General features: G+C 33.8%; 8 protein-coding genes and 3 long non-coding RNA genes across 19 annotated transcripts; 4 read left to right on the top strand and 7 right to left on the bottom strand.

Annotated features, from left to right (window-relative positions):
* Positions 1-9,817: 9,817 nt before the first annotated feature.
* LOC120334917 (uncharacterized) lies at positions 9,818-92,481 on the bottom strand. 8 transcript variants are annotated; one of them, XR_013475541.1, is made up of 7 exons: positions 15,532-15,663; positions 14,882-15,001; positions 12,693-13,951; positions 12,179-12,278; positions 11,487-11,673; positions 10,937-10,972; positions 9,818-10,221 (listed from the first exon to the last, which is right to left on the bottom strand). It is a non-coding gene; the product is annotated as an uncharacterized LOC120334917 (long non-coding RNA). The 8 variants fall into 8 exon arrangements; XR_013475546.1 differs by having other exon boundaries at positions 12,874-13,951; XR_013475548.1 differs by lacking the exons at positions 14,882-15,001; positions 15,532-15,663 and having other exon boundaries at positions 12,179-12,873; positions 12,984-13,027.
* On the bottom strand, positions 18,673-124,498 carry LOC120334922 (uncharacterized). 2 transcript variants are annotated; one of them, XR_005568580.2, is made up of 5 exons: positions 124,220-124,498; positions 123,667-123,782; positions 122,896-123,384; positions 121,553-121,678; positions 18,673-18,749 (listed from the first exon to the last, which is right to left on the bottom strand). It is a non-coding gene; the product is annotated as an uncharacterized LOC120334922 (long non-coding RNA). The 2 variants fall into 2 exon arrangements; XR_005568579.2 differs by lacking the exon at positions 18,673-18,749 and adding an exon at positions 120,771-120,971 and having other exon boundaries at positions 124,220-124,494.
* On the bottom strand, positions 29,118-42,190 carry LOC120334915 (uncharacterized). Its single transcript, XM_078113222.1, has 16 exons — positions 42,125-42,190; positions 41,225-41,329; positions 40,184-40,342; positions 39,450-39,654; positions 38,697-38,782; positions 37,056-37,160; positions 36,094-36,252; positions 35,370-35,574; positions 34,611-34,696; positions 33,870-33,953; positions 31,979-32,095; positions 31,472-31,640; positions 31,093-31,178; positions 30,671-30,845; positions 30,297-30,379; positions 29,118-30,024 (listed from the first exon to the last, which is right to left on the bottom strand). The coding sequence occupies exons 1-16, from the start codon at positions 42,125-42,127 to the stop codon at positions 29,809-29,811; spliced, it is 2,043 nt and encodes a 680-aa protein (XP_077969348.1). The 5' UTR covers positions 42,128-42,190; the 3' UTR covers positions 29,118-29,808.
* LOC144422526 (TNF receptor-associated factor 3-like) lies at positions 51,820-54,083 on the top strand. Its single transcript, XM_078112327.1, has 2 exons — positions 51,820-51,983; positions 53,409-54,083. The coding sequence occupies exons 1-2, from the start codon at positions 51,861-51,863 to the stop codon at positions 53,634-53,636; spliced, it is 351 nt and encodes a 116-aa protein (XP_077968453.1). The 5' UTR covers positions 51,820-51,860; the 3' UTR covers positions 53,637-54,083.
* On the bottom strand, positions 113,693-115,983 carry LOC144425886 (uncharacterized). The gene is made up of 3 exons (XR_013477709.1): positions 115,815-115,983; positions 114,840-114,969; positions 113,693-113,874 (listed from the first exon to the last, which is right to left on the bottom strand). It is a non-coding gene; the product is annotated as an uncharacterized LOC144425886 (long non-coding RNA).
* A 6,871-nt stretch (positions 124,499-131,369) lies between the features above and the next one.
* Positions 131,370-138,488, bottom strand: LOC120335020 (cytochrome P450 2U1-like). Its single transcript, XM_039402528.2, has 9 exons — positions 138,088-138,488; positions 137,284-137,429; positions 136,769-136,865; positions 136,207-136,316; positions 135,711-135,832; positions 134,726-134,847; positions 132,879-133,023; positions 132,052-132,215; positions 131,370-131,879 (listed from the first exon to the last, which is right to left on the bottom strand). The coding sequence occupies exons 1-9, from the start codon at positions 138,334-138,336 to the stop codon at positions 131,562-131,564; spliced, it is 1,473 nt and encodes a 490-aa protein (XP_039258462.2). The 5' UTR covers positions 138,337-138,488; the 3' UTR covers positions 131,370-131,561.
* A 1,861-nt stretch (positions 138,489-140,349) lies between these two features.
* Positions 140,350-148,249, bottom strand: LOC120326327 (cytochrome P450 2U1-like). The gene is made up of 9 exons (XM_039392597.2): positions 147,886-148,249; positions 146,476-146,621; positions 145,483-145,579; positions 144,763-144,872; positions 144,264-144,385; positions 143,582-143,703; positions 141,755-141,899; positions 141,263-141,426; positions 140,350-140,879 (listed from the first exon to the last, which is right to left on the bottom strand). The coding sequence occupies exons 1-9, from the start codon at positions 148,132-148,134 to the stop codon at positions 140,562-140,564; spliced, it is 1,473 nt and encodes a 490-aa protein (XP_039248531.2). The 5' UTR covers positions 148,135-148,249; the 3' UTR covers positions 140,350-140,561.
* A 1,886-nt stretch (positions 148,250-150,135) lies between these two features.
* Positions 150,136-155,191, top strand: LOC120334990 (uncharacterized). Its single transcript, XM_039402506.2, has 6 exons — positions 150,136-150,326; positions 151,367-151,609; positions 152,180-152,422; positions 152,904-153,123; positions 153,778-153,839; positions 154,157-155,191. Exons 1-6 carry the CDS (start codon positions 150,281-150,283, stop codon positions 154,273-154,275), a joined length of 933 nt encoding a protein of 310 aa, XP_039258440.2. The 5' UTR covers positions 150,136-150,280; the 3' UTR covers positions 154,276-155,191.
* Positions 155,192-161,168: 5,977 nt separating this feature from the next.
* LOC144425715 (uncharacterized) lies at positions 161,169-165,279 on the top strand. Its single transcript, XM_078115253.1, has 5 exons — positions 161,169-161,265; positions 161,774-163,080; positions 163,613-163,727; positions 164,262-164,326; positions 164,921-165,279. Exons 2-5 carry the CDS (start codon positions 162,795-162,797, stop codon positions 165,091-165,093), a joined length of 639 nt encoding a protein of 212 aa, XP_077971379.1. The 5' UTR covers positions 161,169-161,265; positions 161,774-162,794; the 3' UTR covers positions 165,094-165,279.
* Positions 165,280-165,397: 118 nt separating this feature from the next.
* LOC120335021 (uncharacterized) lies at positions 165,398-170,000 on the bottom strand. The gene is made up of 5 exons (XM_039402529.2): positions 169,856-170,000; positions 168,970-169,092; positions 168,293-168,403; positions 167,629-167,825; positions 165,398-167,221 (listed from the first exon to the last, which is right to left on the bottom strand). Exons 1-5 carry the CDS (start codon positions 169,972-169,974, stop codon positions 167,052-167,054), a joined length of 720 nt encoding a protein of 239 aa, XP_039258463.2. The 5' UTR covers positions 169,975-170,000; the 3' UTR covers positions 165,398-167,051.
* A 1,804-nt stretch (positions 170,001-171,804) lies between these two features.
* Positions 171,805-173,567, top strand: LOC120334952 (uncharacterized). The gene is made up of 4 exons (XM_039402467.2): positions 171,805-171,976; positions 172,511-172,567; positions 173,029-173,076; positions 173,434-173,567. The coding sequence occupies exons 1-4, from the start codon at positions 171,907-171,909 to the stop codon at positions 173,565-173,567; spliced, it is 309 nt and encodes a 102-aa protein (XP_039258401.2). The 5' UTR covers positions 171,805-171,906.
* Positions 173,568-226,708: the final 53,141 nt, after the last annotated feature.

Below are 226,708 nucleotides of genomic sequence, written 5' to 3'. Positions count from 1 at the left end.
AGATTGTCCAAACCTGGACACTATCGACATGTCGACACCCCGGTACATTACAATTTATTTTTATGGCCAAACATATAAAATAAATTGCTATGATGGAGCAACGGGCTGTTGTAACGTGAATCATTGTGCAATACTAGTACCATAGTGCCTAGGTAACAAATGAATTTATTTCTCGTCAAACATATTGCTTTATGATGTTTGGTCTCATACAATAAACGATGCCATTTAGAACAGTGGCTTCCACCTATATTCTCTTGTTGCCTATACTTTCAGGTTAAAATGGAATATTAGGCCCACAAAACCTTTGATCATGATTTCGGGTATCATATATTTTTAATAAAGTGAACAACACCGCAAAATTTTCAACGACCAATCAAATCTTTGTGTCTATTTGTCAGCAAGTCAAGTTCAACTTCCAGATCCTATATCAGCCAGCCATACATTTTGACAGGACCTACTGTAGACTTACTGAGAGTCCCAAGCTTATTTTAATAGTCCTTAAGATCACTGAATTTTGGAGTGGGGCTTGCAACTTTATAGTCGTATTTCACCAATGTATTTTTCAGAATAAATTTGAGCTTAGAAGCAATACTCACTTAATGCTAGTAGCTTTGCAGACCCCCAAAGGTTCGACCAATATCAGTCATATCGCAACGCAAATTGTGAATTTTGTTCTCGTAGTTAAAATTGCCTGTGAATATTCCAGTCACGAATAATGTACCAAAAAGTACTAGTCACATCCCGACGAAAAAAAAATTGAGTTGATTGAAATATTCAATATAAATTATTGCACAATAAATGAAACAATGCCATTTGTCTTTGGTTTGTCGAGGGCATAATTACTTTTAAATATTGTAATTATAATTTGGAATTCTAAGGAATGTAGTCTCCCCCAATCTGACGAAAAAACATGACCGAAAGTGGCCAGTTTATCCAAAATCAAAATATTTTAGTGACAGATAATGATGGCAAGCGATTTAGGTATATATTTCAAATCGCGATTGCGCAATAGTAAAGTCTCGAAACGAGTTAAATGCGAAAAACGTTTACGGTACATACTCGATATGTGTTTATTTAAAACGAGCTATTAGGTCAACAAAGGATTTGAATCGCACAATGTAAATAAAAACCGTTCACTCCGCAGTGCGAGCGAGGAAGAATTTACGACACTTGTAAAATAATACCTATACTGCCTAGCAAGAATAGACTGTAATTGTATTCGGCTATTTCTCGTTTGGTGTTCGGTTCAGCTTGTGCTAAGGTTTTTTTTTTCAAATATAAACTAGCGATATACCACTGGTGAGTAGTATACGATCACGATTGTGCTTATTATTTAATAGGTAATATTGAGCATTATACAACTATATACGATTTATAATGATAATTAATTAATCCATTTGGATATTCTGTACAAAGTCTCCATCAAAAAACAGCCCAGCCCGGGTTAGGAATGCAGATTGTACTGGTAATTCAAATTACCAAATCATTTCTGACCCTAACCTGGTACACAACCCGAGTTCAGGTTGTGCGCCATCTTGGTGCGCATACTTCAGGAGGTCCCAAAAAGTTACGAGCAGGGATGTTGAGTCGGGTAAAATATACTATTGCTCCGACTCCGGTTTATGAAAACTTCAACTTCAACTCCAACCCGAATAAGAAAATTTAAATTTAATACCAACAACTATTTTCAAAACATACCAAACTCGTACTTCGATTCCAATTCACATTTTCCCAGGGGATAATGAAGCCGATATAATGACGAATCACTATGCCATATCTCAGAAGTATGTATACAACACCCCGATCGCGATCGATCGTTCGATCGCAAAGTCTCGAGTAGCCAGTCGCGTCGGATGTTGAGTGACTTTAATAAAATACCAAAATTTCGTTTAATTAAACCAGTTTCATGCAGTGCATGTTGCGTGTTTTTAAACTAGGAAGAAAACAGTACTGTATATGCACAAGGCAAAATACGATATTCACATACCCTCATTAAGTCTGGGAAATTACGACAACATAAAAAATGCAATTTTTGTAACATTTTCATTAAAAATGCGCCACGGACCGAAACTTATTGGCAGCGGTGGAATTTTTTAATGCGGGTGTGTAGTTTTCTCCATATCCAATACTCATTCGTTTTCAGTTAAGACCTTATTATCGAGTAGTCGCATGCTATTTTGACGATTACAGTCGATTGCAGTCGCAGTCGTAGTAATAGTAGAGTTACCAGTTTACTGCAATTTCATTTGTATGCAGAATTTTATGTAAAATAATAAAGTCCTATAAGACCCAGAAAAAATTCCAATTGAAAACTAATAGATTTTTAAAATATTTATTAGTACTGGTAATGGAAAACGATTGAACAATTAATTGTGAAGGGCAATTTTTCAACAACGATGTACCAATGTACCAAACAACAACAATTCAACAAAACCATTTATAGGCGTCCGGAAATATCAAATACGACATATATGGGTACAATATAGTTCTTATATAGAACCATATATATTTGCATCCGTTGGTTATCGAACACCTGGCAAAGAGAAATGGTGTTTCAGTCGCAGAAGCTAAAAGAATCAAGCTGACAATATTTTGGTACTTGAATACAACTGTAATGTATTGTATACAATTATACCGCCTTTATTATCCAAACAGGCACGAGCAATAAGCACAGATTTATTAAAACAACCAAACGGCCTTTGCTTTTCATGCACAAAATAAATATGAATTGAGATACTGTATTGAGACATACTTATAAAATGCAATTAAACTGCCAATAAAATATCTGTGAGTAATATTGGACTGAAATGCATTGCTGATGAAACCCCGAAACACCTTTTCTTCAATTTCATCTAAACCGCAAATGGTATCGAGTCAAAAGTCCTCGAGTTCTTCATCAAATTTTTCATCTAAAATATTTGTAAGAAAAATTGTGTAAATTGACAGAAATATCACATCTAATATTAGGACCACAAATCGGAATAATATTAATACTAGAGCCGTTTTTGATTAGAATCGAATCGATTATTTTTCTCGACTCGAACCAAATAATCGAATATTATTGCGCAATCCTAAATCTGTCTCTATCTCACAATAAAAACTTCCCCTTCGATATTGTGATAACGTATGTGCACTTACATATAAATTACTGCTGATATTTTTCACAATTATATTTCCAGAGTTATAAAAGAAGTAAAGGAGGTCACATTCCTCTATGAACCAGTAAAAAACGTTCAGAGGTCTTCAAAATTAGGGATTCGAAAACTGTTGAGTGTTGAAAATTGCACTGACCCTCAATACCTTATTTACTCAACTCAAATGGATTCAGCTTTAATATGACATGCCTGTAGGGCTGCCTATAGGACTGTGGGTGCTATTTTAATCCTAATATTATTATTATTATTAACTCTTGAGTTTTTTTGTGTAATTTACAGCAAAATGATAAACATCCATCAATATAGATAAAACTTTTACCCAGGAAATTCAAAACTGGAGTTCACAAATTCGGAACTTGTTTGAAGGCATTATTATTTGATGACAGTATTGTTACTTTTTATGTCACGCCAGACCGCGAAACGTACACATTATTTTTTGGGTATCTATAGACAAATATATATATATATATATATACTCCCACAAGAAAGTCGCCAACTATATACTGAAATTTCGCAGATTCAATCTTATCTAAAATCCTGGCTGATCGTAATTCTTTTATTATTGTACAGTTTTAGTTGAGGACAGCCAATCAATTCAAAATTTGAATGAATCCACTCCCATTAAGCTTGCCACAGAAAAAATGTGGTTAAAGACCTAAATTACCAACGTAAATCTTGTATGCAACATCAAAAACAAAAATGAAGAATATTTATGAAATTTCTCTTTACTAAACTTTTTTCCAACAGTGCCCACTTGATTGGTTTGACATCCCGTGCCCACCAATATCATTTACAAACATTTAATGCAGCCCAATTGGGTCCATCACATAAGGGGATACAACTCAGTTTAGAGAGGTTCAAAGCGTCTGCTAGAGTTATATTCAGCAATATATCTTTAAAACACACTCCTTAAAAAAAAATGTTTGCAAAAAGATTTCAAAAATTTCTAAAAAAAAAAATTGGACTTTGAGATATGCTGTGTACAGTAGAGGGCTAATAATTAATTCCTAATTAATTAATTTTTTCTTCAACGTTTTCGTCAAGTTTTTCCTAACATAACAATACCGAAACGACTATTATAGCATAAATGGTTATTACTCTGAAATTCACAATTGTATTTACAGTATTATCAAGTTCAAGGTCCAATTACCGATTTTGATGACGTAACAGCTCTTATATTCTCGGAATAAATACTTAGGAAGTAAGAAAACCTGATATTTGGTAAAAAGCATTCTTATACTACAGATTGCTCTTGAGCAGAAATAAAAATGATCTAAAAAGTCGTGACAAACAATAAATACACTGCTAATAAAACGTTATGCGAGAGAGTAGTCCAAAGTGTTGCTAAAAAGTAACTTGAAGCCTTTTCGTTCTCGCTATTCGGTCACAGAACAAACCTTTAGTGTTTATTTTTTATGTGCTGAATAACTTTATGTCACTTCCCCTCTCGCTTATGTAACGATGTTAATTGCGATATAAACATTTTCGATTCCCGGGGCAAAATTTTAACATCTTACTGCGAAGTCATTAATGAATGCGCTAATTTGCTCCTTTATTTATGCCTAGTTCATATTCCAAATCTAGATTATGCATATGCCAACATATAAAACTCAAGCTAATAAATAAATCACAATATTTAGAATTTGCTGTGGTCGTAAAATCAAATTTTTAACCTTCATTTCGTGAGTTAGTTATATCAATCGAAAAATAGCAACCGTTTACGTTCATCAATTTATTGCTCGTTACTAATATTATAACTTGCCGAATAACTCGTAAGAATTGAAAGTGTGTTAAATGTGAATATATAATTCGTTCGGTCCTTTTGTGAATGACAAAGTTGGCTTTGTGAATCTTCAATTCAAGACTACTTGAAGAATGAATAGAGTTGTGTAGAATAGTTCAATAAATTTGATTTTAGATAGTTTGTAGAGCAGTGGTTCTCAAATTTAATGGATCGTAGAGGCATATATCACACATGGCCCACAGTTTATCATTCAAGTGGAATTTTTAGAGTTATTTTGATTGGTAGATTCCAAATCCCAATAGATTTAAACAATTCATGCTCAACAAACTGAAAATACCCTGTGAAATACTTTATCAAGCAATGAAACTATAGTAGGCTATGAACGGTAGGTTTTAAATTGTAAAGGGGAAAGTAAAATCAATTTTGCGCTCCGGGGGAACCTCTGTAGAGGTTTTGTTCGTTTATATGATATAATGATAAATAGATAGCACATGAACAAATTAATAATATATAAATGTATATATATATATATATATATACATTTAATCATACACATCACAATGCACTCTTTTATGTGTTTAAACCGTTTATTAATAACAGTATATCTCACATTTTGTCAGGAATCAATGTGTGGAACAAATCTGTGTTAAACGTGAATATATTTTATATATATTTTAATCTCCGATTCAAAGTTTTAACAACTGATTTTGGAACCGCAAACAGACTCGTTGATTTGTTTGTTAATTGGCTAATTGGCGATGTCAGCATGTCATTCAATACCACTTGACATGAGAACAGAGTAGATAAACAATGACTAAGTTGAACAGTATTCTATCTTGTTCTATTTAAAAGGAGCGCAACAAAGTCCAAAGTCTATGGATAATGAAACAAATGAAAAGTAATTAATCTCTTTAATTTGATAACGCATTTATTTACTATGTACACGTATTTTAACTTGTTTTTGAATAAAACACGTTGACGAATTAAATACTTTTCAAGTGTGATGGTCAAATTAAATTTGTGTTGTCGCCTGTTATTAAGATTGTTCAAACCTGGTCACTGATGTCGACAGCCTCTATATTGCAATTTATTTTTATGGACACACATATAAAATAAATTGGTATGTGATGACGCAACGGGCTGTTGTAACGTGAGTCATATTTCATAGCAGTACAATAATGCGTACTTATCAAAACATTTATTTCTCATCAAACATATTTCGTAATGATGTTTGATTTTATACAATGGACTGATGATATATAGAACATAGGTTTCAAACTTATATTGTCTTAAGTCCTATCTCCAGCATAAAATAGAATCTCCGGTCCGCCCGGTCCGCAGAACTTTTAATTAAAATTTCGAGTATCACATATATATTTTGGTAATATAAACAATACAGTAAAAGCGTCGACGGCCAATATAATATTTATAAACTTGTCAAGTTTAACGTCCAAACCAAACCCTTGTTCAATACCAGCAATCCTTTTCTTAGGACCTCTTGCATGCGCAGGCTTACTAAAAAATTCCAGGCCTATTTCATAAATCTTTCAGAGCAATGAATTCTTGGGAGTAGCATGTAACGTCATCGTCTCGTGCCTATTATTCAGAAACACTTTGAGCTTAGAAGCAATACACACTTAAGCTCGTTGCTTAGCAGATTCCACCGTAGTTTCGGACGATGTAGGTCAAATAACAACAAAAATTGTAAATTTTGTTCTCGTAGTCAACGATAAAATTGCCTGTGAAATATTTCAGTAACGGATAATGTACCAGAAAGTACTAGTCACATCCCGACGAAAAAATGTATGGAGTTTATGGGAATTATAAATAAAATTTTATGCTCAATGTCATTTTTTTTTGGTTCGCCGAGAGCATAATTACTTTTAAATACTGTAATTATAATTTGAAAATTCTAAGGAATGTAGCTTTACTCAATATGACGAAAAAACATGACCGAAAGTGTACAGTTCGTCAAAAATCAAATTATTCTAGCGACAGATAATATTGCGGATATCGACAGGCAAGAAATTTCAGGTACTACAAGTCAAGCTATAAATAAAAAAGGCAAATTTCATGATATCGTATCCGTAATGGCGGAAATTACGGTCTAGAAACGACCCTATTGGAAACTGCGATGATTAGTCATGGGTGTCATGGATCATTTTATTAAACACGATTAAGTTTGGCCGGTTCGAAAAAAACCTTAGAGCTTAGAGACTATTGATTATTACCGGTACGTGCTCGATATTTGTTTACATTAACCTGATTCAGACGCCCAATCGAGCCCAATTTTGAATACATTTTTATTAATGTCATACGACCCCCAAAATTTACCCAATATACAATAATTATATACCATTGGAAAGGTATTTTAGAGTACTATACGCTAGATCACTGGAGGACCGTAAACTAAAACACCTCTTTCAAGAGGTCTCTCGTAACGTCAAAAAATAACAAAAATATTTACACTCTCTCATACTATCAGCTGTTGGCCGTCTACAGCTATTGTAAAGCTGAAATGTAACTATACAGTTGACTGCACATCGGTTTTCTCTTTCATATGATACTAAACGCTTTTCGTTAGCGCGTGTCGTTCAATCGTTTTGGAAATTTTCCGTTTGAGAAGTCACCACATCGAATCAGGCCAGGCTAAGCTTGATAGATCGATCGGTTGTTTGTTTGTGCTTTATCGCGTTGAAAGCTTTTGTGAGTCATAATAAAACATTTATTATGAATCATAAAAGCTTATAATCGTCAGACAAGGAGAATTTGCGAGATAAAACGCCTAACTTTTTTTCGGTGAGGCAGCTGCGATCAAACGACTCGATATTTTTATAAAACGAGCTATTTGGTAGACAAAGGTATCTAATCGCGCAATGTAAATAAAACCCCTTTCCCGACGCGAGTTAGAACGACACTTGTAAAACAATACCTATGCTGCCTAGTAGGAACAGACTGCAATTGTACTCGAATATTTCTCTTCTCCTAAGTGCTTTGCTCAATACGGCTTTGCGCAAATAATAGATTTCCAAAAAAAAACTAGCAAAATATACTGGTGAGTATACTAAACGCTCACTATTGCGCTCTTTTCTTGTATTTACTCACGAGTTAATATTGAGTGTTATATATACGCTTTATACTGATATTTAATTGATCCATTTGGATCTATTGTACAAAGTCCCCACCAAAAAACAGCCCAGCAAACTGTCAAAATAAGAAAATTAGTAATTATCCAGTTTGGGTTAGGAATGCAGATTGCTCTGGTAATTCAAATTCTGGGATCATTCATAACTCTATCAGGATAATTACTAATTTTCTATTTAAAAACGTGGCGAAGGTATTTTTCTCAATTCTCATGCTTTTTTATTGGTGGCGGAAGCTATTCCAGATATTTATAGTGCTGATATTTGGTATTTTTAGACTTTTACTTTTCAATCGTGGCTGTGGTATTTTCATATTAAATAATAAATAAAAAACTCCACAAAATCGTCATTGCGTGAATACTTAGTGTTGCTTTGAGTTAAAATTCTGATTAAAGAAACAGGCAAAAATGGCATTTCTGGGTGGTCAATAATATTTTCTTCTAAAATGTCGGGAAATAAGATAGAATACATCATTTTCTTTATCTGGTTTGGCTTTTCTAAATTATCAAAATAGTGTTTAAGCAAAATTAGGAATTGACACAAGAAAAAATAAATAAAACAAAATCACCATTTATCGTTTCTGTCTGTTAGCAAAAGCTGTATGTGGGCTTCAAATTATCTTTAATTGAAATACTGATGGAAACGTTACGAGCAGGGATGTAGAGTCGGGTAAAATTTACAATTGCTCCTACTCCGGTTCATGAAAATTTTGACTCCGACTCCAACTCGAAAATGAAAATTAAATTTTGATAACATCAACTATTTTCAAAACATATCAAACTAGGTCTTCGATTCCGATTAATATTTTCCCAGGGAAGAGAGAATCCGATATAACGCACTATCGTATATCTCAGGGGTGGCCAAGACGCCGATCGCGATCGACTGTTCGATCGCCAAGTCGTGATGTTGAGTGAATTTATTACCATACCAAAATTTACCCTAAACTAGTTTCATGCAGTGCATGTTTAAAAACAGGAAGCATGCGGTACATACTTGAAGGCAAAATAATATATGCACATATTCATATTGAGTCTGGGAAACTCTGAAAACAACAGGCCGAGCTTGTTGGCATCGGTGAAATTTTTGAATGCGTGTGTGTAGTCTAGTTATCTGCATATTCCATACCTATTTGTTTTCGGGTATGACTTTATTGCCGATCCGTCGGTCGATCGCAAGCTGTTTTGACGATTTTAGTCGATCGCGGTCGAAAGCAGCATATTATATCTTATCAAACCTGTTATATCCGATTGACATTCAAAATCGGCTATGGTAATCGTAGAGTTATCAGTTTACAGTTACAGATTGGCAAAGGGGCATTTTAATCGTATGATGTAATAAGCTGAAGTTTGTTAAATTAAATTATGAGTATAAATTCATTTATATCCAAATTTGAAGACCTGAAACAGTTGTTCTCAAAGTTCTAACCACCGGGTCAGAAACAACGAAAATTTATTTAAAATATTGGGTCCCATAAATAACAGAAAAAATTCAATTCAAAATTTTTTTATCGGTGATATAGATTTAAACTATTAGTACTAACAAATTGAAATCGAATGATCAATTAATTGTGAGGAGCAATTATAACAACAGCGATGTTTCAAACAACAACAATTGAACAAGACAATCCATAGGCATCAGAAAATAGCAAATACGGGTTATATACAATGCAATTCAAGTGTCATGATGCACACTAGCACAAATGTATTTCTGTAACCGTTCGTCTGACCAATGTCAGACTTCCTCAGAAAAGCAGTTTACATCAATGACAAGTAAAGTTAAATTTCTTATAGGATAATTTATATTTGGATTCGTTGAATATTGAACACATGACGAGAAGAAATTGTGTTTTCAGTCGTAGAAGCTAGAATAATTGAGTCGATAATATTTCTGGTAAATGAGTAACTGCAATGTATACAATTATATCGCCTTCATTATCCAAACAAGTACGAACAATAAGCACATATTTATTAAAACAACAAAACATCCTTTGATTGAATGCACAGGGCATTTAGTATAAATATGAATCTTCTTATCGCAAAAATGCAATAACAAATTGAAAAGAAAAGCTGTAAATAACATTGCACTGTATTACAAAGCAAATGAAATTCGCTTGACATATTTTCTTCCAGTTGCATCTGAACAGGTCAAAAGTCTTTAAATTCTTCGTCGAATTTTTCATCTAAAATATTTGTGTGAAAATATGTTAATTGAGTGCAATACCACATTTAACATTGGGAATACAAATGTAAAATACTTTATCACAATAAACCGTTACATCTTGTAAACTGTTATTTTCATAGCCGCTTGAGATTCTAGCAAAAATACTGCCCTGAAACACTTATTCTATGACATTATTGCGATTTTATGTTATCAATTGTTACTTTAATGGCTGTTTAAGCAAAGGGGTGTCCACATTTCTTTATATACATAAACTTAATTCAAATATTTTAGGTCTGAACTTGCAACAAAAAACTTTTAAAAAATGGTCTTAATTATCTGCCTGTATACGGAAAACGTACCCTTTAATCTAATAAAGTGGGCAACATTGAATGGAATTTGGGTTTTATTATAATTATCATATTGCCAATCTTATTTTCTCTAAACTTTTTCCAACAGTGCCCGCTTAAAAAAAGTTTCAATTCCTGCGCCCACCAATATAATATACAAACATCTTAAGCAGCCCAATTTGGTTCATAACATAAGGGTTATCGCGCTCCATGCGTTACAGACAACCTCCCGATTGGTCCCATATACTTAAGAGGTAAGAGTGGCCATTATTTGAACAAAGCTATACGTAAAATGGAGTAATTTCGCCACGTACTAGTCGAATGGTAAAACGTAACTCAAGCCAATAATAATCAAAATACCGTTAAAATTTAAAATATTTCACAAACCTGACATTAATCCTCCTCTCCCTGCTTGAAACGAGCCTATGTGAAAAAAATAGAAAAAAAAAAATTTTCATTTGATTCAAGAGTCGTACTGCACACCAACACAAATGTATTTCTGTACGTTTCGTCTGACCGGGGTCGGACCTCTTCAGACAACCATTTTTTTTAATTATGATTGGAGAAGCGATAGCATGCATATAAATAATGATTAACAATTGTTGGGTTTGTTTTCAATAAAAATAAAATAAAATTTGAAATAGTGCAAGAACAAAGGGAGGTCAAATTTTGGGGTCAATCAATAAATATCCCACAGTTTGACGTAACAATTAAAAAGTTAATTAAACAATTTCACGCTAGTGTCCAAGGGATTCAAATGTAGCAAAAATATTAACGCATTGAAATCTGAGGCTAAATCAATTAATAGGGACTGCTGGGAAGACTTGTCTTTCACTCGACTTGACTAACCTTTTATCAAAGATTCGAAATCACCCAAATAAATAAATAAAGCATACCCAGCAGAACAAAACAACGCAAAAATCTAAAATGGACTTACTTGAGGCAGGTGGCGGTGGACGAACAACTGCTATGATTAATTCAAATAGTATCGAAAAGAGGAAAATTCGAAGATATCTCATCAGAATATTTGTACAGGTCATTTTGTGTGCTGAAGTTTAGATTTATTTATTTCGATAAAGATACCAATGTAACGTCGAATAAGACTATCGAATAAAATAAAACGCCTGTAGAATAAATATAAGAAAGGTCCTCGTGAAAATGTTGAACGCTCGCAAATTCTGGATCGAGGTATGTAAATGTATGTATGTTTTTTTGCCTCAAAATGTAACAGTATCTGCATAATAATTAAACAGTGTAAAAAAGATGGCCGGTCAAATTTTTTACACTTAGACTTAAGGGTCATGCGGTATAAGATCGAAAAATGTTTATGAATTGATAAATGGAATTTAAACACTTTTATTATTACAGTTTTTTTCGCCCTGACATGAGCAAACTACGGCCCGTGGGCCGTGGGCCAAATCCGGCCCGTTGAGTAATTCAATCTGGTCCGTCTGATGTTGCCACAACCAAGGTAAAAGCAAATTTTATTGTTTCAGCTAAAAATCGCACAAGGAATTGGTAGAGATTGCGATTAAATTTATTTTTAACACGAGGCTTATTGTTTTTCACTTTTTCCTTCGTAACACTGTAAATATTGTTCATAAAATATTAATTTAACATCACACTTACATGGCCCTCCAGTCTAGTTTGGCAAGTTTTTTGGCACGTGGTTTATAAACCATGCCCACCCCTGCTCTAGCCTTTCCCCTGCAGAAGGGCAAAAACATTTCTAAATGTAAATGCAAATGAGAATTAAATTAAATAAATTAAAAAATAATTTGAGAGATTCACTTGAGTGCTGAAACGGAGTTAAAAACAATAAAATATGAATATTACATATTTCTATCTTTTCATAATACATCAATATATGGGTATTATTATGAAAATGATATTTTTCGCAGAAACAAAATAGATGACAAAAATGAAGGCGCATTGGAGACTATACAAATTATCCCGCCTTTTCCGGCAAGGGTAATAGTTATTTTATTTAAACGCAAGCAAGAGGGAGACTTGAACGCTTTGAATACTTCAATACAGCGTTCGGCTGTCACCTAGCACTAGATTTCAATCAAAAAGACCTCTATTGTTATATGAGTCTTTTGCTATTTTCGGCCACAGATAAATTTTAATACAAAGAAAGTACCGTTTTTGAAAGTTGTTTTTAAATTGACGCTTCGTGGCTACCGGGGAACTTTCTCAATTTATCCAACTGCTGTTATTGCATTTTTGTCAATATACTCATGCTTTCCATGCAATTTCCTTTTATCTCATGCTAGAAATTCACTACATGAAACTGTATTTTTTTTCTTCAATTGAACCTTTACCTGAATCATGATACAGACAATCAATCGATTTTTCAGTTTTTAAGTTTATGTAACCACAATTTCACGAACTGGTATCTCAGATACCCCCATAGAAACACAATTTTACACACCTTCAAGCTCACTACACAAGTCTTTCTGGTATTATGGTACAGATAAGCACTAGCGCTTTTCCTGTTGACCATCTAATTTTAAATCCTGTTCAGGATATCTAACATACGTTTTAACAACTAAATGCGAGGTCGTAAACAACAACTCGTTTATTCGCTTTGTTAATGACCCAGTTAATACTGTAAGCAGGTCATTCAAGATTACTCGATTAAATAGAGCAAGTAAATAATAATTAAGTTGAAGTGAATTTTCTCTCGGTCAATGTAAGAGAGATAAAACCTTCAGAAGTCGGAAAGTATTGCAACAAATGCATGTTACATGAAGCAAATACCCCATATTAAAAATAGAAGAGCCTACATATATAACACGATATTCGTATTTTTCCATGTACGCCAAATAGTATTATAAATTGCCTTTGCCTTGCACAAATCCCTCCCTTTCCCCTGCATGAAACAAAACTGTGTTAAATGGGAATATATATTTATATTTTCGATTCTCCGATTCAAAGTTTTAACAATTGATTGCGAAATCGTCTAAACAAACCCGTTTATTTGTTTGTTAATGATCTAATTGGCGGTGTCAGCATGTCATTCGGGCTACTTGACGAGTGAATAGAGTAAAAAAATAATGATCAACGTGAAATTCATTTTCACTTGTTCTATATAATAGAAAGAAAACACAGTCCAAAGTTAAGGAATAATGCAACGAATGAAAAGTAAGGGGGATAATCATTTTAATTTGATATACTTTTAACGATTGTCCGTTCATTAGAATACATTATTACACAATACAGAGATACACAATATTAAACACACACATATACATAATTGCGGTATAAATTATAATGAAATAGGGTTGTCCAATAATCTAATCTTTTTCCCAGTTAACATAGAAACAATTGTACAACGACGTGGCGCCACCTACCGGATCATGAATAAGTCAATCCTTCAATCCATCATCGGCATTGTAGCTGCAACACAAAGCGAAATAAAGTTTCAAATCGTTTAATCACGCTTTCCCCCAAACAAAGAATAATGTCGTGATTTTAGTGTAGACATGAAAAATTTTATTCAATTCAAGAGACTTGCTGCATAAGGAAGGATGCGCTTTCACCAGCGTTTCTCAAGCAGGCAGGGGATCTTCCATGCGAAGGAATTTTATTGTTTTACGGGAGAATATTGACGCTCCAGAAGTATGTGTACCAATATGGAGGTAACTAATTTTGTTCGCCTACTTCACACCAAGCTCTGTAAAGAGACTGAAACCTATAGGCAGATATTCATTTGGCTAACATAGACAGTCACTGAACTCGTAATAGAACTAAAATAAGAAAATTCGGAATAAAATTATGGCCTAACCCTAACCTGGTGCACAAACTACGAGAGTATCGAAAACTGTTCTTCGTGTTTGCATTAATGATATTTTCAAATCTATAGCATTTTTGTACATTTCTACCCACATTGTAAACTGCTCGAATTTTATGAAAGATCATCGTGCGAGTGGCATGAGCACTAGCTAATACAGTGTGTCTATAATGTCCCTTCACAATTTCAATATATGTTAACCAGGTTTGTTGTTTTTCAATCAGTACATGTTTGAATATTTTTTCTTTATTTAGCATATATGTTGAGGCCAAAACAATATATGATATCGAGGAATTTCCTTTGCAATTTTAAAAAATTTTAAGACTCCATGGACACCCTATATTATATTAAACGTTGCGAAAAAATGAAAATATACCTTTTAGGCATATATAGTAATAGGAGAATGAAAACCAACATGATATGCATATACAACAAACCAATGAGAATTGGCGTTACCCACCCCACTATATATAAACGACTAGATAGCAATATACTTGCCCATAAAAACTTATTCAGGCACAAGTAAAAATACTCACTTAATGAATTTGTTTGATGCTGGTGGTGGGGCCCAGGACTCGGCTAATGTTCCAGCAAAAAGCATCATCGCGATCATCAAATATATCACCAATATTTTCATGTCTGCCATTTTTAGTTTTCTAGAATACAAAAGTTTGAATTCACTCAGAAGTTCAATACTAATAAAGTACTTTTGTTGCGTTTCGTCAGCGAGATTTAGAATAGTAAATGTATTCTTGCAAACACATCCTTGCATTATAGTTAGTCTCGTGCAACCCCAACTAATAGTTGAAATAAACATTTTTTTCCTGAGTTTTCACTGAACTCATTGGCTATTTTCGAATTTTTCAACGAGTGTGGGTTTGAATTTTGCTGTGAATACAATGTACAACATAATTGCAGAAATTTTTGCCGTTTTAAAAATTGCGCACGAAACTGCTGGTTGATTCCAAAGTTTTTCACTACAAAATTCACGTCCTGGCACAATTTATCTGGTCAAATATTCCAACACCCAATATTTATTAGTGATTATAGTGCTATACTACTCTAAAGCCTTGGTTCAATGTATTAATGATCGTCATATGGGCCTTACTGTTACACAAAACGGCGACAGTTATAAGCACCATTAAATAATGATAATACTCAAATTATATTTGAAATATATACTCACTATTCAGTAGTTCAGCTTCTCGTGCAGATGTGTCATTCCTTTCGCGCCTCAAACTGAATAAATCTTCAACGCCCTAATTTGCCTGCATAAGCTTGCAACACTGTAGCTTTTCCTGTTTGTAATGGAATTGATCCCGCAGTTATTTTCCGGTTGCGTCAATTAAATGCATTTGGTCTTCTTTGCACCGGTATAATGAGCATTTCGTCTGTGCTGTTAAAGCTGGTAATAGTTTTGATTCGAACTTCACCAAAACATGCGTTAATAGATATTTACTGCCTCATAATGCACGACCACATTTATTCAGTAATTTAAGTAGCATTTGGTATTTCAGTGCCCGTTACGTTTCTTTACTTCAGGATGAGTGTTTCTAATGCATCACAATTTTTGTACGAGCTTCTGAAGCTATTCGCATTCCAATGTTCACCCAACCGTTATTTTGCTACAGATAATGGCGCGAGGCCTTCTATTAAGCAAACACTAAAACAGTCCAAATTAGTGTTCACCGCACTATTAAAAGCAAGTTTCCAATTCAGACCGAATGAAATTAGTCTATTTTGTGCAAAAGCATAAGTTAAAATACGCGAGATAGTCGAGAACCGCAACAATATACGAGTTTTGCCAACGATTGGCGATATTGACATGACCAAATGAAATATAAATTGATCGGGTAATAATTCCTGACTAAAACTTGCAACATCATTTCAACAAAATTCGTGCATAATCTCTATGATTAATTAGATACATTAAGTAATTAATCAAATCGAAGTATAATATAAATTCACACGAAACATGATGAAAAGTGACAATTCAAAATTTTCATATTGCACCAGAGGGTCGGCCAAATAAAACTTTCAACAATATAATTAAGTATAAGTTTATCTGGATTTCTCCTTCGAAACATAAACAAAACAATGAACACGCAGAAAACTGGGAAATCTGGAAAACTGGCAAACAAATCGAATGTTGTTGAAAACAGTTCGGGATAATATTAGTCTTCCAAACTCCGAAAGTGCAACATTAGGCTTTTCAATATTATACTTGCAACATAGACTTCTCAATTTTTGACATAAAAGTTTTATTAAATATATACATTCATACAATAAATGGTTATTCTAATTATTCGTTTCCTAAAATAAACCAGCGGGAACCGGTCTTGGCTGGTCTTCAATAGTCATTTCTATTATGAACAACACAAGAACATATATCCACATCCAAAAGTTCATTCTTGCTGTATGGTGCTGTAAAAGTGAGCAAAATTGCTTTTATTAGAAAAAATTATGGAGCAGTAATTCAGCAGGCACCAGTACCAGCTTACCCGGATATCTGACTGAAAACGGCGGGCAACCTTGGAAGAAGAGTTTCACTGCAATTGAAATAAAACAGCACGATTAAATATCACGTTTCATACAAATTTGTAAAAGAAAAAAAAATTGATTAGCGGATTTTAACCATCTTTCAGTGATAAGTAATAAAAATATAAACTAGATTCAACTATTTGTGACCGAAACTATTCAACTATTCAACTGAAACAATACCCACAACAAAGAATTTAGCACAATGATCCATATGCCCACTTCCAGTCCTGTTCTCACATAAATTTTATTTCTCAAATTGTTTTAATTCTTTTGCTGATTTACTTTTTTTTTTTTTTTTTTACTTATTTTGCTTATATAATGGTTTCGCTGACATGATGACTCTTGATAGTGTTTTCACGATCCCTCTTCAAATTTTGTACGTTTTGGGTTCAATGAATTTGTTTAATTTTTACTATTTGTTTAAATGTACAATGTTTTTGCACGACGAAAAATAAATATCTGAATCTGAATCTGTTCCATAATGTAAAACAAGGGTGTGCAATTTTTAATTCGAGAGGGCCAGATGCCAATAACTGGGTGAAATCGCGCCTTTACTTAACCTTGGATTTGTAGTAGTTTTGTTACTGACCTCATACCATGCGTTTTTTGCTTTCGCACAAGCTAGCTGTTAGGGTAGTATAACGTCATAGGCATAGATCAGGGGTGGGCACACCGCAGCTCGCGAGCCGCATGCGGCTCGCCAGACTTTTTGTGCGGCTCTTCTCGCTAACTTAAATTATTATCAAAATTTTAACTAAGAGAAAAACTTTAATGCAAACTCTTTTAATTTATCAAAAGTCGTAAAGAAGTTTTTGTCAATGATAAAACAAATTATGTTTCAGTATGAAAATTGCTGTAGCGTTGAATTTAAGTCAGTATATCTTAAACTGAGTTTGTTATATTTCACCGGTGTTTAACTTAAGTTTTGACTCTCTTTCCTACACTTTTATACTCAACATTAGTTGCTCGAAAGTTCTTTTACCGAATTTAATACAATACTATACGAATCCGCTGTGACACATGAATACACCCGTATTAAAATCCAAGGCCATTGGTTGGGCTGTTCAAATTCATACCCCAATAAGGTGATTGCATGAGATTCGAACCGCGAATAATTGACCAATTTATTTCAAATTTTCAGTACAGTACTAAAGTTGGACAATAGCTTTAGAAGAACATTGCTCCTATTTTTTCCATTTTTTTTTCGAGTCGTTTGAAGCCCGGTATTCTACCAAATATTTGCTATTTTCGTAATTTACACTTTTGATAAAATAAATGAGAATAAATTTTATAGAGCATTTGTCCTTTGTTTTCATATATTCGGGCATTAAAAATGGAAGTCACATGAGTTCATAGTCATATATCGCACGTAGGATGGAATTTTCATATTTATCCCTGTGGAGAGGGGAGCCAATGGATTGGATTAATCTAAGTCTAACCACGGCCTCTTGTCAGTTTATCAGTTCACGTCGGATATAGGAATAGGTAATTTTATTATTCGCATGTACTTTATGGTGACAGAAGCTGTAACCAACAAACTATTCTGCCAGGTACTTTGGCGGCGAGGATTCCAGCAATCTTCAGTCACCCGATTAGCCACCAAATGAATATCAACTGCGGGAGAACGTTCCCAGCGATTGCTCAGATTCGCATAATCTACCATATAAATATCATACAGGTGTACTAAAGTATAATATATTATGTGTATATATTACATTCAAAAATCAAACACACGACACGTAGCTTCCATTTATTACATATTTCCTCCAGTAGATATCCATAAACATGCATATAAAATATCGTATTTCAGGTATCAGATCGCAATTCACCAAATCTCCAACATATCAGGTTCATCTTCAATAACTGAAATAAGTATATCGGTCAGACACCGAAGACTTATCGATCGAAAGTTAGGGGATCCCCAAAACAGCGCTCTTACTCCATAGTGACACCTTGTGCCTCATCACTAATTAATTAATAACTCGCGAATTATACGACATAATGACCCAGTTAATATTGTAAGCAGGCCATTCAAGACTTCTCGATTAAATAGAGCAAGTAAATAATAATTAAGTTGAAGTGAATTTTTTCTCGGTCAATGTAAGAGAGATAAAACATTCAGAAGTCGGAGAGTATTGCAACAAATGCATGTTACATGAAGCATATACCCAGGCTTACCATACGTCCCGCTTTAGGCGGGACAGTCCCGCTTTTCAGCGTTTTGTCCCGCCGTCCCGATAAGTCAGCCAAAAGTCCCGCTTTTCCAGCATAATACACAAGCATGTTCTCGTTACTGTTGTTACTCTGTAGCGCAGCGCTAGCCTACTTACTGAAGGCGAATGCATTCGTTTTCCGCTGATTCCCTTTGATGGCAGACGTATCGCATGTAAAACTAATACTAATTAGTGTAAATTCGAATTATTTGTACCGGCATCGTTAACGTCAATTCCTTCCTATTTTTCAAACTGAACCCGATATTTTGTCAGAGAATATGCGCATGAAATTTCGATAACAATATGGTCAATAAAGATAGCCGAGACAGCTTTAAATGTAGGAATGTAGTCCTATGTAGTAAAATCGGAAAATGTGAAGTTATAAAAGGGTCGTTGTCTTTCGAGGCGTCCCGATTTGAAGTCACAAAAATATGGTAACCTTACATATACCCCATATTAAAAACAGAAGAGCCGACATATATAACGCGATATTCGTATTTTTCCATGTACGCCTAATAGTATTATAAATTGCTTTTGCTTTGCGCAAATCAGTCCCTTTCCCCTAAATGAAACAAAACTGTGTTGAATGGGAATATATATTTATATTTTCGAATCTCCGATTCAAAGTTTTAACAATTGATTGCGAAATCGTATAAACAAACTCGTTTATTTGTTTGTTAATGATCTAATTGGCGGTTTCAGCATGTCATTCAGGCTACTTGACGAGTGAATAGAGTGAATAAATAATGATCAACTTGAAATTCATTTTCACTTGTTCTATATAAGAGAAAGACAACACGGTCCAAAGTCAAGGAATATTGCAACGAATGAAAAGTAGAATAGAAGTATTTACCTGGACTTGATACATTCCGTAACGATTGTTATTTCATTAGAATATATTATTACACATAACAGAGATACACAATATTAAACACACACATATACATAATTGCGTTATAAGTTAAAATAAAATAGGGTTGTCCAATAATATAATCTTTTTTTTTTTCAGTTAATATAGTAACAATTGTATGACGACGTGGCGCCACCTACCGGATCATGAATAGGTCAATCCTTCAATCCATCATCGGCATTGTAGCTGCAACACAAAGCAAAACGAAGTTTCAAATCGTTTAATCACGCTTTCCCCCAAACAAAGATTAATGTCGTGATTTTAGTGTAGGCATAAAATATTCTATTAAATTCAAGAGACTTGCTCCATACGGAAGGATGCGCTTTCACCAGCGTTTCTCAAGCAGGTAGGGGATCTTCCCTTCGAAGGAATTTAATTATTTCAGGGGATAATATTGGCGCTCAAAAAGTGTGTGTACCAATATGGAGGTAACTAATTTTGTTCGCCTACTTCACATCAAGCTCTGTAAAGAGACTGAAACCTATAGGGGAATATTCATTTGGCTAACACAGACAGACAGTCACTGAACTCGTAATAGAATTAATTTATGGAAATTCGGAATAAAATTATGACCTGACCTTAACCTGGTACACAAACTACGAGAGTACCGAAACCTGGACTTCGGGTTTGCATTAATAATATTTTTAATTGTTTAGCATTTATGTACATTTCTACACACATTGTAAACTGCTCAAATTTTATGAAAGATCATCGTGCGAGTGGCATGGGCACTAGCTATAATACAGCGTGTCCATAAAGTTCCTTCGCAATTTCAATATATGTTAACCAGGTTTGTTGTTTTTTAATCAGTAAATGTTTAAATATTTTTTCTTCATTTAGTATATATATATATGTGTAGGACAAAACAATATATGGTATCGATCAATTTCCTTTGCAATTTTAAAAATTTTCAAGACTTCATGAACACCCTGTATTATATTGAACGTTGCGAAAAAATGAAAATATAACTTTTAGGCAAATATAGTAATAGGAGAATGAAAACTAACTTGATATGTATATACATATCAAATAACAAAAATATAAATGCAATGAGATTAAGACGTTACTCTTCCCTGTATATATAAACGACTAGATAGCAACATACTTGCCCATAAAAACCTATTCAAGCACAAGTAAAAATACTCACTTAATGAATCTGTTTTGTGCCGGCGCTGGCGGTCGCAAATCAGCTAATGTTCCAGCAAAAAGCATCATCGCGATCATCAAATATATCACCAATATTTTCATGTCTGCCATTTTTAGTTTTCTAGAAAACAAATGTTTGAATTCACTCAGAAGTTCAAGAGGCTTGCGGGATACTAATAAAGTACTTTTGTTGCGTTTCGTCAGCGAGATTCAGAATAATAAATGTATACTTGCTACCACATCCTTGCATTATAGTTAGTCTCGTGCAACCTCAACTAATAGTTAAAATAAACATTTTTCCCTGAGTTTTCACTGAACTCATTGGCTATTTTCGAATTTTTCAACGAGTGTGGGTTTGAATTCTGCTGTGAATACAATGTACAACATAATTGCAGGAATTTTCCCCGCTTTGAAAATTGCGCATATAATGGTTGATTCCAAAAAATTTTCAATATAAAGTTCACGTCTTGGCACAATTTATTTGGTTATTTAGTTCAATATCCGATATTCATCAGTGATTATAAATATTACTGTACTACTTTAATGTCTTGGTTTAATGCATTTCGTCATATCGGCCTTATGATACCTTACACAAATCTGCGACAGCTATACGCACCATCAAATAATAATAATGATAATACTCAAACTCTATTTAAAATACAAGTGCATACTTACTATTTAGTAGTTCAGCTTATCGTGATGATGTGTTTTGCCTCTCGTGTCTCAAATTGAATAAATCTCAATCGCCCCAATCTGCCTGTAAAAGTTTACAATACTAACGCTCTTCCTGTTTGTAACAGAATTGATCCCGCAGTCATTTTCCGGTTGCTTCAATTAATTGCATTTGGTATTCTCTGCACAAGTATGATGAATACAAAATAAATTCGTCTGTGCTGTTAATCTGTTGAGAGTTTTAATTTGCACTTCTTCAAGACTTGCGATTATCGGTATTTACTCGTTCATAATGCACTCCACAATTCTTAAATGATTTCAGTTGCTCTTGGTATTTTAGGGCCCGTTACCTTTCTTTACTTCTGACCATGTGTTTCTAATGCATCGCAATTTATGTACAAGCTTGTCAAGCTATTCGCATTTCAGTGTTAACCCGTTACTTCGCTTACGAGGGCGCGAGGTTTTCAAATTATTCAATGCCCAGCAGCATGGCCGTAACCGAGATAATGGACAATGAATTCTTCATGCTATTAAACATATCATAGCGTCATCTTTTGTATATTCACTGGTAATAACTGCACAATCGTTTGCTGTACCACGCACTGTCTAATATTATGGGTGTAAGCTGTTGCCATACTCAAGCCTCGCTAAATGAAGCGATTTGCCGTCTCTTCTCTTATTCAAAAATAATGAGTCGCCTATCCATTATTCAGTCGGAAACAGCTAGACGGTTTCTTCAGAAGATTTACATACTGAGGCTCACTTGTTTGGTTTTCGCAAGAGGACCAAAGGGCGCTGGAATTTGAAATAAGTCTAAATCCTAACTTGATATGGATATATTATTTTATTGGACAAGAACTTGATATATGGAATACTAACTTACTGACCAATCGATTTTAGTTTTTTCAGTATTTGAATGGTGAAAGCCGCTGGAAGACCTTTTATTTTTTTTCAAATCCCCCCCGATTCCTAGGGGCCATGCCAAACTGGAAGAGGTAGTCACAGCTTACGCACCAGTGACTCTAGAGCAGGGGTGGGCAAGATTGTTAAACAATGTGCCAAAACAACTTTCGCCCACCTAGCCCGACGGGCCATGTGAGTGTGACGTAAAAAGTTACATTTTATGAACAATATTTACAGTGTTACAAAAGTAAAAGGGGAAAACAATAAGCCTCTCGTCACAACTAAATTTAATCGCAATCTCAACAAATTCCTTGAGCTAAATTTAAGCTAAAAGATCAAAATTTGGTTTAATTGTGGCAGCATCAGACGGGTCAGATTGAGGTACTCAAAGGGCCGGATTTGGCCCTCTGGCCGTAGTCAGCTCCAGAGCCTAACCTCGTTTGGAGCGCAAGCGCGTAAATAATGGTCTTGTGTGACTCTAGCTACAGTGCCGGCGTGTGCAACATTTTTTCGGTGGGCAATACACCCAACTTCAGATTTCAAGCAAGACAAAAACTCGGTATACCGTGTACTTAACAAATTACAGAAATAAAGGCGCCGGGTAAACAGCGAAAGATTAAATGCAGCGACAAGAGTAAAAAAACATTTTCTATTTTTACCTATGTTTTTACCTGAGTCTTTTTAAACCTAAACTGTCGGATTAAGATTTTATAATTGATGGGGGGAATATCTAGGTGTTGACATGGGTCACACTAAATGAATTGGCTCTTTGGGTTGTGGCCCGTGGGCCACCTGTTGCACACCTGTGGTCTATTCTTTTTGAACAAACATTGTTGTCAAAATTTCGAGTTCGAATTCTATGCGCATCTCTTCACCCAGGGTGTAATAAACTGGGTTGCCCACACCAAACCAAAAATTCCGGTTATTCCGAAAGAAAATAACTCGTATAAAACGTGTATAACAGTATCAAATGTTCTAAAATAATCCTTGAAATCTTGTCAATTTTTCTCAATAAACAGCTACCGTGTTTCCCCGAAAATAAGACTTGGTCTTAGTTTTAATTTTCTTCCGACTTAATTCCGGGAGATGACTCATATTTTCAAAAATCCTAAATAAAATTACAAAGTAGAGACTTACGAGATATTCAAATATACAAAAAATGAAAACCGATATCCATCACTTATAAATAAAACGTTTTTATTCAAAATAACTGCAAAACAGAGATAATTTATCATTGAAAACGTGTAGGAGAGATTTCTTGCATATCGACAAAAAAAAATTCGCGTTATTGATTAGGTCTTATAATAAGGGAAGTGCTTATATTAAAATCATTTTCAAATTTCAGGCTTGGTCTTAATTTCAGGGTAGGTCTCATTTTCGGGGAAACACGGTAGATATTTTGTTTCCTATTAAACTTGTTTTCATTGTTACAGCAACAGACAGTAAGAATTAACTACTGGATGCTGATATATGTGTTTCCTTTGTTCGTAATTGATATGACTATTGAAGATCCATAAGGACCAACCCCCCTTGTGCAATTCAATGATTTCGAAACGTTAGAATTACCGTGTATTGTGTGAATGAATAATATAATAATGAAACTTTCTTGTCAAAAATTGATAAAGTTTATGTTGCAAGTTTAATGTTAAAAATTCTAAGATGGACGTTCAGAGTTTGGAAAATTAATGGTATACCTAAGTGTTTTGAACATTATTAGATTTTTGACCAGTTTTCCCGATTTCCCAATCTTCTGTGTTTCAATATGATTTTAATGGGAAATCAAAATGGACTAATGTTGCAAGTTTTAGTTTTGAATTCAGTTTGATAAATTAATTATTTTTTGTCTTAAATTAATAGTAAAAAAATTTCTTTTGCACGACATTTGTTGAAATAATGTTGCAAGTTTTATTCTCAAGAAATATTGCCTATTAAAAATAGCTCACTCGGTCTTGGCGCTATTCGTTAACAAAACTTGCATCTCTTTGTGGTTCTCGCCTATCTCGCGCTTTACGCGTATTTTCACTTATGCACCGCAAAAGATAGACTAATTTCATTATAGAAAAGCCCCTCATATGTAAGCGAAGTAATGGGTTAACTTGTAAAATGCGAACAGATTCCGAAACTTTAGCATTAGAAACACTGGGCATGGTGCTGGGCATTGAATACATTTTCTTTTAATAACTCGTTGACACTGAAATGCAAATAGTTTTAGGAACTTGTGCATAAATGGTGATGCACTAGAAACACTTACCCAGAAGTAAAGAAACGTAATAGGAAATGCCAAAAGCTACTAAAAAATGACTGAAGAATTGTCAATTCTATTACAGACAGGAAAAGCGTGCTGCAAACTTATACAGGCAGATGAGGGTGTTGAAATTTCATTAGATTTATACAGTTTGGAACGCGAGAAGATTGACACTTCTGCACGCGAAGCTGAAGTACTAAAATTCTATGTATATATAATAAATATTGATCATAATCATTATTATTATTTAATAGTGCGTATAACTTTAGTGGTTTTGTATATCAAGAGTATAGTAAGGCCGATTTGACGATCTACATTGAACCAAAACTTTAGAATAGTATATACTCGTATAGCATTGTAATCGCTAATGAATATCGGGTTTTGGATTATTCAGCCAGCGAAATTGTGTTGGGACGAGAACGTTGATTGTAAAAAAATCTGGCATTGATCAGTAGATTCATGCGCAATTTTTAAGAAGGGGGGAAAAATTCCAGCATTTATTTTGTAAGCTATATATATATTCTGTTCATTTCGAAGTTCAAACCCGCACTCGTAATATTTGCAAATAGTCAAAATATTCAGCAAAAATTCAAATATATATTGGAACTCTTAGTTGGGGTTGTGCGAGATAAAGTATAATGCAAGATTGTTGTGGTAAGTATAAATACTTAATTTCTGTCAGAAGAAACGCTACATAGGTATTATTTTATTAGTAGACTATCCAGCAAGACTTTCCAAATTCTTAGTAATTTTAAACTTTTGTATTCTAGAAAAATAAAAATGGCAGCATGAAAATATTGGTGATATGTTTGATGATCGCGATAATGCTTTTCACTGGGACAATAGCTGGGATGCGAGTATGCTACCCCCACTATCAGGGTTAAGCGGATTATTACATTAAGTTTATATATATATTGGATTTCGAGGAACCAAGTATTCCGTTCTTTGCTCGTTTGGATATATTGGAATATATAACGTGATATTCCAATTGTCTGTGTGTGCAATATATTTGGTCGTATATTGAGATTGATGTGTATACATGTAAAGTTGGTTGTGCATGCATATTTGGCTTGCTATATATGCACAATTGACTGGCTGTATATGCGTATTTGACTACTGGTTCTATATGCACACAAAGTTTAATGTATATATATATATATATATATATATATATATATATATATATATATGCATACTTGATTGAGTGTATAGGAACATTTACCTAAATAGATGCATTTCAATTGTCTTCATATTTTTATTCAGTTGACTGCATTTGCTTATGAGTTAGCCATATTATGTAATTTCAGTTCTAGGCCACGTCGCTTTATGGCCGCCAGGGGGCACTGAATGGATATGATATTAATATTTACTATTAACTTCTAGATGGGCGACTGGCTACTACCTAATTTCCTTATTCGGGTGCAATAGCACATCGTTTATTTTGACCCTGCTGTTTGAAACTCAAGGTTAAAAAACGAAACTTATGAAAGAACTGTAATGGACAAGACATCCAGCTATTTTGAAACTCCCCGAAAAGTTTTCGCCGTCATATATCTCTCCTATCTTTATATCTGCGTGTTAATTTTCAACTTGAAAATAACATAGAACACCAAGATAAATTGGATCCGACCATATAACACAGAAAAAAAGAGTGAACGCGTAAACTAAGGCCGGTAGTAAAAATCTTGTTTTTGCAGTACTTCCCAAAATACTACAAATCTTGCTAAATAGTCAACGCCGAGCCTAAAAGCTTACAGCTAACCATTCTATATGTCTATTCTATGATCCACAACACAATCCGACTTTTTGTTTGAGAAGAATATGAAATGAACGATTACAAAACTATTTTATAGTTTCACTTCGTTTTTTGTTGCAGCTACGGAAGCGATACAGAAATTGATGATTATGTATCTCTATGATTCGTCAGATGGCGCTATATCTCCGCCAAAAATGGTACCTATGGGAACCAAAATAAAACCTGAGATAATAGACGACTCCTATTGTATTGTACTTTGCAACATGATTGTGTATATGGGCATGATCAATTTCTAAAATATTTTTACACGTGTAATAATGTGAGTGTATATGTACATAATAAATTTTATATATTTATTATATGTGTAGTAACGTATTCTAAGGATAAACAGTCGTTGCAGACTAGCTTGTATACAATTTAAGTTTTGAGATTGATTTGAGATTGTATCTGTTCAAAATTTCTCCAAATACTAAACTCGTTGAAGCTCATTCACCTCATTAAAAAACACCAAAGATTAGTCCACCAGTTTAATATGCAATAAAATTGGTTTGTACTTTATGTTTTATTACATGAGATCTACCTATTGTACTGACTTTGTTTAAAAGACAAACTAACTCGACGCAGATAAGTTATTATTATACTTCCCAATTCTGTAACTGTAATACCAATCTAAACAGAAAAGGCAGAACGATAAGTTGTTGACAAACTGCTTTATACCATGGTGACAAAAATGGCAGAAGCAAATTGGCAAAAACACGTGGTTTGGTGTGTGCAGTTATACTACAATAGAATAGTTTGGAGTGTTTTTTTCAATACATTTGAGTGACATATTTTTTTAAGTTCAGCACGAAATGCTATTTTTCAAAGTACTTTGTATTTTTATAATAATAATAATAAAACAATTATTGCATTGCCGCGGAGCGATACTGGTGTATAAAGTACCGTAAAGGGCGACCGTACAAATAAGTTTGAAAACGGATTTAAGTAGCCTATAGCGTTGGATAATATTTTGCCTCATTTAGAATGAATTTGTTCAGAATGTTTGGGCAATGACAGCTTTAGGTTGTTGGATCATTATTAAAGTTTCATTGATAGAACCATGTGTATAACGTATTGTGTTTATATTTTGTAACATGATACTTTTCCCACCATTGGCCCCGAAAAACTTTCTTCATGCCTTACCATTATAATATTTGGAAATGCTACGAAAGTGGACTTCCGTAAGGCGAAACTTTCGCAAAACTCAAAAAACACCTTTAATTTTAGAAGAATTAACATTAAAACTACTGATGACTAATTACCAGACTTGTCCATGGGACATATTTTTCTGTCCCATTCCCATCCCATCCCATAGCAATTATGCCGGTCCCATCCCATCCCATGGGATTCCCATTGAAACGGAATTTAATAAAAATTGTTAAATTTAGGTTTAGCGTCTACTAAATAGGACTACATGTACGAAGAGACATGCAAAACAACCAAATTTACGGACTTTATATTCATAACTATCATACATGTGTCGATCAGCCCCTTCACGAAGTATATTCATTAGCTGAATATATTTTCATAACTAACAAGAGAGCTCAAATATATGGACACAAATACACAGATAATAGTTGGACTATTTCATTAATGTCCAAATCCTAAATAACTCATAAAAGACATCAAAGAGGATGCTGAGGATGTTTACAAACAAGCAAAATTTTTTTAAAAAAAATTAAAGTGCCTGAGCGTTTGGCTTAATTTCGAGTTTTGCGCTTCGTACAACTTTTTGGCAAATAGACTTTGTTGCAAAACTCAATAAGAAATTGGCGATCCGAAAGTATGTGTACCAATATGGAGGTGACTAATATTGTTCGCCTACTTTACATCAAGTTGTGCAAAGGGACTGAAACCTATGGGCAGGGGATATATTCACTTGGCCACCACAGACAGTCCCCGAACTCGTATAGAACTAAAATAAGGAAAATCGGAATAAGTTTTGGCCTAACTCTAACCTGGTACACACACTACGGGAATGCCAAGGAATTGGTGTTCAAGTCAACATTCATTGCGAGGACTCAAATGCTAATATTGAGTAATGCCCAATTATTGCATATAACTTATTACGCGTAGTGCAAAAAATATGTATATTGTGGCGGCTTATACTATTTTCGCCGTTTACTACGTTTTTATATTAAACCGCAACGCTATACATCGATGCCATTTTGTATGACCACCACATAAAGCGCTAAAGAGCAGATGACATTTTAAAGCCATCTCTATTTTACATAAAATTCAGTTCAACCACGACTAACCTAAAATATAAGATAACGAATAATATTAAAGATCTTTCTCATTATCGTCTATGGCATTGCTATTGGACGTTAATTATACAGAGACAATATTCAGAAGAAAGATCAATTTATTTCACTCGAGAATTACTACCAAAAACAAAACACAAATTTAGATTATTAGTTTACAAAATTTCATAATACAGCATTTTAAATACATTTTTTATACCGGGCGAAACAAATTTTCCTTTGCCCGCTCTAACCCGGACTGCAGAGTCGGTTTTGCGGTTATAAGAGAAACTCAAACTAGTCGGAAGATTGAGGATGGGAGGATGTTTATACTTTCGAATGTGGTAAATGCAGTTCAGAACTTTTCTATACACAAACTAGAACAAATCGAAAAAATTTATCCCACACTGGTTTGAATAAACAAACATTTCTTTACAGAGCAATAAACCCTAGTTATGTCTGTTTTTTCGCAGTCGGGAGCGGGGATCGTATGTTCCAGGTAATATTTAAAATAATAATGTTTAAGCCTTTACGGTAGAATAAACATATAAAGGTATTGAAAACGATATTTCTTATTTACAATAGAGCATGACCTAACAGTGAATGGAGAATGTGCATCTGAACAGAATAATAGTAAACAAATAAAATTTAATCGAAATACCCAGGCAGGTACTTACTGAACATTTCAAAAATTAAAAATCTTAAAAAACTCAAAAATTAACAATCTATTCATGACAATTTCATGCCTTCTGTACAGGAATATTCTGATTTTGTGCACAATGTGGTAGCATGTGTTTAAGCCGTCGTATCAACCTCTACACGAATAACAATGGTGTCCTTTTTCACGTAGGAGCTTCCATTTATATCATCCTGTGCAACAAACTTTGAGAATCCAGAAGCCATATTCATATCTGAAGTCGGTTTCTTGAACGAACTCGATGTTGGATCTGGTCGAAAAACATCCAGCAAATGTTGTTGATCTGGTCCCTGATCAAGAAGCATCAGCGTCACCTAGGAATGGAGGAAAAATAATATCGTATATTGTATCACATATTGCTATTCCGATATTTCTGCTGTTTTCTAAAGTTTATGTTATCATTTAAATAAATATTATACAAAATCCAGAATGTTCTATACAGAGCAATATCATATGATGATGACGATACAATACCACGAATGTCAAATATCTTAATGCATACATGATAAGTTAAAAGGGTTTCACAGAGTGCATAGGTTATTTCCATAAAAGATTACAAAATGGATTCATTATCTTTGATACATACCTTTTGGCGAAAAGGAAAAGATAGGAGTTCGTCGTGTTCTCCCTTCATCAGAATGAAGAATAACGAGATGTGAGTGTTTTTTCCTAAAAATATAAAGTCACAATTTTATAATACATTCACCATGTTGTCTTTTCACTAATTTTAGATGTTTTGAATTCAAAATCTGGCGACGTAAGTCTAAATTCAGAGGGAGTAACTTAATCACGTTCACATTTTTGATGTAAACTCGTAGTTGACATCTTTCAATACATTTCATGACTAGTAATTAAAGATTGAAGAATGAAATGAATCGAAAACACATGTATAGTACCGACCTTGACCATATGAGTATTATATATATGGACATTTAAGTTTTATTATGCAAACTAACTCACCCATTCCGTCTCCGTTTAAGTAGACCCTCAGACACATTTTATAACCGTGTGGTGATGTATAAAACGGTTGACTGTATATCGAAAGAGCTCGAATTCGTTTTGCATCATCTCGATGCCGCTCAAAATCACGAATCTTCCACACAAGCTTACCATCGTAATTGGTTGTTTCCAAAGCCTAAAGACATTATAACGTAATACGGGAATATGTCTGTGTATTCAAAATAGAAAATAAAATGACGAGTGTTTCAATAATGCCATTCGGTGTTGCATATCTAAAAATTCAGCGAATGCGCGGCAACATAGTTCGAACAAAAATAGAATATATATGTTTTAATTTTATTAAAATAAAACGAATTACATTATTTACCAAAAAATTTAATGTTTGCTTTCAAGGACATAATAACTTTTTGATTTTGACAAACCTGAAATCGCAAATCCATTTCTGCAAGGTTAACAGCATATGTTCCTAATTGCCGCTCTAATGCTTGAAACATTTCGTTCAAGTTGTCTAGAAAATGAAAATTAAATATTATAATTAAAAATGTGAAAAATAATGTAATCAATGTTTCAAAAATAATTTACATAAATTATTTCAAATATTAATTTTCATAGGCTATTATACTTTCACAAACGCAGTGATTCGAGCTAACATGCCTGATTCGGATCATTCATTAGTTCTACAGCATGCAACGAAATAAAAGTGTCTGTCTTCATTATAGATCTTTCAGTGTGATGCACTCATTTTGCATGACTTTTAAATCATTTCTTTATTGAATATTTAAAAAACCAATTGTACACTACCTGGCACGCTTGGATTTGCTACTTCACCGCCCTGTGCGACACGCGTACGCTCCTCCGACTGTCTCATCAGAGTGACCACAGCGGTTTTTATTGCATCCGTATCCGTTTTCATCGCTCTAACTTGCGCCCTTGTTGTTGCATTTTCATTCGCTTCCATAGAAACAATTCTCTTAAAAAATAGAATTCATGAAGTATGACCACGGGCTCTCAACAGCTTTTTGCTGACCCAAAGCCACAAACCAATAAAAAAGATTATGGCCCATGCAAGTGGCTTCCCATCAGTGCAACGTCTAATAGCCATATACGCTGGTTACGTTGCCCTTGCTGAATATGATTTATGTGTTTGAACCTGGTGTTCAACTCTTCAAATAGGGTAAAATGGATTGTATATACAGAATCGGAAATGCATCGTTTTTAACTTAAGTTTTTTTGCATCCCCTTTAACGCGAAACAAAAGCACCTTCAGACAATCTTTTTTAGTTATGCTTCATTGTTTGTGTGCCTTACCTGAAGATTTGTAATTATTGTATACACTTGGTTTCTTTGATTTGCTGTGATCGTCTGGTCATTATGAAGTTCTTGTACCCATCGTCGAAGTTGCACAAATTGATATTGTTCTTCATTCTGAAACGAAATTAAACATTTCTCATTAAAAGAAAACCATACAATAGCTTAAATACGATATAAAAAAACAACAATTGATTTACCTCAGAAAAACAGAACCTAAAAGACAGACGGGATCATGAAAAGAATTGATTCTTCACATGTACCATTTTAAATGGGTATTTAATTGTAATTTAATTCAAAAATAACACAGCCACGATAGAAAATGAAAAAAAAAAAATAGAAACGCCAACTATCAACTTTATTAATATCTTCATCATGATAATATTGTTCGGTTAAAATTGGAACCGTGATTTACAAACTATGAAAGATTAAATCCGAAGCAAACGATAAAAATCAGAATATAATTCATCTGTGTTGTGAATACACTCCTTAATAATTGTCTTTAACATCTGTCGCCGATGTGAACCCACAGTTTTGCCTGTAATATGAAAACCAAACTTCAAGGTCTCCTTGCGTGAAAAAAATTGCATGTGAATAAAATGCAACGTGCTTTAACTTATCTTACACAAATTGGGATGTCGGCCGCCGAAACGATCGCTGTATCGACAATACTCTTTATTCTCTTTATTCAGTTATTCGGTATTCCTTAAAAACATTCGTATAATTTCGATAAAAAAAAATTGTCCACAACTATCATAACGCCACTGACATCCGCGAGTTGTACTCTCAAAATTAATTTATACGGTTTTCATCGTTTTATGTCAAAACACGGGACTTAAGAAACAGTTTCTTATGAAATAGATTGATATTTTTGCGACACACTCAAAATTAGTTTGGGAACCACTGGCATATATAATTCGTTTATTTTCTATAACTCAGGGGTGGGCAAGGTTTTAAGATCTGGGGACAGAAATTGTGCCCATCTAGACTGGCAGGCCATGTATGTGTGATGATTTTATGAACAATATTTACAGGGTTACAAAAGCAAACGTGGCAAACAATAAGCCTGGTATCGAAACTAAAATTATTCGCAATTTCAATGTATTCCTTGATTTATTTTCAGCTAAAACAGCAAAATTTGGTTTTAGTTTTGTTGTGGCAGCATCAGGCGGGCCAGATTGAATTACCCAATGGGCCGGATTTGACGCGCGGGCCGTAATTTTATCATGTCAGTTCTGTACTCATGTTGTTTCGATACTGTCAAAACTTAATTTTGTTCTCGTTTAACTCGTTTGTGCAAGGCATCGGAATGCAAGTATTTTTCACTGGTCCTGTAACATTCACGAAAGTGAGATTACGTTTGTTTCTCTCCGTCAAATAATTAGCTCATTTATAAAACAATAAAGAATGGACAACGTGACATGGTTACCGCCGACTACAGGTTAAAGGTCAACGATTAGTAGATTCTCGAAATATGATGAGCAAGAAATTGAACAAACGACGTCTGGCCAAGGGAGGCGAGCTACATGCAACTCTGGAATTTATTCAACAGCGTTTCGCTACGAAAGACACACAATTTTAGGACGCATCATTTTTAGTTCCTCAAACGCCTTACGGCGACGAGAATTGCACTTTTGCCGCACTGTTTTCATTTTAACGTGACCCCTCCTTTTGAAAACCTGACTTCTCCAACGGTTCTAATCTACTGAAAATGTTAATTCTTTTGTTTGACCTATTGTATATGTGGCAAACTGATACTCCTCTGCAAGTGAAATCATTCAAATGAAGTTTGGGATGAAGTTTGGGAAGTTTTGAAGTTTGGGTATATCCGCCCATGTTCCTAACATGATCCATCTCAGTTATTTAGCCTACAATAAAAAATATTACTAACCTCGAAATTGCCGATTTCTGATGAATCCGATAAAGGTGGCATTGGGCCGGTGAGAGAAACATGGCTTGCATCTCGTTCTTCTGACTGAAAAGGGTTATACAGGGATGTAAAATGAAAAACAGCTGTGTACATAAAATGCCAAAAACGAAAAATGCTCGAAAAAGTTGAATTGAGAGACGGAGAGGGATTACTATTGAATTTTTTGAATGATTGGATGTTTTCCAATAGCTTTGACATTTTGTTTTTTCCCATAACATTGGCTAATTATCAAGATGTCAACGGTAGCGCAACTCTATAAAAGTATATCAGTTTTTATGGCACGGATGTAAACACTGGCTCGTTTTTATGTCAGTTTCAAAATTCAATCGTCGTGTTTTCGGAATTTAATCGAATATCTCTGGTCATTCATTATTTTTATGCTTTTTAGTTCTGTTGAGGTTACTAAAATCAGTACTGCAAAAGCTGAGATAGACAAAACTAAGATTTTCCATCTATTCATCTGAATGTGCGACGGATGAATAATTTAAAATTATGGTACACACACACTACGGGAGTACACATCTTCATTCTTGCTACAACATCCTTGCGTTATAAGCTTGGAGGTTCAATAGAGCCAGGAATGGTATTAAATTTTGCGTAACCCTAACTGATAGTATCATAATAATTTGAAAAAAAAATTTTTCCAAGAAAGACCAATTTTTCCACCGGAACCGGATTATTTATTCTTTCATTCAGGCTTACCTGAAATCGAAAATCCATTTCTGCCAGCCTAACCTCATACGTTACTAATTGCCTCTTTAATGCTTCAAACATTTCGTTCAAGTTTTCTAAAGATAATAATTCATTTTCATAATTTGAGCTTTCTCAAAAACAAATAATATGTATCGTTACATTTTCTCATGATTATGGATATTTTGAGTCTTGGTCATTTTTACGTATTTTCCGTATATATATATATGATTAGTTGCAAAAATGTAGTATACGCTCATTGCCACTTACTAACGGCACTACCGCTCTGGTACTTGAATGCAAGAAGTCACAAGTCTATTACTTTTATTTTCCAAATTTTCCATGCGTACTGATTGGGCACGATGTTTCACCAAAAAATTCTTTCTTTCATTTTGATAAGAGAGTATATTCATGCTCATAAATGGCTCCTCGCTAAGGTATTAATTTATTAAGTGTTTAATATTAGCTTAGTAGGTAACCAGTTGTTTGTTTCAGATGCATGGGCTTGATCGAAGCCTACCGTGTTTCCATCACACATTCCATATTCACATAAATTTTTGACAAACTTTGTGCTCTGAAACCAATTTTTATAGTAACCGTGGACAATGATTCGTCCCCATAAATTAGAGTATTGCTTTTCTGCATACACGATAAACTTCTAGTGTCTAAGGGATGTTGCCTTTTTCCGAACCTAGTGCTAATATGGCCTACGTACCGGTAACGATGAGCGACCTTCTTGTCTATACATGTGACCATCGCACTCTTGCTTACCTGGTAAATTTATATTCGCACTCCCACCTCCACCACGTCCAGAATGTCTGATTTCTTCTACTTGGCTCATTAAATTTTCCATCGTTGTCTTCACGCAAGCGAGATCTACTCCCATTACCTCAATAAGTGCCAGAGTTGTCGCATTTTTATCCGTAGTCTCTTTTTGTAAATTTTTGTTCGTGTCGGCTTGTACAGCAACTATTTTCTGTTCATAGAACAAGGTATATTTGTGAAAAAGAAAAATTGCAAAGTCCATCAAGAATCCGAGGTTTGAAATACGAAAAAGGTTTAATCTCACTCCACACTACAACCATTCAAAAACTGACATTTTAACCCTGCTAAGAATAATTTCTCTTTAACACCTGCTTGTCTATAGCCTTCCTTGGTTTAGATTACAATGTGTAACTTATATGAGACTAATGTCGGATGTGCTGGCGTCGAAGATGATATCCATCGGATTAATCAGCCTCCGCCACCTATGAACGTGGGTCAAACGAATTGGATATGAAGAACTACAATTGTATATCCTAAACCTATTAGCTCTTTTCGTATCAGGGGTTTTATTTTCATTATTTCTTCATCAAATATTTTCATTTTCCAAACCTTCACTACGAATGTGTCGAAGACGAAAACATACAAGTATGTTTTCATGTACTTTTGCTCGTTTTTCTTGTGTTTATGTAAGTCTAAATATATAAACATCAAATCATAATTTAAGTATTGCCTGTAAATTTGCAAGTCTTGTCTCCATAGCTTTAGCTTGGTTCTTTGATAGATTAAGGGTTTGTGCAAAGGACACCGTCTTTGCCTTTTCCAAAGCCTGGTTGTTCTGGAGTTCTTTCAGCCATCTTTGAACTTGCATGATTTGCGATTGCATTTGATTCTTAAAACAAAATAACAATAATACCATAGTCCATAGATAAAAAAAATGTTTTGTAAGAGCTGAAAGCCTATAGTTATGGTGGCTTATTCATAAAACAAGAAACTGATATTGAATTTTAGACTTATCCTGGGGGCAGGATGGAAACAAAACATCATCGATTTATTAAAAAAATTAAATGAAAGTCAATAAGATCAATAAATTTTGCAAAATCTGCAATTAAATTTTAGATTTATTCTGAAAAAAATAGCATAAAATCATAAAAATGGAATACACGACATGTTCTTAGTACCTATTCTTCCGTTTCTAACTCGGCTTTTACCATTCAACTGGCTAATACGTCCCTATTCCTAACCTTAGGAATATCGCAGGTATAGCGGACGAAGTGTACATATAGATCGTTTTTCAAAGTTTTTATAATTATTTTGTTATTATAAACAAATTACTAGGAAAACCGATTTCAAATATTCAGTAGTGGAGGATGAAATCCATTACTATAGAAGACTTTGACTAATATCATTTTCAAATTATTGAGTCCTATGAGGCTCGATATGCCAGCAAACGTTTGATATGACGCCACTATGTGGTATTGTTCCTAGATTGCTAGTTAATTTTCAACAGATCACGTGCCCAGCTAAAGTCACACTGATGATATCAATGTGAAATGAGACGGTGTTGGAGACATGGCCGCATAGGCAGATATAGTTAGTCATTCACGTTTTTGCTGCCTGGTCGTACACAAAATAAAATTGTTTTCGTTAAATTGTTTTCGTTATTTATAACAAAATAAAACAAGTATTTCTCACCTTGAAATGTTCCAATTCTGCAACGCCTACGAAACTGAAAGTACCCAATGAAGGTGGTGATGGCCCGGGCATAGAAGAAACACGGCTCGAGCCTGGTTCATCCGGCTAAAAGAGGTTAGTAAAGGTAATTAAGATAAAAATGAAAAAGAAGAATGAACAGGAATAAAAAAATAGAATGTGCAGAATGTAAAAAATAAATAAAACGCTATAAATAAAACGCTAACAAATTTAAGAAGTTACTTAAAATAAATGAAGCTCGAATTGTTCAACAGGAGGGAAGAAAATGTAAAAGAACTATATCACCATGTCGTATTGACCCTATATAGCCTGTTAATGCTCGAAAAGATGAAAAAGAAGTAAACAGGGCTAATGAAGAGGAGAGATAGATAAAGGGATTTTGTTTCCCAAAGGGTGTATCCCCAAAGTTTTGACTTTATTGTTCATTTCCTTATCATTTGTTAATAATCAATCAGTCTTTATGGTATAATTGTAAACACAGGTTCGTTTTTGTGGTCAGTTTTTATTCATCCGTATTTCCGAAAAGCCGTCGCATACCTCTGGCTATTTATTCATTTTATGCATTTAAGTTCAGGTGCGTTTACTAAAATCAGTTCAGGAAAATCCCGAGATAGACAAAACTAACATTATCTATTAATTCTTCTAAATGAGCGACGGATGAATAATTTTATTATTGTAAAAACATGTGAAGCAGATTATAATCGCCAACTCCCAAACACACATTCGAAATAAGTATCAGAAAATTTGCATCAGTAAACTTTCCCTGATGTCAAAGATTGGCAAACATCCTTTGCTTTGTATAAAAGAATAAAATAGGCTTACCATGGTATTGGTTGTATAATTTTTAAAGTTATTAAAGTAAGAAGTAATAATAAATATTCTGAAAACATGAAATGAAAAAGTGGAGAAGTTTGTGGAACTTCTCCGATTGCTAATTTCAATTCAACACATTGTCAAGCATTGAAACTTGAAAGAACGGGGATTTTTTTGTGAAGGGAAAGGCAGAATCAGTTATGCGTCTAGAATGGTGGCCCCCTCCAACTGATCTGTGGCCTCTTGGTTGGCCCAAGCTCATCGTTGTTCTAGCCGGTTAATTGAGGTTGCTGATTTACAATTCAAACCAGTTGCACATTATTACATTTGGTGCTATTTAGTCCCTTTTTATCCTATTTCTCACATTCTCGGAAATAAAAATCAATGATGCTTAACTGCGAGCTTTACATTTCAAAAGGGGGGTTCCGACTGGCAGCCTTTTTGCCCCTGGGTACGCACTTGAGCTAGGGATCCATAAAAGGTTAAATGGTTTAAGTGCATTTTATGCATAGTGATGGAGGAATGAAGATTTCAGAAATGGGGTAAAGGAGGAATTTAATGAAAAAAAGTTTAGGAAACAGTTTGCTTGAATTCATATCTAAACAAAATCACTTCTTATTAAATTGATGAATAAACTTTTTCAAAATAATATTCTAAATTCCTAATAAAATTTCACTTCAATAATTCAACCTTTCAACTCGCCATTATAAACGTCGGCTACTTTAAGCATTTGTAAGGTAATTTATAGTAAAAATTACGCATGGTGTCTCATTTTTTCCACGAAGCATTTATTTTTTGATTGCAACTTACCTGAAAACGTAAATCCATCTCTGCAAGCTTGACAACATATGTTCCTAATTGTCTTTTCAACGCTTCGAACGTATCATTCAAGTTGTCTAGAAATAGTAATTATTTATTATGATTCGAGCTTCCTCAGAGTTTAAAACTTATCCACAAAAACAAGTAATATGTATCGTTACATTTTCTCATGATTATGGATATTTTGAGTCTTGGTCATTTTTCCGTATTTTCCGTATATGTATGATTAGTTTCAAAAATGTAGTATACGCTCATTGCCACTTACTAAAGGGACAACCAATTTCAGATTTCCAGTACTTAAATATACAAGAAGTCACTAGTCTAATAATTTTATTTTTCAAATTTTTCCTGCGTTCAAATGGGGCACGATATTTCATAAAAAAAATATTCATGGGATTTATGTTCCTATACATAAATTATAAATTCATTACGTGTGTAGGAATAGTCAAACATATACTTGCTTCAGATGCATGGGCGAAGCGAACGCGTTTTCTACGCATTTCTCGTCCACCGATTGTTTTGTCAAATTTTGTGCTCTGACAACCAAGTCGTACATTAAGTAATCTAAGACCATGATTCGTTCCCATCAATTGGAGTATTGCCATTTTGCATACCCGGTGCACTTCTCGTTTGGTTGGATGTTGTTTTTCTCCAATCTTTCCAGAAAAGTGCTTTTATGCCGTACGGTACATGTAACGGTGAGAAGTTAGTGTCAATACATGCAAGCATCGCACTGTGACTCACCTGGCAAACTGATATTCGCACTTGCACCTCCACCTCCTTCAGAACGTTCATGTTCTTCTACTTGTCTCATTAAATTCTCTGCGGTTGTTTTCACGGCAGCGAGATCCACTCCCATAGCCTCAAAGAGTGTCTGTGTTGTTGCATTTTTATCTGTTGCTTCTTCTTGTAATTTTTTATTTGTGTCGGCTTGCGCTGCAACAATTTTCTGTTCATGGAGGAAGGCATAATTGTGAAAAATTAAAATCACATTATTAATCATGAATCAGAGGTTTGAAATGCGAGCAAGTTTTGTCTCGCTCGTAAATACTACCATCCAAAAACTGAACTTTCATCCCTGCTAAGAATAATTTATCTTTGCTAGGTGCTTGTCTATAACCCTCCTTGGTTTTAAATTTGAGTTTGACTTTTTAAAAGACAAAACTCGAATGTAATGGCGTCGAAGATGATACCCATCGGATTAATCAGCCCTTGCCCACGATAAACTTAAGTAAAACAAAATGAATATGAAGAACGAGACGTGTATTATCCTAAACCTAATAGATCTTTTCTCATCAGGGGTTTGAATTTTCATTATTTTTTTATTTAAGTTTTTTTATTTTAACCTTTAACTTTGATTACGAATGTGTCAAAGACGAAAACATACAAGTGTGTTTTAATGTACTTTGGTTGCTCGTTTTTCTTGTGTTTCTGTGAGTCTAAATTATATAAACATTAAATCATAATTTAAATATTACCTGTAAATTTGCAAGTCTTGACTCTATAGCTTTAGTTTGGTTCTTTGATAGATTAGGGGTTTGGGCAAAGGACACCGTGTTCGTCTTTTCCAAAGCCTGGTTGTTCTGTAGTTCTTTTAGCCATCTTTGAACTTGCATGATTTGGAATTGGATTTGATTCTTAAAATAAAATAACACGGGGTCAATGGTTATTCTATCATGAAAGCCGAAAGACCTATATGATGACTTAGTTATACAGCAAGAAACTGAGATTCGATTTTAGATTTATCCTGGGGTCAAAATAGGAAGAAACAGCATCGAATAATTGAAAAAAATTACACGGACATTCCTATGACGAATTTTGCTATCTCAGGTGTATTCGTCTGTTTTTCGAACAATCCTGGTAGTCGGCTGGACCTTTACCTATGTAAAGCTAATGAGATTAAATAATTATGAGAAAAAAAATGCGATTGGCGTTTAGATTCATTTTGGAAGAAAGAAAATAAGCACAAAAAAGCCTAAAAGCATAAAAATAGAATACACGATTCTCTACATGTTCTTAGTATTCAATATTTTATTTTTCAACCTGTCTATGTAGCAGCTAAATAGCCCTCTATCAAGAAGGTCATTTAGCGGAAGATTGGAGACTTTATATCTATTCATATTTCTACACGGTAGCCCAATAGCCTTTGGCGCATACGTCATTCAAATGACCATTAGCAATCGACACAGCCATTATTATTCTAAAATTGCTGTCTCCTATATAAAATTCGAATAGCCCTCTATGGAGGAGGTCATTCAAACGAAAACTAGGTTCAATATACATCCCCATTGCACTAGATATGTCACCAAACGTTTGTGCAAATCATGTGCCGTGCTAAATCCTTACTGATATCTAAGTTAACGGTGGTGGAGACATGGCCGCATAGGCAGATGTAGTTAGTCCACCATGTCAATATTTAAGATTTGCTCTCTGGTTGGACACAAAATATACATTTGAACTGTTTTCCTGAATTGTTTTTTTTTTGTTCATTAAAGAATAAAAAAAAAAGTATTTCTCACCTTGAAATGGTTCGATTCTGCATCACCGACGGAACTGAAAGTACCCGTTGAAGGTGGTGATAGCCCGAGCATAGGAGAAACCCGGTTCAGACCGGGTTCACCCGACTGAAAAAAATTAGTGAAGGTAAATAAGATGAACAATACCTATGAACGGGAATAAAAAAAAAAAACTCGCAGAATGTGAAAAAAAAAATAAACAAATCGCTATCGACAAATTTGCACAGTGAACAAAAAAAAATCGGCGAAGAATAGGTAACGGACATAAAAAAGATCAAAAAAATAAAAAAATTCAAGAAGTTACTTAAAAAAATGAAGCTCGAAATATTCAACAGGAGGGAGGAAATGTAGAAGAACTATAGCGCCATCATGTGGCGTTGTCCCTAGATAGCCTGTTAATGATCAAAAAATTGAAAAAGGAAGTAAATAGCATTAATGAAAAGAAAAGATGGATAAATGGATTTTGTTTCCCAAAGGGTTATTTCAAAAGTTTTGAATTTATTGTTCATTTCCTTAACATTTGCTAATAATCAATCAGTCTTTATGGTATGGTTGTAAACACAGGCTCGTTTTTGTGGTCAGTTTTTACTCACCCGTATTTCCGAAAAGCCGTCGCATACCTCTGACTATTTAGTCATTTTATGCATTTAAGTTCAGCTGCGTTTACTAAAATCAGTTTCGGAAAAACCGAGATAGACAAAATTAACATTATCTATTAATTCTTCTAAATGGGCGACGGATGAATAATTTGATTATTTTGAAACATGTGAAGCAGATTATAATCGCCCACTCGCAAACACACATTCGAAATAAGTATCAGAAAATTTGCATCAGTAAACTTTCCCTGATGTCGAAGATTGTGAAACATCCTTTGCTCTGTATAAAATAATAAAATATGCTTACCATAATATGGGTTCTGTATATTTTTCAAAATTATTAAAGTAATAATAAATAGTCTAATCTGAAAACGAGAAATGAAAAAGGAAGAAGTTTGTGGAACGTCTCTGTTTGCTGATTTCAATTCAACACCTTTTCAAGCATTGAAACTTGAAAGAACGGGAATTTTCTTGTAAAGGGAAAGGCAGAATCAGGTATACGTCTAGAATGGTAGCCCCCTCGAAATGTATGTGGCCCCGCTGTTCTAGCCGGTTAATTAGGATGGCTGATTCATAATTCAACCCAGTAATGTAATTGACTTACCATAGCCCTTATGTTCATTAATAGAATATATCGGGTACTAGCTTGAGGTCTCGCGCTGTCTTTCAATTCAATAGCAGTAGCAAAATCTTTTATGTAGTGAAACATCTCGTAAAGATTTGATGCATAGCAATCTACATTTTCTCAATATCTTATGCACATTCGTCTCATCCCCGATTTGTGAACGGGAATTTGCTGTTTATGATATAAATATTATGAAAAAGCATTTATATGGAATGCGGAATTGCGCATTGAGAAATTAGGAGCTATTCAAAGTCAATATTCAGACTATCTCTCCCTACCTCAAAAACACAAATCAATGATTGGCTACTTTGACTAGCGAAAATGCGACTGGCGCAGAACCAAGCCATGTAGTCAGTCACGCTTCATTTAATTAGAAGTGTTACATTTTAGAACGGGGGTTATGGCGTGACTTTATTCATCTGAATGAAATCTATTTTTATTGAGTTGATAAAAGAACATTTTCAAAATGTTATTCTAAATTATCAAGGTGATTTTCACTTCATAATTCAACCTTTTGACTAGCCATTTCAACGTACCTTAAGCATTTGTACGGTGATTTATAGTTGAAACTATAGGCATCCGTATTACGAATGGATTTGAAAAATAAACGGAATCATATTCAAATAATATAATAACAGAGGTGACGAGGAATGAAATAGTTAAAATATATAGTATGAAGCTGGATTTTATGGTACTCCCTAGCGTATGTACCAGGTTAGGGTTATGCCATAATTTTATTTCGATTTTCTTTATTTTAGTTTTGTTACGAGTTCGGGGACTGTATGTGTTAGCCAAGTAAATATACCCCCTGCCCATAGTTTCAATCCCTTTACACGACTTGATGTAAAGTACCCAAACAAAATTAGTTACCTCCATATTGGTACACACACACCTCTGGAGCGCCCAATTTAATACTTTCGATATAAATTACGTAGGCGCGCAGCCGGTCAGTGGCAAATTATCTGACGCTATTGGTGTTTAGATCGCATTGACAAACAGTATGAACATTTGATACCAACGCAAAGCTCAATCATTTGTGACGTAATTTTTGGATGGTGTGTCTGTGCTAGCCAAGTAAATATACCCCCTTCCTATATGTTCCAGTCTCTTTACACAACTTGATGAAATATAGGTGAACAAAATTACTGCAGTTACCTCCATATTGGTACAGACACTTTGAATTGCCGATTTTATACCTTCGATATACTCCATATACGCGCGCAGCTGGTTAGTGGCAAATGATCCAACAATAATCTTGTTTAGATCGCATTGTCTAACAATATGGGCGTTTAATTCCAACACAAAGCCTAATCATTTCTTTCCAACAGTATCGGTACAATTCAACAGGTATAACCCTGTTTACCTCACTCTCTGCCCTACACACGCTTGCTGTTACTTGGAAGCATCCATGGAATATATATATATATCGCAGGATGACAGCGCTGACCAGGTGTGCCGCCGAAAACAGAAAGCCATTATCAAGAATACATTTATGTAGTCCCATTTGCGCTATATAACCTAATAAACATAGGCGAAAATCAAATATAGCTTCTCTAAAACTATAGGAATAGGTAAAGCTATTCTCCATAACACAATGTTATGCCTCAGTCAGTCAGTGTGACTAGGTCGGTCGAAAATCGAATTGGATGCTATATATATACAGTTTCTCAACAGAATACCAGGGGAACCCCCGAGTACACGCTGAGTAAAATCACCAAGTACTGTTGCGCAATACGTGATAACAAATGTCCGCGCACAAAAGAGGGTTCCACGATATACAGAAGCGTGTAGCAATATTACATAAAGTTGCGATTTGTACCAAGGGACATATCATCTCGCTATACAACACGAATACATTGCAATAGCCATGGCATAAAATAAACCGCAAAATTACTTTTATTTGAATTCAAAATACAACCAGACCCAAATGTCAGTGAAGCCAGCCCATAACTCAAAGATGTCAAAAACAAGATAAATTCATTAAATTTAATTTATTACGCTAACCGTACTGAGGAAAGTATTTATAAAACCTAATAAAATTGTGTCACCATTTTTCGTATGCTTCATTTTATTAAACAGTCCAGAATGCGTGTGTGACCATAAAATTTCACCCTTATCTGATTCAAGCTAAGCTACAATTTTTTAGTAATTAAACTAGAAAAATATACTGGTGAATAATATAAGCTCACGATTACGCTTGTTCAGTATCGGATAACTTTGAGTTTTATACAACTATATACGATTTATAGTACTAAGTAATTTTTCACTTTGATCTTTTGTACAAAATAAAAACAAAATATACTGGTGAGTAATATACGCTCACGATTACGCTTGTTCCTTATCGGATAACATTAAGTTTTATACAACTATATAGGATTTATAGTAATAGGTAAAATACTTTTAGACATTTGTCTGAGACATTGTAATTTGATACAGATGGCGTGTTGTTATCTAGGGATAGACATAATTAAATACTGTGTGAAATCTGCAGCTTCACGCAAGCGGCATATAAAAGAGCAGTCAATATGAGATTTTTATATTAATCTTGCAAATTATACACTTTGTCTACAACTAATATGGCGACCATTATGTAAGAATTTTTATGACACGTATCAGATTTATAGCTAAACTGAACGACAAAAGTATTGATATAGGGAAAGATGGGGACATGGGGCACAGTGGAAAATCAGCTCTCCCACTTATACTATACCCGGGATCAGGCATGTGTTTCGATGTTTACTCCGTATTTCGGTGATGTCTCCACCGAACAGACAGTATAAAATCGGCAGAAACCATCTCCATGTTTCAGACACGATGGTCTATTTAACTTCATATGATAATTTTCTTGGCCCGAGACAAATTATACATATTTATCAAAATATATCGTGTAATCTTGTTGGTTCATGATACTCTTTACAACAAAAATTCACGCCAGTGATTCCCAACCTATGTGTCGCGTCCCAAAACTGGGTCGCCTGAAAATCCTCATTGGTCGTTTATTTTTCAACCAAATCTTAGAAGTTAGAAGTGGCACTTTATAAAATATATTAACTCAATTACTCGCAGACTCGTAATAACGGGATTGAACCCCCAGCCTCTTGACCACAAAACCCGTGTAAATAATCAATGCAGAATAAATTATTGAACTGAGAATTTTTATTGTTTTAGGAAAAAACACTCAAATCTCGTTATTCTTCGTTTTGATGAAGGGGGAATACGACGCGATTTTACAATTTCCATTTCGTAAGAAGGTATGTATAGCAACAAATATAATATGGGACCGTAAAGTCGCATTTCGATTTAAAGCAAAACGTTCTAGATTTACTGAAACAGAATAAACAGAATGCCAAGTGTCAAGTAAAATTGCCTAGTTTCGGTGAATTTGTGTTTTTTACCCTGTATCAATGCTCGAAAGAAGCCTCATGAGGTTTCTCGTATCAAAAAACTAACACAAAGTCCCATAATATCAAGCCTATAAGATTTTGTATAAAAATGTCAATGCGTACCGTGGAAATAATTTCAATATATAATATGAATTGTATAATTATAATACCTAGCGCCATACTCCTATTGTAAGATACTACGTTTTAATTTGGAAACAGAAGGTTTTAATTACAATTAGGCTTACAAATACAGAATACACATAAATATCTATATCACTTTATTTAATTCAATAAAAGATATCAATTCTGTATGCCCGATGCTTTATCATGAGTCTGTACTTACAATAAAACATCTACGATAATGATTAACCAAGCGTGAAAGTGACAGCACTAAGTTCTTAATTGCAATATATAATGCGATCTAAAATATCAAATTTATTCTGTATTTTCAGGTAACGCTAATGCTCCTGGATCAGGGACGCGATCGTCGCCATTTGTCCGATGTTTTCCGACCCGACCCAACGTCAAGTTCTTTTAAAAAACCAACTTCAGATATGAATATAGCCAGTGGATGCCCCATGTTCGTTGCTCACGACACTATAAATCGAAGCTCGTATGTGAAGGAAGACACAATTTTTATTCGTGTAGTCGTGGAAACCACGGATTTGGAAATTTTTTAAATATAAGACATTGTAAATTAACGTTTTTTAACTTCCATAATTCATTTAGTTGTGCTTACAATAAAATATTTAATGATAATCAGAAATGCTCAATATCCAATCTGATTTGTGCTATTGTCAATATCGAATTAGATTTACCAAGTGATAATAAAATACAGGTGTCATCGATTAAATTATCAATGCAGGAGGTAACTACAGACTATTGTATATACAAATTTATATTCACGAAATTTGTTGCCAATACCTTTTCTTCTCGTGAACATACGAGCTATTTGCTTATATAAATCTAAATATTTTTTTATTCTTTGGTATGTCATTAATATTACTATGAAAGAGGTAATGACATGGGTTCGGCGTTGGAATGAGATGAAGATAGACGTAGGTCGTTTGGATTTTTATCATAATTAGATGTGTATATTGTACGATTTTTCATTAATTTTTTCGAATATTCTCAAACATTAAATTTTTGCTTTTTTCCATTCATTCGAACCTGTAAATTTAATGTTGGTATTTATATCAATAAAGTTACAATTGTTCCCGATATTAATTAAAAAAATATTAATAAAAAAAAAAATTCTCCCACCCTTTGGTGTGTGTTTCTGCCAGATACACGAAGAATTTAAAGGTCTAAATTATCGACTATGAGTAGTTTCGAGTTTTGACTCCGGTTCAACCTTCCTAATCTTTTTGTTTTCGAAATACAACTTTAATGCCTGCAAAAATACCAAATTTTGACCCCAACTTCACAATCCTTTTTTCCTGCGGTTGAAGTTAACCGGACAATAAACGTGCTTATCAATTTCAAATGTGTTGTGATGTTATCACGTACAAACGTTTTGTCCGACTGTTGTATACGGAATAGCATTTGCTACAGTGTATGGAATTATTGTTGTGATATTAGTTTTCTAATTGAAGTAAAATCAAACAATGTGATATGGCCCACATTTGCATTTTTATTAATTAGGCTTTAGTCTCACTATTAGTAGTTTATATGTGTTAAAGTAAATTCTGTGCTATCTAGAAAGATAGATTAAAGACTGGTATATCTTTATCAAAGTTTGCCATGGGTTGTGATGATGAGCTAGGTTTTAACTATGAACGGATTCCTTCATGTCCAAAGTCACGTATTTATAATTTCATTCTGTTAATAAATTGAATATATTGAATTTGTATTTTAAGTTTAGTAGACGGAGTGTCAAGGTCAAAAAAGATGCGTGGGAAGCTAATACATTTTAGGCACAATGGAACATATCCTGTCTAATTTTTTATACATTGAGCTAGGAGCGAGTATAGAGTCGAACCCAAGGCAGTTAGATTAGACTTAACTCGCTAACCACACGAATTACAGCTAGTGGTTGGGGAGAACAATTACGAAATTTTCTGGCAAACATATCTCTTTAAATAGTCCACAATCATAGGTTGAATGTATATGTTACAGTTGGCAGTAAAACAACTTGAATTGTTTTCATCTAAAATACTTTTAGACATTTGTATGAGACATTGTAACTTGATACAGATGGCCTGTTGTTATCTAGGGATAGACATAATTGAATACTGTGTGAAATCTGCAGGTTCACGCAAGGGGGATACAAAAGAGCAGTCAATATGAGATTTTAATATTAATCTTGCAAATTATACACTTTGTCTAAAATTAATATGGCGACCATTATGTAAGAATTTTTATGACACGTATCAGATTTATAGCTAAACTGTACGACGAAAGTATTGATATAGGGGAAGATGGGGACATGGGGCACAGTGGAAAATCAGCTCTCCCACTTATACTATACCCGGGATCAGGCATGTGTTTCGATGTTTACTCCGTATTTCGGTGATGTCTCCACCGAACAGACAGTATAAAATCGGCAGAAACCATCTCCATGTTTCAGACACGATGGTCTATTTAACTTCATATGATAATTTTCTTGGCCCAAGACAAATTATACATATTTATCAAAATATATCGTGTAATCTTGTTGGTTCATGATATCTTTACAACAAAAATTCACGCCAGTGATTCCCAACCTATGTGTCGCGTTCCAAAACTGGGTCGCCTGAAAATCCTCATGGGCCGTTTATTTTTCAACCAAATCTTAGAAGTTAGAAGTGGCACTTTATAAAATATATTAACTCAATTACTCGCAGACTCGTAATAACGGGATTGAACCCCCAGCCTCTTGACCACGAAACCCGTGTAAATAATCAATGCAGAATAAATTATTGAAAAAAGACTTTATATTTTCAGGAAAAAACACTCACATATCCCTATTCTTCGTACTCATGAAAGGAGAATACGACGCTATTTTACAATTTCCATTCCATCAGAAGGTATGTATCGCAATAAATATAATTTAGGACCGTAAAGTCAAATATCAATTTAAAGCAAAGCGTTCGAGATTACTGAAAACAACAGAATAAACAGAATGTCACGTGTCAAATAAAATTGCTGAGTTAGTTGCGAAAGAATTTGTTGTGTATCAATGCAAATCAAAAGAAGCCTCATGAGGTTTCTTGTATTAAAAAAAGCTCCCACAAAGTCCAAAAAATAAGCTTATTATTTGATTTTGTATGAAAATGCCAATGCGTACAGTGGAAATAATTTCAATAGATAATATGAATTGGTATAATTATAATACTTAGTGCCTTATTCTTGTTGTAGGCTACTGCGTATTAATTTGGAAACAAAAAGTTTTAATTACAATTAAGCTTACAAATACAGAACAAATATCTATATCTCACTATTTAATTCAATATAAGATATAATTGGTTTCGCATGCCCCTTGCGTTGTAATGAGTTTGAATTCCAAATTAAAACATCTATCATAATGATTAACCGAGCGTGAAAGAGACAGCACTAAGTTCTTAATTGCAATATATATTGCAATCTGAAATATCAAATTTATTATGTATTTTCAGGTAACGCTGATGATCCTGGATCAGGGACCGGATCGTCGGCACTTGTCGGATGTTTTCCGACCAGACCCAACGTCAAGTTCTTTCACGAAACCCACTTCAGATATGAATATAGCCAGTGGATGCCCCATGTTCGTTGCTCACGACACTATAAATCGAAGCTCGTATGTGAAGGAAGACACAATTTTTATTCGTGTAGTCGTGGAAACCACGGATTTGGAAATTTTTTAAATGTAAGACATTGTGAATTAACGTTTTTTAACTTCCATAATTCATTTAGTTGTGCTTACAATAAAATATTTAATGATAATCAGAAATGCTCAATATCCAATCTGATTTGTGCTATTGTCAATATTGAATTAGATTTACCAAGTGATAATAAAATACCGGTGGCATCGATTAAATTAACAATGCAGGAGGTAACTACAGACTATTGTATATACAAATTTATATTCACGAAATTTGTTGCCAATACCTTTTTTTCTCGTGACCATACGAGCTATTTGCTTATGTATAAATCTAAATATTTTTTTATTCTTTGGTATGTCATTAATATTACTATGAAAGAGGTGATGACATGGGTTCGGCGTTGGAATGAGATGAAGATAGACGTAGGTCGTTTGGATTTTTATCATAATTAGATGTGTATATTGTTCCTTTTTCTCATTAATTTTTTCGAATATTCTCAAACATTAAATTTTTGCTTTTTCCATTCATTCGAACCTGTAAATTTAATGTTGGTATTTATATCAATAAAGTTACAATTGTTCCCGATATTAATTAAAAAAATATTAATAAAAAAAAAAATTCTCCCACCCTTTGGTGTGTGTTTCTGCCAGATACGCGAAGAATTTAAAGGTCTAAATTATCGACTATGAGTAGTTTCGAGTTTTGACTCCGGTTCAACCTTCCTAATCTTTTTGTTTTCGAAATACATCTTTAATGCCTGCAAAAATTCCAAATTTTGACCCCAACTCCACAATCCTTTTTTCCTGCGGTTGAAGTTAACCGGACAATAAACGTGCTTATCAATTTCAAATGTGTTGTGATGTTATCACGTACAAACGTTTTGTCCGACTGTTGTATACGGAATAGCATTTGCTACAGTGTATGGAATTATTGTTGTAATATTATTTTTCTAATTGAAGTAAAATCAAACAATGTGATATGGCCCACATTTGCATTTTTATTAATTAGGCTTTAGTCTCACTATTAGTAGTTTATATGTGTTAAAGTAAATTCTGTGCTATCTAGAAAGATAGATTAAAGACTGGTATATCTTTATCAAACTTTGCCATGGGTTGTGATGATGAGCTAGGTTTTAACTATGAACGGATTATTCCTTCATGTCCAAAGTCACGTATTTATAATTTCATTCTGTTAATAAATTGAATATATTGAATTTGTATTTTAAGTTTAGTAGACGGAGTGTCAAGGTCAAAAAAGATGCGTGGGAAGCTAATACATTTTAGGCACAATGGAACATATCCTGTCTAATTTTTTATACATTGAGCTAGGAGCGAGTATAGAGTCGAACCCAAGGCAGTTAGATTAGACTTAACTCGCTAACCACACGAATTACAGCTAGTGGTTGGGGAGAACAATTACGAAATTTTCTGGCAAACATATCTCTTTAAATAGTCCACAATCATAGGTTGAATGTATATGTTACAGTTGGCAGTAAAACAACTTGAATTGTTTTCATCTAAAATACTTTTAGACATTTGTATGAGACATTGTAACTTGATACAGATGGCCTGTTGTTATCTAGGGATAGACATAATTGAATACTGTGTGAAATCTGCAGGTTCACGCAAGGGGGATACAAAAGAGCAGTCAATATGAGATTTTAATATTAATCTTGCAAATTATACACTTTGTCTACAATTAATATGGCGATCATTATGTAAGAATTTTTATGACACGTATCAGATTTATAGCTAAACTGTACGACGAAAGTATTGATATAGGGGAAGATGGGGACATGGGGCACAGTGGAAAATCAGCTCTCCCACTTATACTATACCCGGGATCAGGCATGTGTTTCGATGTTTACTCCGTATTTCGGTGATGTCTCCACCGAACAGACAGTATAAAATCGGCAGAAACCATCTCCATGTTTCAGACACGATGGTCTATTTAACTTCATATGATAATTTTCTTGGCCCAAGACAAATTATACATATTTATCAAAATATATCGTGTAATCTTGTTGGTTCATGATACTCTTTACAACAAAAATTCACGCCAGTGATTCCCAACCTATGTGTCGCGTTCCAAAACTGGGTCGCCTGAAAATCCTCATGGGTCGTTTATTTTTCAACCAAATCTTAGAAGTTAGAAGTGGCACTTTATAAAATATATTAACTCAATTACTCGCAGACTCGTAATAACGGGATTGAACCCCCAGCCTCTTGACCACGAAACCCGTGTAAATAATCAATGCAGAATAAATTATTGAAAAAAGACTTTATATTTTCAGGAAAAAACACTCACATCTCCCTATTCTTCGTACTCATGAAAGGAGAATACGACGCTATTTTACAATTTCCATTCCGTCAGAAGGTATGTATCGCAATAAATATAATTTAGGACCGTAAAGTCTAATATCAATTTAAAGCAAAGCGTTCGAGATTACTGAAAACAACAGAATAAACAGAATGTCACGTGTCAAATAAAATTGCTGAGTTAGTTGCGAGAGAATTTGTTGTGTATCAATGCAAATCAAAAGAAGCCTCATGAGGTCTCTTGTATTAAAAAAAGCTCCCACAAAGTCCTAAAAATAAGCTTATTATTTGATTTTTATGAAAATGCCAATGCGTACAGTGGAAATAATTTCAATAGATAATATGAATTGGTATAATTATAATACTTAGTGCCTTATTAGGCTTCCCGCTGCTTGTCAGCAGGGAACCTATTGTATTCCTGTGTTTTATTATTATTATTTATTATCATTATTATTATTTTTTTTTCTTTTTTGGTCCTACAAACTTGAAATTCACCTCAAATGTGCAGAAGTTCTCAGCTAGTATTAAAATGCAAATTTTATGCATGACTGACCACGCTTTCACGCTCCAGTGAGCAAAATGCGTTTTCATTTTTTTTTGCGTTTTCTCAAAATTGATACATGCTATTGGGTTGAAATTCATAACAATGATTATTGGACATGTTCCGGATACGATATGTCAAGGATACGCATGAGTGACCTCGGCGATACGCTCCAGTGAGCAATATAGGATTTTACATTTTCATCTTCTTCTCGAGAACGACACTACTTAGAGACTTGAAATTTACATCACATGCAGATAATAAGTCCCCGATCATAAATTGCAAATTTTATGCATGACTGACCACGCTTTCACGCTCCAGTGAGCAAAACGCGTATTCAGTTTTTTTGCGATTTCTCAAAGTTGAAACATGCTATTGGGTTAAAATTCATAACAATGATTAATGGACATGTTCCGGATACGATATGTCAAGAATACGCATGAGTGACCTCGGCGATACGCTCCAGTGAGCAATATAGGATTTTACACTTTCATCTTCTCCTCGAGAACGACACTACTTAGAGACTTGAAATTTACATCACATGCAGATAATAAGTCCCCCATCATAATTTGAAATTTTATGCATGACTGACCACGCTTTCACGCTCCAGTGAGCAAAACGCGTCTTCAGTTTTTTTTACGCGGGAAGCCTGTAAAAGCTGCAGGCAGCTCTAGTTCTTGTTGTAGGCTACTGCGTATTTATTTGGAAACAAAAAGTTTAATTACAATTAAGCTTACAAATACAGAACAAATATATATATCTCACTATTTAATTCAATATAAGATATAATTTGTTTCGCATGCCCCTTGCGTTGTAATGAGTTTGAATTCCAAATTAAAACATCTATCATAATGATTAACCGAGCGTGAAAGAGACAGCACTAAGTTCTTAATTGCAATATATATTGCAATCTGAAATATCAAATTTATTTTGTATTTTCAGGTAACGCTGATGCTCCTGGATCAGGGACCGGATCATCGGCACTTGTCGGATGTTTTCCGACCGGACCCAGCGTCAAGTTCTTTCAAGAAACTCACTTCAGATACGAATATAGCCAGTGGATGCCCCATGTTCGTTGATCACGACACTATAAATCGAAGTTCGTATGTGAAGGAAGACGCAATTTTTATCCGTGTGGTCGTGGATACCACGGATTTGGAAAAATTTTAAATGAGAGACATTGTATATTAAAGTTTTGTAAATCTGAATTTTCATTCAAAAATGCTCATATTGGAACAATATTCATGAATCAAGAATACATAAAATCTTACGAAATGTCTACACTTATTTCTATGAAATTACATTTATCAAACTATTATAAGATACGAGCGGAAAAATTATCAATGAATGTGTTAAATGAAAAACATTGTGTGTACATATGCCCTTCCAATACATTTTTAGTCGATTTGTTGAATTTTATGGTGTTTATGAACAATTTGCTCAAATATCAATTTGAATATTTTATTAGTTCTTGGAATGTCATGGAAATTACTATAAAAGAAATATTAACATGGCTTCGGTGTTGGTAATAGGATGAGAATGGGAATTCTTTAGGTTCCAACTCACTTGTCTTAGTTTTTAACCTTACAATATATAATTAGATGTGTATAAATCTTTCATAAAGTCGTTTAAATTTTTTTTTTTTTTTCATTTAAAACATGCATACATATCATTCAATATTAACTAATTAATTATTTACTAATTAATTAATTCCTAGTCGTATATAACTTTTGGAGTATTTGATTATAAACTGAAATTTTCAAAAATGAATGTGAAGTCATAAACCTGACTATGATTACGTAATTTTTCTCATCATTATGCCGTTTGAGTCCACCCAACCGAAAAAAAAATTCAATGATTTTTACATTTTGATGAATATCCAATTAGGCACAGTTTATAAATCTTTTATCTACTCTACTGCATTTTATTAATTGTCGAATTAGATTTTCGTAGTTATTTCAATTTTGAGCGCTACAACTTAAACTAATTTATCTTTCTGATTGTTGTGTACCACGCCAGGGTTAGGACATAATTTTATTCCAATTTTTCTTATTTTAGTTCTAATCTTTAGTTCGGTGACAAGCCAAGTGACTCCTGTATTATTTGTACCTGAAATTACGGTCCAACCCTAACCTGGTACACATACTACGTTCCGGTGTCCACCATCTTGGTTCACAATATACAATAGAAATGTATGACATAATCTTATTAGGTTTTATCCATACTGTCGGCAGCGCAATTAGTGTAATAACTTTAATTGAATATATATCCTGTTTTCGACAGGCTGGTTCCACTGAGTTGTATTTAGAGTTGTATTTTGATTAGGAATAAAAAAAAAAGTAATTTAGCGGTTTATGTAACGCTTTGAACATTACTCTGTTCCTGTTGTATTGAAATGATATGTCACGTGGTACAAGTCGCAGTGTTTCATGAGGTCCACAATGTTTTATATAATCGAGTCTCGAAACACTTGGTGATTTTACTCGACGTTTACCAGGGGATTCCCGTGGTGTTATAGATTTCGCTGTATCACCACAGCATATATGGTATGGCTCAAGCTGAATGAGTATGGTATGGATTATATCGTTACCGATGTCTGAAGTTTTAGGAAAGTTATACCCATTTTGTCTCCTCTGTTTATTAGGTTATATAGCGCACATAAAAATACATAGGTGTATTCATCAGAATGGATATCTGTTTTCAGCGACTCATCTGGCCAGCAGTATTTCTCGGGATATACCGTACTTTATCGACGCGTACATGTAAAATGAAGCGTAGAATGAGCGTAGAGCGTAGAATTATAGTCGCCAGGGTTATGAGTGCTAAATGGAACCGATATAGTTGGAAAGAAATGATTAGGCTTTGCGTTGGTATCAAATGTCTGTACTGTTTGACAATGCGATCTAAACGAAAATTTCGTCGGATAAATTGCCGCCAACCGGCTGCGTGTGTACCTAGCATACGTACAGTATATCGACTATAAAAACCACCTTAATACTCTATATCTAATCTAATTCATTCCTTACAATCTCGCGGCCATTATCTTATTATTTTAATATTATTATCTGTATTTTTCAAATACATTCGTAATTATTGATGATTAATTAACTATAAATTACCTTACAAATGCTTGAGGTACGGTTATAATGGCGAGTCAAAATGTTGATTTAAAATATCTTTAGAAAAATAGAATTTTAATATTATTTAAAAAAAGTTTATTTATAAATTTAAAAAAAAGTAATTTCTGATTTTGTTTATATGAATTCAAGCAAAGCGCTTTTCAATTTTTTTTATAATTTGCCTTTTCGGAACTCTTCATTTGTCCGTCACTACGCATAAAATGTAATAATACCTTCCAATCTTTTAGGATCTTCAGCTCAGAGGCGTAACCTGAGATTTGGCTTGGAAGTCCGCCCCAACCCAAATATAAGCAATTCCCATACATACAAATTCTTCGTAAACTGAACTTCATAGACCTACATTTTCCGGCCACCAGTCGAACCCGATAGCTGTTACGGTCTAACTTGGCATTCAGAAATTTCAGACGACCCATTCAGAATTTCCGGCCATGCTTCTGCCTTAGCTGGTGTTATGTGCAATTCCAGCTTCCAACTTTATAATATGTGCATAAATAAATATTATTAATAAATGACGTTTGAATATAAGTAATACTACAATAAATACAATAATTCCTCTTCAAAAGCGTCAAAATTTCTTCTAGAAGTGAAAATATTTCCTGGTTTGGAAACGTGGCTCCAAATTATTATTCTATCTAAAGTCACAATAAAGAATATGTCATATAAGATCAACTTTTGTGAATTTATAAGTATTTGCATTTAATATAGTTGTTTACTTTATAGCCCATAGTTGTTTACTTTATTTATTCAAGTTTGAGGTGTTAAAGTTATATTTTTTATTTCCAAATTATTCATGGCTGCCTGCATGGACCTTGCGTAAAGAACACCATAAAATATTTTCAAGCGAAATTTTGACCATTTTGACGCCAAAGTCTGATAAAAGTTCGTCATTTTTATAATAAGGAAGGGATTGCGCGAGGCGTGGTGTATCTTATTGTAATTTGCAATCAATGCAATTTTTATTAGGATTTGTTAGTTCTTTCCGAATAAGACTCTGCCATTGATAATTGAGAAACACTGAATATAAGTTGTGAGTTAAAGAAATCAATAGCGAAATTGTAGGTTAAAATTTTAAAACTTTCATTTTGGTGGAATATGATATTCTGTGCTTTTCCGCAGTATTCCTCTTTTTAAAATTTACTTTTAAAAAATTCTACGAAATACTGATATATATATATATATATATAGATGTATCACGTGTTAGTTATTTGAGGACAAGAGAAAAAAAACAGGAAATAGTAGTTTACCTGAAAAATCAACGATTTATATTACAACATGGCTGCGTCGTATTTGGTATATTCGGTGTTTATTGATATTTTGCCCAAAAATGATTGATGTTTATATTTCTTAATGTATTTTATTATTCTTATTTAAACTTGACTTCAGTCGATTTTCTGACGATATTCCATTTGGAAGTGTTATAATGCGTCCCAAATTGTACACGGGCATGTAAGAATTCGTAACAGTAAGGAAAAAGTAACGTGGATCGAAAGCATCTAAGATTATAGGCGAGTTTAGTAAAAAGATTGTTTGAGTGAATATTGTATCTATCTATCCATATCTGAATACCTAATCTACAGATACTAAACCTGTAACAGATAGTGGATCAATATATATCTGTTTTTGGCAACCACTAAAATATGTCTATATATGATATATAGCGGGGACATTTTTATATCAGTGGGGCTCACTTTTATGTGGATGTTTTTTCCGAAGATCGAGTGATATTTATTAGAAAAGAATTTCATAATAATCCCTCAAGATAGACAAGGCAACACTTCGGTTAATTACGAATGTCTGTTCTAGTCTATTTAGTATAAAATACGAGTAGCAATCTTCTCATACACAATCCCCTATTATCCGGCTAGAACAGAATTGTGAGACAGATGGGCAGCGGGCCGGCCCGTCAAGCCATTTAGTCTAGCCTTACTCAACACTCAGATTTTCCCCCATCAAGCACAAAAAATTGTAATCCGACAGGTTATGTTTGAAAAGGCGCTCACATGAATAAAATACACAATGATCTTCTACTCTGAACTTTTTGCTGTTTTTGATAGTTTACGAGCACTCATTTAGATGACACTCGGTAAGTTATATTAAGTTATAACAAGAATTTTGGCGAATTTGGTCAGGCTAGATATTTACCATATCAACGTTGCCATGTACTTCAGTATTGTTTTTGACTGATTAATCTAATTACGAGTAAAGTTTTCGATTTAGCAAAGGCTGTACGTATAACAAGCCGTGTTATAATATATAGTTCTGTTTAAAAAGTCAGATGGCGAGGCAAATGAGTAATGTACCACACAGCTGACGACAATTTTAGTGGATTTATGTAAAGCGTGTCACGTAACTTGAGTGTTGATGCACGTAAATGTACAGATTACATTTTCTGAAATGGGGAACTGTTTTAGTGATTTCGACACACAGGAGATTCTGTTCTTGAGATTTTGATTCCACTATTTCTTAAAACAAGAGAGCAATGCTCAAGTATATGAACACGCAGAACAATTCCCCAAAAATCATATGCGGTGACCAACGACTAACATACCGGCGGTGACTTACCAGTACCTGTATTGGGGTACCGTGACGGTACAGGGACTGTCATAGATATTTTAGGTCCTGTGACAATTGAAACATCAGTTGAAATATCTCGTGATATGAGTCAATTATGTACCGTATTATCGGATCAGGTACCGAACCCCAGTCAAACATTTCACATAAAAACGTTACTAAATAACATGCGTCAACTTAACACCAGCCGAATGGGGGTACAATTTTTGGTACAGTGACTGTCATAGCCGTTTAGGGCTGATGGACAATTCGACTACACGGACAACTCACCAGGCCTAGGGTGGTGTAGCCAGTCTGCGGACAATTTCATTCAAACCGCTATAAAACAAAAACCAATATATCTAACCCGTTAATTTTTTCACCGTGGGTTGGCGGCATTTATTCTACACGCTAAACCTCGTATTAACTTTCTACGACAAAGGGTTAAAGCTATACAAATCCCCAAAGTACGGCACTCGAAAGACGTATTTGCGACCGAACGACCAGTGTGCGACCACGGATTTCAAGCCTTGATCATCGTTTCTGCTGCGTCGAGACTATCGCATACGCAGCCATACAGCAATCAAACAGACAAAACACGGTGGTCGCAAATTGGTTGACAATTGTTGGTCTTGTGACAGCGTGAAAACATTGGGCTTCTAATTGCATTTCTGACCGTCATATATTTCAAGAACACGGTTATTTCGAACAAAACTCGTTAAATTATAAACAAAGCACACCATCACAGCAATCAAACAGACGAAAACACGGTGGCCGCAAATTGGTTGACAAAGATATTATCGACGTATTGGAAATGCACACCCCCTATTCCCCCTCCTTCAAATGTAGAAACGCGAAACTTTCAAATATGGTTAAAAGAAACACAACTCTACCTACCTGCCAAGTTTCATCTTTTTATTTCTCATATTTGTATGGATTTTCAAGCTTTTGACAGCTACGAGTTAGTTCAGTGTCACCGCGCTGTGTTACGGTACCAGAACTTCTCTATCTTTAGAAGGTCCTGTCTTGTGACAGCGTGAATTGAAATTGCAAGATGGTCCGTTGGACACAAAATGGCGTCCGATATCCCAAGAACGTTTAATGACGTCATAGCAAACAAAAACAAATCTTACAGAGCTAACAGAAATATTTGAAATAAATAAAAGTAATAGCCTTCTGGAGAAAAATTTCATCTTCAACCACTGAAAATTTCAAAGCAATTAGTCTAGTAATCAAAGAGAAAAGCGACTTTTTAAAAACGTGTCAAAGAACAAGAACAAGAACAACAACAACAACAACAACAACAACAACAATATAATATTGAAACGATCGTTATGTCCACTACGTGTCCAAAAAGTAACGTTATATTTTGTATGCAACGAAGGGAGTGTAGTCGAACTGGGTATACTATATTTAGTTGGTTGTTTTCCCCTGACTTCTAGTATGTACTCTATTTGCTGTGGTATGTAACAAAAACAATTTTGTATACAAACGATATGTTCTACTCCTCTCTCGAATTTAGGATTTTCCAGAACTATTTTTATTATGCCTTGTCGCTATTACGTAATTATATCCCAACTTCTCTTCGTAAGCGCGTTAACTATGTGCTTTGTCGCCATTTTGTATGTCGTAACCTAACTGTAAGTTTGAAATATAAATATAAACATTACCTAAGGAATGAATCATAATCAGAAGTTGTTAAATGCTATAACTTATTGAAGTAACTTCCAAATACGTGAATCACATGAATCACCCGCATGACTATTCTGGCAAAGCAAGTAAAAGATTACTTAAGATTAAACCAATCAAGCGTGACAGACAGCAAAATTATATCTCAGTTGGCAAACGAGGGTATTTCTGACCATTATCGGTAATGATTTTTCAAAAATGTTGGATAGAATTATAGAATTCCATGCGGTCCAGGTATTGTCCATTATAAATAAGCTCTCTAGGCTCTGCCCAAACCGAACAAATGGAGAATATTCAAAAATCTTGTACCCCCGTATGCATAGGGGACTTCATGTACAGAGAATAATCGACTAAAATAACCTAAATATATAGGAGTGAGTGGGTAATAAGTATTTGCCTTTTGAAAATAAACTGCACGAGACTTAAGTAAGGCGAACGACCAATATGCATTTAAAAACCCATTAACTAACTATGCATTAGGGCAGAGGTTCTCAAAGTGCTCCGTACGGAGCCCAAGGGCTCCGCGAGAGAAACCCAGGGGCTCCGCGAGCTATACGATTACTCTTCAAAATACTGACTCAAAATTTTGTAACTGTTCAAAGAAGCAATAACAGCTTTGATAAAATCTGACAACAATATAGCCTCGAAATATGGTAAAGGGGCGGAATTAAAAAATGACATTATTTATGAGCAGTAGCGCAGCCAGGATTCTTAAGAGGGAGGTGGTTCAAAATTGGAATCGGAAATTTCCGCGCAACATTCTTCGCGATTAAAAAAACGGATAACGAGATTTCTGTTGCGTAAAATATTCAATCCATGACCGATGGAGCATTTGACGTGTCTCGTCGTTATAATGTAGTTGTGCTCATCGTTACTCACGTTTGATTCGAGATTACTATTAGGATTACTAAAGTGTAAGAATACTATTCTAAAATAACATAAAATATGTGATAAACTGCCAATTATAAATAAATTGGGGTCGTATATTTGCGATCTTGGGATTTGTCAAACTTGATTTGTTCTTTCGCACTTGAGATTATTTTTAAGCAAGATATCGCCGTTTAAAAAATCACAATGTCTGGGCAAAATACGAACAATTGCAAATTATTTTATTGCATTCAGCTCCGTCGGTAGTTTCAGAATGCGCGGTTATCCTGCCATCCGGTACAAATATTTTTGTGATCTTACTTGTTTTCAATTTTGTTATGCTTTGCCGAGATGGCTAACAAAAAACGATTTGATTGGTTGATTGATGAAAAATAAAGGTAAATCGCGCGCACAATTGACTGTGTTTCGATTTCGCAGTTACTACGATGAAAACCTAACATAACACCAAATTTTGTGATTTACAATGTCTATAGAAGCGTTTTCAATCTGAGGTGAGTCTGCTGAAACCAAAGTGTGATCTTCCATTTTAAGTTTCAGTTTTAATATTTTAGAATGCCGTTTTTCAATCAAGAAATTTGAGTTGTGGATTTATCTCTTTATTGATTATTATTTTTAGCATTTTGTCGCCGATGACTATAATATGGTAACATGTTTTTCACATTGAACTCATAATTCCCCACGAGAACAAAAAAGCAATTAACGTCGTCATTGTGTAACAATACATGTATATGCCGAGTGAAATTTTTGATTTAGGGAGAATAAACAGCGGCGTAAAGATGTTTAAAACACGCCATGCTGACGGAAAAAATCGGCGATTGTAACAAAATGAAATAGCGCACGTTACTAACGGCATTTTAATTTAAGTCTTCCAAAAATGTCAAAAAAGAAAAGATTCGATCCCTAATTTATTAATATGTCCGTCAAGTGTCAAATTTACAGCTTTAGTATAAAATTTAGATTTATGTTAACCCTATTAAAAAGGTTCAGCATTTAAAATAAATAAAGTACTTTTAACTTGCTCGGGTATATTAATCTGAGGTAACAATTTTAAAATTTATTTTGGGGCTCCGCGAATATTATTCAACCTTCCAAGGGCTCCGCAACACCAAAAGTTTGAGAACCCCTGCCATATAGAACAGTGGTTTCCGCCTATATTCTCCTGTAGCTTATACTTTCAGGTTAAAATGGAATCTTAAGCCCATAAAACCTTTGATCAAAATTTCAAATTTTTATTATTATAATAGAAACAATACAGTGAAAGTCTCAATGACCAATTTAATTCTTGTGTATATTTATCAGCATGTCAGGTTCAACTTCCAGATCCTATATCAGCCAGCCATACATTTTTGTGGGACCTACTGTAGGCTTACTGAAAGCCCAAGCTTATTTCAATAGTCCTTTAAGATCACTGAATTTTAGAGTGGGGCTTGCAACTTCATAGTCGTATTTCACCAATGTATTTTTCAGAATAAATATGAGCTTAGAAGCAATACACAATTATTGCTAGTCCCTTAGCCATTTACCAGACCCCCGAAGGTTCGGCCAATATCGGTCATATCACAACGCAAATTGTGAAATTTGTACTCATAGTCAACAATGTAATTCTCTGTAAATATTCCAGTCATGAATAATGTACCAGAAAGTACCAGTCACATCCCGAAAAAAAAAATTGAGTTGATTGAAATATTCAATATAAATTATTGCACAATAAATGAAACAATGCCATTTATCTTTGGTTTGTTGAGGGCATAATTACTTTTAAATACTGTAATTATAATTTGGAATTCCGAATTAAAATTTGGACCGACCAGTTTATCCAAAGTCAAATTATTCTAGTGACAGATAATGATGGCAAGCGATTTAGGTATATATTTCAAATCGCGATTGCGCAATAGTAAAGTCTCGAAACGAGTTAAATGCGAAAAACGCTTACGGTACATACTCGATATGTGTTTATTTAAAACGAGCTATTAGGTCAACAAAGGATTTGAATCGCACAATGTAAATAAAAACCGTTCACTCCGCAGTGCGAGCGAGGAAGAATTTACGACACTTGTAAAATAATACCTATACTGCCTAGCAATAATAGACTGTAATTGTATTCGGCTATTTCTCCTTTGGTGTTCGGTTCAGCTTGTGCTAAGGTTTTTTTTTTCAAATATAAACTAGCAATATACCACTGGTGAGTGGTATACGATCACGATTGTGCTTATTATTTATTAGGTAATATTGAGCATTATACAACTATATACGATTTATAATGATAACTAATTAATCCATTTGGATATTCTGTACAAAGTCTCCATCAAAAAACAGCCCCGCCAGGGTTAGGAATGCAGATTGCACTGGTAATTCAAATTACCAAATCATTTCTGACCCTAACTGGATAAGTACTTATTTTCTATTTAAAAACGTGGCGAGGGTATTTTTTAAAGCTCACGTTAGCTATTCAATTTATTTATGAGCCTTTGTCTGTTGTCAATTGTGTCTGTTTTAATTTTGTATGTATAAATAATGAATAAAAATTCCACAAATTCGTCATTGCGTGAATACTCAGTGTTGCTTAGAGTTAAAATACTGATTAAGCATTTCCAGGTCGACAATAATATTTCCCTTTAAAATATGGAAAAAATTTCATAGAATACATCATAAGCTTTATCTGGTTTGGTTTTTCTAAATTAATAAAACGGTGTTGACGTGTTTTATGCAAACTTAGGAATTGAAAAATGACAAGGACAGAAAGAGACCATTAACACCATAAGTCCGAGATTCCTCACGTTTATCGTTTCTGTCTGTCATCGAGAGCCGTAGGTTTTAAATTATCTTTTATTAAAGTACGGATAAACAAAAAGTTACGAGCAGGGATGTTGAGTCGGGTAAAATATACTATTGCTCCGACTCCGGTTTATGAAAATTTCGACTCCAACTCCAACCCGAAAAAGAAAATTTAAATTTAATAATTTAATAATTTTTAATGAAATTGTTACAAAAATTGCATTTTTTATGTTGTCGTTATTTCCCAGACTTAATGAGGGTATGTGCATATCGTATTTTGCCTTGTGCATATACAGTACTGTTTATTCCTAGTTTAAAAACACGCAACTTGCACTGCATGAAACTGGTTTAATTGAACGAAATTTTGGTATTTTATCAAAGTCACTCAACATCCGACGCGACTGGCTACTCGAGACTGTGCGATCGAACGATCGATCGCGATCGGGGTGTTGTATACATACTTCTGAGATATGGGACAGTGATTCGTCATTATATCGTCTTCATTATCCCCTGGGAAAATGTGAATTGGAATCGAAGTACGAGTTTGGTATGTTTTGAAAATAGTTGTTGGTATTAAATTTAAATTTTCTTATTCGGGTTGGAGTTGGAGTCGAAATTTTCATAAACCGGAGTCGGAGCAATAGTATATTTTACCCGACTCAACATCCCTGCTCGTAACTTTTTGTTTATCCGTACTTTAATAAAAGATAATTTAAAACCTACGGCTCTCGATGACAGACAGAAACGATAAACGTGAGGAATCTCGGACTTATGGTGTTAATGTTCTCTTTCTGTCCTTGTCATTTTTCAATTCCTAAGTTTGCATAAAACACGTCAACACCGTTTTATTAATTTAGAAAAACCAAACCAAATAAAGCTTATGATGTATTCTATGAAATTTTTTCCATATTTTAAAGGGAAATATTATTGTCGACCTGGAAATGCTTAATCAGTATTTTAACTCTAAGCAACACTGAGTATTCACGCAATGACGAATTTGTGGAATTTTTATTCATTATTTATACATACAAAATTAAAACAGACACAATTGACAACAGACAAAGGCTCATAAATAAATTGAATAGCTAACGTGAGCTTTAAAAAATACCCTCGACACGTTTTTAAATAGAAAATAAGTACTTATCCAGTTAGGGTCAGAAATGATTTGGTAATTTGAATTACCAGTGCAATCTGCATTCCTAACCCTGGCGGGGCTGATTTTTGATGGAGACTTTGTACAGAATATCCAAATGGATTAATTAGTTATCATTATAAATCGTATATAGTTGTATAATGCTCAATATTACCTAATAAATAATAAGCACAATCGTGATCGTATACTACTCACCAGCGGTATATCGCTAGTTTATATTTGAAAAAAAAAACCTTAGCACAAGCTGAACCGAACACCAAAGGAGAAATAGCCGAATACAATTACAGTCTATTCTTGCTAGGCAGTATAGGTATTATTTTACAAGTGTCGTAAATTCTTCCTCGCTCGCACTGCGGAGTGAACGGTTTTTATTTACATTGTGCGATTCAAATCCTTTGTTGACCTAATAGCTCGTTTTAAATAAACACATATCGAGTATGTACCGTAAGCGTTTTTCGCATTTAACTCGTTTCGAGACTTTACTATTGCGCAATCGCGATTTGAAATATATACCTAAATCGCTTGCCATCATTATCTGTCACTAGAATAATTTGACTTTGGATAAACTGGTCGGTCCAAATTCTAATTCGGAATTCCAAATTATAATTACAGTATTTAAAAGTAATTATGCCCTCAACAAACCAAAGATAAATGGCATTGTTTCATTTATTGTGCAATAATTTATATTGAATATTTCAATCAACTCAATTTTTTTTTTCGGGATGTGACTGGTACTTTCTGGTACATTATTCATGACTGGAATATTTACAGAGAATTACATTGTTGACTATGAGTACAAATTTCACAATTTGCGTTGTGATATGACCGATATTGGCCGAACCTTCGGGGGTCTGGTAAATGGCTAAGGGACTAGCAATAATTGTGTATTGCTTCTAAGCTCATATTTATTCTGAAAAATACATTGGTGAAATACGACTATGAAGTTGCAAGCCTCACTATAAAATTCAGTGATCTTAAAGGACTATTGAAATAAGCTTAGGCTTTCAGTAAGCCTACAGTAGGTCCCACAAAAATGTATGGCTGGCTGATATAGGATCTGGAAGTTGAACCTGACATGCTGATAAATATACACAAGAATTAAATTGGTCATTGAGACTTTCACTGTATTGTTTCTATTATAATAATAAAAATTTGAAATTTTGATCAAAGGTTTTATGGGCTTAAGATTCCATTTTAACCTGAAAGTATAAGCTACAGGAGAATATAGGCGGAAACCACTGTTCTATATGGCATCAGTTCATTGTACTCAAATAAGAAGTAAATTCATTTGATACCTAGGCACAATTGTACTGATATTAAATATTGACTCAGGTTACAACATCCGTTGGGTCATCATATAGTAATTCATTTTATATATATGTGTGGCAATAAAAATAAAATGCAATGTACGGAGGTGTCGACATCAGTGGCAAGGTTTGGACAATCTCCATAGAAGGCTAAAAATCAAATTCAATCTAACCATAACACTTGAAAAGTATTTAATTTAAGATTTTGCGCATCCATCCCACGGAAGGGGAGGGATCCCTTAAGACGAAAAAACATTTATTGCGACATGCGCCTCGTTTTTGTCCAGTCGTTCGAATTGTATAAACTTGGATTGTACTCTCATTACAAAATAAATAAAAATTTTCATTAGCACATCAGAAATAGACAATCCATGTAAAACTCGTTGTTATACTCATTTTTTCACGTATAACACCACGTCTAAGGGCTATTATCGTCCTTTGAGAGTTCAAGTTAGATTTGTTTTCACCAAATTAAAAATCGACTGAGCTTATATGAAATTTTATTCAACTGTTAAATCAAATAGAGGCAATTTACTAAAAAATTGAATCTGAGCTTAAATCAGATGGGTGTAAAATTTTAGTGCGCACTCGCATTCTGGACTGTTCCAATTTACTAAAATAAAGGGCGCTTTCGTAGTATATGAATCACGATGGCGTACACCTAAACGTAGTATGTGTACCACGCCAGGGTTAGGACATAATTTTATTCCAATTTTTCTTATTTTAGTTCTAATCTTTAGTTCGGTGACAAGCCAAGTGACTCCTGTATTATTTGTACCTGAAATTACGGTCCAACCCTAACCTGGTACACATACTACGTTCCGGTGTCCACCATCTTGGTTCACAATATACAATAGAAATGTATGACATAATCTTATTAGGTTTTATACTGTCGGCAGCGCAATTAGTGTAATAACTTTAATTGAATATATATCCTGTTTTCGACAGGCTGGTTCCACTGACATGCGGATCGAGTTGTATTTTGATTAGGAATCAAAAAAAGTAATTTAGTGGTTTATGTAACGCTTTGAACATTACTCTGTTCCTGTTGTATTGAAATGATATGTTACGTGGTACAAGTCGCAGTTTCATGTCGAATAAGGAGTTCCACAATGTAATGTTAGGTTATAATTGTACATTGCACCCAGTGCAAAAAAAGTGTTGTGCTTGATATTTGCTTTTATATAAAGCGAAGCTTGTATTCCCTGCTAATTTTATATTATCGAGTCTCGGAACACTTGGTGATTTTACTCGACGTTTACCAGGGGATTCCCCGTGGAATAGTCGCTCTGTATTACCACAGCATTCGGTTGCGTTCAATTTGCCCGAAGTATCGTTCAAGCTGAATAAGTATGGTATGGATTATATCGTTACAGATGTCTGCAGTTTTAGGAAGGTTATACCCACTTTGTCTCCTCTGTTTATTAGGTTATATAGCACACATAAAAATACATAGGTGTATTCATCAGAATGAATGTCTGTTTTCAGCGCCTCATCTGGCCCGCGGTATCTTCTCGCGATACATGTATAATCAAGCGTAGAATGACGTAGAGCGGAGAATTATAGTCGCCGGGGTTGTGAGTGCTAAATGGAACTGATGTTGTGGGAAAGAAAATGATTAGGCTTTGCGTTGGTATCGAAAGTCCATACTGTTTGACAATGCGATCTAAACGGAAATATCGTTGGATAAATTGCGCTAACCGGCTGCGTGTGTACCTAGCATACGTACAGTACATCGACTATACAAACCACCTTAATACTCTATGTCTAATCTAATTCATTCCTCACAATCTCGCGACCGTTATCCGATTTTTTTTAATATTATTATCTGTATTTTTCAAATATATTGGTAATTATTGATTAACTGTAAATTACCTTACAAGTGCTTGAGGTACGGTTATAATAGCGAGTCAAAATGTTGAATTAAAATATCTTCAGAAAAATAGAATTTTAATATTATTTAAAAAAAAGTTTATTTATAAATTTGAAAAAAAAAGTAATATCTGATTTTGTTTATATGAATTCAAGCAAAGCGCTTTTCAATTTTTTTTTATAATTTGCCTTTTCGGAACTCTTCATTTGTCCGTCACTACGGATAAAATGTACTTATACCTTCCAATCTTTTAGGATCTTCAGCTCAGAGGCGTAACCTGAGATTTGGCTTGGAAGTCCGCCCCAACCCAAATATAAGCAATTCCCATACATACAAATTCTTCGTAAACTGAACTTCATAGACCTACATTTTCCGGCCACCAGTCGAACCCGATAGCTGTTACGGTCTAACTTGGCATTCAGAAATTTCAGACGACCCATTCAGAATTTCCGGCCATGCTTCTGCCTTAGCTGGTGTTATGTGCAATTCGAGCTTCCAACTTTATAATATGTGCATAAATAAATATTATTAATAAATGACGTTTGAATATAAGTAATACTACAATAAATACAATAATTCCTCTTCAAAAGCGTCAAAATTTCTTCTAGAAGTGAGAATATTTCCTGGTTTGGAAATGTGGCTCCAAATTATTATTCTATCTAAAGTCACAATAAAGAATATGTCATATAAGATCAAATTTTGTAAATTTATAAGTATTCACATTTAATACACTTTACTTTATAGTCCATAGTTGTTTACTTTATTTATTCGAGTTTGAGGTGTTTAAAGTTATATTTTTTATTTCCAAATTATTCATGGCTGCCTGCATGGACCTTGCGTAAAGAACACCATAAAATATTTTCAAGCGAAATTTTGACCATTTTGACGCCAAAGTCTGATAAAAGTTCCTTATTTTTATAATAAGGAAGAGATTGCGCGGGGCGTGGTTTACCTTTTTGTAATTTGCCATCAATGCAATTTTTATTAGGATTTGTTAGTTCTTTCCGAATAGGAATCTGCCATTGATAAATGAGAAACACTGAATATAAGTTGTGAGTTAAAGAAATCAATCGCGAAATTGTAGGTTAAAATTTTAAAACTTTCATTTTGGTGGAATATGATATTCTGTGCTTTTCCGTAGTATTCCTCTTTTTAAAATTTACTTTTAAAAAATCTACGAAATACTGATATATATATATATATATATATATATATATAGATGTATCACGTGTTAGTTATTTGAGGACAAGAGAAAAAAAACAGGAAATAGTAGTTTACCTGAAAAATCAACGATTTATATTACAACATGGCTGCGTCGTGTTTGGTATATTCGGTGTTTATTGATATTTTGCCCAAAAATGATTGATGTTTATATTTCTTAATGCATTTTATTATTCTTATTTAAACTTGACTTCAGTCGATTTTCTGACGATATTCCATTTGGAAGTGTTATAATGCGTCCCAAATTGTACACGGCCATGTAAGAATTCGTAACAGTAAGGAAAAAGTAATGTGGATCGAATGCATCTAAGATTATAGGCGAGTTTAGTAAAAAGATTGTTTGAGTGAATACTGTATCTGAATATTGTATCTATCTATCCATATCTGAATACCTAATCTACAGATACTAAACCTGTAACAGATAGTGGATCAATATATATCTGTTTTTGGCAACCACTAAAATATGTCTATATATGATATATAGCGGGGACATTTTTATAGCAGTGGGGCTCACTTTTATGTGGATGTTTTTTCCGATGATCGAGTGATATTTATTAGAAAAGAATTTCATAATAATCCCTCAAGATAGACAAGGCAACACTTCGGTTAATTACGAATGTCTGTTCTAGTCTATTTAGTATAAAATACGAGTAGCAATCTTCTCATACACAATCCCCTATTATCCGGCTAGAACAGAATTATGAGACAGATGGGCGGCGGGCCGGCCCGTCAAGCCATTTAGTGTAGCCTTACTCAACACTCAGATTTTTCCCCATCAAGCACAAAAAATTGTAATCCGACAGGTTATGTTTGAAAAGGCGCTCACATGAATAAAATACACAATGATCTTCTACTCTGAACTTTTTGCTGTTTTTGATAGTTTACGGGCACACATTTATATGACACTCTGTAAGTTATATTTTATATTAAGTGATAACAAGAGTTTCGGCGAATTTGGTCGTGCTAGATATTTACCATATATACGTTGCCATGTACTTCAGTATTGTTTTTGACTGATTAATCTAATTACGAGTAAAGTTTTCGATTTAGCAAAGGCTGTACGTATAACAAGTCGTGTTATAATATATAGATCTGTTTAAAAAGTCAGATGGCCGAGGCAAATGAGTAATGTACCACACAGCTGACGACAATTTTAGTGGATTTATGTAAAGCGTGTCACGTAACTTGAGTGTTGATGCACGTAAATGTACAGATTACATTTTCTGAAATGGGGAACTGTTTTAGTGATTTCGACACACAAGAGATCCTGTTCTTGAAATTTTGATTCCACTATTTCTTAAAAAAAGTAACGTTATATTTTGTATGCAACGATGGGAGTGTAGTCGAACTGGTTATACTATATTTAGTTGCTTGTTTTCCCCTGACTTCTAGTATGTACTCTATTTGCTGTGGTATGTAACAAAAAACAATTTTGTATACAAACGATATGTTCTACTCCTCTCTCGAATTTAGGATTTTCCAGAACTATTTTTATTATGCCTTGTCACTATTACGTAATTATATCCCAACTTCTCTTGGTGTCGCAATACGTGTTCGTAAGCGCGGTAACTAAGTGCTTTGTCGCCATTTTGTATGTCGTAACTTAACTGAAAAGTTTGAAATCTAAATATAAACATTACCTAAGGAATGAATCATAATCAGAAGTTGGTAAATGCTATAACTTTATTATTGAAGCAACTTCCAAATACGTGAATCACATGAATCACCCGCATGACTATTCTGGCAAAGCAAGTAAAGTATTACTTAAGATTAAACCAATCAAGCGTGACAGACAGCAAAATTATATCTCAGTTGACAAACGATGGTATTTCTGACTCTTATCGATAATGATTTTCGAACAGTTGGATAGAATTATATAATTCCATGCGGTCCAGGTATTGTCCATTATAAATAAGCTCTCTAGGCTCTGCCCAAACCGAACAAATGGACAATATATTAAAAAATCTTGTACCCCCGTATGCATAGGGGACTTCATGTACAGAGAATATTCGACTAAAATAACCTAAATATATAGGAGTGAGTGAGTAATAAGTATTTGCCTTTTGAAAATAAACTGCACGAGCCCTAAGTAAGACGAACGACCAATATGCATTTAAAAACCCATTAACTAACTATGTATTAGGGTATGCCTATATGCCTTGTCTATAGCCTATTCGCAAAAAAGAATCAAAAATATATAGGGTGTCCATAAACTTATAGTCTTAACATTTGTTTTAAAAACAAAAAGAATTTATCGTTACCATATATTGTTTGGGCCCTCACAGATGTAATAAATGAAGTAAAAATATGTAAGCAATTATTGTTTAAAAAAGCTACAAACCTGGTTAGGATATATTGAGAACTGAGATTTGAATGAATAAGGGTAATTCCAGCATGAATAAAAGCTACGTTTTTGGGAAACTATACATGTACATATTTGTCTAAACCAGTTTCAGTATTAACAATGCCCATCAGTAATATGAATACCACCAACAAACACAGTTTCATGTTAGTGCTAAACCTATTCAACGTCTGTGTCCGGGTATTTTGCTGACGGCAATGTTTACCAGTAAAACGAATACCACCCTCATAGTTTATATTTCATAATATTACTAACGATATCCTCCTATATATACAAAAATAGGCTTCGGTTTGTTCTTAGCCTGCCCGGTTGTACTGGAATAAGTAAAAAAATCTTGACACAAAAAGCAGTGAAAAAAAACAAATTTTTTGTAAATTTTGTAACACACGCGGTCGCTCTTGCTCCAAAACGTTTTCCGTGCTACCTGATATCTAATTGTTCCTCTTCAGTCCAGGCAGTGAGTCTCTTTTCGTGTTGATGCTAATTCCTAGAAGAAGTATGCCCGCATGCCTGTTAGTAGCAGAACTTTCCTTATTGTTGTTAACCAAAACCAATAGATTTTAAATTTTCAGTGCTTAAATATGAAAAAATACTAGAATATTACTTATATTTAGATCAGCGTTTCTCGAACTGTGTGCCGCGGCACACTAGTGTGCCGTGAGAGATTCCCCGGTGTGCCGCGGAGCGTTTTGGAATTTTAGAATATTGGCTATTCGTATTACACATTGGTGTGTATGTAACGAGCAAACTTGAGACTTCTGCGCAGTGTGCACAATATGAATTTTGAACAATTGAATTTTTCTTGTTGTAGTAAGGGTGATTGTTACGTCATAATTGTATTTGTTATACTGTATTTGTAAATAGGACGTCCACTTTCTACCAAGTTTTGACTTGCGCGCTCACTTACGACGAGTTTTGGCTATCTGCTTACAAATTCTATTCAATCATCGGTGCAAAAATCATCAAAAAAATTTAGCCATTTGCATCTCTATGGCTCTGTGAACAAGGATTTTCTGCTTTGACTGAAATTAAAAGCAAAAAAATATGGAGCGACGGAATTTCGATTGTTTCTCAATACAGGCACAGACATTAAAATTTGCAGAATAAATTTGTTTGAAGCTAACTTTAGTTTTTACAAGTGTGCCGCGAATTTTTTTTTCGTTTTCGTAGTGCGCCACGAGCAAAAAAAAATTTTGAGAACCACTGATTTAGATGATGCAAAATTGCTGTCTCTAAATTTGAGCGTTGCCTTCTTGTTATGGAGTGAGACTTTTTTTCCTAGACTTAAGGCCTTATTTTCGTTGTGCGATGTATTTTAAATCTAATCAATTGAACTCGCAAAACCTAGACTACGTCGAAATGATTTGTAATATATGGCCTGAATATTAATCATTGTTGTCGTCATTAATGATGTTGCGATAGTTGTATATGGTATATTATGTTGCTTAGAACATAATGGCGAAAACTTTAGCCATTCAAGAATAGACAAATTCAATCAATATGTTTCGAAAAACACGCGAGAGAAACCCTTCTGCGGAAGATCTAATTTTGTACGTAGGCGATATCGCATCTGGTTTCCATCTTTGTCTCGTGATTGTCCACTCATTGTATTGGCCATTGTACACACCCTTGTTACACCCATTTTCCATCTCTTGTATTTACAGTCAAGTTACAGCGTGGAACTAGTCAATTCAGTCAATTCAGTTCGTTTTTGTTTGTTATGTTGTGAGCAATATGGCGCGGTATTTTGTTTTTCAATGACGTTTATACGGGGGTTTAATATTAGCGAATAGGTGATTCATAAAAGAATAGAATCCATAAATTATCAATTACGTCTAGGAATATGAAAAAAACAGTCAAATTTCTGTTTATGTATGTTTGCACCCAAAAGTATCGATATTCTAAAACGTTTTGCACAACCTTATGTTCTCTCTAGGGCAATGGTTCTTAACCTTTTTTGCATTATTTACCCCTTGGAAGATTTACCCCAATACAGCCGCTGGTGATCATTTATTAAAAATTCCTCAAGCGAAGTTTGATGAGCTCCAAATTTAGACGCGAAGTCTCTCTATCCCCCATTCCTTTTTACCCCATCTGAGTGTGGGATTCGGTGGGAAAAGAGCGGTGGGGTAGTAGAATGACGAGAGGCGGTAAGAATGGAAGTGGGGAATGCGACGGCTGCCCTTGTTTTGTGGCATAAGAGCTAAAAGGTGTTGGTTTTCAATTTTGGATGAAATATAGGGGCACCGGTTATGGTACAACGACTATCGCAGCTTATCCAGTAGAAATGTTTCAAAGCGCACACTTTCGCGCCAAAAAATGTACGCATCGCATCTGCAAGGTACCGTTACGCAGTGTTGGAGTACCGCTTATTAAAACAACTGCTGATTGCCCGCGGTTGCTTGTTTTTACATTAAATTTTGATATATTGCAGACAAAATACAGGACTATAATTTCGTTATTGAATTATTATTACAGCACAAATATTTGCTACCGTGTGGAGCTTTTAAAATAAATTGCAACTTGAACGCTCTTCGAATTAATGAACTCTTCTGATGACACATATACGTATTTTTCCCCAACTTGAAACCCACCAATTTGATTTTTATAAAGCCTGTTTAATAAGAACTTCGTTAATTTTTACCCGGAACGAATTACTGTCGAGCTAACAATTTCTCACTCCAACGCTGGATTAGCGAAAATCCGCAAGCGGCCTCGATAACGTTGCCGGAATCACCTTCTGCAAGAGTCGCAATATTGTGACGAAATAATAGGCTAATACACACCATAATAGGCTAATTGCTAATACATACTTCCCGCAAGATAGCCTACCAATAAAACAGTGTTTCTCGTAATAAAACAACCAAATAGATGCGATTTTTCTTTATTCCAAATTACCATAACGAAAATTTCCCCTAAGAATGACGAAATTTATCCCCGGGGGTGAATCTACCCCAGGTGAAGAACTGCTGCTCTAGAGTATGTTCCGAGTTACCTTTAGATTGGTTGGGAACATCCTGTCCTAAAATATATATATAATTAGAAATTCTCCTGTGTACCAAACCTGAAATCACTAGCCTTATTCTCTACAGAAAAGATACATTACATTTTACCTTTGTTTTGCTGATAACATAATGGCTATCGCTAGTTTATATTTGAAAAAAAAACCTTAGCACAAGCTGAACCGAACACCAAACGAGAAATAGCCGAATACAATTACAGTCTATTCTTCCTAGGCAGTATAGGTATTATTTTACAAGTGTCGTAAATTCTTCCTCGCTCGCACTGCGGAGTGAACTTTTATTTACATTGTGCGATTCAAATCCTTTGTTGACCTAATAGCTCGTTTTAAATAAACACATATCGAGTATGTACCGTAAGCGTTTTTCGCATTTAACTCGTTTCGAGACTTTACTATTGCGCAATCGCGATTTGAAATATATACCTAAATCGCTTGCCATCGTTATCTGCCACTAGAATAATATGACTTTGGATAAACTGGTCGGTCCAAATTATAATTCGGAATTCCAAATTATAATTACAGTATTTAAAAATAATTATCTCCTCGACAAACCAAAGATAAATGGCATTGTTTCATTTATTGTGCAATAATTTATATTGAATATTTCAATCAACTCAATTTTTTTTTGTCGGGATGTGACGAGTACTTTCTGGTACATTATTCGTGACTGGAATATTTACAGAGAGTTACATCGTTGACTATGAGTACAAATTTCACAATTTGCGTTGTGATATAACCGATATTGGCCGAACCTTTGGGGGTCTGGTAATTGGCTAAGGGACTAGCATTAAGTGTGTATTGCTTCTAAGCTCAAATTTATTCTGAAAAATACGTTGGTGAAATACGGCTATAAAGTTGCATGCCTCTCTCTAAAATTCAGTGATCTTAAGGACTATTAAAATAAGCTTGGGACTCTCAGTAAGCCTACAGTAGGTCCCGCAAAAATGTATGAATGGCTGATATAGTAGAATAATTTGGTACCGTGACATTTTTTGACAGACCAAACTTAATAATGATAAATACAAGACTGCACCCGTGACTAGGGATTATCGCAATTCGTGTTTAGATCGTTTCGATACTGTAATATTGCGCAATCGCGATTTGAAGTTCCTGAAATCTCTTGCCAGTCCGATACCCATCATTACCTGTCACTAGAATAAATTGACCGTTTTGAGTGATGTTTTTTCGTCATATTGAGGAACGCTATATTCCCTAAAATTTCAGAATATAATTACAGTATTCAAAGTAATTATGCCCTCGGCAAACCAAAGATAAATGACATTGAGCATAAAGTTAAATTTACAATTCACATAAACTCCTTATATTTTTTTCGTCGGGATGTGACTAGTACTTTTTGGTACATTATTCGTGACTGGAATATTCACAGGCAATTTTATCTTTGACTACGAGAACAAAATTCACAGTTTGCGTTGCGATATGACTGATATTGGTCGAACCTTTGGGGGTGTGCAAAGCAACTAGCATTAATTGTGTATTGCTTCTAAGCTCAAATTTATTCTGAAAAATACAGTGGTGAAATACGACTATGAAGTTGCAAGCCCCACTCTAAAATTCAGTGATCTTAAAGGACTATTGAAATAAGCTTGGGCTTTCAGTAAGCCTACAGTAGGTCCCACAAAAATGTATGGCTTGCTGATATAGGATCTGGAAGTTGAACCTGACATGCTGACAAATATACACAAAGATTTGATTGGTCGTTGAAAATTTCACGGTGTTGTTTATTTTATCAAAAATACATGATATACTACTATACTCTACTATTACTACGACTGCAATCGACTGTAATCGTCAAAATAGTATGCGACTACTCGATAATAAGGTCATAACCGAAAACGAATGAGTATTGAATATGCAGAAAACTACACACCCGCATTAAAAAATTCCACCGCCGCCGATAGTTTATGTGAATTATAAATTTAACTTTATGCTCAATGTCATTTATCTTTGGTTTGCCGAGGGCATAATTACTTTAAATACTGTAATTATATTCTGAAATTTTAGGGAATATAGCGTTCCTCAATATGACGAAAAAACATCACTCAAAACGGTCAATTTATTCTAGTGACAGGTAATGATGGGTATCGGACTGGCAAGAGATTTCAGGAACTTCAAATCGCGATTGCGCAATATTACAGTATCGAAACGATCTAAACACGAATTGCGATAATCCCTAGTCACGGGTGCAGTCTTGTATTTATCAATATTAAGTTTGGTCTGTCAAAAAATGTCACGGTACCAAATTATTCTACTATATCAGCCATTCATACATTTTTGCGGGACCTACTGTAGGCTTACTGAGAGTCCCAAGCTTATTTTAATAGTCCTTAAGATCACTGAATTTTAGAGAGAGGCATGCAACTTTATAGCCGTATTTCACCAACGTATTTTTCAGAATAAATTTGAGCTTAGAAGCAATACACACTTAATGCTAGTCCCTTAGCCAATTACCAGACCCCCAAAGGTTCGGCCAATATCGGTTATATCACAACGCAAATTGTGAAATTTGTACTCATAGTCAACGATGTAACTCTCTGTAAATATTCCAGTCACGAATAATGTACCAGAAAGTACTAGTCACATCCCTAAAGAAAAATTGAGTTGATTGAAATATTCAATATAAATTATTGCACAATAAATGAAACAATGCCATTTATCTTTGGATTGTCGAGGAGATAATTATTTTTAAATACTGTAATTATAATTTGGAATTCCGAATTATAATTTGGACCGACCAGTTTATCCAAAGTCATATTATTCTAGTGGCAGATAACGATGGCAAGCGATTTAGGTATATATTTCAAATCGCGATTGCGCAATAGTAAAGTCTCGAAACGAGTTAAATGCGAAAAACGCTTACGGTACATACTCGATATGTGTTTATTTAAAACGAGCTATTAGGTCAACAAAGAATTTGAATCGCACAATGTAAATAAAAGTTCACTCCGCAGTGCGAGCGAGGAAGAATTTACGACACTTGTAAAATAATACCTATACTGCCTAGCAAGAATAGACTGTAATTGTATCGTCTATTTCTCCTTTGGTGTTCGGTTCAGCTTGTGCTAAGGTTTTTTTTTCAAATATAAACTAGCGATATACCACTGGTGAGTAGTATACGATCACGATTGTGCTTATTATTTAATAGGTAATATTGAGCATTATACAACTATATACGATTTATAATGATAATTAATTAATCCATTTGGATATTCTGTACAAAGTCTCCATCAAAAAACAGCCCCGCCAGGGTTAGGAATGCAGATTGCACTGGTAATTCAAATTACCAAATCATTTCTGACCCTAACTGGATAAGTACTTATTTTCTATTTAAAAACGTGGCGAGGGTATTTTTTAAAGCTCACGTTAGCTATTCAATTTATTTATGAGCCTTTGTCTGTTGTCAATTGTGTCTGTTTTAATTTTGTATGTATAAATAATGAATAAAAATTCCACAAATTCGTCATTGCGTGAATACTGAGTGTTGCTTAGAGTTAAAATACTGATTAAGCATTTCCAGGTCGACAATAATATTTCCCTTTATAATCCGGAAAAAATTTCATAGAATACATCATAAGCTTTATCTGGTTTGGTTTTTCTAAATTAATAAAACGGTGTTGACGTGTTTTATGCAAACTTAGGAATTGAAAAATGACAAGGACAGAAAGAGAACAATAACACCATAAGTCCGAGATTCCTCACATTTATCGTTTCTGTCTGACATCGAGAGCCGTAGGTTTTAAATTATCTTTAATTAAAGTACGGATAAACAAAAAGTTACGAGCAGGGATGTTGAGTCGGGTAAAATATACTATTGCTCCGACTCCGGTTTATGAAAACTTCGACTCCAACTCCAACCCGAATAAGAAAATTTAAATTTAATACCAACAACTATTTTCAAAACATACCAAACTCGTACTTCGATTCCAATTCACATTTTCCCAGGGGATAATGAAAACGATATAATGACGAATCACCGTCCCATATCTCAGAAGTATGTATACAACACCCCGATCGCGATCGATCGTTCGATCGCACAGTCTCGAGTAGCCAGTCGCGTCGGATGTTGCGTGACTTTAATAAAATACCAAAATTTCGTTTAATTAAGCCAGTTTCATGCAGTGCATGTTGCGTGTTTTTAAACTAGGAAGAAAACAGTACTGTATATGCACAAGGCAAAATACGATTTGCACATACCCTCATTAAGTCTGGGAAATTACGACAACATAAAAAATACAATTTTTGTAACATTTTCATTAAAAATGCGCCACGGACCGAAACTTATTGGCAGCGGTGGAATTTTTTAATGCGGGTGTGTAGTTTTCTGCATATTCAATACTCATTCGTTTTCGCTTAAGACCTTATTATCGAGTAGTCGCATGCTATTTTGACGATTACAGTCGATTGCAGTCGTAGTAATAGTAGAGTATCGTAGTATATCATGTATATTTAATAAAATAAACAACACCGTAAAATTTTCAACGACCAATCAAATCTTTGTGTATATTTGTCAGCATGTCAGGTTCAACTTCCAGATCCTATATCAGCCAGCCATACATTTTTGTGGGACCTACTGTAGGCTTACTGAGAGTCCCAAGCTTATTTTAATAGTCCTTAAGATCACTGAATTTTGAAGTGGGGCTTGCAACTTTATAGTCGTATTTTACCAATGTATTTTTCAAAATAAATTTGAGCTTAGAAGCAATACTCACTTAATGCTAGTAGCTTTGCAGACCCCCAAAAGTTCGACCAATATCAGTCATATTGCAACGCAAATTGTGAATTTTGTTCTCGTAGTCAAAGATAAAATTGCCTGTGAATAATCCAGTCACGAATAATGTACCAAAAAGTACTAGTCACATCCCGACGAAAAAATGTATGGAGTTTATGTGAATTAAACATTAAAAATTATGCTCAATGTCATTTTTCTTTGGTTTGCCGAGGGCATAATTACTTTTAAATACTGTAATTATAATTTGGAATTCTAAGAAATGTAGCTTTCCTCAATATGACGAAAAAACATGACCGAAAGTGTCCAGTTCGTCAAAAATCAAATTATTCTAGCTACAGATAGTATTGCGGATATCGACAGGCGAGAAATTTTAGGTACTTCAAGTCAAGCTATAAATAGAAAAAAGACAAATTTCATGATATCGTATCTGTAATGGCAGAAATTACGGTCCAGAAACGACCCTATTGGGAACTGCGATCGTTAGTCATGGGTGTCATGGGTCTTTTTATTAAACACGATTACGTTCGCCGGTACAAAAAAACGCTCAGAGACTATTAAATATTATCGGTACAAGCTTGATATGGCCCTTTTTTAAAACGAGCTATTAGGTCAACAGAGGATTTGAATCGCACAATGTAAATAAAGAAACCTCACTCGACGTGAGCAATATACGCTCACGATTGCGCTTATTACTTATCGGATAGCATTAAGTTTTATAACACTATATACGATTTATAGTGCTAAGTAGTTATTCCATTTGGATCTTTTGTACAAAATAAAAACAAAGTATACTGGTGAGTATTATACGCTCACGATTACGTTTTTTACTTTACCAATTAATATTGAGTGTTATACAATTATATATGATTTATATTGCCAAGTATTTCTTCCTTTTGGATTTTTTGTACAATGCTTCAGGCAGAATCAACCCCTGCCGACGCTTAATAACATACCAAAGTTTGTCCTGAACCAGTTTTATGTAGCGCATGTTTGAAACAGGAAAATACAGTACTGTACATGCAGAAAGGCAAAATACGATATGCCGTTACCAGTTCCAGATGCAGCAAAAAGGCATTTCATTCGTTTGATGAAATGAGTTGAAGTTCTTTAATGAATCCATACTTATTGAAGATCTAAAACAGATGTTCTCAAAATTCTAACCACTGGGTCAACAACAGCATAGTATTATGTAAAATAATAGGTAACACAAAACCCTAGAGAAAACTCGATTATTTTTAAATATATCATAAGCACTTCGCATTAAAGGCATTTCGTGAGGGGTGAATATATTTCACACTTTATAAAAATAAAAGATAGTACATTTAGTACTCGACATGCAGGACAAATATGAATTGCAAAATAATAAACCGCATGAGGGTTCTTGGTGCAATATTACAAGTGGTTACTATGGGGACGACAAAGGTCACAGATGATAACTTTGGTCGGAAGGTAAGTGTGGCGGAGAGAAAATAGTCTTTGGACGTTTTTGAATTATCGGTAACATGAAGATGAAGATATTTGTAACACATATGTAGTTAGTGTATCCATTAAATATATTTCAACTATCTATTAATTACAACAGAAAAATTTAGAACGATTTGTCTAATAATTGAGAAGAGCAAACTTTCAACAACAGCGATGTATCTAACAGCAATTTAACAAAACCATTCACATGCAATCGATAATATACGGCAGCGGTTACCAAATTTTTTACCAAAAGCAGAAAAAATTCTTGCAGCAACTATTTCTACATATATACGTCCACGAAACAATAGATGCGGACAATACGTAAAAGAAAGTAAACGACATAGGTAGATAATATGAATTTATTGATTCTTATACACAGCATTTTGAACAGGGAAAAAATAAAACATTCATAATAAATTTAATATGTGAAGTATTCAATCATTTTTAGGTATGTTCAACATTATTCTATTTATTTTCGCGACTCACTTAGCAACTCGCTGCGGCGCACCAGCGCTCCGCAACCTTTGGAAACAGCTGAAATACGGTGCATATATATATATATATATATATACAAATTCCATTTAGGATCACTTATTATTCGTATTCAGTAATTAATAATTAGTAAACACCTGACAAGCAGAATTTGTGTGTACAGACGCAGAAGCTAGAAGAGTCAAGCAGATAATATTGTATACAATTATGTCGCCCTTATTATCCAAACAAACAGTAAACGAAAAGCACGAATTCATTTAAAAACACCAAACAGTCTTTGCTTGTCATGCACAGGCCATTCAGTATGAATACGAATCTTGGTATCGTAATAAGACAAATGCAATAGGAAATGGAAAGAAAAAAATTGTATATAACATTACACTGCATATAGCAAAGAAAATGAAATTTTCGTAACGCGTTTTCTTTTAATTGCATCTCAGGAAATGCTATCGAGTCCAAAGGCCCTAAAGTCATCGTGAAATTTTTCATCTAAAATATTTGTAAGAAAAATTGTGTGAATTGAGTACAATATCACATTTAACATTTAATATTACTAATACATTATCACAATAAAACGTTACAGTCATTTCATTTCATAGAAATGCAGATTTCGATTTTAACATATAGAACTATTCCCTGCTATGCAGAAGCAAGCAGTCAATGCTGCAATATTATCTTCGAATTAGTAAAAAAGGGAATTTTGTATTTACATCTTTTCATGTCAGGCCAGCCAGTGGAACGTACACAGTTCGTTTTGTCTATCTATGGACATACTCCGACAAGTAAATCGCTGTGATGTAATGATTGAATGATAAAGTAACTCAAGCGAGTGATAATGATGAAAATAACGTAGAAATTTTAAAATATTTAACAAACCTGACATAAATACTCTCCTTCCTTGAAACAAGCCTATGGGGAAAAAATAAGAACAGAATTGTTGTTAAGAAAATTGCTGTTTGATACAGAAAAGTGTTTTGTTTTTTACATTTCAAAAGGGGGTTTTTCCGAACCCCAAAACCAACCCCGGGCTGCGGTGCAGCTTGGTGACATCCGAATGTCAATGATGCCAGCTTGAAACTCAAAGATGTAAAAAACCTAACAAAATCGTGTCACCCTTTTTTGTGTGCCCCATTTTATTAAACTGTCTAGGATGCGAGTGCTTTGAATTCAAAATATAACCCGACGCGAATGTCAATTGGGGCCAGCCGATGGATAAAACCTATCTATAGTAAAATTGTGTCACCCTCATCCGTATTCTTTATTTTCAAAAACAGAATTGGAACAGTCCGAAATGCCAGTGCGGCGATAAAATTCCACTCATATCTGATATAAGCTCAGCCTCAATTATTAAGTAAATTGCTTTTATTTGATTCAACAGTTAAAATATTCCACATTAGCTTATATGATTTTTGATTTGGTATAAACTATACCATCTTTCTCTCTGAAAGCCCGATGATAGTACCCAAAGTTGGAGTCATATGTGAAAAAACTGAGCATAGGATTGGGTTTTATATGGGTAATTGTCTATTTATAAAGTGCTAATGACAATTTTGATTTCTTTCGTAATGAGAGTACAATTCAAGCAACCCATACAATTCAAACGACTGAACTAAAACGGGGCATGTGTCACAATATATATTTTGTCGCGATTTCCCCGATCTCTTGGGAGAATGTGCAATATTTTAATTGTATACTTTTCAAGTGTGATGGTCGAATTGAATTTGTTTTGTCGCCTGATTAAGATTGTTCAAACTCGGTCCTACATTTCATACTACATACACCCTTTACATTTAATTTTATATTTATGACCACACATATAAAACAAGAGAGCAACGCTCAAATATATGGACACGTGGACTAGAGCGAAGCAGGGTTTACCTTTGACGTTACCGGTACCGTACCCTCAAAAAGTTCCGGGTTTTCAGACGCAAGAGTTTTCACAGTCAGCCGTCACGCTTGGCGGATTAAAAACCGTGTTCCCATAATTAAAAATTAACACAGCGCAATTTTGGATGAAATATTAGATCTCATAAGATTCATAGAAAATTCAGGAATAAATGAAAATAATAGCCTTCTGGCAAAAAAATCAATCTTGAACCACTGAAAATTCCAAAGCAATTGGCCCAGTATTCGGAGAGAAAAGCGATTTTTTATTGATAATGACGAAAGAAAATAACATTAACAACAAAATTTTGAAACGATCGTTATGGCCACTAAACGTGTCCAATAAATTGCTATATTATGACGCAACGACGAGCTATCGTACAATGTAAATAAAGATACCTCACTCGATTCGAGTTACAACGGCACTTGAAAATATTACCAGTGGGAGGCTAGCGGGAATAGACTGTAATTACGTACTCTACTATTTGCTAAGGATCGCTTTTCTAAATATAAACTAGCAAAATATACTAGTGAGTACTATACGCTCACGATTGCGCTTATTACTTACCGCTTTATACTATTAACGAAATAATCCCAGTGGACGTTTTGTTCAAAGCCCTCGCCAAAAAACATCCGCACCACCAATGCTAAAAATAAGAAAATTAGTATTTATTCAGTTAAGGTGAGAAATGCAGATTATTTTGCCCGTATTTCAAATTTTCAAATCATTCCTGATTCTAACTGTCAAATACGGATTTTCTGTTTAAAAACGTGGTGTGTGTATTTTTCTCAAATCTTACGTTTTTTGTATTGGCGGAAGCTAATCAAGTTATTTATGAAGCTGATAGTTAACGTCTTTATCCTTTTTTTTCAAAGATGTTTGTTTGTATTAAATGTCAAATGAATAGAAGAAGCCGATATAAAGACGAATCAAATGGTATCTCAAGGCGCACAAAACCTCTGATCAAAATTTCGAGTATCATAAATATATTTTATTAATATAAACAATACAGTATTTGTGTCAACGACCAATGTAATCTTTGTGTCTATTTATCAACTTGTCAAGTTCAATTTCCAAACCAAACCCCTGTCCAATATCAGCAATCATTTTTTTTGTGGCCTTCTGCGGGCTTACAAAAAATATCTGAAAAACTTGACAGAATGGCAGAACTTTCATAAGGAATTCTCCAAACAACTGACGAAACAAGCCCTTAAAGAAGCAATTCTAGTTTAAAAGAAGCAACCAGTAACAAGCTACAAACAGAACAAAACCTTCAAACAAAAATGAAAGAAGATACTTGGAATTCCATCCGATTTATGATTGATATTTCGAAAACCAATTTAACTGCAAAACTCAATAACACAAGAATGAGAAAAATGAGCAAAACAACTGCAACAAAAATAAATAAACAAAGAATCGGCCCATTTCAATGAGACCAAAACCAAACCAATAAGAAATAGAAGATTCAATAGAAAGCAGAAACGACGCAAAAAAGAGGAAATCGCGACAAAGAATACTACATTATACAATCTTTCTAATATCCCGCTAACCGAGCCGCAAATCAAAGTGTTGGAAAAAAGCCTAGATTTTAGTCCCACCCCCGAAAGATTTGATAACTTCCAACTACAAGCTGATATTGATAAAACTATTCGTAACTACCGCCTAAGAGAATACTTCTTTGATTGGTCAACTACAGAAAGCACAAGCCAATTGGCTCGAACTTACCTAAAGTCGTTACAGATCCCAAGCAAATGGACACCCCCCGCGGGGAGAAATTCAGATCTGGACCACTTTGCCAACACCCTGAAACGAGAAACTAACAAAGGAGCAATAAAAAAACGCACGTTTTCAAACCTAATAAAAGGCGAAGTCCAGGCTTTAAAAGAGCTCGAACAAAAAGCAGCAAGAGATATTGTTATCGTACCTGCTGACAAAGGTGGGGGCACCTGCATTCTCTCTAGATCAGATTATATCGCTGAAGGCATGCGACATCCTGCAGACAGTCTGGTCTACGAATACAATCCTAAAGACATGTCTAAACAAATTGGAAATAAAGTGACTAAATTATGGTATAATATGAAAGAAGCCGGCGTCATAGATGATTAACTTTTAAAGCGATGATTCCAAAAAACCCCAAACCAGGCCGTTTACGCTTACAGCCAAAAATCCACAAGGAAAATCATCCCAGTCGCCCAATTATCTCAGCAAATGGAACAGCAACAAAAAAACTATTGGCATATATCGATCACAAGTTAACTGACCTCATGTGCAAAGAAATAATACCTTCGTATGTCCGAGACAGCATGGACTTCCTCAATATTTTGAAAAAAATCGGCAATGTTCCCTCAGGATCCCTTCTAGTAACCATGGATGTGACATCATTATATACAAATATCCCACATGTAGATGGCATCTCAGCAGTTGAAAAGTATCTTAAAAAGCACAGTAACGACAAACGCGAAATCCCGTGGATCAAAGAAGCAGTAAATATGGTTCTGAACAACAACAATTTTGTATTCAATGACACACATTACCTCCAAATCAACGGAACAGCAATGGGAACCAAAATTGCGCCTAAATATGCCAACACATTCATGGCAAATTTAGAATCAAAGATGCTACAAACAGCCAAGATCAAACCGCTCTACTACTTCAGATATACTGACGACTGTTTTCTGATATGGACACACGGCGAAGCCGGAAAACATTGCCTTTCTAGACATAAAAGTTCATATAATAGACAACAAATTAGAAACTGAAATTTTCACCAAAGAAACAGACTCTCACCAATATCTTCTACCCTCCTCGTGCCACCCTGAGCACGTTACTGCAAACATTCCCAAAGGACTATTTATACGCATAAGAAGAACATGTTCAACGGAAGAATTCTTCACCAAGCATGCAGAAATTATGAAAAGCTACCTGATAAAAAGAAATTACCAACAAACTTCGATTGACAAAACAATAGGCATGGTAAAAGAAATAACTAGAGATTCACTGTTAACACCAAAAAGAAAACACAATGATCAACAACTATTGCCATTCGTTACTAATTACCATCCTAATCAACCAAACTTCGGAAAAATTTTCTCTAAATATCAATACATACTAGACAACAACGAAAGACTGAGAAACATCTTCCCGGCACCCCCCAAAATTGCATACAGAGGGTGCCCAACATTACGGGACAGACTAGTTCGGGCCAAGTTGAAACCGGAATCATCAAGAGAAGTAAAATCAGGTTTCCATAAATGCAAAAGGAAATCATGCTCAACCTGCAAATATTCAGAGGAAACTAAAACAAGCACTAGCAGCGTCACAAGACTTCAAATGAACATCAATCAAAGAATAACGTGCAATTCAGAAAATGTCATATACCTGATAACCTGTAGAAAGTGTGGCATGCAATACGTCAGTGAAACAGGCAGACATTTAAAATACAGAATTACAGAACACATTAGAAGCATCAATCAAAAAAACAAAGATCTTGCAGTTGGCAAACATTTCAATCAATCAGGCCATTCCATCAACGACTTTCTGGTAACTGGAATAGAAAAACTATATCGAGGTCAAGTATACCGGCAAACGAAAGAAACCTATTTTATTAACAAATTCAAAACATTAGAACCTCTAGGGATGAATTTAAGAGATGGATAAATTCACAATTTATGCTAATTTGAAAATTACATTTCATTGTCACTTACACTTGATTTCTATTTCGCGGTTTAAGTCATTTCCTTATATTGCAGCCATGACCCTTAAATGAACTTAGGCGATACCACAGTCGGAGTTACGGGATAACAGCATGAAATTGTTTAATTTTCTTTTTAAATGTCACTCACTACACTGTGGGGTATCTATTGATTTTAAATCAAATTTAGCTTCCCTCTTGTTCTGGCACTGTCCCAATTTTATTTATATCTCTCTATCCCAAACAGACCCAACATTTGAAACCAATATTTATGTGCATGCAATTGGGTTTCTTGTTATAGTTGTAAAATGCTTGTCTGAAGAAGTCTGACCTCGGTCAGACGAAACGTTACAGAAATATATTTGTGTTCGTGTGCAGCAAGGCTTTTGAATTGAATAGAATAAAAATTTGGTTGATTGGGATATTCAGTTTAAACTGATTCTCAGTTAAATAAATGATCGATTTAACTTCGATTTTCGCAAGCATAATTTTTTTCAATATAGTACAACTTAAAAATCGTAATGAATCAAGTTGTGAGTCGGCCATGCTAGTAAGAAGTGCAAGTGAGAAATGTCTTCCGTTAAAATTTTCAACCCTAATATGACGATATAGCATGACCGTAAGGCATCAAGAGCCAGTTTATTCAAAACCTACATATTCTATAGCGACAGGTAATGGTGTATATCGACGGGCAAGAGATTTTTGGTATTTCAAGTCAAGCTATAAATAGAAAAGAGGCAAATCCACAATATCGTATCGTGAATCGTGATTGCGTAATCAAGAAACGACCTTAATGCGAATGGCGATAATCTCTTGTCATGGGTGTAGTGAAGTCTTTTGTTAAACACTATCAAGTTTGGCCGGTTCGAATAGGGCTCAGAGACCATCGATTATTAGCGGTACAAGCTTGATGTGTCTTTACCTCGAAACGAGCGATTGAACAAAGTTCATCAAAGGCTGTAAATCGTACAATGTAAATAACGACACTTCTAAAATAATACCAATCCTGCCTAGCAAGAATAGACTGTAATTACGTACTCTACTATTTCGCCTGTAGTGTTCGATACAGCTTTGCGCTAAGTCTTATTTTTTCCAAATATAAGCTAGCAAATAATACTGATGAGTAGTGTATGCTCACGATTGCGCTTATTTCTACCAGTTAATATTGAGTGTTATACAACTATATACGATTTATAGTGCCAAGTGATTGTTCCCTTTGGATCTTTTGTACAAAGCCTCCGGCAGAATCCACCCCTGCCAACACTTGAAACATGAATATTATATTTAACTATTCAGTTAAAATTAGAAATGCAGTTTGTGTTGGTGATTAAAATTATCATATCAGTTCTGACCCTAACTGGATAATCACTAACTCTAATTTAAAAAACATAGCGAGGGTATTTTCCCCACTTCTCATGCTTTTGGATTGGTGGCGGAAGCTATTCTAGATATTTAAAAGGTTGATAGTTCGCATTTTTTTTTTAATCGTGGCTGTGTTATTTTTGTATGAAGGAATAATGGATAAAAATTCCACAATTTCGTCATTGCGCGAATACTCAGTATTTTGGTTAAAATTCTGACTAAATAAATTGGCAATTATGGCATTTCTGGGTGGTCAATAATATTTTTTTCTAAAATGTGGGAAAATTACGTAGAATACATCATTATCTTAAACTGGTTTGGCGTTTCTAAATTTAACAAAACGTGGTTGACGTGTTTTATGCAAAATTAGAAATCGGAAATACACAGAAGAACAGGAAAGGATTAAAAACACCATGACACAGTTATCGTTTCTGTTTAGCGATAGCCGTAGGTTTTAAATTATTTATAAATGAAGTACTGATAAAAAAAATTGCGAGCATTGATGTGGTTGTGGGATTCGGGAAATATATACAATTGAATCCGGCTCCGGTTCATGAAAATTTCGACTCCGACTCCAAAAAAAATAATTGAATTTTGATAACAGCAATTATTTTCAAAACATACCAAACTTGGCCTTCGATTCTGATTCATATTTTCCCAGGGGAGAGAGAAACCGATATAACGACGAATCACTATCCTATGTCGCAGGGGTGGCCAACACGTCGATCCCGTTCTCGATCGCCCGTTCTCGATCGTCGATCGTTCGTTCTCGAGTAGTCGAGTTCTCGAGTATAGTCGATCGCGTCTGATGTTGAGTGAAATTAATAACATACCAAAGTTTGCCTTGAACCAGTTTCATGCAGCGCATGTTCAAAACAGGAAGAATACAATACTATACTGTACTCGCACTATGTCAAAATAGGATAGACACATACATTATTTGAGTTTGGTAAACCCCGAAAACATGAAAAATGCAAATTTTTGTGGTGATTTCAGTAAGAATGCGCCATGGAGTCAAGCTTATTGGTAGCGGTGAAACTTTTAAAAACGTGTCTGTAGTAGTTATCTGCATATTCAATACCCATTTGTTTTTGGCTATGCCCTTAGTACCAACAGTTGATCGCGAGCAATTTTGGCGATTTGGGTCGGTCGCGTTCGAAAACAGATATAGGTGATATAACTTTCAACAAGCTATTAGTACCGATAAATTGAAAATGATTGGTCAATTAATTGTGACGAGCAATATTAACAACAGCGATGTTTCAAACAACAACAATTCAACAAGACAATCCATAGGCGTCAGAAAATAGAAAATACGGGTTATATACCACGCAATTCAAGAGTCTTGCTGCACACTAACTCAAATGCATTTTTGTAATGTTTTGTCGGACCAAAGTAAGACATCCTCACTGAGGATTCCTCAGACAAGCAGTTTACAGCAATAACAAGTAAAGATAAATATCTTATAGGATCATTTATATTTAGATTCGTTGATTATTGAACACATGGCGAGAAGAAATTGTATTTTCAGTCGTAGAAGCTAGATAATTGAGTCGATAATATTTCTGACGAATGGGAAACAGCAATCTATACAATTATATCGTATTTATTAACCAAACAAGCACGAGCAATAAACACAGATTTATTAAAACAACAAAACATCCTTTGATTGAATGCACAGGGCATTTAGTATGAATATGAATCTTCTTATCGCAAAAATGCAATATTAAATTGAAAAGAAAAGCTGTAAATAACATTGCACTGTATTACAAAGCAAATGAAATTTGCTTGACATATTTTCTTCTAATTGCATCTGAGCAGGTCAAGGGTCTTTAAATTCTTCGTCGAATTTTTCATCTAAAATATTTGTGTGAAAATATGTAAATTGAGTGCAATACCACAGTTAACATTGGGAATACAAATGTAAAATACATTATCACAATAAACCGTTACATCTTGTAAACTGTTATTTTCATAGGAGTTTGAGATTCTAGCAAAAATACTGCCCTGAAACACTTATTCTATGACATTATTGCGATTTCATATTATTAATTGTTACTTTAATGGCTGGCTAAGCAAAAGGGCATCCACATTTATACATAAACCTAATTTAAATATTTTAGGTCTGAACTTGCAACAAAAAACTTTTAAAAAATGGTCTCAATTATCGGCCTGTATACGGAAAACGTACCCTTTAATCTAATAAAGTGGGCAAAATTGAATAAAATTTGGGTTTTAATATAATTATCATATTGCCAATCTCTTTTTCTCTAAACTTTTTCCCAACAGTGCCCGCTTGAAAAAAGTTTCAATTTCTGCGCCCACCAATATTATATAAAAACATCTTAAGCAGCCCAATTTGGTTCATAACATAAGGGTTATCGCGTTCCATGCGTTACACACCACCTCCCGATTGGTCCCATATACTTAAGAGGTAAGAGTGGCCATTATTTGAACAAAGCTATACGTAAAATGGAGTATTTCCGCCACGTACTGGTCGAATGGTAAAACGTAACTCAAGCCAATGATAATCAAAATACAAATAATAAATTTTGAAATATTTCACAAACCTGACATAAATCCTCCTCTCCCTGCTTGAAACGAGCCTATGTGAAAAAGTAAGGAAACAATACTTTCATTTGATTCAATAGTCGTACTGCACACCAATACAAATGTATTTCTGTAACGTTTAATCTGACCGGGGTCGGACTTCTTCAGACAACCATTTATTAATTATGATAGGAAAAGCGATAGCATGCACATAAATAATGATTAATAATTCTTGGGTTTGGTATTAATAAAAAAAAATATAATTTGGGATAGTGCAGGAACAAAGGGAAGTCAAAATTTGGGGTCAATCAATAAATATCCCACAGTTTGACGTAACAATTAAAAAGGTAATTAAACAATTTCACGCTAGTGTCCCAGGGATGCAAATGTAGCAAAAATATTAACGCATTGAAATCTGAGGTTAAATCAATTAATATGAACTGCTGGGAAGACTTGTCTTTCATTCGACTTGACTAACCATTTATCAAAGATTCGAAATGATTTTACCCAAATAAATAAAGCATACCCAGCAGAACATAACAAAGAAACAACAATCTAAAATGAACTTACTCGAGCCAGGTGGCGGTGGACGAACAACTGCTATGATTAAATCAAAGAGCAACGCAAAGAGAAATATTCGAAAATATCTCATCAGAATATTTGTACAGGTCATTGTGTATGCTGAAGTTTGAATTTATTTATTTAGATAAAAATACCAATGTAACGTCGAATAAGACTATCGAATAAAATAAAACGCCTGTTTTTGGATCGAGGTATGTAGGATGTATGTATATTTATTTGCCTCAAAATGTAGCAGTATCTGCATAATAAATAAACAGTGTAAAAACGACAGGCTGTCAAATTTTTTACACTCAGACTTAAGGGTCATGCGGTATAAGATCGAAAAATGTTTATGAATTGATAAATGGTCTTAAAAACACTTTTATTATTACAGTTTTTTTGCCCTGACATGAGCAAACTACGGCCCGCGGGCCAAATCCGACCCGTTAGGTAATTCAATCTGGCCCGTCTGATGCTGCCACAACCAAGGTAAAAGCAAATTTTGAATTTTCAGCTAAAAATCGCTCAAGGAATTTGTAGAGATTGCGATTAAATTTATTTTTAGCACTAGGCTTATTGTTTTTCACTTTTTCCTTTGTAACACTGTAAATATTGTTCATAAAATGTTAATTTAACATCACACTTACATGGCCCTCCAGTCTAGTTTGGTAAATTTTTTGGCACGTGGTTTATAAACCATGCCCACCCCTGCTCTAGCCTTCCCCCTGCAGAAGGGCAAAAACATTTCTAAACGTAAATGCAAATGAGAATTAAATTAAATAAATTAAAAAATAAATTGAGAGATTTACTTGAGTGCTGAAACGGAGTTAGAAACAATAAAATATGAATATTACATATTTCTATCTTTTCATAATACATCAATATATGGGTATTATTATGAAAATGATATTTTTCGCAGAAACAAAATAGATGTCAAAAATAAGGGCGCATTGGAGACTATACTAATTATCCCGCCTTTTCCGGCACGGGTAATAGTTACTTTATTTAAACGCAAGCAAGAGGGAGACTAGAACGCTTTGAATACTTCAATACAGCGTTCGGCTGTCACTTAGCACTAGATTTGAATCAAAAAGACCTCTATTGTTATATGAGTCTTTCTCAATTTATCCAACTGCTGCTATTGCATTTTAGTCAATATACTCATGCTTTCCATGCAATTTCCTTTTGTCCCATGCTAGAAATTCACTACAGGAAACTTTATTTTTTTTCTTCAATTGAACCTTTACCTGAATCATGATACAGACAAACAATCGATTTTTCAGTTTTTAAGTTTATGTAGCCACAATTTCACGAACTGGTACGAACAACTAAATGCGAAGTCGTAAACAACAACTCGTTTATTCGCTTTGTTAATGACCCAGTTAATATTGTAAGCAGGCCATTCAAGATTACTCGATTAAATAGAGCAAGTAAATAATAATTAAGTTGAAGTGAATTTTTTCTCGGTCAATGTAAGAGAGATAAAACCTTCAGAAGTCGGAAAGTATTGCAACAAATGCATGTTACATGAAGCATATACCCCATATTAAAAATAGAAGAGCCTACATATATAACACGATATTCGTATTTTTCCATGTACGCCAAATAGTATTATAAATTGCCTTTGCCTTGCACAAATCCCTCCCTTTCTCCTGCATGAAACAAAACTGTGTTGAATGGGAATATATATTTATATTTTCGATTCTCCGATTCAAAGTTTTAACAATTGATTGCGAAATCGTATAAACAAACCCGTTTATTTGTTTGTTGATGATCTAATTGGCGGTGTCAGCATGTCATTCGGGCTACTTGACGAGTGAATAGAGTAAAAAAATAATGATCAACGTGAAATTCATTTTCACTTGTTCTATATAATAGAAAGAAAACACAGTCCAAAGTTAAGGAATAATGCAACGAATGAAAAGTAAGGGGGATAATCATTTTAATTTGATATACTCCGTAACGATTGTCCGTTCATTAGAATACATTATTACACAATACAGAGATACACAATATTAAACACACACATATACATAATTGCGGTATAAATTATAATGAAATAGGGTTGTCCAATAATCTAATCTTTTTCCCAGTTAACATAGAAACAATTGTACAACGACGTGGCGCCACCTACCGGATCATGAAAAAGTCAATCCTTCAATCCCTCATCGGCATTGTAGCTGCAACACAAAGCGAAATAAAGTTTCAAATCGTTTAATCACGCTTTCCCCCAAACAAAGAATAATGTCGTGATTTTAGTGTAGACATGGAAAATTTTATTCAATTCAAGAGACTTGCTGCATAAGGAAGGATGTGCTTTCACCAGCGTTTCTCAAGCAGGCAGGGGATCTTCCCTGCGAATGAATTTTATTGTTTTAGGGGAGAATATTGGCGCTCTAGAAGTGTGTGTACCAACATGGAGGTAACTAATGTTGTTTGCCTACTTCACATCAAGCTCTGTAAAGAGACTGAAACCTATAGGGAGATATTCATTTGGCTAGTCACTGGACTCGTAATAGGACTATAAGGAAATTCGGAATAAAATTATGTACTAAGCCTAACCTGGTACACAAACTACGAGACTACCAACAACTGTACTTCGTGTTTGCATTAATAATATTTTTGTTTGTTTAGCATTTTTGTACATTTCTACATACATTGTGAACTGCTCAAATTTTATAAAAGATCAGCGTGCGTGTGGCATTAGCACTAGCTAATACAGCGTGTCCATAAAGTCCCTTCACAATTTCATTATATGTTAACCAGGTTTGTTGTTTTTCAATCAGTACATGTTTAAATATTTTTTCTTTATTTAGCATATATGTTGAGGCCAAAACAATATATGGTATCGATAAATTTCCTTTGCAATTTTGAAAAATTTTAAATGTAAATATAACTTTTAGGCATATATAGTAATAGGAGAATGAAAACCAACATGATATGCATATACAATAAACATATAAATGCAATGAGATTAGGATGGCGTTACTCTTCACAGTATATATAAACGACTAGATATCAATATACTTGCCCATAAAAACTTATTCACGCACAAATAAAAATACTCACTTAATGAATTTGTTTGATGCTGGTGGTGGGGCCCAGGACTCGGCTAATGTTCCAGCAAAAAGTATCATCGCGATCATCAAATATATCACCAATATTTTCATGTCTGCCATTTTTAGTTTTCTAGAATACAAAAGTTTGAATTCACTCAGAAGTTCAAGAGTCTTGCGGGATACTAATAAAGTACTTTTGTTGCGTTTCGTCAACGAGATTCAGAATAGTAAATGTATACTTGCTACCACATCGTTGCATTATAGTTAGTCTCGTGCAACCTCAACTAAATAGTTAAAATAAACAGTTTTCACTGAACTCATTGACTATTTTCGAATTTTTCAACGAGTGTGGGTTTGAATTCTGCTGTGAATACAATGTACAACATAATTGCAGAAATTTTTGCCTTTTTTAAAAGTTGCGCATGAAACTTCTGGTTGATTCAAAAAATTTTCACTATTATGTTCACGTCCTGACACAATTTATTTGGGTATATAGTCCAATACCCGATATTTATCAGTGATTATAAATATTACTGTACTACTTTAATGTCTTGGTTCAATGTATTTCGTCATATCGTCCTTATTATACTTTACACAAATCTGAGTCAGCTATACGCACCATCAAATAAGATTAATGATAATACTCAAAACTCTATTTAAAATGCAAGTGCATACTTACTATTTAGTAGTTCAGCTTATCGTGATGATGTGTTTTTACTCTCGCGTCTCAGACTGGATAAATCCCCATCGCCCAAATCTGCCTGTATAAGTTTACAACACTAACGCTCTTCCTGTTTGTAATAGGATTGATCCTGCAGTCGTTTTCCGGTTGCTTCAATTAATTGCATTTGTTCTTCTCTGCACAAGTATGATGAGTACAACATAAATTTCGTCTGTGCTGTTAATCTGTTGAGAGTTTTAATTTGTCTTTCTTCAAGACAAGATGATTGTGGTTGCTCTTGGTTCTTTAGGGCCCGTTACGTTTCTTTACTTCTGGCCATGTGTTTCTAATGCATCGCAATTCATGTACAATCGTCTCAAGCCATTCGCATTTCAGTGTTAACCCGTTACTTCGCTTACGAGTGCGCGAGGGCGCGAGGTCCTTGAGGGAATCTTTTAAAAACCCACTGATCGAATTAGTCGTCTTGCGCATTATTAATTAAAAGGCAAATTATTCAATGCCGAGCAACATGGTCGTAACCGAGATAATGGACAATGAATTCTTCATTCTATTATACATATCATGACGTCATCTTTTGTATTTTCACTGGTACTGACTGCACAATCGTTTGCTGTACCACGCGCTGTCTAACAATATGGGTGTAAGCTGCTGCCATACACGAGCTTCGCTAAATGAAGCGATTTGCTGTCTCTTATCTTATTCAAAAATAATAGGTCGCTTATCCATTATTCAGTCGGAAACAGCTAGACGGTTTCTCTAGAAGATTTACATCTGAGGCTCACTAGTTTGATTTTCGCAAGAGGACCGAGGGGCGCTGGAATTTGAAATAAGTTTAAATCCTAACTTGATATGGATATATTATTTTATTGGACAAAAACTTGATATATGGAAAATTAACTTACTGACCAATCGATTTTAGTGTTTTCAGTATTTGACTGCTGAAAGCCGCTGGAAGACATTTCATTTTTTTTTTTTCAAATCCCCCCTGATTCCTAGAGGCCATGCCGAACTGGAAGAGGTAGTCACAGTTTACACACCAGTGACTCTAGAGCAGGAGTGGGCAAGATTGTTGGACAAGGTGCCAAAACAACTTTCGCCCACCTAGACCGACGGGCCATGTGAGTGTGACGTAAAAAGTTACATTTTATGAACAATATTTACAGTGTTACAAAAGCAAAAGTGGTAAACAATAAGCCTCTCGTCAAAACTAAATTTAATCTCAATCTCAAAAAATTCCTTGAGCTAATTTTAAGCTAAAACAATAAAATTTGGTTTTGGTTCTTTTGTGGCAGCATAAGGCGGGTCAGATTGAGGTACGCATGGCGCTCGGGCCGTAGTTTGCTCAGGTCAGCTCTATGAGCCTAACCTCGTTTGAAGCGCAAGCGCGTAAATAATGGTCTTGTGTGACTCTAGCTACAGTGCCGGGGTGTGCAACATGTTTTTTCGGTGGGCCATATAACCAACTTCAGATTTCAAGCAGGACAACACAAAAACTGGGTATACCCAGTTGCTCACTGTAATTATAAGTTGGAATTCCAAGGAATGTAGTCTTCTTCAATATGACGAAAAACATGACCAAAAGTGGCCAATTTATCCAAAACCAAATTATTTTAGCGACATAATTATAATATGGCGGATATCGACAGGCAATAAATTTCATGTACTCTAAGTTAAGATAAATAGAAAATAGCAAATTCCAAAATATCGTATCCGTGATTGCGTAAAATTACGTCTTAGAAACGACCTAAATGCGAATTGCGATATCTCTAGTCATGGGTACAGTCTTTTAAACACTATTAAATTTGGCCGGTTCGAAAAACTCTTAAAGATAGTACTTATAACCGGTACAAGGTACAAGCTCGATATGTGTTTATCAAAGGGTCAACGATTAGATAAAAAAAGACTCTGTAAATAAGGACTTTTCACTCTCGTCACTCCTAAAACGATATCTTTGCTGCCTATAGCAAGAACAGACAGTTAATTGTACTCTACTATTTCTCTCTTAGTGTTCGATTCAGCTTCGCGCTGAAGATTATTTTTCCAAATATAAACTAGCAAAATATACTGGTGTGTATTAAACGCTCACAATTGCGCTTTATACTTACCAGTTAATATTGAGTGTTTTACAACTGTATACGATTTATAGTGTTAGGTAATTATACCTTTGGATCTTTTGTAAAAAATAAAAACAAAATAACTGGTGAGTAGTTCACGCTCACGATTGCGCTTATTACTCACCTGTTAATACTGAGTGGTATACATATATATATATATATATACGATTTATAGTGCTAGGTAATTATAGGGAAACTTTACAATTGAATCCGACTCCGGTTTAAGAAAAATTTCGACTCCGACTAAAAAAATGAATTTTGATAACAGCAACTATTTTCCAAACATACCGAACTCGGCCTTCGATTCCGATTCAAAATATCCTAGGGGAGGAAGAAGCCGATATAAAGACGAATCACTACCGTATATATCTCATGGATGGCCAACAAGTCGATCGCGATCGACTGTTATACCGCGAAGTCTCGAGAAGTCGATTGCGTCTGATGTTGAATGAATTTAATAACATACCAAAATTTGCCCTGAACCAATTTCAAGCAGCGCATGTTTAAAACAGGAAGAATACAGTACTGTACATGCACAAAGGCAAAATACGATATGCACATACCCTTATTGAGTCTGGGAATTTATGAAAACATAATAAATACAAATTTTTGTGGCGATTTCGTTAGGAATGCGCCATTGAGCCGAGCTTATTGGCAACGGTGGAATTTTTGTATGTGTGTCTGCAGTTGTGTACATATTCATTACCTATTCGTTTTCGAGTATGACCTTATTGCCAATCCGTCGGTCGATCACAAGCTATTCTGACGATTTCAGTCGATCGCGGTCGAAAGCAGCTTGCGGAACGTTCACAAACCTTTTTGTACATAAACTTGAACTGATTGAATGATAAAACGTAACTCAAGCGAAAACAATAATCAAAATAACGTTGGAATTTTAAAATATTTCACAAATATGACATAAATCCTCTCCCTCCTTGAAACGAGCCTATGTGGAAAAAATAAGAACAAAATATTGTTGTTAAGAAAATTGCTATGTTTGATACAGAAAAATGTTTTGTTTTTTACATTTTAAAAGGGGTTGTTCCGAACCCCAAAACTAACCCCGGGTACGCCCAGGCTTTAGATCAGGAATGGAAACGGTATTTGGACCAGTGGCCAAAAATTTTGCCTACCTAAACTGGCGGTCCATGTAAGTGTTACGTAAAAAGTTACATTTTATGAATAATATTTAGAGTGTTACAAAAGTAACAATAATGCTCTTCCCAAAACTAAATTTAACCGCAATCTCAACAAATTCCGTGAGTTATTTTTAACTAAAACATCAAAATTAGGTTTCTGTTTGGTTGTGGCATCATCAGGTGGGTCAGACTGAATTACCGAACGGGACGGATTAGGCCCGCGGGCTGTAATTTTCCCATGTCTGCTTTAGAGGCTCAAGTCTTTCACTCGCCATTTATCAAAGACTCAAAATGATTATACCCAATATGAATATAACATACTCATCAAAACAAAGCAGAAATCAATCTAAATTGTACTTACTTGAGGCAGGTGGCGGTGGGCGAACAACTGCTATGATTAAATCAAATAGCATTGCAAAGAGAAAAATTCGAAGATATCTCATCAAAATATTTATACAGGACATTGTGTATCTTGAAGATCTGAATTTAGGGTCTGTATTCTATTGGGTAAAACTGCAATGGCACTTTAAATAAGACTTGTGTAAAAAAAAGCCTGTAAAAAACAAATATACAAAGGTCTTCTTGAAAATGCAATTTTATAGCTAGGTATTTGTCCTAGAGAAAAAACCTATAAATTGCCCCAATCGTATACCGAACAAAGCCTTCTTGTCTGATTACCAGTGCATGTCTACCATGAGAATATCTAGCCAGTTATTTGGAAAAAACGGAGATATCTGATTGGAATATTTGCACAGGCCATTGCGAAGTTCTGAATGTATTTATATGAATTAATATCCAAATGCTACTACGCTAAATAGGACTTGTAAAATAAGTATAAATAAGGGTCAAGTGCAAGTCAAGAGGTTCGAAAATTTCTGGTTGAAAATCTTTTTCGAATTTAGGCTGACGTCCCAAGCAAGTATAACCATAATCCATTTCATTGACTGACACTTCAATGTTGCTGATGAATCATAGCTCATAAACACATTTAATGTTGATGAGCAATTTGAGCTAATCTTTTTTGAGTTAATCTTGATGATATATACTAGTAAAACTTGGTAGCCATCTGACAGCCGTTTGCTCAACTTATTTCTGCCCGGGTCGAGTTTATGATAATGATGCTCTTATAATTTATAAAATAATTCGAGCGATAGAAAAAACTAATGACTTTGTGATACATAAGATTGAATAAAAGTCAGGATTCTCTTGAATAAAAACACATCGAGAATAATAAGTGTAATAACGCGAACTCTACTACACCTCTACCCCAAATATAAGATTGATACAAAACTTCTTTTGTTATCAACTCACTATATTCAGCTTAAGACAATTACTCTCGAAGTATACTTATTACACAACTGCTACTAATAATCACAGTCGTTATGTGCTGAAAGCTTACTACACGTAATAAATAAATAAACTCGCTATAAACTAAGAAGCTATCTAAACACAAATTCCGTCAAACAAACGATCTAACAACAAACTGCGAAATCGCAAACAAAATCGTTTATTCGTTTTATATAATGACCAAGTTAATAAACGTGTGTTCCAATTTGTATTTTCTAATACATATAAACAACCAAATTTATTAGGTTCATGAACTCAATACCGTCGCATTACGACATGGAACCTCCATTTTTTTTACTTAGTAGGCTATCACGGTTAGTGACATTTTAGTCTGATATAAAAATTTCTTTGCTCATAAGTTTCAAATTCAAAATTTTTAGAGATTGTCAAATTTCAATTCAAATATCTCCTTTGATATACTGACATGTGCTTTGGATGTCTCTACCTAATCACAGTATATATATTCATATAGCCTACGATTGAGTTTAATGCAGAATTTTGTGTAGCAAATTTTGTGTATTTGTGTATTTTGTTAATCCAGAAGTGTGTGTACCAATATGGAGGTAACTAATTTTGTTGGGCTACTTTACATCAATTTGTATAAAGAGACTTAAACCTATGGACAGGGGGTATGTTCACTTGGTAACACAGACATTCGCCAAACTCGTAATAGAACTAATCCTATGACCTAACCCGAACCCGGTACACATACTACAGGAGTAAAAGAGTACAGAGTCTTGACTCTAGAAGTTAACTCTCATCGCAAAATCGCAATATTCTCGGAATAAATATTTGAGAAAAGAAAACATAGGAAAACAGATATTGGTTAAAAAGCATTCTTACTACAAATTGCTCTTGGACAGAAATAAAATGATATGAAAAGTCGTTGCAAACAACGAATACCCTGCTAATAAATCGTTATACGAGAGATAAAACATAGTCTAAAGTCGAGGGGTTGCAACAGAAGTAGTTCGAATTAATTCAGCTCTTCCATAACGTTATTTTATTTGTTCATACTCATCACTGAACAACCATTTGGCGTTTTAAGTTAATTGTTCTCAAGAACTTTATATCACTTCTCCTATCGCTTATGAAACTGTGTTAGTTGTGATATAAATGTTTTTGAAGTCCGAGGCAAAACGTTACCAACTCACTGCGAAGTCATTAATTAAGGGGCTAATTTGCGCAATTAGCTACATCCAGTTCATGTTGTAAGTCTAGATCAAGGGTGGGCAATGACTTTCATAAGTGGGACACTTACAGATAAGAGACTTGGTTAGAGGGGCCGGAGGTCCAGAACTTAATATGAAACAGTTTATTTACAAATAACTTGTGTCTATAACAATCACCCGCCTGCTCGTTTTACTGATGTAATGCAATAGGTATTTGTTGCATAAGAAATTTATATCCATAAAAACTCTAGTCGTAATTTCAGCAGACACAAGTGAGTGCGATGAAACACTTCGGTGGGCCTGATACAGCCCAAGGGTCGTAATTTGAACACTTCTGATCTAGATTGAGCATATGCCCTAAATAAAACTATAAAAATCGAGCTAATAATTGAAAAACAATATTTGTATTTTTCGTGGACGTGCAGTAATTCTTTTAGTTTTTATTTTGTCAATCTGTAACATTTTATGAGAGAGGTAAAATAGTTCAAAGCCAAGAAGTGTTGCAAGTTTTAGCAGAATACTTAAATAAATTCGATATTAGATAGTCTGTACAAATAGTTTCGATCGTTTATATGATACAGTGATAAATTGATAGTACCGTATATATCTAAAATAAAATTTTGCAAATAAATTAAGATTACTCGCTTTTGCGATTTGTCGGGACGTTATTGGGTCATTTATTTTTACGACATTTAATCATACATATCACAATACAATCTTTTATGTGTTTAAAAGTACCGTTTATTAATACCAGTATATTGCGTCTTTGAACAAAGACCCCTTTTCCCTTTGTGTGGAACAAAGCTGTTTTAAATGTTTATATATATAATCGAATCTTCGATTCAAACTTTTAGCAATTGGCTGTGAAGTTGTAAACAAACTCGTTTATTTGTTTGTTAATTAAAGACCGAATTTATCTTGTCAGCATGTCATTCACTGATTAAAGAATAAATAGAGTAGATAAATAGTGAACAAGTTGAAATGTGGTCTAAATTTTCCTATACCAGAGAAAACAACACGATACGAACTCTAGGAATAATGCAACGAATGAAAAGTAGAATAGAAAAGCTTATTTCAATTTGATATATTTCGTAACGATTGTTCGTTCATTAGAATACATTATTACACATAAAAGAAATACACGAAATTAAACACGCACATATACATAATCGTGTTATAAATTACAATAAGTTAATAATAGGCCACTAACATAAAAAGTCTTATTTCCAGTTGACATAGCAACAGTTGTACTGCGATCTGGCGCCATCTGCCGGATCATAGAAATGTCAAATCACCATCGTCTTCGTAGCTGCAACACAAAGCAAAACGAAGTTTAAAATAATGAAATATTTTCCTAATCGTTTATCCATGCTTCCTCCCAAACAAAGATTAATGTCTTGGATTTTAGTGTAGACATATAGAACGATGGACTTGAACAGCGTTTCTCAAGCAGACAGGAGATCTTCAATGGGAAGGAATTTTATTGTTCTAAGGGAGAAAATATGGTACTCCCGTAGTATATGTACCAGGGATTAGGGTTAGGCCATTATTTCGTCCGATTTTTCTTAAGCCGGTTAAATCAAGAATATTTTAGTTCTATTACAAGTTCGGGGACTGTCTGTGTTAGCCAAGTGAATATACCCAATGGGTTTCAGTCTCTTTACACAACTTGATGTAAAGTAGGCAAACAAAATTAGTTACCTCCATATTGGTATACACACTTCTGGAGAGCCGAACATTTTACTTCGTGTCTGCGTTACTATTATTTTTGATTGTTTAGGATTTTTGTACATTTCTACACGCATTGGAAACTATTCAATTTATGGAAGATTTGAGTGCGAGTGGCAATGGCATCGATTTCATTCACGTGTTTTTTAAGTTTTTTTTTTTTAATAAAACATACTTCCGCCTTACTATCTGTTATTAACTATTTTTTAATTTTTTATTTTGAGGGTGGTTGGGAGACTGGAAAAATTCCAAAAAGGGCTTGAAAGGTCAGGAACCACTGTTTCGTGGTTAGTGATGGCAGAATGGCACCAACTTGATATACGGGTGGCCCAAAAGTAGGTATACAGGTATTTAATTTATTTTTTAATACCTTCCAACCAGCTAGAAAACTAATGCAAAATTCACACTAGATTTATTGCCTGAAAAAATAAGTAATTTTTGGGGTACTTAACGAGTAACATAAAGTGAACTGCAAGTAGCTTCAAAGCATATAAAATAGTTTAATAACTGTATAGTGGCGTTACCCACGCCACTATATATATACGACTAGATAGCAATATACTTGCCCATAAAAACTTATTGAAGCACAAGTAAAAATATTCACTTAATGAATCTGTTTTGTGCCGGCGCTGGCGGTCGCAAATCAGCTAATGTTCCAGCAAGAAGCATCATCGCGATCATCAGATATATCACCAATATTTTCATGTCTGCCATTTTTAGTTTTCTAGAATACAAAAGTTTGAATTCACTCAGAAGTTCAAGAGCCTTGCGGGATACAAATTAATTACTTTTGTTGCGTTTCGTCAGCGAGAGAGATTTAGAATAGTAAATGTATTGTTGCTACCACATCCTTGCAGTAAGGTAAGTCTCGTGAGGACCCAACTAATTGTTGAAATATACATTCAGTTTTCACTGAACTCTTTGGCTATCTGCGAAAATTTCAACGAGTGTGAGTCTGGATTCCGATGAAAATACATCATAGCCTACAACATAGTTTTTGGATTTTTTGCCGTTGTCTCTACTTGTCTATTCCAGAATTTTTCAAAATCTAATTTCGCGTATCTTTTCTAACAATTTAGCTGTCAAAGTACCCCAAATACCCGATATTCATTAGTGATTAAAAATATTACTGCACTACTTTAATGTCTTGGTTCAATGCATTTCGTCATATCGGCCTTATTATACATTATACAAATCTGCGACAGATATTCGCACCATCAAGTAAGATTGAAGATAATACTCAAACTCTATTTAAAATACAAGTGCATACTTACGATTTAGTAGTTCAGCTTATTGTGTTGATGTGTTTTTACTCTTGCGTCTGAAATTGAATAAATCGCCAACGCCCAAATCTGCCTGTAAAAGTTTACAACACTAACGCTCTTCCTGTTTGTAATAGAATTGATCCCGCAGTCATTTTCCGGTTGCTTCAATTAATTGCATTTGGTTTTCTCTGCACAAGTATGATGAATACAAAATAAATTTCGTCTGTGCTGTTAATCTGTTGAGAGTTTTAATTTGCACTTCTTCAAGACTTGTGATTATCGATATTTACTCGTTCATGATGCACTCCACAATTCTTCAATGATTTTAGTTGCCCTTGGTATTTTAGGACCCGTTACAATTCTTTACTTCTGGCCATGTGTTTCGAATGCATCGCAATTTATGTACAAGCTTCTCAAGCTATTCGCATTTCAATGTTAACCCGTTACTTCGCTTACGAGGGCGCGAAGGCGCGAGGTTTGTCCCTGATCGAATCTTTTAAAAATCCACTGATCGAATTAGTCGTCTTGCTCATTAATAATTAGTCAAATTATTCAATGCCCAGCACCGCATGGCCGTAACCGAGATAATGGACAATGAATTCTTCATTCTATTATACATATCATAACGTCATCTTTTGTATTTTCACTGGTACTGACTGCACAATCGTTTGCTGTACCACGTACTGTCTAACAATATGGGTGTAAGCTGCTGCCATACTCAAGCTTCGCTAAATGAAGCGATTTGCTGTCTCTTCTCTTATTCAAAAATAATAGGTCGCCTACCCATTATTCAATCGGAAACAGCTAGACGGTTTCTCCAGAAGATTTACTTACTGAGGCTCACTAGTTTGATTTTCGCAAGAGGACCGAAGGGCGCTGGAATTTGAAATAAGTTTAAATCCTAACTTGATATGGATATATTATTTTATTGGACAAGAACTTGATATATGGAATATTAACTTACTGACCAATCGATTTTAGTATTTTCAGTATTTGAATGATGAAAGCCGCTGGAAGATATAGCGCCATCTGCCGAATTATAGAAATACAGAATCTCCAATTTCTGTGTCGGCTTTGTAGCTGCAACAAAAGACAAAACGAAGTTGAGAACGATGAAATAGTATTGTAATCGTTTATTCCATATTATTCTCAAACAAAGATTTAGATTGTGGATTAAAGAATAGTCACATAAAATGATTAGCTGTGTGCTTTTGGGCCCGGTGTATCCTATTTAGCGAGATTTGTATTATTTGAGCAAGTAGGCTACTATGCAGCCCAGATTTTACTACAGGTCTTAGTTCATAAACTCACTCTTTTTTTTTCGAGTAACTTTTTTCTATATTAGGCAGCCGAATCTAATTCATCCTAGTGTACTATCTTATTTTCAAGTCAGTAAAAACTAACGCGTAGATATGATGATAGGCAAGATATATAGACGGCAGAGACGGTAGGATATTTTCCAAATTAGTTAGATGTCTTGTCCATTGAAGTTCTTTCATAATTTTTTTCTACCCTTGAGTTCAGTAGAGTCGAAATCATAGAATCGAAACTATGTGCTCTTGCATCCGAATAAGCTAAGTAGCCAGCAGTTACTCGCCAGGAAGTTGATAATAAATACAATTATCAAATCCATTCAGGAAACATTGAAGCGACTATAGCCGAAAATATACATAACATAGCCAAATCATATGCATATAGGGTCAATGGAATAAGAATATGAAGTCAATTCAGATTCAGATATCCTGTTAATTTTTATATACAGTCAGTCAAGTATGCACAACCAGTACTCAAATATGCATATACAGCCAGTAGTCAAATATGCATATGCAGCCAGTAGTCAAATATGCATATACAGCCAGTAGTCAAATATGCATATGCTGACAGTAATCAAATATGCATATACAGCCAGTAGTCAAATATGCATATGCAGCCAGTAGTCAAATTTGCATCTGCAGCCAGTAGTCAAATATGCATATAAAGCCAGTAGTCAAATATGCATATGCAGTCAGTAGTCAAATATGCATACGCAGCCAGTAGTCAAATATGCATATACAGTCAGTTGTCAAATATGCATATGCAGTTAGTAGTCAAATATGCATATGCAGCCAGTAGTCAAATATGCATATACAGTCAGTAGTCAAATATGCATATACAGCCAGTAGTCAAATATGCATATACAGTCAGTAGTCAAATATGCATATACAGTCAATAGTCAAATTTGCATATGCAGTCAGTAGTCAAATTTGCATATGCAGCCAGTAGTCAAATATGCATATGCAGCGGGTAGTCAAATATGCATATACAGCCAGTAGCCAAATATGCATATGCAGTCAGTAGTCAAATATGCATATGCAGCGGGTAGTCAAATATGCATATACAGCCTGTAGTCAAATATGCATATGCAGTTAGTAGTCAAATATGCATATGCAGCCTGTAGTCAAATATGCATATACAGTCAGTTGTCAAATATGCATATGCAGTTAGTAGTCAAATATGCATATGCAGCCAGTAGTCAAATATGCATATACAGTCAGTAGTCAAATATGCATATGCAGTCAGTAGTCAAATTTGCATATGCAGCCAGTAGTCAAATATGCATATGCAGCGGGTAGTCAAATATGCATATACAGCCAGTAGTCAAATATGCATATGCAGTCAGTAGTCAAATATGCATATGCAGCGGGTAGTCAAATATTCATATACAGCCTGTAGTCAAATATGCATATGCAGTCAGTAGTCAAATATGCATATGCAGTCAGTAGTCAAAAAGCATATGCAGTCAGTAGTCAAATTTGCATATGCAGTCGGTAGTCAAATATGCATATGCAGTCAGTAGTCAAATATGCATATACAGCCAGTAGTCAAATATGCATATGCAGCGGGTAGTCAAATATGCATATACAGCCAGTAGTCAAATATGCATATGCAGTCAGTAGTCGAATATGCATATGCAGTCAGTAGTCAAATATGCATATGCAGTCAGTAGTCAAATATGCATATGCAGTCAGTAGTCAAATATGCATATGCAGTCAGTAGTCAAATATGCATATGCAGTCCGTAGTCAAATATGCATATGCAAACAGTAGTCAAATATGCATATACAGCCAGTAGTCAAATATGCATATGCAGTCAGTAGTCAAATATGCATATACAGCCAGTAGTCAAATATACATATGCAGTCAGTAGTCAAATATGCATATGCAGCCAGTAGTCATGTTTGCATATGCAGCCAGTAGTCAAATTTGCATATGCATCCAGTAGTCAAATTTGCATATGCAGCCAGTAGTCAAATATGCATATACAGCCAGTAGTCAAATATGCATATGCAGCGGGTAGTCAAATATGCATATGCAGCCAGTAGTCAAATATGCATATGCAGTCAGTAGTCAAATATGCATATACAGCCAGTAGTCAAATATGCATATGCAGCGGGTAGTCAAATATGCATATACAGTCAGTAGTCAAATATGCATATGCAGTCAGTAGTGAAATATGCATATGCAGTCAGTAGTCAAATATGCATATGCAGCGGGTAGTCAAATATGCATATACAGCGGGTAGTCAAATATGCATATGCAGCCAGTAGTCAAATATGCATATGCAGTCAGTAGTCAAATATGCATATACAGCCAGTAGTCAAATATGCATATGCAGCGGGTAGTCAAATATGCATATACAGTCAGTAGTCAAATATGCATATGCAGTCAGTAGTCAAATATGCATATACAGTCAGTAGTCAAATTTGCATATGCAGCCAGTAGTCAAATATGCATATACAGCCAGTAGTCATGTTTGCATATGCAGCCAGTAGTCAAATTTGCATATGCAGCCAGTAGTCAAATATGCATATACAGCCAGTAGTCAAATATGCATATGCAGCGGGTAGTCAAATATGCATATGCAGCCAGTAGTCAAATATGCATATGCAGTCAGTAGTCAAATATGCATATACAGCCAGTAGTCAAATATGCATATGCAGCGGGTATTCAAATATGCATATACAGTCAGTAGTCAAATATGCATATGCAGTCAGTAGTCAAATATGCATATGCAGTCAGTAGTCAAATATGCATATGCAGTCAGTAGTCAAAAAGCATATGCAGTCAGTAGTCAAATATGCATATACAGGCATCTCAATATGCATACACACAACCAACTATATTGCACGCACAAACAATTAGGATATCACGTTTCATTTTCCAATATATTTAAACGAGCACAGAACGCAACACGTTCCCTCAAACTCCAATATATATACTTGCTGTAAGGATCTGCCTGATGCTGGTTGTGGGGGTCGCAACCAAACTATTGTCCTATTGTAAAGCATCACCGCGATCATCAAATATATCACCAATAGTTTCATGTCTGCTATTTTTATTCTTCTAGAATACGAAAGTTTAAAGTTACGCAGAAATACAAAGGTATCGATGGATACCAATTGTAGCGTTTCTTCTGACCGAGATTTCGAATTTATTTATACAACTTCCTATTATTATATCTTATCTTGCACAACACCAACTGAGAGGTCAAATTTCTATTTGGGTTTCTGCCTAATTCTCGGGCCATTTGAAGATTTACAAGTGCGGATTTTACATTTTGAATTTCGAAATGAATAGAATATAGCCCACAGAATGATTGAAGGAATTTTCGCCGTTTTAAAAATTGCGCATCTATTGATATAAACAACTGCGGCAGTTACAAGCACAATTAAATATCCAAACTCTGTTTAAAATATATACCTACAATTTTAAAAGTTTAGTTTTTCGTGCAGAAGTGTCACTCCTTTTGCGTTCCAAACTGTACAAATCTAATGGAAATCCAACATCCTAATTTGCCTGTCTAAGTTTGCAACACTGAAGCTTTTTCTGTTTGTAACGGAATTGATCCCGCAGTTATTTTCCGGTTGCGACAATTAATTGCATTTGGTCTTCACTGAACTAGTTCAATGAGTTTAAAATGAATTTTGACTGTACTGTTAAAGCTAAAGTTTCGATTTGAACTTTAAAAGCAAAATTTGATTAATCGATATTTACTGCCACCAACACAATTCTTCAGTAATTTCAGCAGCACTTGGTATTGTAGTGTCCATTACGTTTCTTTACTCCTGGACGAGTGTTTCTAATGCACGACCATTTTTGTACAAATTTCTGAAGCTATCCGCATTCCAGTGTTCACCCTTTTTTTCGCCTACAGACAAAAGCGCGTGGCTTTCCATTGAGAGAACTCTGTTAAAAATCAACAGCCCAAACTAGGGTTCACTGCGTTATTAAAGCAAAATTTTCCCATTCAGACAGAATGAAGTTAGTCAATTTTGTGCAGAAGCATAAGTGAAAGTCGTGAACCGCAACGAGATAGGAGTCCAGAGTTGGATCGGTTGTAATTTGTAATTGATGTAATTAATTTCAGTTTTACATGTAATTGTAATGGAGGCATTTTCATTCTGTGTAATTGTAACTGTAATTTGCTAAAATTTTGGCCCAATTCGACTAACTCTTATTATTTTGAAAATGGATGAACATCAAAAAAACGGGGCTCCCAAAGTATGCGAACCAAGATGGCGGACATCGGAATGTAATATGTGTACTAGGTTAGGGTTAGGCCATAATTTTAGGTATAAATACTACGGGAGGCTCTTGGCTAGTCTCCGAACTGATAATAGGACTAAAATAAGGAAAATTGGAAATCATCGCCTAACCCTAACCTGTTACCCATGTTACGTTCCGATGTCCGTCATCTTGGTTCGCATAAGGAGCACCAAAAAAACTCTTCCGAAAACTCTGTTGAACCACTTCCTGCACCATTGTCAGAGTTTTTTTAGCACTGAGGCATGCTGTAACAACTACAAAAAGAAACTTAAGTTCTCAACCAAGGCTTCGCCAAACTTGATCACGCACTTGTAGAAATGTTCTCCCCATCTTTATTGGGGTCAGAAACTTTTCGCAGCCTAATCTTCATCAAGTGCAATCCAACAGTTTTGAGCAAGTGAAAATGTAAATACGAATCAAAATGGTATAAATGTAAATGTAATTGTAATTTGATATTTTTTTTGCATTGAGTAATTGTAATTGTAATGTAATTGAAAAATTTAGGGAAGTAATTGTAATTGAACCAAATTAATGTAATTGACTCAACTCTGGATAGGACTACCAGTTTCGTTAACGATTGGCGATATTGCCAGACCAAATGAGCTATAAAATATTCGGGCAATAATTCTGAAAACTAAGGCTTTATTTCAACAAGTGTCATGCACAGGAATTCTTCTTTATTACAAATTTAAGACAATAATTAATTTATGTAATTGAAATATATAAATTCACACGAAACATTTAGATGAAAAGTGGCAATTCAAAACTTTTATAATGCACTAGAGCAGGGGTCACCAACGCGTTGCCCGTGGGCACCAAGTCGCCCGCGAAGTCCATATGAGTCGCCCGCAGGTCTGTTCCAAACTAAGCTTAATAACGGCTCTTATAAGTAAGCTACATCAATTAAATTTTGTCCTGCTATTTTAGTATAAATCACACTTATATGGAAACTAGAAATGACACTATAATAATTATTGTAACCATCAACCTTATTTTTATTTGACCTCAGTAATGTGACGGGTCAATTAACACTCTTCCAATTATGACATCACACTGAGATCACTTTCCACGAACCCGCGTTTTTTCTTGTCCGTTGGTTAGCGGAGCAGTATACAATTATTGATTCCAAAGAAAAATCCATCATTTCCACGATAAATGGGAGGTGGATATATTTTTACCACCATGAAAACAGCCTGCGTGCGTCTCATTAGTGGGGCGATTTTAGCGACGGCAAAGCGGAGAAATATTTCACATCTTGTCACGTAATCTTCCGCGCTAACTACCCACTAGTCAGCACAGTACGGACAGAAAAAGCTCGCGAGTCAAATCATACAGCAATCCTATTTTACAAGACCATCGTTTGTTTCAACCTATCCTTTCGAATCAACATTTTGGACATAAACTCAGGATAGGAGGAGATTTACATATTTATCCCGGGGGAGAAGATAGCGGATAGGACGGCTTAACCATATGACAAACCACAGCTTCTCGCCGGTCACCTTTCGATGTCGGGTATGGGATTAGTTAGTTATTTGTTTCCGGAAGCATGAACTTGATGGCGAAGAAAGCCTCAACCGACCAGCGGTTACGTGAACCACCCTTACGGCGGCAAGGAGTCCAGCGATTCTTTCGTACATAACTATCCCCGCATGGGATTCTAACCTGCGAACCTAACGCCTAACACGATGGGCCGTAGCGCCGCGACTCACTCCACCAGGAACAAACATGGAACACGCCTCACTGATGAAAATCTGCAAGACTCGCTCAGAGTTACAGTGTCAAGTTACACGTCGGAGTATAATACTCTGCAACATTTGGTAGTACAACTGTTAAGTCCACTTTATCTTAGACTTGTGCAGATTGTTGACAATCAATTTAAAAACACTCAGTTTTGAAATACAAGTGTTATTGATAGAAATTTATTTGCAACGTTGTGATATGCTTTTGATTTCCTGAAGAATCCTAAAGTTTATTAGTGTCTATACTTCACTAAATACCAGTAATTATATCAATAATTGAAGCTTAATCGAGCAAGTTCAATCGAGTTTTTTAGAAGTGTACATTGAACTGGTAGCCCGCAGCTTAATCTGTACCCAAGAAGTAGCTCTCGGCTTCGAAAAGGTTGGTGACCCCTGCACTAGAGGGTCGATCAGTAATTTCAGAACTAAAACTTGCAACAATATAAATAAGTACAAGTTTTTTTTATTTCCCCTCCAAAACATATCCAAAACAATGAACACACAGAAGATGGGAGAATCGGGAAAACTGGACAAAGATGTAATAATAATTAAAACACGTAGAAATAACGGAGCACCCGAAGTATGTGCAGCATGATGGCGTACAACCTGAACATAGTATGTGTACCAGGTTAGGGTTCAGGTTGTGTGTCATCTTGGTGCTCATACTTCGAGAGCGCCGAAATAACATTATTCTTCAAAACTACGTTCAAAATTAGGCTTTTAAATATTAAACTTGCAGCATAGACTTCTTAATTTTTGACCAAAATTTTTTACTAATATATACATTCATACAATACACGGTTATTCTAACGATTCGATTCTTAAGGTAAACCAGCGGGAATTGGTCTTGGCAGATCTTCCATATTCATTTCTATTATGACCAACACAAGAACATATATCAACATCCAGGAGTTCATTCTGGCTCTCTGGTGCTGTAAACGTGAGTAAAATTGGTTTTATTAGAAAAATTTATGGAGCAGTATTTTAGCAGGCATCCGCCTGCCCGGATATCTGACTGAAAACGACAGACTAGCGGGTAGGACTAAATAAGCGTTTCCCTGCATTTGCAACAAAACAACGGGGTAAAATATCAGGTTTCACAGAAATTAAATAAATTTATATTTTGATAGCGACTTGAACCATCTTTCAGTTACAGGCTAAGTGATCAAAATATAAAATCGATTCAACTATTCGTGACGGTTTTCCTCAACAACAAAAAAAAATAACAACAACAAAATTAACCATATGTGCATAAATAAGTGGAGATTGAAACTTACTTTGAATTCCTGTGTGTTTTGCAGGCCTCTTGTTGATATGCTTGCACTTGTGTATCACAGACTAAAAGCGAAAACTCAACCTGGTGCGTTTCCGAGTCTCAGATATATTTCTTCCGAGGAAGTATTTTTGGCTGTTTCCGACTGAATGATTGATAGGCAGCTTATAATTTTTGAGAGAAGTAAAAGTCGAAAAAGCTTATACAGGATGTTCATAAAGCACTAGTGCAATTCCAATTTTAATGAAAAGTCAGTTGTTAATATATATATATATCTTGACCTGGGTTTGGAATATTTCAACAGTGTTTAATTTAAGTTTTCACTCTATTATTTACACCGTTAAATACTCAACAATAGTTGCCCAACCGTTTTATACCGATTTTAATGCAATACTATATGAACACCCTGTGGCACATGAAACTGAAAGGTAGACTGCACCCATATTATTGTCGGAGCCAATGGGTTAGGTCTGACATAGGAAAACTAAGGCCCGTAAGCCAAATCCGGCCCGTTGGGTAATCCAATGTGGCCCGCATAATGTTGCCCGAAAAGTTTGCCCACCCCTGGCGTTGGGATGTCAAAATCATTACTCTGATGAGGTGGTTGCATGAAATTTGAACCGCGACTAATCGACCAATCTATTTCAAATTATCAGTTCCTTACTAAAAGTTCGGCAATACCGCGAGAATGACTTTTCTGAGGAGTAACCTATAGAAGATGATATTTTACCAAAAATGTTCTATATCGGAATTGAATGAACAATCAAAAAATATATGAGAATAATTTGTGTCAGTATATTTGGGCATTGAAATTGGAAGTCAAATAGAACCACTTGAAACTAATTACATAAGTTCAAAGTCATATAAATATAATGTATTATGAAATATTTATATTTATCTCAGGTTAGAGGGAAGTCAATATTGTGGACGAATCTAAGTTAAACCACGGACACTCGTAAGTTCACCAGTTCATGTCGGGTATATGAATAGTTAACGAGTTATGGACTTTATGATGATAAAAGCTTTAACCAACAAACGATTATGTAAACCCCCCTACGACGGCAATGACCCCAGTAATCTTGCCTCAAACAATTATCTATCATATAAATTGCAACAGTGGGAGAATGTTCCCAACAATTACCCAAATTCGCACAATCTGGCGCTCCAGAAGTGGTGTGGCGGTAACTAATTTTGCTTGCCTTCCTTACATCAAGTTGTGAGGACGGAAACTTATGGACAGGAGGTATATTCACTTGGTTAACACAGACAGTCCCGAACTCGTAATAAAACGAATATAGGGAAAATTGGAACAAAATTAAGGCCTAACCCTAACCTGGTACACATACTACGGGAGTATGCTACCCATAATACCATAAATAACACAAAAATATAATATAGTATAGTATATTATGTATACATAACTTTCATAGAGTAAATACACTAAATATAGCTTTTATTATATCATATTTTCTTCAGTATATATTTAAACATGCATGAAATAAAATATCATATTTCAGGTCCCGGTACGCAATTCACCAAATTTCCAGCAAATCAGAATCGTCTTCAAAATCTGAAAGTAAATAATGTGTTTATATATATATATAAGTCCTAAGTATATCTTAAGCATATACCTTGAGTGGTAAAAGTATTGCATCACAGTACACAAATTACGCTCTATGTAGAGTTTTATCAGACTAAAGCAGGGATTGACACGGTTTTTGTACCAGGGGCCAAAACTTTATCCCACCTAATCTGGCGGGCCATGTAAGTGAGACGTAAAAAGTTACATTTTATGAACAATATTCAGTGTTACAAAAGCAAAAGTGGAAAACAATAAGCCTCGTGCAAAAACTAAATTTAATCGGAATCTCAACAAATTACTCGAGCTATTTTTAGCTAAAACATCAAAATTTGGTTTTAGTTTGGTCGTAGCAGCAATCAGGTGGGCCAGATTGAATCACCCAACGAGTCGGATTTGGCCTGCGGGTCATACTTTGCCCATCGTGGCTAAAGACCTATTTTTAAAAAGCAGTTTGTGAAAATGAGAAGAAAAGAAGATTCTTAGAGGTCAGTTAGTTACTTACGCAATTACTTTAAAACGCTTTTAGTGTTGTAGTGGGCAGGACTGTCTCTACTATATGTGGGACTGTGCGTGGGCGTTACTTTGAATTCTAGGTTTCGGAGCTTCCGTGGATGGCGGACACCATAAGTATGTGTACCAGATAAGACATAATTTTATTTGAATTTTCCTTATTTTGGTTCTATTACGATTTCGGGGACTAACCAAGTGACTCCAGTAGTATTTGTACCTGAAATTATGGCCTAACTCTAACCTGGTGCACATACTACTTTCCAGTGTCCGCCATCTTGGTTTACTTACTACAGAAGAACCGAGATTTCAACATGCTTCTCGACATGCCAAATCCTGTAACCATTGTCTATATTTGTAATAGAATTTTCGTGACTTCTGAATTTTTGCGTTCTAGTAGTGAAAGATACAAAAAAATGAAAATATTTTTGCTAAAATTTACTCACAGGTATGACGATGATGGTGATGCGCTGGAGGCGGTGGCGCAGGGGGCAGGGCCATTGCTGTTCCAACCAAAACGATCAGCATAACTATCAGAAAAAACACGTAAAATTTCATATCCATCATTCTCGTGTTCTAAAAATAAAAAATTATTGCTCAAAGATATGTTCACGTCGGTCGCGCATCGGTACCGGTGCGGTAAGGCCTGTGAACACAAAGTTGGCTGAAAATATCAGTGAACATAGTCTTAGTGATTCAAGAGTCTTGCTGCACACTAACACAAATATATTTCTGTAACGTTTCTTCTGATCAAGGTTGAACTATGTTTGTCTGAATGAGTCGGACCTCGTTCAGACGAAACGTTAAAGAAATATATTTGTGGTAGTGTGCGACAATACTCTTGAATCACTAGTTATCTTTGCTCTTGCTACAGCACCCTTGCATTATAAGCATACGGATCTGCCTGCACAAAAGCATTTAGTCCCGCAGAAACCCAATCGTTAGCGCAAAGGAACACAGCCTTGTCGTAACTTTCTCATTTATCATTGAAAATTTAAAAACGATTGTTTCATTAGTAGCGAAGTTAATCGATTTATTCTCAATAACAACCCAACAAGAAGAATTACAATAACTCAGCAACACCATAAATGAGTTCATTTCGTAATGAATAATGAGTTACAACTGGATAAATCCCAAACACTCAAGGCGAAAAGTCGGCGCTGCAGAAGTGTATGTACCATGTAACTAATTTTATTCGCCCACTTTACATCAAGTTACATCAAGGGACTGAAGCCTATGGGCAGGGGGTATATTCATTTTGCTCACACAGCAGTCCCCAAACTCATATTAGAACTGAAATAAGGAAAATAGGTATAAATTTATTGCCTAAACCTAACCTGGTACACATATGACGTTCCGGTGTCCGTCATTTTGGTTCGCATACTACAGGAATACCCGAAATTCTACCTTAATTTACTCACCCGATTTGATTCTCAGCGTCAACGCAGCACTTTTAGTTGAGGAAAACGACGCTGAAATATGTTATCGTTACCAGACTGTAACCTTCCCAGAGAAAAGAAAAGCGAACAAGAAAAGATTGATAATTTACATGAAACGCCAAGCCCGCTCCAACTTGCCCAAACACGGACAAACAGGATGGATTACAGCGTTTGACAAGTGATCAATATTTTTGTTTAATCTTGTGAGGGGCCGTGCAATCGTTGCTGGCCTAATTCCGAGCAATAAGATTAATTAGTTCGGATAATGAAATATCAACAAACTGATAAACAGACGGCTGTATTGTGCTTGCGTACGTTGGCGGTAAAACAATCTTTGTTGCTTACCTAATTTCATCCCAAGCCATCAGTCAATTGTATTGCTGTTCCCACGCCATTCACCAAAATAAAAAGACATCAAGTTGAAGGATTATAGTTAATTCACTATAAAAATTTAAAAATTTGCGCCTACACGAAACAGATGCTCAAATGCATGAAAACGAAAAATTAAAACTGCGCTTCCACCTGAAACACATTAAACATAGCTTGCTTTATTCTTTATATATCTTTATTAAATCAATCAAAAATGTTCTAAATAAAATAACATCTTTCAGGTCCCAGTCCACAATTCATCCAGTTTATAGCAGATCAGTATCGTTTTTAATACCTGAAACAAGTAAATAAAGTTTAAATTTATAAGTTAATACTGGCTGATTCGAAAGCATTTCATTTCACTTTCACAAATTACATTTAGTTTCCTTTCTTTAGACCAAAGTCAGATTTTTGTAATCAAGTAGCCTAGTTTATGACAATGATGAGAAAAGAACATGCATTTAAATATGTTAGTATGACACAATCAACCACAATTTCCGATTTTGCATTGTTTTCACACTTTTGTAAGCTTTTAGTGAGGCAGTGGATAGAACCGGTCTCACTTAAAATGCGAGGCTCCATGCGGGAAATTTACTCACAGGTATGATGAGGATGGTTCCTTGATGGCGGTCGTGGATGCGGCGGTAGTGGAGGATGGGCCATTGCCGTTCCAATCAAAACAATCAGTAGAACAACTAGGCAAAACACGAATAATTTGATATCTAACATTCTGAAAAGAAAACAATACTTAAATACAGCTACACTAAGATTATTAGTACCGGCACAGTAAGGTCTGGGACTATCAAGTAAGCTGAAATGGAAAGACCGCCGGAGATGCAATACGAAAAGATAAATTGTAATACAGGGATGAGCAATTACTTTTTTGAGCGGTCCATTTACAGATAATAGACTTAGTCACTGGGCCAGAAGCTCATAACTCGATATGAAAATCTATGAATAAAAAACAGTATATTTACGAAGGCTAGTTCAACGTTCATATAATAGCACATGTAAGAATTGTCTTCATTGACATTATTTTCATTGATATTTTTTTTTTATATCTGTAAACACTAAAGTCGTAATTTCAGCCGACACAAGTGGGCCGGATGTAACACATCGTATAACTAGATAACTAATAAATAACTAAATATTTGGACTCAAAGCGTCGCGTGTCGCCACTGGTAAGTCTTTATATGTAAATGAAATGATGTAAAAGGCCTCGATCATCCATACAAATAAAAAAGAGAGTAATTCCCAAAGCTATGGTTCTATCGACGATTACCACGGAGGTCGCATTGGTACGAGATAGGCCTTAGCCGAGTTTGCTGAAAAGATCGGATTGAGCGCAGAGTCTTATTTATCAATGTGTACAATGAAAACAAGACTGCTACCGAACCTCTAATTATACCCTATATGGGTTCGAACTACGTGGAGGACGATAAGTTTCACAGGATTGCCAGACTTCTCGCGTAGCAGGGGAGTTCACGTAACCACAGATTATTATGATTTCTTTAAAGTCCATGCATACCAGGGAAAAGAATCCTATATCTTACAAGGATTGGTAAGCAGACTTGAGGCCGCGGTTTGCCATGTAATTAGGGCTGGGCATTTCGAATCGGTTCAGAGCAAAATTTCGAATCGCCGCCATCTTGTTTTTTTTCTTTCCGCCAATGGCCGAGGTAAATTTCTCAATTTTTTTGTTGAAGTCATATTTTTTCAACGCAATTCTGACTCTTTTCTGTAGTGAGTTATTGATGAAAACGTGTTATTTATTGTGTGTGAGCGCTCAGCAATCTGATTGATGGATTTTGTGATTTATGTGTCTATCTAGATCAGTGCTCTTCAACAGAGGTTCCGCGGAACCCTAGGGTTCCGCAACACATGCAGTGGGGTTCCGTGAGTTTATAGGGTTCCTTAGGGGTTCCACGTAAAGAAAAAAATGTTTAATTCTGAGGAAACCTTCAAAAAACATGGAAAGGAATATTTTTGGATTTCTCTTCACAAAGAGGGTGCAGCAATTGCAAAAGAAGCATTAAAACTTCTGTGTCAATTTCCTAATAACTATTTGTGTGAAACAGCATTTTCTGCTTTAACAACTATTAATAGCAAAAAATGAATTGTTCAAAGAGAGTAGACATGAGTATGAAAAGTGCTTTGAGCGCCGTGGAGCCACGATTCGAGAAGATTGCAAAGAAAATGCAAGAACAACCTGGTCATTGAATTTCACGCTTGTTACCTTCTTTCTGTTTCGTTGTTGTTTTTTTCGTTCGGTGTTTTTTTTATAATTTTGTTAATTGAGGTTCCATAAAAAACGAAAAATGATATCAGGGGTTCTGCAATAACAAAAAGGTTGAAGAGCACTGATCTAGATTCTAGAGCAGTATTCGGCAACCTTTTCTAAGAGACGAACCGATAAAGCCGGACCAAAATTTTGGCGGACCACCTTTGTGTTGACAATATATTTAAAACAAACGTGATGCTATTTATTGCGAAATCTGTATTTTTTTGCTGGCCATTGATTGTTCCCAATTTGGTGACATGGTCGACAGTGATACACGTTACGTGTTTCTACGTTCAGCCTACTTCGGTATTTCTTATTTGTAGTTGTCAATATTGAAAACCCGACCTCACATAAAGAAAAAGGTAACAGCGCCGCAAACGCCTGGGTATTTGTATAAGATTATGGACCAAAAAACTGGCAAGGTATATTTCGCAAAGATGCTTTTTAACTCATTATCATTTGAATCAACTGCCTGCCCTATATAACAAAATCTCGCCGTCGACGAAACAATCGCATCGTTCGAAGAAGTTTGAAATGCTTCATTGCATCATTTAAGAGTTTATTATGGCTTTTCAAAATCAAACTTGCAACATAGACTTCTCAATTTTTAACATAAAAGTTTTATTAAATATATACATTCATACAATAAATGGTTATTCTAAATATTCGTTTCCTAAAATAAACCAGCGGAAACCGGTCTTGGCTGGTCTTCAATAGTCATTTCTATCATGAACAACACAAGAACATATATCCACATCCAAAAGTTCATTCTTGCTGTATGGTGCTGTAAAAGTTAGCAAAATTGCTTTTATTAGAAACATTTATGGAGCAGTAATTCAGCAGGCACCAGCCTATCCGGATATCTGACTGAAAACGGCGGGCAACCTTAAAAGCAGAGTTTTACTGCAATTGAAATAAAACAGCACGGGAAATATCACGTTTCATACAGATTAGTAAAAGAAAAAAAAAATTGATTAGCGGATTTTAACCATGTTTCAGTGATAAGTAATAAAAATATAAACTAGATTCAACTATTTGTGGCGGTTTTTGCCCACAGCAAGAATTTAGCACAATGATCCATATGCCCACTTCCAGTCCTGTTCTCACGTAAATTTTATTTCTCAAATTGTTTTAATTCTTTTGCTGATTTACTTTTTTTTTTTTCTTTACTTATTTTGCTTCTACAATGGTGTCGCTGACATGATGACTCTTGATAGTGTTTTCACGATCCCTCGTCAAATTTTGTACGTTTTTGGTTCAATGAATTTGTTTAATTTTTACTATTTGTTTAAATGTACAATGTTTTAGCACGACGAAAAATAAATATCTGAATCTGTTCCATAATATAAAACAAGGGTGTGTAATTTTTAATTCGGGAGGGCCAGATACCAATAACTGGATGAAATCGCGCCTTTACTTAACCTTGGATTTGTAGTAGTTTTGGTTACTGACCTCATACCATGCGTTTTTAGCTTTCGCACAGGCTAGCTGTTAGGGTAGTATAACGTCATAGGCATAGATGATAAATTGGGAATTGGAAATACTCGCCGTACCGCATTGGAAATTATTTTCGCTGCCCGCATGTCGTTTAAAATAAGCATTTCTTTGTGTGCCTCACACTTTTTCTGTGTTTTAGGTCCTTTTGTTGATATGCTCGCACTTGTGTATCACAGACTACTGGTGCGTTTTCTAACCTCAGGTATAAATCCTCCGAGAAAGTATTTATGGCTGTTTCCGACTGAATTATGGATAGGCAGCTTATAGTTTTCGAAAGAAGTAAATACCGTCAAAGCCTTTTAAATATACAGGCCGCTCATAAAGCACTGTTACAATTTAATTTTGATATGAAGTCAGTTCTCAATATATCTTAAACTGGGTTTGTTATATTTCACCGGTGTTTAACTTAAGTTTTGACCTTCTTTCCTACACTTTTATACTCGACATGGAAGTCACATAAGTTCATAGTCATATATGGTACGTAGGATGGAATTTTCATATTTATCCCTGTGGAGGGGAGAGCCAATGGATTGGCTTAATCTAAGTCGAACCACGGCCTCTTGTAAGTTTATCAGTTCACGTCGGATATAGGAATAGGTATTTTTATTATTCGCGTGGACTTTATGGTGGCAGAAGCTGTAACCAACAAACTATTCTGCCAACTCCTGTGGCGGCCAGGATTCCAGCAATCTTCAGTCACCCGATTATCCACCATATGAATATCAACTGTGGGAGAACGTTCCCAACGATTGCTCAGATTCGCATAATTTACCATAAATAACACACATGTGTACTGAAGTATAATATATTATATTCATTCATATAAGTATATATAATGTTCAAAAATCAAACACACGACACGTAGCTTCCATTTATTACATATCCTCTCCAGTATATATATCACCTTAAACATGCACCAAATATAATATCGTATTTCAGGTGTCAGATCGCAATTCACCAAACTTCTAAGGTATCAGGTCCATCTTCAATAACTGAAATAACCAAATAAAATAAATATAAAACAATAATGACTTGTTTGAAAATAGTTTAACCTAGTGGTTCTCAAACGTTGGGGCACAATAATTTTTTGAGGGGGCGCGAAGCTAATTGAAAATAAATATATTCGTTAGATTTAATCTTACCCGCCTTATTTTAAATATTTAACTTTTTTATTTTGGATATTTACGTCCCATTTACGTATTTTCTTTAAATAAAACAAGATTTCGCCTTATTATCTGTTTTTTTGCAGCTTATTATTAGCTAGTTATTTTTAAGATGGGGCGAGACTTGACAAATTCTAATAAGGGGGCGTGAATTACTGAATTTGTCTGAAGAGGTCTGACCTTGGTGAAGCGAGGTTGCGGAAATATATTTGTCTTATTGTGCAGCGAGACTCTTAAATTACACAGAATAGCTATCCCGACTTTTGCTACAGCATCCTTGCATTACATGCATACGGATCCACCGGCATGGAAGAAAAATAAGTACTTGGTCTTATAGAAACCCAATGAAAAAATAAAGTCGTATTGCCTTTGTATTTCAATACAAATAATTTTTTCCAAAATTCACTTACAGGTATGTTCATGATGGTAAAAATGGTGCATTGGAGGCGGAGCCACTGCTGCCACCATCAAAGCGATAACCATAACTTTCAGACAAAACACGAATAGTTTGGAATTCATCATTTTTTCTTTGAGTTCTAGAAATATATAAACAGAAGTTTGGAACGTAAAAATAAAATCGATATTTTTAAATTAGGGCTGTGATGTCAGAGACTGGCATGTTTTGATTGGAGACGGTACCGGAATCGTATTTTCTCGCCATGAAGCCTATTATCGTGCAAAATAAGTATTTTTTTTACTGTTTCAAACCTCATGGTGTTCGTGCCTTCAATCAAATGCATCATTAGCTAGTGAAACTCACAACTCGCAATCTGGCTTCTATTACTGTTCGAATTATTAAAGGTGGATGCAAACATATGTATTACAGTAATAATTGATAAGTAAGTAAAAAATATCAGTACACACAAATACAAGGTAAAAATTTCCCCTAAAAACAAAAAAAATCGTGACTGAGAGCCACTGATGTAAGGGTTGGCTAATAATATATGTATGGATTTGGGGTTTTGTACAGTTTAAAAGGTTTGTCTATTAGTTGGTCCATCTAAAAAAAATTTCAACAGCGATAACAAAAATTGGATCTTTCATACAAAGCCCCGCCGGCCGCCACTAATGCAAAATGTGGAATTTAAGGAAAACACCCTCGCAACTTTTAGAATAACAGATTAGTAATCATCCAGTTGGGGTTAGGAATGATTGAAAAATTGAACTTCCCGCGAAATCTGCATTCCTAACTTTAACTGAATAATCAATAATTTGATTATTTTGAGCTATGGCGAGGTGTTTTTGACAGGCGATTTGTACAAAAGCTCCCCAAAATTTAGAAAAACTATATAGGTCCACTCCGTATCCGATAATGGATTACAAGTTACAAATGGTTGAATTAATTCCAAATCAGAATTTGGATTGGTGGGCGTCGATAGGCGTGTTATGCTGAATTCAAAATGCTTTCAAGTCGCATGCTGAACAGTATTTAGTGGCGTGCAAAGCGGATATACGTTTTTTTCCAATAACTTGGACAACCTTAACTCGTCCCGTTAACCCAAAATGACATCGAATTCACGCATTTTTGACAAAATTCAAAACACATTCAAAACGATTTGCCCCAAACCAGACTCCGCTATACTAAATATTTCCCATCAATGATATATGTGTTGGCTTTGTCATTTTAGAGTTAATATAAATCACTGTGCTAACGGTTAGCACAACGCCTTTGGATTCATAGCCTTAGTGTACCATAATATTAAGCTGTCCTATCTCTCATTTAAATAATGAAAACTTATCGTAATTCACCCACCTGCTTCTGTTCACAGCGTCAACGCAGTCTAGTTGAGACGAAAATGCGTTCATTATTACCAGGTTCTAACATTTACTGATAGAAGAAACAGGGCAGATAAGATTGATAGTTTAAAGGAAATACCCAACCCGTTTCATCTTGTCAAATCGGGGCAAACAGAATATGATGCTGCGTTTGACAAGTGATCAATATTTTCGCTTCAATATCTTCTAGCACATACTAAACTCAGCCACGAAACGAATTTCAACCAAACCCACGTAAGTGTGATCAGTGGCGCAATGATAAAACTGTTCCCGACGCCTAGCAATATGCGCAGACTCTACCGCGTTTAACACATAAACCTCATATTGGAAACACATTGCACATAACTTGCTATATAACATAGGTTCTTTATTAAAATATGTTCCACTTGCAGCATGAAAATATCGTAGTTAAGCTCCCAGTCCAAAATTCACCAAGTTTCCAGCAAATCCGGATCATTTTCAAAAACTGAAACAAGAAAATATAATTTATGTATGTCAAGACTGACTTGTTTGAAAATATCACGCTTTCACAAATTTTGTAACCCTTTCATTAGTACAGACTTCTTCAGTCAAGTAGTTTATAACAATAATAAGAGAAGAACATGCATTTGAAAATGTAAAATTTAGTCAGTAACACAATCAACGCTGGCATTGTTTTCCCAGTTTCGCAAGCTTTTAGTGAGGCAGAGTTTAAAGCCGGTATCACATATTGCAGGCCTATGAGATTATGAACGGTATATTTACTCACAGTTTTGATGGTGGTGCATTGGTGGTGGCGGTGGGGGAGGCGGGGCCATTGCTGTTCCCGTCAATACAAGCAGTAGAACAACCAGACAAAACACGAATAATTTGATATCCAACATTCTGAAATTAAAACAATTTTTAAACATAGGCACACTAGGATCAAGAGTACTGACACGGTAAGGTGTGAGACTGAAAGTAAGAAGTAAGCTAAAAAATGAAGCATTGCCGAAATTGCGATATGAAAAGATACAGTGTAATACAATTATTTTTTGAGTGGGCCATTTACAGAAAATAGACTTAGTTACTGAGCTGGAGGCTCAGAACCCAATAAGAAAAACTATGAATGAAAAACAGTTTATTTACAAAAGCTACATAAACGTTCAAATATTAAAAAGCACAATGTAACAATCTCGATCATTATGACATTATTTTCATCGATATTTTCAACGTAAATTTATATCCATGAAAACTATAGTCGTAATTCCACTAGTGGGTCAGATGGAACACATCGGTGGCCGTTTGTAATTTTTCCACCCATAGTGTAATAATTCACGAACCTGATTCAATTCACAGCGTCAATGCAACACCTTCAGTTGTCGAACACAAGACTAAAATATCAGACTGTAATCATCCCAGAAAACCAGAGATTGATAAAAAGATTGGCAGTTTAGGAAATAACAACATAGCGCAATCTTGTGAAACGCGGGCAAAACAGGATGTGTGATCTCCTTTAAAAGGCGATCAATATTTTCGCTTTATCTCTTTACAAGCCATCTGACAATTTCATCACTGCTTATATATAATATAGATGCTTATACCGCGAAAAAGAGATCAGATATATATACAGATAACTACAATAAAGCAATGCATAAATATTTGGACTCAAAGCGTCGAGTGTCGCCACTGGTAAGTGTTTATCTGTAAATGAAAATATTAGGTACTGATGTAAAAGGCCTCGATCATACATGCAAATAAAAAAGAGTATGATTCCCTAAGCTATGGTTCCATCAACTACTAACTTGGGGGTCGCATCGGTACGAGGAAGGCCTTAACCGCGTTTGCTAAAAAGATCGGATTTGGCGCAGAGTCATAATTTTTAACTGTGTACAATGAAATCAAAACTGCTACCGAACCTCTGATTACCCTACATGGGTTCGAACTACGTGGGGGACAATAAGTTCCACAGGATTGCCAGACTTCTTGCGTAGCAGGGTAATTTGACGTAACCACAGATTATTATGATTTCTTCAAAGTCCATGCATACCAGGCAAAAGAATTCTATACCTCACAAAGGATTGGTAACTAGACGTGAGGCCGCGGTTCGCCATGTAATTAGGACTGGGCATTTCGAATCGGTTCAGAGCAAAATTTCGAATCGCCACCATCTTGTTTTTTTTTCTTTCCGCCAATGGCCGAGTTTATTTCTTCATTTTTGGACACGTTTAGTGGCCATAACGATCGTTTTAAAATTTTGTTGTTATTGTTATTTTCTTTCGTCATTATCATTAAAAAATCGCTTTTCTCTTCGAATACTGCACCAATTGCTTTGAAATTTTCAGTGGTTAAAGATAAAATATTTCTCCAGAAAGCTATTACGTTTTTTTTCGCTATGACGTCATCAAAATTATTGCTATTGGGTGGCGCTACGTGTCCATGTATTTGAGCATAGCTCTCTTGTTTTTCTTGAAGCCATATTTTTTCAACGCAATTCTGATATCTGACTCTTTTCTGTGATGAGTTATTGATGAAAACGTGTTTTTTTATTGTGTGTGAACGATCAGCAATCTGCCTGAGTGATGTATTCTATGTTTACTGTAATTTATGTGTCTAACTAGCTAGAGGACATAATACAATAAAAAAGTCACATACAATTTTATATCTTCCAAGTATTCGAGATTCGATTCGAAGAAAATATTCGATTCTGAAAAAATCTTATATTTTTTTACCAGAGTGAGTGTGCGTGAATTAATACATTTCAGGTTGAGTGAACACGTACCACTACTTTCAGCCTTCCATTTGAATATTAATTTTTTACAAATTTGTTTAAATTTAAAGTTTTTTCCTCATTATAGGTTTGTTTACTCTCCGTAACGTTATTTTATTTCTTTTCCTTTTATCAATTATTCTTTATCGCCTGTTATTATAGTGTAAAAATAATTCTTGTATTGTACGGAAATCCTATTCTATCTAAAGCTTTGAAGTGGAAAAAGGTTGAAAAATTGTTACTCCCGTATTGTGTGTACCTGGTTGGGGTTTAGTTCTATTAAAGAAGTTTGTATAACGTTGACATGAAGTAAGCATATAAGACGCTCGGTTTATTGGTTATTGTCAGGGTTTCCACACCGTCCTTGTCTTCAGATTTGGTATTTTTTTGAGATACATGCATTGAGTTATATTTGTATTATATTATTATCCTTATTTATCTATCAGATAGTAGACGCAGCTTGCTTTCTAATGTTATAAAACAAATTACACGAACGACGATGGCTCATGAAATTAATGGCGAGGAGTTTAGAAATTTTATTTTTAAACAGGTGGTTGGCAATAATTGTTTTAGAACATAGAAATTTTTACTCGAGTTATTTTGAATCTCATGTTTATTTATTGAATGAAGCTACATTTGAAATATTTTGTACAGCAGACCTCGTTAATGGTGTCATAATCATTCAGAATGACCCAATCTTCTTGTCCAAATTGAACATAGACAACTGATCCGTATTTCTCTTTCAATTTCATAAAAGTTTCTGCGGGATTCTTTGCCATGAACGGAATGTAACCGACAAGAGGCAGACCTCGAGGACCAGGTGGAAATTTTTTTGGTTTCCTTTGCAAATAGCACCAAAATATAAAGGCTGCAATCCCAGCTAAAGCATTTGGATATTCGATTAATTTCGTCCACATTTTTTTCTTACTTTTCAGTAATCTGTATTTGTTTTGATATCAAAATCTGCAGAAAATTCAAATGTGTAATATTGATAAGATGTATTTCTTATAGATATGCTTTACTGAGAATAAAATTAAAATTTATTCTCGTAAATATTGACTCAATACCCATCTACAGATATGTCCCTCAAATTGTTGATTTATATTTATAAGAATCAGCGGGCTCGAACAATTTCACGCGAACCTGTTTTTCAAATATCGTCTTATTGGTGATCCCGTTCTTACCTTTTTGTTTTACTCCGGCATAAGTTCTATGAAACGAGGAAAAATTTTGTTTACACAACTTGTTTGCAAGTTTACACCAAAAAGACTTGTTCTAAAAATTTTAAATTTAGATACTGTAAAGCGCGTCACTACTTCATACTAACTCAACTAACAATATCCATTACAAAGTATTTTCAGGTCTTCGAAGATATGTAGAATGATTGACTCTTGAAACCATCCAATTTCAAATCCTAATGCTCAACATACCATTTATAGTACAATAAATTAAACTAAATAGGTAGGTATAGTACTTACCATCAAATATCATTTTATTATGACTCTACCAATCGTTGCGTATGCAACAAATGAAGACGATGTCACGATATTGTTTAGCTGCAAGGTGGTTTAACTCATTAATGTGATGTATATTAACCTGAATTTCAAATAAAAACTTGGTACTTTTGTTTACAGAAGAAACGCAAGTATCTTCTCAGATTGGAAGGGAAAGTTTCGCGCATTCGATAAATGAATTGGCGGTAAAATGTATTAAAAACGTATAATTTTTACTTAAAACGTCAGATCAAAAAATACCACTGAGCAATAACAGTAAATTGATATTAATATATTTAATATACAGAAAAAAAAAGCATTGAACTCAATCAATATAATAATTCACCGCAAAATTAATTTAAGTCATTCCCGAAAAATGCAAATAAATCGTCGCTGCAAGTACAGTTACTATTTTCAGGTTGTGCGCCATATTGGTACGAACACGTGCTCCCGAAGTATTCGTAACCAGATGACGCATAACCTGAACAACCTTAACCTGGTACACATACTATGTTCAGGGTGTGATTCATTTCCAAATACTTTGCTGTCAAATCTTATTCTAGATTAGATTAAAACAAAATCTGATAGACTGGAACCAAACCCCATTTAACTTTCGTATCTCTTAATATAAAAAAAAATTCAAACTGCTTTCCAGTTGCCTTATCTTCAATTGCCCGTTCTTACAAATTCATTAGCGTCTTTTCCGCATACCCCTTCAAATTGTTCGCTGCTCAGCAAGTGAGAGCTTTGTGAATCGCGTTGTTCGCTTCGCTGTTAAGACGTAACGTCATGACATAGACAAATAATTGGATATAAGCTTTAAAACGCAAAGGGATCCCAGATCAAACTAAATTAAAAACTAGTTTAGCTGGCGGCACACCATTCGAAATTGGCACTTCTCCGCGGGCCGCATTTGTATCGCGGGCCGCACTTTGTACACACCTGATTTAAACGATCGTCAGGCAAGCAATATGATGCATAGGAAATGCAGAAACGAAATGATTTTGTCTATGTACTGTCGAGCTCTTACATATTGCTTGTCTGCTGATTTTTTTAAATCATTTTTCATACATACGTCATCATGCATACAATATGGGATATATAAATCTATTATACTGCTAGAAAAATATTTTTGAACTGGAATATTGAATGACTTACTTACGACCCATTTAGATTTAAAATCCCCAGCCAGAAGTATATCTTAATTGAGGCTGATAAAAATCAGGTTTAAAGCCTAAGTAATTACACTTCCACAAATAACTATAAATTCGTAATACGTTATTTTCTCCGAGCCTGCGATACATAAGCCTATTGCAGTCGTTTTATATAATTTTACAAATGCCTAAATGAAATTACTTTATTTCTATTATGTATGTTATTCGGTCTGCCTTGAATATACATGATTAAAACTTTCGTAAATATTCGCCTTTTGCTCTCGTTCGCTCTTTCGTAAAACTTTGCATCGCAATGTGAAAAACTAAAATGATGTTGCTAGACATTTTACATAACGATATTAGTTATAGGCTGACGTAAATGCTGAAAAGCACAAATTACATCTTTCTTAAATTGTTAAAAACTTTAATCGACAAGCTCCTTTCAAAAATTAAATAAAGTAGCGTCTCTTAGAAGTACAGATTATGGTACATATTTCATGCGTGTTCACAGCCTGACGCCTAAGGCTTCACAGATCATGCTGAATGTACCGGTATCATATAAAACTTCTAAAAGATATTTTTATAAATTAGCGTTCCGTAGAATGACGGATTATGATATTTTGGGTTTGTTAACTCATATGTTCAGAAACTTTTATCAGACTTATCTATTCTACCATTAATTTTAGGAAATATAATGAAAATATTTTTTAGAAGGAATATTTACTAGAATACTGTTCCGTGAAACTGAGGATTATGATAAATCTTTTCCTTGTTTTGTTTCATATTTGAGACGCCTTAGGGATGCATCAAACTCATTTTGACCTACATTTTGACAATGTTTATCTATTAATAGTGATGTTTATCGTGCAAACATGAGGGATAAACAAGCGAGCACAAAGTTTCCAATATTTTACATTTTGCAGGTAAAAAAGTTGCTTTAATGTACAAAAGCCAAATATTTGCAGCTATTTATTTTGTGAAAATAAAATGCTGTTTATTTTTGCCAGTGATTTATGTTCTGTCTAGAGTCTAGACCTGAAATTATATCTGTTACCATAGTTTGAAATTTATTATACAACTAAATAATATACTTTCGAATCTAAATCAATCAAATTATTGGCATTCAATGTACTTATTTCGATTTTCATATTGTAAACGGTCTGTAAGGTTCTTTGATAAATCAAGAGAGAAATAAGAATTCTTTTTCAAAACATCACTTCTTTAGTAATTCTCCATCTTTACTAAGCGATACTAGCTGAATAGTTTTAGGTCTTCATCCCAAGGTAAATATAACGCTTCATGAGATCATTTCGTAGAACAATAAATTGGAAGTAAAATGCAAAAACACAAATCAAAGCATATACTTGGTAACACTGCTGACAACTTTGAATGAGAAACCACCAAGTCAACGCGTTCTGTGTATAAATAACAGGATCAAATGAAAATATATAAAAAGTAATTTATCGTAGTAGGAAGTGTTCGAAGTGTTCAGTATAATATCAAAATATGATTTAAGTCTCCTGGGCGATATACAAGTGAAGTGAGCTATATTTATATACAGTGATGGATAATTCTGATTTTAATGATAAAATTCCTATTAAAAGGCCACAGACAACAATAGACCATTGTTTTCGATTTTAATTTTAGAGACATTGTTCAAAAACATGTCTCAACATTTCATAAAAAGTACCGTATTTCGTAATTAGTTAATATATATGAAGCGTTTTGCTACATTGTTGTTGTGCGGTTGTTGTTGAAAAAAAAAAAGGTTTTTCAGATACTAATGAACTAATTTAGACGAAATCATTTCCACAATTTTACATTTTATTTTCACTAGAGGCATAGGCTATTTATTGCAATGTGCATTATCCACCATCTTTTACAAAAGTCTGGCGATCTTTAAAAACAAATGATGTTCCAAAAAATCATCGCATGGGTACCGATGCTTGACCTTCGTATCGATATCTTGGAGCATTGTTTTTTTTTTATACAAAACAAGTAATGCTCAGATACTTATTGTTCAGAACAAAAATGGACTCTCCGGAAGTTTTTGTATCAATATGACGCACAACCTGAACAACCCTAACCTGGTACAAATACTATGTTCAGGCTGTGCGCCATCTTGGTACGAAACTTCGGGAGAACCCTAAAATGAACTCATAATCAGCCTTGATTGAATAAGTCAAACACCTAATCAAATATATCTAAATCAAAAAGACCAAAACGATACTGAACCGGTGAAATCAATATAACTAACTTTATGCAGAGCAAAATGCTAAATAATAATGATAAGAAATTATTCAAACATTTATGTTTTTAAAATACGGATAGGCCACACTGCGTGTCAAAGCAGAAACTCCCTATTCAGTGCGGTAAGTCCTAATCTTTAAATTCAGCTTTAATTAGAACGGCAAAAGTATATATTTCTCAGTTTTGATTAGGATGACTCATTATCATCTGGAAAATTTATATCTGCAATATTTTAATTTGACGGTTTTCGAATATATATAGCAAATTTTATTATTCTAAATTAGCACATGTTTAGTTATAGACAACTTCTTTGTAATATTCACATCGTTTTTTCTGTGTCTATTAGGGAAGTATACTAGATTGGAGGTAATTATAAACGCGTGTACGTACATAAACAGACATTAATATTTATTTTTAAATGTAAGAGTCATATTGTACATTTATACAATTTCGAAACATTCGTTACTTGAAAAACGAAATGCCTAATTATTGATACCCGGCATTTAGTTCCTGTCATCTTGAATATTCGTAAACTTGACGGCAATTATATGACAAAATGTCATAGGTTATCGTCTAGAAAAAAATCTTGTGCACCTCAAAGATGATATTCAAAATAAAAACTTCATTGGATATTTAGATTATTAATCTGAACGCAATCAATTATTTCACTATTTTTTTTAATATGGCCAAATAGCATTTTCTGCACAACAGCACCACCTCGTGTTTACGGCATTTTGTTTACTCTCTTACCCCGCATCGCTGATCAGCGTTTTCTAATCATTCTGAGTGCACTGCCATGAAATCAAAATTAGACTACACAAAAGCTACACATATTTATTGCTACATTATCAAAGTCATAAATATCTTGAAGTGGAGTTTGAAGATTGGGGAGAATTACAAAATTGAAACAAAATTATAATTAGGTCAAAGAAAATATTTTAAATCCTTCATAGATAAAATTTATATCATTACGAACAGTTTTTCTTAGGGTTTATATTATCACTTTTACATGTCTTCTTCAGCGTTTTTGAAAAATTACTTCAAATTCGGGAGGTTCGTACGAAAAACCATTGAAAGCACCGACATCAAAGGCTGGAAGAGGCTTCTTTGGGTCCGGTACAATTCGCAATTGCTGAATTATACCGACCAAGAATATGAAAATTTCCATTCTTGCAAGTTGTTCTCCAACACAGTGACGAGGACCGACGGAGAATGGGATCACGTGATTTGATTTCATAAATTTTCCGTCGTCGTCGATAAATCTCTCAGGTCGAAATTCTTTTGGGTTTTCAAAATATTTGGAATCGAAATGAACTGCCCAAATATTTGGACTGATCTAAAAACAAAAAATACAGTTTCGTTTTTTGTTGAAGTTTGATTTGAAGTAAAATCGGTCTCATAAAAGTGTGTGCAGAACGAAGTGAAAATATTTTAAGGAATTTATGAAACTAATTTTTTTTAATTTACTCACAACTCACTATATTGCTCAAATGTATAACAAAACCTACCGTGGTATTTTTTGGGATAGTATATCCATTGAGAGTCGCTTCTTCGTTCGTTTTATGGAATAAACTTAATGGCGCCAAAGTTCTGTGTCTCATTAGTTCTTGTATGAAAGCACAAGTGTAAGGCATTTCATCTCGATGCTTCATAGCGGGTACTCCGTCCGAACCTGTAGAAAAACACAGTTTTCATGATGACTACTCATTTCTTGTCGTATGCTTTATTGTCACAGTGAGTTACTTATGCGTTTTGTTTCACTGTGCTTGTAGCAAACAATATAACTTATGTGTATCCGTCTCTTTTTCTATATCTATCTATTTCGTATATACAAGTACATAATCATATATACATAAGGGAATCTGAATTTTTCGAGGCAGAGCCAGTAAAAAGTAAATTATTTTACAATTCTCACCTAAATTAGAAAGAGGAAGATATGAAAGTCAAGCATTCATTCTTATTTTTCTAATTTTCTCTGCGGCTCTACGTCTACGCCAGAAAGTCCAATTTCTGCGTATACTGCGTCACCAAGTACATTTGACATTCGATAAGCAGAACTTGAATCATCAGATAATAGATTTATGCGCGGGTACTGCGGTTTGTAAATAGAACTTCGTGGCCATATTGTGAGGTCAGACCAAGACTTGGAGCCCTTGTTGTTTGTTTGATGCTCTCATTCATCATTACCACCATTAATACAAATTATTTCAATGTAGTGATTCCAATATACGTGAATTAATTTGGTCGCTGACTAACACATAGAAACGCTATGATGATAGGAAGTAAAATATTACATAATGAAATATAAAATAAAATGATAAATAAACCGAATTACCTAAAGTTTTTTCAATTTCGTCGGCAATTTTTTTTTGACATTCTGGATAATGTGCAAAGCAAAGAATCGCCCAACATAAAGTGCTGCTTGTTGTTCCTGTTCCTGCTTCAAATAAATCTCTGATGTATTGAATGAGTTGAAGTTTCTGAAGGAATATGAAGATTTAATTAATTAAGTTAGAGAACATAGCTCCTATTATTTTGGTTGTTGGTATATTATGGGATTTACATGTACAAGGCGACCAAAAAACGGAACACAGGCTATTTGCAACATATTGTATGGGTTACTTATTTTGAGGTCACCCTGTATGACCCCAAATGCTCCAATGTTGGATACAATTCCATGAATCTTGGGCCACGAGTCGAGTCAATTACGGCGGCAAATAAATCTCATAGGCATTGAATTGTTGTCAAGTCTGATTCATGCAATTTTGATAACATTAAGTCGTTGTTAAATAAAGGCTTAAGTCTAACGCGAGTCGAGTCTAGGACATAGGTTATGCCTGACTAGGAAAAATACGGCCCACGTGCTAAATCCGGCCCGTCGGGTAATTGAATCTGGGTCGCTTGATGCTGTCTCAACCGGAATAAAACTGAATTATGATAATTTATAAAAAAAAATGGGACAAGTGTTTTGCTGAGATTGCGTTTAAATTTAGTTTTGGCACGAGGCTTATTTCATAGTTTTAAAAAAGTAGTCCTTGTTTTATTCTCGTGTTGTTGTTAAAGCAAGTATTCCAAGCATTGATATCACCTGACAATGAACTACAATGAAAAGGCGCCTTTTCACGATTTTTGTTTAATGTGAGATATTTTCTCCTAACTGTGCATGGCATCCCATAACTATTCAATGTCATGTGACGAATACCGTTGAATTGTGTTAACTTCTTTTATTGGGGCTTAAACTATTCGGAATTTCTCGTTCAACTAGAAAATTATATGAATAGGCTACAAATAAGCCCAATATAAAAGTACAATGATTCCAATTATTGTAAGAGTTATATTGGATAAAATGTATAATGAAAGCTTTATTTATCCCAAGCTGAAAGCTACGTTTCATACCATCGATTTCTATTCAATTTACTAGCGAATATTAAAAGCATTTGAAACCAACAGCAAATATTGGATTTACTTTACAGACATTCCGACCGGTATCGGCATCTCAGGTAGACAATGACAGTGTTTACCGAAACCCTTTTCTCCTTACAGTCGAATAACGTGAGACTTTGTTTTGCGCTATCATGTGATGAATATCGCGACACATTGAAACCTTTACAATTGACATTTGCGACAATTTTGTCTTTAAATTAGATCGAAAGATATGTCATGTGAGAAGCGGTAATAACGTTTTGTCAATGCCGATGACACGTGAGCAAATCGGCCCATTATTAAATGTTGTGAAACGATTTGAATTGAAAACGATTCAAAATTCATGTCTTGTTGAAGGTAGTCATTCGGAATTTCACGTTACTCTTAAGTTTTTTTTGTTCACTATCATGTGATAACTGATGCTATAGTTTAACAAATACCGCAATTTTTTGTGTGCCATGGGTTCGTCAAAGGGACACTAAACTGTTAAATTTGCTCAGTATTTTTAACGGTCTCATATCCATGTGTCGGTGCCAGGGGCGAAGCCAGGGGGGAAGGTTCTGAAATTATTATTTTCCAAGTTAGATCGAAACAGTTAGCGGGTACGATCGAACTCTGGAATACGCATGTTTTTATTATTAGTCTCGATGGTCTAAAAAGCATTTCAAGCTACGGAAAATTGCTATTTATGATACAGAAAAATGATTTTATCAAATTTTATATGAAGGCAATTATCCGCTCCTAATCAGATAAACTTACGTTGAAACAGGCATCATTTTTATCCCTTGTCTTCATTTCTTTGAGGAAAGCATCAATAAAGTCTCGGATATCATTTTCGTCAAATTGTTCTTTATGCTCTTCGATGATTCTGGCTATGATACCTGAGTATAAATCCCAATTTAATACAAAATTGTATAAGATAAAATGTTTTTATGCAATGGGATTAGCCACGGGATTTTTTTTCACATATAAATTCTAATAGCTTGATTTAGTTCTAACAGATCTTTTATAGTAGGGGTTCCCAAACCGTAGCCCGCGGGCCAATAACGTCCCGCGTAACGGTTTAAAATGGCCCGCCGAACTTGAGTGAAATAACCTATTCTTAAATATATACATTCCGTTACATAATAAACTGCGATGCTAGGTGTATGTAAAATCAAGTTTGAAGCATATTTTAGTGCCTATGTTTCAAAATTTTCCCAGGGCGCTTTAGCGACCCGTCAAACCGTTCCGTCGCGCCCATTTGCCCTCTCCCCTTTCCCGGCCGCGAATATCCTTCTGCACAAATTTTGGCCCGCAGTCAATCAACTTTGGGAAACCCTGTCATAGAGGCACCAGTAAAATGTATTCTTGCAATATTTTAGATATTTTCAAAATCGCTTTGCAGCCGTTACATTTTTTTTCTTCTAGTGAATGAGAGCCAGCGTAATAAATTAAATAGGCATTATCAAACCGTGAATATTTTGGTCTTCCCAAAGCAAAGTGCTCTTTACAAAGCAGTGCCTCGACAGATTCTCGCTCGAAGTCATTTTATCCTTTAAACGATACCTATTTGAGCCTTTCGATTTAAAGGCTAATAAAAAGCTTTTACTTTGCTACAAACGACCGAATTCCTTCCGGTTCGCTAGAGCATTTCTGTTCAATTTATTATAAATTTATAACCTAGATTAGTTGAAATGATTGAATTAGAAAATGAAATGTTAAAAAATCTTTGTATTAAAGAGATGAGCTACCCAAAACGTACCCATGAAAACTTCAATATCTTCCAATTCCTCTTTGAAGTAGCTGCTAAATGGTGGAAAAAATCTCAAAATGGGAGCCATAGTCATCAACCCATCCATTTTTCCAGCCGTCGTATCCCCAAGACTAAAGAGAACAAAACAGCAATGTCAGTTGATGAAATCATTTTTTATGATAAAATTGGTTCGAACGTTAATAAGAGAGCTAATATTCAAAAACTCCAATATTGTTGATACATACTCATAATTATTGTAATAATGCGTTATTTTGGCGTTTCTAAAACTAAGCCACTAAACAATTGTTTTGATTTTCGTGAACTAAAGGACCTAAGTTTTAGGTGGAATATATTTAATACGTAGTACTCCTATAGTACTTGAATTAAATTGGAAAACAAATTAAGTTTATATTTTTCATAGCCACTTGGTTCATCAGATGTGGAGAAGGGGCGACAATAATTTTGTAGAATTATTCATATTTACGCTCCGTTTCTAAAAACTTACTATTTTCGTACTATTCCAATTAACTGAAGAAAGTCTTTGTCGTCGTATCCAAATCTTGAACCAAATGCAACTCGACAAATAATGTTCGACACTGCTTGAGTAAACTTCATCTGTACAAAACGGCCAGTAGGTTTTTGGTAAAGACAAAAGTACCGATAAAACAGACATTATTTATGGCAGTGGTTCGCAGCCTTTTTGACACTCTTGCCTATTTAAAAACAGTTTATTGACCTCCCTCATTATGCATAAAACTTTGTAGCCGTTTGTTGTTCAATTTTACTGGATCATTATTTGAAGTTACGCGCATGCTGCACTATGGTTTTTCTAATGTTTATATAGTACATAATAGTTGAGCATTTAAGAATAAATTCAAATCAGTAACTACACGGACGTGAAAAATTAAATTTTTTTCCTATGAGGTAATTAGATTTCTCCATGGTTAGAAAAGGCTGAATTATAGCATTACTTAGAGCCTATAATTGTATTTTGATACAAAACTTGACTTTTTTATTAGTACAATACAGTCTTCGCATTTTATGCATATTTTAAGTTAGATTCTTACACTCAGACTACGTTCGCTTTGTGTTGCCAAATCTTCGGTTAGAGATCGAGTTTCTTCAATAACACTTGCCTCCATCCCCTTTTTGCCAACGCCAAACCTGCGAAGTGAGAAACAATAACATCAAAACTTAAGCATTGGAGTTCAATTCTTATATCAAAAATGTTTCTTACTTAGAAATTGAGCCAGTATATGATGCAAATTTATCAAATTTTTGACTCTTTTCTAATCCGAATCCCCAACGCTAACTGGATTTTAAAACGTGGCGGGGTCGTTTTCTCAAATCCCATATTTTTGTATCAGTGACCGGGGCTTTGTACAAAAAATCCGATTCTTGCGATTCCCAACGATATTATAGCACCGGTTGCTTGTGTACAGCCTATTTTGGAACGAAAGACAAATAAATATAGCTCGTTTGGAAATTAAATAAATAAGGTATCCAACACATTTAGTGTTCGCATCTGTAAATCTGCAAAACAACATGTTACACTTAGACATTTAAACTAAGCCACACATACCCTCTTAGAGTCATCAGACCAAATTTTCGAAGAGTTTTCCATGTAGGACCATAATCAACCATTGCCAATCCGCGGCCGCCTGTTAATAATTCTAGCATGAAAAGCTTGGGACGGCCAGAAAACTTTTCACTTTGTTTCACAAGAGCCTGCGAATTATAAAGCAATGAAAATGAATATAAATAACATGTAGAAACTTACAATATCTGAGTCAAATCGTGAGAAAATTGAGCGATCGTGAATAACTAAATTGTAAGAATGAATATGTAAAAAAGGTAATGGTACTTGTTTAGACAAACATTCATTAACTTGGTAATCTGTTGTGTCCATGCAATAGCACATGATATCGTATATGAATTGATGTTTATATCATATCTATGTCCCGTGTGCCCCGCGTTCAAATTGTACAAGGTTTTACAAAAGCGGTCACTGCGATGTTAAGGAGTTACAAGTACTAATTGCTTTCATTGTAAACCTCATAAATTTATGAAGAAGCGTCAAATGCATCGTTCCAATGCCATGCAATATTGTCGACAATTCAAATTCAACGATACGCAGAAAATGATAACAATTTATATGTAACGTAATATGTTAAAGCCAGAGCAATAACCTTTTTGGTACATACTACTCATATTGGGACCTCACTGATGGATAACATAAGAATCATTTGTTTTAACATATTTAAAGGTATTAGCAGCTTCTACGAAGTGCAGGGCGAAACTCTAAAAATGCCTAAAGTATGATTTGATGTTCAATAGTATCCAACCTTAAGTAAACCTATATAAAACAGAGCCCGTTTGTTCTTACCTCCATGATAGTGTCATAGTCGTTCAAAACTATCCAGTCGTCGCGTCCTATTTGCACTGACATGACGGATCCGTATTTACTTTTCATTTTTCGAAATAATTCAGCAGCGTTGTCGCCCATAAATGGAGTGTAACCAACCAATGGTAACCCATGAGGACCTGGTGGAAAATTCTTCGGTCTTTTCAACAGATACCAACATAATAAAAGGGTCAGGCCAAGTACCGCAATCGTACCCTCACAGAATTCCATATTTCTAGAAACTTAAAAATGTAATGGATTTTTAATTATGCTCATGAAAATTATACCCAATTTTAACTAAAAATAAGGAATTAAGCTGTATTTCATATTGTAAATAACCGCATTATGCATCACTGAAATAAATTGAATCTCGCTCGAAATTTTATATATATAACCATTTGGGACTTTGAATACACTAACAACAGATTCCCCACTGCACTCGACTCTCCACTTCACATATATGCTAGGCTTGTCAAATTGCTTCCAATACAGACTGCGACATTATAACGACCTTCCACCTACGACCGTTTCATATATACTCCCTAAGACCTATTACGCCATACAGAGTTGCATTGATAATGATAACCAGTCCTCGATCAAATATTAACAGTCATTGAATATCAGCATCATGTGATATCGCGGGTATACTATTACGAAACCCTGTAAACTCCTAATGGTGAATATGCAAACACACTCAAGACGACAATGAATGTCATCTTTATTATTCAAAACTTAATGGCAATTACACAAATATGTCATAGGTAATTGCCTAGAAATCAATATTGTGTACTCCAAAATTGATATTTTGAGGGGGGGGGGGGGGGGGTTAAAGTCGGAACTTCACATTGCCGTATGCAACAAGCACTGCGATTACGCGCCCGAAGAGCCGCCTATTTAAGCGTATAATTTTCTGTCGCGTAAAATATTCAATCCATGGCAGCCACAAGATTCTAAAATTTTCTTATATATTAATTTAATTGTGTGCAACGTAACTCGCGGTTGCGACTTCTTACGTCAAAATAAAAATAAATACAATAAATACAAAAATTGATCGAATATACTTCAATTATCATATAAATCATCACAAACCGGCAAAAAAGGCGCGTTCTCAGCTTTGTTTAATGTTAACACGAAAATTTTCGACGTCAATTTAAAAGTAATGGATAAATAGGCAAATCCCGCTCACAATTGACCGTGTTTCGATTTTAGTGATGAAATGTTTTTAAAGGTCAAGCAAACATAATTTGTGCCGTAGACACACGAAATTTTGCGATTTTCGATGCTTAGAAATGCGTTTTTAGACTGTCGCGGGCCTCAACAAAACCTATTGATTACAATTTTATTTTTAGTATTTTATATTGCCGCTTTTCAACTTGTTGATACTTATTAGAATTCTCGCCGGGTTCCTAAGTCCGTGCTCGTACGAAAATAAAATAATTATCATAGTCATCGTGTCACAAATTTGTAGAAAATTGGTGATTTAGAGAGGATAAACGCCAACGTAAAGGCGTTTACGACCTAAATAGTTAGGTCACAATGATGAAAACAATCGGCGATTTTAGCAAAAGGCAATTGCACGCGTTATTGGCGACTTTTTCAATTTTAAAAAACATTCAGGAGAGGTGGGGGGTATCTTTTTTAGATAGTTTCTGTGGTCTGAAAAGTCGAATAGGCGTTTCGACATACCAAATGCTTTGATCTTTGCCCGCGAATTATGCTGGGCCTTGCACGAAATTCATAACGTGGAAAGATACGTCCGGCGGTGAAAATTGTTTATAACAACTTTAGATCTAGTTAATTTTTAGCGATGATAATTAATTGTTGTAATGAAATACAGTTTGCCTCATTCACTTCTCTCGCAAGTGCCAACAATAACACTATTGAGAGATTTTGACAATGAGAAAACCATATTAAATTGTACAAAAATGAATTAGTCGTGGAAAACCGTGGCGCGTGATGGGCGGTGCGTTTGAAGACGGAGTATTACCCGTGTGGGCGCGCATGTTTCACGAAAATGTGAGGTGCTCCGAATGCGCTCTGGTCCACATTATTGTAGGAAGACAGTTATAATATTGGTAACTATTAACCGTTTAATTGCGCTCGACTTTCGCACTTTTCGGAAATGATAATTTTGTAAGGCGGAAACAACATGTATTAAACTTTTTGCGAAATTATTGGGGGAGCGACCCCCCGGGTGTCCGCCCCTGTGAGTACATTACCATAAAAATAAAAGTAGACAACACGAAAGCTAATCATATTTATTGCTACATTATCAAAGTTATAGATATCTTGAAGTGGGTTTTGAAGGTTGCGGAGAATTAAATAAATGGATTTATATATCATTGAATTCAAGCATTAAAATTAAGTGAAATGAAATTATAATGTGGTCAAAGAAAATATTTCAAATCCTATATGGATAAAATTGATTATCATTTCAAACAGTCATTTCTTCTTCTTCAACGTTTTTGAAAAATCACTTCAAAATCGAAAGGCTCATACGTAAGGCTGTTGAAAGCACCGACATCAAAGGCTGGGAGTGGCTTCTTCGGGTCCGGTACAATCCGCAACTGCTGAATTATGCCGACCAAGAATATGAAAATTTCCATTCTTGCAAGTTGTTCTCCAACACAGTGACGGGGACCAACGGAGAATGGGATCACGTGATTGGATTTGATAAATTTTCCGTCGTCGTCGATAAATCTCTCTGGACAAAATTCTTCTGGGTTGTCAAAATATTTGGAATCAAAATGAACCGCCCAAAGGTTTGGACTGATCTAAAACAGAAAATATTGTTAAGCGTTTTGTTGAAGTAAGTTTGATTTGAAGCAAAGTCGGTCTCATAATAGTGTGTGCAAAACGAGGTGAAAAATATTAAAAGGAATTTATAATACTCAAGTAAATTATTCGAATTACTCGCAACTCACTGTAGTACTAAAATGGTATACCCGTAGGGTATGTACCAGGTTAGGCCATAATTTTATTCCGATTTACCACATTTTAGTCTTATTACGAGTTCGGAGACTGTTTTAATCAATGAATATACCCCCATGGGTTATAGTCCCTTTAAATACTTAATGTAAAGTAGGCGAACAACATTAGTTACGCCATATTGGTACACACATTTCTGGAGTGCCCTGAAATGTATAACAAAACATACCGTGGTATTTTTTGGGATAGTATATCCATTGAGAGTCGCTTCTTCGTTCGTTTTATGGAATACACTAAATGGCACCAAAGTTCTGTGTCTCATTAGTTCTTGTATGAAAGCACATGTGTAAGGCATTTCATCTCGATGCTTCATAGTAGGTACTCCGTCCGAACCTGCGAAAAAATGCAACTTTAATGAGCGTCTTGGTGTGTTTGGTGCCAACAGGTTTATAATGCGTATCCGTCTCTTTTACACGCACATTAATTAAGCTCAGTAATTATATACAGTTGCATAATCACAAATATATACATAAAAGAATCCTAATTTGTCGAGGTGCAACAAGTATAAAGTGAATGCTTACAAATTTTTGGAACTATAATGAGGAAGAGCAAAGTATAATAGTCAAGCGTTCATTCTCATTTCTTAATTTCCTTTGAGCTCTATTTTCAAGCCAAATAGTCCAATTTATGCGATGAATAAAAATGATAAAAAACGAATTACCTAAAGTTTTTTCAACTTCGTCGGCAATTTTTTCTTGACATTTTGGGTAATGTGCAAGGCACAGAATTGCCCAACATAATGTAGTGCTAGTTGTTCCCGTTCCAGCTTCGAATAAATCTCTGATGTATTGAATCAGTTGAAGTTTCTGAAAGTATGAGAAAATTTATGATAGAAAACATAGTAGGTCTGAACCTAATAGAACATAATAGTTCTGGTGTTGGTGTAGTACGTGATTCACATTTACACGGTGACCACAAAACGGAACCAAGTCCATTTGGACATATTTTATGAATTCCGTTTTGTGAGGTCATCCTGTATGACCCCAAATGCTGCAATGTTGCAAAGTTCATGAACCTCGAGTCGCAAGTCGTCCGAATCTTGAGTCAAGTTTGAGTCGAATCATCTACTGAGTTTAGTCTCAATGGCGGATAGTGGATGACAATGCCCAGTCATGCCATTTCGAGTTTTTGATAAATGGAGTCTCGAACCTGCGTCAATCGATCTATGACATAGTCTATGGCATGCCATAGTTTGGAAAAAATTAGTCTTATATCGTATTATTATCGTGTTGTTGTTCAAGCAAGTGTTCCAAGCATTGACATGACCTCACAATGATCTGAAATAAAGAGGCGTCTTTTCACGATACCAATTTATCGTGATATATTTTCTCCCCACTCTGCATAGCTTACTATTCATTGTCATGTGACGAATACAGTTGAATCGTGTTAACTGCTTCAATTGTAGCTTTAACTATTCGGAATTTTTCATTCAACTAGCAAATTATATGAATTGACTTCAAATAAACCCAATATATAAGTACAATGTTTCCAATAAGACTCTTTATAATTTATAAAAAAAAATATATCCATGTCGAATGTCTAATAAAATAAATTACAAAATAATTGAGGTTTAGGAATTTTATCTGCATCTACGAAGACATTATTGACACTCTCAGTTATATATCATATGATTGCATGAAATTATTCTTTATAATACTCGGCGCTATCCAGTGACTTGTATGATTGCATGAGCTATATTGGATAAAAACTCATGATAAAAATTTTATTATTATATTTTGAATTTATCCGAAGCAGAACGCTATGTTTCATACCACCGATTTCTATTCAATTCACTGGCAATTTTGAAAAGAATTTTAAGCAACAACAATTATTGGATTTACTTTACTGACATTACGACCGGTATCGGCAGCTTCGGTAAAGTTTTGTCAATGCCGATGACACGTGAGCAATCGGCCTTTTGTTATAGATTGGGAAACGATTTGAATTTCCCTTCACGTCAAGTTGAATGTAGAGTCATTCGGAATTTCACGCTGGTTTTTTTCCTTTACTGTCATGTGATAACTGAAGGTTTAGTTTAACAAATACCGCAATTTTTGTGTGTGCAATGGGTTCGTCAATTGGAAATTAAACTCTTAAGTTTGCTTAGTATTTTTTACGGCCTCATATACATGTGACAGTGCTCGAGCGAGCTCTCATAAAAACAAAAATCATGGCATCTCTATTTGAAATTTCGGTATTAACCTCTTTATGTACCAACTTAACCAGATTGGGCATAGAAACATTGGACCTTGAAAGCTTGAAAGCAGATTGTATCATAAAAATGTTTAGGCTGGTAATTCAAATATAGGTTCTCCGAAGTATGTGCACCAAGATGGCGCACAACCTGAAACGCCGCCATGGTGGTGCGCCGAGATATCTCATAGAATTGCGCTAGTTTTCTATCACGACAATTCTTTCGTAAGTATATGAGTACTCTTGCTTTAACCAGATTTGTATTTTATAAAAGTGCAATTACAAATCAACTTACGTTGAAACTGGCGTCATTTTTATCTCTTGTCTTCATTTCTTTGAGGAAAGCATCAATAAAGTCTCTGATATCATTTTCGTCAAACTGTTCTTTATGCTCTTCAATGATTCTGCTTATTATACCTAAGTATAAAAATTAATTCCATCAAAAAATGGAATAAGATGAACTGTTTTTATGAAAATTTTAGCCATGGGATAATTTCATACAGATTGCGATGTCTTGATTGGATTCTAACATAACAGTACTCTCAGAGCGCCAACGAAAATTTTTTTTTGCCCAATTTTAGATATAATGAAAATCACTTTACATTTCAAATAAATGTTGCTTTACGGTTGAAATCCAATAGAGTGTGATCCAATAGTGATGTAATAAATTAAGTAGGTAATTTCGAACAGGCAATATTTTGATCTCCACAAAATATAGTGCTCTTTACAAAGAGTGCGAGCTTCGCACGTTCAAAGTCAATTTATACATACGGCTTTTCGGCCCATACAAGGCCTTGTGCAAACAGTCATTGATATCTATATGTAGAGACTACTATTTTTGAAGAAGGACCAAAATCTTCCCGGTTTGCTTCGACATTTCTACACACTTTATTACATCCTGGGTGAGGTGGGGCATGAGGTTGCGTGGGGAAAGCTCCGTATTAATGAGCAATGTGAAAAAGCTTCCCAAAACTTACCCATGGAAAACTCTACATCCTTCAATCCCTCCTTGAAGTGGCTGCTAAATGGGGGTAAAAATCTCAGAATAGGAGCCATAGTCATTAATCCATCCATCTTAGCTGCTGTCGTATCTCCAAGGCTAGAATTAGATATAGAAATGCCACTGTTTAAAATAAGTTTTATTGACGAAAATTGGTAACAACGTTAATGGGGAAGTTGGGAGTATTTTTTAACTCTAATATTGTTGATATATTTTATTAATCTTTTTATTATGCGTTTATTTCGGTGTTTCTGAAACTAAGCCACAAAGCTATTTTTCTACATTCATGGATTAAAGGACACACATATGTTTTAGATGAAATATAAATACTATTCATTACTCCTGTATAGCACTTGGAGTAAATTTCGGAAACAAATAATATTTTTCTGGCCACGTTGTTCTCCAGATGCGGAGAGCGACGACAGCAATTTTGTAGAATTATTCGTCTTTACATTTCGTATCAAAATGAAACTTACTATTTTCGTAATATTCCAAGTAACTGTAGAAATTCTTTGTCGTCGTATTCAAATCTCGAGCCAAACGCAACTCGGCAAATAATGTTCGACACTGCTTGAGTGAATTTCATCTGAAAAAAAAAAAAATGAGAAAGAATTCTAGAAGGTGAATTAACATAATTAAATATAGTGGAAGATGCTACAATTGTAGTAGTAGTGGGTATTATAGACGCCAAGACTTCAAGAAAATCGTGGATTCAAAATTGTACGCTGTTTTTGATAGGCTTTACCTAAAGATATCAATAAAAATACCAATAAGAGTGCATATTCTGTAGCATTTTTCTCATTCTTTTTGATATATTTCTTTTATTGCCTATTTAACTTTTTATTGGTTTCCCTCATTATTTATTAAACTTTTGCCGTTTGTTGTTGCTTTTTATTAGATCATTATCTAATGTTACACACATCCCGGGATCCGACTTTTTTACTGTGTATATATAGTATAAAATGTATGTACATTTAGAAAAAAATTCTAATTAAGGAAAGAGTAATAGCATCACTAAACGTTCCTAAAAAGTTTTTCCCTATAAAACAATTAGATTTATCCATAGCTGAAAAAGGCTGTAATATAAAAATACTTTGAGCTTATAATTGTTTTTCGATACAATATTTGGCAATTTCATTGGTATGATAAATTACGGTAATCTTCATTTCATGTGTATCAAAAAGTAAAATTCATACACTCAAACTACGCTTGCTCTGTGTTGTCAAATCTTCGGTTAGAGATCGAGTTTCTTCAATAACATTTTCCTCCATCCCCTTTTTGCCAACGCCAAACCTGCGAAGGGAGAAACCATCATATCATGACTTTAGCGTTAGAGTTTACTTCTTATATCAAAAATGTTTCTTACATAGAACTGAGCCATGCAAATTTATCATATTTTCAAATCATTTCCAACCCGAACCCCCAACCCTAAATGGATTTTAAAACATGGCGGGGATGTATTTCTCAAATCTCACATTTTTGTATCAGTGACCGGGGCTTTGTACAGAAAATCCGATTCTTGTCATTCCCAACCATATCATAGCACCGGTTGCTTGTGTACAGCCTATTTTGGAGCGAAAGACATATAAATAACTCGTTTGAAAAATAAATAAATAAGGTACCCAACACATTTATTATTAGCATGTGTAATTCTGCAGAACAACATGTTACATTTATATTATTAAACTAAACCAGGGTGGTCCAAGGTTGTCGGCTACGCGGGCTACAAAATTATTTTTGCATTGTTCGCGGGCCACAATAGTGCCAAGAATAGGTAAACAGTGAAATACAAAACAAACACTTTCATTGTGCAAACACATAGTTATCAGACATAGCCATCCCAGAATAATATATTCCGCATTCGATTTTTAGTTTTCTATGATGCCTATATTGTTAGCACATATTCCCGACCAGAAAAATAGAAAGCCAGATAATACTTTAGATTGCCAAGCACATCATTCGACTTCGCTAGTTGCCTCAGCTAGCCATAACACTAGTCAATTCAGTGACATTATTGATGTAACAATATGTCAAAAGATTTTTCTGATTAATTTTATTACGAAACAACACGAAATGCGATTTTTTGATTATTCTCCGAATGTGACGCGGGCCACAGATAATATAGCGGCGGGCTATATGTGGCCCGCGGGCCTGGGTTTGGACCACCCTGAACTAGACCATACACTTACCCTCTCAAAGTCATCAGACCAAACTTTCGAAGAGTTTTCCATGTAGGACCATAATCAACCATGGCCAATCCACGGCCCCCTGTTACTAATTCTAGCATGAAAAGCTTAGGACGGCCAGAAAACTTTTCGCTTTGTTTCACGAGAGCCTGCGAAGTATAGATGCATAAAAATGAATATAAAAAACATGTAAAAATTACAATATCTTAGTGAAATCGTGAGATAATTAAGCGAGCGTGTCAAACAAAATTTAGGAATAAATAAGTGGAAAATGTAACTGTGTTTGTCAAAACGAGTATTGGCTTGGCGTACTGTTGTGTCTGTATGCAAACGCGCTTGACATTTTATGCGGGCTGGTTTTTGTAATATATATCGATGTCCTGCGCATCTGTTTCCAGTGTTCATATTAATTAAACAGGGCTTTATACAAGCGATCACTGTGATATATAAATCTACAATTCTCAATTGCTCTTATTGTTAACTTTGTAAATTTATGAAGAAAAGTCAAATGCATCGCTCCAATGCCATGCAGTATTCTCGCCAATTCGAATTTAACGGCTTCAAAGTAAGGAGAAAATGACATTAATTTAGGTGGATTGAAGCGTAACATGTTGAAGATAGAGAAATAACTGTTTGGCATATCGTCATCCTATTAACCGAATTGCGTAAGTCATATTTTTTTTTTGTTTTTTTTTTTGTTTTATAAAATAGGTATTTATGTGATGCTGCGCACCTGTCTGTTAACTCAGATTTTATTTTAAGAATTCCGAAACCCATAAAAATGGAGATTTAGTATGACATGCACATTTGTGCAATTGTTTCGTCATAATGAATTATCATTGATACCGCAGGACTATTGTGACTTCACAAAGGCAAAATAATATATATTTCAAAACTTAAAAAATAATGTAATTGAAACTGATTAGCTCTTTTGGGAATTAGACATTGTAGATACCAGATACTGAGAATTACATTCGTTTTTGGAATGTTTAATTTTCAGGACTGGTGCATATAGTAATGTTGCAAAATTACGTATGTCCCCAAGTCATAGACACATTTCTGCCTAAGTCACAGTGCGGCATTATGACGTCACTTAACTGCGTCATACAAGTTAACTTAAATCCGGCTACGATCAAAAAATTGAACCATGGCAAATTATTGACTCTCGATGGCATAACAATATCATAAGGAAGTTTTTTACGTTTTTCTCAAAACTGCTAAAAATGACCCACTCAATTCGGTTATTAGCGTGATGATATACTGCTCGTATTGAGACCTCACTAATGAATAACATGCAATTTATTCATTTGAACAGCTTTAAACGTTGTAGCAGCTTCTTGAGGGTGCATGACGAGACTTCTGAAAATGCATATATACTTTAATGTGGATAAAAAATAATCTTTCTGTTCTTACCTCCATGATAGTGTCATAGTCGTTCAAAACTACCCAGTCGTCGCGACCCATTTGTACTGACATGACGGATCCATATTTACTTTTCATTTTTCGAAATAATTCAGCAGGGTTGTCGCCCATAAATGGAGTGTAACCAACCAATGGTAACCCATGAGGACCTGGCGGAAAATTCTTCGGTCTTTTCAACAGATACCAACACAATAAGAGAGCCAGGCCAAGTAACGCAATCGTACACTCACAGAATTCCATATTACTAGAAACTTATTAATTTAATGGATTTGTAGTTATGCTCATCAAAATTATACTCAATTTTAACTAAAAATAAAGGATTAAGCTGTATTTCATAATGTACATTACCGCACTGTGCATCACGAAAATGAATTAAATCTCCCTCTTACGTTCATATATATTATATAAAATCATTTCAGCCTCTAAATGCAATGATAATCGCCGATTCCCCTGTACTAGTTATCTGTATGCTTCCCATTCAGACTCGACGCTTCACTTCACATATATGCTAGGCTTGTCAAATTGCCTTCAATTCAGACTGCGACATTATAACGACCTTCCACCTATACGACCGTTTTATATATACTCGCTGAGACTTATTACGCCATACAGAGTTTTTTCATTGCTAACCAGTCATCGATCAAACGTTAAAAGCCATTCAATAGCAGCATCATATGATAGCGTGGGTAGACTATTACGAAACCCTGTTAAAAAAATCGTATATTCTACTGTATTATAATATTTCGGATCCGAATTGCCCGTTAACGTTTTAGCACTATATTTTTATTTGCCAATGAAGCGCTCACAAAAACGTTTCTGTAGCGCAGAACTCAATTTAAAAAGGAAATACATGTACCTTGTACCAGTTTCGTGGGTGTTTCAAAGGCCTACTTGATGTAGCCTAATGATTTTATTCATAGAATATGCACTACGGCAATAATAGGACGTAAATTAGGAATACATATGCATATATACAGCGGTGCGATTCCAAATTTGAAGACCATATTCTCTTTTGCATCTACTTACTAACAAAAGATCCCTTACTTTTCAGAGAATATATTATATTAATATCACTATGAGTCACGTTTATAATATCACCTGAGCTGCATCTACGCGTCTGCGCTTTCCATAAGTCTAATTCATAACTTCCGAAATGACGAATGAATGCTAGGCATCAGCTGAGGTCCACGTTACTCGTTCACTGCGTATATTTTGAAGTTTATTTTTCAAATATCTGAATAGTTAAAATTTTAATTTTAAAGATCTTATATTTGTTGAAAGGTATTACGATTTACGAACATGCACTACGAATAATTAGCCTCCCAACATATTCACGAACAACGAATCAATGATAAAATCCATAGCCGCGAAGATCGCTGACCGGGTGACCGGGTTTCTGAAACTTGCAACTTCTTTTTGTTTTGCCGCTACTCCCATGTAAACAAAAAATCAATCTGGATCTTCGGCGGTGAAACGCTTATTACTAGAGTCACAAGTTACCCAAGGGTTTAATTTCATTCATATCGGTCCAGTCGTTTATACGATACAGCTGCACACACACACATATATATATATACAACACACACAAACACACACACAAGTTGACAAAGAGGGCCTATCATGACGGAATATAGCTCGTAATTTATGGGGCATTTCGTACTTTTATTGTAATAGGTTGATTTATAAAAAATTCCAACACAGTAACGGTACTTTGTTGTAAAATATAATCCATATTGCATACCGTACGTAGCCAGAATGAGTTTTATCACGTACGTCTAATAATACAATAGAATGCGTCATCACAGATCGAAATTCACTAACTGACCGATAAACAATTACTTGTAGACGCAACTTGCTATTTTCATGGGTACTCAATGCCCATGTATCATTTTTAATGGGAGTTACAGCAAAACAATTAAATTGCTATAGGTATTTTTAAAAACTCAGAGAGACATACGGAGTAATTGATTTAGTAAACGTGGTGTTACGTAGAATTAGTATTATGGCAATTGGATCCCATTATTTTAGACTATAACTAAGAATTTATTGACATGGCGATATTTACCAGTCTGGGTTTGGTATAGACGGATAGCTGTCGTATACTTGTATCTTTAAAATGTACCTATAGAACCCTACGTTTACTGTTTTTTTGATTGAATGAAACACTAATATTCCGCATTCTACCGTAGTCTAACTATTGCTTTTTTAACGTATTTTTCCAGCAAACTCGGTGCTTTCTGTATTAATAAAAATTTGGAACTTTAGTGCCACGTATTTAAGACTTGATCTGTTTTAAATATAGTTTTCATACACTTATTTGTAGCGTGCTTTTGAAAGGATATATATTACACTATTTCTCTGCAAATCAAATGTGAAGAGATTCACCATGAAATATTCAATTATGCAGAGACTATTTTTGCTTCTGATAGCAGGTAAGCTTACTGTTTTCATCAAATGAATTTATATGTGTGTCAAATGCCCAATTCATTTTGATTTTTCATTTTATTGCGAATTTACTCAGTCTGAGCGCATTCACACTTCGTGAACATATTTTAAAAATCTGAGGCGGTGTGTTTTTTGTACTACAAAGTCCCCCTTCCCTCAAGTTTATTGGGAACATATTCTAGAGAGAGAATAACCTTTGTGTATAGTGTTATAGTCTACTAAAACTTTTGTGTACAATCATATTCAAACTGAAATTCAAGTGTCATATAAATTTCCTTTATTATAGTAAAAATAATTAAGAATGTTAAAAAATAATTATGAATACTGCTTGTTTTATATCTTATGCATTAATTATATCTGACTCACGATATAAACTAATTTATTCAACATCATCATTTCAATTATAAGGTTTCCTCCATTTGATTTCGATTTATACTGATAATGAACATCCATCTGTTTGGGCGTGGGTGTTGTCATTTAGAATCGCAATTGGGAGATCTCAGATTTTAATCCTGACCAGGTAATTACTCGATACAAACCAAAGAGATGTAAGAAATTGGTCACAATTAAGTCGAAAGATCAGGGAAAGAAATATTCACTCCAAAATTGATTCCGGAAAAAATTCAATCACTTGGTGTTCACGCGATTTATTTTTGCTTGTCGTTTTGACTTAAGGTACTTCTCACCACTCACGATTATCGGCATTCGATATCGCGAGTAAACCATACGAGTGAAGTTGCTCATGGTTTTATAGTACTCGCTTGTAAGTTTACGTATAGATGATTTTAGACATCGGGCAAATTTTTTTTTAATCAGGGCATTAGTACGCCTTGGTACTTATAGTTAGGAGTGTTTGTCGGTCTGACTTGACATTGCAAGTTGTCCAGCTCAATCAATTTACCTACGAAACGTGGTGCTGTAAATTAGTAAGATAATTCGCAAAATAAAAATTGAGGGAGGGACTCAACGCTTGAGCGGTAGCGTAAAATGACAATCGCATTAATATTGCTATTATTTCTTTGAACAGTGAGCATTCTTTTCTTCTATATCGGAAGTTGCGAAATAGTTAACGTTTGTTCCCAAGCTAGAACTTCCTTCAAGAACAATGATTCACGCATTGATAAAGGGTCTATAACAGGAAACGAATGGACTGTAACAAAAAACGGATGTGCTCACAGTAACGAAGTATTGGTGCTAAAAGTGACAAGTATAGACTATGAGGAGTGGGGTTTCTTTAGAATTAGGCGTCAACATCCTTTGCAAGTGTCAAGTAAGTCGATATATTACTTTCAAAAATATCATAGGATTCACATATTCATCCCGATGGAGAGGAACGCCGATAAGACGGCTTAATCATGTGGCGAAACACGGCCTTTCGTCCGGTTACCAGTTCATGTCGGGTATAGGAATAGTTAGTCTGTTATTTCTTTCCTGAAGCAAAAGCTTGATTATCCGTATTCCATTTAACTATGCATTATCCAAGACAAAGTAGGATACTACAATCAAAACGAATAATTATCAAATCTTTTACAGTTCCAATTTTATTCATTACAAAAACGCTTCCAACTTCGCTAAATATCAAATTGCTGAAATGCGATTGCGTAATTGCCACAAAGTGCGCGACTTTGGATTCATCACACAAAACTTTAAAGTAAAAAACGAATCCATAAAAATCACAAGAATTTTTTGAATAAATCAGAGTAATAGACAACTAGCAACTATAACTGCCTTCATCCATTGCCAATTCCAAGACAATTGTTCCAAAATTTATTGCGTAAATATATAAAACAGAAATCGTGTTGCCCTCAATGATGTTTTTTTTTATATATTCGGTTAACAGCAAATGAATGGAAGGGAGCAATTCTGAAAAGAGACGAAAACATGTGCTTTTTGTTTAAACCTCGTAATATATACAAACCTGATTTTTCAATCATAAGTTCGGAAGGTTGTGTGGGAGCTTTTTGGATAGTACAAGATGATATATTTCCTGTGAATATTAGTTTCACACTGTCTTATTATATGGACTTTGAGTTTTCCATCGATATGGCATATATCTACCAACAAGAATTAACAACAACACCAGGTGAGAATCGCATTATTTTAGGACTATGGGGTGAATTTTATTTTTTTTATATATATAATTTAGTCTTAGCGGGAATTATTATAAGTTCACTGGTGTCGAGTCTCATATTTGACTACTCTGGAGTTGCAGTCGGAAATTTAGACTCTTCAAATCCGGAGACAGGGGTCTACTTATTCAACTTAAACTAAAAATGGTTACAAACGTTAAGTTATATTTATTTACAAACTTGTCAAGCCGGATCCCAATTCAATTTTTTTGTTCAAATCTTGAATTAAAAGAGATATTCCGAGTAGGTATATGTTAAAATTAGAAGTCGGACTTTATGAGGAGTAAAAAGTTTATTGTATATTTAAAAAAAACAATGCTTTGTTAGTGTAATCGAATTCAAACTTTCAAATATAATTTTCGTAAGAATTGAATAAAACTAACTATATACATATGCGTGTATAATTCTCAAAATAACGATATATTATTTTTACAGTTAGAACCACTCGCCATATCAGTTACAAAGCTTCCAAGCCATTCATTATATCACACGAAAATAAGTCATTTCATGCAAAGAACTTACCCGAAAATGAGTCACTCAATGAAGCTAACTTTACCTTAAATGGCGTCAGCATGGTGATTGGCCTCATCATTCCTACTGTTATTTTGATTATAGCAATTTGGTTAATACTATGGTATCGAAAACAGCTTATGATGTAAGATTTTGTTTGTTTTTCAAATTATTTGGTTTCGAATCGTTTTCCTTGTTTATATCTTTACATAGCTGCAGTAGAGCGAAATTTGGTTATATCACATTATAGGAAGTTGCAAAAATGGCATGTTTGTAATTTTCAAACAGCCAAACCTAAACATGGACATAACGCACTACCCAAAATAAAAACTGAAACAGGTACATCTTTGATACCAAACCAAAATATGGCGCCTTGTCCATGATGACATGAAAATAAAATAATCAATTCCTTAGAAAATGTGACGTAACTAATTTGGTTTTACTGTGGCGATATGCGAAAAATTGAAAATGTGACAAAAATTGCTGAAATTGCTAGTCTCGTTTAATTAAATTTATATTCTTGTTATTGTTGTTGTTTTTGTTAGTTAAACAAACAAACTTGTACGCAACTAATGAACGAAATTTTGAATATATAATAGATGCATCAGTATACAATTATATATTCTTTCCAAATCAGCTTTGAGTCTGATAAGACATAAATTTTGACACATAATTTTCATTTTTTTTTCAAATTTGAGAAATTTTTTTTTGATTCATATGAATGAATGAAGATGTTTAAAGTGATTGTTTTACAATATGTGTGCCGATTTTGATTATCACTTTTTAATTTTATTTTAAGTGCAAAGCAACAAGGAAATGTGGGAACAGAAAACATTCCAAACAACGAAAACAGTCCGAGAGGTGAGTTATTTTTGTTAAATCATTGGTGTATAGGAAAATGGACAGCGGTACTGATTATTCTTTAGTTTTGTTAAAAGTAATTATCTATAAAAACAGTTTGCAGTATATCCAATATATTGAAAAAATTTACTTCCCTATTACAATATTCGTGTTTTGATTCATTGACCATGTGGGCTAATATATCTGTCTTTGGGACAGCATATCAAAAAAAAAGGAAAGCTTGAGAAACTTTCACGTTTATTCTTATCAGGTATAAACAGTTATAAATTGAAAAATAGATTAAGCCAATAGGACTCAATTTTTTTTAAATATTTTAGAAGGCAATTTGGATTTAGAGACCAGTGGTGAACATCAATACGCAGAACCAGCTTATTCTGATATAACTATTGAACCAACTTACGAACAACCAATGGAAAGCACCTACCAAAATTTATAATAACTGATGCGAACTGACTGAGACGTTGAAAAGCTTGAAACTTTGTTTTTATTATCAGTAAGCTCATGAAATTCAAGAATTATCATTTAGTTTTTATTTTATTATTTATATTGAACATTTAAATTTTCAAATCTTGTTTATTTTGTAATAATACTTTAATCTATATAACGTATATAACAAACACTTACTCAAAAGCTCTAAAATTATCGTGGATTCTAATTTCAAGTAACAAGTGATATAAAGGAAGCAATAGTAATTTATTCAAATAACTAATAAGGAACAAAGAGATAAGCTGATTTAAAATTGTCAGCTATGCTGAATCATAATCATATATCGTAGCAAATTTGCAATGTGTCGCTGTTTTTCCAATGCTTTTGTTGTGAAATATCGCCTTTTCCTTCAACGTTTAAACCAATTTATTTGAAGGTTTTCGTGGTTAAGGATTGTTGGTGTCACTAGCTTTTTTTTCATTCAGTTGATAAAAATTGCTGTGGGCTCTATAAGATTCTTTTGGTGACGTAATCAAAATTAAATATTGCTCACCGTGCCGTTATAAAGAGAAGACTTATTAAATTTATAATACAAAATTCAGCACATGGTATTGCAAGCAACATTGTTTGATTTGGTGCAATGATATAATCATAATTTGCCTTCAGTCCTGAGTAATATAAAAAATAACTTGACTCTTATCAAGGCAAATCGAATCAGCATATTCACGTATTTAATTACCGTTAAACTTTGCATTAATTAAATCAAAATTATTGAATTTAATTGTACTAATTGGCTTTTCATTGAGCAATGTGATTTAACGGGGCGATTCATTTGTGACCACCACTTACATATTTGTGCCGTTTAGAATACTTGTATAGTTTATGCCGGTATTGACTATTATATAAAATGCAACTGCAAACATTTCATTTTTGATTCTTGATACAGTATTCAATTTATTGCGAATAGCAGAAAGTTTGCATATGTTTAATATTAAGAGGCATATTATATATATAAATTCGATACAAGAGAACAATACCCAAATAGGCCTATATGAAAACGGAGACCAAAACCAAGTAGTACGGGTATGCAATCAGTCACAGTAGGCTACCTGTGCCGCAGTCGTCACGAATTCGCCTGACGAATGCGAACGTGGAACCCCCACAAGGTGCGCAAATTTTAATTTTGATGACGTCATCGCAACAACACGAATTACATACAACTCAAACAAATTTTTGAAATAAATGAAAGTAATAGCCTTTTTGCAAAAAAAATTATCTTTAAACAGAGCAATTGTTTTAGTAATACAGTAAAAAAAAAAGCGATTTTTCACAACAGCAACAAGAAGCAAAATATTACCAACTATAAAATAATAATAACAAAACGATAGATACAGTTTATGTTCAATAACATCCTTAAAGATCAAATGCCATCATGACAGATTAACAACGATGGGTGGGATTCAACATTTCTAAGCAATTTCTGTTTTGTATCGAAGGCTCTAAAAACATGCCGAATTTCAAACACGATCGGGGTCGTTGATTGTCACGACATTTCAAAAACGGGTTTGCACAAACCAATGAAGCCTGTGTATCTATCCTTTGCTTAAAGGTCAACATTACACTTATGCGTTATTTTAGACTGCCGATCACGATAATAATAATCTATCAGTGTCATTAACAGTTCAAGCGCTTCGTTGCCAACTGAAACAAAATTAACTCCCGATACCTGAAAATTTGATTACTTTTGTAACAAAGTTCAATTTTACGTTTTAAGATTTCAGCAAAATCTGTGTTTCTGCGATGATTTATTAGGACTATTAAGTACACGTACTTGGAAATTCAATTTGACTGCGTGTTGCTGGCTTAATGAGAATTGCAGCTTATTTCAAATACGCTTTCTATAGGTGACACTTCCTTGGTCGCTCGTAACTTATCTCATAAATCAACCTGTTTTCCTTCTGAGTGACTTTGCGTGGCCTTACATTGAGACAAATTTTAGTTGACAAATATTCAGCCTATTTTTAGCTTCAGCTCACCACTCCAGCAATAAAGGCATTTAAAAAATTGAAAAATTTGAAAAATTGTATTTCCAATTTGTGTTAAAATTGTTTATTTTTTCCTAAATAAATTCACACAAAGATATAATTTAGAATTTATTGTATTTATTTGGAATAAATAAATGAATTTATCTATAAATGACATATGATGTTAATTATGTGTTTTCAAGCAATTGACTGGACACTTATTCTTCACGGTAACTTGACGAAGATCTGTCAAAAATAAATCAAAGAAGTTTAGAAATGTTAAGGCACAAGTTATTTATTCAGTCATTTTCTTACTTTTGAACATTTTCCAGATATCATCAAAATTTTTGCCTGTTTAAATAAAAAAAATAAAAAGCAATTATTGTCTGACCTAACACATTTGTTTTGCTCTTTAACGCAAAGTATCAAAGAAGTTATAAGAATAAATGTGACAAAAACATAGAATCAATGATCAATTACCTCTAATGCAAATGAAAAAGTTAATAATCGACTAAAAGAGAAAATAATCGATTAATAGAAGTTATAGAGAATTTTATTTAAAATAAAAAATGGGCGCTCCAGAAGTATGTGCACCAAGATGGCGGTTACTGAACGTCGTATGAGTACCAGGTTAGGGTCAGGCTATAATTTTATTCCACTTTTCCTTGTTTTAGTTTTATTACGAAATCGGAGACTGGCCAAGTGAATTTCGTAATATTTGTACCTAAAATTATGACCTAATCCTAACCTAGTACACATTCGACGTTCGGTGTCCGCCATCTTGGTGCATACACTTCTGGAGTATCCAAAAAAATTATTTCCAGAGGTAGATTGGGTGTTAGAAAATATTAATGGATGAAAAATCAGATACTAACAAACGCTAAAATCATGGTAGTTTTCAAATTCTATGTTTTCAGAAATACACTCCAACACCATTTCACGTATATATCTATTATATTTCTGATATATTTCTGATCATACAGTATTTATATTCTAAATGTATTTTTCTTTGAACATCGCACATGCATGATTTGAATATAGGCTTCCACACTATTGCGTAAGCTGTAAACAATGTTTGAGAGTTCAAACTGCACTATTCTCTATTGACACCCAGATTATGTCTTCAGCCTCTATAATGGGGTTGTCGGGTAATATATAAAATATTTACGCACCATCACTCCAACTTTTCCAGTCAGTCACTCCTGATCGAATTGAAAAAAAAACTCAATTAATCGATCAATTGAAATTTGTTCAATATAACATACTTTTCAAACATTTTTCTTTAAAAAATTGGCGCTTTAGAAGTGTTGTTATCAATGTGGAGGTGAGTATTTTTTACATGACGTTGTGTAAAAGGACTAACACAAACAGTCCCCAAACTTGTATTAGAATTAAAATTAGAAAAATCGGAATAAATAAATGCCCTAACTTTACCCTGGTATACATACTACGGCAGTACCAAAAAATTTGCTTTCGATCGGTGCCTGAGAAGCTGCAAGTATGGGTAAAGTTAAAGACAATAAAATCAAAATAGAATCACGGACGTCTCCAACTGTAGGGAGATTTAAATTTTGTCTTTCATTTAAAAAAAAATAAAAATAAAACTCTTCATTAGTTGCCAAAAATGCCAAACAAATGTTCAACCACTAGAGAAGGGTTTCCCAAACCTTACATTCATCGGTACCCTTTGGACATTTTATGAATCGAACGTGTACTCTAAAATTGTCTTGATACCTGGCATTAGACAAAAAGAGTCGTTTGAACTGCGAAACTGCGTTTTAGTTTCCGTGGTATGGTTATGGAAATAATGGACTTATTCTTAATCTAATGTACCATGTGAGCGTCGTAATGTACTTTTGGGGTTGCATGCGCTCCAGTTTGAGAACTCTTGATCTAAAGTAACAGAATGTGACTTCAGCTATGAGAATGAACGTGGCTTCGACTTTAATTTTTTTTTCAAACTCGAACTTTCAAAACTGTTTTTCATGATTTATGATAATTAATTTCTGATTTCTGATGAAAATTCAATATTTTTTTCTGTAAAGGTAATGATTTATAAAAAATCATATATGATGAATCTTTCCTACAAAACATATGTGTTTCTTACCGTTCATAAAGTCGGTAAGGCCCGTGCTCGCTTCATCTGCAATTGAATAATTTTATTTAGGGTATTTACAAAAATGTTTCCGAATTTCACCTAAATAAAAAATCTATTTTTTTGTCATGAGACTATTACTTTGGGATTAGTATTATGGTCATGAATAAACGTGAATACGATTACGAAGATAACGGGCCTGAAGCTTTGCTTCTGTAATAAATAATATCAAAATGCAGTGTAACAAAAACTATAAACTAGACCAGGGGTGTGCAAACTGCGGCCCGCGGGCCAAATTCGGCCCGCAAGAAGGAGTTGTGCGGCCCGCGTAGAAATAACAATTTCGAATGGTGTACCCGCAAATTGAGAATTTATTCTTTTTCGTCGCAAAGCAAAACAAGCTAGCAAAATTCTGTTGCAAAATACACGATTTATATTACAAAAACGTGTTTCTCACTCCATTCGTTTGAAGTTGGTGTGACAAAAAATTTGAATAGCAGTTTCTTCAGAAGTTTATGCGTTTCAAATCTAATATTTCTGCAAGAACCCCTAATAATGCCGTAGGATCAATAGCAAATATAGGCAATTTTTGTGCTTGCAACTACCAGAAAGCCTAAATTAAATAAAGGTGCGGCCCGCGGCTTCACCCAGTTACTTGTATTTGGCCCGCCAATAAAAAAAGGTTGCACACCCCTGAACTAGACCACTAATGAGATTGTTTACCATTATTATCAGCTAGCATTTAATCATGTGCTAATTTTTTTTTTTTTAATAATGGTGAATAAAAATAACAATATATATGTATTGTAAACCTCTTACGTACCTAATGACTTTCCGAAAACATCGTGCAATCCTTGCCGTGCCCAATCGTAAATATTAGCAGCAGATACTTGACTTTGGCGTCCCAGAAATAAACAAAATAACAAGCAAAATAGATAACAAGCCATTGCGTTGCCACTAATTCTAAGTTTCAAAGAATATTAAATATAAACCATTTGCCATAAGACGCATTTCCAAACACACACTCATAATCCTGTGCGTCAGTGGGACGTGCTTCCTAAAGCAAGAAAACTAGAGTTACCGTATTTTTTGTAAAAAAAAAATAAAATAACCATATGAAATGAGATTAAAACAAGATTTTATTTTTATCCCAACATAAAATAAAACAAATGGTGAATATATAAATTTAATTGTTCACGTTTTCAGCGTGAAAGTTTTTGCATATATATTTTTTAATTTTATGTGGAAGTGCTCAAAACCAAGTTACGTGCGGAGACTTATCTTTGAGTTAATGGAGGCTCTCCACCTGACTGAACTGAAATTCAAGGTGGAAAGTTGAAAACTTTCGATCTTATATAGAGAGTGGGGGTTTTCGAACTCGTGTTTTGGGATGTTATGATAATCAGCAACTGGTTTTTGCTTTGATATTTGTTTTATTTTGAGATTGATTTCTAAAATAATCTGTGCAGAAATTCTGATACATACAAGAGAACATGTAGGTAATTTTTTTGGATTCCATGAGAGATTCCTGGAAATTTCAAAGTTATTTATCAAGTAGCTGAAAAGATATTTTTTTCTTAACACTAAAAACAACAACAATATAATAACAAAACGATTCTTAGATGTCGTGACCAATAATCAGCTAAATCCCTGGAAGGCTAAAGTAAACTTTCTTACGACAATAGTCAAATTACAAAGGAAGCAAAATCATTATGCTACAATTACTTCAGAATCGGAAGTAATTCGGATTTTATTAGGTAACGCAGAAAATTTGAACTCAAAATTATTACGATAACTCTAATAGATTATTGTGACTGCAAACTACATAAAAGTATAAAAAGGATCAATACAGTAGTGATATATTCGGGGTTCGCGAGTGTTCGCGCAAACGAACGAAATGTCTTGATAATGAGCGAATCCGATATAGATAGCTATAGAGTCGGCATGGTTTTCTGGAATGATAGAACCTGTTAATACTGAGTTCGAAGTAAAATAGAACCTGATGTCAACATTTTGAATCTCGTCATTGCTTTTAAATCTGTCATTTTGGTCGCATTTATGCTATATTTTATGAATAAATGCTAACATTCTACCTGGTCACCTGCATTAGTTTGAAAAATATACCATGAAATTCTTCAGTGAAGTTTCAAGTTATAAAATTATATACATTATAAACAACTGTATATAAAGCATCGATAAGTATTCCAAACGGGGCAAAAGACGACACAAAACATATCAACATATTTAAAGTACATTGCTCAATGAAAATCCAATAGTACTATATTTAAATTCAAGTTAACATGATTAAATGTATAGTTTACCAGTAGAGAAATGCGTTACTGAACTAATGCAATTAATTTATTTTTTGCACATACTGAAAACGGATTTCCTAAGAAAACTAATTCGTGTTAAGTAATTGTTAAATATGTGAATGAACTTGAAGACTTTTAATGCTATGTTTTATAAATTATTTTATGTTCTGAATTTTTAAACGTTAGGCAAATGCAGCAATAATTGGCCTACATACACCGCAGCTGGAGAATAGCGTTATATTTGGATTATACATTGGATCTGTGTAAAACGTGTCATGTTAATGTATCCTACATGCATTTTAAAACGTATGATATTTCGAACAGTGCTATAAATAGCATACTGAAATCTTGTGATATCAATTCTATGCAGAAGGAATTCACCGTATTCATTATTGAAACCTGAAGTTGGCTACAGAAATTTCAAACCGGAAATTCCAGTAACACTGTCAAGTCTATTTCCATAGGTATTACTTAGGAAGTGAAGGCAAGCAACAGACTGTAAAGTTGATAAGGAAAATTTTATTGGATCATCTAAAAAATGATAACACGTGCAATCTTTGTGATTATAGGTGAGATTTACTGATAGAAGAAGACTTACTAAATGCTGATAATTTGTGTGATAAAAATCAAAACATACTAGCTCGTAGCTTTCCATGTGCGTGCAAAAGATTTTTTTAGAAAAGACTGATGGCACGGAAAAAAGAAACGCGATAAAACAGCGCGATGCCCTGTGATTATTCTTTTGATTAATTATGTTAGTATTGCAGTTTAAATATTTCTGGTTGTCGTGGATAGCTGTATAGAGTTTTGTTCAGATCGAAATGCATATCCTGTACTCGATCATTGTTCATGACTCTATCCGCAGAAAATATTGGACAAAAAAACGACGTTTTTGCTTTCCGTTTTTTTTTAAAGTCGGGTTTGTGACGTGAATGCAGGAGATAAAACAAAAGATTTAAAGACCTGCAGAGTCAAGTATATCTAAAAACTACCAATGTGTAACAAATCTAATATCAGATTTTTCATTAGTAGTTTGTGAACCAGTAAAACAATAAGATATTTACTTTTTGTTCACAGTGGCTCTTACTATTGCCCATGCCGAAGATATAGAGATCGATGTGTGCTCCAATGATACTAACTCAATATCTCTTGACGGAGATAAAACATGGAAACTGACAGGAGATTGCAATTCTCAAAACGATCAATGGTTGCTGAAAATTACAATCATAGGAGCACTTAATCCATGTAGCCAAGATTTTACGTTTGGGTCAATAAGCTACGCACCGCCACTAACAGTATCAGGTTAGGATTTGTTTATTTTTCTATTTTTTAATAACACACGGTTTAATTTTCTTATGTAATATATTCCGTCCCAGTCCGATTTTTGCCAAAATGGTAAACCGTGTCTGAGTGATTTTTATGAAGACGGAACATATTTTACAAAATATAAAAGATGGTAAAATTACATATGTAAATATATTTATCAGTTGGGGTTGCGGGGAACCCACTACCTTTTCTTGTTCTATATGCATTGGTGGAGATGGATCCGTATGTGTATAATGTAAAGGTGCAGTAGCAAGAATGAAGATGGCTATCTGTTAGTTTCAAGAGTCTTGCTGCACACCAACCCAAATTTATTCGGTAACTATTTGTTTGGCTGCTGCTATTAATTTTCCGTGTGAAAAGAAGGTATGTTGTTTAGGCGGGATTGAAAATAGCTTGTCTATGATTTTAGAATTTGTTTCTCTCTTCTGATATTTTTTGTGTTCACATTTAAATCCTGATTTACGTTTTATATTGGAATTTGCAATGTTGAAAAAAATGCAATGGTTCCATGCATGGAGGGATTTATATATTCATGTATATTTACTTTCTACGATTGTCTTTTGTTATTCGTAGTGTTTGTATTCAAATACGAAGCAAAATTGGTCTCAACTCAGATACTAGGTTAATATTCGCTGTTCTGTAATAGCTGGCATCTTGGATTCCTGTTCTGTTTCGCCCATTTCAGAAAAATCGTTCTAAACTCATAGTTGTAAAAATAGGTTCGGATAAGCAAATCCACGCGACATTTAATGAACGGGTCCGTGCGAACAGAATGAAACCTATCACGGCGTCTAGCCATATCTTTCGTGTTTTTATAGGGCCGAGTTGGACACGGGATCTAACAATACAAGATAAAGACCAATGTTTTTTGCTCAAGTCAGAGAATATATCAATTTCAGACTTGATAGAAATTTTTCCAAATGAATGTGCCAGCGTTCATATGATGATGAGCAAAGATATATTTCCCATAACGCTTACATCGCAAGGTTGGACTCATTTTGTGATTGCTGTTACCCATTCATACCAATCTAACATCACGGAAACAAAAAAACAACAAGGTAAATATTTCAGTACTGATTCAATACAGTAAATTCTTTCAATATATTACCATTCTTACCATTCAAATTCTTTTTATGATCCTTCCAAAATTGATTACGAGTTGGTTCTAACGAAGAGATTTGGAATTTATGACAATTCTTTTGATTCAAAATATTCAACCACATACCACAATAAAATAAACAAAATAAAGCCTATTACATCGCGGCTTTTGGGGTATTAAGCCTGATTTACTGCAACTAAATTAACACTACTCGTAAGAAAATGATCATTGAGAAATTCGATTAATACGTATTTTTCAAAATTACAAAATGTCATACAACTGGCAAAAATACGCTATATGTTAAAAACCATGTCTATAGATGTATTTGACTGAAGCAGTTTCTGAAATTTCAATTGTTACGCCGTTGTTTACTTCCTTCTGACTAATACAATGTTAAGCAGATACACAAGGCTTTACGTATTAGTGAGTGGTTTGTATTTGCTCTTTTTGAAGTGAGGATTAAAACTATTCAACTGTTCAATTATTTGCAGGTGATGCTGACTTTCAGTTTGACGTCATAAGCTTTATAATAGGCCTGATCGTTCCTACCATAATTTTGGTTTTAACAGTTTGGAATATGATGTATTACAGGACACAATTTTTGAGGTGGGTTTCTATAGGATAAAAAGGCATGGAGTGTACATATAATTCGTTTTGCTAAATTGTTGTTGTTGTTTCGTTTGTTGTTGTTGTTAAGAAAGAACGCCTTTCTAGTGAACTAATCGATTTTAATATTCAGTATTTAAAGTTAAAAGAATTTGCTAAAATGCTGACATCTTTTTTCAATTGTTTTTAGTTTTATGTGGACTGACATGTACATGGGCAAATATTTAATACTTATACTGTCTGACTTTCAATAATTTATTAGAAAATTTGATCAATGCATAGATTTAATTTTACCATTTTAGCAGTATTAGGTTACTCAAGATCCGCCACTATCTAAGCCAAACATGTCAGTTTACCTATCGATAAATTTGTTTATTTGACGTATTTAGCCTCTATCTGAACGAATGAGGTGGACTGTATGTTAGGTAGGTCTACTGTATACCGGTACCTAAAACTATCAGTATCCATGCACCGTATTTTCTGTTTGAAACTGCATACTCATCATCAATTTCATAAAAACTATATGCTTTCCAGAATGAAAAGACATGTTGCTTTATCTGCTCACGCGAATCCGAATCAAGGTATTACAGATGCAACAGGTACGTGGTGTATTGGCCTATATTAATTTTCAGAATGTTACATCAAGGATGTTGACAATTTAGGTCGGAGATCGAGGGTTATGTCACTGTGTAGTTGTGAAATTGCGCGTAGCATTTGTTATAAAGGTTGATCACTTCATATAGTTTCAAAACCTTCAGATTCCAATTTTTGAGTGAGCCAATGTTTAAAAATGTGTTTTGGTAAAATGATAGAAACATCTTATGATCTTATGAAAGTTTTATTACTTTATGATATACTTTCATCTTCTACTAAAAAACTAGAAAGAATTAGTCCATTTGTGAAGATGCAGTGCATACAATAAGTGATTTAGATTTTGTGATAACTGAGCGCTATATTAACATATAATCTAAATGCCTGAATTTGTTTCAATTTGAAAAATTTCATGATTATACCAAAAACTGAAAATTTTAATATAAGTAATTCAATATTTTTTATTCGTACAATAACTTTTATTCTTGTTTATTTCATTGAAAAAATTCAAGCCTTAAATAATGTCTAGTCAAAAACAAAATCAAGCTATTTTAGGTAATGTAGTCATTATATTGACGTTGATACTTCAATGTCTATTTCAGCTCAGTATGAAATGGCGCAGTTTGCTACTACATCAGTCATGGAGACAGCGTACACTAATCATAACTTAAATCCGATCAATGCTGGTGGAAACATGATGTGTGGAGACGACAGTTACGAAGACTTGGATGGAAACGATGCAGGAGTGAACACATACGAAATTTATTCAAATTGAAGATTACATTCATAAATAATTACAAACTGATGAGCTCTTCATAAGCTATCAATAGCGATTGAGAAAATAACTGTAATGAATCTATTACGCATTTAAACGCGACATAACACAATCATATCGCTCATGAATATCAAGTTCGTTATTTCGTCTTTCACTAGATATTGCGCCATGAATTTTAATCTTATAGCATAAGTTACCACTGCGGACAGTGTTTTGTATCTAAGACCGTATCACACTACCTAATACATTGCCGAGATTATAACCAACCGCCAGCGAATTTCAGTAATTCAATAAATCAGAAAACTAAAAGCAGTCAACTTCTGAGTAACCAAGCCTATCTGTGGAATATATATGTTTTTCACTCTATGTAACAATTTATGTCTGTCACAACCCGACACATGACTTTTCATGAGACCTTCCCTTTAGGAGTGACAGTTAAATGGTCAAGCTTTGAAACCAATCGTAAATCAATAAGGCTATGTGTATATTTAAATTTTTTCCTTGACTCGCCACAAAATGAATATTTAGATATAAAATCTCATCGAAATTGAAAAATAAAAATAAAACATACTCTTGCGGTAACAAAACAAATAAATGTGTGATGACTGCTGAGCCATTCCATGAGACGTTTCTCTTAGAAACGACAAACCCAAAGCCACGACTGCGAGTCGAATTGAAACTGTTACAAAATGAGCCATGTCTAGGGGCTGATTCAACAAAGAGAACATACTAAATATATTCTTATTCTTTTCAAAATTCATTTCAATCGTTTTCAGAGTATTGTATAGTGTGGGTCGTTGACGATTTATTTTTCTCATAATACTCTCTAAACAAGTAGTTGTTTCGACCCCAAAGAAGGCTTTTAACCAACCAGCTTTAATTATGTTCAAACTTTCCAAACTTTTGAAAGCCAATATTGAGTGAGTACTCTATGTTTTGTCAGATTAAAATTGTTCAGACTGATTTTTTATTGATCGTCAGGGGCAAGTAAGATTCATATAAGTTGCGTATTCTGAAACAAATACACGACAACAGACAATTCTACTGTTTTTTCTCAGTGTTTTTGCTATATAATTCAAAGGCCCTGCTGCAAACTGGAACAAATGTATTTCTGTAATTTTTCTATATTTTCTATATTTTTTTTTCTATAGTTTATATTTTAAAAACTCTTATGTTTGTCATGAATTAGTTTTATCAATATTTTATACAAACCCCGCGTTGCATTGAACTGTCCAGATTTTTATTGTATATTTCGACTCGTAGTGTATTATGATTATATCGACTATAATCGTCGGGGTTTTATATATATTAATTTTTGGAACTCCTGAAGTATGCGCACCAAGATGGCGCACAACCTGAACTCGGGTTGCGTACCAGGTTTGGGTTCAGGTTGTGCGACATCTTGGTGCGCATACTTAAGGAGTACCCAATTTTTTTATTAATTTGAGTCAGAAAATCCCCCAATTTGACTGGTATATTTACATATAAACGATGAATCCTCTGAAATAACATCCATATCAGTGATAATCATTTCAATTAATTACTAACAATAACAATTTTATTTAAACATAAAGAATAAAATTAAAATAAAATTATCTAAAACAAAGTTTTTGCAATTTGGGAAAGGCCGCATCACATTCTAAAATGATCAGTAATATCAAACTTCATGCTCGTTTACATTTTTTTTTTTAATATTTTTGTTATCCATGTTATAGTACATAACACATTCAGCACTCTTATAACTGTTCCCTCTTTAGTGAAATTCAGTAAATTATTCAACTTATTACGGGTTGCTGTTATAAATGTATTTCAAAAAATTATGTGAAAAAATACATTTTTCAGAAAACAAAAAACTTCTAATTTTTCTGTTAGTGGCTGTGAAATGTTGAGTATTATTGGTCCTTAGTCAGTTTATACATTTGTATTTATGTGTTAAGTCAAATCCTCTTAAAATATATTTATGTTAGTTTTCTTAATTGTTCCACAAGTATATCCTCTTCACTGCTAGGATTTTCAGTCATTGTATCTTTTGTTTTCTGGAGAATAGCAAGAAGGTCTTTTTCCAAATTGCCATCTTCTACATTTGCATTCTCGAGAGATTTATGTGAGGAAATTCTGCTTTTATCGTCTGAAATATTTACATAATATGTTTTTTTCTGTCTAACTGGCGTTGATTAATATTGCAAATTATACATTTCAAACTTGGAGAATGAACAAATATGCTAGGGTTACTGGAGTTTGGTATAGGATCAAACTAATTGTAGGATCAAATAAATCAAGGGTTCGAAGCCCATACCAAGCAACTGACGCATGGTTTAACAAATTGGTAGGCAATGCAGGACACGAATGATTGTGGTCATTTTAAAGTAGTTTAGTAGTGATTGATTATGAAGTGTTATATGGTGAAAAACTTCAAAAAATGTCGTATAAAAATAAAAGGGTAAGAATAGATATGAGACAAGTATGCGATCAGGTTCTAAATTCAGGTAAAAATCGCCTATATGTTCTAAAACCTAAATAAAGTAAAAAAAATACCCGAATTTTTCTTCTTTGGTGTTGGGGAAGTTGGCTTTGTGGTGGTTATTCTTTTTTCTATGCTCGTGTTTTCGTTAACTTTGGTTATATTAGCTGGTATGGGGATTGTATTCGTTGGGTCATGTTTTGTCGACGTTGCAGTGACTGAGTTGGTTATTGTTGCTCCAGGCTTGTGATGTCGAACGAGCAACGGTAACCTAACGAAAATAAATTCCTAAATTCACTGTAAAACCGTTGAAATAAAGCAACAATTTGTGATATAATCATTAATTTTATTAGTGCACTCAAAAACAGGACGAGGCACCTTCTGCGTTTATGTATAGCTTGAATATTTGATTACTGTTGGTTGTATTCACGCTTTCTTGAAAGAAGCCTAACTCGTATAAAAACCTCGCGGTACCTCTCAAAGAAAAACCTTACAAGGCTTAAATTTTTATAAGTAAATGCATTTAACAGAAAACCTTGAATTTTTGAATAGAGATTTACGTTTAGCGTTGTTTTAGTTTTACATAATAATATGTTTGTTTGGTCTTAGTTAGTAATATAAAATTTAATATTTAGATCACGATTATAAATTATTGTGCAGATAATGCTCAAGTATCAAAAAAATAAATTTTAATCAACCCGAATTGATGTAAAAAAATTTTGAACATTATTTCCATACCTCGGACAGCAATATTTGACGCATCTACGTGTTTCAAAATCTTCGTTTAATACAATTATGCTTCCTAAAAGACGACAAGTTGCGGAACTGAGGTGACGCACTCGATAAGATCTGTAGTGTAGAATGAAGAATAAACTATTGCAAGAACAGTTAAGGTTCAATATGTAGGTATACCCATTTTTAAATAGACAGTTCATTTTGAAAACTTTGAAATGCACTTAAATAAAAAATAAAAAATTCTGGGGAGCAAACAAAACCAAAAAAAAGTTTCAAAACATGATGTAATATCATGTGAAAATAGCATTTAGAAAAATCAATATCAACGAAAAGTTTCTAAGTGTCTTTATACACAAAACTGCAGTATACAGCTGTAAAATGCCTAGATACTTATTCAAATTTTTTTTCTTCTATGCACATGTTTCTTTGCCGGCGTTGAAATGTTGTTTACTCATAATAAAAACAACAACGTATGTTTTTTACCGTAAGAAGCACGTGTGATATAGTTTAGTCAACATTATGAATGTAGTTACAGACATAAAGCATTGAATGAAAAATAGAAGTCAAGATAAATACAACTGTATAGAACCTATGTACTGAACCTAATTTAAATAGTTTGTTTAACTTTCAACATAGATTGTTAGACTTGTCTCAGTGTATTAGAGAGGAATGTATTTTACCTGCATTTGTGGTATCCAGAAGTCTTTGAACATTTTAATCCATTGTTATGCGATCTTCTATGACCATAATACCTGGAGTTATAATTCGTCGCGTATGGCGTGTCGTAGTCATTTTCTTGTAACCTGAGACAAATATGATGAATTATTTCCGTATAGTTCATGTATAATATCGGTGAATAGGTGAATGTTTTGGATTTTGAGACTGTTAATGGAGAAAGCTTTAACTTTATTGAAAATATTTCATGGATGTAGTGATATTAATTAAATAATACAATCTTTTTATGAGTGTGCGTTTCAAGTTTGGTATAAATTATCTCTTAATATTTGAAAATCTCAAACTTAGAATTTTTTAAAATTTTTCATAAGTAAAAAAATAAACAACTTGACAGTTGAGCCTATGCGTGAATGCGTTTTCCCAATTAAAAAGACAGCAATGGTAACATATTGACCACCACAATACGGTAAGGCCGATCATTGAATTAGCTAGGCGGGAAAGCTCAAAGTTATAATGAGAGAATTAAATAAAGTATGTAGCGTTTTAGTAAATTCTATGGGAAAATCGTTTTCTTCCAACAACAACAAGGATTTAGAAAAAACGATCCATATTTATATTCCGTCTGAATATATTTAATTTATCAAAGTCAATATAGATTTATTATGACACCAGCCGCGTGTGTGTACCAATATGGAGGTAATTATTTTTGTTCGCTGAATCCTATGGGCGGGGGGTATATTTATTTGACTAACATAGACATTGCCCGAAATCATATTAAAACTAAAATGAGGAAATAAAATGAATGCCTGACCCTAACGTGTGAGAGTACCTCACAAGACTTGTAAATCAAATTGTTGAAATTTAATCTAAAATCAGAAACTGCAATCAAACCTTAAATCTTCCTCATCGTTGTAATCATTTTCATTTTGTACTCCAAATTCCCTATTTCTTAGTCCGTCAGATATGCAAACAAACAGGACTAATGTGAGAATTAATATTTGTCTATACATCTGTATAGTGAAAATTTCACTTGTTAATGGTATAAATTAATTACGAACATGGAGCATATTAAACTCAATAAATAATTTTCTATACTTTTCAACAATACACTTCGATTTTTTTTTTCAAACTGAATACTCAGTTTATTCAATATCAGTGATTTTATAGTATATTCATTATAAGTGACTGAGTAATATTGAATGCCGTATCAAACTGGTAAATCATACTCATAAATCTTTTTTCAGTCACCGAGAGTTTAGTTTACAGTTTAGTTGATTAACTTTCAGAAAGTTACTAAGTGCGTACTTTGTTGAAGATATGATCTGGTAAAGCATTGAACTTATTGTACATACAACTTACAAGCATACAACTTACGTTGTAATTAATGGTAGGCGATGCCAAAAACTTCTTCTGAGCCATAATACCTTTTTACCTATGGCCGTCTGTAAACAGCATTCTTTTGAGTGAAGGGCCAAGCCAACTTTACAACATGATATTAATATTCAGGTAGAAAACTTTGAAACGAATAATAATCTGAAGTTCTCAACTGACGGCACAACATCGAACAAAATTCCACCACATTTTAAATCTGTCAATTCTTTACCAAAACGTTGATAAATACGTCTACGAATCTCTCATCACAATATGGAACATGAAGTTGCTATAATGGCAACTGAATCAGTGAAAATTGAAACTGGTGTTCCCCATCTTAAAACTCATGAATTTAGTATGGGGTAAAATTGTAAATTAAAAATTTAACTTTGCCAATTAGCTAATTAAACCAGTTAATATTAAATACTAGAAGAATTTCATTACATTTTAACAAATTTTTAAAGTTTTTCATATCGACTCAATACATACAACATGCTCACTGCTTATGTCATAGTATTTGTGAATGGCTTCTCATATATCGGGGAGACTTCCGTACTTTATTGTAGTTGCTAATTAACCAGTATGTTACATTTCTCAGCTACCGAGGTTAAAATAATGTTTCATTTTGCTTGAAAAGGGTTAAGATACCAAACGTTCTTATACGCATATATGCCTGCCTAGAAATATATTGTTTGCTATTAAGCACGTCATGATAATAAACAACAATGATAAATTATAAATGAATTGCTTTTGCTTGTATCAAATTCGAACCACCGCAACTAATCAGAATCTTTTTGCTTTAAAATGTTTTGTAGTTCTATTAATAAAAGACCATTTTGAGTATTGTAAATATGCGCTGAATAATGAGTCTGATGGAGCAAAATTCATAATAAATAATATTTCATATATATATATAATCAGAAACAAAGTAGCAAATCTATTTTTTTTATGTTTCGTAATAAAATTTGAAAATATATTCTTCTGGTAATAGACGATTTGATATTAATCTGATTGATGGAACACGTGGAATACAACAAAAAAACGTCAATTCTAGACAAAGATTAGCTAGCTTTATGGAAATAATCCGTAATTAATGAAATATTTCTTGTCATATATACGAATATTATATACAGTTAACAGCGCTTAGTGATGGCAAAATCGTGAATCGGGAATTGAATTTCAGGGTAAACGGAGACGCAGAGAAACCAATACCAGCGAGCATTGATATTCTTAATTAGTAGTTAAATCGAATCTAAGTATCGAATTTTTAAAGCATTTATTTTCATCCTACGTTAATAGGCTATGAGTTTCAATTGCTCATATTTGTAAATTAATATCAGTATTCTATTTCACGAAAAATAAGTTTTGCTTTGTTAAATAAATTGAAGGTTCAAACTTTAAACCATTGACGTCAAACTGTAACAATTTCAGGAAATGTTACTATTACAAGGCTGGTATCAGAATTAATCATATGTCCTATTACGCACATATAACCATGCATATAACCAAAAGTACATTCAACGGTGTTGCAATCTGAAGCGTCTGTAACGTGTGATACAGCGTAAATTGAGATGAATATAAACAGCTTTTTGGTCTTGTTATTCATTTTTGTGATATTCTTTGGATCTATTCAAATAGAAGGTAATTGCTATTTGAAAGTATTAGTAAAAAATAAACGAAAGATTGTGATTGTTCCAGTTGTACGAAAAAATATGTTATCAATGTGGAATTATACTAGATGTAATAATATTAGAATTAAATCAATATCCAAATAATAAAGCAAACCTTCACGTAAAGTGCGATTTGATCATTGCTACTTGTATTTATAAAACGTAAAAATCCTATTTGCCTATTTCGAAAATTAGGGTGATATGTGCTATAAGAAATATCGTCGTTTATTAAAAACATAACCTGATGCGTATTTCTGGGCGACGTTTTTATTAAAATACATAGGTCTATATTAACATTCCAGTTTTAATAGCGAATTTCGAAAGCAAATATTGCGAAATGCGTATTCGGGTGTTTTGAGTCAAATAAGTATATTCAATGCGTGATAATATTTAAAAAAAATTATATCAAAATCTGGTAAAAGTGATAGAATACATAAAAACTGAAACTTAAAAAAAAAATAGACTGCACAAATTCTTGTCAGACTTGGAAATTTTTCTTTCACAGCAATCCGAGCAACCGTAAGACGAGGGGGCGTTATCAGAAAATACAGAAATCGTATAAGTAAGTACATTGTTTAATATCGAAACTATTTAGAAAAGACTCGTGTAAAACATTGACTAAGCCACCCTTTAGTCGCACCTTCAACACGATTTCTAGATCCACATCCGGATAAATCAATTAAACGTGTAACCATGGTTTGACTCGATTGTCATTACCTGTGATGCTTCCGTCGTGATAATTTTTAAATTTCAACTCGCAGGAAGAAATCCAAACTTTCCCATTCAAGCCCATACGGAAAAATATGTTTCTAAAAAACACGCAAAACGGTCCTTAATTAGCAATAATGATATATGAGCAAAAATGTTCATTTAAGCTTAAAAGATGGAAAAAATGGAGATTCGTGGTAATGACTTCGTCCCATCCTTGATGACAAAATTTAATCTGAGTAATCAAATATTCAGGACGATTGACCACAAAAGACAAACACAAGTTATTTATTGAATGTTGAATTACATTTTCAGCTACACACAAAGCATCAAAATTCAACAAAGACTTGACAGATCTGAGAAGTAAGTATTGTTTTTAGAAAATTTGTCAATTCTTCACATCATATCAAAATTACTGGCTATGCTGTTGACAATTTTATCAGTTGGGAAATACTAAACACATGTAGAAAAAATATCAAATATTATAAAATATGTTCAATAAAGGTCGCATTAGAAACAATAATTTTAAAAATTTGCTTGGATTAGTGAAAAACACGTAAACACATGAAAGAGAAGTAAGTAATACTGTAAAAAATAAAAAGGTTGTCTCTAGCGGTTGAACAGAAAAAAATGGTTTTTGTCAACAACAACAACAATCTGTAACACAGCAATTTCGTATACTATTTATAAGTGTTTAACAGAAAATATTTGATTTTTTAGATCAACGTCGTAATCAATGGAAATATAAATTGGATTCAGATCGCAATAAAATAGTACATTTTGGTCGTTCAACCAAAACATCGCCATTCGATACTTGGATTATTAGAACGAACCAAACTCCCTGGTTGAATTAGATTTTTATTATTTAACTTAATTAACATACAATAGACAATGTTAATATTATATAATGATAGAATAGTGTGTAAATGGTCTTTTGTGTTCATCTATCAAAAATAAAATTACATTGTAGAAAATAACAAGATTTTTCACTAAATAATATATAAAAACCGACATCCATTGTTTTTATTTGTATTTCTTATACAAAAATCAAGTGAAAAATATCCTAATTGTGATATCACACAATCTTGAATAGTGTTGTGATCTTCACCTTACCTCAAGCTAATGAACCTTTCTTCTCCCACACATTTTAAATTTATTTTAAGGGTAGGGTTTATTTAAAATCATTTTGAAAATTCAAATTATTATCTTATTTTTAGGCCAGGTCTTATTTTCACGGTACTTTTGCAATGATTAGTTATTGCTGTGTTCTGTGTTATGTCATAAAAAACAAAAGAAAATTAAGTTAAGTTAAGTGGGTCGCCATAAGCTGTGGTAATAAATAGTGGGTCCCAACTCTAAAAAGTTTGGGAACCACTGAGAGGGAGGGTACTAGGATATTGTGAATTGAACTGTTGATTCTTTTTTCAAGTCTACTTCTTATTTTGGATCCGTATTTGGCCGTTGTCACGCGGATTCATTAAAAAAATAGTAAAGTGATAAACAATAATATATAATATTCTACTTTCCATTGGTATTTAATCAATTAAAAAAATTGTAATATGGCCTACCACATTTCAATTCCAATAAGATGATTTTGATTTTTCTATAATAAAATTGTGAATAAATTTTATATTTTTTGTTTCATATAACGTTGGTTTGTCTGTGTTCATTTTAAATGCATAGAAATAAGGACTCTATGAAAAAAAGATGATAATATAGAAATGATTGGGTTGGGCTAGATTGGGATGCTCAATATTTTGCGAAAAGTTTGAGATGATGGAATATAGAAAATAAACTATCAACGAATATTTATTTAAGTAGCTAATAAAGTGGTTCCCAAACTGTGCGTGTGAAAGCACTAGTACTTTGCGAGATTTTGCAAGAACTTCTATTGCGTCGCAATTTATCCAATTCATTAATTTCATAAAACGATGTAATCTATTCAAATTAACTCGGAGTATTGTTTATGCCGGACCTTCAGTCGGGTTATGCATCAAAACAACCACACTCATCGTATTGTTTGAACGTGCATATTATATTGTAAAACATTTAAAAAACCTTTTTTTTTTCAGTAAATCGTGATTTGTTTCAAAGAAAGTTAATGTATCTTTTATTTGAAAGTGTGTCAGCTTTTGTAAACTTACATAATTGCATTAACATTGTTCACAAATGTTCTGTATTATTTGGGTAAAACTGCGTCGGCAATCTACTACATAAAAATATAATACTATACTTGATACTTTGGTGATTTTGATTGCTTTTCAAATCAGATTAAACGTTGTGACAGGGTTCTCATCACATTGCCGGCATTTGTACAAATCCATAGTATACTTTGCTTCCGATAAAGATATATAAAATAGGAAATTTAGCCAAACCTAAAGTTTAACTTTTTGCAAAAATTAAAATCGTTTGATGAAATAATGTTGGAACTTAAAATTTAAATTTTGTCAATCAAAAGAGGCTATAAATATTAATATGTTGATGTGCATGTATCAAAAGATTAACAGTAGGACAGAAATTACCTGGGAATAGTTTTTGTATACATTTGACAAGCAATTGAAGAGTACTTTGAGAAAAAATATATTAACGGGTCGAAATTTTCATTCATAATTTTAAACAAAATATTTGATACGCTCATTGATATGCCGTATATGATGTAGCTACATAGCGTAAATTAAACATATTTAATGTTGGTCAAAAAGCATCCAAGGAGTTAGACTAATTCAGCTTTAACATCATTTTGGTTGCAAGGAATTTGTGTTCGAGTTTATTGAGATGGAATTTGTTTTCAAATATAACAACTTTTACACTTCATAGGCACGCTTGATTTATGTAAATGATTGCTTTTTGTTAAGATGTATGAAAGTTAAAATACTATATCCACTACAGCGCAAAACTTTACGATTTTTAAAAATTCGCTAACGATTTTTTCAATGCACAACACATCATGTACATTATGTTGTTACAATCAGTTTGAGATATACAAACGAAAACTAGTTTCATTAATATTATTACAAAACTTATTTTCAAATTGTATTCAATTCAAGTCTTTGCATTTGAAATTATTTGATCGTATTTGAACTGAAACATCCATATTTAATACCGTGATAACCTAATGTTTATATGCTAACATATAAAACAGCTGTATGTATGTTAGTATGTAATCTAAATATGTAATTAGTATATAATCCTAAAATGTGCCAGATAGGCTGTTGTTTTTAACCAACACAATTCATTCGGAGGAAAAAAACTTTGTTGTACTTTCAATTCACGTAAACGGAAACTAATATACATCCTATTAAGTACAACAAGTTCTAACTCTGGCAAGCACTAGAAACCGAAAGATATTTACACAACTACGTTGGGTTGGAACGTTTAGAAAAATCGGAGGTAACTATGAACAGTTTCGTAGCATTATTCTTAACCGGTGCTCTATTTATTAAATGTAATGGGATAATAGGTAAGTAATTTTTGAAATAATAATGGCATTCTAGAACGGTTTTATTCGCCAAAAAAAAGTTAAACAACAATATAGTAGGTAATCTAGTATGGAATCAAAATATTAAGTGTGTGTCGTTGTAATTAATTATTAGCTTCTTGAGCAATATATATATATATATATTGGTATAAATTATAATATTAAAAGCTTATAGTTCTGCAATGTATACTTCTAATCACATTGTTAATCGATTATCATGAATCCCCACAATCCCCACTATCGATAAAATAAAAATTTTCAATTTTCTAATTAAATTTCAGCATAGGCAGGTGCGTAGCCGCCCCGCCAGTAACTCAAAGATCAGTCTCCGGACAGAAAATAGTTTTAACCAATTTTTCCAAACTTAAAAATATGTACAAATACCTCCTCGTAGAAAATGTGAACGTTAAAATTTTAATATCATATGTTTTATTATCTGTAGAGATAAAAATGAAATCTTGTTTATAATTTCATTTCATATGGTTTACAAAAATACTGTAACTCTAGTTTTCTTGTGTGATTAATTTTGTATTTTGTCAGTTTTATATGTTATTTTTTACTGGATGAAAAAAAAACTTAACTATGAATATCTTGCTGTAGGAAGCAATTATGCGTGAGTGTTTGGAACTGCGTCGTATGGCAAATGGATTATATGTAATATTCTTTGAAATTTATGATTAGTGGTAATTCAATGGCTAGTTATAATATTTTGTTTGTTGTTTTGTTTATTTCTGGGATACAAAGTTCTAGTTTCAGCTGCTATTATTCTTGATTGGGCACGAAAAAAAATGCACGATGCAATTGGACATCCATTAAGTATTTAAGGAGTTGACAAGTTATTTATATAATTTAATAAATGAGTTATTAGAAAAATAAGTAACGCTTTAAAATTAAAAAAAGTAATATATTCAAACCATGAAAAAAAGTAAAAATTTTGTTAGCACATTTTTAATAAATATTTTCAATATTATTTTTGTTTTATTCGCAATTATTAAAAGAAAATGATTAAATGCTAGCAGATAATAATGGCATATAAATTTATTAATGGTCTAGTTTATAGTGGGCGACTCAAATTAAAAATTTGTTACACTACGTTTTAATATTATTTTTATTTATTGCTGAAGCAAAGTTTCAGGTCTGATACCTTCTTCATCTTATTTACGTCTATCCATGGCCATAATACTAATCACAGAGTATTATTCTCATGAGGCAAAAACGAAGTTTGTTAGTAATAGGCGGGATCATTTTGTAAATATCTTGTATAAAGTCATTTTATTGCAGATGAAGCGAGCACGGGCCTTACCGACTTTGTAAACGGTAAGTCACACATACATTTGTCATCCGTTTTACAGATTTCTATACTTTACTTGCAAATCTATAAGTATAATATCGACTGATACGTCGGTTCTCATCGTTCCTTCTCTTGTGGTCAAAAGAAGGGTGTCCAGCGTCAAAAGAAATTCTAGGTCCACAAACGCTTAAAAATTTTTGAGTATCATAAAAATGTTTTATATTACTATTATCAAAGCTACAGTTTAAGTTTTCGTGACAAAACTAATTCTTTTGTTTATTTATCAATTTGTGTTTCCAAACGTTGATTCTTTTTCAGTCACGCACTTTTCGTGAAATCTACTGTAGGCCCAATAAAAACCTCTGTGCACATTTTAAAATTTCCCGGATGCACTACCACCTAATCCTAGATTGGAGAAACACTGGAAACAGGGGATCATCTAAGATCTAGGCACATAGGTCATCGTTTTTTACTTAATCAATAGAATCTTATCTGGTTTCTTGTGATTTAGTATACTGAATGAAAGTTTTATTTTGCCGTATGATAAATCCGTCTTACAGTCTCACATACTTTTCCTTTGTATGAAAAATTCATCCTATATAATTTTTTATGAAGTATTACCTTTACAACAAAAACCTTGAATTTTCATCATAAATCATAAATCAATTATCATAAATCGTGAATAACAGTTTCGAAAGTTCAAATTCGAAAAAATAATATAATTTGAAGCCACGTTTCTTGTCATGGCTGAGATCAGATTCTGTCACTCTGTATCAACGGTTCTCAAACACGAGCGCGTGTAACAGGGTAAATTAGATTAAGTATAGAGCAATTTTGGGTACTCCTGATGTATGTGAACCAAGATGGCGGACACCGGAACGTAGTATGTGTACCAGGTTAGGGTTATGCCATAATTTCAGGTACTAATACTACGGGAGTCACTTGGCTAGTCCTCGAACTAGTAATATAATTGAAGGAAAATTGGAATAAAATTATGGCCTAACTCTAACCTGGTACACATACTATGTTTTGTTTCAATTGGCAACGAAGCACTTGAACTGTTAATGACTCTAATAGATTATCATTATTGTAAACGCTTCAGTATAAAATGGTTGGATACACGGGATCTCTTGGGTTCGTGCAAGCCCGTTTTTGGAATATCACGATAATCAACGGCCTCGATCTTGATTTATAGAGATATAGATTCGGCATGGTTTTCTGAAGTGAAAGAACTTGTCAGAACTTTTTTATTGCGATGACGTCATTAAAATTAAAATTTGCTCTACTTGTGCGGGTTACGGGTTGGCATTCGTCAGGCGAAGTCGTGAAGACTGCGGTACAAGTAGTCTCATGTGACTGATTGCATACCTGTGGCCGTACTACCTGGTTTTGATGTCCGTCTTCATATAGGCCTATTTGAGTATTGTTCTCTTGTATCAAATTTATATATATAATATGCCTCTTTATATTAAACATATGCAAACTTTCTGCTATTCGCAATAAATTGAATACTGCATCAAGAATCATATATAAAATGTTCAAAGTTGTATATTTATATAATAGTCAACACTGGCATAAACTATTACCAAGTATTCCAAACGACATAAATATATAAGTGGTGGTCACAAATGAATTACCCTGTTCAATATAAAGCCAATAAAATTACAGTTAAATTCAATATATTTTGATTAAATGCATAGTTTAACGGTAATTAAATACGTGAATATGCTGATTCGATTTGCTTCTCTTTACAACGGCACAGTGAACAATAATTAATTTCGATTACGTCATCAAACAAAAGTGAAAAACAAATGTTATATAGCCCACATCTATTTTTATTAACTAAATGGAAGTAATAACCGTCCAGTGACACCAACAATCCTTAACCACGAAAACTTTCAAATCAATTGGTTGAAAAGTTGAAGAAATAGCGGTATTTCACAAAAAAGGAATGGAAAAAGACTACTATCAGCGACACATTGCAAATTTGCTACGATATCTGGTATTAGTACAATTTTAAATCAACTTTTGATATAGAGAAATATATACAATTCTCCGATTGCGTTGATTTAAATAACTTGGTTTTGACTCAAACAATTCTTATCGGAAATTTATTAATTAAATATATTTCTCCCTTTATATCAATGGAAAATGGAAATTTAACCCCCCCAAAAAAAGTTTTGAAAATTCAAATGTTCAATATAAATAATACAATAAAAATAAAATGATAATTTTTGAATTTCATGAGCTCACAGGAAATAAAAACAAAGATTGAAGCATCTCAATATCTCAGTCAGTTCGCATCAGTTATTATACATTTTGGTAGGTGCGTTCCATTGGTTGTTCGTATGTTGGTTCATTAATTATATTAGAATAAGCTGGTTCGTCGTTTTGATGTTCACCACTGGTCTCTACATCCAAATTGCCTTTTAAAATAAAAAATTGAGTCTCATTAGTTTAATTTATTTTTTAATATATGACTGTTTATACCTGATTTGAATAAAATTGAAAGTTTCTCAACCTTTCATTTTTTGGGGGTTTGCTGTCCGAAAGACAGTGATATCACCCCACTTTTGTCTAAGAACTAAAACACCAATATTGTATCAGAGAGATAAACATTTTCAATATTGCGGAAATAATGCAAACTGCTTTATAGAAATAACATTTCTAACAAAACTAAAGGATATTCAGTACCGTTGTTCATTCTCCTCTACATCAATGATTATACCATATACTTTATCTCATTTACTATCCCAAAAACACATTTAATTCACTTTTGTTTAATACCAAAAATAACTCACCTCTTGGACTGTTTTTGTTTTTTTGAATGTTTTCTGTTCCCACATATCCTTGTCTCTTTGCACTTGAATATTAATAAAAAGTAAATTAATGGCACGAATATTGTAAACCAAAATACTTTGTACATCTCAGTTCATTCATATAGTTTCAAATATTTTTTCAAATTAGAATAAAAAATGAATATTTTGTGTTAAAGTTTGTGTCTTATCAGACTCAAATCTGCTTTGTAAAAATTTATAGATAGTAGCCTGATGTCTCTCCATTTATATATAATAAACATTTTGTTCATTGGTTGCGTACAAGTTAGTTTGTTTAACAAAAACAACAACATTAACTACATTATTAATTGTATAAAACGATTCATTAATAGTCCAACTGAATTCGTCTTGTACAAGCATGTTGATAAATTAAAAATCTTTTATTTATTTTGGCGTATTATTAAAATGCAAGGGTAGCAATTTGTGTCCTAGTAATTTTATAGTAATTACCATTTTCCACATATCGCCACAGTAAAACCAAATTAGTTTACGTCACATTTTCCAGAAATTTATATTTTACCTTTTGTCATCATGGTCCAGTGACCATATTTTGGTTAAGTATCAAAGATGTACCTGTTTCATTTTTCATTTTTCATATGTCCATGCTTAGGTTGGACTGTACAGATCAAAAAATTAAAAATATGCGATTTTCTCATCTTAAAATGTGATATAAACCTATTTGGCTCTAATGCAGCTATAAAATACATAAACAAGGAAGTCAATTCCAAACGAAACAAAGGGTTACATCATAAGCTGTTTTCGAAGCATAGTATCAACCAAACTGCTATAATCAAAATAACAGTAGGAATGATGAGACCGATCACCATGCTAACGCCATCTAGGGTAAAGTTAGATGCATTGAGTGACTCATTTTCTGGTTCGTTTGTTGCAGGAAATGACTCAGTTTTGCGTGATATAATGGATGGATCAGAAGCTTCGTAACTGATATGGCGAGTGGTTCTAACTGTAAAAATAATATACACTTTATTGAAGAATAATGCAGACATGTGTGTGAATATTTCTATTCATTTTGAAAGAAAATAATATTTCCAAGTTTTTAATTTGATTACATGCACCATGCATTGCGCTAATCGACTTCCAGTTTTGATAATATATTCGTACTCGGAATGTCCTTTTTGATTCTGTATTTGGACAAAAAAAAATTAATTTGAGAGCCGGTTTGACAATTTTTTGAATAAATATACCTCAACGTTTGCAACCATTTTTAGTTTAAGTTGATTTAGTCGACCTCTGTTTCAGGATTTAACGAGTCTAACATTCCGACTGCGACCTCAGAGAGGTTAAATATGAGTTTCGACAACAGTAAATTTTCGAAATACAATTCCTGCTTCGACCAAAATATCTATACCAAATTCATTCTATAGTCTTAAAATATAACAGTTCTTACCTGGTGTTATTGTAAATTCCTGTTGGTAGATATATGCCATATCAATCAAAAACTCAAAGTGCAAGCCTCTATAACTATCCAGTGTGAAACCAATATTCACAGGGAATATATCATCTTGTACTATCCAATAAGCTCCAACACAACCTTCGGAATTTATAATTGAAAAATCATGTTTGGATATATTGAGATGTTTAAACAAAAAGCACATGTTCTCGTCTTTTTTCAGAATTGTTCTTTTCCATCTATTTGCTGTTAATCAAAAATATAATGAAAACGACATTAATCAGAGACAGCAACCGCTTTGTTTATTTATTTTTGTTTATCTCATTTCAGCAATTTGGTGTTTTGCGAAGTCGGAAGCGTTTTTATAAGGAATAAACTTTGAACTGTGAAAGGTTTGATAATTCTTCGTTTTGATTGTGGTGTCCTACTTTGTTTTAAATAATGCATAGCTATTGGAATACGGATAACCAAGCTTATGCTTCCGAAAACAAATAACTGGCTAACTAATCCCGTACCCGACATGGGCTGGTAACCGGGCGAGGGGCCGTGATTCGCCACATGGTTAAGCCGTCTTATCAGTATTCTTCTACCCTGGGATAAATATGTAAATCCTATCGTATTTTCAAGAGTAATATATCGACCAACTTGACACTTGCAAATATTTTGGTGTCTTCTATAGAATCTATAGAAACCCCTCTCGTCATAGTCTACATTTGTCACTTTTAGCACCAATACTTCGTTACTGTGATTACATCCGTTTTTCGTTAAAGTCCATTCATTTTCTGTTATAGGCCAGTTGTCAATTCGTGAACGATTGTTCTTGAAGGAAGTTCTAGCTTGAGAACAAACGTTGACTATTTCGCAAGCTCCGATGTAGAAGAAAAGAATGCTCACTGTCCAAAGAAATAATAGCGATATTATTGAAATTGTCCTTTTACGCTATCGATTAAGCGTTGAGTTCCAGCAATTTTTATTTTCCAGATTATCTTACTAATTTACAACAGTACATGTCGTATGTAGGTTGATTGAATTGGACAATTTGCAATGACAAGTCAGACCGACAAACATTCTTAGCTATACGTACCAGGGTGTAGTAATGGGTTAAATCATCTGTACGCTATCTTACAGGCTAGCTCTATAAAATGATAATTTATAATTGTATATTACGCAATATCGAAAAAAAGGTGAGAAGAAGTCGAAGTGACCAAAAAAAATAATATTGCGTGAATACCATATGATTGAATTTTTCGCGAATCATTTTGAAGTTAATATTTCTATGCAAATAAAGTCTTAGTCCTAGCTAAAACGTTAACGTGTGATTCGGATTAGAAATATTATAATACATTAAAATATATGTTTTTTTAACAGGGTTTCGTAATAGTATACCCACGGTATCACATGATACTGCTTTTCAATGGCTTTTAACTGTGAACGTGCGGTCTTATGAACCGGCCAATAATACGCCAACAGGGGCCTATGCAAACATACGCACCGCATATTGGCTGTTGTTAATCAGACAAATTTTGCTTTTTTTTTGCCATTACTGTTTTTCATATTTTTTTGCAATTAAACGTCAATAACACTGCCTATTGTGTGTTTTAGGCGAACAGACTTTGAGGCTCGATGTGATGCGTAAATTTCCCCGTGTGTCGTTTACCCGTCGTTGGTCGCTTCACGAGCACGTACTAACGTGAATGACGTTAGGAACTTGCGGGGAAAAGTGTTTTGAAGGGTGTTCATAAAGTCCATTTACAATTTCAATTTGGTTATGAGGTTAGCTCTCAATATATTATACCCAGGTCTGCTGTTATTTTAAACTTAGGTATTTTTACTTCATTTAGTACATCTGTGAAGGTCAAAACAATATTTGTTATCGATAAATTCTCTTTGCAATTTTGAAAAATTTCAAGACTTTATGCACACCCTATATATAAGTATATTCAGAAGTCTCGTCCTGCACTTTCAAGAAGCTGATTGAACTTTTAAAGCGTAAGCGAATAAATTACATATTATTCATTAGTATGGTCTCAATATGAGCAGTATATATCAAACTGTTATTGCTCTGATTTCAACATGTTACGCTTCGGCTCATATAAATTTTTGTCTTTTTCTCCCCACCTTGAAGCCGTTGAATTTTAATTGGCGAGAATACTGTAAGTGTATAGCATTGTGACGCTGCAATTCAATGCTGCAACAGGATCGTCATATCGATATAACATGAACATCAGGCATAAACAATAGCAAGCGCGATTGCATAGAAACAACAGTTTACCAAGTCGATGAATGGTACTTGTTTTTTACCGAACACATTTACCTTATTCGATATTTGCCATCGTTCAATTATCTCACTATTTCACTTTTTTCATTGTAATTCTTTACTTGTTATTCATTGAATTTTATGCATTCGCTGCATAAAAGTTTCAACGTAAGTTTATATGATTAAGTGCGGATAATTGCATTTTTGAATATGAATTTGTGTTAAAGCAAGAGTTCTAAAACAATCGAGAAAGTGAAGTCATGTATGGAAACTAGCACAATTTCATGAGATATTTGAATTACAAGCCCAAAAAATTCTATGCTACAATCTGCTTTAAAAAGTAGCTCCTCAGTTTTTGAAGTTCAAGTTGTCTTTACCCGACCTGGTCAAGTCGGCAGATAATAGGGTTAAAACCGAAATCTTCAAATAGCGATGCCAGAATTGTTGTTTTTATTAGAGCTTGTTCGAGCACTGACACATGTATATGGAACCGTAAAAATACTGAGCAAACCTAACAGTTTAATGTCCCTTCGACGAACCCATTGCACCACAAAAATTGCAGTATTTGTTAAACTATAGCGTCGTTCTCACATGACAGTAAACGAAGGAACTTAAAGAACATTGAAATTCGGACTTCCTTCAACTTGACGTGAAGTGAATTTCGAATCGGTTCCCATTCTATAACAAAAGGTCAATTTGCTCACGTGGCAAAATTTTATTACCGCTTCTCACATGACATATCTTTCGATCTAATTCTTTGGCAAACTTGGCGCAATTGTCAGTTGTAAAAGATGCAACGTTTCGCGATTGTTATCACATGATAGCGCAAAACAAGATGTTTAGTCATATGACAGTAAGGAGAAAGGGTTCCGGTAAACAATGTCATTGTCTGCCAAATATGCCGATACCGGGCGCGGAATGCCTCTAAAGTAAATCCAATAATTGTTGTTTGTTCAAATGGTTTTAGAAATTGCCAGTAAACATAGCTTTCTGCTTGGGATAATTTCAAATAGAATAATGAAGCTTTCATCACAAATTTGTGGCGCTCCCGTAGTATGTGCAGCAAGATAGCGAACACCGTACGTAGTGTGTGTATCAGATAAGGGTTAGGAGATAATTTTATTCTAATTTTTCTTATTTTAGTTCTATTACGAGTTCGGGGACTAGCCAAATGACTCCCGTAGCATTTGTACATGAAACTATGGCCTAACCCTGACCTTATCCGCCATCTTGGATCACATACTAGTACCAAATATTTATCCAATATAGCTCATACAATTACGCATGGCACTGAGTATCGGCGGGTATAGTAAAGAATAATTCAATGCAATATTGTAATATAAGTCAGGATGTCCACAATGTCCTCCGGAATACACATGAAAACCTATTTTTTTTTGCAATTTGAAAACTTCATCATTTTACTTGACATTTGATTAGAAAAAGTTTTTTATTTTATTTAATATTAAAATGCCTCAATGGAATCATTTTACGTTTATATTGGGCATATGTATAGCCTACCCATATCATTTCCTAGTTGAACAATAAATTCTGAATAGGTAAAGCCACAATTAAAACATGTAATACAATTCAAACGTATTCATCACTTGCCAATGAATAGTATGCTCTGCAGAGTTGGGAGAAAATATCTCATGGTAAATAGACATCGTGAAAAGTCCCCGTTTTTCATTATAGTTTATTGTGAGGTCATATCAATGCTTGGAACACTTGCTTGAGCAACAACACGAGAATACAACAATATAAGACTAATTTTTCCAAACTGTGGCATGTATGTCATAGATCGATTGGCGCTGGACTCGAGACTTCATTTATCAAAGACTCCAAGTGACGTAATCCAAATGGCCTGACAGGGCATTGTTATCCACTATCTGCTTTTTAGACTAAACTAAGTAGATGATTCGAATTTCAACCCGTACTTGACTTGAGACTCGGATGACTCGTGATTCCAGGTTCATGTAATTCTACCCAAGATTGCAGCATTTAGAGTGTGATATACATGTTCAGGATGAATCATACAGCATTATGTTTCAAACGCCCAGAGACCAGGGTTCCGTTTTGTGGTCACCCTGTACATGTGAATCACATATTACACCAACATCAGAACTATTAGGTTCTATCAGGTTCAGAACTACTATGTTCTCTATCATAAATCTTCGCATACTTTCAGAAACGTCAACTTATTCAATACATCGGGTATTCAATTGATGCTGGAACAGGAAAACAAGCAATACTTTATGTTGAGCAATTTTGCACATTACTCAGAATGTCAAGAAAAAATTGCCGACGAAATTGAAAAAACTTTGGGTAATTCTTTCATTTATCATTTTATTTTATATTCTATTATGTATTATTTTACTTCCAATCGTCATAGCGTTTTTATGTGTTAGCCAGCGGCCAAATTAATTCAAGTATAATGGAATCACTACATTTAAATAATTTTCATTAATGGTAGTAATGATGAATAGGAGTATCAAACAAACAACAAATGGTAACAAATGAACGATATACTACGTATCAGGGGCTCCAAGTCTTGGTCTGATCTCACAATATGGCACGAAGGTCAATTTACAAACCGTAGACCCACGCAAAAATCTTTTATTTAAAGATTCAAATGCTACATATCGAATAAACACTATCCTTGGTGGCGCAAAATTCGCAGAAATAAGACTATTTGACGTGGACGGAGAACCCCAGAGGGAATTCGTAAAATAGAAATAAATGCTTGACTTTCATATCTTCCTCTTTCATATTTAGGTGATAGAAATTGTGAGAGAATTTACTTTTTTACTCGCTGTGCCTCGAAAAATTCAGATTCTATTGTGTATATATGATTATGTATATTATATGATTATTATGTAACTGTATGTACGGAATAGATAGGTATAGGAAAAGAGACGGATACACATAATTTACTTTGTTTGCTACAAACACAGTGTAACAATAAAGCATAAGAAATGAGCTGCCATCAAGTCGCTCATCAAAACTGTGTTTTTCTACAGGTTCGGACGGGGTACGCACTATGATGCATCGAGATGAAATGTCTTACACTTGTGCTTTCATACAAGAACTAACGAGACACGGAACTTTGGTGCCTCCTAGTGTATTTCATAAAACAAACGAAGAAGTGATTCTCAATGAATATACTACCCCCAAAAAAAACACGGTAGGTTTTTTTTTTTACATTTGAGCAATATAGTGCGTTTGAGTTAGCAATATAGTGGATGGCGAGTAAATTGAATAATTTACTTGAGTAATATGAATTTATTGTAAAAATTTTATCTCATTTTGCACAAAATACTTTGAGACCGATTTTACCTTTAATGAAAATTTACCAAAACGCTAAATCAGTCCAAATATTTGGGCAGTTCATTTCTATTCTAAATATTTTGAAAACCCTGAGAAATTTCGACCTGAGAAATTCATCGACGATGACGGCAAATTCATCAAATCAAATCACGTGATCCCATTCTCCGTCGGTCCTTGTCACTGTGTTGGAGAACAACTTGCAAGAATTGAAATTTTCATATTCTTGGTCGGCAGCAAGCGGGGTGAGAGAGTAAACGAAATACGCTGAACACGATGAGGCGCTGTTGGGCAGATAATGGTAGCCGGCCATATTAGAAAAATAATGAAATATTTAATTGGGATTTGACTAATAATCTAAATATCAATCAAATTTGTTTATTTTAAATATCTTTTTTGAGGTCCGCAAGATTTATTCTTTGCAATTATCTATGACATATTTGTATAATTGCCATCGAGTTTTTGAATATTAAAGATGATATTAGTCTTGAAAGTGTTTCAAAATTCACTTTTAAAAAGTGAACATTCAAAGCGAAAGAGAATTTCTGTTGACGAATAACAGCTATTACGCTATCATAATTCTTATTACTGCTATCAGCTGTTAAGGTAAATTTTTACTGTCCGAGATGAGAGTTACTAATGGTAACATTTTAACAAGTTTTTCTGTGCGCTCGACCAAAATAAGACTCGAGATTTTACGTATCGTTGACTGTCTGTGTCAGTCAATTCAATATACCGCATAGGCTTCAGTCCCTCCACACAACTTGATGTAAAGTGGGCTAACAAAATTAGTTTACCTCAATATTGGTACAAACACTTCTGGAACGCCCGTAATTTGTAAAGGAAACACAAATGCTATAGTAATAAAGGATTTTCATTGAATAGCCATTCTAGTTATACCTTATCGGGTATTGAATTATTGTGAAATTTTGGTAAATATCAATTTTGTTCGATTTATATTTAAATACGTAAGAAAAGTGCATTATAATTGTATTGGCTGTCGATAACAATGTCTACCATTTCATCCAACGGGGTTAATTAGGGGAATGTGCTGTGGTTAGCAGCACAAGGTACCGCAATGTTTGTATGTTGGTTCAGCCTGATTAGTAATAGACAGTGTTGGTTTTATTTCGTATGGAATAGGACATCGGCATTTTTTTTCATCCATATTATTCTTCAGTCAGAGTGCAAAGGTTCTAAATAGGCATTAGCAATGTTTATCTTTAGTTTAGTTTAGACATTGAAAATTACAAGAAGAATATTTTGAAACTCAGCAGTTAAGTGGTGTTTAGACGCTCATATTACCGCAAGAACGCATATGACGAGGACTATTTGGGAGCTTCTCCATCTATCCCGATATATACGTAATGGCAACGTTGAATATATTCGTCATGATTTTTGTTGTCAAAGTGAGCATCAGTGATTTATTAAAAAATACGATTGAATGGTCAAATATAACGCAAAACACTCAGATTATTGTTATATCATACCCTTCATATAAGTGTCTATTACATTTTCGTCCAGACACAGAGAGTGAAGTCAATATGTTTGACGTCGAACCTTCTCTGAGCATCCCAGATATCAATGCCCGTAAGTATTTGAGAAATTATTTTTAATAATATTAGGTTGTTGTCACTTTGAATACACTGCGATTATTTTTTAATTTTCAAAAAAACTGAACTTTAAACTGAAAAATACCTATTTTATATAATTCATTTTTTTATGGGAATTTATTTGAAAGCGTTGTATTTCAAAGTCTCAAATTAAATTAATAGTTTATTGTCGCTTTCATGAAACATACGAGCATCGTAATCGACTTGGGTTGTTATAATTTATTAATTGAAAAAGGAAGCTAAATTTTTGTTAGTGCTGCTGAAAAAATCGTATTTTACCTTAAATTATAGATTCAATCTTATTCAAATTTTTAAATGGACGAATTCGCCAGTACGCTATTTTGTTTTGAATTTAAAATTTTCTCTTCCATTCTATCTGACCTAATAGTTGACGCACAGTTCACATAGAGTAAACGGGGTTGGCAACGTTCAAACCCAAAAGAATTTGACCTATACAAAAATAGTATCTCACAACGAATCAATGACCGCCCGTATAGTAAGCCTTTTAGGAGTGACAAAATCAAAACACGTCATATTGAAATCTTATCTAAAGAAAATTTTACCTTCAACAACTAAAATTTAACCACTATATACGGTTCTTTTTGTCGAAACTTTATTGTTTGTGATATAGTATGAAACAATCACATTCGGTTTTAAATAGGAGAAAATGCATATTAATTCTCCGTGATAGGGCAAAGCAGTTATCGATGAAGCAAGAAGGGAATATGAACTAAGAACTTGTTTGTCTTTTCCTGCCAGAACTTACGAAGACAATTATTTAATATTTGACCAATTGTCAGGGTGAGTGCTGGGAAACATTTTCTGAATCGGAAATATATTTATTTTCTATCAATAATTGTTTTATAGCTATTGTTGTACTGAAACAAGGTCACTGAACTCATTTCGAAGCAAAGAAAATCGCCATCTCCCCCCTGTGATCAACGTTACACACCACTGGCCACTGTAATGATACAAGATACTGAATACGAGATACATTTATATTTGCTCAATTAGAATGCGGCATGGTGCCAACGTGTAGTAAACATAATGTTCAAATGATAGTAAACTATCGCCGCATTAGCATACAAAAAATAGCTTATGATAATAAGTTAAGGCCTGTATACCCAAAACTTTTATCTTTATTTGGATTTGAATTGCCCCCTTGATGATTGTAATAATTGTTATGCGCGGTAACAATAAAACACATTTCTCAATCTGATATAGATTCCTATCTTTATCCACCGATCGCGAAAACTTCATCCACTCCCGAGTATAATAAATTAGGTAAGCAATTCCAAACCTTTAGTATCGGCTTCGGCTGCGGCTATTTTCAAAATTGATTTTCATTAAATATTTTTTGCGAGTAATTCAGTGAGCAGTTTTTGCCAACATAGTAAAATATCAATATGTAATACGAAAAATCCGTAGATGCAGCTACTTTTTGTGATTATAAAATAAGAATGATAGCTGACCCAAACTATAATGATGCAGCGATCAGAATTTGGGAGGTATTGGAATATCCATTATACTTTGTGTTTTCTAATTATTTATTTTATGTTAATATATATTTTAACACATTACAACAATTTTTGACTGTTAAAAGTCAAAGTGTAATTCGTGCGTATCTTCACATATTTGGCCAATAAAGTTTGAACAAATAACATAAAGAGGTATTATGCTTAAGAATGAAGAGTTTCAAAATAGGAAAATGAAGGATTCTACTGAAAAAAGTTGGGAACCGCTGCTTTGAAGCAATACAAAATTTAACATACTTCACTTATATCAGATTAAGTATTGATATCGAGAAGAAAACCACTCAAACTCTCAGAAACAAAGAGATTAAATATCGTGTTAAATCGGGGTGGTCCAAGGTTGATGGCCTCGCGGGCCACACTATTGTTTTTGTGTTGTTCGCGGGTCACAATAGTGCTACAAATTGGTAGACAGTGTAAAACAAAACAAACACTTTTATTGTCCAAACACAATGATCATTATTTATTATTTATCAAGCTAAAACATGCAAAAACCACCAAAGAACTCACTAAAACGTACAAAAATATTACTATATCTACATTTAGTGTACGATTTCAAACTCTTCATATAGGAGAAAGTGTCATGAGAAGAAAATGCCATTTTAAATTGTCACCGACAAAACTTGCAGATACATCAAGCAAGCATGGTATTATTACGAAGAATATTGGTGTTATTTCTCGAGATTTTAAAAAGACTTTAAAAAATCAGAATTTTATTAACTCAACATTACATTTCATTATGATAAAAGCAAATAGATTGTTTCTAGGGACGCAGTCAATAATGTTGTTAAATTAAAAGAACAATTTTTTTTTTATAATTTACGGACATATACAGGATACGTATTACAACAGTTTCTGCGTATAATCATCAACCTCACTTTACATTCAAACTTTCTTTGGTACCACGTAATTTTTGTAACTTTTATGTCTATCAATGTATTCCCACACTAGAGGCGTGTAGACGTTTTGTCGTGTGTGGTGCATTGATTCTATTTACTCGTCGAAGGTATTATGTAGGATATTGCTGCAAATACCTAGCTCGTGTTTGTATACTAGATTTTGTTTGTGTCCGTTTCCTTAGGGAGCCAGGTAGTGCTTGTAAATATTGTGAAATATAGAAAATGCATTTTTTGAAAAGAAAGGTAAATATAAAACAGATATTGAATCATATTAAGTATTTTTGTGTTCGTGATGTATTAATTAGGTTTTGACGGCGTTGAGCAGGCGATGTCATGTATCTAACACATGTTAAATAATATTTATTACTCAATCTAAATATTGTGTATTTATTCATTCCTTATATTTTATTTCATTTTTATTCACTCGCATGATGAGTGCTTCTACATTTATCTATAATAAGCTTCAATTTTAATACACAAATACAACGAAAAACTCTCATTTCATTGTTTTACAAACATATGCAATGATAATTACTTTCAAAATAAAATATCGTTAATATAGTATTCATTTTCAGCCTATACCTTTATCTTTCTGACCTATTTCTTTGGGTTATGCGAAGGCTTTTAAGAGTTTGCATCATATTAATTCAAATTTCATTACGATAAAAGTGAACCAATTGTTGCAACGCAGTCAAATAAGTTTGTAAATTAAATACACGAATGTTTGATGAGAGTAAGAGACTTACGTACTGAGGCACATTCTACGTCAGACTATTGATATCACCTTACATTCAAACCATTTGTGATACCATGTAGCCTTTTGTAACTTTTATGTTTATAAATCGTCTCCGCACAATAGAAGCGCGCAGAATTTAGTTTGTGGAGTGCCGTATAAATTATATTGATGTACTGGCGTAGGGGTAGATTGAAAAAGGATTCAGAATGTTGTGTTATCAGTGTAACGAAAGTACGTAACACACATTGAAAAGTATTTATTACTCACTCCCAATACTGTATATGTTTTCGGAATTAACATTCCGTAATATTCACCCGTATTACGAGTGCGTGTTTATACTAATATGAGCTTTATTTCAATACTCAAATTAAAGGTAAAATCCACATTCGCTTGTTTCACAGTCATATGCAAAAAATATACTTTAAATCGAATATAAATCGAATATTGAAAATGAAAAAATAAATTTATTTAAAAAAATTCAATGCTTATTATAGTCCGCTTTTCTGCATGATGAACATTCTTATTATTTCATGGTAATCGAGGAAGACTTTTGGAAGTTCGAATTTTAATAACTCGAATTTTTTTACGATAGAAGCAAACCAAATGTTGCTCAATCATATATGCCCAATTTAAAACAACATACCCATTATAGCACAGACGTCGGAATTATATCGGGTTACAAATCTTTTATGACAGCGTTTGACTCCTATATTTATAAATTTTCATCGCACAATAGAAGAGCGTAGACTTTTGTTTGTGGAGCATCGCATAAATTCTATTCATGTAGGCTACTGAAGGTGAATCGAAGGATATGACAGAGAAGACTTTAACTCATGCGAGTTCAATTTATATTAACTGGGTCGACTCGCAGTCGCGTTTTCACTGAGCTAGGTAGGGACCTACAAACAAGGAAAAGTTTACATGATAAGTTTCAACTTTAATACTGAAAGTTGGTATTTGAAGCTAATTATAACTCATTCTTTGTGTTCGTTGGTGTTGGTGATTTAGGATTTATGCAGAGATAGAGTTGATGGCGTTAAGTCGCCGACGGGATTCCGCCGTGAGTATGACATTTAAGATTATTCACTACGACAGAGGATAGATGGATAGATAACTTGGTTGAAAGATCTTTTAGGAGTGCTGAATGAATTGATTATTTTGCATTGATACTGCAACGTAATGAAAGTATGTAAAGTATATTCAATATAGCTTATGGTTCATATCCAATTTATTGTACTTTTTTGTAACAGCAGCTTTTAAAAAAATTGACCATCGCGACCAGTTTAAAAACAATAATGGTGAGGAACGGCGTGTCTAGCACTCCAATATCTCGAAAATGAGGCCGGCCAGCTGTTAACATGTGTAACAGCAATTTAGTTTAAAATGTGTGCTTTATTTATAAATCAGTGGTTCTTACATGGGGGTGGAGAAGCGTAGAAAAATTTTTGAGGGGACGTGAAGCTAAATAAAAATTAAAACAATGATGAGATTTGATCTTGGATATTTACGTTTCCTCCACGTATTTTCAACGTGTTTTTGAAATAAAACAGTTTTCGATAGCAATAACCAAAAAAACTGCTGCTGGTTGGTTGTAAAGATATCAAGTTCGTGATTCAAAGTGCATAATCATGTATAGTAGTAAATTAAAAAAGATGTTTTGAGGAATTTTTTTTTTTTGTAAAGAAAATATATTTAAAAAACGACACCATCTATGGCGAGCTGTTCTAATAATTTTAAAACTTCCATACTTTACAGGTAAACCAAGTATTAAAGTATTTTCTACCAAAATAGTTTTGTTGAAACATTACATTTAGAATGTCCGAAAATCCAACTTCCGACAATGAAACAACTTCAAACGAAAATGATACTGAACCACAAAAAGACTTTAGAGAAGCAGGACTTCCGACTGATTTCATAATCAATGTTGGTGAACAGTCATTTGAAGTTCATCGCGACTTGATCACGAGTAAGTCGGAATATTTCCGAGCAATGTTATCTCACGACACTAAAGAAAACCAGCAAGGATTCGTGGATATGAACGATGTAAACCCAAGTGTTATTGGTCAATGCATTGAGTTTATGTACAATGGAGAAATAAGCGAGGTTTCAACAAATATTGAAAATATTGAAGATGTATTGCAAGCAGTAGAACTCATGCAACTGGAAAATCTCAAAGATTACTGTGTGGAATTTTTAGACAAAAAACTGAAAGACTCAACCTGTCTCCAAATTTCATCAATCGTAGCTAAATTTAGCATCACTAAACTGGGAGAAAAATTACTTTCACTATTAGGAGAAACATATAACGTTGACAATGTATCTGATATACTGCAAATGTCAAAGACTAATTTTGTCGAGTATATTCAAAAAAACAGATTTTCTCCAAATATGATTGCATGGGAGTGCGTAATACATTGGATTAATCATGATTTTGAACATCGTTCCGAGTTCATTTATGAGATTTCAAATCAATTAAGCTGGGAGAATTTTCCGTCTGACGCTTTTTTAGAAACGGTCTGGAATGAACCAGCGTTCAAAAATAACAAAGAATGCACGGACCTTCTATTCGAAAATGTTTTTACAGATATTGATATGTTTAAAGAAAATCTCAGTGTTGACAATTTCTACATCCTTGAGAAAATGGCAAAGAAGTTTAGATTTGTTCCAAAGAAAATTAAACAAATGTTTCGCAAATATAAAACGTCACATTTTGCGGGACTTTTAAGAAAAAAAGACTTTAAACTTGAAACTGAACAAGAACTCATGTCAATATTTATAGATGAAAAGCAAGAGTGTTTAACTAATGAAAAGTGGAAATGGTATGCAACCATGACTTGGATTAAACATGGCTTAGCAGAACGAAAATCGGCTTTATTCGACTTCATGCAAACAATCAAGTTTGAAAATCTGCCAAGCACATTTATCGAGAATGTGATCGCTACAGAAAGTCTGCTTGAAGAAAATCCAAGATGTTTAAAACTAATACTAAATGAAGTTTTCAAAAGGAAACCAGATTATAGCATGTTTTACATTGCTCTCATGTATTCCGATGGCCACATTTCTCTGTTGGATTTAGAAACCAAAACAACACATGACATACCATTTTTGTTAAAGCTAGATTGTAGTCAGATATTCAACTTCAACTGCAAACTATGGCTTCTCACTGGGAAAAATTTGTACTACATGAATAAATCCAAACAGTTCATTAAGAAAAAGTCAATGGCATGTCATGAACTTGATGCTAGTACAAAGGTAGCAACTACAGAAGACTATATTTATGTGATGAACAGAGATTGGATGGCTTTATATGATGCTTCAACAAACCAATGGAAGGAGAATTTACCTGGTGTCAGAGAATATTTTAGTTCTAACGCCTTCGCAGTAGCTGTAACGGATGATACCGTTCTCGTTTTCGGGTCATCAGAAAACAAGGATATGATGTGTATGAGTTTTATTCACGACCTGGGAATATGGTTGGAAAAATCGCCTGGTATTCCAAAATATTCTCTAGCCATTGCAGACAACACGTCGGCAGTGACAGTAAATGAAGACATAATATTTGTTCATTATTCTTCTGGGGCAACAAAATATAATTTTAAGACTCGAACTTGCACCGATTTGAGTGATTTGCGAGTAGAAAAGCATATAGCAGTTACCGGTAAAAAGAATTGTCCTTGTAGCCGAAGTGTCCAATACACGACATACAAAATCGAGCAAGTAATAAATCCTTCTGCAAAATTGCCTCTCAATATTGGTGGGAAATTGTTCGTTGTAAAATATCCGAACACGGTGTTAACTTACTGGGAAAATCGCAATTGTAGTTGCAATTCCAAATGGGAAAGAATCATTGATTTGCCAGAGTTAGTTTCAGGAAGAAGAAATAATCCAACTATTCTAACTATTACAAGTGTTTGTGGAATTCCAAAGTACTTCGACAACATGTAGAATTTAATTTATACTTTTGTAATAATTTCACACAATATTGGTTTTCTCGAATTTCCGAGTCAATTATCTCTACCTTATCACAAAACAGCACTTTTCGTATCATGTGTAATATAATATACCCTAAAAAAAATTAAGAACGTATAAACCAAATATTGTTTTTTGCTTTGTCATTCTGTTCTAAAAATAATTTGCTTTTTGTATCTTTTTGTTTATTTTAACAGTCAATTAGGCCAGATCAATCTAAATTATTAATATTTATTGGATGAAAAAAAAAATGAAAAAGTCGATACACTACCTAAAATTTTTTATGAAAATACTTAAGAATTTTCCCAAATTTTACAAAATCATGATGAAGGTGATAATTTAATTTGATGCGTGATCTTGAATCAAAATTTATTATATTTAACAATATTATACATTGTATATACATTGTCATATTTTAGTCAATAGAAAACTTTCGTCCTTTCCAGTTTATCTAGTCAAGAATATAAGTGGTGTGATTCATAAAAATTTTTGAAATAAGTTTCATATTTGTTTATAAAATTTCTATTAAAACAATTTTTATAAAGTTGACGTTTATCAATGCATTATATATATTAAAATTATTAAATATTCCATATAATAACTCAAGTAGTATGCATTTTTTCCCTTTATAATCAATTTTTGTTGTTACTTTCAACATAGTGTTAGATAAAGTAATGAAAACTTTAAACAAATTCTGAGTCAAGTTCTACAGTTTTGAAGTTTTCTACAGTCTGAATTTAGAATGCGGCAGGGTGTCAACGCGTAGTAAATATAATGTTCAAATGATAGTAAAGTATCGCCGCATTAGCCATACAACAAATAGCTTATTATAATAAGTTGACGCTTGTATACCCAAAACTTTTATCTTTATTTGGATTTGAATTGCCCCTTTGATGATTGTAATAATTGTTATGCGCGCTAACAATAAAACACATTTCTCAATCTGATATAGATTCCTATCTTTATCCACCAATCGCGAAAACTTCATCCACTCCCGAGTATAATAAATTAGGTAAGCAATTCCAAATCTTAAGTTTCGGCTTCGACTGCGGCTATTTTCAAAATTGATTTTCATTAAATATTTTTTGCGAGTAATTTAGTGAGCAGTTTTTGCTAACATAGTAAAATACCAATACGTAATACGGAAAATCCGTAGATGCAGCAACATTTTGTGATTATAAAATAAAGATTCAAATGATAGCTGACCCAAACTATAATAATGCAGCGATCAGAATTTGGGAGGTATTGGAATATCCATTATACTTTGTGTTTTCTAATCATTTATTTTATGTTAATATATATTTTAACACATTACAACAATTTTTGACTGTTAAAAGTCAAAGTGTAATTCGTGCGTATCTTCACATATTTGGCCAATAAAGTTTGAACAAATAACATAAAGAGGTATTATGCTTAAGAATGAAGAGTTTCAAAATAGGAAAATGAAGGATTCTACTGAAAAAAGTTGGGAACCGCTGCTTTGAAGCAATACAAAATTTAACATTCTTCACTTATATCAGATTAAGTATTGATATCGAGAAGAAAACCACTCAAACTCTCAAAAACAAAGAGATTAAATATCGTGTTAAATCGGGGTGGTCCAAGGTTGATGGCCTCGCGGGCCACACTATTATTTTTGTGTTGTTCGCGGGTCACAATAGTGCTACAAATTGGTAGACAGTGTAAAACAAAACAAACACTTTTATTGTCCAAACACAATGATCATTATTTATTATTTATCAAGCTAAAACATGCAAAAACCACCAAAAAACTCACTTAAACGTGCAAAAATATTACTATATCTACATTTAGTGTACGATTTCAAACTCTTCATATAGGAGAAAGTGTCATGAGGAGAAAATGCCATTTTAGATTGTCACCGACAAAACTTGCAGATACATCAAGCAAGCATGTATTATTACGAAGAATATTGGTGTTATTTCTCGAGATTTGAAAAAGACTTTAAAAAATCAGAATTTTATTAACTCAACATTACATTTCATTATGATAAAAGCAAATAGATTGTTTCTAGGGACGCAGTCAATAATGTTGTTAAATTAAATGAACAATTTTTTTTTTATAATTTACGGACATATACAGGATACGTATTACAACAGTTTCTGCGTATAATCATCAACCTCACTTTACATTCAAACTTTCTTTGGTACCACGTAATTTTTGTAAATTTTATGTCTATCAATGTATTCCCACACTAGAGGCGTGTAGACGTTTTGTCGTGTAGTGGTGCATTGATTCTATTTACTCGTCGAAGGTGTTATGCAGGATATTGCTGCAAATACTTAGCTCGTGTTTGTATACTAGATTTTGTTTGTGTCCGTTTCCTTAGGGAGCCAGGTGGTGCTTGTAAATATTGTGAAATATAAAAAATGCATTTTTTGAAAAGAAAGGTAAATATAAAACAGATATTGAATCATAATAAGTATTTTTGTGTTCGTGATTTATTAATTAGGTTTTGACGGCGTTGAGCAGGCGATGTCATGTATCTAACACATGTTAAATAATATTTATTACTCAATCTAAATATTGCGTATTTATTCATTCCTTATATTTTATTTCATTATTATTCACTCGCATGATGAGTGCATCTACAGTTATCTATAATAAGCTTCAATTTGAATACACAAATACAACGAAAAACTCTCATTTCATTGTTTTACAAACATATGCAATGATAATTACTTTCAAAATAAAATATCGTTAATCTAGTATTTATTTTCAGCCTATACCTTTATCTTTCTGACCTATTTCTTTGGGTTATGCGAAGGCTTTTAAGAGTTTGCATTATATTAATTCAAATTTCATTACGATAAAAGTGAACCAATTGTTGCAACGCAGTCAAATAAGTTTGTAAATTAAATACACGAATGTTTGATGAGAGTAACAGACTTACGTACTGAGGCACATTCTACGTCAGACTATTGATATCACCTTACATTCAAACCATTTGTGATACCATGTAGCCTTTTGTAACTTTTATGTTTATTAATTTTCTTCGCACAATAGAAGCGCGCAGAATTTAGTTTGTGGAGTGCCGTATAAATTATATTGATGTACTGGCGTAGGGGTAGATTGAATAAGGATTCAGAATGTTGTGTTAATAGTGTAATAAAAGTATGTAACACACATTGAAAATAACTATTGCCCACTTTCAATACTATATATTTTTTTGGTTTAACATTCCATAATATTTACCCGTATGATGAGTGCGTGTTTACACTAATATAAGCTTTAATTTTCATACTCAAATTAAAAGTTAAATCTACATTCGGTTGTTTTGCAGTCATTTGCAATAAATATACTTTTAAATGTAAATCGAATATTGAAAATGTAAACTTATTAAAAATATTTTTAATACTTATATATAATCCGCTTTCCTGCATGTAGAACATTGATAACATTTCATAACAGCATAAACAAACAACCGATCGATCTATCAAGCTTAGCCTGGCCTGATTCGGTGTGGTGACTTCTCAAACGGAAAATTTCCAAAACGCTTGAACGACGCGCGCTAACGAAAATCGTTTAGTATCATATGAAAGAGAAAACCAATGTGCAGTCAACTGTATAGTCACATTTGCGCTTTTCAACAAATTTAGCAGGGTAATTGGTGTTTTTAGACGTTTTATCACTGTTTTTAAGTGTTTTAGCAGGGTTATTGGTGTTTTAGACGGTTTTTCATTGTTTTTAAGCGTTTTAGCAGGGTTAAAACAATAATGGTGAGGAACGGCGTGTCTAGCACTCCAATATCTCGAAAATGAGGCCGGCCAGCTGTTAACATGTGTAACAGCAATTCAAAATGTGTGCTTTATTTATAAATCAGTGGTTCTTACACGGGGGTGGAGAGGCGTAGACAAATTTTTGAGAGGACGTGAAGCTAAATAAAAATTAAAACAATGATGAGATTTGATCTTGAATATTTACGTTTCATCCACATATTTTCAACGTGTTTTTGAAAAAAAAAAAACGTTTTCAATAGCAATAACCAAAAGAACTGCTGCTGGTTGTAAAGATATCAAGTTCGTGATTCAAAGTGCATAATCATGTATAGTAGTGAATTAAAAAAGATGTTTTGAGGAATTTTTTTTTTTGTAAAGAAAATAAATTTAAAAAACGACACCATCTATGGCGAGCTGTTCTAATAATTTAAAAACTTCCATACTTTACAGGTAAACCAAGTATTGAAGTATTTTCTATCAAAATAGTTTTGTTGAAACATTAAATTTAGAATGTCCGAAAATCCAACTTCCGACAATGAAACAACTTCAAACGAAAATGATACTGAACCACAAAAAGACTTTAGAGAAGCAGGACTTCCGACTGATTTCATAATCAATGTTGGTGAACAGTCATTTGAAGTTCATCGCGACTTGATCATGAGTAAGTCGGAATATTTCCGAGCAATGTTATCTCACGACACTAAAGAAAACCAGCAAGGATTCGTGGATATGAACGATGTAAACCCAAGTGTTATTGGTCAATGCATTGAGTTTATGTACACTGGAGAAATAAGCGAGGTTTCAACAAATATTGAAAATATTGAAGATGTATTGCAAGCAGTAGAACTCATGCAACTGGAAAATATCAAAGATTACTGTGTGGAATTTTTAGACAAAAAACTGAAAGACTCAACCTGTCTCCAAATTTCATCAATCGTAGCTAAATTTAGCATCACTAAACTGGAAGAAAAATTTCTTTCACTATTAAGAGAAACATATAACGTTGACAATGTATCTGATATACTGCAAATGTCAAAGACTAATTTTGCCGAGTATATTCAAAAAAACAGATTTTCTCAGAATATGATTGCATGGGAGTGCGTAATACATTGGAGTAATCATGATTTTGAACATCGTTCCGAGTTTATATATGAGATTTCAAATCAATTAAGCTGGGAGAATTTTCCGTCTGACGCTTTTTTAGAAACGGTCTGGAATGAACCAGTGTTCAAAGATAACAAAGAATGCACGGACCTTCTATTCGAAAATGTTTTTACAGATATTGATATGTTTAAAGAAAATCTCAGTGTTGACAATTTCTACATCCTTGAGAAAATGGCAAAGAAGTTTAGATTTGTTCCAAAGAAAATTAAACAAATGTTTCGCAAATATAAAACGTCACATTTTGCGGGACTTTTAAGAAAAAAAGACTTTAAATTTGAAACTAAACAAGAACTCATGTCAATATTTATAGATGAAAAGCAAGAGTGTTTAACTAATGAAAAGTGGAAATGGTATGCAACCATGACTTGGATTAAACATGGCTTAGCAGAACGAAAATCGGCTTTATTCGACATCATGCAAACAATCAAGTTTGAAAATCTGCCAAGCACATTTATCGAGAATGTGATCGCTACAGAAAGTCTGCTTGAAGAAAATCCAAGATGTTTAAAACTAATACTAAATGAAGTTTTCAAAAAGAAACCAGATTATAGCATGTTTTACATTGCTCTCATGTATTCCGATGGCCACATTTCTCTGTTGGATTTAGAAACCAAAACAACACATGACATACCATTTTTGTTAAAGCTAGATTGTAGTCAGATATTCAACTTCAACTGCAAACTATGGCTTCTCACTGGGAAAAATTTGTACTACATGAATAAATCCAAACAGTTCATTAAGAAAAAGTCAATGGCATGTCATGAACTAGATGCTAGTACAAAGGTAGCAACTACAGAAGACTATATTTATGTGATGAACAGAGATTGGATGGCTTTATATGATGCTTCAACAAACCAATGGAAGGAGAATTTACCTGGTGTCAGAGAATATTTTAGTTCTAACGCCTTCGCAGTAGCTGTAACTGATGATACCGTTCTCGTTTTCGGGTCATCAGAAAACAAGGATATGATGTGCATGAGTTTTATTCACGACCTGGGAATATGGTTGGAAAAATCGCCTGGTATTCCAAAATATTCTCTAGCCATTACAGACAACACGTCGGCAGTGACAGTAAATGAAGACATAATATTTGTTCATTATTCTTCTGGGGCAACAAAATATAATTTCAAGACTCGAACTTGCACCGATTTGAGTGATTTGCGAGTAGAAAAGCATATACCAGTTACCGGTAAAAAGATTTGTTCTTGTAGCCGAAATGTCCAATACACGACATACAAAATCGAGCAAGTAATAAGTCCTTCTGTAAAATTGCCTCTCAATATTGGTGGGAAATTGTTCGTTGTAAAATATCCGAACACGGTGTTAACTTACTGGGAAAATCGCAATTGTAGTTGCAATTCCAAATGGGAAAGAATCATTGATTTGCCAGAGTTAGTTTCGGGAATAAGAAATTATCCAACTATTCTAACTATTACAAGTGTTTGTGGAATTCCAAAGTACTTCGACAACATGTAGAATTTAATTTATACTTTTCTAATAATTTCACACAATATTGGTTTTCTCAAATTTCCGAGTCAATTATCTCTACCTTATCACAAAACAGCACTTTTCGTATCATGTGTAATATAATATACCATAAAAAAAATTAAGAATGTATAAACCAAATATTGTTTTTTTGCTTTGTCATTCTGTTCTAAAAATAAATTGCTTTTTGTATCTTTTTGTTTATTTTAACAATCAATTAGGCCAGATCAATCTAAATTATTAATATTTATTGAATGAAAAAAAAAATGAAAAAGTCGATAGACTACCTAAAATTTTTTATGAAAATACTTAAGAATTTTTCCAAATTTTACAAAACCATGATGAAGGTGACAATTTAATTTGATGCGTGATCTTGAATCAAATTTATTATATTTAACAATATTATACATTGTCATATTTTAGTCAATAGAAAACTTTCGTCCTTTCGAGTTTATCTAGTCAAGAATATAAGTGGTTTGATTCATAAAAATTTTTGAAATAAGTTTCATATTTGTTTATAAATTTTCTATTGAAACAATTTTTATAAAGTTAACGTTCATCAATGCATTATATATATTAAAATTATTAAATATTCCATATAATAACTCAAGTAGTATGCATTTTTCCCTTCATAATCAATTTTTGAAGTTACTTTCAACATAGTGTTAGATAAAGTAATAAAAACTTTAAACAAATTCTGAGTCAAGTTCTACAGTTTTATATTGCAAATAGAAACAGATTCAGGTGCAAATAATTGCCAATCAATGATTGGTATGTTACTGTTAAAAAAGGTAGTAGAAAAACTTGCTTAAAACCATTTGACACAAGAACCTTTAGGTGAAAAAGTAATGATACAGGATTGTACGCTATGGAAAGTTTTAATTTTATTTGAAGGATTTGTTCAATAGAATATATTATTAAAGGGAAAAACATTTGCGCTGTCATTGTATTGCAACGAAAAAAAAAAAGAATATTTTTTGGGTCAATTTTTTTTCTAATTTATTATTGAGACAACTTGTCAATAATAATTTGAAAGAATTTTGAACAACTTAACTACGAGGTTTTGTTTATTGTTAGGAGTCATTTTAACCGCTTTGTATGGAAAAAAATAATTTAGCAATTGAAGGCAGAAAGTAATACCTTTTGATGTCGACTTGTAATAACAGGAAATAAGCACCAAACAATGGTATTTACATTCTGGAGTTTTAGCTTGGCCAAGACTGTTCTGAACTACAAAACGCTGATAAACGTTACTTTTTTTTTATAACAAGATAGATTTGAAATTTGTTGAGAGGTAATTTTGTTGTTGGAATATTCGTTTTTCCTATCTGGCTCACTGTACTTCTCTCTATTTAATTACGTGTTTTTTGGTTTGTTGATATCCGAATTTTCTTGGAACGTGTATGCCTACGAAAACCCCTCAAATATTCTCATCTTATTAGCTGCCGCTAAATTGATAGGCAGATGTCCGTGGCTTACTATTTATTTTGCGTATAGAAAATACGGAAACCATTCGTCCTCAGTTTTAATGTAAATCAATTTAGCCTTATCAAAGGTTGAATGAAGTGAAGTAGTGAATACAGTGACAGGGCTAAAACTAAACATTTTTATGATATGCTTTTTTGTCAGCAATTCAATAAATTATAATTTCATTCAAATATTTTCTTAATATATCTTTTCAGATCAAGGCTCAACCATTGAGGCTGAAGGTTCGTATCAAATTCACAAACCTCTACTAATAGAATACTAATAGAAAACTTCAAATGGTAAGCAATGAATAAATGAACATTGAACATAGTTACAGAAAAAAAGACAACAAAGCTAGATCAGTGATTTTTGTATTTGGACGATGGTATTTAAACTAATGTCAAATAGTTAACATGAATTTTTATAAATATATAATTTGTTTAAAACGTGTTATCAATATGCTATGTGATATCTTTATACGACATTATGTGATTAATTTTATGAAAATTAAATACTGCGTCTGACAGTAATTTCAAGCGCCAGGTGATAGAAATACCTCAATTCTTTCGTGCATTTGGTAAAGATTCGATAAAACAATAATAACGGCTGTTTATATCAAGCTTTGTTTTGAGGATATGCAAGGAACATTTTACAAAAATATCAGTATGAATGCAATTGAGCCGAACAGGAACTAAGTCATTCATTCCCTTACGTTAGCGGCATATGCGTACACTGGAATTTCACTTTGATTTAAAAAGAACCCTAAATGGTGAAGCTATTCGAGAAAAAGCAACTGAAGAAGTGCTCGCAACTGCAAGAGTTCATGTAATGTTTATTTTCAGTTCCAATTTAAAGTATGATCTCTGACTGAAACTTAAGACAGAGAGTGTAACTGTGGTTGGATACAGCAGCCAATTTATTTATTTTTGTTTTTGTTTTTATAAAATAAATTGTGCAAATTTCATTTTCTTTTGCATAACTGACACAATTGCTACATTGATAAAGTTTGAGATATTTGTGAAATGCTTTATTTAATATTATAAACATTCATGTTTAAATAAAATTGCTGTAATTTTTGTAGTTTTATTATATATTTTTCTGTTTCTAGCAAGCTGAAATTGCATATTTTGAAGCAGAAATCAGCGCAATACATGAATTAGACAGTAAAATATTTCTCTTGTTTAATAACTTTTGTATTTAGCTGTTGGTGGCAACAATTTGAATGGGAAAGTTTTTGATCACTCAAACGTTTTGCAAATGTAATCAGGTAATTACGTGTATGAGATCTTATTGAAACGTCGCTTGGCGCAAAAGTAAAGAATACTTTCTTTGGTATATTATGGTTGGTTTTTGTAATTACAAAAATTACAAAAAAATTACTTCAAAAAAGATATACTTACTTTCAAAGAAATGATAACAAAGCTTTTTATTGCTTTTTAGTAACAATGCATGGTAATGGTGTTTTGCAAGCACAAATTATTCAAGGTGAGTAGCTTTTCAAAAGTATCATGTTGAATCTATTACAATTTATCAACACGATATAAATATCTAAAGCATAATTACCTCTCATTTTGTTTTTTGCTTGGCTGCTTACATGATTCAATTATATAAAATGTTAATTAAATTCACAATTGTACCTTATTTTAGATTTACTGCATTTTGAAACTGCAGCTATGATATGTGAAGGTACAGTAACTTGTATACAATGAATAATTGAAAATCCTCTATATTCTCACAACGTTTGTAGGTTACATTTTACGCATTATAATTATAGACTCAACTGATATGTATAAATGTTATGTTTTTGTTTCCTAATACTACCAAACGGGTTCTATCATCTCAACATCCAGATAGAATAAGGATAAATAGCAAATCGAGAAGTATATCATTAGATAGCATATGTAACCATTACATTAATCTTTTTATGTACTTCATTTAAAAACAAGCTAACGAAACTAATTTGTTTATTCTAATTTTCAGATGCAACAAACTACCTCGGCAAAATAATTGAATGTATTTCGAAAGGCTGTGAATTGGCAAAAGCGTTTTGTCGCAATCGTTTGTTTCTCACGACAGCTAAAAAAATGTAACTTTTATTTCTTTTAGAAAGAATTTATTGTTTAGCCTCCATTAATATTTAAAGAATTCCTAGTAAACCTAGTGTTTTTAGAGTTTCTGTAGAAAATCCCGACTTTTGTTATTAATATTTGAATGTACAAAATTCATAATCGCGACTAGAGGAATTTAAAATTTTTACTCCGAAACCGACACCCGTTCGGCTCCGGCTCCGACTCTTAATTCAGTGAAATCTTGCCAAACTCAGTCAAATTCCGACTCCAAATCTCTGGTTGTGATTTTATACTATATGTTTTTGAATAAATGTTTCTACGTGATTCACAATTCCGAAGCAGCGTCAAATATCATTTATTTGTAGCAGCTTACTAGCGGAATATCGTAAATACATCCTTCCAGTTTGAATATTGTTCAGAACAAATCATTACCAATTAGCAGGAATAACAACATGATGCGATTCGCTAACGTTTATGCGGTGATAGTCATATTATTATGCGTAACTATGACTGTAGAGACAGACGAAGCCGGGTTGACAGCAGTGGTAAATGAGATACTTTATGAAAATATATTTGAGGGACAAGTTTTTTGGTATAAATTGAAAATATTAAATAAATAGGTAACTTTTTACATTTTATAACAAAGATATTAAGTATTTTTCAGACAGTGGTAACTGCCTACCAAAGAAATATTGCGTGTGCTGAAGTTAGCTTAAAAAGTAAGTTATAAAAAAATGGTCGGCGGTAGAAATGATTATTTCGAATAAATGACAATACATAGAACATAGCGACTCTAAATAGGTACAATAAGTGTTTTGCATTGTAAATCTAAAGTGACAAAAAAAGTTGTGTATAGCCTATTTTTTTTGATACATTTCAGTTAATGCTGGTGTTGACATGGAAGGTTCGTGGGCTGCAGCTACCACAGGTAAGAGTATTTAAGTTGTCAAGTTAGAAAATAAGTCATATTTTTATTATTATTTGATGACAGAATATACACTGAATTCATAGCCATTTTAATATAAGTTCTCATAGTTGGTTAGAAAAATAGGACATGTAAGATAGTTCTATATTTTCCTACTCTGTTTAGGCATTATGAACGTAGGAGATATGATTGGTTTATGTAGAGGTATGATAATTTATTTTTTGTTTTGTAATTCAAATTCTTTATATTGGTAAATTTTTAGTTTAAATTAAAAAAATAAATTAAATAACATTCTTGCATTTCAGCCGCTAAGTCATGGTCGACCTTTCAAGACGCAACAAGTTTTATTACGCACAAGAACAGCTAAATCCATTTTAAAATTTTCTAGCATTTACATATAAATACAATTATACATTAAAATTACAAACAAATTACAAATTACAGGACAAAAATATTTAATGTATCTCGGTAGCTTGTGATTTGGTAAAAACATTTTTGCTGAAATCGTTTGTTTCCTATAAAAGTTGATTAATAAAATTAGTGTTTTGTTATAAAAATTGTTTGCTTACTTTCTTGTATCTATGAGCGTACAAACTTATCTGAGTCGCCTCTGCTTTCTGCTTTCCGAAAAAGTTTTATAACATATTAATGAATATCTGGTGACTTGAATGATATTTAAAATTTTTGTTGTATATTGTGCACTGCATGATTTGCAGTATTGATTGAAAATATCATTAAAACCGGAAATATATGAAATATTACTGTGTGCAAAATTGAAATTAAAGAATGAACGAAAAGTTTATAAAGTCTCGTTGCATGTGTTTAAATTTTACATAATGTTTCGTTGATTTCATTGACAGATTTCATTGATCGCATATTTAATTCTATCACCAGATAAATATGTAAAAATAACATTACGAAATATATTTATTAATCCATACCATTTATTTATTATACATTTTGGAAACTTAGAATATTTTTCTTTTAATGATTTTTTATCCCATTTATAAATGGAATTAATTTTAAAACGGAGAGGTTTTAATTAGTTTTGATTCCAACCTAAAGCATCGTCAAGCTCGATGAATCAAATATTATTCAATATTAATTTCTGACTTAAAGACTCATGTAATACTGTATACATACTTCTCAATGTGGGCGTGTATGGGTAGGAGGACATATACCAGATTAACCCTTGAGGTAAAATGGAATCTTTTTAAACCAGTAATATACGAGTAAAGTGCCCCTACTAGTTAAATATTTATTAAAATAAAGCACGGAAGTCGATTGCTCTATGTTATATGAGGAGTTATTCATAAATATAATGACGCAGTTGGTGCTCATATTGCATATTTTTAGTCGATATGACAAACGTAGAAAATCTGTTGTAATATTTCTAAATACATCAAATAATTATTGATGATTATTAAAAAAAAGTTAAATGACCTAATAATTTCAATTTTTATTTTACAATGAACCCTATACTAAATTATATATTTGCAATAAGGAACACTGGCTTGATATTTTTATAAATTCAGTTGCTATTGTAGCTATTGCATTTGCCATATTGTAAGTACAGAGTTGTTGATGTATTTATCAACGTTAAGGTAAATCAAGTGACAGATTGAATTGGCAGAAGTTTGTTAGATGTTGTACAATCAGTTTAAGACTAACCAGTGTGTCATGTGAGAATATAGTTGTATATATATATATATATTTACATTTCTGAATATATTTGTCTATGAATATATTATGATATGTTTTCACTGCAGCGATAAAAAAATATGTGACGAATATTGCATAACAGTTGTAACTCATTTCAAATATGCGGTAGTCCATGCTTTGTTTGTATTTTCTATTGAGACGCTCACGACATATTAAAGTTTTTTGTCGAATAATGGGATTTGTTGATAAAACGATAATAAATATTCTACATAGAAAAAAAGACATTACCATCTTATCATTAAATCAAATTAGCATTCAATTTGAGTAATATATTGGATGCATTTGAAGAACAGTGTAGCTGAAAAATACTTTGAGAATGTCTGAAAATCCAACTTCCGACAATGAAACACCCTCAAGCGAATATGATACTGAACCACTAAAAGACTTTAAAAGGGCAGGAATTCCGACTGACTTTATTATCAATGTTGGTGAACAGTCATTTAACGTTCATCGCAACTTGATCATGAGTAAGTCGAAATATTTCCGAGCCATGTTATCTCACGACACCAAAGAAAACCAACAAGGATTCGTGGATATGAACGATGTACACCCAAGTGTTGTTGGTCAATGTATTGAATTTCTGTACACTAACAGTTCAGTACAATAAGATTAATATTTAGTTATCATGCATAGCCAACTTCGCTAGTTGCCTCAGCTAGTCATAACATTAGTTATGTAACAATATGTCAAACCATTTTTAGGGTAATTTAATGACAAAACAACATCTGCAAATTTTTGAATATTTGATTATTCTCCTAATACAGCGCGGGCTACAGATAATGAAGTTGCGGGCCACATGTAGCCCGCGACCTGGGTTTGGACCACCCTACTAAGAGTGAAAAAATCTATCAATCATTAAACGCAACATCTCCCTTCACTAATTGCAAATGTGATTAATTTTGAGAAAGTAGACATCATCCACATGTACTTCTAAATCAACTATATTGTCCAATATTGTATTCCCACACTAGAGGCTTGTAGATTTTTTTCGTGAAGTGTTGCACTGAGTCTATTTACTCGTCGAAGGTGTTATGCCGGATATTGCTGCTAAGACTTTAGCCCGTGTTTGTATACTAGATTTTGTTTGTGTCCGTTTTTTAGGGAATTTTTTTATTTTTTTAAAAATAATTAAATTATAAGAATAAGACATATCGTGAACCTAGTATTTAAGTTCAGCATATAACTTTGTTTTATGTGGTTATTTCTTTGGATTAGAGCAGGGGTCGGCAATCTACGGGCCAGCGACGCTTCACTGAATTATACTAAGAAATCAGCTATTTTGACGATTAAATTCTTTATGTAACAGAATTTATTGTGATTCACGTGTAGAGCAAATTATATTATAACCTAACAAGTATATAATTTACAATTACTCGTTTAATGAACCTATAATTTAATTATAATTAGACAAATGGCAACAAAACGCAGAAAAGTTTATGCTAAGTGCAAGAGGTTCAATGGCGCCGAAAATATTCAAATGGAATTTTTTGAGATGCAATGCAATGAAGAAATAAATATATATTCAATTCGAGAGAAGTATTACTGCTTAATTTTCATTATACAAAGATATCATCCTTTCGGTTTTCAGCTTTCTTAAAGTATGTGCGGCCCGCCAATGACTTGCAACCCTTAATTTTGGCCCGAGAGCAACAAAAGTTTGACGACCCCCGTCAAGTAAGTTGTTAAATTCAATAAACTAATGTTTGCTAAGGGTAACAAACATATACGTACTTACTGAGGCACATTCTATGATCATTAATTAAATAAACGAATGTTTGCTAGGAGTAACAAACATATACGTACATGCTGAGGCACATTCTACGGCCATAAATCAAATAAACGATTGTTTACTAAGAGTATCAGACATAGAGTAACTGAATGAGGGACCATCAATATCATCTCACATTCGAACCTATTGTGATACCGTGTAGCCTTTTGTATTTTATATGTTTTTAAATTTTCGTAGCACAATAGAAGCGCGTAAAATTTTGTTTGTGGATTGGCGTATGAATTATATTGATGTACTGGAAGTGAATCGTAGAATATTGCAGAAAGAGTGCTAGCCCGTGATGTAAATCTACTTTATTTTTTATCGGGGCGAGTTTGTTTTTTCATGTTAAGTTACCTAGGTAGGGCCTTGCATATAATGCAAAGTTGACGTAGTCATTAGCTGTATATGATTGCTTTGGTAATTTAAGACAGTTTCAACGACAATATCATTACCAGCTGTTTAATAAAATCCGCCATAAGTATGCCATGTACAACGGTGTTAATAATTTAAATAATGTTAGATAATTTTACGGAGGAGAAGGAGTAGAAATATTAATTTATTGTGCTATGTTGTGTATCACGGCAGTGTAATAAAAGTTTGTAACAGATAGTGAATAATATTTTTTACTCAATTTCAATACTGTATATTTTTTCTAAATCAACATTCCGCAATATTCAATTGTATGATGAGTGCTTGTTTTCACTAATATAAGCTATAATTTTAATCCTCAAATTAAATTTAATCTTTAGGGTGAAATTTACATTCATTTGTTTCACAGTCACATGCAAAAAATATACTTCAAAAGATAAATCGAATATTGATAATATAAATTTATTTAAAAAAATTTCAATTCTTATATATAGTCCGCTTTTCTGCATGTAGAACATTGTTATTATTTCAAGGTATTCGAGAAAGGCGTTTAAAAGTTCGAATTTTACCTTTTACCTCGAATTTCATTACGCTAGAAGCGAACCAAATGTTGCTCAATCATATATGCTTAACTTAAAACAACATACCCGTTATAGCACAGACGTCGGAATTATATCGGGTTACAAATCTTTTATGACAGCGTTTGACTTCTATATTTATAAATTTTCATGGCACAATGGAAGCGCGTAGACTTTTGTTTGTGGAGCATCGCATAAATTCAATTGAAGTAGGCTACTTAAGGTGAATCGAAGGATATGACAAGGAAGACTTTAACTCGTGCGAGTCCAATTTATATATTAACTGGGCCAACTCGCAGTCGCATTTTCAGTGAGCCAGTTAGGGACCTTCAAACAATGAAAAGTTTACAAGTTTCAACTTGAATACTGAAAGTTGTATGTATAAACTAATTATAACTAATTCTTTGTGTTCGTTGGTGTTGGTGATTTAGGAATTATGCAGAGATAGAGTTGATGGCGTTAAGTCGCCGACGGGATTCCGCCGTGAGTATGACATGTTAGATTATTGACTATGGCACATGATATATGGATAGATAACTTGAAGGGAAAGGCCTTTTAGCACGGCTGAATAAATTGATTATTTTGCATTCATACTGCAACGTGATGAAAGTATGTAAAGAATATTTAATGTAGCTTATGGTTCATATCCAATATATTGTACTTTTTTGTAACAGCAGCTTTTAAAATAATTGACTATCGCGACCAGTTTAAAACAATAATGGTGAGGAACGGCGTGTCGAGCACTCCAATATCTCGAAAATGAGTCCGGCCAGCTGTTAACATGTGTAACAGCAATTCAGTTTAAAATAGGAGCTTTATTTATAAATCAGTGGTTCTTACATGGGGGTGGAGAGGCGTAAAAATTTTTTCGAGGCGACGTGAAGCTAAATAAAAATTAAAACAATGATTAGATTTGATCTTGGATATTTACGTTTCATCCACGTATTTTCAACGTGTTTTTGAAATAAAACCGTTTTCAATAGCAATAACCAAAAGAACTGCTGCTGATTGTAAAGATATCAAGTTCGTGATTCAAAGTGCATAATCATGTATAGTACAGTAGTAGTAAATTAAAAAAGATGTTTTGAGGAATTTTTTTTTTTGGTAAAGAAAATATATTTAAAAAACGACACCATCTATGGCGAGCTGTTCTAATAATTTAAAAACTTCCATACTTTACAGGTAAACCAAGTATTAAAGTATTTTCTATCAAAATAGTTTTGTTGAAACATTACATTTAGAATGTCCGAAAATCCAACTTCCGACAATGAAACAACTTCAGACGAAAATGATACTGAACCACAAAAAGACTTTAGAGAAGCAGGACTTCCGACTGATTTTATAATTAATGTTGGTGAACAGTCATTTGAAGTTCATCGCGACTTGATCATGAGTAAGTCGGAATATTTTCGAGCAATGTTATCCCACGACACTAAAGAAAACCAGCAAGGATTTGTGGATATGAACGATGTAAACCCAAGTGTTATTGGTCAATGCATTGAGTTTATGTACACTGGAGAAATAAGCGAGGTTTTAACAAATATTGAAAATATTGAAGATGTATTGCAAGCAGTGGAACTCATGCAACTGGAAAATCCCAAAGATTACTGTGTGGAGTTTTTAGACAAAAAACTGAAAGACTTAACCTGTCTTCAAATTTCATTGATCGTAGCTAAATTTAGCATCACTAAACTGGAAGAAAAAATTCTTTCACTATTAGGAGAACCATATAACGTTGACAATGTATCTGATATACTGGAAATGTCAAAGACTGATTTTGCCGAGTATATTCAAAAAAACAGATTTTCTCCAAATATGATTGCATGGGAGTGCGTAATACATTGGATAAATCATGACTTTGAACATCGTTCAGAGTTCATTTATGAGATTTCAAATCAATTGTGCTGGGAGAATTTACCGTCTGACGCTTTTTTAGAAACGATCTGGAATGAACCAGCGTTCAAAGATAACAAAGAATGCACGGACCTTCTATTCGAAAATGTTTTTACAGATATTGATATGTTTAAAGAAAATCTCAGTGTTGACAATTTCTACATCCTTGAGAAAATGGCAAAGGAGTTTAGATTTGTTCCAAAGAAAATTAAACAATTGTTTTGCAAATATAAAACGTCACATTTTGCGGGACTTTCAAAAAAAAAGGACTTCAAATTTGAAACTAAACAAGAACTCATGACAATTTTTATAGATGAAGAGCAAGAGTGTTTAACAAATGAAAAGTGGAAATGGTATGCAACCATGACTTGGATTAAACATGACTTAGCAGAACGAAAATCGGCTTTATTCGACTTCATGCAAACAATCAAGTTTGAAAATCTGCCAAGCACATTTATCGAAAATGTGATCGCTACGGAAAGTCTGCTTGAAGAAAATCCAAGATGTTTAAAACTAATCTTAAATGAAGTTTTCAAAAAGAAACCAGATTATAGCATGTATTACATTGCTCTTTTGTATTCCGATGGCCACATTTCTCTATTGGATTTAGCAACAAAAGCAACAATGGAGATTTCATGTTTGTTAAAGCTTGAATGTAGTCAAATAATCAATTTTAACGGCAAGTTGTGTCTCATCACTGGAAATAAATTGTTTTTCTTGAACAAATCTAAACAATTCATTAAGAAAAAGTCAATGATCCACCATAAACTTAATGCTGATACAAAGGTGGCAACTACAGAAGACTACATTTTTGTAGTCAACAAAAATTGGATGGCTTTATATGACGTCGTAACCAACCAATGGGAAGAACATTTACCGGGTGTCGGAGAATATTTTAGTTCCAACACCTTTGCAGTTGTTGCAAAGGATGATACTATTTTTCTTTTCGGATTATTAGAAAACAACTATACGGTGTGCATGAGTTTTATTTGCGAATTGGGAATATGGACGAAAAGTTCTCCTGATATTCCAAAAAGTTCACTACCCATTGCAAACAACACTACTGCTGTGGCAATGAAGGAAGACATGATATTTGTTCATTACTCTTCTGGGGCAACTAAATATAATTTCAAGACTCGAACTTCCACCGATTTGAGTGATTTGCGAGTAGATAAACAAATAGCAGTTTCCGGTACAGCGTATTGTAGTTGTTACCGGAGTGTCAAATACACTACATACCAAAAGGAGCAAGTAATAAGTCCTTCTGTAAAATGGCCTCTCAATATTGCCGGGAAATTATTTGTTGTTAAATATACGAACTCGGTGTTGACTTATTGGGAAAATCCCAATTGTAGTTGTAATTGTAAATGGGAAAAATTCGCCGATTTGCCAGAATTAGTTTTAGGAAGAAAGATTGATCCAACGCCTATAATTATAAAGAGTGTTTGTGAAATTCCGAAGTACTTTGTTTGACAAAATGTAAATTTCAGTTTATAGCTCAAATAATTCCACATATTGGTTTTTGTGAATTGCCGTCAGTTAGCTAAATCCTTAACCCAAAACAGCACTTTCCGTGAAATCGGCATCATGTGAAAAATAATACACCATAGAGAAATTAAAAACGTAAAAACAGATAATGTTATTATTCTTCGTCATGGTGTTCTGAATATAATTTTCTTTTTATACATTTTTGTTTATTTTACCAATCAATTAGGGCAGCTCAAACTGAATTATAAGGATTTATTAGATAAAATAAAATTTGAAAAAACGATCGACGGAGCTCCCGAAGTATGTGCTCCAAGAAGGCTCTCAAACTGAACCCTTACCTTGTACACTAACTATGTTCAGATGTTTAGCTTGGTGCACATACTTCAGGAGTAACCGATCGACTACCTTAAATTTTTCATGTAAATAATAACAAAGAATCCCAAATATGACATGTGGTAATTTAAAAAACTACCATAACCATAGTGAGTGTGATCGTTTAATTTCATTCGTGATCTTGTATTATATTGTATATTTTTATATATTAGTCGATAGAAAACTTTCGTCCTTCAAATTGTGTGTACCTTCGTGTAATAAAAAATATGAATAATGTGGGATGCATCTACATTGAAACAATTTTCATAAAATTAAAGTTAAAAATACATGTTGTATATTAATATTAGATATGTGATATCATGGATTATATAATAAATGATTATTTTTTATAATTTTGGGAATTTAACGTTTGTATATATACACTTTTCATCAGCTTTATTTAGTTAAGATTAACATGTGAATTTATATATATATATATAAATAAATAATAGTATTCGAGTTAATAAAAAATTATTCAACAATAATTCTTATGAGTCAAGTTAAAGAGTAGACCTATTTTATTGTTAAAAAGGTAGAAAGAAGAAAAGGTAGCTTCTTGCTAAGAAGCGTTTCATTCTAAGTAAGGAATTAATTACCTTTGTTGAAGATTATTTTGGTTTTGAGTTTTTAAATTTATTGAGAATTTATGAGAACTTGTTCATTTGGAGAACGTAACTACGAGGTTTTGTTTATTGTCATGAACATTTTGATCGCTTTGTAAAAGAATAAAAATAATTTTGCAATTGAGGGGAATAAAGTAATGATTTTCGATGTCGTTAGTATAAAAAGAAAAATAAACAACAGAAATTAGTATTCATATTCTGTAATCAGCTAGGATTTCAGTTTGAACAAAATTGTTGAAAAATTTCTACAGTGCAATATATATTTTGCTTTATCGATCGATTAAGTATACTGTATTGCTCAGATTAATATCACTATTTATGCGATTAGTATTTTTCTACAAATCATTATTTTCTTTATAGCGAGATGAATGGGAAATTGGCGGATGGGGAATCGTGTTGTTAGATTGATCGCTCATTCCTGATTGCCCAACTTTGCTTTCATTTGATTATGGCTTAACGTAAAGTTTCCGTGATCGATTTTGAGACAATGTTCTTTCGTAAGATATTCAATTGCTGTCAATGCTTTTATTTGCCTACAATGTTATTGATTTTGGTTTGGTGGTACCCGGGCATTCTATAGATCGTATGCTTACAAAAATTCTCACATATATCCATCTTATGCGCAGTCGCTGAATGGATAGACAGATTTCCGAGGCAAACTATATATTTTACGTTAAATTTGCGTTCATTTTCGTCGCCAGTTCTGTTGTAAAGTAAATTATGAAAGGCGGGATAAAATGAAGTAGTGAATGCATGGACAGGACTATTATTGAAGGTATAAAAATCGACATTCTATAAACATGCTTTTTCGTCAGTAATTACATATAATGTAATTGTGTTCAAATAATTTTTGAATTTGCATTTTAGCTCCAGGCTCAACCAATGAGGCCGTTTGAGATCAAATTTCACAAAGCGCTGGCTGATCAAAAATAGGTATATGTCTTTTCCCATTTGATGAAGATTCGATATACCAGTCATAATGGATGCTTATATAAAGCTTTGTTTTGGGTGTATGCGCGAAAAATATTACAATAAAACCAGCACGAATGTAATTAAATCGAACAGGAACAAAATCATTCCTTCCATTATGTTCACAAATAATAATAAAAAATTGCATACAGCTTAAGTATTAAAGCACATTATGCGTCAGATTATTGATATAACCTTAAATTCGAACTTTTTGTGCTACCATATAGTCTTGATATCTTTTATGTCAATTAATTTATTCCAACACTGAAGGCGCGCGCGCCTTTACTTGTCAAAGGTGTAATGAGGGATATTGATGCAAAGACTTTAGACCGTGTTTGTATACTAGATTTGATTTGTGTCAGTTTTTCAGTGCGCCAGGGTTTGCGAATGATGTGAAAACTAAAAATTTTAATTTTCAAAATGATAGATGAATATGAGAACAGATTTAAAATCATCATCGGCTGTGTTCGTAATTTATGAATTAGACGTTAAGCAACCGATGGCATAATAGGTTGTTTTATGAATTTCGTCATGCGTATGCTATGTAGTACGGTGTGCATATTGAATAATATTTATTACTCACTTTCAATACTCTATATCTATTCAGGCCAGACATTTTTTTCGCATTATTCATCCGTACGATAAGTGCAATTACATTTATCTATGGTAAGCTTCAGCTTCAAGTTGAAAACACAAATCCAACGAAAAACTTTATTATTTTAGAAACATATGCAATAATATTTATTTTCGAAAACAAATATGTTTAAAGCATATCATGAATCTAGTATTTTTTTCAGTCTATACCTTAATTTTCTGAATTATTTCTTCGGATTATGGGAAGGCTTTTAAAAGTTCGCATTTTATTAATTTAAATTTCATTACGATAGAAGTGAACTAATTGCCGCAACGCATCAAGTCAGTTTTTAAATTAAATAAGCGAAGGTTTGCTAAGAGCAACAGACGTACTGAGGCACATTCTACGTCAGACTATTGATATAACCTTACATTCGAACCATTTGTGATACCATGTAGTCTTTTGTAACTTTTACGTTTATGAATCGTCTCCGCACAATAGAAGCGCATATAATTTTGTTTGTAGAGTGCCGTAAAAATTATATTGATGTACTGGGGTAGGGGTAGATCGAATAAGGATTCAGGATGTTGTGTTATCAGTGTAACGAAAGTACGTAACACACATTCAAAAATATTTATTACTCACTCCCAATACTGTGTATGTTATCGGAATTAACATTCCGTAATATTTACCGGTATTACGAGTGCGTGTTTTTACTAATAGGAGCTTCATTTCAATACTCAAATTAGAGGTAAAATCCACATTCATTTGTTTCACAGTCATATGCAAAAAATATACTTTAAATCGAATATAAATCAAATATTGAAAATATAAATTTATATAAAAAAATTCCAATGCTTATATATAGTCCGCTTTTTTGCATGATGAACATTCTTATTATTTCATGGTACTAAAGGCTTTTGAAAGTTCGAATTTTAACTTGAATTTCATTACGACAGAAGCTAACCAATTGTTGCTCAATCATATATGCTCAACTTAAAACAACATACCCATTATAGCACAGAGGTAGGAATTCTATCGTTTTACAAATCTTCTATGATAACGTGTGACATACACATTTATAAATATTTATCGCACAATAGAAGCGCGTAGGCTTTTGTCTATTCATGTAGTGAAGGTGAATCGGAGGATGCGGCTGAGAAGACTTCAACTCGTGCGAGTCTAATTTACTTTGTCTTGACCAACTCGTTGTCGTATTTTCAGTGATTCAGGTAGGGCCCTAGGAGAATGCAAAGTTCACAAAATAAGTTTCAACTTTAATAATGAAAGTTGTGGTTTAAAATAAAAATCATTATTTGTGTTGGTGATTTGGGAATTATGCCGAGATATTGTTTACGGCATTAAGTAGCTGAAAACATTCAGTCTTGAGTATAACATGTTGGGTTTTTACTATGGTATATGATAGATTGAAAGATGACTTGGATGGTTAGGTATTTCACGAGGACTAAATAGAATATTCAGGAGAATAAATTGAATATTTTGCATTCATTCGGCAATGTGATGAAAGTATGTAAAGCATATTCAATATCGTTTATTGTTCATATCCAATATATTGTAGTTTTTGTTACTTCAGCTTGTAAAAACATTGACAATCGCGACTAGTTTAAAACAATAATGGAACGGCGTGTCTATCACTCCAATACCTCGAAAATTACCTGGCCATCTGTTAACATGTGTTACAGTAATAAACTCAGTGGTTCTTACACGGGGGAGTGGATGGGCTTAGATAAATTTTTGAGGGGGCGTGAACTAAATAACAATTATAACAATGGTTAGATTTGATCTTACCTGCCTTATTTTGGTTATTTACGTTCCATCCAAATATTTTCAAACTGTTTTTTAGAACATACTCTTGGATCACTATCTATTTTTTTAGTTTATTGCTAGCTAGCTATTTTTGAGGTTGAACGCAAGACTCATAATAAGTTTAAGCAAGAGATTCAATTTTAAAAGTTTGAGAACCACTGGTTTATATACTCCACTTTTGCGCTATGACCGTATTTATTTTTTTCTTTTCTTCCTGTTTTCTAATTACATCATTGATGCAGTATGTATTTAATTTATATAACCGGTTTTAATAGCAGTAACCAAAAGAACTGCTACTTGTTGTGAAAATATCCAGTTCGTAATTCAATATGCAAAATCAAGTATTGTTATATATTGAAAAGAATTATTTGGGAAGATTGAATATTTCTCGTAAAGAAAATATTACTTAAAAGCGGAACTGCTGCTCGTTGTGAAAATATCCAGCTGGTAATTCAAAATGCAAAATCAAATATTGTTATATATTAAAAAGAATTATTTGGGAAGATAGATTATTTCTCGTAAAGAAAATATTACTTAAAAGCGGAACTCGCTATTGCTAGCTGTTTTAATCAACTAAAAACTTCCTTATATTACAGTCATACAAAGTATTGACATATTTGCTATAAATTCGTGCAGTTGAATCATTACTTTGAGAATGTCCGAGAATCCAACTTCCGAATGTGAAACAACTTCAAGCGGAAATGATACTAATCCACAAAAAGATTTTAAAGAAACAGGAGTTCCAACAGACTTTATTATCAATGTTGGTGAACAATCATTTGACGTTCATCGTGACTTGATCATGGCTAAGTCAGAATATTTCCGAGCAATGTTATCTCACGACACTAAAGAAAACCAGCAAGGATTCGTGGATATGGACGATGTAAACCCAAGTGTTGTTGGTCAGTGTATTGAGTTTATGTACACTGGAGAAGAGAACAATATGACAATCGTTATTGGAAATATTGAGGATGTATTACAAGCAACAGAACTTATGCAACTGCATAAGCTCCAACACCCATGCGTGAAAGTTTTGGAAAAGAATTTAAATGACCTAACCTGTCCTGAAATTTCATTAAATCGTTGAAAAATTCAGCATCACTGAAATGGAAGAACAGATTCAACATTACAAGAAACGTATTAGGTTACGTATTACTTTCCGTCTTACGTGTTTTTAGAAGCGGTGTGGAATGAACCACTATTCGAAGATGACAAACGATGCACAGACCTGGTATTTGAAAATGTTTTCACAGATATTGATATTTTTAAAGTAAATCTCAGCGTTGATAATTTCTACATTCTAGAAAAAATGGCAGAGGAGTTTAGATTTGTTCCGAAGCAAATCAAACAAATGTTTCCTCAATATAAAAGATTACAATTTGCTGGACTTTCAAGAAAAAACGATTTTGAATTGGAAACTAAAAAGGAGCTCATGTCTATATTAATAGATGAAGAGAAAGAGTGTTTGACAAATGAAACGTGGAAATGGTTTGCAACTATGACTTGGATAAAACACGACTTAGCAGAACGAAAATCGGCTTTAGTTGACCTTATGCAAACAATCAAGTATGAAAATCTGCCAATTTCATTCGTCGAAAACGTGATTCCAAGTTTGTTAAACCCGGAACGTAGTCAGATAGTCAACTTCAACTGCAAGCTATGGCTTCTCACTGGAAACAAATTGTACTACATGAACAAATCTAAACAGTTCATTGAGAAAAAGTCAATGATTAGTCATAAACTTGATGGTGATACAAAGGTGACAACTACAGAAGACTACATTTATGTGATGAACAGGGATTGGATGGCTTTATATTATGCGTCAACCAACCAGTGGAATGAAAATTTACCTGGTGTCAAGGATTTTTTTTTACAAAATAACGCATTCGTCGTAGTCACAGAAGGCAATACCATTTCTGCTTTCAGTTCAGGCAATTCGAGTTTTATAAATTACAATAATGACTCGGAAATTTGAACGAAGGATGATGGCATCCGATGTTTATTTACCGTTTCCTCCAGAGATTCTGCGGTTAAAATAATGGACATGCTTTTTGTTGCACAATCTGCCAATATTAGAGCAATAAACAGAAAAAGCAAAATTGAAGAAACCAGAACAAATACATCAGTGTATTGCCAGAAAGGGCATCGATTGTATTGCCAAACCTGTTATTCTTATGGCGCTGTAACTTATCAATGTTATTTAGGAAATTCATCGAAGTAATGGCTGCTTGGTGTAGCTGGAAATTTTTTTATTGTGGAAAATACCTATCTGGTGCTGCTGACGTCATTCGGAGATTGTAATAGTTTGACGAAGTTTTCGGATTTGCCACAGTTAACTATATTGAAAGGAAATTATCAAACGCGTGTAACCATAACTAATGTCTGTGGCATACCAAAATACTTTGTTTAATTGTATGAAAGTTTCCTTTGGATTTATGGCTTCATTATTTTGAAATAATAGCAATCGTATAGCATAATTCAGCAGAGAAAAATATATTCAAATAATGTATTATTGTACGTACATTATAATTCATATTGTAATATAGTAACTTTTATTTAGTTCCTATCGATTGATATACTCGAATGCTTTGTAAAATAAAAGAGCGAGCAATTTTGTCAAAGGTATAAATGCCACATTGACTGTAAGTCTCTCATGTTTTAACTTAACGCTTTCACATGTAGGACAAGAACGCTGTGCTCAAATATATGGACACGTTAACCAGAGCGAAGCAGTATTTACCTTTGACGCCACCGGTACCCACAAAAAATTCCGAGTTTCGCGTAGAAATAATTTACAGAATCAAACCGGACAGCCACTGTTCCCATGGATAAAATAATACAGCGAAATTTTAGACGAAATATCAGATTTCATGCAAAATTTAGAAATAAATAAAAGTAATAGCCTTCTGGAGAAAAATTTTATCTTTAAACACTGAAAATTTCGAAGCAATTGGTCCAGTATTCGAAAAAAAAGGGATTTTTTAAAAATGATGGAGTCAAATAACAATAACAACAAAATTTTTAAACGATCGTTATTTCCACTAAACGTGTCCAATAAAAATTCAATTGTGTAGTATTGATTTGTTTGACATATTTTAAATCTGTGTTTAATATAAATGTAATATAGATTATTCAAAATAGTCTTTAATAATAGTGTATTATTCAGTATGTACTAAAATCAGTTAAAAATCTAGTTTTAAGTTTTAAGGAAAAGGTTCGAAAATCGGACGCACATTATTCCGCTGGTAGTCTTTAGCAGTGGAAATTGTGGAAATCACATCTCTTACGAATGAGTCAGCTTTTGGTGCGGTTGTATTTAAATTCAAATTAATAAAAAATATATGTGTTATAATCGTAAAAAACTTGCAGAATAAGTCCCCAAGTAAACAATGGAACTGGATAAGGATATTCCCAACAGCCTCAATTTGATTAGATACACCCTGTGACAGACTTTGTGATTAATATATAATTGGAGGCATTTATATAATTTTGCCTTACAACAAGGAAAATAACATAAAATCCCCCGAAATATTAGTTAATAATTTACTTCAAACGGAACTTTTTTTCTCCAAATTTTTCATGCTAGAGCGCAGCATTCATTTGGATACATTCTTACGTAATATAGGTCGTCTGTGTCGGCCTTTTCGTCATTTCTGCTTGATTTATGAAGTTGTGCAGCTCATGCTGGCTACAGTCACTTGCTAACTTACTGTTATAAATTGATTTCAAAAAAAATATAGGCGATTACAAGGGAGGATTGCAGAAAACGAACTATTGCGTAATTGGTATGCCATTCCCGAAAATTTTTCGTGTCTTTAAAACTCTCCATGTTTTCATCTACATATGCTTGTGAATCTCTGTTCTTAGTGATGAACTATATTAAGTCTCGTAATAGGAGTAGCCTGAAAGATGAAATCATTAGTTCGTGTATTTCGTTAAAAGTTACAAAATATAAACCCAATGTAAAATCTCTATTAGCGGTAATGCAGCAGCAGAAGTCTCACTGATATAGAATAAGAAAAGGGTGCTCCCGAAGTATGCGAACCAAGATGGCACACATCGGAACGTAACATGGGTAACAGGTTAGGGTTAGGCGATAATTTTTTTCCAATTTTCCTTATTTTAGTCCTATTATCAGTTCGAAGACTATCCAAGAGCCTCCCGCAGTATTTATACTTAAAATTATGGCCTAACCCTAACCTAGTACACATATTACATTCCGATGTCCGCCATCTTGGTTAGCATACTTCGGGAGCCCCAAGAAAAGTAACCAAGTCTCGTTGTCGAAGTGATATTTTTAGAAATAGTGAATCTGTATGTACATTTTTAAAAGGTTTATTATCTTGTATTTTTGCTTTGAAAATAGCAAACCATTGTTTTTAATTTTGGTCGGCATGCGGAAGAATTTTGTCAGTAAATTTAGCCGATTTTGGCCCCCACCCCTGCCCTAGGACATCCAGATAAAGCTTTTAAGTCTCTTACTAATTAAAAATTAATTTATGTCAAAAATTTAAATTGTCTAACAAATCATAATACGAATTTCCTGTGGGTTTGGCAGCCAAAATTAACACGTCATACAAACGAAATGAGCGTTTCAATACTTAGTTCCAAGTACGTACATCAACGAAAAAACGTCTTCTTGTTCTTAGTCATAAACATCTACCAGACTCGTTGAAGCTATTTGAACTTACCATGGCGGAAGTGAATCCAATGCAATACGTTATTTTGACAGCTGAAGTTAGTTGCTCAAATGGCTTAGAACAGGGCTACTCAACTATTTTTACCGACGATCCGCATACAAAACTTCAAATTTATTTCTGTCCAAATTATATTTTATCATCCTTAAAAGCGCACTTCCTCGACCGATTGATTATTAGCTAACATTGTTTATTATTATGTTATAGTTTATTTCATATATATTTAAAAGTATAAAAGTCATTTTATAAAAGAAAACTTCGAATGTGGGGCTAATGATCCAAAATAAAGAATTAGAAGCGATCCGAATCAAACACTCGAAAGGTCCGAATTCGGACCGCAGTCTGCCAGTTGAGAGAAAGGCTTGGAAGGTATAATTTTTCCTTCTTTTTTATTTATCTATCAATAACAATGAAGCTAATTCATTTGCTAATCAGCTGAGAGAGAGGCTTAGAAGGTATAATTTTTCATTCTCTTTTATTTATCTATCAGTAACAATGATGCTAATTCTGAAACTCGTATTTAAACTGTAATTCTGTCCATTGAATCTCATTGAAGCCATATCAAGCGTAAAGGAAATGGTACACGTGTAATTTTACAATACCCGATGTCTTGCGTGTAGTTACAATCCCAGGTAAAGAAAAATCAAAAAGGCATAAAGAGTATGATGTTACAATGTTTATACTTCCCTTCTAGAAATATGGCACGACTAGAGCATATTTGAAGCACAACTCATAAAAAGTGGGTAAAATTATAGAAAGAATAAATGCAATAATTATATATATTTAATAAGTATTAAAGTTGTAATTATGCTAAATTTGTTTGCATGTATGCGTGTCTGGAGGGGATATGTGTATAGCGCCATAGGTGCCACTGCCCAGGCTGCACTTTATAGAGGTGAGGTTGTTGCTTAATTTGATGATTTAAATATTAATAATACAAACATTTCACCCTTACATTTCATTTATTTATTCTCATGCATAACAACGTCTATAATTTGTTTATAGATGAACAAGAAACATACTGTTTTAAAATGCATCATGCATATGCACTGATGTGTCATAAGTTCATATAAATGGATTTGATACTCCCGTAGTATGTGAACCAAGATGGCGGAGACAAAGACGTAGTATGTGTACCAGGTTACGGCTAGGCCATAATTTCAGGTACAAATACTACGGGAGTCATTTGGCTATTCTCCAAACTCGTAATAGAACCAAAATATTGAAAATTGAAATAAAACAATGGTCTAACTCTAACAAGACACACATACTACGTTCCGGGGTTCGCCACCTTGGTGTACATACCACAGGAGCGCTATAAATTTAGTAGATTGTTGGAAAAATTACTCCAGTTAGTGCGGGTTGGCGCATATAGTACTGTGAGAGACAGTTTTTACGCAGCAGCTAATCGGAATACAAATATACTATCTGGTTAAAAACAAAAACCACCAAAGAAATAATAAGCCTAAAATGAGAGCGAAACGCAAATATCGGGAAAACTGATGCACACACATTAATAGGGTGCACACGCTTGAATTATGCTGAACTTAAACCGCGTAAATGAAATTTACGATTAATAACATCTGATCTATATATTGATTTGCAGTTAAGTTGTCACAAACGTATTTTCGGTTGGGAAATATTATTAAGGTATGCGAAATGAAAGTATGCACCTAAAACACTTTTCAATATATTCATGACACAAAATCCAAATTTTGCTTTTTGAATCAAGTCACGTTGCTTTTGATAAAGCATTTGATGAAACAAATATATATGGAGTTGTTAGCGTTAGGTACAAGCCTAACGCACATAGTCGGGAGTCAAATCCGACCCAGTCAAGTCTCCAAAAGCAGGTAGGTAATTTTATGAACCTTGAAGTTTGTCATAAATTTCTCACCTTAAAGACCTTAAAATCATTTCAGCAAAACACTCAAAAACAATATTACTGTATCGTAAAAGATCATATATTATATACATTTGATGTAAGCATAAAATTTGGCTTGCCGTGCGTTATATGAACAATTGGAGAATATTATGCATTTCATGTTGAGTTATTTGGCCAATCAGAATGAATTTTGCTTTTGCTTGTAGTTTACTTTTACTTCACTGTAGACTAATTCATGGAATTCGGCTGGGTTATCTACAGAGTCTTCAAACACTGGGAAACAAACAATTGAACAAAGTAAGGTTATGCAAAAATAAATATAACTGTACTCGCTGTATACTATTTAATTTATTGATGGTTTGTATTTTACAGACATGAAACGTGTTATTACAGTTTCACTCCTGGGATATAAATCTGGTGAGTATATATACAAATTAGGGAATTTGTATTTATAAAGTAGAAAAAAAATATAAAACTTGACCTCAAATATACAGCTTGACAGCTACTGGCATAAAAATCCTAATCTTTTTACAAAACTATTACTTTTTTTTACCTGATTTACACCTTCGTGTCAAGTACCAAGGCCTAACGCGTTTCCCCTAGAGCAAGGCAAAAAGTTTATGAAAATTTTCAAATGTTTAAAAGAATCAAGCATGTATAAATCTCATCCAATCAAGGGTATTTATTATTCCGTATTTTGAAAACTAGGTGCGAATTATTTTATGTTTTATCTACATACGGACACAATAACTGTTATACATATGAAACGTATCTAGCAAGATTTTTTGAACGTTCACTCTTAGATGAAAACACTGTTTGTAATGTTTAAACCTCCAGCAAACCTTCAATGCATGCATAGCACTGTTTAACGCTTCAACCATTAGGCCATCGGGCCCACTAAACTTAACTTGACCAAACTAAATTTATACATTTTACCTAATAAAGAACAACTGAATAAATATAATTTGTTTTCATTCAATAAAATGTTTTTTTTCTCTCATAAGATTGACTGCGCAGAACGGAAATTCAAACTGAA

The sequence above is a fragment of the Styela clava genome, chromosome 1, assembly GCF_964204865.1.
Source record: "Styela clava chromosome 1, kaStyClav1.hap1.2, whole genome shotgun sequence".
NCBI classification, from domain to species: Eukaryota; Metazoa; Chordata; class Ascidiacea; order Stolidobranchia; family Styelidae; genus Styela; species Styela clava.
Note: the sequence above shows the minus strand (reverse complement) of the source record. Positions and strands in the feature narration are given on the sequence as shown.

Bases quoted from the DNA above. Each gene is read 5' to 3' on its own strand.
- LOC144422526 (XM_078112327.1), top strand. From the start codon at position 51,861: ATGCAGAATAAATTATTGAAAAAAGACTTTATATTTTCAGGAAAAAAC. The intron at 51,984-53,408 runs GTATGTATCGCA...TTGTATTTTCAG, and splicing joins AATTTCCATTCCGTCAGAAG to GTAACGCTGATGCTCCTGGA.
- LOC120334952 (XM_039402467.2), top strand. From the start codon at position 171,907: ATGAATATAAACAGCTTTTTGGTCTTGTTATTCATTTTTGTGATATTC. The intron at 172,568-173,028 runs GTAAGTACATTG...TTACATTTTCAG, and splicing joins AAAATACAGAAATCGTATAA to CTACACACAAAGCATCAAAA. The intron at 173,077-173,433 runs GTAAGTATTGTT...TTGATTTTTTAG, and splicing joins AGACTTGACAGATCTGAGAA to ATCAACGTCGTAATCAATGG.
- LOC120326327 (XM_039392597.2), bottom strand. From the start codon at position 148,134: ATGGAATTCTGTGAGTGTACGATTGCGTTACTTGGCCTGGCTCTCTTA. The intron at 144,386-144,762 runs GTAAGTTTCATT...ATCTAATTCTAG, and splicing joins CTTGGAATATTACGAAAATA to CCTTGGAGATACGACAGCAG. The intron at 141,427-141,754 runs GTAATTCGTTTT...ATTTTTTCGCAG, and splicing joins CGAAGTTGAAAAAACTTTAG to GTTCGGACGGAGTACCTACT.
- LOC120335020 (XM_039402528.2), bottom strand. From the start codon at position 138,336: ATGGAATTCTGTGAGGGTACGATTGCGGTACTTGGCCTGACCCTTTTA. The intron at 135,833-136,206 runs GTAAGTTTTTAG...TGTTCTCTTTAG, and splicing joins ATTGGAATAGTACGAAAATA to TCTTGGGGATACGACGGCTG. The intron at 133,024-134,725 runs GTAAGTTTATCT...ATATTCCTTCAG, and splicing joins AAAATGATGCCTGTTTCAAC to AAACTTCAACTCATTCAATA.
- LOC144425715 (XM_078115253.1), top strand. From the start codon at position 162,795: ATGAAACCTATCACGGCGTCTAGCCATATCTTTCGTGTTTTTATAGGG. The intron at 163,728-164,261 runs GTGGGTTTCTAT...TATGCTTTCCAG, and splicing joins TACAGGACACAATTTTTGAG to AATGAAAAGACATGTTGCTT. The intron at 164,327-164,920 runs GTACGTGGTGTA...TGTCTATTTCAG, and splicing joins AGGTATTACAGATGCAACAG to CTCAGTATGAAATGGCGCAG.
- LOC120334990 (XM_039402506.2), top strand. From the start codon at position 150,281: ATGAAATATTCAATTATGCAGAGACTATTTTTGCTTCTGATAGCAG. The intron at 150,327-151,366 runs GTAAGCTTACTG...TTCTTTGAACAG, and splicing joins ATTTTTGCTTCTGATAGCAG to TGAGCATTCTTTTCTTCTAT. The intron at 153,840-154,156 runs GTGAGTTATTTT...TAAATATTTTAG, and splicing joins CAACGAAAACAGTCCGAGAG to AAGGCAATTTGGATTTAGAG.
- LOC120335021 (XM_039402529.2), bottom strand. From the start codon at position 169,974: ATGTATAGACAAATATTAATTCTCACATTAGTCCTGTTTGTTTGCATA. The intron at 169,093-169,855 runs GTTTGATTGCAG...TATTTGTCTCAG, and splicing joins AACGATGAGGAAGATTTAAG to GTTACAAGAAAATGACTACG. The intron at 167,222-167,628 runs GTATTTTTTTTA...TAAATATTTCAG, and splicing joins ACCAAAGAAGAAAAATTCGG to ACGATAAAAGCAGAATTTCC.
- LOC120334915 (XM_078113222.1), bottom strand. The intron at 39,655-40,183 runs GTAATATTTAAA...CTCCATGAACAG, and splicing joins CAAGACTTGCAAATTTACAG to AAAATTGTTGCAGCGCAAGC. The intron at 34,697-35,369 runs GTAAGCAAGAGT...TATTATCTTTAG, and splicing joins TGCGAATATAAATTTACCAG to AAAACTTGAACGAAATGTTT.